At 38.0% G+C, this 282283-nt stretch overlaps 2 protein-coding genes across 7 annotated transcripts; both read right to left on the bottom strand.

The window, feature by feature from the left end:
* Positions 1-15213: 15213 nt before the first annotated feature.
* ODAD2 (outer dynein arm docking complex subunit 2) lies at positions 15214-85215 on the bottom strand. Of its 4 annotated transcripts, none has more exons than XM_071428755.1 (15): positions 85084-85215; positions 83237-83349; positions 80161-80366; positions 78618-78740; positions 78275-78413; positions 66192-66338; positions 65701-65910; positions 65313-65537; positions 62970-63080; positions 62341-62495; positions 57599-57841; positions 49989-50103; positions 38798-38986; positions 37990-38211; positions 15214-15685 (listed from the first exon to the last, which is right to left on the bottom strand). In XM_071428755.1, the coding sequence occupies exons 2-15, from the start codon at positions 83246-83248 to the stop codon at positions 15572-15574; spliced, it is 2211 nt and encodes a 736-aa protein (XP_071284856.1). In that variant the 5' UTR covers positions 83249-83349; positions 85084-85215; the 3' UTR covers positions 15214-15571. The 4 variants fall into 4 exon arrangements, with proteins under 4 accessions (XP_071284856.1, XP_071284857.1, XP_071284859.1 ...); XM_071428756.1 differs by lacking the exon at positions 85084-85215 and adding an exon at positions 82049-82088 and having other exon boundaries at positions 83237-83337; XM_071428758.1 differs by lacking the exon at positions 62970-63080.
* A 21252-nt stretch (positions 85216-106467) lies between these two features.
* MPP7 (MAGUK p55 scaffold protein 7) lies at positions 106468-255169 on the bottom strand. 3 transcript variants are annotated; one of them, XM_071428752.1, is made up of 21 exons: positions 255048-255169; positions 250582-250658; positions 213728-213892; positions 200543-200661; positions 172504-172581; positions 167496-167576; positions 152387-152518; positions 144264-144345; positions 143113-143198; positions 141243-141317; positions 140444-140640; positions 139856-139920; positions 130954-130974; positions 130842-130853; positions 129680-129721; positions 122511-122681; positions 115682-115762; positions 113774-113867; positions 112595-112703; positions 111029-111172; positions 106468-109643 (listed from the first exon to the last, which is right to left on the bottom strand). In XM_071428752.1, the coding sequence occupies exons 3-21, from the start codon at positions 213762-213764 to the stop codon at positions 109464-109466; spliced, it is 1806 nt and encodes a 601-aa protein (XP_071284853.1). In that variant the 5' UTR covers positions 213765-213892; positions 250582-250658; positions 255048-255169; the 3' UTR covers positions 106468-109463. The 3 variants fall into 3 exon arrangements, with proteins under 3 accessions (XP_071284853.1, XP_071284854.1, XP_071284855.1); XM_071428753.1 differs by having other exon boundaries at positions 129680-129718; XM_071428754.1 differs by lacking the exons at positions 129680-129721; positions 130842-130853; positions 130954-130974.
* Positions 255170-282283: the final 27114 nt, after the last annotated feature.

Raw genomic sequence — 282283 nt, 5'->3', positions numbered from 1 at the left:
TGAACTGAAGATGTTGTCAGGAAGGTGTTCTGAAACCTGGCTGATGTCACCATTAATTAAACCCTGGTTTCAGTTCCAAATAAAGTATGATTGGACTGAGATAAAATGATAGACTGTGGCTCCAGGGTAGCATTCAGCACAACTCAGGTATTTCTTTCCTGTGTGCACCTTGGAAGGATGTCCACCAAGAGAGCTGGTCTGCTGTCTGCAGGCTGCTGAATGCTGCAGAAAGGTGGACCAGACATCACCTGATGGGAAAGCCAAAAAACAATCCCTATACAAATGCAGGAGATGACCTTGTGTGAAGGTCCAGTTCTTACCTTCCATAAATCAGGAAGTTTTGCATGCTATTTGTGTTGGAAAAGAGTAGGTTGAGGGTATGGGCTGGTTTGTAGAGTTGACTTGTGCTGCAACATATAATATTGCAAGGGGAAGTGGCCAGAGTGCTTCAGCTGCAGGAGGAGGTTACCCACAAAGCTGAGCATGGCTTTAGTCATGGCTGCCAGGTGTGGTGGGGCTGAGACCACTCTGAAGTCAGGGAGCTGGTCTTGCAAACATAAGGAGGGGACATGTGCCTCTTCTGAAGCTGCAGCTGGGCCCTGTTTCATTTAGGAAGCATGGGGTCCTATGGGTGGCCTCCCTGATCACACCCTCAAACTGGGGCTAGTGGCAGCAAGAAGCCCCAGACAAACCACAGACCTGGAAGCCCCAACACGTAGCTGTTGCTTTATCTGGAAGGGTGGAAGACACAGTTCTGTTCTACATATGTGCTTTGTCTTAAGAATTAATAAACAAGACCAAAAAAATGTTTCCAAACAATGATCTCAGTTATTTCTACTTCCATCTGAACACATCCCCAAAGAGTCAGAAAAACAATCTCCCAGCTTGTGCTCAAGGTCTTTATTTTTTCTCACTTCTCTGCACCACCTCCATTTTTTATTGCATTTTTTAGGTTTCCATCCCCTTGGGCCATGTAAAACAAAACTCCTTCCATAAGGCCTCTGCTGTGCATCAGCTGCTGTGTGCAGTGGGCACAGGAGGGAGGAGGAGGAGGTGGGCCATGGTGTTTGCAGGAGATGTGTTTTCCCAGCAGCCCATAGCTCAGGCTCAGCTGGGGCTCTGTGACCAACCATGAGGGCAAAAGGGCTCCAGAGAGGGGCCAGGAGGTTTCCCTGGGAATGGAAATGGTGTGTAATGCAGGGTTAATTGGGAAGAAATGTGGTCAGCAGGAGAAGCTCTAAAGTTTGGCCTGGGACAGAGTTGTTGTCTCGAGATCAAGCCTCTTGGTTATTTAGCTTCATTTATGTGTGTGAGCTGTTCTCCATTTTGTGCTTAGGATCCAGGTGGGGTCTGTGTGTGCCCCATTGGAGACTCCACTCATGGCACTTGTGGCCTCCCTGGTTTCTTCAGTTCTGTGCCCTCTGTGGAGCCAAGCTGGGAGGGTTGCTCCAGTCTGTACCATTGTCCCTCAGCTAGAACTTTTAGCTTTAACCCCAAGGAATACAAAGCCAGAGACTCAAGCCTTAAATACATACATGAGCTCCTTTATTCTGTAAAGAAAAACAACAGCAGTTCAAACGTCCCCAAAGCGGATTACCCATTACATGTGTAATGTATCAATAGAATCAAAATTAGTAATTTTGCTATGCTTTATTCATTTTATTCATTTAACTGAGTTTTAAAGTCTGTACTTAATATTCTCAGAGCAAAATCACATCTTTGGTGTCTGTACTGGCCTGGGAGTGACTCAGTTCCACTTGATGTAGGAACTTGATGTAGGAACTTGATGTAGGAACCATCATCAGATGGGTGATGTCTGTCCTACATTTGGAAAATTAATGTGGATTTGTTTGGATTTAACATTAACGTTGCAGGTCACATTGCAAAAACCACTGCTTTGAAAAGTTAAGTATAAATGCTGAACAGTTGATAACAATAATAATCATAAATCTAATTTTTCTTCAGCCACCTGTGCAAAAATAAACACACCATGCTGTGTTATTGAATTCCCTGCTTTTTATGCCTGTTCTCTCATCTATATCCACTGGAGAGCATAAAGTCAGGCAATTTTGCCACCAATATTCTTCAGTAGAACAGATATAGAGGTCTATCCATAACTTGACATTATCTGCACAATGGTTCAAACCACAATGAATTATTGCTCAACCTTGTCTTTGTTGGGCAGGAGGAGAGGATGTGCACATATGTGAGAGTAAAGGTAGTGCAGTAATGTGCAAGGACACTGTGATTGATGTGGTGTCTGCCTTGGACCCATCCCCAGGGACTTAATTCCTCCACCAGCCCCAACTCTTGAGCATCTCCAAATATCCAAAAATGTCAACCAGCCCAGCAAGGCAGGGAGAAATGAGTGGGCTGAGGGGATGGAGGGGGCAGCTGTGAGGGTCTGACTCCCTTCCCCACTTGAGCTGCATGCAGTTTTGTGTGACCTCGAGGATTTCACAATCCCCATGCTTCTCTTCTGCAGCTGTAAGACAGGAATAATAACGCTTCCTCCCCTTTCTCTGCTTCCTACTCTGCTTTTGGCACACTGCTAATACAAGAGGGCTTGATCTCAGTTGGAATCTATCACTGCTACTGACATGTTAATAATACCAGTAGAAACGTTTCCTCTTTCCTTTGTACTGACAGAGCTCTGCACGGGGCAGCAGCTCCCAACGCGTCAGCCCGGAGCGTATTCACTTTCAACCCCAAATCTGAGGCGTTTTCCGGACACAAGACAGAGAGGATGCAAGATTCAGGCTGACTTTTAGGATTTTAAACGGGGAGTAGTCATAACAAGCTTCAGTTTGATGGTCCTCCAGTTATTGCATAAACCTCTGAATTATCCTCAGCCTCTTGGCTGCCTGCACAGCGTTAAACCTCGTGTGGTTGAGTCAGGGTTTCGGTGATTTTCTGTCTAGAAGCTCCTCTGGTAGATATCAGGTCCTGGAGAGGACAGGGAGACTTGGAGTGTGTTGCCTTGGCAACACGGATGTGATCGAGGGGATTTTGTGTCCTGAAGGAAAGCCCCAGAGTTAGTGCCAGTTTCTGCAAAGACTGTGTGGAGTCAGGCTTCCAGAGCTGCCTGGGGAGAGCCTCCCCTGGGACACAGGATCCCGCTCTCTCCGGCTCTGCTTGGGACTCCTGCAAAGGAAGCCTGAGAAAATCTAAAAATAAAATAAGGTTGCGGGAAGATTCTTCTAAAGATGGCGTGCAATTAATGTTTTTGGCCTGAGTTTGAAAATCTCCTTTCTCATTGCTTGCAGTCATACAAAAACATTTCCCTAGCTGCTATAGCTCTTACATAATTGATAATTTATAAATCTCGAATGATTTAGAAGTTTTCTGAAAGTTGTCCAGTAACAATAAATATGTTTGTTCAAGAAGATCAAAAAGTCAGGCCAATCATATTAATCTGTTTAACCAGCGCTGATAGCTGTATTATCTCCTTTTTAGCAGAACTGAGGATCAACCTCTGTAAATAGCTGTAAAATACACAAATGCTATTTTAGCAGAGGCTAAAGCCAGAGACTCAAGATGCAATTTGGCTTTGATAGCTTCTACAAGCCTCAAATGTGGATACCCAAAGAGAGGCAACAAACTCGCACTCTGTCTGTGCTTTCCTGCTTGTGTACAGAATAGATGGATTCTGCAGGGTTCAAAACATGAGGTGCAGCAGCATAACTCATGTACACACTGTTACTATTTAATATTGGTGAGGCTGAGGCATGCAAGCCAGCAAAGGAAATAGCTGGCACATCTTCATTAATTCCTTCTGGTTCTAAAGTAAGTAGTTTTCAGGAAATAATTCTCCAGGACCTTGGCTACACACACAGCGTATTTATTCAGAGTTGGCAGGGGCACCAGAAAACATATAGTTCATAGAGCCCTCATTTGGATCCCAAAGGTATTTATCAAAAATGATTTTTAGACAGATTAGAGCCACACACATGCACAGAACCATGCCTATGACAGTCACTGTGTCTCCAAGCACTTTAGGTTTAATCATAACCCCCATCCACCCTTTGAATAAACTTCAGAAATTCCCCGATGGCATTAAGGGTTATTTTGAGAATGAGGAGACATCCACCTTAGCTTGGCAAGTGAATATTGGCTTCACAGGGTTTTTTTCCTCCAAGTTACTTGAATATAACTATTATACTTTCTTCTGAATTGTAACTATTTGACTTGTGACCTCACAGATACTTTACTTGTTGCTTTGAGATCTAGCCATGACTAAACCCAGAAATTTAGATATATATCCAGACTTTTTTATCTGAAAAATAGACTGAAAATCTTGAATATCAGTGTCTCTCATGAGATGTCCTGATTTCATGCATTACAACAGGGCCAGAAATAACACAAGAACAGCTTTTCTCACAGTATTTCAGTAGTTCTTTTCTGGCCATTGCCAAAAGCAGGATGTGAAGACATGCACGAACATTAAAGCAAACTCTTATTGGAATAGTTCAAGTTCCTTTTGCATTGTGGTAAAAATTCGTGTCAATTTTCATTCTATTCAGACTATTTCAACCCTTTCAGTACTTCAAAAATCCGTCAGTGTTTTTTCTTAATAAATCATTCTGCTAGCTTAAATGTGATTTGTGGGTTTTCATGTTTTTTCTTTTTCTTTTTAAACACAGGCCAAGGATATGACAAAGTGCTCAGACCCAAATTGCACATTTGATTGTACACATAAATGTTGGCTATCCCACTGGCTATCCCATTGACTTTGCAAGAATTCCTCCTTGGTGAAGTTTTAATCCTCCAGTAAGTGTTTGCAGGACTGGGATGGAAGGTGTCCTAGGATGCCCAGGGAAAGACTGCAGCTGCCATCAGTGGGGATGTGCCCCGGGGATAGGGACAGATTCAGTTTCAGGTTTGCATAATTAAATTGTTTCCTTCAAAGCTGTCAGCAGACTCAGGTGCTGGTCACCTCAGAGTCTTTCCACAAAGCAGCAAAATGCTCTGAAGTTAACTGCTTCAGCTGGGAGTGAGCGCAAGCACAAAGCAGAGCTGTATCCTCCTCCTGGGGCTCCTCTGCTGTGGGATGTGCACAGACTGACAGCTGTGGCAGGGAGGGGGCAGACCCTGGTGCTGTGCCTGCCCCATCCTGGCAGTGCCTGGGCAGTGTGGAGCTCTGCCCTGAGGTGTTCCTGCCTTCAGAGTGATGGGCCTTCAGGTCAGGTTGTGCTCTCCTGGAGAGGGGCTCTCCACCCACTCTGGAGCTGTGGTGGCATCAGGTGAGGATACAAATCTCTCTGCAGAGCTAGGTTTTCCAGATGTCTGAGCATGGGTGCTTCCCAGGGCACAGAGGAGATCAGCTTAGCCCTTTGGACTTCACCTTCTCCAGCTGGCATATCCCAGCCTGTTTTAGCAGACCAGTACATCCCTTACTTGCCTTTATTTTCTCTCCACCGATTCAGTAAGGAAAGGACAGCAGGGATGGGGTGAGCAGCTTGTCCATGCAGCACCTGCAGGGACACCTTGCACCTTGCCACTGCTGAGGAGCTGAGCACCTTGCCCATGAACCAGTCTCTAACCAGAGGGAAAGTGAACAGAATTTTGGGCTGCCCAGGGCAGTAGTGGAAGCTCAGACCTCCTGAATTGATCTGTTCACAAACTGCAAACTTCACAGCACACATGGCACCAGGTGGTTGGCTCAAACACTTGGTGTCCTTAGGAGAGCTGTCTCCCTGTCAGGTCCCGGCTGGAGAGGGTCACTGCTATAATAGAGAGGAGACCTCTAGATTTTTTTGCTGATGCTCTCCCCAAGGACAGCTGAGATATTAGTGTCTTACTGCAGATGGGTGAATCAGAGCATGAAAACACCTGCCTGGCAAGCCAGGAGCTGTCAGGCCATTTACAGGATATAGTACAGAGTTTGCAGCCCTGGGATTATGAATCCTAAAATCTCAAATCAAGAGGGCACTTCAGGAGCAGCCAAATACTAGAATAGGATTTTGCTGTTCACCTTTCTAGGGACAACAACAGGACTAAAAACACCTGGCTACATAGTATTTGAATTGAAAATTTATTTCCTTCTCAACATTTGTTTCCCCTTCAGTGACCTGTAATATCTGCCTCCTTGTGCTGGGATGCAGATATCTGAGAAGGAACAGATGGCCTTGTACAGTGCACAAGTGACACACTACTGGTTTTATTGAGGAAGCCTTTGAGGAGGACACCCAGTGGGCCTCCTGTAGTTCAGAGAAGTCAATTCTAAGATCTTTTTCAAAGTTGTCACAGCCACTGTCCTGCAAAAGGCTGCAACTGGGATGCCTGGGCCCACTTGGAGCACTGTCTCTCAAAAAAGGCACTTTGATTTGTGCCTGTGTTCATGTGGGAGACTCTCCATGGATTGAGCCATAAAGTCCCAGTTAAGGTAATTCTGTCTGGCAGTCACACTGGATAGTTTGCAATGAACATTTACAAACCATCCAAGGAATATGATTTCTTACACAAAAGATCCAGCTTTTTAAAGCTTTTACTCATGGAGCTGCTTCAAGCAGTCCTCATACCTCAGTCCTCCCTTGGATGGACTCTGCAGCCCTGCACCAGGCAGCTGATAATACAGAAATGCTCGAAATGCCTGGAAAGGACACAGTCGTGTCAATTGTCTCCAATGAAGGTAGCAGTCACAAACACACGCGTTTGCCAAAAGCCCCTGGCTAGTTCCAAGCTGCTTTCGTTTGTTTGCATTGCTAATCTACCAGAGACTGAGACTGCTGGGAGAGATACCAAACCTTTTGTGAGCTCTCTTTCACCCTGCTTCTGTTGGGATCTGCCGGACAGCAGCCATCTGAGAAGGTTTCGGGAGACTGCATGGTTATCAGACTGAGACAGAAGGAAACAGTCTGAGCTGGAGGCAGGACAGCCTGTGCACATATTCATTCTTCAAGTCCTTTTGCTTCTCAGCAGCTTGTCAGGGCTGTCAGACTCAAGGTCTCACTGCAGCAGGGTCTGGACGGGCTGGAGGAATGCCCTGCTGAGATGCATCCCCATAAAATTCGGTTAATGCTGTAACAGATAGGGCATTTGGCTCACAGATCATTATGGGATCCCCACTAGAGGAAAATTTCTTTAAAACTTTCTGAAGCTCTTTTCTCATAGCAGAGAGACATGTACTCTTGTGTATTTATGGAAAAGGGAGCAGCATGAGACTAGTATAGGCCACATATTCATTTTCTGAGTAGATGCAGCATTGGTTCATGTCCCTTGTTGGCCAGAATGATTTCTCAAAAGAGGGGCTGGCTTTGGATCCTGGCAGCCTGGGTTGCCATTCCACTGTGCAGGATCCCAAAATCTGTGTTTATCAGGCTAAGAGATCAAATAATCTTTCCTTGCTTCTTGCTAAGGTCCTTCCTTAATAAAACCTTCCTTTCCACCTCACTTTCTTCCATACAGTGATGTGACTGACCAGCACCTCCCCTGCAGCTGAAGGTGCAGCTGCTCTCCCCTGCAGCAAAGAGCCAGGTGAGAGGCAGAGAGCATGAGTGCAGTTGTGCAGCCCCACTGCTCCCAGGGCTGGAGCACACTGGGTGCCTGCACATCAGCTCCACAAGTGGGAATCACTGAAAGTGACTCCTCCATCCCTCCCCTCAGACTTTCCTTGGGCAGAAGTGATATCCTACAATCCATGTCTGGAATTTTTATGCAGTTACTTATCATCCAGGGCTGCCCAGGGCAGTGTTCCTGCCACAGCAGGCTGGGTTTGCAGCTCATCCTCAGCCAACAGGAGCTCTGCAGGGGTAGCCTGCAGCCTCCCTTTGGCTCTCTCTCAGTTGTTTTGCCATCATTTTGTTTGCAGTTATTCAAGACATACCTACCCAAATCACACTTGCTACTGGCCAAGGCAAAATGTTACCCCTCTCAGCAAAATGAGATTTCACCTATTTTTTCCACAGACTTTCTTGAATGAAACCTTGAAGGGGTACCTGCAGGTGGCAGCCACATTTTGTAACTGAATTCCCTCCACATTCTTACAACTTTGTAAAATTGCTACTAGTTGATTACAGAAGCACAATCTTGTTACTTCATTGGCCTGTTTAATTTAGAATGTAAATCTCATGGACTTCTGACAATTACTAAATTTCTCATTGTATTAAATTCTTAGACAGTTTTACTGATTCATTCTGCAGGGTTTTCCAAGGTTTTCTTTGGCTGGGTCAGCTTTTCTAAACTGCCACTTAGATTTGCTATGAAAACATATGCCTCTGCATCCAGAGCACACCCTGCCAGATGCAGGGTGGAAGCCCTGAGCCCAGGCTGCCTGTCAGCCCCCTGCCCAATGCTGCAGGGGGATAACACCCCACTGGCACTGCTGGTACTGGGAAACCCCACGGAGAAGATCTGTGCTTGATCTCAGCCTCTCAGGACTTAAACCTGAGGTTGCAAAAAGATGCTTCACATCGCTAAAACTGCTTGTGGAGTTCAGCATTTTGGCCAGTTCTTTGTGAGGCACCAGCATCACAGTCGTGTTTTGTCCTAGTTGTAATGGTTGTCCATGATATGGAATAGCTGTTCCAAGGTCACAAGGGGCCTCTCTCATGTCTGCTTTCTCTGATGGATACTCCAAGTCTTGCAGTTTCTGAGGGTGCTGTGGGACAGTTGAGCCTGCATTTCTCATCTCCCAGAGCAAGAATGTAGATGGTAGAGTACACCAATACAGTTTCAGTTAAAGCTGAAACATTTTTCAGTTCTTTTGGGATGGTGGGTGTGGATGTGGCAGTCTTGTAGGAGAGGAGACACACGATTCAAATGCAGTTCTAGCAAAAGTTGAAGCGGTTTCTATTACACATTCCTACAAAGTTCAGAACAGATAAAGCAGTAATTAGATATCAGTAATTGCCAGTGGAACTAAAATCATAGCACAGATCTCAGTAACTGTTGATGTAGGAATGTCCACAGCAGAGTGTCTACGGCCATATTTGTAGAGCCCCAAGACTGGTGAAAGGAGCATGTCCACACAATGGAAGTGTCTTAAAGATATGCAAAAATCTGAAAAGCAACTTGAGGGGACTGGAAAGAGTTCTGGTTTGGGCTGTTTTTTTTTTCTAATGCCTAGTTTGGAAATAATTAGGCCTCAGTTTCTTCAGACAAATCATTCCTCTTTGTTTTTTAATGCTGATTTTGGAAATAATTAAACCTCACTTTCTTCAGACAAATCACTCCTCTTTGTTTTGTACCTCTTCACGCCACATCAGATCCAGCGCTTGGCAGTCACCTACACTCCTTAGTTGCTGCGCTGAAAAACATTCACCTAGTCATTACATTCTGGGAAGCATACCAAGGCTGGCCCACAGATGTCCGCTTTTCCAAATATTTTTCCTTTTACATGACACCCCACCACAGACAGTTGTGGGACGGGTTGGAAGGAGGCATCAATCTGACCAAAACTTCTCTTTCTGAACATATTTTGCCCCTCATCTGCAAGTGCGTATGGAATAGTTCTCCCCAAGAGTTGCTCCAGCTTCACTTTGAATATTTTCCTGCCTAACCTCATGCAGGGGTAAGGACTAGGTAGTCTGCTTTCCAAATGGTGCTGTTAAAAAAACCAGTCAGCCATAAATGAGTTCAATGAAGGTCTGCAGAGCAAGACCGGCAGCCTTGGTGGCAGAGATTTTCCCTATACTGAGCAAACCCAGGACAAAAAGAGGGCAATCCTAGAGCCTCTGACTACTGCACCCATGGTGACTGAGCAGTTTATCAAGGACAGCACGACTTTGGTTGTGAGAATGAAGCAATGCTGATCTCTTCTCTCTGAACATTAGGAGCTGTTTTTCTTTTGGGCTGATCACCTCCTGGAAAGCGGGCAGAGCAGACCCAGTGGTTCAATACATGATGTTGTCCTCCAGTGGGTCTCAGCTCGGCCCTAATCAACCCCAGTCCCATACCCAATGTTTTCATAACTGCTGACCATCTACCACCAGCCTCCTTCTCCTCTTTCTTTTTGACTTTTTGAGTGTCTGTTTGTCCCAATATGTGTTCCCCCACCCTTCCGTCATTGGAAGTTTTAATGCTGAGTGAAAAACCACGAACAGCCTTTGAACGTGTTCTGCCAAGTCTCTTTACAGTACAATACTGGCAAGAGTAAAACTCTGGAGCCAGGCAAATATGCAAGCTTCATCACATTAAAGGAAGCAGAGCTGCACGGTTATTGCATCATTCTATGGCTTCCCAGACGTTGTTGTTATGTTTTCATTAGAGCAACAGAACTGCACTTGGTGCTTTCTGCTGAGGAGCCAAGGAGGCCCCAAAAGGCTGTCAACTGGGGCAGAGAATGTGGCAACTGGAAAGATGAGTGGTTTACTGCACTAATTTTATAGTGCAGCCTTTACCAGTTAGTGGTAGAGGGAACCAGCAACATGATCTGTGTTCACTTTTTTTCAAAAAGACACATAGCCAAATACTTATAACTATTTGCTTGTTCAAGACAAGTTATTTGGAAGTTTAACTACTACTGAATCAACCAACATTTTTCAGCACTAAATCATTTCAACTCCATATCCATATGTTTTTAATTTTATCAGCATCTGTATTTTTTAATTACCATTTTTATTAAAGCCTCTTTTTTTTTTTTTTTTTCCAGAAGCAGGACACAAATCTCTAGCTACTTAATCTGGATATTAGAAGGCATGGTTCAAGGCTCAGCCATTGAAGGAAAACTCTGCTGCCAGATGTAGCCACTGGAGCACAGGTACTGAGCTTTGCTTTCCTGCCTTCACTAAGCCCTTGCAGAAGTGGGGTGTTACACAGCATGGCTGGACAAAAACTTACCACCACTACCAATCACAAGGAACAATCTGGATCCTCAAAAGCTTCTCAGCCATTTCTCACCTAGTGAAGAATTTTAAAGGCAGCTTTAAAGGCATTCAGGATCCTGGTGCAATGGGGAGTTGACTGAAAACTGCTGGTTTTCAACCTCTTGTTTCATGGTTCAGCATTAGTACAATAACATTCTTATGGTCCTTTTCCAATACACAGTCAAAGTAACAAGAGGCAAAGGTTTTAACTGGCCAAGTACTATCTTGTCACCATGTCAGGATTCTCAAATGATGGAAGAAAACTTGTGAAACTAGTGAAGATGGCTTTGTGTCACTGCAGAACTACAGAAGTGGCAGGACTAGGTCACATCACATTGTATGGAAGCCAAAGTCAACACTTCCTTACGGGCATTGATGAGCCCTTCAGAAGGCAAATATTTGTGTTTAAAGTAGAATTGGTTGCAGTTGTAAAAGATCAAGCAACTGAAGGGTCCTGTGCTCTATGTAAACCAGGATAAAAACACATAACTTGCCAATGACAACAACTGGAAAAGAGAAAGGAACTTGCCAACTGAAAGGGGTCTGGCAGATAACACAAAAACAAGTCAAGAAGATAAATACAAGCCATAGTGATGTTGTCCATGGAAATACTTGCCAGAAAGTTGTATTACTGAACTGATAACTAAGCAAAGCACAAGTTACAATGAAAATTGCACTCAAGGAAAAGGTTCATGAAAATGGGTGACTCTTGGCTGCTTTCAATAGCCAAAGCAGCAGGATATTAAACACTGAGGAATATCACTGTTTAAGCGAGGGAGAGAACAGTAAGTGGCAAAATTGATTCCTTTAGAAATGGTGCAATGTAACTTACCACTGCAATGGCTATGGCTGAAACACGCTGGTCCTGGCCTGTACCAGGTCACTGAACAGTCACAATTAGATTGTCTGAATTAGAGTGGCCAAGATACAGCAGTGCCTCCTTCTGTTGTTCTGGATCCTGAGCATTGGGTGGCAAAGTTTAAGTGGCTAAAGAAGAGGCAAACCACAATTTGCAGTTGGGGAGTAGTCAGCGTCTGACTCTGGAAATAAGCTCTGCTAACAGTCTGCATGGAAACTTGAATTCCATTGCTGAAGAAACACATTACATGTTTCCATCGCAGTCATCCTGCTGTCATGTATAAAACAAAGATTATTTTGGTGGAAATGTGCAAGGTACAACCATTTAATTTATTATGAGACGAAATTCTTAAACTAACATATTATCTAGTTCAGCCTCCTGGGATAATTCACATCTGACCCCCAGCGTGAGCAGCTCACTCAACTCATTTTAGGAGACATGGAATGAAAGAGGTACCATGCTTTCAAAGTGATCAGTTAGCCTAAAGCATATTACTGAGTCAAATCTTGAGACAGCCCTGTGAGTCTCAAGCTCATTTACTTTCCAAAGGAAAGTTTTGGTGATGGAGCAGAATAACAAAGCCCCTAATACATCACAGATTCCTTGCACCCAGGCCGTGAAGTTTATATTTCTCTTACAACTTGGAGACAATATCATGTGTCAGAGCACATGCACTTGTCATTAGCATGAACACTAAAAGGAAATGAACATAAATCCCAGATTCAAATGTGTAGTTTGAACATCCTGGGACAATTAAATTATTGATAATGGTTATCTGTCACCAAGCAATAAATCATGAAGTCATGGAATGGTAGAAGAAAAGCTATCTTGCTGCTGACAGATGTGTAGACTGAAAGATGTAGTGGGCCTATAAGGTTCCAGAAATAATTGCATAAATGTGAAAGATTTCTTCTCTTGCTTTTTTTCTCATCAACTCTAGTATTTCCATACTCAAAACAACACTTTCTCATGATAACTTTTCTTACTTTTCTTACTTGGATTCCATGGTTTTTGACATTTTAGTGTAACTGAGGAACAAAGCTGACAATGAGCTGGTGAAGAGCAGGCCTAGTGTTGTGACTGCCAGTTGGAGCATGGTGCTGTGCAGAGCTGGGACCTGGCTCCTGAAGCTGTGAAAAGTGTTGGATACTCCCTGCTGATGGTATCATCAATGTAAATAAACTGGAAAAAAAGACATATTACAAAACTGAGAAAGTGTAGGAATCACATAGAGAAAACAAGGAGGGAGTAGACTGAGCAGATGATGTCAAAGGAACAGGACAAAGCCTGACTCCCCCTTCTAAATCACTACATTTTTGCAACTAAAATAATTTGTACATCAAATTGCTCTGAGTTGAAAATAATACTGAGCCCCGTATGCAGTATAACCATATTTCCTAAGAGGCTACAGGTTTACATGGACAAGAAGCAGCAGCTGGTGGAAAGAGGAAGGAGTGAAGGCATTTCCCTCCCAAGCACAGGAGCCAGGGGGTGGGAGCTGGCTGGTGCCTGGGTATCCATCCACACTGGGAGTGCTGGGCCTGGGTGGTGGCAGTGCCTTGGGTTGGTGCCAGGGCTTGAATAGGCTGGTGGGCACTGCCAGGAGGGTTGGAGGGCTGTGTGAGCAGCATGGGGCACCCAGCTTTGTGAGGATCCCTTTTCAGAGGGCTGCAGCACTGTGAAACTCAGATTTGTGGACAAAGTGGAAGCTTTTCAAATGTACACGCTGTACTGCATCACTCACAGGGGCCAGGGATCACATTCATTTATTCATTTTCCAACAACTAAATCTCTTTATATTAATTACATGGAATCTACCAATTTTGGCCAAAAGAGATGTATTTTTCAAATACTAGTTCTTTGCCTGTGTAGTGATCTGTATCGATTTCAACAATTCTTGTACAGAACTTAAAAACTTCAGGCATGGTAAAGGAAAAGAAAACAGCACAAGTAAGTTATCTTAAGTCTGGGATTAACTGTCTGAGGTTTTAAATAAAGGTTTCAGATTAACTACTCAGAGGCATAAGGGCTACCAGTGTGAGTGAGAATGGCAAACTGAGGCCATTTCATTGTCAGAAACGTGACATTTATTGCCCTGACACCTGTATCATAAAATTAAGCTTGCTTTAGAACTTACTCCATTTGAAATCCATGCTAAACAGTCAAGTGTGCCTTGAGAGGTCAAGCTAAGGACAAGAGTTATTTTCGGGGAGTTTTTTGCCCTTCAACAGTTAGAAAAATAAGCTACCATTTTACGTGTTATTCATAAGTGAGACTGTGATAAACTATTTGTATCCACAGCTCCTCTCACAGAAGAGACAAAAATAAAATCAAGCCTCTTCTCTTTCAAATGAATTTGGCAATTAGCATTTATTTTAGAAGTATTTTTGGGTATAGCAATGAAGCATATGATACTACTACAGCTGTGACATCAGTATAATAATATAGACACGTTTAGTCAAAATAACATACCAGGCCTGTGGGGCAGAGCTCGAAAAAGCCTAAAATAGCATTTACGTGGTCACTGGATGCTGATGGAGCTTGTGATGAACCCTGTGACTATGTTGGTGTTTGCACTGATCAAAAAATACTACTTGGATTGACATTTTGATTTCCACACTGCTTCAGCATCTGTCCATAGCTGGCTTCCTTTAAAATAGCCTCTACACCTTCCCTAAGGGCCCAGTGTAATTTTCCTTTTTCAGAACTGTGCAAGTCTTCCAAAATTATATTTTAAATGAGTCTTCATGTCTGCTTCTGAGAAAACACTAATAAACAGGTGGATTGGCATTATGTCTTCCTCAAGCTGAAGCTTCTGTCAGCAAGAAAGTTAGTTGCCTTGAGAAGTCATGCTAGTTGGAGGAAAAGAATGAAATTACAAAATGCATGTAAACCAAGGATATTATTAATTATTAAGGGAAGTAAAAAAATAATTCAGAGGTGAGTCCTTGACAAACGCAAGTCATTTAAATATTTGCTTTTGTTCATTTTTGTCTGCCGTCTGTGGTTGTAATTAAGACATTACTGCTCTCACAGAAAAGCCCTAGCATTACTTGTTTAGCATGGTATGTACAGTGGGTCTATAATTTATAGTATCAATAATAATAATTTCTGTGCATTTTTGAAAGCAAGTGTAATTCTGAACATAATTTATACAGAAATAAAGTAACTACATCAATACAATGTTGTCTTCAGTTTAAAAATTAAAAACCACAAAAAGATAATGTGCAAATGTAAATCTAAAATCTGACTTTTTATTTAGAGCTGAGTTAAATGTGTTAATTATAACACATTTCACCAGCTACTTATAAAATTAAGCAGTATTTTGTTTGATGTTGGTAGAAATGGGAAAGAGTGATGGAGTGATGTCTATTGCGACAGCTGTTTGCAGCCTTTATATAATGCCAGATGTGAGATTCATGTATTTGCTTTCTGCTCTCCTGTGAGTCACAACTGATCAAACATGCAAAAGCATAATGAGAGGATGACTGGACAAGATTATAATGCAGGGAATTGTTCAAGAAATTCATAAATTGCTGCACAACCACACACAGAGAGAAGCAAAATTTATTGTAATGTCACAGATAAGCAAAACCATGTATAGCTACAATGAATGAAAATAAAAGCATATCAATTGTAGAAAATGTCTTTGACATATCATAACTGATGGCCTTTGGATGGATGTAATGCTAAAAGACACATCAAATTAGGTATGAGTGTTTTATCAAACCTAGGGGTGACAATCCAGTAATGTAAAATCAAACATAAGTTTCCACAGATTTGTTTTTATTAAATTATCTTCAAATAGATGAGCTCTACTATGAAATACAGATGCTAGAAGGAGTAGTTGTGTATTTAAATGTAGCTGAATTGCTAAACAAGTGTGTTGGTAAAAGCTGCTGAAGCATCAGCCATATTTTGCTTTTTCTGTTGCCAGAGCCAATCTGCGAATGTTTGCTATGCAACCAGCTGCTGCCTCCTGCAGAGTGTCATCTGTAGAGCCTACCATGGCCAGTAGGAGCTAGCAAAAACACAGAGGAGGAAAAAACAAATCAGTGTGCTTCTGTTTCAGTAACATTCAAATCATACCTAGAACAATTGCATTAATTAACCAACACACCTGATAAATAAAATACTGACAATCATATTAACAACACTGGATTATACATATGCCTGTATCTACTACATGTATACTTCTGTATGCATATATCTATTAACATCCACATAAAAGTGCAATGCATTATATTTTACCATATTTGTACTTGTGAATTGATATTTTAATGTCATTTTTTCTGGTCATTGCACTATGTCATTCTATTGGTTGTGAATTGTATTTTTGCTATTGTAAGGAGAAATTGCACATGCTTTATGTGAGTCACGTGAGTCACAATTTTCCCTCCAAAGTATACCATATATATAATTGTACATGTTCAATACTTTTAAAAGACAAAGCCATGCTGCTTTTTTTTTTTCTTTTTGGTCTTGATCATGAAACTGGATTCATGTGATGGACCCTTATGTCCCATTGACTGCAATAGGTTTCTTTATTGTCACAGCAAACTACTCATGTTAAACATGTTGAAGGATATAGATCTGGGCATATCAGTCTTACACATTTGCATGTAAAAGGGAAAAACAAAAGCTCGAGAAAGGCACCAAACTTTTGGAGTTGATTCAGCTTTTCAGTCACGTATAGTAGATCCTCTACTCTGGAAGTCATTCAAATTTTTCACTGGAAATTCCCTGGGAGTAAGGTACTGTTTAACATGAGTATGACACAAGACAGGCCTTGGTCATAAAACATTTTTACATATCAGAAAAACATTAATAATGGGTTGTGATCTCACTTCAGTGTGTTGCAAGTCAGTGATGCAACTGCAAATACAATATAGTTGGAAAAGAGAAGACTCTTGCTTAGCTTAAATCAGCTCCACGCAACCCCCAGATTTCTGAAAATTTGCCAGGCTTAATGTGAGTTCAGGTATTTTGAAGCTCAGACAGCTCTAATTAAAACCTGTATTTTCAGTCTGCAATACTTAGGAATCTGTATTCACCCAAACAATGTTGAGTTAAACCACAGAGAAATCTGTTATCACTCAACTCTGGTGCATATTTTTCATACAGCTAAAATATTACACAAAATTATGAACTGCTAAATATAAAAGCATAAATTGAATGCAGACATCAAATTCATATGCTACCTTTTCCTAACCTTCCAGCAGTCGTGAGACATGGGCCACAGCTGCACACATATGGCATTTACTTAGAGAGATCAAAGCATTTTGTACTTGAGGAAGTATTTGTGTTAGCCAAATGTACAAAACAAGCATCTTTCCAGTTGCCTTTCACCCTTTGACCTCTACATGCAACATGTAAGACTGCCTGTGATAGCCTTGAATTATGTCAGAAACAGTATTATTATTATCAATTAAGCATCAATTGTAATATTTTCCTAGGAATCCTTCCTCTTAAAATTTCCATTCCTGTAATCAGATATCTAGGTCCAAGTAGCTAGGTAGGACTCTTAAAATATGAACTCTTCTGAAAGGATAGACCAGAGTTAAAGTGACATGAGAAGAAATGTTTCTATACTTTATTTGTGTGCAAAACCTGGGCCAGGGGGAGCAACCAGAGAAGTCAGTGGAAGGTTCACCACAGACTTCAAGTGGAAGTAAGACTAAGGAGACCACAGGTCTGCCTGTAACAATAAAGCAGCTCTACAAAGCACAAAGAGCAGAATGCAAGCTTATCAAATGCCTAACTTCTATTTTTTCCTTCAGAAACACTGCTGGATGAAGATCTTTCTTCTCTGCCATTTGTCAAGAGCTGATTTCTCATCAGCTTAAATTACCACTTGATTCTTCAGGTGCCTCGCAACTTTCTTTGCAACTAAGAGAAGAAAACTGCTATAGATCCTTCATATCCCTGACTCAAACCCAAAAATATGTATGCACATGCTGTTCATATGGTGGTTTTGGTAAAGCTCTAGGTTTTAAATTTGGGGGCAAGGAAACCATATGCCTTATGTGATTATTCATTGCATCTTCACAGATCTAATGCAAGGCTTTTTCAGTGTAGTGAGTGTGGAACTCTAACATCCAGAATAATTTCAGATAAGACTTGTATCCATGTGCAAGAGCAGATGTTCATCAAAAATAGTGTTTTAGAGATACACTATCTAGTAGGAACATAGGAAAAAACAAAAATTGACCTTTGCCTTTATTATGACTACACGTTAGGTAGGATTAAATTCAAGGTTAATTGTCACTTATTTTAGCCATCATTTCTTTCTAGACTCAAAAGACATGGGAGAATAGGTATTTTCTGTCACTTTCCACAAAGAACTCAATATTTAGCAATGACAATAGCTGTAGAGGAGGATTCATGCTCCTTCTGTAAGTGCATATTGGAAAATAGGGTGAGGCATCAAAGAACAGAACCCTGCATGAAACTGGTACAAAAGACCCAAACAGATGCCTAAAGAACTAGTGGTACATATGTAACCAATGCAAACACCAGTTTTTACAAAGGTATCAAATACTGATTTTTTCCTTCTGTGTTCAGGGAATCACAGATCAGTTTCTCTCTAATTTGCTGCTCTTCTAAACCACTTGCCAGTGGTAACATCTGCAAGAACTGCCACGTCATACAAAATCCAGTACTACACTGTGTCTCAGGATTTTCTCTGTGAGACTTCAAAGCACTATTCTTGGAAACACTGCCCAATACAGTAGCTGCCTCTAAGGACTGTGGATATACAGCAACATTTGTCAGTTAACCTACTCTTTTTGTACTAACAAAAAGACAGCTGAAGAGAAGATTATCAAAAATGCAAAATATTTCAACAGAAGTAGGTAATTCCGTATTTAGGAACCCAACTTTGAAGATTTTTATATAAATCCTGCCTTTCATGAAATAAAATTTATTCTTTTTTTAATAAACCAAGACGTTTATAATTCTTTCACCTCCTGATTATCACTCCTTGACCCTTTCATGGGTTCAGTTCCATTTTCTGGCAATTTGGGTCATTCAATTCAGGTATGGAAATGCATTCATAGACAGTATATACAAACTACACCCACGTATTAGGTATATTTGACAAGTCCAAGAAATCTTTTTCCTTTTTCCTTTTCTTTTATTCCAATGTACTATATGCAATATGACATGCCATTTTTCTTGATATAATACCCTTGAACTTCATGTATCCCTTCCCTTTACTGTTCAGGTATTGTTTTCTGACACATGTAAATGTTAACAGATGTGAGAAGCAGTAAAAAAAGCATGTAGTATAAATGCTTCTTTCTGGCACATAAAAGGCACTTTCCATAGACAGAGAAAGCATTTGCAGCACCATGTAGCCTTCATTTTCTGTTGGCAGGTATCTATATTCCAAGGCTAGAGTCCAATATTTTTGCACAGTTTGCACGTCATACCAGTAAATAAGCACAAATACAAGCTGTTTGGAGAACGTACAGGGCATATGTAGCATTTCTGGATTCCAAAAGTGATGCACAGCCAAATCATTTAAATATTCAGAACAATTAAAGTTTAGCTATTACTACCCCAGAATTGTGATACTGTATTATGACAACACAATCACAGAGTTATTCAGAAAAGAGAGGCTCTCAGGAGATCTCTAGCCTAGGGTCATGCTCAAAGCAGAGTCAGATATGAGGTTTGTCTGGGTTGCCCAAAGTTTTTAAGTCTGATCTTGAAAAACTTCAAGAATAGAGATGGCACAACATCTTTGGCAACCTATTGCAATGTTTGACTGTCCTGGTGGAGAAAAAGGTTTTCCCTGTGCCTATTTACTCTTGATTTAGTTTATGTTTATTGTTGCTCATCCTCTTGCCATGCATCACTGTGAAAAGCCTTGCTCCATCTTTTTGATGACTGAACTCCCCATAGCAACTGCAAGGCTGCTATTGAGACCATTTAAAGCTCTCTCTTCTCCAGGCTGAAAAAGCCCAGTTTCCTTAGGTTCTCCTCACAGAGCAGTGCTTCAGGTTCTGACCATCCTGCTGGTCCTCTGCTGAACCTATTACGGTTTATCCATATCTTCCCTACATTGAAGGCCAAAGCTGCGTGCAGAATTCTAGGTGTGATCTAATGAGTGCTAAAGGGAACAATCTCTTCCCTCAACCTACTGGCTGTGCTCCTGCTGTCAGTCCAGAGTTGTGACTTTGCTGTCAGGACACATTGCTGGCTAATGTTCTGCTTGTTGTCTGCAAAATCTCCATACCCTTTTCAGTAAATCTCCATGCTCCTCAGCCTTTCAGTCTCTAGCCTGTATCACTGCAAACAATTATGTCTTTCTAGATTTTTTCACCTCCACAAAAGAAGTAGCCCAAGGGGACTTTAAAGCAGAAAAAGCAGAGGTAAGTATTGTACCAACAAACCCTAAATCTGACAAAATCTCAGATGGTCTCCATGTACTGGTTACAATAACTTAGAATTACTCACTTTCCTTCAGCCACAGTCACTGCAGCTTCCAGACTCAGAGAGGGGAAGCAGAAAGCATAGGGTGTCATGTTTGCAGGAAGTATAGAGGTTGGCATGGAATATTCTTTAAATAAGGGGTTAGTCATGTGATGTGTCCACAACAAGTTTTATAAAACAATGGAAAGTGCAGAACAAGACTGTTGGAAAGAGGCTCCCCTGCTCACACAAAACAGATAATAAGATCAGCCTATTCAATACCCCAGAGTCCTGTGAACATGGCTGAAAATGATGAATATAGAATAACTATATAAAAAATACTTTATGCCCTTTTTGTCCTGGCTTCTTTAGATTTTCTGCCCTGTAAAACAAATCTTATTTAATTTTTTCTAATCAGAAGGAAATATGGATAAACTCCTTCAACAAGATTCATATCTATACTGGGAAGCCAGTCCGAGTTCACATAGAGCTTAAAATTCCTGGAACTAAAGACATACACTTCAGTACAACATCTTGTAGATTGACATAGCATTTCCAGTTGGTGGCAGAACTTGCCTTTTTTTTTTTTTTAATTTAGATTTAGTATCTGACTTCTTTTACATGCAACATTTCCTGAAGGATGCAAAATTTCTAGCACTGTGATTTTCTAATTGCGTAACACTTCTTTTTTAAAAAAAGGACATTTTTCACATGTTTTTTATAAATCTAACCTAAAAGAAAAAAAAAATACTTTAAATAAAAGCATATGGTAGAGGCTTATCCAAGAAAGTATCAGTCTAGATCCAGCCAGCATTTTCTAACTTTCAACACCATAGTGCACACTGGAAAATATTAAAGCACCTAGTTAGAGTATTATGTTACACATATTCCTATGAAAATTCTTCTCATAAAATTAAATTATAAATAATAAAACATATTCCACAATCAAAGCATAATGAAGGTTAAGCTAAGTCACTGTTTCTAAACTAAAATTCAGGCCAATTTCCTGATTTTCCTTTTCAGCTGAACAAAAGGATAAGACAATATCTACCATACTCAGATTCTTAAGAAGAAGATGCTCATGTAAGTTCTGGGGTGTTTTGCTTGTTTGTTAGGTTTTTTCCTCAGGTGGCACAAAGAAAAAAGATTTCAAACTGAAGTCCCATGCAGCAGGGAACACTCTGAGCTAGCAGCTGTAAAAAATCCAGTACCAAGAAATTCCAATGAAGGCAAAAAATGAGCAAGGCTGACACTGTGCTGCCTCCCCCTTGCACAGGGTCTCTCCTCAATGGGACTAAAGTCAGAGCAACACCTGTTGCATCCTTCTTCACCCTTTCTGAACATCAAGAGGTAAAACTGAAGCTCTCTGGTTGGGGTGGGAGAAATCCTGGGAAGATTACACCTGGCTTCTTTTCCTTTCTTGTCCTATTTCTGTCTTTTCTCTCTCCCATGAAACAAATCTCCATTCTGGCAGCCACAGGAAAATGGCAACTTTAGGGAATCACTCAAGAATGTCTGGGGGGTATCAGGAAGTCCAAAGGATGCAGCTTGGGCTGAGGTACACCTGAACATGATGGCAGCCAGCAGGCTGGCCAGGAACTCTTTTTTTCATCCTCCCTATCCTCCCTCAGAAAGAGTACAGGAGCTGGAAAAACTGTGCACTTCCTGCAAAGAGGTGCAGGACTCCAAGTTAGGATGAGAACAGACTTGCCTGCAGTTTTTTGTGCGCTTTCACCTGCCTCAGGACTTAAGACAGGTGATTTGTCCTTGGCAGGTGATTTGTCCTTGTCCTTTCTTATGTGATTGCCTGGGACAAAATGACTGTTGGCAAGATGAATCCCACAAAATGCCAGGAAATGAGGGGAAAAGAAAAGTAGGGCTTGATAGTTTCAGTGAGATATTCTGAACATGCGATTACTGGTACTTTACCATGAGATGTTTACTATTTCATTAGGATAAACAGTTTCAGTGAGCTACAACTCATTTTACACCATGACAGATTTGAAGATTAAAATCCTTCTGGATACATTTTTCCGTTTTCCCATTTTTCCTACCTGCTCTCTGTCCATTTTTGTCTATTTTGTTTAGTTCCCTCCTTTGTTACAATTAAAGTAAAAGGCATCGAGGACAAGGGTCATATTTCTTCAATATCTGAATGGGAACAGCACTCTTGAAAAGAAATCTCTTGCCCACACAATAATAACATACAAAACAGGAATATAGTTGTCATATTCTCCAATAAGGTTAAATGTTGCATTGCATTACTTTGGAGACATACATAAAACCTATATGCCTAAAGGGAATTATAATATGGTACACCCACACATATTGGCAAATGTTTATACAGCTACAAGCTATGAATGCACTCTACAGCTCTCTCTTCACCTCATCTATTTTACTGTCTTTTTCTTATATAGTTATTTAGAGAAAGATGCCCTCCTTCTCTGCAAAGACACAATAAATGGGCAGAGAACTGTGAATATTACTGACAAGGAGAAAAGCAACAAAATGTCAAATGGTGAAATGTAGAATAGTTTAAAAACTGCAAATTTGCAAATAATGTAAAAATACTCTAAGTTTAAAGGTTTTCCCATCTCAATTTGATACTTACAGGATTTCAGAGGAATATTTACAACTATTTCAGGTGTAAATCTAACTGCCTATAAAAATATCATGCAAAGGTGAAGTAGCTAAATAAAACTAGTAATCAAAGTTATTTCTAATCTTTGTTTAAAAGGTACAATTATATGGAACTAATTGGAGACCTTAAAGGCAGACAGCTTGAATCTCCATTCAGCTGCAAGACGTTTGGTGCAATATTAAGAAAGAATTCAATCATCATGAACATTCCAATGTACAAAAAGTCTTACAGGATATGAAATTCATCCCATAAAAAACAATAGGCAGATTTGATAATCCAAAAGTGATGAATCCCAGGTCTCACAGCATATTTTTATTTGAACCACTTTCTGTATTTTATTTTTATTTCATTGTAGTTTTCAAAAGAAGATTAACATATGAAAGGCTTTTGGTGGCATAGAGAGAATACAGAACTTTTTTTGTGATTTCAATAGAGTGACATTTCAAAATTTATTAAGATTAATAAATCTTAAACCTGCTTACTTATTATATGGCATGGACATTCAAAACTGTAAACTTGTGTCATGAATGTCCCTTTCATAGTTTACTTTGGCTCAGTAACATGTTGTGGACTATCCTTCCTTTGTATTATTGCAAGCGTGACCAATCTTTCTTTTTTGTATTTCCTGCTCCTTTTCTATACTTACCTGCTTTTTCACTCTTTGCTTTCCTTTTCATTTTGCAGGAGCATGACTTTTACCTTTCCTTTCCTTCTTAAACATTATTGAGGAGGTATGATAGGAAATGGAGAAAGAATTGCTAATTCAGTTTTGTTTCAATATTTTTAACATTACTATGGATATGAATACTATAATTTTGTCTAGCTCTAGTAATCACATGAAAATTATATGAAAGTTAATCAGGGGCAGTTGCAAATGAACTATCAGCAGCAAGTCAGAGGAAAAAAATGAGGTTTAAGCTGTCCTTTAACCCTGACATTCTGAAGAATTCTGCCTGATTTCTCAACAATGCCCTGAAAACATGATGTGGCTTTTTTCCCTTTAGTTTGTCTGATATTCCTGAAATGCACTCTTAACTATTCCATCTTTCAAAACACCACTGAATTGCATTAAAGGGGCACTATAGTTTCCTGACTTTTGACAAATTTTGCAATGTTTCTCTCAAGTGCATCTTATCCTGAGAATAGGGATCTGAGAACATAATCTGCCTGTAACAATATTTTAAAAGTATATTAGATCTACTGGTATGAGTGAACTGACTTCAAACTCTCTTCTGTATTCCATTGAAAGTACTGATTTTGATCTCTAAAGTTATATAGCTTTAGGTCCAATGCTCTAAGGGTTGGTCTCTCTTCCTACATAGGATCATTATAATCAAAACCAGTGAGGTGCTTTTGCTAGTAAACCTTACATATCAAAATCTGGGGATAAAAGCAGGAGGTTCTCCCTGTGAATTTGTACAATAGCATTTGTTTGAAATAAGTAGCCAGCATATTTTAAAGCTGGGTTTTTTGTGGCACACACACAAGAAGACTGTTCTATAGTCTTATGTTTTAAGATGTGGGGGTTGCAACAGTGCATACATTTACATAAACTGGAAGATGAGTGGTACTGTTCAACATACAATCTGATTTTAGACTAGTAAATGTACTAGAAAATGTTGAATTAGAACACAAGATAAATAAATGTATAGATGGTATGAACACAGATCAGCTCTATTCATACAAATATGAAACTGAATGTGACGAAGCAAGAAAAGATCTGGAGCTGTTCACGGACAAGGGTACATGTATAGTCCACATGTTCATTCATATTAGTAAGTCTACATTTTCTTAATATCAGAAAACTAAGTGTATGGTACCATTTATTTCTCAAGATTCTCAAACTGCTTTTTTTTGCTATTAGAGAAAACCAAGTTATTTTATACTAAGGAGTCATCTTTCTATAATAAATGCAAATTTTTTATGAACAGTTTGGTCAGTTGTCATAAAATATATTTACAAGTGCTGGAAATTTGTGTGCTTCTAAAAAGTCTGGATAGAGGAAAATATTACCATGTACACTTATTTTGACAGATAAATGCTTTGGTTTTTTGGTGGTTGAAAAAAAGGGAGTTGCTTGAATTAGCACTCCAATCAGGCCATATTCAACCAAAATATTTGTGATTTGCATACAGTTCTTTAGAGGGGAGTTATATAGTTTTTCAAAAATAAGCAAAACATCTCTCCAAAGCCACTCAAGGACTCTGGCCACAAGGTGCTTGAATGGCTGCTCACTTTTGGAAGCTTTGTGAGATTAGAGACTTTTAAAAATACTATGTTACATGCAAACAAGCAAGCAATAATACCAGTCTGACTTTTATATGTCAGCAATACTAGAGACCTTGATCTGCTCCCTTCCCTCTCTAAAGATGTAACTATGAAGTAGGAAATGAAAAATCAATCAATAAAAGTTAAATTTAAAGCTTTTCTCTGATTAGAACAAAAGCCCATTCCACAATTTTTTCATTAACTTCTCAACTTCAATTCCAAGCTTCAGGTTTTGGAAATGTTTTTGGCTTATTCATTTGCTTGAGCTCTTTTAGTTCTATAAAAAGAAAGTTATAGTTGTGCTTGGGCAAGTGGAGGTTGTACCACATGCATAAAAGCTCTGCTAAAGCTGGTTAAAGCATGCGGGGGAAGATGTGAAAATTAATTTTCTAAAACCATGCAACTCTGTGCTTTAACACAGGAGAAAAAAAAATTCATGTGAACCCTCTACCTGAATGTTGCTACAAAAGGTTAAAAGAATCATGATTTAAAGCTGGTGTGGTGGTTCCTTTGTCTCTCAGGTAGGATGAAATGGTTGGAGCTAACCAGCTACCCAAGGCATTATTTCACAACACTACTGCAAGCACAAGAATATTACTGACCACGTGGTGGGCATTCTTGGGTGAGTATGTTTGAGGCATGCTGCCACCTAATAAAAGCAGTATGTGGAAGATGATTTAAGAGAAAGCACTGCTCCCACACAGGGAATGTGCTCTCTACTTCATCAGCTCCCCACTCAAACAGGCTACTTTTTCATTTCAACAGCACATCATGGCTTTGACTCATGAAGACATTTAAGGAACTTAACATCCTTCTCTGAACAGAAGTATCTTTATGCAGAATATTGTAAATTTTGTGAAAGAGTGGTTTCTCAAAATACAATTCCCTCATATGCATTTCTGATGCAGAAGAATTAAACAGACTATCAGTTTCTCCCCCCACACTCCAGGATGTCAACAAAAATTTAAGGATAAATAACACCTACATGTAACTGCAAATTTCATGAGGATTCTTGATTATGAGACCAAGAGCAGAAAAATTAACAGAAACAGCCTGCTCAGTAAGAAACACAGTCAGGGCTTCATGGTGTCCCTAACTGTATCTTACACTGAATTTTTTTCTGTCCAAATTGTTTGCAAGGACTTTATTGTGTCACCCAAACATTTGGACATCTTTTCAATCCTAACCAATAATTACTGGCACTATCTGCAGCACGTGCAGTGAGCAAAACTGTTCAGTGTAGTAAATCCATGAAAGGGGAAAACTTAGCACTGAGCTGTGATGTATTTGCACAGGACACTTGACCTCTATTCTGCACTGTGAAGTGCAGTTTGCAATTGTTTCTGTCTGCACTTCTCACAGAGAACTGTATTGTCAGCAGTTTGTGACATCACCATTTACTACCCTTCCATTTATTACCGTTTATGAAGATCCTTTGGCTCCAAAACTTCATCTCAATTTCTAAACTTTGATTCCTGAGTTTTAAACAGTTATTTATCCTCCCTAGGACTCTGCCTTCTCATCACATCACATTTTAACTTCTTTAATAGTTTTTGGTGAAGAGTGCTGCTCAACGCTTTCTTAAAATCCAAGCATGGTCAATTCCACCTTTCCAAACAGCAACAGGATTATTGCACACCAGTAGAGCAATCAACTGATGGAAAGACAAAATTCTTTGAGAAGCAAAAGACTGATAAAATATCCTCTATACCACGAATATTCAGCAAATCCAGTGCCAAAGACGGACTTTTTTTCAATATATACACACTCCCTTAGCCTATAATGCCTCTAGAGTCCAGCAATTATGTCTCTCTGGAATTCTGAGAAGGTGCTAATCCAGTCTAATGAATGTTGCATTTGTGCAGATTGCACAGATTTGATTTTAGGTGTTCTAAAGACCTTCTTGATATTTTAAACTTTTCTCTATTTCCACAGAGTCCTAATTATGTATCTTATCCTAGTATTTGGAACTGTTATACCTGTACAGCAGTATGGAAGCACGTTTATGAGTTGCTGCTTTCTCAATCCTATGTAATGGAAAAGTTTTATTATTTTTATCTATACCTTCAATACAAATGCAATGAGTAGAATCAGCCTAAAGGCACCTTCTATCTAGCTTTACAGCTCTCCTAAATCCAAAGGTAACATGTAATTTGCAGTGTATCAGACTCTTACAGTAATTAAAAAGTGTTACTGGCTAATAATATTCTCTCACTTTAACATTGCATTTTTTTCTTCAAAGCTTCCAGAGATGAAGAATTATCATAAACCATGGCACGCCAAGAAATTCTGCACTGACTAGCAGCTGATAAATACAGCCAATAATTACCCTTGGAGATAAAAGAAAAATTAATTAAAATAAAAATTTCAATGAAATGAAATCATATGAACCTTCACTTATAGTCCAGGAGAAGATACATTTTAGCTTTCATATGCAATTGATTGTAAAATGAGCATAATTGCATCAGCAATTTATATCCAGTCCCTGCCCTCACTCAAGTCAGGACAGAATTCTCATCAGGCTCATGCTGCCTGGCAGCCTTGTCAGTTCTTCAGAATTGATGCCAAAGTACAGAACACTGACCAGGAACATTAACACTAGAGTCCATCCCATAATACTGCAAACGGGCTTTTCCTTAGCATCTTTCCCTTGAAAGGGGTATCAGTAAGTTGTGCCTTATCACTTAAAAGATACCAGAGAATGTGCTTTGCAATGGTGATATAAGAGAGATTACAATGACTAGGGCTTGAAGCCAAACTGAACTGAGTGATTGATTCTACAGGAAGAACTTTTTTCTTGGTATTTTTTATGTTCAGATTCTTTGAATAGCTCCTTACATACAAGGAAACTATTTTTGATCAGCTGAATGTCAAAAATAATTACCTGGCATTCTGTCCTTACACATTAAACCCAGTATCTCTTAATTAAGAAAACTAATTTTATATCTGACAGTTCAGCTAAGATACTATTCCATAAAAATAAAAATATTTTAATGCTCTTCTTTCTTATTATTGCCAAATTAGAAAGAAATGATTCACACAGTCACAAGGATAAGACTAGTGCAGGGAGCTAAACAATTGCAAGAAGCTGCTCTGTGTATTTCTGTGGTTTGGAAATAGCGCCAAGTCAGAAGGAAAAGACATTCTCTGCATTTTCTAAAGCAAGATAAATACAGAAAAGAAATATAGATGAAAGATGGAACTGCTATCTGCAGATTCTGCCAGATTCCTTGGCTTTTTGGCACACCTATTGAAACTGGCAGACTTAGCCAGTAGCAATCTTTTCCATTAAAAGGAGCAGCATATATTTTGATTTAACATACTTTGTTTGTGCATTTTTAAGCTTCAAAAATGTCTATTTAAATTTTTTTTAATGATTCCTTCTGCACAGTTGGCTGCAATTGCCCTTATTTGAAATGGCTCATTTATCACTAAAAGAGCTGCAGGGCACAGCTACTGTTAAACAGCTCCAACAAATGTACAGCTTAGTGGGACAAGCTTCTTTTTATAAGACTAAAAGATGTTTAAAATGTGCCAAGAGGAGCTTTATGCCAGCCTCTAGGTTTGTTATCCAAATGTTACAAAATTAGAGATCTCCTGAAGCACAGAGTTTGGGCAAAAATAAGCTGATCTCCCTTAGGCTGCTGTTTTTTCCCATCCACAATCAGCCAGATTTTAACAGAACACTTGCTACATATCATAAACTTCAGTAATATGAAATTTTGAAAAAGTAATCTAAAGTCTGAGGCTTAATCTATACTAAAGCCAAACTTCATTACCTTTGTCAATGGTGCAAAAGTAAAATGTTTTACCTAAAAGTACCCTTACTTTATGAATGGTGACATTTTGCTTATTATGAAGGTAGAACAGCTACTGGCTCCTGCTTCCTGGAGCTGAAACTGTAAGCAAAATGTTTAAAGCAACCTGGCAGTTGCCAACACAATGGAAACTGGTGTAACACTGTAAATTTACATTAATCCTTCTGAAATGGAATAAAACATGATAGTATATGACTTAGTTTATGGAATCTCTTATATCCAAAATTTAAGTGTGATGTGATGTGATGTGATCAATACATTTGTTGGCAAAGGGATTTAGCATATTTTTGGTAGACAACAGACATGCAGAAATTTTGGAATCTAGTGCCCTCTTTCTTGATGTCCAAGAACTGTAACAACTGTTGTAAAAAGCAACAGGCATCAGCTTGGAGCATGTGCCAGATGCGCCGTATCTCCAGCCTGAACTGTGGAGCCTGAGCAGAGCAAACCATTGCACTTACAAAGGGGGTTTTTCTAAAGGCAAAATTACAACACAAATATGTAAATTGAAAATACATACTACTATACCCCAATAGTACTATTGCATAGATATCACATGAAATATTTTGGATTGATTTATGAAGATATATTAAACCTTGCTTTATAATGTAAAACTCCATATTGTGAATTTAATGTTCTCACCAAAGGCCCCCACAAGAAAACAAGCAAACCTGTTGCCAAATTCTCCTAAAGAAGTGCGTGCCAGTGCTTTTCCACTTCATTTTCTATACTCCAAATAAATATAGTATGTGACAAAAGGTTGGTTTTAGAATGCTTTCAGTAGAAATTACTAGTAATTGTCTTCCATGTTTTGTAATTTACATCTATTTATTTCACAAAGATGGTCTTATGCAAGCCTTTGAACGCAAAACAGTTAGCCAAAACTTCTTGTAGGGATTTATGACTTTAGCAAACAATGACCAGTTTTCTGGAAGCTCTGCACAATAAATTACAGAAGCTGTATTTTTTAACACAGTCATTATAAAAACCTTCCAAATATGAAATCTACATTTCACAATAACTTTCAGAAACAGTGGTAAAACAAACTGGTTTCATATCTTGGAATATTACAAGGGAATAGAAGAGTCTAACATTTCTGCCACTAAGAACTGAACTCAAAAAGCACAAATACCTCCTATTAACTCCACACAGGATTCAGAAAATACATTATGGCTGTTATGCCTTCTTTGCCAAATAAACCAAAACCAACCTACCAACAAACCCAAGCTTAACACATCTGTGCTCTTCCCACCTCCCCTCCAATGCATTTCTTGAGGCTGTACCCTGATAAAAAGACCAATTTAAAAAAAAATTAAAATGTATGATTATACAAATCAAGTCACATTCTTAGGGCATGAGTGTCTTCTGTGCCCACTTCACTGTACCAATCAGTTGAAATTTACTTTTCAGCATTCCTGGTGATGTTGTTATAAGCTACCACAACTGATATTCCAGAAGGTATCCACTAGTATTTTGTAATATAAGAAAACAGAGCAATTCCATGTTGGGCAAATAATAGCATAAACCACAGAGTAAGGCTAAAGATCAGTTCTATGCATGGGTAGGTTGGATAGACTTTCAACAATAAAAAATATCAGAACACGAATGAAACCTCTGATCATCTGCATTTCAGGTATGTACCTTAATCATTAGGTTAATGGTTCCTCTAGCCCAAAAATAATTAGTTCTGTATGTACAATGGAACAAGAACAGGAGAAAATGGACTTTTTCATAGTGCAGCACAGAAATATATCATTCAATTAATTTGGAAAATAAAAGCTACTCAGAACAATGCAAAGCTGAACAGAGACTAATTTACTTAGACTTCATGTAGCCTTCAGCACAAGCACACACATGCAAAAACCTGACAACAGCACCAGTTATGGATCCCATATGGTGTGAGTGCCTTAAAGTCTGGGTGACTGGCTACTCTCCAGCGGTTCTAGATTTTTACAAAAAGTTTACAGTCATTATTAGTTATTTATATTTTAGTTAAGATGACTGAGTTGCAGTTATGAATTAGCAGTTAAAAAAATGTATCCTGGTTTGCTTAAACTATCAAATATGAACATATAAATATTTTAAATAGTTTTTCTAGCAGTCCCATCTGTTTGTTCACCTCCACCTTATTGTGTGTTACATTTAAATTGAAAATTTTCTGGAGTCATCTTCTTCTCATGAAGGTACACATCACTCCCTAGCAAAGTGAACCCCTTATCTGTGATCAGTGCCTTTAAGCATCATCCCAGTACACAGAAAAAAATGCATAAATAAAAAAATTGGTAACTTTACTATTTGTTAGCTAACTATTTCAGAATTCAAGAGAAATTTAAAGTCAAAATATCAAGGGATCCTCATATAAGATACTGGAAATCACCTTAGTGGGAAGAGATCTTAAATGTTTTAAAATCTTAAATGTTTTTAAGATCTTAAATGTTTTAAAATATTTATGTACCATCTGCTTGGGTACCTGTAAAGGTAGAATTTCATTGGCAGGCAGAACAGGCATTTTTTAGCTTCACCCTTTACAATCAAAGCCACTGGTATTCTTTTCACAGACCTTAATAAACTTATGTCTCTGTAATTCAAAAGTATTTACCACTTTCTCAGCCAGTAAACTCCTTCAGTTTTCTAAGGAATCTTACCTCTGCCAAAGCTGCAGTCCTCAGGAAAGGCAACATTTTGTTTTAAAGGCATTACAAAAAGGGTCATTGTGTTTGTCTCTGAATATCTTCCTTTCTAAAACAATAAAAAGCTTGAACACGTTTTGTGGCTGCTTTTGAATTGTGAATTATTCTTTCAAAAATGAGACCTAAGTCTTTTGACATTTACAAAGTATTTTGACAAAAATTAAATCTGATTAAATCATCTGAAAAAAAAAATCATCTTATATCACATTGTCTAAATTCACTGGTGATTTTTTACTCCTGTGCATGAAGGCCAACCTTATAAGCATGCAAAGGTTTAACCTGCGGATCCATTTCCAGAAAGACACAAAAATCAAAGTAGAAAATTGGCCAATAACAAACTTTGAGGGCAATACTGTGGCCAAAGAGAATAATGAAAATCTCTGATGTTCAAACAGAGCTTACATAGAAACAGGGAAGTTATTTTACCTGATTTAAGTATTCATACAGATATTACTGGAATACGGAATTTTGTCCTGAAGTATGTTGCAATTCAGTCCAAAAAGGAAGTTCAAAAATAAAAAATTCAGAACTGACACACAAATATAGCTAAAGAATTAAAAAGACAGAAATTTCATCAGCGATTACACTTGCCTAACTAATTAAAAATATGACAATGAGACAAGAATTTAATTTTTTTTCAATAAGAATGTATGTGAGAACAGAAGTTATGTAGGGCTTGTCAGTTTACTAAGCAAAAGTATCATGCATAATTGCATAAGATAAAGCTAGACAAACCTTAGGCTACAAATAAGGTGCAAATGTTTTTATGGGGAAGGTATTTAACTACTGGAACAAGTTATGATGTCTCTGGTGGATTTTCCATTGCTGGAATTTTTTAAGTAAAGAGTCAGTGTTTTTCTAAAAGATATACTCTATTCCAAACAGAAAAAAATGAAGCAATGTCTCTGGTTTGCATGAGCAAGGCTAGTCAGACTCAGTCATTAAAACGATCCTTCCAGTATTATAATGTATGGACCTACAAGTATGTCACATGAGAATAGTGTCCAGTTTACCAGACTATAATCTTATTTGACCTTTTTAAATATTGGCATATTACCTCTCTTCCAGCCCTGCAACTTCCCCTGTACCACAAGCTTGCTGAAAATCAACATCAAGGAGGATATTAATTTAAATTCAGCTGTCTGAAACCTGGCTGTTTAGTCTGAGCTAGTCACCTAGGTTCTTCCTACATTCAGTGGAGAAAATTAGGCACTTTCATGAGTCTACTTCTTGCAGATATCTTGGGCATCTATTTTCAGCTAGGATAAGTCTGCAGGTGTCTCTCTCTTTCCATTGCCTACAGAAGGTGTCTTAGTTTAGACTACTTTAAACTCCATACCTAAAAGTGGCCAAAATTAGATGAAAGGAATCCATCCTTAATACTCCAAAAATCTCTTTCAAAATCCTTGGATTCAAGTTAGTTAGATCCACTAATTTAAAACATCTGGCATTATTAGATCATACTCAGTGTGTGCTTCAGTTACGGCTGGGAAGATTGAGTTTCATCACCATCATAGCATATAAATTCAACTCATCTGTATTCTTCTAGGAAAAGAAAAATTAATATTTTTAATAGCTCTTTCTTATTGCACTATTATTCAGAATTCTGTCATTCCTATCTAATAATGAAGTGAACTGTATGCTCATTTTTAAAAGTTCTCCACTGCCTTGGATGGGATTCACCCCATTAAACATAGATACCTACAGCATAGATGTGCAGCTCTAACCTTTGAACCTGCACTGTCATTACAGCCAAAGGAGACCAGAAAATATTGCCTGTAGAAACCAAGGTGCCTTATCTTTGCATAAATGTCCAAATTAAAAGAGATGAAACATTAAAAAAACTATTCTTCTTCCTTGACTATTATACGAATTGGGATGACTATTTCAGTTTGGCATGTGCACTGTGTAAACATTTAAAGTTAAGATGAATTACTAATTTGATTAATTTTGTTCTTCCACAGCCTGACTTTGGCTGCTTATTTCTCTTGTTCTTACTTTTTTCATTGCTTTAATAATCTCCTCAGAGACTTCTCAGAATCTCATTAGCATCATAATAAAAGACTGGACTCAACTCTGTAGATGATGAAGGCATTCAAACTTCCTAGGCCTTTATTACACAGAAATCATCATCATCATCATCATCACCATCATCACCATCATCCACAAAACCAAATCCTTTATATCACTTACAAAGTCAGAAATTAACTTCTGCAATAGCAGAAATTAACTTCCATGAGAGATTATCTTTCACCTTCCTTCATTTGTGAAGGAAGAACGACCAGGAATAATCAGCAACATGTTTTTCATGTGTATATACTTTGAATTTTTTTAATACCTGAAGTCTTTTAGAAGGTATAGTATGAGCAGTATCATGGGTGCCTGTCCTATTAGATCCCCATCCTCACTAACTTACTTCAGAAACAATCCAAATCTAGAGCTTGCCAACATCAGCAAGAAAAAGAGTGACTGTAGCACTGTATTATCTTGACATGGTCTGTAGGAAAATTATTTAAATACTTTTTGGCATCTTCTGACTTTACTTCTTCCTTTAAAACACGTTTACACTCATCTTTTCACTGCTAAAGTAACTGCACTTCCATAGTCTCCCATTTCCTCCTCAGTCTTTTTACAATTTGTCTTACAAGGGCCTCCCTTGTAACAAACCTGTACTCTTTAGCTCACAGTTAGACTTGTTTTTCATGAATGCTCTAAAGTTTCAGCAGCAGGCAAATATAGGTGGACATCATTGTTTCTCTGCAATAGCTTTAAGGGAAATGTTCTGCTGTTTCTGTGAATGGAAACAGTGGTGATGGCTTGGTGCTGTTTTCTGTTGCCTGTGAACTTTCCTATTTCTCTTTTCTCTCTCTCCTCTCCTCTCCTCTCCTCTCCTCTCCTCTCCTCTCCTCTCCTCTCCTCTCCTCTCCTCTCCTCTCCTCTCCTCTCCTCTCCTCTCCTCTCCTCTCCTCTCCTCTCCTCTCCTCTCTTCTCTTTTCTCATGGTCACAGACTCCAAGTATAAAGAATGTTGCCTGATATTCCTGCTTATCTCAGCTGTAAACTGCCAAACCCTCACCAGATTTCTCTTCTTCCTTGGTTTCTGGATGGTTGTCTCCAATCTTGAATTCAAATTGGTACCCGTTCCTTACTCTGATGTCTATCAATTTCTCTTACTGTCTACTGTCCCACATGTCATCTTTAAAAATGCAAATGCATGTTACTGCATTGTTACTGCACTGATGTTACTGCATCATTGAAAATGAAAAATCTATTTTCCAGCACAGCCATGAATTTTTACTTGAGAAAGAGGAAATATGTTCTGGTGTTTGGTAGAAAGAAAGCATTTATTCATCTGACCTCTGGTGTTTGGTAGAAAGAAAGCATTTGTTCACCTGTCACAGGTCATAACCATTGTTCCATTCCCAGTCCATAACATCGATTGTGGAACTGAACATAAAAGAATAACTTCATAAACTGCCTTTCTAAACTTCCTCCAAAATCCCTGTTTGTCCCCTCAGAATTTCACATGGCAGCTGACATACTCCAGTGACTTTCCAAGATTTTTATCATTTAGACTCACTTGACAAAATTGAATGTATTTTGAGTGCAGTTCCAAAAAGGTGAAAATATCCAACACTGGTTCTCTCTCACTGTTGTTTTGTGATTTGCAAATAATGTTTGAAGCAGTAGCAAAATGTGAAATACAACACTCTGATTGGAATTATTTTCTGTTTATAATTTTATTACTGGTTTCCTGGACAAAAACATGTATATAGACATTGAATAGGGAATGGTCAGAAAATCTAATGCTTTGAGAGTCTCTGACCAACTGTTAAAGTACTCAGCAACTGTGTCATTCACACAGGCTAAATGTTTCCCTGAAGCATCACACATTCTTTGTATGTGAACAAAGCACGTGAACATGTGCTGAAGAACACCTGGAATTAGGCAATCCAGTCACAACTATAGAGGCTGAGACATTAATACAACTGTACATGATCACTGAAACACCAGATATCTGGTAAAAGATGAAAAAAAAAATCAAACAAATCCAAATAAGTTTCCTAGAAAAAAATATGATTGGTCCTGGAATAACCTGTACATAACAACCTCTATATAAATACAAAGTATGCTTTCAGTCAACTACTCACTGGAGAGGCTAGAAGAATGGAAACACCCAGGCATTCTGTCATTACTGTGAAGCACTGAGCAAAGATATCCACCAGCACAGACAGAGTGCTGTGGGTTGTCTGCTTGTTTTTTCTACCTCTGTTGGTGTCAGGATTGAAGGCACTCCAGATGATAGTTCGTGTTCAGACTCAGGTGTTTACTGTTTCTTATCAATGCTACAGCCACGTAGCCATGAGTTCTGAAGTCTTTCATTATCAAGGCACAAAATAGCTAACTATCTCTTATTACAAGGTCTTTTAAGGCTAAAGTATCCAATTAAGAAATTACACCTAGATTATTTTCCCTTTTAACCCAATAACTGATCTCTCGAGGCCCACAATGCGGACTTTTCTGTCCAATTACAAAATAACACCGAAACCCATGAAGAAGAAGGAAGAAGAAAGTAAAGAAGAAGAGCAACATGCCTCTGCTAAAACCTCCATCTTGCTTCATATTTATTACTATATTCTAAAACCCCAAACTTAGAAGTTTTCCACCCTGTGATATTACACACTTCTAACCAACTATACACCCGTAATCACAGTGCTATTAATCAATTTTGGAAGCCTTCTCCACAGCCTCAGGTCAAATGCAGTGCTCTCTTGCGAGTCTGTGCCTTTCAGCACAGAAAGTTTAAAATTCTCTGCATCCAGGGTTCCAACAGAGTGCTGCAACTACTGTCTTGCCCATGTTGTGCAGACCAACTGAACAGGCCAGGCAAGACCCAGCCTTCTGACTCGTGCATTTCTGCAATTAAATCTCCACCCACTCTCCTTGCCACCTGGGAATGCCTATCCAGCCTTTCTGAAACTCCAGTTACTGGTTCTTGATGGCAATTCCAATAGTGCCAGCAAGGGAGTCAAGCTCTTAAGTGTTGGTGGATTGATCATCTGTGCCCTGAGCTGCCATGGTGCATGTGTTGATTTGCTCCATGATCTGCTCAGCTCTGGCAACACAGAACAAAAGCACTTCGATGAGCACATCTGGAAAATTCGAATATTGTGAATAATAAAAAACATTAAAAATTTGTTATATTTTTCTGTACATCCCTATTTATCTGGAAGTACAAATTAATGCTATTTATTTAAAGTGTTTATTAACACTTTAACTAGGACTGAAAAATAAAGTGAACCTAGAGTGAGGTGGAATTACTCCAAAAGTGCACCATCAGAATCAGTGTGCTGCAACTTATGAAACCTGAAATCTCCATAATAAATTGAAAGAAAATAGATGACAGGAGCTCAGAAAATGGATTGTGCCAGTTAAACAGAGAGAGAAGCAAGATTTAAAAGTCAACAAATGCCAATGCTGTAGTACAGGATATATTCCAATATATGTGACTGTGATAGTAAGGTGTTACTCTCCAGTGCTGAAAGGGTAGCTTAGATTTGAGTAAGTTCAAGTATTGGACCTTAAACTGAATATCTAAGTATTTTTGACCAGCGGATCCTTTTAGGCCAACAGCGCACAGATGAACACATGGTAATTCAGACCATTAACTGTGCCAGAACTGAAACTGCTCACAATGAAGTACACTATCATAAATGCAGTCATAAATCAACATTAATAATAACACTGCATTATAAGTCAACTCTTACTGCAAATACATTTACCTGAACATCAAGTAAAATGAAAGGTCTACATACACTGAATCTTTCAGGGAATTTATGAAAATTGAGAACTCCTAATGTCTCCATCTCTAAAGTCATAATGCTCATCTCTCCTGTGCCAAAGGAGTAACTCTTCTGATTTCAACTAGTGAGACAAAACTTTGCTTAAAAAATCTTTTTGAAAGAAAATTTTGTTCTAAGATCTTTGCAGAATGTGATTATGCTTAACTCCTAAAATAAGAATTTTATAAGTAAATTCAGAATTCACCAAAACAGCTCTAGGTAAACTAAGCCTTTGTATTATGGTATCTTAATTTGTCCCCAAATCCAGTTACACTCAATGCCTAGGTGGCTTACTGACATGTTAGACAACCATCCATTAAGGTAACTCAACTTCTTTAGTAAATGTCACTTGAGAATGACAAAATGCTGATGTCATGCCACTACCAGCCTAGGTCAGAGCTGAGTACTCTAAAGGTGAATGTCCACATCATACTTCCATTCTCAAAACCCACCTAGCTGTAGTATTTTTGACACCAAAATCCTGTTTCCTAATTTACTAATTAGCCAAGCATTTTTAGGATAAAGTTTAGAAAATTTGAGGTACACAGCAGTATTCAATAATTATTTCAAATTAAAGATGTCTTTTTTTAACCATGCCAAACCTCTTCAATAGTTTTAGCCCCAAATAAGAAAAAGCTTCCACCTCACCTTCACCACTCCATTTTCATGCATGATGACACAGTTGTTGGGATCCTCTGAAAGCTGATATAAAGCCTGAGCTGTAGCTCTGTGAACTAATGGATCCTTTGACTTCAAGTAACGTGCTAAAGGAGCCACAGCCTTGGCCTCTCCAAAGGCAACTCTGTTGCTGCCCCACATGCAACAGTGGGCAATGGCCTCTGCTAAGTGACGTCTTAACTTGTTATTGTTCTGAAGAAGGTAAAAATATAACAAATTAAAGTCAACACACAACAAAAAATTCATTGGAAAGCAAAATTGTATTCCCACACATCTTTAAGACATCCCAATTTAATTGCAGTACAATTAAAACTGGAGAGAGCTGTAAGGCATAGAGCTATTAAAGTACCTTAATATTCTTTTTATAGCAAGTGCTGTGAATTTTTATATTATTTCAAATGTACTTTTAGACTGACTGGAAATTAGATAAGATAGCAATAAAATGTAAAATATAGCCCCATCAGCGAGATTCTTCTGCATGTTCGGATTAATTGTTTTCTCAACCCTTTGTGCTGTTCTCATATAGCAGCTGCACCACTCAAAAGCAATATTCTGCAACAGTAACTATTAAAATGAAGCTCATCTTCCAAACCAATTTTAGTAGCAGACACAGACTGTTTTGATGTCCAATATATGTCCCACAGAGGAATGATGCTACAGCTCTTCCTTTTAACTGCTGCAAAATCTACTGCTCTTGTCATAACCCTTCAGTTGGGCATAATTCAGTCTGAAGTAAGAAACTCCAACGCTTTTGATGATATCTTTAAATGTTACTTACTGTGTTTGCTAGCTTGGACAACAGAGGGACAACTCCATGATCTGTCATAACAGCTAAGTTTTCTTGATCTTTAGCTATATTTGCAATGGCTGCACAGACACTTGTTAAAACTTCTTTATCCTTTGATTTTAGCAAATTGACTATCAGTTCCAAGCCACCAACAAATGATCGAACCATTTCCCCAGAATTCTAAATGAGAATCAAAAGAAACACAGTTTTAAAATATTCAATCAGTATTTATATGCAAATGTTTAAAAAAGAGATTGGCATGACATATTTATTCAAAACTGCAGCTATTGCTGTGTTGCCTTCACCAAGAAATATGGCTATTTGGAACTTGGAGCTCTTTTGATTGACATATGAGAGTTAGACTATTTTATACACCACCATACAGGCAGAAATTCAATGCCTAAATAAAGGTATTTATCATTTTTCATACCTCAGGGTATAAAAATCTCCAGCTGTCACTTTAGAAGGGTGCAAGTCTCACTTATCAGTAGTATCAAAGGGGCCAGATGGGTGCCTTGCATACCTCAGGGCATCTAACACAGCAACAGACACTTTAGGCTCTCAAAGTGTCTCCTGTTTCCTACATTTAGTCTGACAACTAAGACAAAGGAATGACAATATTATTTTCTTGTATCAATGCCAATGAGTATTCAGGAATATTTAAGAGGGAAAGTTACACAAGTCATGACAGCAATTGTGGAAGAACCATGGTGTACCTCAGAGTATGAAAAATCAATGTAAAATGTGAATAAAGGACACAAAAACTACCCTGGAAAAATGTCTAAGTTTACCCATAAAAATGAAATAGAAACAGTGTGCCTGGATCTTGAATACAGTGGGCAGATCTGGTCCATTTTTCAAAAAGTTATCATAACGTTAAAAAAGGTTTAGAGAAAGACAACAAGAATAGTCACTGGTAGGGAACTGTTCTGCAGAAGGAATGACTAACCAACCACAACACTCAAGGTAATAAAAGAAAAAGAAGGAGCAGTGTGATATAGATATACAGAACCTTGAGTAGAGTGGAAAGGGCACACCAGGATCTCTCTTCTAGAAGAACTGGAATCATCAGATAAAATCAGTAGGTGGCATGTTCAGAATCAAAGTTGCTTTTAAACAATGTACAGTTGAGAAGTTGTAAGTCCTTGAAACAGGATTGCAGTGGCTCTCAAAAAATTTGCATGTTAGGCAAATTCAAAGAAAAAAAGAAAATCCATTAACGGTTATTCAGTATGAAAGTATTCTCTCTGATTTAGAAATTTCCTGAGCACAGACTTCTTGAAGTGATGTTATGGTGGCACATCTGAAGGTGGCATTGCACAGTCTGGTGTCAAACTGTAATTACATTGGAACAAGAGTCAAGCAGTCAAATGGCTGGCAGTAACTTCATAGGATATATTTCAGCTTGTGCTCCTCAGTGGTGAAAAATGTGCAGGGATAGAAAGAAAAGTCTGTAAGTGGAATTGCTTTTATTTGTTTCTTTCAACAGGCCACTAGGAGAATTTTGAATAAAAACTACTAGACATTCTCCTGAAAGCCTTTGGACTTCATGTAAGTGCAAACATGGATTATATGAACTTTCCTAGGGCTAGGGAGTGACCCTGAAGACCAATCATTTTTGATTATATTTATTTCTTTTGGGGGGCTGATTTATGAACAGAGTAGGGTCCAACTGTATTGTGTCAGCTTTGCTGAGCAAATCCATCAAATCACGGACTTGGTAAATGAAGATTTCATAAGATGCTGCAGTTTCATCTTTTTTTTTAGTTCTGGGACTAAATGTCAAACAGAACTCTTAGCTGTGATGTTTCCTTCTCACAGAAAGCAAAAGCAGTGGGCAGGCCCATTGGGAATGAAACGTTTTTTGCCAGAGCCAGAACAAATCTTGAGACTGGAAGGGAAAGCTTAAAGCCAAACTGTGTAAGGGTAAAAAACAGAAACCACAGCATGTGGAAAAAGGGCAGCATCCAAAAGTAAACTTCATGCAAAAGTCCTAAAAACCCCCAAAACAAACACATAACAGAGGTCCTTACAGAATTTAAAATAGAATGTAAATTCAGAAGAAGGACAATACAGGTTTGTGGCTCAGAACAGCAGCTGAGAAAGAGAAGGAGGGGCAATGCTCTGCCATTTTATTACCATGTGAGCTGCATGTAGAGGCAGGTGGGCTTAAAGAGGGTTTCCCATGGATACAACCAGCATCAATGTTCCTCTATGATTGCTAGTGTATGCATACCACAATGTAATGCATCTACAATCACCTGAATTAAAACAGTTTGTCCATATCAGTTTTCATGTTTGTCTTGAAATTTTAAAATTCAACCCAAGGCGATATGTAATGGGTTACTGAGAAAGCTTTCTTACCTACATGTATTCAAATTTCTTATGCATACAAATTTCTTACCTACATGTATTCAAGGGCTAGAAGTTAAATGACCAGACATGGGAGGAGAAAAGGAAATGAAATATTTTATATTTACTTCCTAACTTTGAAGGTCACTACAGCATTACCTTGTGTATAAATATAGCCTCAACAGATGAGAAAGGCTTCTGTTCAACAGGTAAATGCTACAGTACAAGGTCTAAGATTTGAAAGGGCCCTGAACACAATTCTGTGCTTCTGCACAGTTCAGATACCTCCATATTCCTGATGTTGAAAGATACTCCGTGAAGAGACAAAATAGCTTTTATCTCATCTTAATGAATCAATACCAACATTTTATATTTTTCTACCTGTACATATTTTCTTTCCAGGTGATTATAGCCCTATTTGTTGAATTTCTCTTCTGACAAGCTTATACTTTCCACATTTTGCACTGGAGCACATCCCACTAAAGTCATGGAATAACATATAAACAATTCAGCAGTAAGAAAAAGAAAAGAGTTTCAATAATCATCTGTGAAACCAAGTAAACACAAGGACAGAGCTTTCTACCAGTGATGAAAAGCAGAGGGAAACTGCAGAAACCACATGTCAGGGAAGTTTCCCAAATGTGATTGTGGGTGTAGTCTGGTGGTCTGTGCAAGACAAAGAGAAAAGCAAAACAGCAAGAAATTTGAAGAACAATGAGCGGAAAGAAGGACCAAAATGAGAGCTTTAAAATCCATTATGTTATGTACAAGATTTCTCTTTTTTGGAGAAACTTAAACAACAAAGACAATGTTTTTTGTATTGTTTAAGCAAAACCACACACTTGCTTTGTACAATATATTTCTAAAATGAAATATGTGTATTTATTTTATTCAATTGCCATACCTCAAAATTTCAAAAAGAATTTATATGAAGTTGTGTCTGTAGTTGCAGAGGCTACAACTGAATTCTTCTGAATCTATGTTCTCTGCATTAATGATCAGATATTGCTCATAGTGTAAAGTAACTTCTGTGATTTTAGTTTTCAAATGGTCTCAGGCATTTTCATCTACACTGCTTTTATTAATGTAAGAGAAAAAAGAATATATGACATGTCTTTGGAAATACTTCTTTACTTTCTGTTTCAATTACAAAAAATGCAATCTTTAAATTTCGCCTTCTAAATTAATTAACAAACAACTTACTTTGTTGGACAACCCAAAGCATTTGTATTTCCAGCTATAGGTGTGTGTTTAGCTTTCATATTTACCTGTACTATGCTTTAGCCATGTGACCCAGTTCCTTACCAACTGTAACAAAATCTTATTTATTGGTTGTCCTAACAAGGCTATTGAGGTAGAATAAGTCAGGAAAAGAAATGTTAAGAATAAAGCCTAAGAAACTGTCTTCATAGAGAAAAACATTGATAAAATCACTGACAATCAATTCACCAGATAATGTTATTGTATATATCTGTATGCACATGGTAAGAATAAGCTGAATGCCTCTGTTTTAACAATATTTCCTGAGCTGAACAAAGTAAGACGCCAAACACAAAGACATCTAAAGAAGTCAGAAAAATGTTAAAAAGAAACTGAAAGGGGGAAGAAGGTGTTATATTAACAGGAGATATCTTCATTTTGTATCTTCATCATTAATATACTTTTTAATACAACATTTAACCTGAGGTGACACATGAAAAAACATGGATTGTTAAATTATGTTTGAAGTGGCTAAAGAAGAAAGGAAGAGGTAACAGAATCTTTCATGACTTCATGTGACCACATCTTCTAAGTAGTGGAGAGCGAAGCTTTTATCCTCAGAAAGTATGAGAAATACTATTTTAAAATTGGATTCAAGGGGAGGAGTTTGCATTCTCAAGCAGTAAAAACACACCTATCTGACATAGATGCTGAGGCCAGAAAAGTTACCTGCTGTGTTACTAAAAGCCTCATCCCCCTACTCTTACTACATACTTGTTGTACCTTGCTGGCCAGCATGACTACTAACAAGATTCAGTTAACTTTCCCTTTTCACTTACTTCTGTACTGGCTTCAGCCAAGAGCAAAAATACTGTGAGACAGACCAGCTTTGCAGTTTTTCTAATCAAGAACAGAAACTATTATGGTATTTGCAGGACTTGATCTTTGTGGTACTTATACAAGGAGAACATTTGGGATTTTTGCATTTTCTCATTGTCATATTCTATGGTTTTTTGTGTTTATTTTCAGTGATAAATAAAGTTCATCAGCCTTAAATTGAGACATACAGGAATCGTAGAAGAACTACTGGCTTCTTTCTTAACATAATTCCCTTCTTATTTCTTCCAAAGTGAAAACTGCTTTCTCTATTTGAAAGATTTAAAGCAAAACATGTTATTGCAAAAATACATTGTGTTTATCTTTAAAATATATTCCACCTGAAAGACAAAATTTCTCTGCTAAAGATATTTCACTCTCAAGACACCTTAAAAAGTTTAAGGAGTCAAAGCTAATTTGACAAATTGAATCACTTTTACCCAAATAAGTGATGGTATGGCTGGGCAAACAAACTTTAGTTATCAAGAGTCACCTTTAAACTAAATTTTCTTTAATGAAGGAAGCTTTTCCTTTCCATTTGCTATTCCCAGCTGAATAGCTTCTCATTCTAGTGCACAAACCAATTTAAAGTTCAAAATAAAGAAATGGAAAGAAGTTCTATATTACAGCTGTTTAGTGAAAAAGGAAAACAAAATTTATATAAGGAAGTTTCTAGTCATTGTTCTTATTAAATAACTCAATGGTAATATTGATCAAATTGCTTTATATTTTAAGGCTAATTTTATTCCTGTCTATAGAGTTATGGAGGCTTCCACAGTTGCAGAACAGAAGAAGATGAAACTACTTCCCTACATCTCAATTTTTTTTTCTGTGAGAAAATGCAATGTGTTGGGAAAACAACAGCAGAGTTGCTTTGACATGGTTCCAATGCTACTCTATAGGCTGTAATAGTAGAATTCCTCTTCAGAATTTCTTCTCTCTCTTCAGTGATTTGATCATCGCACACTTGGGCAACTGTATTGCTCTTGACACTTTCAAGATACCAAAGTGAAGTCAATTATCCAAGCATACAGCCCAGGAATGCATGCAATGAAGAGTCTCTAAAAATGTCAGGGGGAAAATGTCTACCTAGTCACTAATACAACTTTTAGTAGTCCTGTATGTTGTTTTTCTTACTTTTCAGCCTGGCAGATTATACCTGAAGTTCAGTACTGGGTAATGGCCAAAATCCTTTATTTTTTCCCCACATAAGCAATGAAACAATGAATATCAAAGTCCTTTGATGCCACAGTTGTCTCAATTATGTTAGATTATTTTGAGGAGCATTTGACTAATGGATGTATGAGAAACAAATAACACTGAATAACTGGAAAAAAAACATTATTTCAATTGGTTTTGTATTTATTGAATTCAAACATGTCTAAGCAAACTTCTTATAATCATTAATATGTTTATGAGACGTCATCACTGATATGAAATTTAATATTGTAGAAGTGCAGACAGCAATATTAGAATGTTTTGAGGATCAAGTCAGTGACAACACAAACAAGTTGCTAAAACAGTTATTGTTTGTCTTTGCATGTCTGGCATGGTTCCAGAAATAGAGTGGGATATAAGAAGGCAATCATATCATGTTGTACCACTCATCATTACAGACCACTGAGAATCCAAACAAGCAGCATGAAGTATAAAATATGTTTTAGTTCAGTCAAAAGTTTCATCACTTGACAAAATGATTGCTTGAAATCTTCTGGTATATATTATGCAGCAAATGAAACAATGATCTCCATGCTCTTTTCTTGCTTTAAGACCTACAGAGCTCCCAGTGGCAAGTGGGAGCACAAAGAAAAGAGGAAAAGAGCGACATGAACAAAAAGGAAAAACAAAGAAGGGAGGAAAAAAATTAGAGGAGGATGGGGTTTAAATCTTTTCTAGATTTTCAAAATCCAATTAGTGAATCAGATTTAAAAGTAAAGAAGCTACACAACTAGCTGTTGACTAGCATGTGTAGCTGTTAATAAACCAGGCTACAAGAAAAGCTGGTCAAATATTTTCCAGTGGAACAGTATTCCATCAAAAAATGTGAATGGAATGGAATCAAAACCTTCCATAAGAACACAATGACTTCTTGAAAAGTTTTGACAGAAACCAGGCAGAAAGGCAGGCTAAATAACCAACATGTCTCTTCATCTTTTCTCTTGTCAGCCAGATGGCTGATGAGTAGCCTGCCAGGCTGCTTGGCTTCTAGTTTTCATAGAATCCTTGACTTGACTTCTTGCCTGATGGGCTGCCAAACAGCTGGAAATCCAGGTCTCCAGGAGCTCCTAAGCTTTTTGGCTTCTTGTGGTCTCCAAGCTCTCAGGCAGCTGCTTTGCATGGAACTTAGGGCCCAAGTCTCCCGTGTGAGAGAGATACAAGCTACACCCTTTGCTTCCCAGCATCCCCATTATGTGTTTTACAGAAACTGGACTCCTAGATTTGTAGACATTAAAGACCTCAGGGCAAGGATCTCCAACATGTCTGTAGGAGGCCCAAATAACTCCTGAGAGTCAGTTCACTAAACAAGGCAGCCAGTGTCAAGAGTCATTGGATGAGCTGGGTCTGTATGTACCCTGCAAGCACAGCAGTTACTTATGGATTCACCAAGCCAGGTCTGGATTCCTGGGCTTCCTAAATCTCTGAGGACCCTGGTTCTCTGAAAGGCTTCAGAGGCAAGCAAAAAATTCCTCTTTGTCTCTCTAATGGTATGCATTTGATGCTTGGTTAATAAAAAATGCTTAAAAATTTGGAAGATCTAAATCCAGATACCAGGGAGTAAAAACTGCATAAAATGTGAGCAAATACAGAGAAGCAGGTATGATAGATGTAAAAAATTCTAATATCTAGAGGAAACAAATAGAAAAATGGAAAGAGAGCAGTAAGAACACTAATTTTGAACCAAGGTTTCTGTGTAAAATTGCAAGAAGCACAGCAAGGCAAACAAAGAAACTGGAAAACACTGTGCATACACAAGCAGGGAATTTTGACATTTAAGGCTTAACCCAAGAATGGTACAAAAACAAAAATGCATTGGTAGTACTTAAGTAAAATATTTAAAATTTAAAACGAAGGAACAACAGTGTGCAGTATGGAGCACAATTATCTTTATACACTATAGTTTTTAAATTAGTAAAATGTGCAATCAAAGCATCTTAATGTATTTAAAACAGCAAATGTTTTTACTATTTTTAAAATATTAGAAGAATTTCCAACTTCAACTACATTTCTTTGTTATTCTTAGAAAAGAAATGCTCTCTGTGGTTTTATACATATGGTTATGTTAAACTTTCCATAACAAGGAAAATCTATGTAAGAATAGGTCATCAGCAGCATATTTTCTACCCATAGGTTAACTCTAGGCTGGTTGGCTGCAAAACTCACTTCCTCATTATATAATACTGCTGCAGGACTGAACACTAATCAACTTTTACACATACCCATTTCATGACCCTTCCCTCTTAAACCTGGTTTTGTTTTGGGGTTTTTTGGTGTCAGCATGAGCATTCTCTTTCCTCTTATGAAATAAATACACGGACAACTTTAGATGTCTCATCTTTCATCACACCCATGATAGTCTCCTATGGAACTGAAACCACAGTATATCAGAAAAAGGTGAGATGTCATTCCACAGGTAAATTTTAAGAAAACAGAGTCATTTTCTCTCTCTTGCCTTTCAAACCCCCAGTCTCTGACTCTTTACTTAAATTATTTTGACAGACAAAACACAGCACCGTAACAGCTACTGAGAAATAATTAACTCTACCCTAGCTGAAACCACGACAACTCTATACATAAATGGCTTAATGAAGTTCTTTGAGAAAGCCTCACAGTTGTAGCTATAGCAAGGCTAAAATTGCAAGTTGAAAGTTTATATGCAGGCACATGGGACAGAAAAACACGATGCCTGATACTGCCATTTGCATTTTAATGTTTGCACCCAAAACTCTACTAAATATGAAGACAGAAAATAACCGCTAGAACTTTTTTCCCTTTTCTTTTTTTTTCTTTTAATTTATTTAAAGATTCTAGTAGAAAGTTCCTCTGTGAGGAAATAGGAATTTTCATACAGACTCAAGCTGGCAGTGTTCCTTTTATTGGCACAATGCATTTGGGTGATTTTTATAATAGCCCAAACTACATCTTTGTAGAATTTCTCCAAATGTTTATGTTTGGGCTGATGTATGTTGAGAGAGCATTACAAGTACTGTTTTTCAAAGAAGCATCATAACCAAATATTGCTGTTCCAACATCAACAGAGTTGAGTAGACTTCTCCTACTCATTTTTCATAATCATTTGTATTTCTTGGACAGTGCACTTACACTTTGCTAATAGCAGTGTGCCTGCAGTAGTAACTTTTCCTTTAGGAAGTAAGGAACTAATCAATAAGAATCTGCTTCTATTAAGATAATTCTTTTAATTCCTTTGTAACAAACTATATCCCTTAGCTACAATGTACTGATAAATTTCTATTCTATGGGAAGTATTCTTAAACAGATTATGGTGAGAGTAAGCATGAAAAAGAAACATGTAATCACATACTTCAAAATAACTACCCTATCAGAATGTTTGATTAGCTTCTGAGATTTTTAAAATACAGAAAATAATCTTTAAGTTGGTAGTAAAATGAAAATATCTGTGCAGAAAAATGGATGCTGCAGTAACTTGTTATAGAAATTTGTTTACGATACTACTAACAAATTCAATTTCTTCTGTGAACCTCCACAACACAGAAGAGAACCATTACAGCTTCCACAAAAGAACACAAAAAGAAAATGGACTCCATTCTCACAGCTATTTGAAACACAGTTTGCAGTCCCAAGTACAGGCTTAGAAAGGCCAGAACACACATAACCCTTTAAAGTCATGTACTTATTACTGCTTTTGAATCAAGCACTGCATAAACCAAACTGCTCCTTGGAAGATCGTGAAAATTGTTGAATAATATTACTTTGAACAAAAAAACCCCAAATTCTCTTTAGATAGAAATAGTTGCTTTACTTCCTCAGTGTGGCTGCAGTTGCTGCTTTATACATATTTCTTTCTATTCAGCGTCAGCGGAAAGGGTATTATTGTAGGTTTGTTTCAGGGAGCCACTTGGCCTCAGTGTCACACAAAGAACTCTTTGTGGGATCACAGATTAGCATTAGGGCAGGCAGCCAAGAGAGATGAAAGGAGAATAGCTACACTAAGGGTGTACATAGCTTGCACTCATCAAACACCCCAGGGAAAAAATGAAGAAAAAAATCCATGTAACGCATAATTTCAGTAGTTGTCCTCTATTCCCTTAGTTTCTGAAAAAGTGCTTTTAGTGGAAGTTCTACCAATGTGCAGTTCTACTCTGGCACTACAAGTTGCAGAGTCTTACACATAGGAAGTATTACCTCAGTACTAAGATCAAATAGTATTTTAACATTCAATTATAGCAATATTGTTCAAGAGAGAAGCAGTTGTATTCATACCTTTACAGAGGAGAGATGTTTACACTGCACCATTAGGCACCAAAAAACTATACTGCACTAGAGTGCACATTTAGAAAAAAAAGGATGAAAAGATAATTCAGAATAATCAGCATGTGTGGAAAATGACAAGCAAGCTGCCATTGTAGAAATCATTGGGAAGAAATAAAAAATGCTTAAGTTATAAAAAATAACACAAATTTTTCTCACTATAAATCCATATATCTCTATATCTATATATCTGTATCATTGAATCATCTACATAAATTAGTAACAGCCACACAGTGCTCAATCCCAAATAGGAAACTGCCTGCAAAGGATGCCACAGATATCTTGCACTTTGAAGGAATTACTGTTCTTTACATAGTCAGGATCTCTAATCCTGTGTAGAAGGATATATATTTTTCGTATAGTAGAGAAAAGATGCAAATGTTGCATTAAATATACAGGTAAAACAGAAATGGAAGCTAGTACAGTACAAGGATTAAGGTATAAAGTTAGTACTCTAGGAAAATTCTAATGGGAAAGAAAACCTTGCCCATTTATTTTATCATATGTCAATATGATAAAATCATATATCAATATGATATGATATTTTATCATATGTCAATATGTCATTTTATCATATGTCAATATGACAATATGATATATGATAAAATATTTTATCATATATCAGAGAGATATCATATTTTATCAATTCAGAGAGATGACTTGCAGTTTATCCTCACTATTTTATCTCTATTTGGAAACTGACATGAATTAAATGAATAGCTCAGTCTTCTGTACACAACTGACCTGCACAACCACCACTATTCACAACTGGCACTTTTTGTTGGCAGTCTGAGCAGAAAACCTGAAGATTACATTGGCACCGAGTCTAAAATATGCTCTAAAACCAAATGATGGTCTCTTGAGAGCACAGCTGAAATTGACCACAGTGGAGAACAACTAGAACTACCCATGCTATTCATAGCCTGTGAGTAGAAGCTTTCTGTTTTCAGCATTGTCAGATTTTCATCATGCTTTATTGGGAACAGTAAGCTTAGGTACTGATAAGTTACTAAAATATATTTGTCAATACAGAAAACACTGTAAAGGCAAAACAGATTATATAATGGGTGTTAAATGGAGGACTATCCACTTTTGAAAAGTAAATACACATGTTTTTTAAGCAGTTAACAGAATAAAATAAAGAGAGTGTAAGTAGCAAACAGCAAAGTATTGCTGGAAATTATTCAAATATAAAAATTATATGAGTATATATATAACAAAACTGTTACTTTAAATGCTTTCTTACCTTAGCATTTTCAACACAAGGACAAAGAGCCCAAGCTGCACTTGCTTGAACATCTGGGTTAGGATTTTTCAACAATGACCATAGCAAGCGGACTCCATCCAGACTGTCAATTATCCTATTGCAGAAACAGACCAAAAAAGGGAACATTAATTATGGAGTATACAATGTTGAATCTCAAATTATATCAGTTTGTTTGGAACACTGCTCTAAGAAACACTGGCATCATTCTGACATACTGTTTTGCTTTATGCAAATACTTGTGTTTTATTGTCAGCTAATCGCCATCAACATACTCAACAAACAGTGCCCACTCTAACAGATGGGTGCCAATAACTGATGTAAAGACAGAATGTTTTCTAACTAAATCTCATTAATGTTGTTTATTTTTTTCCAGCACTGTCATTCAGAGTACTTATAGAAGATAAAGTAAGCTACATTATAACCAGAACTCATAAATGTGAAAACAAGCATGTGACTTTTTAATGATCTACATGCAAAGTGAAATCTGAGTTTGAGCATACTGGCTTCTTTCATATAGTAACAAATACTTTCCAAAACAAATATTTATGCCCAAAACTATGTACTTAACTTTTTATTCAGTCTATGCTTAATGTATTTACCTTGCTCTATGACATATTTTTAAAAACTATGTTTCTAATCAAGCATTAGAAATTAAAATGGTCACACTACAGAGCATCCTTTGTAGGGCACGAATAATGTGTAACTTGTTTCCCATATGTTCCTTCCTAACAAGACCAACACTGAACACTATGTTATAACTATTTAACCATACTATAATCAAAGTATCTTCATGACTAACTGAGAAATGAATCAGCATAAAAATCATCTCTACAGTATCTGGGTTATGTTTATGTATCAATCAGGCTTGGGGATCATAACATCACATTAAGTTCCAATGAATACCCTAAATGGAAAGGAAGCTCAGACAAAACTTCCTAGCCTTTATCAACATGCCTTTTTACAAAAAAATTGTGCTAAGCTCAAAGCAGATGAGCTGAAGAGAAGTAAGCTCACCTTCACTGTCTAACCTCAAAAGTAAAAAACATTTACATTTTATTGTAAATACAAGAGAATTCAAAACACATTTTTAAGAGAGCTTAAAAAACAGCAGGTAAAGCATCTCATTTGTGTTCACTATATATGCTTTGCCAGGAAATTTTAAAACTAGCTATAAAATTAACTTTGTGTGTAATTCTATCATCATTTGAAGCAGAAAAAATAAATAAGGACATGAAGTCTGTCTAAAATAAGCAAGGACTTTATTCATAAGATTTTTATGCAAACTGTTTAAACAACTATGTTTTTGAAAATACTACTTTTTGAAAAAAGCTATGGTTAAGCTAAAAAACCCTAAGTTTTTAAAGATCTGCCAGTTTCAGTATAGCTTATTTTACTCACTCAGCTCCAAATCAATTGCAAGAAAATCATCAAAGGACAAATTCAGAAGTCTTAAGACAACAAAATAAAACAATAGGAGCATAAACTACACAATTACACATATATCTTGACATAGTAATGATAACTTAAGTAAAAGCTTCTAAACAAACTTTTAAGTCCCTCCAAACTCCAAACACTTTTAAGCAATTTTAACATTACTCTCCTGTCATTTCAGAAAGTACAAGGAATTTTTTACCTATATTGGAATTAATTAAAAAGAACCCATGAATCTTTCCTCTAGTACAGAGTACTGATCATTTACCAACATGAGGGACTTCCTCCCAAGAGGGCCTAAATATAAATGACCCAGCTCCAACAAGTATATAAAAATCAAAAGATAGGAGCCAAACACTGAACTCCGCTTTTTCCACCACACTTAAAAAAAAAACCCCCAGGCTTGATTTATCTTTCTATTTCTTTTAAAGCTTCCTTTTCAATTGGAAGTTTACTTTCATTTTCTTTTCAGTTTTCTGGTCTTCAGTATTTCAAGGTAAACTAGCCTCCCTCTATCACTAATTTGCTGAAGAAGAGTTTTGCCTTCTGCTTAAAGGCTGGAAAGACCAGCTGTCTTAGATCAACAGAACCCAGCTCAGACTATGTGAAAGCATAGTTCTCTGACCATTCAACATGCATCAAATCATACTAGGAAATGGTAGAAACAAAACAATAAAACCTCCAAATCGCATTATTCATCACTGATTACTTGCAGTTACAGCAGACTAACACAAATAAAAATACCTCTACATACAGGAATGATGCTCTTAAATTCTCATTCTGGAAGAATTGTAATTGTGTAATCACCATGCAAGAACAAACCTTATTTTCATTTCCGTGAGAACATACATTTGCCAGTCTAGAAAGCAGTGCTAAAAAGTTCAATGTTTTAATCTTCCTATGGTTTCACTACACAATCCAGCAGATGAAGAAAATGGGGGCTGAATGAGTGCATTTGCCTTTACAGCAAAGGGAACACTAAAATAAATGGTCCTGAAAAATGTTTCCTCTATAAAAGTGCTTAGACATTAACTTCCTTCCTATGTAAAAACTCCTATTTGAAGCTGACAAAAAATACACATTCAGTTTTCTTTACAAAAATAAAGAGAGGAAAATAGACCTGTAATCTTGAAAATTCTAGCTTTGATGGCATAATACTAAACAACATTATGGTTTGCTTTTTTATATAGTTTTTGTATCCAATTTTCTTCCCACAATGCATTATAATATTATTAACAGGATGAAGTAATAAAGCTTCTTACCACAATAAATACAACCAAATGTAACATAAAAATTACTTTGGTTGGCATTCAATTCTGTATTCATCCATAGGTAGCACATTATTCATTCTGTGGCTTCAGTCACTTAAGTAATTTATATTATTATAATTTGTTGATATTCTGTTGATAAAATTAACCTACACTAAAATTTGGAGCAAGTAACCACTCAAGGGACTGTTAAAAGACAGGTTTTTTAATAAAAATTCAAAGCATTTTATTTGAAAGCTGAATGGAATCTCATAAAAGTTGCAATAATACAATATTTAGTTGATATAAAATTCTTAATATTTAATACTTTAATATTCAAATGCTTTATGGAATAGTTGATCTGCTTTTGTATGTATGTATGTATGTATGTGTGTATGTAATGTGTATCATGTACAGAACACTATTAATAGTTAAAATCTTAACAGGCATGAAACTCACTCACAGTAGAAATGTAAACTTTGTTATAAGCCACTTATTCCTTCATTGTAAATACATAACAATATATGAATATGTGGAGTTCAAAAGCAAGAGCCCAGGTTCTGAAGTGTTGTTCCCCTAGCATAGCCAAGGCATCTCACAATAAAACTGGGCCACCTCCTCTAATTCAAAGCTCTCTGTCACAGACTGATCTTGTTTGATCACTGATATAATAGACAGATATTTAGAATAGATATAATTCAGAATTTTAATTTATAATATAGTGATTCTATAATATAGTAATTATAATGATATAATTTAGAATATTATTCTGCTCCTCAAAATAATCAAAAGAAATTGCAATGGCAGTTAGAACTGGGTGAAGAGGCACTCCTGTCCTGTGCTCCTGTGCTGGCCAGACATGATCAGAGCAGAGGTGAAGGGATATTTTCAGCTGGCATCATCACTCCTACCAAAAGGCAGCTGCAAGGTGTAGGACCAAAACATCTTCCTGCTTCCAACACAGAACATATGTATGGTGTACATAGAATAGGTCTTATGGGCAAATAATTTTAATGCAATTAAAACCATTCAGAGATTACTGCAATTTTTAGGCTACAGTGAATTGGTATTTGCTATTTGTCCAATGCAGATTGGTCAACTTAAGATAATTTTTTAAAATTACTTTTGTTCTGTGTTCACAGGCAAAAGTTGCCTAATGAAGACTTTTTACATTATTTAAGAATCTCATTATCATTATATCATTGAACATTATGAGCAAGATGTGGCTTGCAATTCTAGAAATTTACTTTGCTTTTTTGAATATATTTGAAATTAGCAAAACTGTTAATCTGAAATAATACCTTTCCTTTAAGTTAAAACTTAATATTGAACATTTCCAGTAAAAATTTCAACATAAATTGCTTAAACACACATGTATACACAGAGCCCAGACATCTGTTTGTCATATCTATCATCTTTCTCTGCTAAAATGTTACTTACCAGAACTTTGAGAACTTCAGTTTAATTGCCTGCCAATTTAGACCACAAATACAAATGTAAATAAACAAAGTTATACTGACACTGTATTGTGCTCACTGGTAAGATTACAGGGTTTAACTCTGTCAGAATGTAATCTCATCTTTTTTGAAACCACAATTTAGCATTTTTCTTAAAACTTTCACTGGTTGCTGCTGACTGCTTTGATAAATAGTATTATATACCAATGACTCAAACTCCATCTGCTTGGCTAAAACAATCTTCAGTCTTGAATGCCAGCGATGCAGTCTATGGATTTTCAAATGGAAAGGGCAAATGAAAAGCTAGTGTCAGTTAAAGAGTAAGCACTAGTCCTTTGTTTTTAGTTAAAGAAAGTTAGTAACTTACAAAAAGTTCCTCAAAAAGGTTCCTCAACACCTCTGTCAGTGGTGGTACAGCAGACCAATTATGGAGAACAGCTTCATGCTGTCTACATAAGCATAAGGAAGTTCAGTCACATAATTATGTTGGGTTTTTTAGATAAGTCAAATCATTTTTGGCTGTGAGAGAAGCTGGCTGCTCTTTTTTTATTTTAAATAGCTCAATAGAGTCAGTAAGAATCATGTAATTCCTTCAAGTTGCCCTGAAGTAAAGGATTAGTGCATAAAAGTAACACTAGTATACCTTCCATTCAGTAGTTGTAAGAGCCACAGTGTCAACTAGGAAACATGGCAGAAATAAAATATTTAAAAGACATATAGAAGATGTACATTCACCTATGCCTGTCTATTAGTCTCTCTTTGTCAGTTCAAGCTTCTTCCACAGAACATAAAATAACAGCCCAGTATTTCCCTCAGAATTTAACTGCACTGCTTCATAGAATATTCTCAGTTTTTTCTAGTCCATAATGATGTTTTATTTCTTATATTAATCACAACCTCCCTCTTCCTTATATGTCTGAATCATTTACAGAAATTATGTGAGCTCCACTCTTGGTCTGTATGGTCTTCACATACCTACTGCTGCAAAGATAAGCACATTCAAAGTAGAAGACTGCTAAACTGAATATTTAATCCCTAAGCTACACTTTGTCAAACACACTTGGAGCTAATGAAATGCAAGAATATATCTGAAAAATCTCAATTCTTTAGAAGGTTTAAATTTTACTACATATGAAAGTCAATGATAGCAGAATCCAGGAAAATCATCATAATTTTAAAAGTTTCTATAATGCCAAACTAAAAAAAGTTACACTGTAAACACAGCCTGTCTGTACCACAGACCTGCCAGCCAAATTTGGTAGGAAAAAGACAGTAGAGAACTGATTACCTAGAACCTGTCAAACCATTCTGAGAAATGAGTGATTATGAGATAAGAAATGTAATAAGGATCCAGCTGTATGAATCTGAAAGAGCATGAACACCTAAGCATCAACCTGCTGCAATAGAAAGGTCTCATCACCTGTATTTATGTGCAGGCTGCCAGTGGCTTTCCTTGGCTTCTTTCTAAAGGTAATCTTGGCACATTTCCATACCCTTGTTAAGATGTGTCTTTTTGATAAAGAACTTCAGAAAATATGTACAGAAAGAGACTGACCTCCACAGTAGTTTCTAAAAAGGCTATTTATTGTTTTAGGCCCCAATTTTGCAAACAGAAGAGAGTCATACTACAGACTCTGTGTGTGTGTGTGTGTATTTCATGTCTTTGGTGACTTGTTCTTCCCCAAAAGGAGAGCACTTTGGATGAGGAGATACAATTTCAACTTCTGCTGTACTGATCTGAGAGGAGGAGAAGGGAGAGGAATGGGCATACTTTTTTTCTTTTTCCTGGTTTTTTTTGAGAGAGAGGTGGGGGTCAGTGGTGGGAGGGGAGGTTGCTTGTAAGTGCCCTGTGAGAGGCATAGCACTCAATCAAGGAAATACTTTAGACATATTAGCAGTTACACTGTTGTCAATGTTTTAACTAAGCATTATTTTTAAAAATTTCACTGAATTTATTCACACTTGGATGAATCATGCTTTGGTAAAAATCTAGCAGCATTATCTCTTCTAGTACTACAAGCATAGTTAGCACAATACATCAGGTACATGGCACAGTCATGCTAATAAATTTTGTGTAACTTTTTTTGTAGTACCAAAAAGTATAGTCACACTTATTTGAGATCTTGCTTACTTGCTAATGTTTTGAAATACTTTTAGAAACAGCTCTAAAGTTGAGAACTTCAACAGAGAATGTTTTATATGAACGAAATTCCTTTGTTCACTCTTTACAAACTCTATAATATAAATTTTGTCCCAAACCTGTACTTTCTCCTTCTCAAAGACAAGCCAGACTCTGTTCTATCACAATTTTCAGCAGCAACTTGCATTTTTTTTATGCTTATACTGAACACATTCCAGTATGAAGCTGTCCATACTGGATACTACAAGTGACAGTACTGGAGTATGTCTGAGGTTTTATAAATATCAGTTCATGTTTATTGGCATTTAAGTTTCTCAGTATTTGCAATGCTAATTCTCTTAGGTTAATATATTATGCTAAAGGCCGGTTTTTAGTGAGAAATGTCATTAAAATGATTTCATTTATTTATACTTTTATGCTACATGGCTAACTGCTCATACAAGCCATGTTTACGGTTGTGTACCATCCAGCCTTTTGCCACTGGGTGCCAGCCAAAGCATGAAAACAAAAGCCTTATTCAGGAAAAGAATTCCCTGCACTGCTATATGAATATCAAGTGAATTATGCAAATCAGAACAGGAGGAGCTTAATAAAACTCTCTTTCTGACCTCCTTTATGTATAAGGAGGGAAATATGCTGAGAATCTTGAGGTAAATATCCTTGTAAGAGAATAGTAAGCACAGCAAATGCCGACCTCAACATTTAACTGAAACACTTCATCATAAAACTCAACAATCTTCATAATTTGTACAAATCTACATCACAAAATCAAATGCTGTCTTTTCCTTTAATTTTACAAAGGAGTAAGAGGGGAGAAAAGGGTCCAAAACTGTCTGAGTTCACAAAAGGAATGATGGAGAGGGACAAAAGAGATATACAATAGAACTAATATTCTACTACCAAAAAATTGAGTTTATTTTCATGACAGTAAATGTGTACATTTCATTTTAGAATAACTTTCTCTAATTTTGGCTATTTTTAATGACTTAAGAACAGAAGTAAAAAGAGAGAGCAGAACATGGACTTATCATGCAGCACTTTAAAATGGTGGTTTGCAACTTTGAATTTCAACTTACACAAAAATCAATCTACTAAAGGTTTCTTTCATTTTTCTCAAAATACAAAACTTTACATTCTACGTATTTCCTTAATAATTTTTTATCTATGGCAAATTTACAGTAGAATGTAAGTAACAGTTCTGTAAAAAGCAAGAAGCAAAAAATATTTTCAATCAGATTAGAATTGACTATATTTACACCAGAATAACTGAACTGTTTTTCAATATTTAAAATGCTGTGAATATTAATAACTTACGCCATATTTTCAGGTTCCATTGCACACCCTCCCACTGCTTTGTTGACATTCACAAGCAGAGCTGGATTAGTTGCAGTCAGTAACGTCACCATAGGTGCAATTCCACCAGATCTGCGGATGGTGCCTCGATTTTCTTCCTCTTGGCAACATTCTCCCAGTGCTCCAATGACATTTATAAGGACCTCTTCAGGCTGATCAGTCAGCAATGTTACCAAAGTTTCTATGGTTTTATATTCCTGAAATCTAAAAGATAGCAATAAATCCAAAGTTGGTATTTTCAGTATGTTACCAATATATTTTATAATTAGAATTTTATAATTAAAGTATTATTATAATTGAAGCACAGGTTTTAATTTCTGTGTGTAAATCATCTTGCTGAAGAAATCTCAATACAGGAATATCCATTCCAAGCAATTTTTCTAAGTGTGACATACAGTCTAATTTCTTACTCTATCTTTCAAACTACATTTCTACAATTCAGAAAGAATTGGTCTAAGAACCTGAAAGGTCTAAGAACCTTCTGAGTAGTTTGAGGGTTTTTTTAAACTTGACATGTAGATGCAACACCTACAAACAGCTGAAAACAAACCAGAAGACTGGAAATTAATGTGCTATCCTTACTTCCAGCACTTTTCCCTGCTGTGTTAACAATAGCTAGAGTAGTATTGTACCAGACCTTCTTCCACCTCTCTGAACCAAAGGATGGCCCTTACTTTTCACTAAATATGAGCCTTTAGAGAGTTTACCCTGAGCAGTTCTATATTCAGCTCAGGCCTAATACACTGCATTTTCCTGATGTCAGAACCATAGTTCTAGTACATTTCCACAGCACAATGTTAGATTCTAACTTGTAATTAAGAAATAAATTAACAGAAATTTGACTTGACACTTATATTTATACTTCCCCCAATCTTCATAGAACTATTGATACAGAGAATCAAAACTATGGTTTTTAAAATCTTGATGGTCCTATCCTACAAAGACATGTGTGCTAAACCTCAGAAGTTCATCTTTCAGAACAGGATTTTTTCCTCAGTGCTGGAATAATTTTCAAGGGTTTGGGGTTTTGGTTTTTTTTTTGTTTAAAACTTAGGGGATTCTTAACACTTAACAAATACTGCATCTTCTTTTAATACATCTTCTGATATACCCTGACAGTTCTATGTGGTATATCAAGCTAGATCTAACCTGTATATAATCTAATTATCAGAGAAAATTTCTCTGAGAGTACTGAGTTCTCATTTGTGCTTTCCTCCCAGCCCCTAGCTTCTGGGAATGACTGCTTGAGCTACAAAAACTATTTTCCAGGAACCAGTTGCTCATGTGGCTTTTCTTTTTATACAAAAAATATTAGTATTTCTGAGATTTTTATGGCAGAACTAGATGTTTCAATAAAAATTAATATTTCCAAGATGGATTATCAGCATAATAATTAAAGTAACTGAGAAATGAGAAGCTTTTGTTTTTCATCATCCAAACTTTTGCTTAAAGAGAAATTTTCCTCTCCTTGTTCACTGGAACTTGAAGTATCCCTGCCATTATTTTTTTCAAGAGTAAACATCAACAGCATGAAAAAAAGAGCAATAAAGTAAACAAATAATTTTAAAAACCAACAAAACAAAACTGATTATTGCTGGCTTTTCAACTTCTTCAGAGATGGAACGCTGTGAGCTGGCTGTGCAGCGGGCAGGCTGCTCTCAGGCATTGCTGCTGGCTCGGGCCATCTTGTGTCCAGGAGCAGAACGGCCGCTCCCACGCCACGGGCACAGGCACGGGCACGGGCACAGACATGGGCACGGGCACGGACACAGGCAGGGGCACGGGCACAGGCACAGGCACGGGCACGGGCACAGGCACGGGCACGGGCACAGACACAGACACAGGCACAGGCACGGGCACGGGCACAGACATGGGCACGGGCACGGACACAGGCAGGGGCACGGGCACAGGCACAGGCACGGGCACGGGCACAGGCACGGGCACGGGCACAGACACAGACACGGGCACGGACACAGGCACAGGCACGGGCACGGGCACAGGCACAGGCACGGGCACGGGCACAGGCACGGGCACGGGCACAGACACAGACACGGGCACAGGCACGGGCACAGGCACAGGCACGGGCACGGGCACAGACAGGGGCACGGACAGGGGCATGGGCACAGACACAGGCACAGGCACGGGCACGGGCACAGGCACAGGCACAGGCACAGGCACAGGCACGGGCACGGGCACAGGCACAGACACGGGCACAGACACAGGGACGGGCACAGGCACAGACACAGGCACAGACACAGGCACGGGCACGGGCACAGACACAGACACAGACATAGGCACAGACACGGGCACAGGCACGGGCACAGGCACAGGCACAGACATAGGCACAGACACGGGCACAGGCACGGGCACAGGCACAGGGACAGGCACAGGCACAGGCAGGGGCACAGGCACAGGCACGGGCACAGACACTGGCACAGGCCCGGGCACGGGCACAGGCACAGGGACAGGCACAGGCTCAGGCACGGGCACGGGCACAGGGACAGGCACAGGCACAGGCACGGGCACGGGCACAGGCACAGGGACAGGCACAGGCACAGGCATGGGCACAGACACTGGCACAGGCCCGGGCACGGGCACAGGCACAGGGACAGGCACAGGCACAGGCACGGGCACAGGCACAGGCACGGGCACGGGCACAGACACAGGCATGGGCACAGGCACGGGCACAGGCACAGGCACGGGCAGGGGCACGGGCAGGGGCACAGGCACAGGCACAGGCACAGACACAGACACGGGCACAGGCACCTGCCCCGGCTCACGGCTGAGTCAGCACAACCTCTCAGCAGAGACTTCCAGGTACAGGAAATACTCTGGAGCACTTCAGAGATAATTAAGTGCCCCTGCAGGAGCCAGCAGGGTTTGTTAGTTCTAGCTTGATGCCAGACTCAGGCTCATCCCTCCAGATCTACTTAGGTGTTTTCATATTATCCTCACTCCGTTTTCTTTAGTAGCCTCCCATCTTGAGTTTGGACAGGGTTTACTGCTTCAGACTCAGCACTACACAACATGTGAATTCAGCTGGAGCTGCGCCGGGCTAGTAACCTTTGTGAGCATCAAGCACTTGCCAAAGATATGTGAGTAGCCCAACAAAAATCTGTTTGCAGTTGGACAGAATTATTGGCTACAGCTATACTAATAAATAAAACAGGCTAGGGCTCATTCTCTAGCCCTGAGGACAAGAAGCACAACATAGCATCCATATGGCTAAAATCTCTTATCCTCACAGTGCAGGGTGGCCTCACCCATTCTGCCTAATGGGAACAATCTGCTGCCTGCACCGTTCCCAAGGAGTGTCTGGGCATTGTCTGGGAGAGCATTTGCTGGCAAACTGTGTAAGGGCTTGTGCTGGCAGTTAAACAGTATGGATAATCCTAACATAGAGCCTGAAACCTGAAAGATTTGGCCCTGTTTAGTTTACTAGTACAGAGAGAGCCATTCAGTCTGTCTCATCCCTGATTGATCCAAAATCAGGATACCTCTGCACAAACCCAAAGTCCACAGAAAAGAAGCATATATCCATATGAAAAGTAAGGTTATGGTGCAATTAAGTGTACAAAAAAGCAGTAGGTCAGTAGTAGAGGAAGTAAAGACCATAGGTCTGTATACCAACAGTCTGGTATACAGACTGGTAAAAAGCCAGAATATAAAACCTGGAAATCTTCCTAATTTTTACCCAGTCTTTGTCTATCATTATGTGCTTATCCAGCAACGTACGGTAGGACGGTAAAAAGCCAGAATATAAAACCTGGAAATCTTCCTAATTTTTACCCAGTCTTTGTCTATCATTATGTGCTTATCCAGCAACGTACACTAAACTAGGGCACCAGGAAGATGTTACCCCTTACTAATACTCCTTCTAACCTTTCTACATGCTCTACATACAGAACAGCATAATTTCAGCAGGAAACTGAGCACATATGTAGTGGAGCCAGCTTCCTTTTTCTAGGTAAGGTGCATGAATTTGTTATATTAATTTTAGATGAGAGGGTGAAGTGTTCTCAATCATTAAGCTGTTCCACGGAAGGTAGAGAGTAACAACTCCTACTGTCACAGTCTCAAATAATTACTCAGAACCCTGGCACTGAGAGGTTGCTGGTAACCACAGCAGAACTCTCATCAGTTAACTCCACTCATTTAGAAGCTGGGTCTCCAGACTAAGCTACTTTTCTGAGCCCTTTCTGTAGTTAACAAGAGAAGCACCTAGGCTAGTTATCCTAGACTCCAGTATATTTCTAATATGTATTAGGTATCTACCCTACAGTGAGATCATTTGGTCTCTGGCTCTCTTGATGTAAAACATTAAAGTGTACTAAGTACTCTCTCTACCATGCAGCAGTGATTCTGGCTTCTAAAGTACAGACAGGAGGGGGGATATCAGATATGGCCACGTGTCAAATGTTTACTATGTGCTGGTTCACCTCCTGACTCAGAGTCCTATAGCTTAACTAGAGGGACCACTTGTCTCCATTTACTGTTAAGATTCTAGGAACTTAACACTGTCTCCAGTCTACTCTGATGAGGTCAGGTGGCATTTTTTAAGTACTATAAAACCTAAGGTGAAAGCCCAGCTGATTATAAAGACTGATTTTGAAGAATTATGACACAACAGTCTTGAAAACAATAGAGGTCTATAAAATCAAAGCATGAAAATGTAAGAAATGCTTGTAAAATTAAATTGTTACTTTAACACATTTTCTCTACTGATTGCACATTTCCAGATTGCTCCTGTCACAGCTGCCAAAAGTTGTTTGTTTTCACTTTTATCAAGCAGAGCAGATAGTGGTTGTAGACCTTCATGTTTTCTAACCAGGTCACGTATTTCTTCATCTTCTGCACACTATAAAAAATATACATATTAAACATACACATTATGTAAAATCTGTAAGATTATGTCTTCAAAAGCTAGCTGTATTACATTGTAACTAGTAAAAGCTAATAGAGAAGAAAACATAAATGTTGCATTCAAGTATCTGAATATGCTAACAACTCACTGAGTGACATGTATATGCAGCAGTGCTTATACTGTCACTATGTCCTCTTTAGGGGCAAACAAACAAAAAAACCAAAGCAACTCTATGCTCAATATGCCTCATCACTCTTCACTGGTTACCTGTGCAACTTAATGCTTGTACACAAGAAGAGCAAGTAGGAACCTAATTATAATATTAAATACAGAGCTAAAATATTCACAACATTTCTATAATTTTTTACACATTAGAGAAATAGTGAAATTAAGAAAATTTAAAACTGACAATGACATGAAAACAAAGGGCTAATCCTGGTTCTGATCTACTGATTATAATAAAATTACCTTAAATATGGCACTTGCACAATGCATCTGGAGCTCCTCGTGTTCACTACTCAGATTTTTCACTAGGTTCTCAATCATGCCTTCTGTTCTTATTGCATGTCTGTAACTTGGCTAAAAAGATAAACTGCACCTTTTAAATGCTGCATATTAACAGTTAATAGGTCACCATTATAATACAATGCTACAGTTATAAGGTTTGATATTGAGAAGCCTTGTACTTTATGCAAGCACAAGTCATCATTGCCTTGAAAATGCTACTGATGATCTCAGAGGTAAGCAAATATCTGCAGTGCTCTTCAAATCACCTGTAAACTGAGGTACTGCACTGCCTATCCTATAGCCACTTGGCTTATGAAGAATGCAGAATATTCTGAAAGGTGTCCAGACTCCCTGCTCAGACCCAAGAAACTAAAAGATGCTTCAGAATGGGTCAAGAACTACCCACTCACTTCATTGAAAATCAGCAGCCAAAACAACAGATCCATTCCTAAAACAAGGTTAGAAAAACATGTTCTTAGAATTAACATTTTTTAGTGATATTGTCATCCAAATTTAACCCACAGGCATTGTAATGGGATAATTTTTTAAGTGGGGGAAACATCTGTGTAAGAAATACATTTAGTGTTCCTTCCAAGTTAGGCCATACAAGAAACTCTCAAAAATGACACCTTCTCATTACATACTTACTGAACCTAAAACCTGCCAGGTTTGTGTCTCATGGAACATACATTAATTTGTGTAATTCAAGAAGCTAATTTTTAACAGACAAAGTGTTTAATAATGTAAAATCTCTTTAAAAATTGTATCCTTTGTGCCTCAAATTCACCAAGACAAATTATGTATATTATCTGAAATGCAATACACCTCAAGTTCAAATGAAGACAGAGAATCACAAACAAATAGAATCATTTAGGTTGGAAAAGACCTTTAAGATCATTGAGCCCAACCATTATCCCAGCACTGCCAAGTCCACCACTAAACTGCATCCCTATGTGCCACATCTGCACATCTCTTAAGTAACTCCAGGGATGGTGACTCAACCATTCCCCTGGGCAGTCTGTTCCAGTTGTGCTTGACAACCGCTTTGGTGAAGAAATTTTTCCTAATACTCAATCTAAACCTCCTCTGATTCAACCTGAGGTAATTTCCTGTGATCCTATTGCTTGTTACCTGGGAGAACAACCCCACCTGGCTCCAACTTTCTTTCAGGTAGCTGGAGCAAGTGATCAGGTCCCCTCTGAGACTCCTTCTCTTCAGGCTAAACTACCCCAGCTCCCTCAGCTGCTCCTCACCAGCCTTGTGCTCCTGACCCTTCCCCAACTCCATTGCCCTTCTCTGGACACCCTCCAGCACCTCAGTGTTCTTCCTGAGTTGAGGGACCCAGAACACAGGGTTTGCATAGTGCCTAGCACAGGAGGATGCTCACTGCCCTGCTCTTGCTGGGCACATTATTGCTGGTATAGGCCAGGATGCCATTGGCCTTCTTGTCCACCTGGGCACACATTGGCTCATGTTCAGCCCTTCAGGTCTTGTCCTACCATGCAGTTATCAGCCTCTCCTTCCCCAGCCTGTAGCACTGCAGGGGTTGCTGTGACCCAATGCAGGACCTGTCACTTGGCCTTGTTGAACCTCATAGCACTGGCCTTGGCTCATGGATCCAGCCTGTCCAGAGCCCTCTGCAGAGCCTTCCTGTCCTTGATGTGCCTATAAACACTGAGCATGTTGGGGGTGCCACAGTCCCCTCAACCAGGTCATTCATAAAGATATTAAACAGAACTGTCCCACTAGTGTAATCCCTTACGTGGCTATGGTAAAAAATATTTGGATTCAAATTTAAACACAAATTTATGCTCAAAGCTGCAAAATGTGCCACAGAAATCTGTGGAAAAATCACACATATTCCTTTCTTCTATTTGCAATGGATCAGACCCAATACACAAGGACACTGTAAACCATTCTGCCCCACACTGCCTTGGATCTTCTTGGCCACACTTGCAGGTTAGTTTTGTAGAATTTAAATGCATTGCTTAACCAGAACACAGCACCTTAGGTTGCCAAATCTGTAAAGTACGATGAAAAAAATAAGAAAAAAAAGAAAGTGATTAAGGCTTTCATTTCACATTTTTTTCTTTCATGTATTACTCCTAGCCTTTTAAATAAAAAATATGTGGTTTTTACTTCAGTCCAAGCTGTGACCTTCTCAAAACCACTTTGATTACATAAAGCATCTACTTCCTGATGGAATAACTGACCTGATACAGGTGACTGTAGAATGTAATATTTCCTTTTAGTGGCAAACTTCTTTAATGCTTAGGAATAACTTAGCTGTTTGTGTTTACTCACCTCTGAGGCACATTCCTGTAGTGTCCCCACAATGGGGATTAAGATGTTTGCGTGTGAGCATTTGAGCCATCTAGCTAGTAATGGAATGCCACCAGCTTTACGGATTGCTTTCTTGTTTTTGGTGCTTTTGCTGCAGCTCCAGAGTGCCAAAGCTGCACAGCGTACTGTTTCAGTGTCTTTGGCTTGGGATGATGATCCCACTGAAATAGATTCCAACAGCTCAACCTAAAAAAAACACCAATTTTTTAATATCTACAGGAAACTTCGGTATCATGTTGCTTTCTAATTATGATAAACAGTACAATTGATCATGTTTACAACACATGATCTATTTTTTCAACAAAAAAATATACATATGACAAGGGTACAAATTTTCATGTCTGCTTACCAATCTCTTGATTCCTCCATGTTTCCTTACTGTCTTTCGTGCTCGTTTAAATCTAGCAACATTGGCAATTGTTTCAGCTGCTAAACATTTTAGATCAGTATCTGGAGAGTCCAGTATTTTCACCATGATCTCTAAGCCTCCAAGATCTGCAATTGCATGTCTGATCAATATATTTTGACTAATTTCCTTCAGGATTTTTAATGAACCAGTCTAAATAATGGGAAACGATAGAAATTAAACATTATTCAGGTATACAAAAACATTAACTTTATTTAAAATGATGGGTTATTTAATTTTTTTCTTTATATTTAATCAGGAGAAAAGAAGGAAACTGAAAGTCAAAGACATAGATATCTTTCTAAAAAATCTGGAGAAAACAAGAAAATACAGAAATGAGAAATCAATTTTCTTTACACTCTGTAACTCTGAAACTCAAAAAACATTCTAATAAAAAAGGCATATTCATTGCTCTATTTGACAAAGCTCATTACCTGACATTTAATTTCTTCTGTATCAAGTAAATTAATCAACACTTCAAGGCATCCAGTGTCTTTGATGGCCAGCTGACAGGTTTCTTCAGACAGATTGAAATCCCTCATCGAACACAGTGCAATTAGAGTGGCTGTTGGATCACCTCCCTAAAACAAAGCAAATAATTACCCAATATGTAAAATGTATTTAATACAAATCTCAATCACTTCTAGTTGTGCTAGTAAAACTACTACTAAAGAAGAAACATGTTAGACTATTTTGACTATATAGTGTTCAATAACACATAGTAAGAAATTGAATTTTTGATAAAGTCTGTAAATGGCATAAAGATTCAAATGACTGAATAGCTGAGGTGGAAAATTATTAAAATGGCTTGCTGTGAATAGACCAGATTGAATGTTTTTCTAAACATTCAAGCTCTAAGATAAGCTAAGATAAGCTCTATTTCAGTCACTGCAACTAGACTTAAAGAAAAAAAATCAAAGAACACAACACAGGAAGTTGAGCTATACAACAGTGGATTCTTTTAAACCTCTAATATAGGTTTACTGTCAATAAAATCAGGGATGAACTGACCTGCACGGAAATTAGGAGAGCTGAGCTATAGCTGCAACAGAAGCTAGAATGAACATTGCCAGCTGGTACTAATGTGGAAGTTACAACTTAGAGTAGCTAGTAAATCAAACTACAGCATCCACCTCCTGCATTCCAGGGAAGCTTTGGCTCCCATCCCAATTTGAGCTCTGCTGCCCAAGCCCATCTCTTTTAAATGAGAGTTTTGAATCTGTAAAGGATTTTTGGCCAACCCTTCCTAGAGGAAAATGTTCTGCTGAATTGTGGACATTATAATGAAACACAGAATATTACAAAACTGAGTAATGTTTGCTAATATAAACCAGGTAGATCTAACAAAACCAGAACTTCTGAAGCATATCTCTTAAATGTAAACAGAAACAGTATGACAGACACAGTACAAAAGGAATTTAAATCTAACATGCTCTTCAAATTGTTATAAATGTAGTAAAGAAGCACAAGTGAGAAAATACATCCAAAAAGAATGTGAGAGAACTATTTCATAAAGTTTCAGACCAGTAGTTTACATCAGACAAAACACTTCTGCTGATCATAGTTCTTCATAATTTTTACCTACATTTCTTTTAACAACAGATACCAGAAAATTTCCCCACAAAAGTGGTTAAATGTAAAGATAATTTTTAAACATAATGTCTTAAAGGAAGATGCCCCCAATTTTTTAAAATTATATTTTTAAATCATATTTATCATCTTGACCTCAGCAGAACAAAATGTGTCTTGCTTTAGTAACATATAAATAATGTAACAATTTCTCAAATGTTTTACTAGAGAAATCAGTCTATCCACACTTATAAAATTCTTAAATATTTTTTTAAAAATTCCTACAATATGATTACAAAACTACAGAGAATATTCTGCAGCTCAGAAAAACTAACAGCTGTCCTTTTATGAAATCTGTGGCCTTTTAACAGATTAGACTTTGATATTTACTTTACTTTGTCTGATAAAAAATTTGCAACAGGAGTTTTAAAGAAAAACTTGTCTTTTTATTATTTTACATAACTGGAAGAAGTATAGTGCTAACCTGAAAAGTGATGTCTCTCCTTCTGAGGGCTGCTTCTCCTACAGTGAAACTGCATTTATACATTACATAGTAGTCCATAATTCCTTTATCTTACATGTATAATGGTTGGCATAAGATATTTAATATGGACCAAGTTTTAAAAAATAAACAACTTTTAATTTTCTTATAATGAATAAAAAAATACAACCATATATATTATATATATGTATTTTATTTTTTCAGCTTTAAAAATGAACACACCACTTTAAGTGTTTTTAATGTAAAACCACAATAAAATATTTTTCATATGTGCTGAAGCATCAATTCTACAAAATAAGAAATACTGCCGATGGTTTCAACAATTATTTTTTGTTTCTTGAAGTTATCATTAGAGTAAGTCTTGTAGTAGTTACAGCATAGATTTTAACATGCATGGAAATAGTTACCTCTCCATTAAGTTGACATAAAATCTGCATCATGTTGTCATACCATTTGAAATCTGATATGTTGGAAGCAAAATAGATTCTACTGGCAGATCAACAGTCAATTTTAAGGTTTGAAATTAAACACAGACTTATTTTAAAATTTAGAACACAGACTTATTTTAAAATCTTTCTTCCTATATATCAGTATAACACATATATCCATGAAAATAAACCAGTATCACTGTTACACTATCAGTAAAACATCTTGTGGCACTGAATGTGTAATGTCTCTCTTACAATACTCAAGCTAACAAGTGAGAAAAACTGAGAAGTACAGAACTATTGACAAGATCAAAAAAGAATGAAAACAAAAGAAAAACACAAGCAAATACAGACACAACCCAAAGTAGAGTTACCAAGGAATACACAAGTTCACACAATCATTTTGTTTGACTTCTGTAATAATCAAGAGGAAAAACCCTGTTAGTCAATGGCAACCTTTCAACAAATGGAACCAAAAAAGCAAAAGCATTAAGGGGTCTTTTTTATACATTAACCTTTACTAAATTCTGCTAATGGTTACTTAATATCTCTGACAGCATAGTGAACACTCTGGCTATGCTAAGGACACAACTAGTCAGTAAGTACTTAGATAACAGATGTTTTACACTAGGTGAGCTCAATGGACTCTGCTCTGTGGTACTGAGAGAACTGGCTGATGCCATGATTAGTTTGCAGAACTGTAGGAAGAAATCTGTTGTTAGCAATAGAACACAATGCTGATATTATCTATCAATATCACAGCATTGCCAAACAAAAAAAAAAGCAAACTTTACAGAGAAAATTATAACCAGATTTGTAACCTGTAAGATACAAGAACTACTCCTTCTTTGGATTGGCACTGCTCAAATTTAAGTACTACATTCATTCTAGGTATTCTAGTTCAGAAAAGATACTGGGAAAGTTCATAAAGACCAGGAGATGTCACAATATCTCAAAATTATGATCTCCACAAAAAAATTGAAGGAACTGGAACTTTTTACTCTGAAGAAGACAATAGGAAGGTAGTTTAAAGAAAACCTTCAATGCAAATCATCTCTTCTCCAGGTCCAGATGAGAAATAATGGGGTTTAACAGCATCAGGATTGATCTATGCTTGGTAAAAAAAAAAAAAAAAAAAGAAAAAAAAGACTCAACAAAACCAACTTCTATAGTAAGAATACTTGATTTCTTGAATACATTGCTTACAGCATGAAATCTCCATGACAGGAAAGAAAAGCCAGAGAAATATTTGTCCAGACGACACACAAAGAATTGGTGCTGTTTTGGAGGCAAGCAGGTGGAGTCAATGACTTCCTACATTTTGCTCTAGTCCTATTGTCTGGTATTTACTATCATGAAATGTCATAAATAAGAAATTTTTTGGTATTTACTTATTTTCTTTAAAAAATAATTAACCCATAATAGATACTATGATCATAGATACAGATAATAGATAATAAAATATACAGGCTTAACTTTCAATAGCAGATGTCCAATCCCAATTAAAACATTCCTAGTCAATACAAAACTTCCATTTTTGAACTGATGATGTCAGTTCAGCAGGCTAGGAAAGAAAGATAACAAATTTACTCTAAAGTTAACCCTTTCAACTGAAACCTAAAGGCATTATAGAAGTACAAGTAATAAAAGTATGAACAGGATTATAAAGAATATTATTCCAAATGTGTTGCCCAATTTGTAGCAAAACAAAAATATGTGAATGGAAATATATAAACATTACAATCAAGTTACAGTGCAGTTTCCCAAGAGAAAGCAAAATTAAATAAAATGAAAATTGTACAGTTTTTGGCTCACAAATATCTCCATAAATACAGCACCTATTTGAAGGGTGTATTATTCATTTATTTAATTTGGTTTATGATTTAGAGTGAACATGACTGAATGCTACCAGAAAGTGAAATATTTTACTCTGCATGGTAACATCAAAGATGGGGTTGTTTTACTGTTTAGACCAATGGCTGAAATTTATTTTGCCAGAGTAAAAGTGTATTAAGTAAATCCTGGATAGGTAGTTAACTGTGCATGTCTGTGATAACAAGCCTATGGCTGAATAACAGGGAAAAAAAATTGCTGCTTGTGGGCAATTTTGTCATTCTCATGTGTAATACCCCAGTTTTGATTATGAGTATATATAATCTGAATGGCAATTACAATATACTTGACAAAATTAAGACCAAACATACCAAGTCAATACATATTTTAAAAAAACTGAACAAACAAAATAGTATCATGTGATAGCCCAAAATAGTTGGTCAAATTAATGTTAAACCAGACTTTTAAAATTAAAATTTATTAATGGAACAAAAAACCTCCAAGGGAAAAAAATTGTTTAGTTGGAATCCCAACCCAAAGCAGTATTGTCATTTTTATAAAACAAAAAATTCAAAACAAAGAGTAAAGTACGAAACAGAATTCTTAAGTTGAAAAGTTTATGACTTTTTTATTTTCTGTTGAACTTTCTTAAATCACAGAGAAAATTTTGTAGTTTTCTGCTAGAAAATACTTTAACATCTAAATAAATTTTGATAAAGCTTAATGAAAGACTGAGTACTGCAGTACTCAGTATGTATAAAATACATAATATGCCTGAGCAAGGCAATTTTTCTATGCTAGTCAATCTCTAAGCACACTGAGTTTTGTCATGGTTTAAATACTAGTTCCAATTTTTCATCTTAGTTTATAAAACATACAAGCTGCAACTTGTTAAGACATGACTTATAGACAAGTATAACTGAGTTATGGAATAATTCCCTGACCCACTTCCTGAATCTTCTGGCATTCTTTAGCTCCAGCCTGGCAGTATGTAAACCATAAAGATTAATATAAGTAAAGCCAGTGGAAAATCACAGGCATCACAACATTTCAAAACATTCACACTGGACTACAACAATGCACAGAAGCTGCACTGTTTTAGTTGCAGATTGATACCTTGACCCTGACCCTACACAGTGGCAGAATTGACATATATGTCATGACCCCCATACAGTGAGTTTAAATTGTCATATTTTATGAAATTGAAAAGAAATTAGTTTCCAAACAAAAGGATGTCTATTATTTTCTGTGTGAATCAGGAGGTTTTGTTAGGCAAACATTGATTCACTCTTGAAAACTCTTCCAAGACATGTACCCATTCTGTTAGCTTTCCTTTTCTGATTCACAGAAATTGGATTCTACTATAGAGGAGGCAAAACTCTAACAGTTCATGTGCAAACATATGAACTTTTACTTCCTTGGACTGGTAATAACAGAATATTTTCCTAGTAACTTCTTAAACCTCAGACTTGGAAAGAAGTGAAATGGTGACCCCAAAACCACAGAAAACCTGGCCAAAATAACATATAATATCTTAACAGTGCAAGTTTATCTTCTACTCCATTGTGAAATTTTCAGTTTAGGAGTTTATTTCTTCCCCAGATGCATCTGGACAATTTTGTAAGGACACTTCATCTGAGGAAAATAAAGCACATACGTGTTTTAAAAGAACATTGTAGAAATTAGAAGCAAATAGAATTGAATGAGAAAGGAAAAAGGGTCTAGGATTAATTTTTAAAAAGAAAAAACCTTACACAAACAGCACTACTGTTAACAGGAATATAGCACTGTAAACCCTGACTGGAGACTTGGAGATGAGACCTTTGCTGTCCATAACACAGATGTGCTACTGATCTTGTGTGACTGTGTTAGACCTGCCTAAGCAATTCTGACTTTTTCTAGTACTTGTCTCAGAAAGAGGATAAGAGCATTAATGCTATTAGAGCCATTTTAATTTTAGGTATTCAGCAAACTTAGGAAACCAGTGGATGTGAATCTGAGGAGAAAAGTTAATGAGGTTGAACTAGGAAGGACTGTTGCCTCTGCAGGCTGCTGGAGAGCCTGCACACTGTGGAAGCTTCATAAGCACTGAACAGACAGAAGAGGCAGTGTCATTTGAAACTAGCCAAAAAAAATGTTGCAAAGAAAACAAAATTATAGCAATAGTTTATGAAAACCTAAGAGACAGGTGTTCTCTGGAGAAATAAACTTAGAAACGGGGCTTAGTGAGAGCATAGGAAAAACAAATATGGGTGAAGACATGGCTGAAGCACAGGCGTGCTTCTGGAATAACAGTGTGTATGTAGAGTGAGTTCTGATTCAACTGAGCCTAGAGCAATGTGGAACATTTAAAAACAACACAGAACGTTGCTCTCACTACTTAAAAACTCTTGGTACCTTTCAGACACAATCACATCCTAATTATTTAGGAAACATAACAATTTGATTATCTACTTCATGAATATAAAATCTGAAGTCAGATTGAGACAATTGTGGCAATTTACTACTATTTTAGAGGCACTACAGTTATGGTGTCAAAGCCATCGCTCATTAATTTCATTACCTGCTTTCATCATAGACTACAACCCTGTAGAAAGAAGAGAATCACACTTAAGTTATTTTACATTCTTTTCCTCAGTCTTTTATTTTTTGTCTACTATTTCTTCTTTCTCCTTTTTTACTTTTGTTTACTTTTTTTTCTTTTTTCTAGATTGACTTTCATCTCATCAGCTATGAAACTCTAAGGAATGTGTGACCCTGTGAACATTAATTAAACCTCCACTACACAGAAATTCATCAGAGTTGGTATTGGTGTTAATGGTCAAAATTCAACTGGTTGTTATGAATTTTATATGTCTCTTGGGATGAAGAATGATTGCATGGTATTTTGAACAGGGAGCTATTCCAATGCTTCAAAGTTGCCAATTATAATAATAATCTGAGAGTTCACCATTTGCCAAATATTTCCTACCTAGTAAAGTTATCATAAAAATATTTCTTTTTCATGATCAGCACTATCAAGGTTGTTAGGAAATACATATCTTAACCATAAATTGAATTTTTCACATATTTTTATTTCCTTTTTTTTTCCCAGTAATCACATTCTTTTCTGAATTTTAAGATAAAATTTTGGCTAATACTGGAAGATGGGAGCAAGAGATATTCATGAACAGTAGAGAAGAGTGATATAGAGGCTGACAGGTTTGCCAAGGCTGATGGGTGAGCCAAACATGTGCCATGAAACACTAGCAGGTGGCACATGATTATGTCACATACATTTGGTATCTTCTGAAAAGTAACATTCTTAGCCAAACTAAAGCAAAGTTTATTTTTCATCTTTACCTTTCCATCCAGTTGAAAACCTCCTTCAGATTACCCCGCCTATACTTTCATAAAGAAGGGAAAAGATTTGTGGTTGGACATTTTACTAATACGGTGAGTTGGTCAAAGTGGTCAGTCCTGAAAAAAGGCCTTACACAAAGTTACTACATGTACAAAAATATTTTACATGCACTTACATATGCTTATTATGTATTTACTAGCTAAAACCTAATCTCGTGTAAGTCTTGCCAATAAGATATTATAAAGAAAAAACATTTCACTCTTGTCCACGGATTGTAGAAAAAGCTTTGATGTGCAATATATGTCCTACACAGATTAGGGACTTTTAGTCTTGCTATTAGATCCTAACATTTGTATCCATCATACACACAGGGCCAGATTTCAAGACTATGGGAACATCCATAACCAACAGAGATTTTAGACTTTTCACTTTAAACGATTAGTATTTGAAGATCCTTTGTATTCCTTAGGGTGGGATGTTCGTGTCTTTTTCTGAGGTCCTGTATATTAGAATAAAATAGAATTACTTTTCTGCTAATCCCAAAATGCAACTGATTTCTTAATACATGGCTCATGAAACTGATTCAAATTTTTATAATGAGCACTAGTATAATCTTAATAATATGGAATGTTTCCAATACCATTATAACTTAAGAGAGCTATACTTTTTCATGATGCAGTTCAAAAATACTGTGTACTCTACTGCTGTAAATTTTGAGAAAAATCTACAAGCCACATCAATGGCTTCACAAGTGCCATAAATTTATAACTGGTTCTCATAAAAAAATTGCTGTATACATCAGCTGCTAAACCACACAATTCTCATTTGCACATGGGCACCTGGGAGCTGCTGCTCAATGCCACTCTCAGGGAACATCCTTCCTGGCTCCTTTGCAGTGCCATAGCCTTTCTGCAGCTCCTGGGCCTGGCACAGGGCACAAACAGCCAGGGAGAGACAGCAGATTTGTCCATCTATGATTCCAAAGTAGAAAAGAAACACAATGCTGTTCTGGGAACGAGGTCTTTTGCACTGGAGTAATTCCAAACAGATATGAAATTAAAGAATATATTACATGAAGTGTGAGATTTGACTGGTTTCACTAGCGTAATCCTGAAATATAGCCAAGAGTAGAATGACTTTCCACATAAGAAAATGAAGGATGAATTCTGTAACTGATGTGGTCCTGCAGAATTCTGTTCATCTTCATCCTGGCATAGGTGTACATCTGAATCATGCCCTTACAGGGAACCAAGGTCAAACAGCACAAGGGCTTAAGGGATTAAATATTTATTCTGGATGTTGGCATTATTCCTGGCACAGTCACCAGCCCAATTCACCCATTAACATCTCAGTTTTATCATAAAACTGCCAATAGTCAGTGCTCAGCTGTGTGAGCAGCACAAAGCCCAGCTCTCACCCATTTTTTCCTTTTTTTTTTTTCCAGTGAACAGCCCCAGATCTGCCACAAAGAAGACTCTGCATTTCTACCTGATGTTCCCCATTTCTAGTAAAAGGATAATTGAAAAAGATGACCCCTACTCCTAAAATTTTTCAGATGTAAAATGTAGTCCTTCCTCTAGAAATCCAATTCTTCAGAAGTGCCAATTTAATAAATAATGTCAAATCTGAAGTAGGCTGGGTGAATCTCACTGTTACAAACACCTACAGAGCACCTCACTCCCATTTTATCTACTCTGGCCCCAAAGGATGTCTAACACAAGGCCATCACAAGCTCACTGATCTATTTTGCTGCTCATTGCTAAGTCGATGGGGAGGCATGGCAGGAACACACATGCTCCAGCTCCTGCTGCATAGCTCTGGGAAGCCTGAAGGTAGGACAAGGAGCCAGACCACAGAAGCAGCTGCTTCCCAGCGGAACAATTCCAACATGGATACTCTTTCCCGGAAAGGAAAGGGAGTGGAGAAGGGCAAAAAGTCAGAAGGGAATTTCCCCAGCACTGGAATTTTCTCTCCATGAAGAGGAATACAAGTACAGAGCCTACAGGCACAACTCACAGGATCTTGCAAGTTTGCTTTATACAAACAGCAACCATCTTTTTAACATTTAATGACAATCTAACATTATAGAAAAACTAGGTATCTTTCAGGTTTTATGGGAGTTTCTTGTTTGCAAATTGATCTTTTACAGAGTCTTGCTGAATTGGGATTCCCATTAACTTAAACAGATATTAGAAAAATCATTGCATCTACAAATTATTGCACTTTCTTGGTATCTTGATCAACTATTCTTTAAGGCATTTTATTGATTTTTTCAGATGGGCAAACAACACAAGCCCTTTGAAATTTGTGCTTCTATATAAATATGCTTGTAGATACTTAAATAACACAGTCATAAATTTATTTTCTCTTACGTTGCATGTGTCATGAACACTTGCCTACATGAACAACAAGAATGCCAAAAAATCTCCCAAGTCTGGCCAGAAGTGCAGTATTTATACTTGAATTAAAATGAATTCCATGTGCAAGCTAAAGTAGCACTCCATCAATAAAACATTTCAACCACTGTCTGTGGTATGGCACTGAGGCATCTCTTTTCAGCTTTATCTGACACTAGGGAGTTCTTGCTTTATGCAACTAAGAATGAACATGGAACTATTTTCGCAGAACTATTTTATCTTCAAATACTGAGTTTAATTTATATCCAACTTAAAGAACTATTGGAAGATTCAGGTGTGCATGAATATGTAAAGAAGTATATATTTTAATTTTCACAACAAAACCTTTTCGTATTATTGAAATCTATATTATAAACTTCTTAATGGGCACTCACTGTCTGATCAAAAAGGCTGCCCTGTCATTTCCTAGTTCTAAATCATTACGTAAATTTGTGTATTGACAGCTGGAACAAAATAAAGTCAATTTCTAAAAGAGAGGTGCATTAAAAATGTACTTTCCTATTTGTCATTCTCACTCTTCTTACAGAATGGTTTTATGCAAATGTAGATTGAATTTCAATACTGATTTAACTTCGATACTAAAATCTAAACCCAACTATATGAAGGATCAAGAGAGGAAAGGGAGTTTGAGAATTAAATAATCAGGAGAGAAGATCTTTGTCAGTAAAGAGGGTGGTACATAAATGGGCCAATTAAAAGATTAGTGGGAATTCATCAACAGAAATGAATTTCAAGTATCTTCTCCAGGAGGACCTTGGGTCTTTACTAAAAAGTAGCATGCTTGTTTCTCTGAGCTCTCTGAAAAGTACAAAGAGTTGCTTCATAACACAGAGAGAAGCAAGCTATTAACAAACTGAAAGGTTTGAAAGCATCCTGTTGAACTGTGAGTAGGAAGAATTCTATAATACAAAATGTGTACTGCTGTGTTCAGCATTAGGAATAGCTGAGCAAGTTACATGCTCAAAGTTACATTTGCAAAGGGTTATTTTGCGATAGCCAAAATGACAAAAATACAGAGGTCCAACCTAGAAAAGATAAATGTAGACAGGCTTGTATTATCCATGTTTGTCTGTGTCTCTTTGCCAGGTCCACTAGCAAGGCCCCACAGACATGAACTGAAAACAAGCAGTGTGAGTACTCTGAACACATTTTAAAAGACTGAGTTACTCTTCTACAATACTTAAAAGGACTGTGAGGAGCCAAAACTTTGCTTATTCCTCACCAGTAATTTTAATTGTAAAATCAATCATACAATCACAAAGGTTGGAAAAGATCTTCAGGATCATCAAGTCCAACCTTTGACTAAGCAATACCACGTCAACTAAACCACGGTACCAAGGGCCACATCCAGTCATTCCTTGAACACTTCCTGGACGGTGACTCCACTGTTGTGGTAACTTCCCTGGGCAGCCTGTTCCAATGCTTAACCCCCCTTTCAGTAAAAAATTCTTCCTGATGTCCAGCCCAAACCTCCCCTGGCATATCTTGAGGCCATGTCCTCTTGTCCCATCTCTGGCTGCCTGGCAGAAGAGGCTGACCCCCACCTGGCTACAACCTCCTTTCAACCAGTTGGATGGAGTGATGAGCTCACCCCTGAACCTCCTTCTCTCCAGGCTAAACAAGCCCAGCTCCCTCAGCTGCTCCTCATATGACTTGCTCTTTCTGCTGCACCAAAAGCCAACACCATCATTGTATCTGTCAGATGTGCATTCTCTGTAGCTGCACTCAAAAAAATAAATAAGCCAGTGCTTTTATTAGCAACTTAACAGAACATAAATTCCAGTACAAACTTGTAAAGGAACTTCTCCTGAGGGAAAAACATAATTAGAGTTTTCCAGAATAGTACAGGGTTGTTGGGGTTTTGATCCATTTCAGACATATTCAGAATTCTAACTATCTGTATTTATAGGTTCCAAAAGATTTTCAACAAGTCTGCGTAAAAACGTTTTCTTGGTTTGTTTTAGAAGATGCCTGTTTATCATACATTTTCCTGTCCACTAAAGCATCTATCCAGACACAAGACCATGTTAGAATTATTTCAGACATGCATTAATCACAGTTGATGAAAGACTTTAGGCAACTATTCAGTTTTAATAAAAACTCTTGAAAGTTATTATCCACATAAAGAAATCTCTTGGAAAGTTTCATACAAAAAGCAAAACAGAAACCAAATAATTAATAAAGAGATTATGCCATCTTACGTTTTAAATAACACTGAACAGATGGTTTAATCTAAAGGGCTATATAAGCCAAAACCAGCAGATTAAAAAGTGCGTGATAGGAAAGTCCACAGTTCCAGGATTTGAAAATACTACACCACAGGGCTATACTAAAGTATAATGAAAGAGGAAAGGATAAGGAACTGGTCTGGTCTCCTCAAATGTAACTTTTTTACTTTTTATACAATTTATCAATGCTTACTCACTTTTACATATTTTGCAAGTTTTTGAATTCCCCAGTATTCTGCTGACAAATCGGTGCTTCCTTCCTGACGACGTACAGGCTGCTCATCCTCATCAGTCTCTGAGGAACTTTCACTATCTTCAAGGCTGATTGATACTTTACTAAAAATAAATAAACAGAATCACCAATTTCAAATAGTTATATACTATAATATGGACAAGCATATTTCAAACAGGTATGACAACACTGCCTAATAACTAGAAAAATACAACTAATATTACCAAATGGTAAGTATAGTGATAATTACTGTAGATAGGGAAAATAAAAATTAAAAAATTGAGGAAGGAAAAATAAGTCATCCATACCATTTTGAAGTTTCTTGAATTTTAACCGATTTAGATTTGCCACTGGCTTTCTTTTTTGTAGTCAGAGATCCAGTTCTACTTTTCCCTTCTCCTTCAGAGCATTTTTTTGGAACCTTGTCACTACTGGATTTGGGTTTATTAAAAAAAAAAAAAAAGAACACAGAAATTATTTTTTTCCAGAATATTCTTCAGCATACTGTGATTCAGAAAACTCCTGATTGTCCATGCATTAACAGTTTTGAATGGATGAAGAGTTCAATAAATGTCTCTGGTTGATTTTTGAACTCACATAAACAAATGAATTTACTATATTCTGGCAAAGAATGTGAGTGCTTAGCTATGTGGCATATGAAGGCATCTCTCCCTTTGTTCTGAACGATCTCACTGGCTCATTTTAATTTGATGCCCTTATTTTTGTCCTAGAACAGACAGTGACTATCTGTTTCCTATTTACCATCCCCAGACATGAATTTCTGTATCTTTCTTCTTCTCCTCTAGTCATCTTATTTCCAGGCACTTTTGTCTGCCTAATTCTTCCACACACTTAGATGTTCCACAGCTTTGATCATGCTGAATACAACACATATTACTTTCCTCATATTCCAAAAAACTCCTACTTTCAACTGGCCACAATCTTTGGTCCTTTTTTTTGTCCCAAAATAACAATGTTGTGAAAGCAAAATGTCTTTTTGAGCCTGAGCTAGTCACTCTATCACAGTCCCAAGAAAAAAAAGAGAATATTACTTATGATTGCAGTCAATTTCACTACATCAAGACTTCATCAATAACTGTGGAAAAAGGTTAGCTCTTGGTCTGGAAAGCCAATTTCTTCCTAACTGTTAACCATAAGTCACATCCAAAATCTCTTAAAATGTTTCTTGCAACTTATTAAATTGGTAGACTTGAGAAAGATACTATTTTTTGTAGGATGACACTGAAAGGCTTTTCTGCAGATATTCTTCCTCCACTTACACAAAATCAGGAAACATGAAATCAAAAGAGAGGACTATTTTCAGAAGACAAATCCAACACTATACAATATATGTATACTCTCTTTTGAGTGTTCAGACATTGAGATAATCTCATCAGTGAATATCATTGCTAAGCAGAGCTAGAGAAGGAGCTCATATAATACAAAATCAAGTGGCAGTAACAAGAGTAATTCTGATTTTCCATCCAGGACCTCTTTCAGAAAGTGTGGTTTAGATCAGTTTTTCTAATCAGTCTTGCTTTAAAAGTCATTTTACACCAAAAAATATGATGATATCACAGTCCTGGAGAACCAGTACTGCAGATGATTGCATGTTCCTTCTATGCCTTGCTGTGGAAATGACGTAACAACATCAAAGATGTCACATGACAGCAAAAAACTGGGAATTCTCTTTGGTGGTCCAAACTCTCTCCTTAGAAATTAATATGTAGTAGGCTTTGTTTTATTCCTCCTAAGTTAAGACAATAATGGAGACCTGTAACATGCATCCCTATCATTAGCACAGTTTAGATAAATCTATAGGCAAATTCAATTTTAAAGAAAATTACTTACCTTTGGGGAGCAGAAAGCCCACTGCTCTTCCACTTCATATTTGGTTTTAACCTATGGTCAGCAGGTCCTGCTGAAGAACTTTTCCCTTTCTCATGTTCAGTCTTTTCTGTAAGATCATGAAGGCTCTGTGATTGGCCAGAAATCTCAGCACCTTCACCATGCTGGTAATTCTTCTTGTGTGCTGGTTCTTTAGACATACTATATTCCTAGTAAAAGGAGACATGGTTTGTCACTCATATTGCTATATGAATAATGAATATTAAAACAGTAAGATATAAGCAAAATTCTAGTGCTTAAAAATTGCATGCATTAAATGTAGAATAAGATTCTAAGCATAAAATTATATTGTCTTTAAAAGAACAAAAGATTAATTTGAAAAGTAGCAGTTATCAAATGCAAGTTGGAGTTTTTTATGTAAATCAAGTTGATAAATTTGGAATTTCAGGAACATTTTTGAATATTTGGTGTTGTTTGATTTTTAATATGTCAAAAATCTGTGACACAAGCACTTTTAAAGAACCTAGATCCAAATGAGTTTTAAGATTTAGACATGCAAAGTCAGCTTTCCGCTTTCAACAGAACATTTACATAAAAACTATTTCCCTGCATAAAGGATTTACAAAAAATTCCCACAAAAAAAGTAATGAACATAAAACTGAAAATAGACTATCATAAACTGCTAGACTTCAGTTCCAAGTAATTTAATTTGATATAGTTCAGAATTAATATAAACACATTCCATTCATTTTTTTTCATCTTCTGTCTCTCAGGGCAAAACTGTTGAACAAGTCACATACAAGAATGGAGCTGAGTGGCACCTACCAATCCTTCAGCTGTCAGTGTCCAGTACCATGGCTAATCAATAATATACAGAACAGAAAGGACTCTTGTCAACTCTTACTCTCTATTGGAACACACTCAATTTTTACAGGAAAGTCAGCATATGATCGGTACTTATTATTATTATTATTGTTGTTGTTGCAGCTGTCAGTCCCAGATAGGTGAAGACATTCCTTTGTGTGCCTGATTCAAGGCAGTTTTAAGGAGACTGTCACAGCAGGGTCTGTTTTCCACTGGTCCCTGATGAGAATCGGCTGTTGAAGCCTTGCCAACTCAAGTGTCTAATTCCAAACTAACTCATGCTAATGCTCTCATTCTGAAAATGTACTCCAGACAAGACAATTTAGCACATGTTAAACGAGATAAATCACAGGGGAATTGGTGCTGCAGCTTGATCAGTTAAGCATACTTTAAAAAGCATGTTTGCTACAGCACTATATGCCAACACAGCAATTCTGAACGTTAGCTTAAACAAGGCCAGGCAGATATTATAAAAGTTAATTGGTTTTGCAATATATGTGTATGTAATGAGCTTTTTGAAGCTCTCCTCAGAAAATAAATCAAAGCTATTTCCACTCATATTTTACTTCACTTAGTCAAACTTGGAAATACAGCTTTTCTCTGCATTTCATAGTTCTAGAACAGAGAAGATTTTCCCACAGGTACAAATGCTCTGCAGCTCTATGATTTTAACTTGTTTAAATTCCAGTCATAGAAAGCAGAATGTACTACATCAGCTCCTCAGCAAGGCAAGATGATATGAAATTCCAAAACCATTTAAAAGGTATAATGTATACTCTTCTGCATAAACCTCTTTACACAGCCAGGGAATAATGAGTGTATGATTTACATGAAAATTGAAGGAAAACAGGGTAAGTTCTGTTTATTTGCTCTAATTTAATAAGTGTGACTTATTAAGTGTAACTTAAAAAGTTACAATATATTCATAAGGGCAGAAAAGTAGTAAATAAAGGCATGTTATCATCAATAGTAACATTATTCTATATTAACATTTAGGATTAGATCTGAAAAAACAGTAAAATGTTACCTGATTTTACCTTTCATGATCATCAAATGAAGCCAAATAACTGCAAATAAATTAAACCAATGTCTAAAAACATTCATATGTTGTCCTATTTATGAAGTGTAAATCAGTATGTAGGCATAACACTAACTACTATACTAGTTTATATTAACAGTAGTTAATATAAACTACATATAGTTTATGTACATATAGTTTACTACATATAGTAAACTATATAGTTATAGGTAACTACATATAGTTTATATATATTAACAGTAGTTAATATAAACAACATATACTATATATGTATGACTTGGAATGCTCTGTTCTTTCAAAATTGTCAAATATCTGTATCTCAAAAAAATAAGTCTCAAAAAAATAAGTATCAGCCCTACATCCAAGAAAACCAGAACTAGAGGATAAGAAAATTTTGCTGTTAATTACTTCTTTCTTGCAATAATTAAAATTGCATATAAATAACCACAATGAAACTCTTGACAGGTTTTGGCCTGTGTGGAATTTTACCTCCAAGTAATCTGTTAAAACCACACTAGAAATCTAAAAAAAAAAATAGTTTTATCAGGAACAAGGAAACAACCAAAATTGTACTGGTACTGTGTGATTCTAGCTAGTATAGGGCTCTAGATAAAAACCAAAACACTTGCATTTTACAGTGTCTGAATCAAGATAAAGTGTGTAAGCTTAACTTAACTCTCAGCTCTGATATTTAAATCAGGCAGTTCTCATAAGAAAGTTGGGCAATTATTTATGTTTGGGTTACAAAGAATGAAAATAAAAAATTAAGTGGTTTTCGTCACAGAAAAATACTGTAATAAAAAGCTGACCTTTTCCATACAGATATCACATTTTCCTGCTTTAACATTTCCACTGCTCTATAAAGAACAAGACCAGAAGACAGACAAAACATTTCATGCAAAACTAGAAGGTGACTTCACATGTTGGATCAAACCCCATCAAAGAGTATGATAGAGCAACACATGAAATGGTGCACTACTTGCTGTTTACAAAAGAAAATTATTTTTTAAAAACTGAAGCAAATAATAACTTTAAAAAGCACTCCAGTCTTCAAAATTCTTCATTTAATCATAGATTTATCTTTGATAAAGAACATAAACATTCAGCCAGGTTTACAATGTAATTCTTACCAATGTACATTTGCACAAAGTGTACCAAGTAACAATAAATACATACCTGTTTAGCCATATTTTCTACAAATCTAGGTGATCTCCCCCTAAAAATGTGACTATGTCTGTATACAGCTCCCTTTTTCTTTCATAGTCAATATCTTTACCCTTTAGCTGACCCTTAAAAAAAGAATACATTTAAATTTGTTAATAGTTATGCCTTACACAGGTAATTTAATCTGCATTATAAAATAGTGCAAAAGAGCAGCACCAAGGCCATATTGTAATGAATTAGATAAAGAAGTCTCATGCTCAGCAAAGTTGACCAAACTTCACAAATTCTTCTTAAAGACTCATGGATCACTCCATGGACCCCAACAGATGATCAAGATATTACACAGGATTTTGCAGGCAATAACCATCAGTTAATGGTGTAGTTCCCTGTGTAGTTCCACTGAAAAGAATTTATGGTTTATGGGAAACAATCAAGTAAATATGAGCTTTGTGTGCAGTATGGCAGATGTCTAAAAGGCACAGAAAATAACGAGACCTGGCAGCCTGAGCTTTATGAGCTTTATCTATTAAAAATGTGCCAAGTCAAAATTTCCCTGGGTTTTTCAACTCTTAGGAAATCAGTTTGTGGAGTTATGCCTGACAGACACCAGTCTCTCTTCAAAATCAATGTAAGAGCTCTGGTCACTATTTAACACATTTAAGGGTCTAAACAAAACCCATCCAAGAGGAAGAAGGGAGCCGAAATGAAAAGGAGGAGAAAAGAGAGCAGTAATTTCTAAAGAGCTTCTTCTGAAAGAAGAAGGAAGTGCTTATCATTTATAAAAAGACCAAAGCAAGCTCTACTAGCCCCACATAATAATACAGCACCTCAGACCAAGAGCAATGAGGCACTAGTGGGGCATCCACAAAGGTACCCACAGGACCTTTAAACAGGAATAGTTGAAGAATTGTTATTTAAAGATTAATCAAACAGTGTCACCCAAGCCCACCTTGGCAAGGAGACCCTGTCACAAACCGAGCTCTCAAATGGTCAAATATGCTGTGGCTGCGCTGATTTGAAATACACCTATCTAGGAGCAAATACATTGTTTTAACTCATTTAAATCCCTGAAGAAGGAAAGGGGGACTTTATAACTTGCAAATTTTAAAGAAATGGGTGCAAACACTGATTATTCCCCGTTACTACTAGAAATTTCAGCACCCGACAGCAGGAGACCTCTGTTGAGGCCGTAGCAAAAGGATCCCGCTGTTCAAAGCCCCCTGTGCAGGGGGACACACACGGCCCCCATGGCCCCCTGAGGCTGGAGCAAAGAGATCCTCCTGTTCAAAGCCCCCTGTGCAGGGGGACACACACGGCCCCATGGCCCCCTGAGGCTGGAGCAAAGAGATCCTCCTGTTCAAAGCCCCCTGTGCAGGGGGACACACACGGCCCCATGGCCCCCTGAGGCTGGAGCAAAAGGATCCTCCTGTTCAAAGCCCCCTGTGCAGGGGGACACACACGGCCCCATGGCCTCCTGAGGCTGGAGCAAGGAGATCCTCCTGTTCAAAGCCCCCTGTGTAGGGGGACACACACGGCCCCCATGGCCTCCTGAGGCTGAAGCAAAAGGATCCCCCTGTTCAAAGCCCCCCAAACAGGTGGACAGACACGGCCCCATGGCCCCCCGGCGCTGTCCCCGAATGGCGGACACAGCGGGGCAGCCCCGTCCGCCCAGCCCGGACAGGCCGAGGGGAGGCCGAGGGGAGGCCGAGCGCGGCGGGTCCGGGGCGGCCTCGGCCGTGCTGGGAGCGTGGGGCAGGGTCAGGGCTGGGAGCGGGAGGGAGCCGGGAGCCCAGGGCCCGGAGCAGGGACACAGCGGAGCCCGGGGGTCGCACGCAGCCCGCCCCACGTTCGGCCCTCACCTCGCCCCGGGCCGGCCGCGCCTCGCCCCGCCATGGCCGGCGGCGTTGCCGTGGGGACGGGCCGGCGTTACCGGGACAGCGGGAGCAGCCGTGGCCCCGGCCGGCATTCCTCGTCCGAAGGGAAGGGGAGCGACATTTGAACTCGTGGAGCGGGCTGTGTGCCCTCGGTGTAGAATTAAACAATGCAGTAATTAGAGTTACCTTGCACCAGAGGTTAAAGAAGAGCACCCAACGGTTTTTAGCTTGAATTTTAGCCAGTACAGATGAAACCTTTCCCTTCGGTCAGCGGTTACAGGAAAACAGCTTTAATTAATAAAGGTTAAGATTGACCACTTCTAGTTCTTGAGGCAGTGTGACAGATCATGCTTGAAACACTTATTGTTAAAGGAAATGTAATGTATAATTTATGTTTGTTGAAGGAAGTGAAAGAAATAGGTATGGGCAGTGCTAGTGAATAAACTCCTTTCACATACTGAGGACAACGCAGCACTGTACATGCACAAATAGACAGCCCCAAACACAGAATGGAAATCTACATTATTCCCCAAATTCTTTTATTAGTCCATATGTTGTTAGATGAGCCATTGCTCTGGATAAATTTTTGTTACAAAGTTCCTACTGAACTCATTATGCATTGTCTCTTCTTTTATACCACTGAGCCCAAAAGGATTATATTCTCTGACTTCCCACTTGTAAACTACCTCTCCAGTTCTGCTATTTGCCATCAAAATCCCTATCAGATGATAAAAATTTGACTTAGATTTGACTGAGGAAGGAATGACTACCTGCTGGATGCTGACTGAAGTTAGGAAGCTCTGGTCAGCCCTACAGTGGATGTGTCCTTCTGACGGCTCAGGAAAATAATCCTTTTGAGGACAGCCCAGCAGAAGTACCCAGCTTCCAACACCACAGAGCCAACAGAGCCAAGAGTTGCTTTACCAACTGAGAAATCAGCTGGGGAAGAAACTTCTAATAGTGAGGAAGGTCATGGGATGTATGTGGGGTGTATCTCAAAGAATAACAGTATGGGACGAATGCACTTTTTTGCATGGCGATGACTGTCCATATAGATTTTACTTACCAAAACTTTCAAGCAGTAACTATGTATAAGTACATGCAGTCTGCACAGCAATGGTTTAAGAATAGCATTGGCTTTTCTTGCTTTACTTGTTTAACTTAGAGAAGATAGAAAATTACTAATTTTATTAGGTTAAACTGAAAGAGAATTGTTTTAGTTAAAAGCCTGGTTAAACACTTAATGCAATTTCTTTTCTGTATATGTATGAATACTATGTATGAATGCATTTCCAGAAGGGATTAAATCTCTTCATTTTACTGAAGCAATGACTCTTTAAAAATTGATTTTGAGGGCAGAAGGTGCAAGAAACAAAATGTGAAAGGGAATAAAAGTCATGGGTGGTGGGGAGTGAAGACAGTGAGTTTTCACACAGAGCTGAGTATTTTAAGCAAGAAGTCGGTGGAGTAAGAAATAGAATTCCAAAATGAGATCACTCTCTTCCACTGAACTACAAGAAGAAAAGATATTTCAATGGCAGAGATAAATGGGATGGTGTGCCCTCAAAGGCTGTGCATCTCCACTGGCCATAAAAGGAGCTTTGGTAACTAGCTCTGGTTTAGCTAGCAGTGGAACTTTCTGTGGGAACAGGTAAGTCAGAAAATGAAAAGGCACAGCAGATTCTGCAAGCCAGCAGTGAGGAATGCTGCTGGGATCTGGTATTAGAAGCAATGCCTATGAATGCTCAAGAGTCAGAGGTTTCCCCCCTTTTTTCTTTGTGGCTGGCAAATGCTGAGTTTGTAGCGTAGCATTTCTCCTGGAAGATTGCTCTAACTCTTCTGAAGCCTAGAAACCATCTGATTTAATTTATAACCTCAATTTGTATGGCTAATTTTTGTGTATTTTTTCTTGTACAAACGTCGTTTTTTTACCTTATTTTCAACAGCTACTTTTCCTCCACAGATTTTACACACATTTTCTGAGTTAAAATATTTTCTCCTAGATTTAACTTTGTTTGGATAAACCAGTTCAGTTCCTCAAGACTCAGACTGCAAGTTCTTAATTTCTTTTACCATCTTAGTATCCCTTATTGCCCTGTGTTCCAGTCTGAGCTTTTTTTATGAAATAGATTCAACACTGTTTCTAAAGACCCTTTCACCAAGTTCCATTACAATGGCATTAATAGTCTTCATCTGTTTTGGAGGCTCCTCAACTACTACATTCTAGGATTACATTTGGTTTTCACATTTGGGGATTGTTGTCACCTTGTAATTGAATAAATCAACCAATTTTTAATCCATTACTTTTATTTTCAGCTGATGAGTTTGCAGCTTTCTGCAGGATTTGAGCATATAATATTGCAGTTTGCCCTCATAAAATCAAATTACACTTTTAAACAAAAGAAATATTTATAGCATGTGGTCTCTATGTTTTGGTCCCCATCCTCCCCATCCTCTTCCCCTTTTACAAAGAAGTTTTGGAATCTAATATTAAATTTGAAACATATTTCATAGAGGGTTGTGGTCTTGAACATAATGAATTGACATGAACAATTTCTGTTCCTGCTTGTAGTCTCTGTTCTCTGTAGTTTCTTGCATGTTTTCAGACATGTATCAGCTGTAGCAAGTCATTACTGCAGTTACTGCATTGGTATTTGAGCTCTGGCTTATTCCCTTGGCTACCTTCAGGCATTTCTTGCTGGATGACAAGGACTCTTGCTTTCTTACATCAGTTATCACTGAAAAATTAGCACTTAGGTACTCCCTCATTTACCTACCACAAGAGTATAAATGGATATCTTGGAAGAAAATTTTGCCTGAAAGCTAAAACATTAAGTAATCATTTAAAGAAATATGAAAGTACTCTCTCGGTGCCCCAAAATCAGTGTGCAAAAAAAAAAATAAATTCAGGCAATAAAGCTGCAATGTGTTCTCAAAAACAGCTCACTCAGGAACTGCATCCACCCAGAGATGGCATTTGCACCATGTTTGGCTAATTCTGTAAACTAGTAGTAGTACATTTATGTAGGAATGTTTTTTTTCTCTGTTATTTTTACATTTTGAATGTAAAAGACATTTTATAAAACAGTAGGGGAGATGTTTGCCAGTAACAAAAGATGAGATCATTTCTTACTGGCACAAAGAAATGGGGAATATGAAGAATTTGTTAACATGGAGAGTAAGGCAAGTGGAAATTTTTTTACAATCTAAAAGTTGCAGCCAGAATGTGCAAGCAATTTCTCATGTATATTTTTCCTCACATTATTATAGAGGAGGGTGTAAATTATTACTGTTGAAGTAGAACAGTAACACCCATTGTAAAAAAAATTGTAGAGGCTTATGCAAAATAAAAAAGGTCAATCATACCAGCTAGTCCTCCTGTTAAACAGCAGTTTAGCTGATCAGCTTCACGGGCAGTTTGTCAGACAGGCTGAAAATCAGCAGAAAACAATATAATATTCATCAATTTACTTTTATTGCTCATTAGCTTGCCTTTCTTGCAATTTGTAAGTATTTTTTGCATTCACAAAAAATCCTGAAGTCCTCCTGTTTTGATGTAAAGGGTTTAACAATGCTTTTATTTCATTTTGTATCAGTACAAAGGCACCATTTAGGTGCCTGGAGTTCTTAACGAGCATTTTTATGCATCTTAATTGCTGGTAATCTGTTGTTGTTTGTTGTTGTATTTTGGTTTTTGTGTGTGTTTGGGGTTTTTTTTAACTGGGGAGTAGTGCTTTGTGGAAAGGCAGGGTTTCAGCTCAAGAGGTGATGTACATGAGAATGCAAAATGCAGCAGAGGACATGGTGAATTGTTATGTTTTTTCTTTAAGCAAGATTCTATGGAAAACAATGTTTAAAACCTAATCTTCAGAAAGAAAAGGATACTGCTTTTTCACCCAGTCTCTGATTTCTGTGTTGTGTTCCCCTACTTACATCTTGTTTGTTGAGTAATTACTGCTTCAAAAATGACAGATTATTTGCAGTGAGGATTTTTCAGGCTTGGACATTCTGTAATACACTCTCTTGGGCCTAGAAATTAAGAAACAGAAAAGGATATTTTTCAAATGGGACTTCATGCAAGGGGCAGAGGTGTGCAAGGGTGTGCATGTGTGTCTAGCAAAGAAAGAGTTTCTCAAAAATCTTCAAAGAAAATAAGGAAGGACAATATTTTGGTTAATGAGTGATAGATTGATGATATCTGCACAATTATTTTCTGAACAACGACAATAACAGAGATTCTGCTGCTCTTTTTTAGAAATGGCTTCCAGATGGGATTCATGTTTTACAGTCCAAGACTGAATGTGATTTAATCAGTTTCTATCAATAAAAAATAAAATATTTCAGAATGTGAACTGTGTTAGTAGACTTCCCTCTATTTGTAGGTGGCCATTTATTCCATTTTGTTGGTTTCTGTTCACTACTACCCAGGATTTTTGAAGATTTTTGAGTATAATTTGAAAGAAATTATCAGTCTGGTGTAATAACTAGGTGACTATAACTGTGTCACAGTAATATTTGGAATACTAGGCTAGAGGACTGTGGTTTTGAAAGATGCAGCAAATCCATTCATTTGTTTGCTTTGTAGCATTGGAAAAAAAAAAAAAAACAGGTCAGGTTATCAAGGGCTTTAAGATGGTGATATGTCACTTCAGTGAAACTTAGGTGGTTTTTTCCTGGGTTTGTAATACTTCAGTAGGGAATAATTACATGCAAAGATTTTACTTTCTAATCCCTAAATTATCTTTTTTGCATCATCAACTTAAATTCTCTTTTCATGTAATATTTTGCCTTGAAATTTTTGCAAAAAGATATGTGTGCTTAATAATACTGAGGGAGAAAGCTATTCTGAAGCAGGAAAGCTATTCTGAATATTCAAGCATATACAATTCTTACTATTCTAAGTATATGAATAAATTTGGAATTGTTTTTAAATGCTGATTTTTACAGGAAAAGTCACTAAAGTATTGACTCAATGAGACACCTTAATTTGTTCATGTACTGGTACAACCCTTACACACAGAAAGCATTAATGGCTAATTCTCTTTATTTTTATGAGTGATCCTTCCCTGAAAAAAAAAAAGCAAGCCATATTTTGCCCATATTTTTCCAGGGAGAAATAATATCTATGCCTTTTCATGTACAGATTAAATGCATTTCCTAGAACTAGTTAATTGCTCTGACCTTAATAATTTAGCAATTCAGTATCAATGGAAACTACTTGTGTCTTTTAAAACTTGCTCATTGGTGAGCTGAATGGATTTTGTGAGCAGATTATAACTACAAATTTAATACAGTTTCTGTGCAGCAATCAGAAGGATATAGCAGCCTTTTAAAGCTTCAGTGTAAATCAGGCATTTTAATTTACACTATAAAAATTAATGGAACTTTAGCAGTGATACTTTTCTCCAAAGTAGTAGAGATTTAATTAAAAGAAAACAAAGCAAAACAAAACAAAATCAAAGCAAGGATATGTCCAAAATGTGTGCCCAGTGTAATGGATTAAGTGATAACCCTGCAAATTACTGTTAGTTGGGTGTATCCAGAAACACTTTGCACCTTCGTAATTTTGAAAGGAATTCGACTTTCTGGCAAGTAAAAATAGAGAATTATTTTTAAATGTATGCAGAAAAACTGCTAGCTACACTTTTTAGTTATAGGTTCAGCTTGTGGTGCTAGACATTTTCAATAATTTGATATTAAAAGCAATACTGCAGACAGCGTGTCTTGTACACAGCGGACAGTGTTTTTAGCTTTCAAACATGAAACCTTTGCAAGTGAATGCTTCTGACGTGCTCAAATGCCTTTTGCTTTCTTAGTAGTTTCTATAAATTGCCTCCTTTTTCAAGGGGAAAAAGGAAAAAAGGATTGAGCTGTTTGTTTTGTGGTGGGAGTGTGAAAAGGAGATTGTTTTAAAATTAGAAATAGAATGTCATAAGTAGTCTCCGGTTCTGAATTTCTTTTCCTAGAGAAAAAATGAGTTACTGGTGGAAAGCATTTTGGACTGTAATGTGGGGATATTAATCAGGAGAGAGAGTTTGACTGTTTCTCAAGGAGCAGATGCTCACACGAGGTACGAATATGAAGACAAAATTTCACTACATGGTTAGAGAGAAGGTTAAAATACTTCCCAGTTATTCAGCTCCTAGTTATTACTGTGGTAGCCCCATTTCACTCCTTAGGTAATCACCAATTGCATTTCTGGATAATTCCCTGCATAGTTTTTACAAAACTAACATAAAAATAAAAGCAAAAAAAAAAAAAAAAAGTATCATTTTCCCCGTTATATAATCAGAAAGAAAGCCAAGACTGACATCAGGGCGTTTTCTCTTCTTTGTAGGTCATTTCAAGGCAGAAATTCAAGCACCTTGGAGCAATCACTGGTTTTGAAGAGACTGCTTCTATCATTTATGGTGGTACAGTAATATTATATGGGAAAATGTGAAATTGTGAGAGGAGTGCAGATCAAAATAAAGCCAAATCGCTACAGGGTTTGAGCAGCAATTGGCTGTAAAATTAATATGGAGCAACAGTTGGATGTTGCAAGGTTGAGCATTAATCCAGTGCCTGGTAGAAAAATAATGTATTTATCTAAATTTCTGCTTCATAGTGATTGCACTCTGTGAGCTATTAAACAAAGCAAAATAAAAAACCAATTCTAAGTCCACAGAATATGTTTGATGAATATGACATCTTCACTCAACTTGGATGAAAATGAAGTCCTGCATGGATGAGAACAGTGATTATAGCTCCGTTCCAAATCCTTTTACAGTAGAACTTCAATCTGGGGAGGAAAGCTGCCTTTTTATCAAAATTATTTTTATTGAGAGAAGCAGAAATGTGTGTTGCATATACATGTCTTCTTGCATAGTGTACATTCTGATACAGTTAATTCAGCCAATTTTCTGGTATTGTTCTCAAGATCTGTGCCATGGATATTAGAGTCCTCCATATGGGTACATTTTTCTTCTGATTTTTTCCATTTCTTTTTCTGGTAATAACGGTATGCATTCAAGTATTTTAATTTAAATTTAGGATCATTAAGGCTCTTCTGGAGGATCTGGAGCTCTGCCACAGTTAGGTAGTTAGGTATTTTATTGTAGAAGGAGTTGCATGTAGCTCTTAGGTTTTTATATTTTAGCTCAAGCAGAGATAGAGATTAAAACTATCTACTTTTTAAAACTCGTACTTTTCTATTCAATTTATGCATAAATTAATATTTTAGCTTATTACAAGAGCTGTTGATTTTCAGCAAGCCTTCAACTCTGAATGTAAAATCTGGGGGCTGAAGCAGGCCAGTTCTTCAAAATGCATGTATATGTGCTGTGTTTAGATTTGGGAAGAATAACATTAAATAGTTTGAAGATCATTTTTTCCTGGAATATCAAGTTATCATGTACTGCTGTGGTATTGAAAAGGTTGCTGATTGTGATGCCAAGAGATGGTCTTACTAAGAAGTTTGAAATAATTTCTGAGAGATGAAAAGAGATTCTGTCCCCCTGGAAAATTGTATATGGCAAGACTTTAGTATCTGCACCTATGGTCATCGATGGATTTCTGTCATTGATTTCATGGGATGAAAGATTTGGTCTATTAACAGTACTGTTAGAAAGCAGGCAATAAAACTTCATTTTTCCAGAGTCTTTAAAAAAAAATGTAGGTCCTGTGACATTCTAAAACATACTTTAGTTGTTAATGACATTTTTCTTCTGAGATTTCAGTGGCTTGTGATCTGTTAGGGTTTTGGTAAAGCCTTTCATGCTGGAAATAAGGATGCCAAAGGTCAGTAGAAATTAGGCTTAAGAGTCTGAATAAATCTACTACCAATTAGCAGTTTGCTACTGCTGTCAGTAAATAAATAAAATAAACAATTAGAGCATATTTGACCATGGCAAGTGTAAACTGATGCTCTTTAGTGATTCATTTATTGTAGTCTTTTGATGTTCTGGTTCAGTAATACCACTGAATTTTAAGCAGTGACATTTAAGAATTAAAAATGTTGTATGCCATTAAAATGAGTACGTGCGGAATAAAATTTGAGGATCTGAATCTGCACATTTTTATGCAAGCAGTCTTCTGCATCTACTACAAGCTGTGCTGTGCTGTACTGCCCAGTAAGTCCAACATAGAAATTGGTGCCAAAGCTGGCTCATGGACTGGGAGCAGGGTAGTCTATTTGTGCAGTGCTTTGTCAAAGCTAATTTACTTTGCTAAAAACCAGGGTAAATTAGACAGTGTGCAGCATTAAGCAATGTGGTTAAACTGCTTCCAGTTACCCGAGCTGGCTCCTTTTGAGCTGCTCAGGGTATCTCTCCACAGCACCGTGTTGTGCAGCACAGCTGCGCCCTGACTAAAACTGATGTGTGTGAAATTTTATTCATGTAAGGCAGGATTGATGAATCATACTCATCCTCTCTCTTCTGCAGAAATTCAGTCCCCAAATACAGGCAGAATGTACAACTAAGCATGTTTTCAAATAACTACAGTATAACTGTCATTCCATTTGACCTCAGAAATGTGATTCTCTGGGTAAACACAGAAAATGGAGGCACCACAACTGATTGTAATTAAATATAAGTAGCTAAGCACAGATCTGCGGTATAAATAGATGTGTTACGGCTGACAGTTAAAGTTTGAGTTCAGTTTACGTGTGAGCCTTTGCATTACTCATGTAAATCAATGTTCTCACTTACAAGAGAAACCTCATAATTTACCACTACCCATAAAGTAGCCTTGCTGTAATCAATAGTGATTCCTATATGGAATTACTGTGAGCAACCTTTCTTCCATCCATGTCCTCAGTATGATTACTGTATGGTTTGGCACCAAGACAGAAAAATATTCAGTGAGCTCAGTAGTTTTCTGCGTGGAAGGACTTAGTTGTCCTAATTTGGTACAAAAATTCCATTCAGTTTAAAGTAAGCTAAACTGGAATTAAATACTCCACATGGGGAAGGATTGAGTAGAATCTTCAGGGGGGTAAATTGTTTGCAATCTCTCTCTATTGAAACTTTACAGTTAAACCCAGCATTATTTATTCTCAGCAGAAGTAGAATACAGTAATTAAAAATACTTGATGTTGTCTGCTACACTGGTAAGTGTAAAGGATGATCTGGTAATGTCTGCTTTTAGTGATAATTCTATATGCTGTGTTTGAGACTGAGAGCAGACCATATTCAAATACATATCAAAACATTTTACAGCTTTCAGATTCTGTGAACATGCTGCACTGCACACACAGACATGCTGTACTCAGCTCTTTAGTCTGGCAAACAGGAATGGTGAGTGTGGAGGGGTTTCTGAACCCCTCCACTTCTTTTTGGAGCCTGGGGGTGCCTGTGTGGCTGCAGGGCTCTAAGGCACTCTCCCAAGGCTCCTCATGGAGCCCCAGTCCCTGTCCAGGGGGATTTCCTTCTATCAAACAGGCTAAGCTTTGCACAGTCAGGCAGGGACTCCGAAGCGTGCAGGAACTCCTCTCCTCTGTAACTCCCCACTTTCCTGGACAACTCCACAAGGTCACAGGCAATTGCCAAGCACCTGTGAGCCCAGGCATGAGTGAGATCCATCCTGGAAGCAGCCAGTGGTGTCAGTAAGTGGTAGGTGTGCTCAGGGTACCTGCACTGCCTCAAGGAACCAACTCCAGACTTGTCTTTTAGTGGAGTTAAAAGAAGCTGAAGATAGAAATTGAGAGTTCGATGTACTTACAGAAACCTGAGCTTTGGATTTAGCACAGTGACAGGAGCAAAACAATGGAGCCAAGTGAATTCAGATTTTACAGTCAGTAAAGCAGAGATTTTCTGAATCACTTTTGTTGACTTGGATTACCTGAATTCCATTTTGTGGTGCCTTGTGTACATCCTGAGTGTATAATCTGTGTTCCAACAAAAATATAGGTTACATCTCAAACAAACAAAATTTAGAAAATAGCTGGATTTCCATTGTAGTATGGAAGTAGTAGTAGGATGTAGTTTGTAGTATGTAGTGTTTCTGATTACTAAAGTTAAAAAAAAAATAATCCTGTAATTTTCTAGTCACCTATGTAACTAGCACCTCTGGTGGAATGGAGCATACCTCTTCCAGTTACATAAAACAGGCACTCCCAAATGTATTGTCTTAAAATCCTGTGATTAACGAATGGGGGAATTGAAGAATTTTCCAATAAAATATGGTGAATATGCAAAATGAATAGCACTCCTAAAGAGCAAATTGTACTTGTCCTTGGCACTGAATTACAGCATTATTCTCAATGAATGAGAATATTCAAGCTGACAAAACTATACTACAGAAATCTGTAAAGTTATATGCTTTCTTGTTCTCATTGTTCCATTTCACATATGCCTTTGCCTATCTTGATAGAAGGATAGCTTCCATACAAAATTCATTTTTTTGTGTAATGAAAATGTAATGATGCATAAGATCCACAATACAAACTATCATGCTTTATTTTGTGTCTAAGCAGAAGAGTAACTCTTCATTTCAAGAAGTATCTTCCCAGAAAGTGTCCTATTGTCCTTTTCAACTTTTACCAACAGAACAGTGTAGTCTTTTTATTCCTTTTAGCTGTACTGTTAAGCTTTTTTTTGCACCTTAAGAGAACACAGGTTACTGAATCTCTAACTTTGCATATAGACAGTAAAAGCATACAAGTATTCACAATATTGCTTTAATAGGGACTTCTTCAGTAACTGCTCAGTGATGCAATAACATTTCCATTTAAAAAGATAAAGAAAGATAGGATAGGCAAGTGCTAAACAGTAACTTTACTACTTCTCAGCTTAGCAGATGTATCTGAAACTCAGCAATTGCTCACAAGTACTGCACCTGTATTTAACTAGAAATATGATCTTATTTTAAGTACAGGAAAGGACAAGTTTAAGAAGGACAAACCCCTTCAAGCTGTTCTTCAACACAGAAATTGTAGTCACGAAGATTTATCTTTGTAATCCCTGCCTCCACTTTCCTTGCCTGCCTCGTTGGGATGTAGGCTGCCTGCTTTCTCAGTGTTCAGCACAGCTCCCACTGCCTACAGTTTGCAGTGGCACTTCTACAAATTACACTCCTCCATAACAAGCACCACGAAAAACAGAATTAACAACCACTGTGCAAAGGGACTCGTATCACACAGGAAATCTATGGCAAAGGCAGGGTATGACTTGGTTCCCCAGAGCTGCACTCATGCCTTAATCATGAAAACATGTTCTCTTCTCTGCAGTTGTCTGCTTCATTAACTGTGTCCTTCCAACAGCTGCAAGAGTACAGGTTGTACAGAGCACATTCACTGTTACTGTGCCGTGATTCGTCCTCCAGCAGGGTCCTTTCTGCACACTACACAACATGGGAGGCCACGCAAAACTCCCTCTGCCCAAAGGGATCTCACACAGTTCCCTCTGCCCCACCACCAGCATAATCCACCAGAGCCCTGTCCTTTCTTCTGCCTCTTATGCCAGCAGGAGAGTTGGGTGCATGGGAGCGATGGGATTCCCGATCCAATTCCTGCATGTAATCAGGCCCGGCTGCAGCTGCAGTGAGCGGCAGGATCAGGGAAAACTGTTTTGAACTCCAGTAGCCCCAGGGCTGGAGCATGCCCAGATGTTTCATGGAATGGCTCTGGCAGACCGGTCGCACACAGGTGTTTATTGGCTTGAAGTAAAAGTCAGGAATACCAGGAATAATTCATCCACCACTTGGCTCTTCAAACAGGAGAGGAACGAGCACAACGTGCAAATCGAAAGGGCAGATAACGGCGGCTCTTAGCTGACACACACACGCACGCTTCACCTACAGAGCTGCTTGCAGGATGAACTTCTGATTTTCCTGGAACAAACTCATTTTAGTTATGAAAACTGATTATGCATATTGTGAAAGGCATGCAGCCAAGCAACTGTAAAACTGTGTTTTTCACTAATATCTGTCATTTTTAGGAACAAAACATGCTGCCGCTAAATGCAAGCACAAGTCTGCTTAGAAATGTGAATTGCAGTTTACTTTCTCTTCATGTTTAAAAGCTATTCCAAAGCAAAACAGACTGAACCAGATCAGAAGTAGCATTGTGTGCTTAGCTTAAATACACTGATTTTCACACTAAAATTACTTTAAGGAGCAAAGACTTGCTGTATGTGGCAAATCAAAGGAGAAATGCAAGAAGCTTTTCCTGAGAGGTTCGCTACTCCGTAGAGCAGAGGCTCTGCTCAGCCTCTCCGTGACCTGGGCTCCGCATAATTTATTGGTTATCTTTAATAAAGCCAAATCCAAGCGCCTTTTCTGTTTTGTTACTTCCATTTTAACACCAGCAGTAGCAGACAGACAGACAAAATTTAGTTTTAGCCTGGGAGCTAAAAGAAATACTTCTAACATACATATGTGCTGTTACAGTCTGACTTATAAATGCTCAGTAGTAAAGTCAGCAGGAATTGAGCACTAAAACTGGAGAAGAGTAAATGGAAAGAGATCCTGCTGTATTTGCAGACTTGTGGTAATAAGGAAAGCACTCCTGCCTGCTCTTGGAAACTTGTCATGTAAGTGAATAAGGGGAGAGGTCAAGCAGTGACAGACTGCTCTGCCAGCCTGAAATGGGGGGTTGCATCAAACCTAAAAAACCCAAAACATGCATTTAACTTAAAATGAATGTCATTAAAACAAATTATACTCATCATTCAGAAATGTAATCTGAAAGTACCGTAACTCCTGGCTTCTGTTCATATGATGTCTGGCTGTGTATCATCCACAAAGTATCTTCCTGAATCCCCAGCACCCTGGCCTCAGGAACCGCTCTAAATCTTACCAATTTCTGATGATTCTGATGTCATTTTCTAAGCTTAAAGTATTCTTGCAAGTGACATCAATCATGACTCAACCTGGCCTCTCCTGACATTATGACAAAGGCTCCTATTTTTAAATTTTCAGACAAATACAGCTTGTATAACTTTTTTTTTTGCCAAAAATATGTCAGTTCGAATCTCGCTATTCCAAGCATATTCTGTTCTTTTGGGATACTTGTCAGCTGGCCTATTTATATCAGGTTTGTAAGAAATTAAATGTTTTTCTAGAAGCAAAATAGCAGACTTGGAGAACAGAGCTTCCACCTTGCATTATTAATAGAATTTGTGAAAATCTGTGGTTATATTGTCAAGAAGCATAGAGACTAATTGCGCAGAGCCAACAATTCACTCAGCGTGGTGGTTAAAATGCATAAATGGATAAAAATGATTTGTATTAGTGCCTGCAGTCTCTTGTAAATGTCAAATACTTTCTTGACATTCTAAAACCCAGGCTGTACAGCAAAAGTGGGAGAGTAGCATTTTGTATTAATTTGAAAATATATAAAACTGATTATCCCCTTCTATCACTCAGTATTTCACTGCTTCATGAAGACCTTAGATGCTGATTGTAACTGGCTTTACTCTTTCAACTCATCATGGCTCTCCTTTTTCTTCCAGCAGAGCAATGAATATTTTACTTGAGATAAATAAATAAGACTTTACTTTCTGTGAAAATAGATATTTAAAGAGATACCACACAACCAGTTTTCCCACTTGGAGAAAATTGTAAATGTTCATTTCCCCTATTTCCCATGCATGGCAGTCTTGCCATTCCTGTGAACTTGCTGTTCCTCTTTTGTAAATCCCCATCCCATGCATTTATCTCTATGTATGTCAGTACTGTAATTTCAGCTTTATACCATTCACTTTAATCATCTCACAAGGTTCAAAGGACACCTGGGCATATCCCCATCCCCCATTTTAGTCTTTAAAACATTCACTAAAAGTTCTAGCATAAAGGATTTATGATGTTTCCTTGGATCAAAACATTTGTGTCCTTACCAAACATCCATAGGACTTTACTTTTTATACTCTGCTAAAGTAGAACGATGCACAGGTATAATTCAACTGACAGAAGTGTTTGTATTTTTCTAGAACAGATCACTTATATTTTGTACAACTGACATTTTACTCATTGTTCTCACTAGTACCCACATTTATTTTCAAAGAGTTGTGAAATGAAATCATCAAAAAGCTACCAGCTGCACAAGTCTTCTGAAGCCTCTGAGTCTGTCTTACACATTACAAAAACATGCAAGGCTAAGGGCTTAGAGATAGTCCAAAAAAAAAAAGAAATTGAAAAGGAATATCCAGGTGGTTTTTTAACTGCAAGATACAATAAAGTAGAGTTTGGAAAGTATTACACAGAAATATAATAACAAAAACCCCCAAGATACGCCGTTTACAAGTTGAGCTGTACAGTGCTGTGCCTTTGTGTGAGCTGAAATCAGTAAAGCAGACAGAGCTCACTCCACAGGGTTTGTGAACTTGCGACAGCTCTGAATGAACAAACGTACAACTGGCAGCTTACAGGCTGCTGAGCAACACTAGAAAATCTTTCAAGGCTGAAGGTTAACTAAGGTTAATTATTCCAAAACACTCTTTTGTAGATTTCAGTCATAATTGCCTTAAGTAACAGCAATGACTTGCTGCCTCCATTTTGAGAGCACTTGGGTAATGACTTAAAAACATGTAGAAGATTTATCATGATCACACTGTAGGTGTAAAAGAAATGAAAGGCTAAAAGGACAGCTGAGCAGCAAAGAGCAGGGCCATCCAATGCAGTCCCACAATTTCCATTAAATAATTTAGACAAAAAGTCAATAGATTTATCAGCCACACATATTTACGACCACATTTGATGGTGCTCTGATGCATTTGTATTGAAGTTTGCTCCCAGATACTAATCTCAGATACTAATCCAAAGATAATAACCAGACAGCTCTCACACATTTGATTACTTGCTGAAATATTTATCATTATTCCTGATTGCCTCTTATCTCAAAGCCAGACCCTGAGCCCAGAGAAGTAATCAGCTTGATTCCAGGGTAAGAGCTGCCAACCCCATTGTGAGGAGTGTTACACAAGTCAAAGGGACCACACATGAAATGAGGCACTAAGGTTCAACTGTAAAAGTCAGCAAGACCTGGCATTAGATTACAAGGTCTTGAGAGCAAAGGCATTCCTGATTTCCCAGGCATGGAAGGACAAGAGGTAAAACTCTGATACTGTTAAAAATGAAACTTTTCTAACTTCACTAGCACTGCCATCTCATCTGTGCCATGCTGTTAAACTGCAGGAACAACCCTGTGTGCTCAAGTGGTACAGATGAAAGTCATTTGAGGCTAACTACAGGAGGAGTTCCTACTATCACTCCTTTAGGGATTGAAGTGGTGTCAGCTCTCTGCTGATATTTCACCCTTGTCCCAAGCACATGATAGAGAAAGCAGCAGCAGCCATTAGGTACTCACAGTGAAGCAATCCAGACTAAGCACTTTCCAATAGCACAAAATGAGGCAATTTACCAGGAAGAGAGGGAGTTGCATTAGCATGAAAAATTCTAAGTTATTCACAAGATGCTAAAAGAGAAGAAAGAATCATCAATCCTGAGCACTGGAACCATGAGGACCCATAAGGATTTTACATGACGCTCATGAGCCCAAGCCAAGTTACCACTGCTGTAAGTGGAGCTGAGAGGGGAGCAGAGCAGTAGCACTGGCTCCCTGCAGAGCTCACTCAGATTTGGAATCTGGCCTTTTGTGTCTTCCACTTACACTTTGTGACAGACAAATTGTACTGCAAGTGACCCAGGAGTTCCTGCAGAAAATCTGAGCGTGAGTGTCTCACTGGGGGTACTTAAATGTGATTGCAAATGGACAAAACAAACACCAAATGTATAAATGCACCACATTCTGCAAGTGGCAGAAGAGTTAACACCAGCCACCACCACCCCTCTGGTACAAAGTAGGTAAACGTGAAGGAGGTTCAGGATTAAAAGTGCAGCCACCTTGTCAGCAATACACAGACACTGCACCCACACCTGTCTTGGCACTTGCTGAACCCCAGCAGACTCTCAAGTGTAGGCAGCTTTTAATACCATTTTCAGAAGATGATTTCTTGAGACCACAAATTCAAGAGCTACATTCAGTGACACTGTGAAGGGGAAGCACATGCAGAGTCTGCCATGAGGTGGTCAAGGACTACACGCTGGAATCTGTTACCTGACACAGGGATAATGCAACAGCTCCCTGCTAAACGCAGGGAAGTGAGGCCCAGGGGTGGTGATGGCTCCTTCTTGTAGTGAAGAGGGAGTGAATGACACCCTGTTGCTCAAATCACCTTCCCATGCTGTTTTCACCCATAGGTTGCTCATTCTTGTGCAGACTTGGAGACTTGCCGGTGTTCAGAGTCCAGCAGTGCCCCAGCTTCTCCCTTCCAGCGGTTCCTGGCCAGCCTCTCCTTTCTGCTTCACATTGCCTTTGTTAAACTATTGGCCCCTGACATGGAGAGGTTTTTGAGAAGACTGGTTAGGAAGAAAGGAAACGAGATTAAACAGAATAGGTCACTTGAGAACACTTGCAGAAATTTTGTCTTTATTTGCTTGGTCTGGTAGCTCTGGAAGATAGGAACTCCACATGTTTTATGGTTACATTTATATAACAAATAAAGTCTTTAATTACAGCAGCCCTTGCTTTCAAGGAGGCAGTAGGGAAGCCAAAGAAAAACAGAAGACTTTGCAGTCAGAGTAACAATGTCTGTTAATCAGAAATGTCACATAATCCTCTGAAAATTAAAAATTGAATAATAAAATATTCTCCTCATTTACTTAGTTATTGTGTAATCTTACCAGGGATACCATCCCTCATTTCAAACACTGTGGTGTTACCTATGGCAGCCTCTCCTGTGGCAAAGAGTGGCACCTCCTGCTTTGCTTGGAACAGCTTCCCTGCATCTCCCCTGCAGCCTCCCCCGAGCCCACGCGCTGGCTGACGCTCGCGGGGAGTGCGGTGTCAGGAGCGGGGCATGAACGGAGTTGGATTTTTGAAGGGAAAATAGAATTTGATCCTTCAGTTCCCACAGGGTACCACCACAGAGACTATTTTCTGTAAAATGAAACCAGTGGAGTGATGTTTTACACCACAATATCGCACAAAAGGCAAGACAGTTGGCCCAGTGATACTCCTACACAGACAAATTCCTGTGTCTCTGGACAGGTTCATGTTTCTTTATCTGGCAAGCATAAAATTGTAGTCTGTGTACAAAGTAGCTTTTTTATTTAAGGAACAATTAAGCTAATCCCACAAGATTTCATATTTAACTAGGTTTGTAGTGAACAAGTTTGTAGTCTGCATTCAATCAAGTTCTTTTGACTTTCAGAAAATAGGGGCAAACCAATATATACGAAATGTAAAATTCTGAGTTTCCTGAGATGTGTGAGTCCTGCTGGAGTAAAACTATACATCTATTTGCTAAAACTTTGGTATTCTATAAGTAGACTTCTTTCTTTAGCCTGCCCTTAATCTTCCAATTATGCAATATAAACCTGTGTTTTTCATTAAAATAAACTGGTGTACACTAAAGCACTTGATAAATACATAACAATATGTACACGTGCACACATGTGCACTCAGTAAAAGCTGCTGTTGGCTTGAAGGTAACATCAGCTGCATTCATGACAAGATGCAGGCTCTTGGCCTTCAAAATCTCACCTACTCAAAAGCGTGGTCAGGCTCTGTGCTTTTTTCAGTGTGGTTTGAGCTGGGGTTGAATCCAGCTGTGGCCAATGATGATCTGAATTCAATGAAGTCAAGAGAAGACAATAATTCAGGTTCTGCTCTGGTTTTTGACAAAACAATGGTTCAAATCAATCTTTGGTTTTGGTTCTACTTCCTGCTTAACAGCTGTGTAAAGAAAAACATCTGGAATAATAACCTAGCAGGGCCTATAAGAGAGGCTGCTCTTTCATACTGTCCAGATAACACCAATAATAACAAAGCTTTCAAGCCAGTTTTCAACAACAATGAAAAAACCACAACCAAACAAGAAAACTCCTTTTGTGCCTTACAGTCAGTAGTGGCCAGGACTGCACACAGGAATTGGAGCATTCCTGCCTCCACTGGCACCAGGCAGGGAAATGGGCCAAGAGCAGCCCTGCTGCTCTGCTCTGCAGGAAGGAGGCAGAGCACAGCTCATACACACAGCTGATTCCCTCCTGCAGTCAAGCTGGCTCTCGGCTGCCAGAGTCAGGCTTTTGTGAGCCCTCAGCTGTGCCTGGGCAATGCCCAGCATGGGTGAAGCCCTGCCAGGGAGCTCCAACCACCTGATCCTCCTGTGAGATGCTGAATCCTAGATCTGACAGCCCCCTTAGGCCAGCACTACCTCTGTGCCAGCTGGTAGGAAGAGCTGTGCCCAGTGCTTCTCCTTCCCACTGCTCTGCCATCCCTCCCACTTCTTTTAGTGAGCTCCTTTGAGTCTGGGACTGTCTTTGTTCCATGTTCATTTGGTGACTAACACAGGCCAGCCTGGTTTCAGGAGTAGGGCTCCAGATGCTGCATCAAAGTACATTTAGTGGGGAAGTACAAACCATCCAGGGCATGCAAAGCTCTGTGGAGTGGTGTCAACCCATGCTCAGGTCTGGGCAACTGCCCCCCCATGAATGTCAGCCTTGATCACCAAACACGACCACTCCCACTGCCCGAGGTTTAGACCAACCTTAGGGAACTGTAGTTGCTTAAAAACAAGCCAGTAATGGAAGTCTAGAAAAGGGAGAGGACACACCAGGAAATGTCCACAGGTGACAGAGAAAACAAGCAGGACTGACGCCAATGGCCATTGCCTTAAACAAGAACCCCTGAAGCCAACACTGGATGCATAAAATTTACAACTGCTCCTGGTCTTTTTTACCACACGCTGCTCTCATGCATCAAACAGGCCAAAGGAACCTCTCAGAGCAGTTCTATTTTCATGGGACAAAACACTGCTCAGGTGCTCTCCATCTGGAAAAAACACTAGCTCTTCACTTCTGCTTCAGGAACACACCACCCCTGTGTCCATTGGGAAGGAGGTAATAAATGTCCTTGTATCAGATTTTTTATGTCTGTTTTTCAAGATGAGTTAATTGTCCCTTTTCTCCTCCTTATATAACTGGATTACTAAACTGCAACTGTACAAGGGTGAAGAGGAAATCAAAGAATGAAATTGCCAATGACTAAACACAGTTTGGTAATTTTGAGTTAAAGCTGTGATTGCTGTACTCTTGTTGCAAAAGTTAATGAAGTTAGAAGAAAGTAAAGCAGCATTTTGGCCAACACCACCAGGACCTGGAGTACTCCTCCTTCTGAATACTACATTTCAGCTCCATAATTTGGACAATTTTAGCTTTGTTTACCAATGAAGATTTACTGGTGCTTATTTGTATTTACCAAGGAGGGAACAGAAACCGCAGCACATTTGCAGCCAGGTCTCTGACCTCCTGTTCAGTGGTTTATGAAACCTAAGATGCATTTTCAGGGCAGTACTTGCATTTGTAACATTCTTGGTTCATCTCTGCCATACCCACAGACCCTCCCTTTAAAACACATACCCAAAATTTTTATGAGCCTGTGTATAATCCTACAGAAAGTTTGTAATATCTTGGTTAAAACACAAATCTAAATTTCATTTTAAAATTATTGGATGCCTCCTGGGTTTTTCTAGCATATTCAAGTTCTGAATATTAATATAACTACTGAAAAAAAATCTAATTACAAAAGAAATTGTGACCTAATTTTCTCTATTTCTTATCAATAAGTTTTCAGATACTGTTTGAGCCATTTGAACCCTCTTGGAAATTCTGAGGATATTTTTCTTCATATATTGAAATGTGTAGCTGACAGTTTCTGCCACTGAGTCCTCAAAAATTGGTTTAAACAGATGTGAGTGTACAACTGAAACAGAAGCAAAACAAAGTCTCAATAATCACACAGATTTACCCTCTTTGTTCAAATGTTGGTTTTCATCTACAGAAAATACCATACTATTTTACTATAGAGATGTAAAATCATTCCATAGAGTCTTCCAAATATCCAACTTGTATTTCAGACACAGATATCAAGAGGGGAAAAGTCTCCAGCTGTCTAGAACTCCAAATTCTCTCATTTGTACTGCCATTTAACATAAGACAAAATTTAAGACCAGACTTCAACTGTTTCCAAATGTTTTTGTGTGTTTTTCTGCTGAAACCTTTAACTGTTATCTAGCACTAGAATTTAGACAACAAATACACCTACAGTCTCCCTTTAATTTTGTGTTCAGACATTTTTCTCTTGAATGCTTGGTATCATACATTAATCATGGTAATATATGATAAATACATAATGACTCTGAGAGCAGAAGGATCTAGGGCAAATTTCAAGTACAAATGACTTTAAGCATTGATACACAGAAAACTCTTCATCCTGTGGGGAAATGACTATAGAGAGTGCAGTAGCAAAAATAGACTAGATCAAGTTTGACTTCAAACCTCTGAAGAAACTGTTCATCCTTTGAAACAATCTCACAAAAGTTAAATACAAGCTTTACTGAAGAAAAAATTCTCCACACGCAGTAGAAACCTGAACAGAAGTACATGTGGGAAATGCAGAATAGTGCACTGAAACAAAACAGAAAGTGCTTAAAAGCCTTCTCTCTAATCCTAGTATGTGTTAGGCTACTTTATTTTTTTTCCTGGAAAAGGTATAACACAATGCAAAAAGTAACTGAGTTCAAGCATTAGTTTCTTTGAGTCCTAAAAATGAGCACAACTTCCCATGGGACTTGTGCATGGCCTAAAAGCTTATGTGTCTGGTGAAACACTCCGAGTCAACAACTTGGATAACACTCTGAGACTTTGCAAGCCCAGACAAGCTGATATTTCAATTTGACCCACTGATGTAAGCTTTTCCCCTCAGAAAGAAAATGGTTTATTATGAGGTGGGCTACAGGAAAGGGTAAACATCAATTCTGAAGAAGAGTTTGGCAATGGAAATGAATCACTAAGAGTTGTTATCCTTGTTCTGGGGTGCTTTGTTTTTCCATTTAAGATAATTGGAGCACTAAAGTTAACAGAGTCCCATGAAATATCTTACTATTTAGGCATTTTACCTTTTAAAGTCATTTTGTTCATCCTGGAGAAGAGAAAGCTCTGAGGAGACCTTACAGCACCTTCCAGTACCTAAAGGAGCTACAAGAGAGCTGGAGAGGGACTTGTTACAAGTCAATGTAGCAACAGAACAAGGGGGAATGGCCTTAAACTGAAGGATGGTGGGTTTAGATTAGGTGTTAGGAAGAAATTTGTTACTGTGAGGAAGGTAAGACACTGAAACAGGTTGTCCAGAGACATTGTGCATGCCCCATCCCCAGCAATGTTCAAGGCCAGGTTGGATGGGGCTCAGAGTAACCTGGTCTAGTGAAAGTGTTCCTGACAATGCCAGGGGTGTTGGAACCTCTTTGAGGTCCCTTCCCACATGAACCATTCTATGAGTCTATGATATGTTATGGAGCAATTTTCAATAAAGAAAAAAAAAACCACCTTCAGTGGTGTATCAATAATTTATTGTTTTGCATAAGAAGGTAAGATCAGATTTCAGGTAAGACATCAACCAATGACCTGATGGTGAATTCAAGTATAGAGTTTGGTACAATATTAAAAAATACTACCCTTTGTTTGACTACAGCAAACAGCTAGAACACAATAAAAACATCTGGACTTGACTGTCAAAACATACATTTCTCTAAAAACCCACACAGCACAACTTGAATATGTGGAATATTGGAAACACGTTTAGTTGTCTTCGTTCCCAAATTCTTAGGAGTCAAAGGAACAATCCACCCCCCTGTTCCCCTTAGTATCCCAGAACAGTTCAGCACAGCTTAGGATCCATCATGATAAGCAGGCTCCTGTCCTGTTGAAACTGCTTGACTAAGATATTTTTTCTGCTTAGACCTACTGTCATCTCTGCCTGCCTCATGGAGGGCTTTGATTTTTAGCTTTTGAAGCTAAATAATACAATAATGTTGATTTTTAAAGAGCAATTTAGTAATGTAATTAAAAACGTTTCTGACTCGTCGAAGACTGTGCACGTTTTACTCTGTTAAATGCTTGGCTCTATGTTTTTGAGATTCCCTTTCTTCTGCAGGTGTTACCATTCAGGAATTGGCTCCTGGCTCAGAGAGGGGCAGGCAGCCATGGCTGTGGGAGCCTCCTGCCAGGATGTGCTGGGATCAGAGGGTCAGTGGCTCTGGGAGCTCCACGCTGCCCAGGACAGCAGAGCTGTGCTCAAGATCCTCCCAGACCACACCGACCCAGGAATGGGAAATAAATTAATTTCAAAAAGACAGGAAAAACAGCCTGAGGACAGCCAGAACTGTCCCTACCAGGGAGTTTGCAGATTATTCTAGCATCTACTTCACAAAGAGAAAAGCAGGTCCCTTATGCAAGCGTTGACTGTACCCCAATGTTCCAAGACAGCCCAAGTAAGGAGCAGTGCTAATAGTGTTTTAGTGAGGACTGAAGCCCCTCCTGTTGGAAATGGCCACATCCTGAGAGATGCCAAGGGTCCTCTCCATTTCTAGATATGGTGAAGTCACTTGGCATCTCACAGAAAAAGGCAAACTAACCCGCTGAATTCCATATCCCCTGAAAAATAGTTTGATTTTCAGTGATTTAAAAAAAATAGAAAATGTTTTCTCAACTCAGATAATCTCTATGCAATTAATTTAATCAACAAATTCCTATTTATGTTACAAAAAAAGTTTAAGTCCACCAGGAAAATGGTGAAATTTGACAGAAGTTACAGTGGAGCTGTTCAAGCAGAGCATGTGTCCATACTGGGACTCAGTACATCTGTAACTCTTGCATAAACTTTTCCAGACTCCCAAGGATTCGGCTGTTGTTTCTTGCATTTCATTTGTTTTATAAGACTCTAAGCCAAATGCAATGGCCCACACATTAAATACACATTTAGAATAAAACTGCAAAACCTCATGGCTTTATCAGCATATGAACTGAAATAAAATATTTACATGGAATGTTGAGCTCCATTTACAGAGACTGTTTCAAATTACAGACTAGTAATCTCTTTAATAAATGATCACATTGACAAGAAATTTAAAAACTTAACATCCCTTTTCAACCCTTTCATAAATATATAAAGTTTCACTAAATTCTTTTTTTCTTTAAACAAGAGGGCTATATTCTCTTTACAGATTAACATGAAATAATGGTTTCCTGTTTGAATGCCACAGATGGGATGATGTGAAGTCAGCAAGTTCCTATAGACATTCTGTACTTACAAGACATATTCACAACACAACACACAGGTGTTACTTGGTCTTTACATCTGTACTCATTTCCTGCATATCAGTAGTAAGTAAAGAAAAATACCAAATTATCTATATTAAAAATACATTCCTCTAATATACATTTGCTTAACACTGACACATCAAATCTTAAAATGGGGTTTCCAACTGTCTTGTTCCCAGTGACAAGGATGTTTTTTACAGTGAACTCTACAGCATTAATTTATTTTTGAGTGGAGACAAAATACAGGTTTCACTACTAAAAAGTATCAGTACATACTCAAGAATAAAAAGAATTAATCTCTTTCAACTGCTTCTCAGATGTCCATGGTTTCTTCATTTTTTGAAAATTTCTGATGGGAAAATTGTTCTAGAGTGTGCCAAAAATATTTTAAATCAATTTAAAGAGGGAAAAATTATTCTCTACTTTGTTGCTATTCACATCACTTTGCCACTGATTTTACAGAAGTTTAATCCCAAAGACTTTGAAGTTATATACACACTAACCCACATTTTTTCCTATTTAAATAATTATTCCCATGACTTTTCTTTGTTGTGCCACAGAGCATGCCTGAAAATATTTTTAATCCATGCATACTCACAGCTGAGTGTTTCACTATTAAGCCACTGAATACATCTTTCTTTCCATGATTATGTTAATTGCAAAAGAATATTTAAATCAGGCTGTACATGTAAGACAAGGTTCACATCTAGAAAAGTAAAAACACATTGATACATAATTAAAACTATGGTGTCTTCCTCATAAAAATGTTGGTCTCTTTTGCCTGTTTCAGTTCTCTCAAGCACTGAAAGGGCAATAACTTCCAAGTGCTGATGTGCTCTTGTATGGGAACAGTTATGCTTAAAACCACTGAAGTGCTATCTCCAGCATCAATTTGTATCTTCTGCAAACTCTGTGTTAAAAACACTCACCTTGGAAACACACAGATGATGATAAAGAGGTGTTTGGCAGTTTTGCTACACTAGTATTAGCTCACTTTATGGAGCACAGTAAATCTCTGGTTTAATCTGACTGCTCTGCCCCAAACCGTGGGCAGCAGAATTGAAGACACAGGAAATCAAGACCAGTTCCAAGTGCATGAAGAGTATACCTGCTGCTCAGAAGAGCTGAAATCCCTCCTCCCAAGAAAGTAGCCATCAAGTAAAAGCTTAACCATGCCCAAGGTTTAGATGCTGATACAACAGCAGAGGTTTTGTCTGCTTAAAACGTTGCTATGAGTGTAGCCAGCTGACAGGAACCCAGAAGGTCTCGGTCTCCAACCTGTCAAAAGTTGCTTTAAGCTCACTGTAAGCTGTAGCGAGGTCATCGTTGACTATCACCTTGTCAAAAAGGTGGCCATACTGGCTCTCCATCACATGGGCAGATTTAATCATTTCATGAAAATCTTCTTCCTAGTAAGAGCAGTGCAATAAAGATCAGTGCACAGCCAGTCCATAACAACCCTGCATAAACACTTTCTGTATTAAACATGGTCTAATTGCTTATTTCTTATCTCATCAGGAGATGGAAACTGTACCTCTAATTAAAAAAAAAAAAAAATAGAGATTACCATTACTAGTGATCTCAGAGAGTATTCTGATGAGTTGACTCAGCTCAACAGGCAATTCTTTCATCTCTCCCTTTGTAGTGCCATAATTAGTCACTGCATGGTAATTACAGAGACATTTCCTTTTAGCAGCACCAGCGGAAAATGTTTCTAGCTGTTTACTTTGATGATACATTTAAAGTTTCATTATGTTAATCTCAGCTTGCTATTAGCACTTAGAGCACAGCCCTTTTAAGAGCTTGGTAGGAGTAATCATTCTATGCCTTGTTCGATCTGGCTTAGTGGGTATCATGTTTGGGGAGGGAAGAAATCATAGTAATTTGTTTAAATGACTTTGGGAGATGAAACCTGTCCTAACTAAACAATGGTCTGAAGGTTCCTCTTAAGAACAAACTCCTCTTACTTTTTATATACCACAAATCAACATTTTCTTACAGAATGTAATTTCCAAACTATTCCAAATGCAGAGATACTGTCTGTGACTATATCTGTGACTCATTTTGAAACAAAACCTAAAAAAACTTAAGTAACACCTGAATGAGGAAAAATAATACACACTCTAAGTACAGATAAACAATGTAATGATGATCAACTTTGCTGTAGATTTAATTAAAATGTGATTTTATTTTATTACAAAGTAACAAGTATCTTAATATTGGGTAATGTTATTTTTTTCTGACTATTCACAAAAGCCAGCATTTGTTCCTTGCTTAGATATCTTTTCTTCTTTCTTACAATGTTCCAGTTTTCTATAATATTTAAAAACCCCTCTATTTCTCTTATCAACAAATATGGGCTTTTTATTAAAGTAGCATTTACTTTTTCAATTGGTTCTTTATATTTGCATTTTCCTCTAAACATAGACCTCTTAATACAGTTGATGAAACAAAAGTTCTTATATTTGAATAGAAACATCTAAGCCCAGGTACAAATTTTTTAAAGGAAATCCACAGCATTCTCTCTTATAAAGATATGCTTGCACTGTGGGGGTTCTTTATTGACATAAAGTCAGAGGAGCATGGAAACTGTGAATACTCATGAACATATCAAACAATGAAAACACCACAGTAAATGTGCAATGTGAGAGAGGTTGAGAAACAGCAAGATGCTCATGTAAGCCCTGACAAGTGCTGTCAATAAGAACCAGAGATCACCTTTATTTTCAAGGTAAACTGCTACAAGAAAACTCCTGACAGGTTCTCCTGGTTTACCATGTCTAATTATACTTACAGTAAAGGGTTTTGCAGTTCCCTTATCATCTTTACTTGAAATAATCTTGGCATTTTTTCTGGTTTCTCTCAAACGGTCAAGTGATGGAGGTTTTATAAATATAACAAATGGTTTAAACTCGTATGTCCGCAAGTGTTTCACTGTCTGGGAAGAGGAAAGATTTTAATTAATTAGTTTATTTTGCACAATGGAATTTACGGTAATAAAAGAAACTCCCCATTGACCATAATAAACCCATAAACATTTCTAGGCAGTTATTTTTCATTTACTGCCATCCTGCTTTGCTGACCAGCATTGATTCATCTAGGGAGAATTTTCAGAAAGGTAAGAAAACTCTTTCTCCAAGGGTGATCATTGCTCTTGATTTCCACATGGCTGCTGGTAAGCCCCATGAAGTCTGGCAAAGTTTGAGTCATGCACACCGGTGCTACTGGCAGTGAGAGGATGGAGGGGAACAGCAGGTATTCAGGGGAGGAGGAAAAGTTCAACCCATTTTAGCAAGAACAACCCTTTCTGTGCCCATGAACATCAGCAGAAAGAGGTGTCTGTGACACTTGCTCACAAAAGGTCAATGATTTTTCTCTTCAGTACTGTGTGCCACCACACAACTCCCTGCTGTTCACTTTTTCCAAGTGAGCCATGCGTGGTTTTAGAGGCAGGTCTATGATTCAGCTGCAGCACAGGGTGGATGGTCAGAAGCTTTCTATTCTCTCCACATTGTCACAGTCCACAGGGAAACCCCAAAGTGGGATCCCAGAATGGATCACAAGCTTGGGTCCCCAAGAGAATTTAGTGCTTTGCAGGAGCCCAGGGCTGTGTGGGACAGGCAATGGACTGGTCAGCTCCCCTCCTCCCCTGGCATGGGCTATGGCTTCCCTGGCTACTCCTCTGCCAGGGCAGCCCCTGCCCTGCTCTGGGGGCACAGCCCCGCAATGAAACTGCCCCGGGAGCTGCGCACAAGCTGCCAGGGCTCAGAAACCATACACTGGCCACCCTTGGAGAAGAGATGCTTTGGCTGGGTTTAAACAAACTAGTCCAGCTCCTAGAAGCACTGTGGTTATTAGGAGCAAAAAAATCCCCAGTGGAGCTGTTCAGCGGGGTTGAAAGACAAGGTCAGTGCAAGAAAAAATGGTTTAGAGAGGAATATTCTTAGCAATTATCCAGCCAACATCACATTTAGTGCATTCCTTGACTCATGTCCATCCTGTATGGAAACCCTTGGCATGAATAGTCTAGTGAAACATGTGAGATAGAGTTGCTGGACTTGGTGATAACTCAAAACTATTCTGAAATTAAAGTTTCAGAGACAATCTCTTGTCCAAACTAACAGAAAGATAAATGGAAATATAGGAGCATTCTGTAATTAAATCTTTAGTACTATGCTGCAGGCTCCCAATTCCTTTATTATCCCTTTTCAGAGAACCTTGCTTCGATAAAGGTAGCAAGAAAAGCCACTCAACAATCATTCAATGTGGGATAAAGCACACCTTTTGAGAAATACTTTTTACCAGAATTCCAAAATGTAATATGGGGAAGTACAAGAGATCAGAAGACATGCTTACTTACATGAGGTTGCACATCCAACAAACAAACTTTGTTTTTAGCTAGAACTGATCGAACAGAGTCTAAACTTGTTCCATAGTAGTTGTTCTTATACTCGCCATACTCGATAAACCTGTGGCAGAAGGTAAAAACAACTGGGATCATTTCCATTTTCTCCAGACAAAAAGCTTACCAGTATGGTTTATAATATTTAATTCAGAAGCAAAAATATTTTACTTTACATGAGAGTTCTACCGTGTTTTATAAAGGAAATGCTGTCAAGTACTTCAGCATGTCAATTTTAAGAAATCTTCTACTTTACTGCTTTCAAATCAGTAACACCTGCTTGTATTACAGTTAAAGAGAAAAAAGCACTGTAGTCCAACAGCCCACTAATGTTTTCCATCACCTCTTTTTCTGAACTAATGCAATGCAATAAAACAGTGGATAAGCTAAACAATAGAAACTACTGAAATTTCATTGCACACTACAGAATATCCAAATTCTCTGTCTCAGAAGAGGAGGAGTGATGACGGTGCTGGTGGAACCAAGGCGGCTGGTTATTTGCTATAAAAGTACAAGCACTATTTGCCAGAAAAGCAAAGCACAGTTTGAAGTTTCAATAAAACCCACAGCTTTGTGTCTAATACACTTTTGCCCTCTGAAACTGGGGCAGAATTTCAAGCTACAGAATTTTACAGGCTGCTGGAGAGCACGATGCTACCATTGTCTCTTCATTTTAGTTTACTTTCTGGAGGGTGTACAGGCAGGGGCTTCACTGTAGATCTCTAAATTCAAAAGCAGAGGAAGTGCCTGGCCTGAAAGAGAGCAGAACTATGCAAACATTGACTCAGGCACGTCTGCAGCACTTCCACAGCCCCCTTCTCTAGAGCTGCAGTGCTTTAGTGCTATGACAGAAGATGCTCTATTAAAAGAAAGCTCCCCCATCCCAAGCACCTATAATTTCAGTGTCTCCTTGAGGAGCTGAGGAACTGAAACTACTTGTAAGCTTAGAAACTCTTGTGTTTGCACATACTCCATATTTTTCCCCAGCTACTTATATAACAACATGTAATTTAACACATCTTCAAATCACTGCAACTTATATTCACTTTGACTTATTATCTAAAATAACAACCAGTCCCATTTTATAATAAACCATTGTTTTAACTGCAGTTCTAGTTAAAAATCTCTTCAACATACTTGTTATTCTGTACATCTGTCTCAAACAAGTGCTTGGAAATGAAAATGTATTCGACACCATCACTTTCTTGGCTTCTCCTTGGACGGGTAGTGTCTGCAGTTTCATCATAAAAAAAAAAAAGGAAAATATGCACAAAACAATATAATGCAAACCAGTTCAGGAAAAGCTGAAAAGCACAGACTCTTTGTGCAATACTAAGTATAGCACTTCCCTCACTTCTGAAGCACATAAGGCTGCTCTGGATCTGGTAGGCAGCACACAAGCACATGACAGAATTGAGTTTTAAATGCATGCAGGAAAATCAGGAAAAAAACCTATTGGACAAGTGTCAGATTATCATTTTTTATTAACTAGTGGAAAAATGCAATAAAATGAGGATAGCTGAATAATAAAAGGAACAGCAGTCCATAACAATTAACCCAGCCTTGCCTCTTGTTAAACTTATTAGCATGAGACCATAAAGGGAAACAAAGCACACCATCCTGATTTATAAAATGTTATGTTCATTAACAACTCTTGTAGCTATGGCATGTGAAGCATGGTAATAAAAAAATAGGGTGTGAACTTTCTGTTTTAGTGCTTTTCTTTATCCCGTGATCAAAATAGAATTCCATTTTCTTTCAGTATCCTTGTATTATTTGCACTTCTTACTCTCCCCCAAGCAGGTATAAGGGTTTTGCTTATAATATTTGAGGGGTTGTCATTTATGATTAATGAACCCATTAAAAAATCCTGTTTTGAACAAGTTGAATACTACAGCATCATGCATTCTTCACCACATATGGACATACAAAACCTGCTTGCAGCAACAGAGACTTAAATGCCATTTGATCTATCACTCTTCTTCTTAGGCTGACACAATGAGGAACATTTCCAAGACAGGAACCCCGCTCTCCCTCCAAGTCCTGACTTACTGAATTTCAGGGAGAGGGATTCCTTTACATGTTTGTTTTAACTTATAACCACAAATTTGGAAGAGAAAGGAGAGAAGGCAGCTTGATGAATACTGTCAACTTTTAGAGAAATATTTTTGGGCAAATGATTGCATACACTGCAATGTATTAAATATTTTGGGAACATCTAGATTTTTTTGTTATTGTTGCTTTCAATACCCAGTTGAAGCAAATATATGCAAAAGAAATTACTTGCCAAACTAAATGCATTAATTTTTCTACTTAGCAAATTCATTCATACATACACACTTCACAGAATATCTGCAGTTGCAAAAAACCTGAGAGAGAATCTCCCAAATTCAGAATGTTGGAGCCATATTTGTGAAGGATCCCTATAGAAGGTACAAGTAGAAAGCAAACCAAGAAATCAAAGTCTAAAAATGTTGAGTTCTTCATATTAAAGAAAATGCAGTAAAGAATTGTAGAAGTTGATAAAGCACAATGTTACTCAATTTTATAAAAATCACACTACTTGGTCAGAGACAGAAAAGAGGAAAAAACATCCCCAGATGATCTCTTCTAAAGCGAATAAAAGGGATTTAATTAATTTATTCATTAGATTAAATTGTTTATAATCCATCTTCATTTTTCAGCCTAAGAGATAAAGGCCAGTTTGCTGAATGCAAGCATTGGTAACAGAGTACATTTGAGTGCTTTACAGCCAAATCCAGGGTGTTCTTCAGCTGAGTTTCATTTACTAAACCTCACTGACATCAATCATGCTGAACTTGTACTGAAAGTGTACTGCAATGCCTCTGAGCCAAAAAGCTCTATCAGTTAAATCAATGCTATTTAATGCAGAACTGCAGCAGCACTTTTAAAAATAAGAAAAGCAATTTGGATGCCAAGCATGCATTTAGAGACCCAAACTTGAAAGTACCTTAAAGGTAATACAATAATAAAGGCTAATAATGCAAGTATATCATTAGAGAATAGGAGTGCATTTTTACTTACGTGGCACTGTTACCCCGTAGTGCTGGGTGTCACTGATTAGCAATTTCCGTTTAAGTTCATTCAATCCAACCCCTACAGGACCTGAAAGAAAAAAATTGTCCTTTTTCCCAAGCCAGTTGTCTCTTGTCTCTTCAGGTGCAAGTATGCTCCAAGGTAAGACTACATAGCCTATAGCTGTGACATTACTGCCTTTTAGTCAGTGATTTGGAAACGCCCATGGTTGCAGCCTCTCCTAGTATATACAGAGCTGACAAATTTCAGGGGATGCTGTTGGCAGTTACTCTGTTCTGACTTTATTACTGAGGAAATATCATGAAAATAAGTTGCCAGCAAAGCTGACTTTCTTTTCTGCAGCAACTACCCTCAGCGTGCACCCACCTCCATCTCAGCCCTACTACAAACCCCAGCATGCCAACCTCCAGCTTTCCAGAACAAAAACTGATTCTGGCTGTTTATTTTGCCAGAATATCCCCAACTTGCAGACTAGAGGACCCCAGCTGGCATGTGCAAAGTACCTCTAAATTCTCTGCACTCTGTGTGTCAGCATGGCCTCACTCCCTCCTGCTGCTGCATCCCTTGCCGGCACCAGATGCCCCTGGGGACAATTGCTTCCACCTTGCCATGCCCTGGGAGCACTGCTCCTTCCAGCCCCTGCTGCAGGCAGGAACACTGCCCAGCTCCTGGCCGCCTGTAGCTGTCACCATCCACCTTTCGACTGCGTCAGGGTGGCACTGCATGGTGAGAGGAAGGAAGGGCAGTACTTGCCAGGTCACAACCCATTTGGGATGTTTGGGTTTCTTTCTTTGTTATTGATTTTCTTTTAAACTGTGCTTGTCTCCTGCCTGCTGTCTGAACTGGTCCAAAGCAAATGTTTCCTTCTTCATGCGACTGCCAAAGAGAGACCACTCTTGGAAGGAGGATGGCAGGAAGAAACAAAGACTGCATGGAATTTTTTTGACCCGTCTCCTCCACCTCCACTTGAGTAGTGCTGCACTAGAAGCAACAGAGCAAGATGTTCCTCTTGGCTTTCGAGTTGTCCTTAATTCTTAGCTGTTTGCCAGTGGTGCCTTAGGTGTCTGTGAGGGCACTTTGTCCTCTGAGGTCTCAAAGGCTCCACAGGCACTCGCTGCCTGTCCCCAGGAGCCCTTCATGCAGGGCTCCAGCTGCCTGCCCACTTTGGTGACAGGGCCATGTGCTTGCTGTGTGTGAAGGGAGCTCAGCTCTGCATGCTCTTACATTTCTGACAGTGGAGAGCCTTCATTTCTACAGAGCCACATCAACAGCAGAAGGCAAAGGAGAATGAGTCATTGGAACCTTATCCTAAATAATGCAAGGATAATACCTGCGGTTTTAAGGAAAATTCTTGCACATTTAGTAAAAGGGACGCATGTATATGGAGTGCTTCTTAACAAACACATTTTAAACATTGTAAACATGTTCAAACCCTAATAAACATTTCAATGAAACAGTGTTGTAGCCACTACTTACTAGTGAGAATCCAAAAACAGACTGATGCTTCAGTACCTTCAGGTGTCTATCTGTAAAAATGACCATACACCCTGTCTGGAGTTGAAACACATAATGATGAAAAGCAAGGGCTTGCTGCTTTGCTGCTACGCCCAGACTATGGTTCTACTGTAGAATCTTAAGAGTTTCTACATTTAAAGTTTCTACGTGTTCACATCAGTTAAACACACAACTACATTTCAAATTCCATCTCTGACCTTCCTGTAAATTAATCTATCAGTATGTATAAATGTTTATTTAATATGGTGTACAGCAGCCTCTACTGGTGCATGTCTGCAGAGGACAGTGTTATGTTGATAATGGCATCACTTTTGCTATAATTTAATTTTTTTTCCTTTTTATAAGAGTTTAGTTCTTTAGGACAAATATGAACTTTTACAGGAAAAGTAATTAAAACTCTTAATATATCCTAGCAAAGTAAACCAAACCAAATGAAATTCAGTTTTTAAAAATCATTCTATTACTTTTAAGCAAAAAATCTTTCCTGTCAAATCCACACAAATATTATTTCCTTAGTCTACATGCTGTCAAATCAACAGTATGCTTTTAGCTCTATTTATATATATAACGAGTCCAGGTTTCACTTCCTGTGACACATGCTTTAGAAACTTAGCTTAACTCTGTTTCCAGATCACAACTTCACTACTACTGTCTCCCCTTCCAGATTAACATTTTAAAATCATCTTTAAATTGAACTACTGAAAGGTGTAGAGTCTCATTTTTCAGTGCTGTCTTCACAGAGTTCTCATAACTGTAGCATATGGACACTGAAGTCTGATTCCAGCTCAGCAAAGCCATCCATTATGTGGATTTTTATACTATCTCTCCCAAGTTAATATACAGTTCCCTTCTAAATATTCTTTTTGTTTTCATGCAGCAGAGAAAGATGCCAGTTTCTAGCAGTTATGAATCTGAACACAGTTTGAACTCAAAAAGAGAATAAAGTGTCAGGATTTAAAAGCATAACCCTGATTCTTATAGTCAAATATGACATCCAGGATCCATGTCTGTTGTGCAGTTTTGGTTTACTGTAAATCACCCCAGGCAGCAATATTTACAGTTATGCTGACAGATTTAGAGATACTTTGATTACTTTTTTAAAGGAACATTTATGCTGCTTGCTGTTGCATGCTAAGTCATGTTAATGGTCAAATGCTGCACAAGTGGACTGTAGTGCCTACCTCACTTTATTGAGAGACATCTGCAGAATTAAACTACCAATCATTAAAACTTGCACTAAATTTCGTAACACTCAGACACGTCTGAAGAAAACTGAAAAAACTACGTTTAAGTATTGGGAGGGTTAAGCCAACCAGCCATTCTTCACCTACAGACACATAATGAGCTCCTAGTAGACTTTTGGAAAGAAAAGGGAAGTGGTCTTTTAGAAAAGATTTTCTGAGTTAGATGACAATATTCCTGCTGGGATCACAAGAACCCAGTAGGAGATCTGCCTTGAGAGAGGTTCTGTGGCTCAGTTCCTAGTACACTACAATGCAATGACTTCACATGCATGTCTGACTGCAGCTCAGTGTGGTAAGAAAGGAGAACCTCGTTATTTTGTGTTTCTGTACATTTTATCAAGCAGTGGGAGTGTACTTTGAGATCTGCTGTTCACTGAAGTAGGATCAGTGAGTTCATACTGGTGTTCTCAAGGGCAAGGCGAGGCACTGTGTTACATTCTATGTATTTGTTCCTGAACCTTGCTGACTTTCCCATGCCTTCAATCAGGAAGTTTAAATGGAGATAGCAATTATAGGTCTCTTTCTTCATTGTCCAGTTAGTTGACTGGAATAGCATGGCCATGGCAGGCCATTTTCCTGCACTACTGCTGTAGATCAATTAAAACTCTGCAAGCCACTACTGAACATGTTAAAGCTAAGTCAGGAGAGGTGGAGAGTTAAAAGGCCCTTTCATTTCATCCTCCTTTGCTCTGAAATAGACCTGGCCTCATCATAACTCCTTCATGATAAAACCAGAGGTGATGGATTAAAAAAAAAAAAAAAAAAAAATCTAAGCAATACAACAAATAGAGAGCTTTTTCAGTCCCAGATTCCTTTTCTTTGCAGTAGTACCAGAAGCACATCTTTGTGGGAAGTACTGGCAGCGCCATTCAGAGACAGAGGCTTTTCTGATCATAACAACCAATAACAACTTCTCCTTTATGGCTACATGCCTCTGGTCCTTGCTTCCACCACCGCCCACTTTGGACAGAGGCATCACCATGGGGGACCACAGCACCTGAAAGGCTCTGCACACCTCCAGTGATCACACTGCATGCACAAAACAGTGTGTGCTCTTAGGGACAAATGCTCATGGTTTGTTACTGACAACTTTGCTTTATCCTGCCCCTTCAGAAAGCTCTGACTTAGCTGAAATTACGCCAGATAAAGTTATTGCATGTAGCACATTCATTCTAACTCTAAAGAAGTAAAATTTATGCTCCTCTGGCCCTTAAAATTAACCAGAGCAGAAGACTTTGTGAGCAGGGCTTTTCCCTCATTAATATAAATGAAAATTCTAGTGTCTAAATAATACAAGTCATATTAAAATATTCTACCTTTGTCTGATAAGGCTGTGAGGTATATAATGCTTAGGATGCAAGCAATATTTGTGGTGGAAGACTTGAAGGATTTCTTAGCAGCTTGGGAATAGTAAGTTACTATAAGCAGACTGATGACTTAATATTGGATAATTTTGTTTTTACCAGACTCATCCCAATCCTAACAATTAAAAGCATACAAAAATATTTGTATCATTACTGCTTCAGATGATGTTATATCAGCCCCTAGGATTTGCAGAGCTTTATTCATGAACTTAGATTTGCAAGTAAGGTAAAATCTTGACAAACTGCTACAGTGAGCTGAATCTGAGAGTAGTGTGTAACAAGCAACAGAGCACTGAAATTACTGTGTGTGCAATTCATGTTCTTTAAATTAGACTAGACCAATTCAAAATGAAGTGAAATTTGTTTTAAAGTTGTCAAACTCCCTCCCCCTAAAAAAAGGCAAAACCAAACCTAAAAGTCCCTTTTTAAACAGTAAATCATATATTTAGACCTAGCTCAACACAACAGACATCTAGTGCCTCCACCAATTACAGCTATAAATTAATTATATCTCCCTTTCTTTCCTAGTACTACTCTACAAATTATAGTCGATGTATTATATGGAATGCCGCTACTGGCACACAAAAAGCTTTTAGAATGTGTTTGCTTCTACTATACCTGTATTGCTTAGCTCTGCTAGTTTTTTCCACATTTTGCCCAAGACATTTTTATGGTATTGGCCAGACTTAAGCTGCTCTTAATATCCAGAGAAAAAAACATTAGAATTACTGAAGTCCGCAATAAATTTCTGAATTGCTTTTGTTACTGAAAAAGCACTCTTTCTTCATTTGATTTATTACAACAAAAATCAAATGGAATCTCTAGGCATTCCTTAGATCAGACATATGCAATTTGTTATAAAAAGTCTACTTATCACACTTTTGCACTACACTCTGTTGATGTAACTGTAAAATCAACTCAACCATGTTATTACTTGTTGTATATTACCCAAAATCTCACAGTGATCACACTAGTAGGTGGCTGATTTTTAGTGCTGGAGAGTGACAAAACTGTTTATTAAAAACTCAATTTAATGTTCCCTTGGATATGAGCTATATAAAAACACAGCTACTCAACAGTTCCTAACAGTCCCTGATAGAGGGTCATATTTCTCTGCTCCGCTGCTTTCAGAATGGAGGAAATTTTACTAATGAAGAACCAGCCTATGTGTTACTGCCAAGGAAACAATAATCGATGAGACATTACTCACTTGTAGTGATGGCTACTCACTACTCCTTGGTACTCCAATTGTTACCTTTGAAAAGCTTGAGATAACGCACTTTCTCTCTTTTTGGGACACTGAAGCAAGGCATTTTGGTTATACAATAAATTCTGTGAGGAGGCCATGGCAGTGACAGATTACAGAAGAACAGAAAGCTGACTAAGAATAATATGTTAGTCCTCTGCAGCTATGCTTGCATTCATCCTTGGCCTACAAAGGTCCACATTGCATCCACCTTTCTTACTAGTTGTCCATTTACTTCTTCTTATGCAGTAGGTGGTTTTGTTTCTTTCCACTTTCATTGTCTGTCTTCATTGACCTCGGGTATTTATCCTGTTCTTTTGGGGTTTTTTCCCACAAAAATATATTGATTGATCACTAAGAGTAGAATATCAACATAATTCTTTTGAGTTTTAGTACAGCTTGACTGCCACATTCAGACTTGTAACCATGGTAGCTGTATTTTAATGTCATCTCCCCTTGGTTTAAGAAAGCTCTGAACACAATCTCCTAAAGCATCCTTATATGCAAGTTGAGATATCCTGTTGCCCTGGTTTGAAAGGTGGGCTATAGACAGGTGGAAAAATGGAGCATGTTCAAAGGGAAGGGGTTATTGGTCTGTGCTCTGTGACTCATTATAAGGGGAGTTCTCTGGGACACACTCAGTTTCACATCCATACCAATGACACAGACTGGGCCCTTACAAAGCTTGCTCATGGCAAGATGGGTGATACACGTGACTTGCTCAAGGGCAGGACTTCCATCCAGAGAGCTCCAGGCACAGGCTGGCAGAACTTAGTGAAATTTGATGAGGACAAAGTTCTGCATTACAGGCTGGGGACTGACTGGCTGGATGCCAAGGGCCTTGGGGTTCAGGTGGGCAGAGCTAAGCACGAGTCCCCAGCGCTCGCTGGCAGCAATGAAGGGTGACAGGAGACTGGGCTGGACCACAAAGAGCCTGGCCCATGGACAGAGGGGAATGATTCTTCCCCTTCACTCAGCACTTGTCAGTCCCTTGTGAGGAATACTCTGTCCACAACAAAATACTGCACTAAAATACTGCACTAAAATACTGTTGGATAAACTGGATCAAAGACATCAGAGGGCCTCGAAGATGGTCAGGAGCTGAACCACATGACCTGTAAGAGAGACTGAGGGAACTGGGCTTGCCTGGCCTGGGGAAGAGATGTACTGGGGGGACCCACCAGCACCCTTCTGACACTCACTGAAAAGATGGGAACCACCTCTTTACTGAGGTGTGAGATAAAACAGGGAAGACATGATGGGAATACAGGTTCCTAAAGCTGCTGCCATCAGCAACCTGCTCAGAACCTGGTGTTGATCTCACTCAGTGGGAGACTGGACCAGGTGAACTCCTGAGATCCCTTCCAATCTAAATGACTTTCTGGTAAGCATTGTCCTAATCAGCAGGTCTCTGTTTTACCAGGTCAAAAATAAAGAAAACAACTTACCAACCAAAACAACAAGCCTGTATTTCTCATTAGGTTGTCGTCTATATTTTGCAACTTCTTCATAGGTTGGGATATCTGCTGTATCATACTGGTCACTCTTCTTGCACTCATACATGGACTTGTTTGTTTTTTTATCTTTTCTGCTAAGACGAAAGCTTCTTCTAAAACCAGCTGCAGTAAGAACAGGGTTTTTTCAAAGTAAGAAAATAAGTCTTCTTAAAACATTTGACAACAGTCTCTTCCAACATTCAAGGATTGGAGCATGGAATAAAAAGTGTATTATACGTTTAATAAGCCAGGTCATTAGAATGACATTTCCCATGTTTTTAAACTATATCAGGTACCTATTTAAACTGCAAAATTAAGATTACCAATAAAACAGAACCTTTGCAACAACAAACTGCAAAATGTAATTGCTATTAAAAATTGTTAATATATTTAATTATTTAGGCAATTGGAGTATCTTATAAATTGATATAAATACACAAGGCAGTTCATGCAAGCTGGAGTCTCATACTACTAATGCACGTCTATTAAATCACCATGGCACACAGACATCAAATACAACATAGGATAGAAACACATCTGCTCGTTGAAAGGGTTAATGAGAATAACTCCTGGAACAATTCTCTTGTGCTTAGCTCCATGCTGATAGTATATTTAAAAAGTGTATTAAACCTTTCCTGAGTATGTTTAATAGTCAATCCAAGCACTCATAGTTAAATTACAATTAGAAATATCTTAGACTATACAGTACCCATATTATGAAATTAAAAGTTAATATTGCTATTAATCTATATTTATAATTGCATCAACTGTGTGATATCTGTCATGCCTTCTAGAGAAGACTTGAAATTTCACATAGCTTTTAAGTACTCTCAAAGGAGAGAATCATTGGCATTTTCAAACAGAACAGAACAAAAACCCGTTTTACACTACATGTTAAAAACTAATTTCGTCCTCTGTTAATGACTACCTTAGAGTTTTTCAAATAAATCCTTTATATTGCATTACATTAAATTTTACTGGTATCTCTACAACACCGCTTTTGTTCTATAAGAAAGTACAGGAAAGACTGTGAAGACTGCAATGCTGATTTCACTGTCTGGTGGCAGTAGAGTAAAACACAAGCTATACTTTAAATACTTGAAAAGTTGTTGGTGTTTTTCCCTAGAACACTTCATGGGACAGTAAGTGGTGACCCCAGATTTTCAGCAAAATGTTTTCATATTCTTATAATAGCACTTATGTTTAGGTATTTGAGAAGTTGTCACATTATAATTTCTTCTTCAAAGGTAATACTGTGCAAGTTCAAGATTCAGTTCTGCAAATATTTAGCACCAGATCTGAAGAGAAAGGCTACAAGGCTTAGTTATAGGCTTAGCATTTTGCACACACACAGTTTCATTGAGCATAAATTGTCATAAAACCTGGACCACAGAGGATGTTAACCAAGTTAGTTAATTGATGTGAACCCCTATACCTATGGGAATCGACAACACAAGCATACACACAAAAGGTGAAGAAAAATTTCTTTGAGAATACCATGATGTCAACACATTTATATTCAAAATATGAATAAGTAAACTGAAAATCTATGACAAAGGAGAAGAACTAGCACCCACAAAAAGGGCAGATGATATTTTTAAGTACAATATAGTTCAGACTAAGTAGGAGGTGGGCTGACGTAGAAAAAGATGAAATTATGAGATATGAAAACATAATGAAATAGACTGGGTTAGGTTATTTTATTATTGCAATAATGCTGACATTGAAGTGACTGCAGTCAGAAACAGAAATGCTCTACTGGAGAGCTGACATCCCCGCATGGGGGCCTGGGAGATCTTGCCTGCCCTATGGTGAAGTCCATCATGACACAAGGATGTTCTCCTGATCACAACTATGCCTAAGTGTACAGACAGCTATATAAAGAAAGGTTAAAAGTAGCTTCAGCAATACAGACTACAGACACATGAAGCAAGTTACAAGTTTCCTGAGGCCTCATCTAAAATGCTCCTGATTAAAAAAACCCAAACACCAACAAAAATGTTGCCCAAACCCTGAAAATTATTCTGTTTGTTGCATTTTTTTCCTTTATAATCATTTTATGGAAAAACAAAAAAGAGAGAAAAAATAAAGAATAATTCTTCACCATTGACTACTAAATGGTTTACAAAATTAGGAGCTTTGGTACAAGACCAAGAATCCATGTATCTGGAAAAGGTAAAAAGCTAAGAGCAATGATCAAATGAAGCTATGTCAGCGGTCGCCATTCCAGTTTGATGTTGACCTTACAATTAACAACAGCTCCATGTCCCTGATCATCTGTCTCAAAATGCCACTAGAACATCTTCTCAATCTCCACTTATATGGTGAACTGTGCAATCTTTAGGAAAAGTATTTTTTCTGCAAAATCTTCCTATCAATTCAATCCCCACTTTTAGGTTTTGGTAAGAATATTTGTAACTTGCTTCTCTTTTCTCCAACCAATTTATTCAGATCTCATTAGCAAACTATCAGGTGGTAGATTATTCAAGAATTTTAATTTCTTTCACTCCTTGAAAAAAGGAGAAAATCTTTCAGCTCTGTCTTCAGGCTGATTTGTCCCTTGTCACTTTTACAGGCTCCACAGGAAACATAACAAAGACTCAGGTGATATGATTCCACTGCTAACATGTGTTTCCTTGAATAAAATATTTGAAAAGTTTATTTGATATTGAATATTTGATATTTGATATTTCTGCCCCTGACACTCCCTGGTAAAATGAAAATAGTAATATTGTCCTGTGTATTAAGAAAGCTCAACAAGAAGTTCAGCCAGAACTTAGACACTACTAATTAAACTTAACACTACTAATTAAAAAGAACAAATGTGAAAAAACATAGAAACCAGAGTAAGGCTGACCTCTCTGCAGTTTGCTGGTGAAGATGCTCTGTAAAACTACTGACTATTAAAAGTTTGTGGTATGCTGTTTGCTTCACCACTTTATGACTATTTTCAATTTGAAAGTTTTTTTAAACTGTTCCTCAAAGTCCATCTGAATAGCCTGTACAGAATCTCAGGGAAGTTTGCTTTAAATAGCATTCAAACCCAAGGAAAACATACAGTTCCAAGAGGAAGGATGTTTCAAATATATCCAACACTTCTATGATACTGCTGCTGCACTCCTGAAAGCATCTTCATCGCTCATCATCTGCCAAATATGTCCTCTCATGTATGGCTTAACTTTACTGTGACACCTAGAAGCTGTTTTATAGAAATGCTAATAAATATTTCCTATTGAATGTCTGCATTTGTAATTGCATTTTATGTTTTATGTTATGGGAACTATGGCTGCACAAAAATACTAAGCTGAACTGAAACAATATTGTACTTTGAAGGAATAAAAACATTTGTGAAAAGGCAAAAGATATTCTACTAATGTTTGCATATTTTACAGTTTTGAAAACATAATTCATATATTTAAATTAACAATAGAGCATCATTAAGAATACAGTGATGATTACTACAGAGAACCAAACCCAATTCTAATATGCAGCAGAAAAGGTTTCTATAAAATGATTCATGTTAAAAGTAAATTTCTATAAAGAACAAAAGGAAAATGCATTGCTTGCCTAGAATATTTGATAATATAAACCTTGATGAATATGAAAGGAGCTGCAGACTACACTGTCTGTGGAATATGGGTATCAGCAGAGATTAACCTTAGTTGCCAAGTATGCAGACTATAAAATAAAAGGGGAAAATTCTATCACTAAAGCGACATAATCTCCTGAACACTGAGAAGCTTGCACCAGCTCACCGGTTACAGCTACACGTCTAAGAGCTTACTGAACATGCAAACCCATAAACTACTGCTGGAATGTAACAGATTTGGTGAAATAAGAGCAGGCTCTGGAAAGAAAATATTAAGAACAAATGTTCTCAAAGAACTGATGTCTTTAAAACTTATACTTCTCAATATGAAATAAAAAATCATTACTAATAAACTTACTTAAGGCCCAACAAGCAAAGAGAAATCACCTAGATCTCTAAGAATAAAAAAAACACCTTAGCAGAAAAGTTTGATTATTCTTTTAACCATTAGCAGTATACATTTTGTCATCTCAGAACAACATCCTTCCACTTACACAGAGAAATCCACTGGGGCCTCACACAGAATCCAAACTGAAAACACACAATGTGTGAACCTGCCTGCCTTGCAATATTTTAAAAGGACGATGATGCAAATAGCTGTGCTTATTTACATTTAATGACATAATTCTGAAGAAGTAGATTGCAACTATGTTGTGTAAATTTCAGTCCAAATATACTAATAAAACCAGAAAGTTAATTTCTCAAATTCAGACAGACTACACTAATAGGAAATGACAACATATAAATTTGTGCATGCTTCATAAATTCACAAGTAAGACTTCAGAATGCTATAACGCACTTACATGGGCTTTTGTTACTTTTCATTCACTAAAATCAGTGCTTAAGTATGTGTTTAAATTACATATGTTCTTCACTGAATTTAATTTCATCTTAGAGTAAACAACTTCTATTTAATTGTAAATGCATTCAAGAGCACCCTTTCTATTCATATTACTGACAAAACTAAGTTTGGTACCATGGTCATTATCTAGGTTTGTATGAACATAATATTTTTACTAGATATTTCTGGATATTATTTTTCCCCCAAAATATTGGTATTCTTTTTACATTAGCTTGTATACTGAGGATTTCTATTGTTACACAGGAACTGCACAAACACAGAGCAGACTTCTTACAATGTTTGCTTCTGGACTGATTCCCAGCTTGCACATTTAGACAGGGTTAATAAAAATTTAGATTATGTCTGGATTTTAAAGACGAAATTGAGAATAGTAAACAGATGATATTCATCTATATTTATTGTATGTTCATAAAGGTTCAAGCAATGTAACCAGAATTTAAGCTTGGCAAAGGCAAACTTCTAACATTTTCCTCAGCAATTCCTCAGGAAATTACAGCAGAAACATATGATACCATACTGTGGCTTAAATATTAGAATTCAGTGAAAAATCATAAAATTTATCTGAGTCACTTTAGAGGAGAGGGTTCAAATTAATAGCAGTATAGCCTTGGACATAAAAGATTTGTCCCAAAATGGTTCAGACATTCTGTCTTCTGAAGACTCTCCTCCTGTGCTCCTCATGACTACCTTGCATGTGTGTGAAGTACATGTCCGTTCAGAGAGGGTCGGGTGTTCACAGAGTAATCTGGTTCATGGATTGAAGTGCCAGAGCCCTATATATGGTTTGTGAAACAAGGAGACACTGGAGTACATGAGACAGTCTGAATTATAAATCACTGTGTCCTGTTACTGCATGCAAAAGAATGGTAACATCAACTGTCAAAAGCCTCCCTGCTTGTTCTTACGATAGGAAAGTTTTAAATGAATGATTCTTAGTGAAGAGTTCCAAGGAATCTCTAATTTCTAAACCAAAAAGTTACTTATTTTATTCACAATCAGTGAAAATACCTGTGTCCTTACCCCAAAACCAGTCCTAACATTAGTTTTTCTGCCTTCTGACTCTCCTCTCTGATATCTCACTCCAAAATCACACACCCAGCATGAGATGGCTGAAGGTACCACTTCTGGACTGCTGACAACATTCCAGGACATGGAAGCTCTCAAGTACAGTTCATTGCCTGAACTGTACTTAGTAATTCTGAATAATTTTTGTAAAGTTTTGCCTAAGTAAACTACAATGCATCTTGATATTTTGTTCTTTGCTTTTGGGACAACAGTCTTCTTCCTTAAGAGGCCTCCTTCCTAAAATGGCCATGTCTTTTTGGTAATTATGGACTAAAATGTTTCAGTGAAAAAGGCTACAGTAGCTAGAAAAGGTGGATTTTGTTTTGCTACCTTCATTCTCAAATAAAGCAGCAGCCCACTAAGATCTGATTGCAAAACCATGATAGTCTCACCCTAAGAATTCATGCAGTATGTATACATACAGAAAGGAAATATTGGGGGGGGGGGTATTGTTCATATTTCAAAGAAATTATTTGATAAGGAAAACGAATTTCATCTGGAATCACATCCAAATTATCATTTTCCAAACATACCAAATATTTCAATACAATTACAATTCAACATGAACTTAGTTGATTACTTAACAAAGGTAAGAAGTGCATTTTCAGCATGATCAGATACTCACAAGTTCCACAAGCACAGAATGGAATTATACCACACTAAGGTTTTGTAAACAGGTCACAGTTCTTTCCATCATGTACTTTTGTGTACCTGATGTAGTTTATATACCACATTTAAAACAACTCCAATTTACAGTATTGGTCTAGGATGTTTCAGTGAGCCCACTGGCTTGGAAATGCTGAAGTACTTTGACAAGTTTCTCTCCACTCCTCTTGTAGTAGGAGGATGAAAGTGTTGGGAAAAGGGCTGGTTGCCACAAAATCTGCTCCAGCCAGCCTTCAGCTGGCAGGAATTCTGGACAGTTTCAACTAAAATATTTTTACATAGGTTTCAAAATGGCACAAATTAAAAAGTTGAAACATATCATGGAACATTCACCTTTTTTAAATGTTACTTTTGTTTGAAATTTGGAATCTTGAAAATGAAGCCAAAGGACTCTTGCCCCACCTTTTCCCCATTCCCCGCAATGATACGTTGAGCTCAGACCAGCTTTAAAGCTAAATTTAAGCTACTGAGTTATTATGACTGATATTTTGTAATGTGGAAAAAGAATTGGTGCCTGCAAATTTGCTCTGTATTCTTACTGAATCCTCCAAAATGGTTAGATAGACATGTACAAAGAAAAAACGCGTAGACAAAACTTGAATAAAACCTTGAGAGTGTCTTTAAATAATTTTTCATGATACAGTAACCTTTTTGCTTCATTAAACACATAGCTTGCTTCATGTACTTTAAAAATTTTGACTTAAAGATCAAACCAGGATTTTATTAGCCTATGTTTAACCAGGTAAAGGCATACACTACATAAACCCTTTATGTCAAATCCAATGAGCCATGTTTAAAACCTCAATATTCATGCATTTGTCATGCAGAGTAAGGACATTTGTATGCAGATTACCCCCAAAAGCAAAGTGGACACAGTAGCTCCAGGGAAAAGAAGCTGAAAGAAAGGAACAAAATTGTCTTTTGTAACCAATTGCTCACCTAGATAGGATCCACTGTTGTGACCAGCACATTCAGCATCTTCTGGACGAAGGGTAAAAGCATACAGAATAAGAGCCAAGAAATAAAGCAGAAAAGTTAGAAGCCCAGCAAAAAATACAGAAGAAACTATTTTTAAAATGACAACTGTGCAAAGCACAGCATTAAAAAGCCTTCAATAAGCCATTTTCTTAAAAACATAAAACAATCTTTATTGTTTTATATTTTAGCTGGAGATATTCTTGGATTTTGCAGCATGCACACTGATCTTTTTACCTTTTCAAGCAAAAGTTGTGATGACAACAAACATTCTAAAAAAAATTCTAACACTGTATTATTCACGTTTTATCAGTTAATAGAAAATATGCCACTTAAAAGAAAGCAAAACGATTTGATGTAAATCAAGCTTTTTTGTAAACTATACATTATCAAACTTTAGCTTTATGTTTTGGCTCACTGGATTAGACAGAAAGGTTTTTGATCAAAAACACATCCTCTCATTTAATATAAAATAGCTATAACATATATTTTTACATGCCAGAGGCCCTTTGATCAAAAATATGAGTTACAATTTCTAATGCTTTCATAAACAAAAGCCTCTTAAGTAAAAAAAACCAACCAAACAAAAAAACAACAACAAACCAAACAAAAAAAACACAAGAGATCAGCTGCTATTACTTTAACATATGCTGCAAACATAACAATAACCAGCTACAGTCAGAAACTCAAAGGGAAAACGGTAAGGATGACACCACATAGATGAACCTTCTACCATCTCAGAGAAATAGTCTGTCAGTATTAGTAGAAGCTCAGGACCTCTCATGGCCATATAATCAGCTTGGAACCATCTCTCTCCATCCCAGCCCACCCAAGTGCTGCCAGTATTATTCTATCATACTGCTTTTCTACACATATCTTGCAGAAGTTCAAGAGAGAGAGAAAGCAGTTTAAAAAACCAGTTCAAATTACTGATCATTAAATGAAGCAACTAGGAATATTCTGGTATTTTTATCTACTTTAAAACATAATTCAATGTATTTAGTGGCAATATAAAAGCATCATATGTATAACATCTAGAAACACTGGACTATATTCAATTTAATTCTAAACACATGTTCTCTAAATAAAATTATTGGGCTATTCAGGGAAACTTTTATACATGTACCTTCAATTTCCTCTGAGAAGCACAAAGGAGAAATAGGAAAGGAAATCATTAAATGGAGTGAAAACATAACTTAAGAAAGAAAAGTTAAATTGAAGAAGAAAAATGCACCTACCACACTCAACCGCTTCCTCATCTTAGAACAGCCAAAAAGACAAAGTATTATTGTTTAATACTTCATAAATAGGAAAAAATTCAGGTATGTAAGCTATTCTCAAATTCTCTTGACAGCACCTATTATATTGAGGCATATACCAACATACCAGTAGTGAGTTTAACTACACTCAGAAAAGGATGTAAAAAATTGAAGGCATTGAAATACTATGTGCACTTTAAATTCCCATATGTGATTCTTCTACTATTCTTTTGGTAGAAATGACCTTACCCCACTGTCATTGAAGATCTCTTTGGTATTAAACTCAAAGTTTGTTAGTTCCAATTTATCAGTCTTAACCTAGAATTTCTAAGAATCACTACCAGAAACATGATCTCAGTATTTTTCTGCACTTACAGTAAGAGCTGGGACTGCCCTTTGAGATGGATTTTGAAAAGGTTTGAAAAGGTTTTTTGGTTGTGGCTTTTTTTCCTTTTTTTTTTTTTTTGGAATGCTTACAATTGCAGCTGAAAACAAGCTGAGAGAATTCACATACTCTTGTAATCTTTTCTCTGACATTATCCTAATATAACAGATATACATAAGACTTTCTCCTTACCTATAGTAAATCAATAAATTTGTGCTGCCTCAATAGTAGAAAACATACATTTTTGTAATCATCTTTGGGGTTATACAGAAAAGAAAGAAAAATATAATGAATTTTTGTTCACAAAGATATTATATACTAAGGTTAAGATTTATAGAGAGATTTAGCAATCTACCTCTCATTCAAACTTCCTTTGGAATGTGGATAAATGGGGCTAAAATATAACCGTTTCAAAGACTTTCTATGAAACATGTATTTTCTCTGTGAAAAATTATTTAAGAGATATTTTACAATCTTTTATGCATAACTAATGTACAAAACAAAGGCTAGGTCAAAATTCTCCTGCATATATGACAACATGGAAGAGCTTTTCATTTCATGTCATGAAATGGACATAACAGTCTCTTATGCCGCAGGAAAAATACTGTTTTGAACAATCATTTCTTGGTACCATTTTTCTTGAGGACTTACATTTTAAAATATTACTTTGGAAGACTTTTCTGAATCTTATTTAAAGTTTATTTCTATGGTCAAGGTGACCATATGGTTTAAGTTGGCTGGGAAGTCCTCTAAGGTGAACACTCCTTGGTTGACCACATCTGGTGCCTTAAAAGAGTGTAGACAGTTTTGTGAGGTGAAAGCATTGGATGCATTTTTCTCTCTTGAGCTTAAAAGCTCCCAGTTCTTGACAAATGGCCTAAAGCTGGATCTAGAATGGCAGGCTGGCTTCCAGGTACTAACTCTTTTCTCCCTCTCTGTGATGTACAACAAATTTTTCTGTATTTCCGTTTCCATGACTATCAATAGACTGCAATGTATCTCCTGAAAACAAGTCACTAATGCTCAATGCTAATTCACATAAATAGATCTTAAAAGTTTCTTGAATTCAACAAATTTATTTGACTTAACTAATGAGTGTACATTTTAAAATACTGTCTGGTATTTTAACACTGGTAACAGGTAAGCCCTCATTTATGAACATGAAAACCCAGACCAAGAGCAAAGGAGGTTGGTATGTACACATGGACAGAGGTGTGTACTCGCTCAACCCTGACCACTGCAGACCTCACAGGAGTCCTGCAGGTGTGGTACATGGTGGAGTTACAGCATCAGGGCTGAGAACACTGAAAGGAATCCACGCTTCTGGGCTACCCTGCCAGGAAAGGGAACATGCTTATCCATAAATGAAAGACATTAGGATTCCCAGGTGAGCCAGAAAGCACAAGCCAAAACATCTACAAGCTGAGGTTTAATGTTGAGACAAAGGCATTCTGGACTTCCTGTGTTTTGTTAAAAATCTTCCTTCTTAATACTGCTCTTAACATTCTTGGGCTACTCTTAAGGTTGAAAATAACAGTCTGTAATGAAAAGATCTTGGAAATCACTGGGTTGTCATAGCTTAATGCAGCTATAAACAGTCATTAACATGTAGCTCCCAGTTGGAGCTTGACAAGGACCTTTACCAGAGCTATTGCCTGTCCCTAGTAAAGTCAGAGGTTACTTGTCAGGGAACTTTGTATTGTGATTCACTACTAAATACAGCTCTGTGCATCTGAAGCAGCTGTATGCATGAACCAAGTATGTGCCCAAAGTTCCAAAGTTTGAAACATGAAAACCTGGGGCCAATACAGTTTCACTAAATGGAAGTGAGAAAGGAAAGGTGTTCAGCTGGAAGGGGCAAGTTAAAGACTAAAAGAGGTCAAAGTCTAAAGAGGAGGAAATCTGAGGAAAACAAAAACAATGACCAAATGAAAAAACCCCAAACCCAAACCATAAGGCAACATGGAACAAATAAAACACTGAGAAAAGAACAAATACAATCAATTAAATGTATTGTGGTAAGAAGGGAGAGGAAGTTCCAAAGAAAACAGTCATGAAACAGGTTTATGAAATGACAACAAAGCTGTAACAAGACAAATGGGAAAAAAGAAATAGGAAACACAAGCACAGTGGAAGCTTAGGTGGTTTTATTCATTTTAGAAAGATTTCAGCATAGCCAATAATGCTAAACTAAAACAATGAAAACCAGTATCATATACACTGCATTTTTGTATGTATTTTAACTGAAATGTAATCAAGATTTGGTTTTTGGGGGCCTCACCTAAATTATACTACTTAGGAAGCTCAAAACCAGGGCCACTTCCAGAAACATTCTTAACTCTTTGGAACAGCCCAGCATCAGATTAAGATTTTTTGCTTTTGTTGACTTTCTTTCAAAAATATTTCCACCAAGCAATTTTACTTAAATGTTTCTCAATCTAAAATTTGATCCAGCAGCTCTGTTCTAGTTTCTTATCACAAACAAGATTCATTGTGCCTTAAACTATACTTTACTTTAGTAAGCAAGAAATTTTGATGTACAACAGTCAGCAACACAGTGAATATATTAAACACTCTTGATTTTTTAGTGATGAATAGCCCCACATAGCAATCAACATTTATACTGTTTTGCAGGTTTTTATGCTCTGGAGTTTTGTGGATTGAATGATAAATTATGTTCATTCAATAGGAAATTTAAGATCATCAAATTTAATTCTCTTATAAAACAATCAGATAACAGTATCTCTATGAAGATAATTTGGAAAATGAAGAAGGATAGTCTTGCAGTGAAGGACAGATCCATTTCCAGTTCTGTCTCATGTGAACTTGACTCAAATGTCATCCAGCTTCAGGTTTCCTTAATTTCTCTGTGGTAGCAGGAAGTTAAGATTTGTAAGGACAGGAGACTTCTGAACAAAAATGCTAATGTGCTAATTTAACTCTATAGGTCTGGTTTACTTTTTGTTTGTACTTGTAACTACCTGCAGGTGGGCAATCAAGTTTCAAATATGAACACAGAAAAATACTGAGAAGAAAGGCAGAGTTAAGACTGTGCAGCAATTATAACAAGCACAAAGAATCCTACTATACATTTATCCTAAATGTTTGGTCTTCAAATACAAGTAGTACAAAGCATTTATTCTTTTAGCGTGTTTAAATTTTTTTGTTGGCAGAACATAATCTTCAATTCAAGACACTCAACTATGGGTAAACTGGGTTACATCTTGTTTGAATGAACACCATTTGGCTGCAGTTAAGTCTTTCCTCTTGCTCACACAATGCCAATCACATCTCATTAATCAAAATTGAAAGTAAAATGGGTTTTAAGCCTTAGAAAAACTATATGATGATGGCTTTATCACAGTAAGTATTTACATTTAGCATTAAGTACTTTTTTATGGAAAAGACATCTCTGAACAACTCTGTCATATATGCTACATACATATATTAAACTGTACACACAGGGTATAGGTATACACATATACATATGAACAGTGCCCAAGCTGACAGAGCTTACAGGCCACACTAGTATAAAATATAAAGTTACCAGTAATTTTCATCAGAGACAACACATACATAATGTAAGAATAAACACAGTAACCACTGTGAAAACAAAATTATGCTGAAGGAGTATAATTTCTTGCCTAATTATTGCAGTTTATAACAACTGCAGAATAGTAAGTTATTTGGTTGTTATTCAAAAAATTTTTTTCTTTAATAAAACAGCTTATCACTTTTGCCTACAAATTAAAGTAAGCTACACATGCAAGAATGACCAGACCTGTTGGCAATATCTATTGCAGTCAGAGCATGAGTACTCTTTGTATGGAAGTTAACAGAGTGGGAGCTATTAAACAAATACTTGTTCCCTGTACAAAGTCTCACGTCACTCCAATTTAGCCAGCATGCAGCAACAGGAGAACTCACAGAGGCAGCTCTGGCTGAGAAGCTGTCCAAGCTAAGATGATCACCTAAAGCCAGGAATGCTGTTGAGTATTACTGAGGAATGCCAGGTGAGCAGGTATCCATGGAGCTGGCATTCAGCAGTGGCTCACAAGCTCAGACACACAGACAGATGTGTCTGCCAATTGCAAGTAGGCAGACACATCTACAGAACCTCCCTCTGTATCCCAGACACTTCCCTCACACTCACTCAGGTATGTGGCTCATTCACCATCCCAGCACATGCAGGGTTAGTCCTATTCACACAATCTCATGCAACTCTGTTCCTTTACTTTCATTCCATTTTCCTACTTTTTTTCCTATGCTGCTTGTTCTTACAATTTTTTCCCCAGTATCATTTCCCCACAGTATTAATGTACAAGACTGCTTTTTGCTGAAAAGTCATTGCTGTTAAGTATGGGAAAAAATGATGAAAATACTTCAGTGGTTTGTTATTCCTCCATCACTTCTGCACTAACCCTAAACCTGGGAATTACATATCAATCTTATCAGCAGGTCAGAACACCTAACAGCCACTTATCTCATGCATCAAATATTACTCTTGAACTTACTAAGGTTTTTCTACCAACATTTACAAAACAAATCAGCTCAGAGCTCCTGTCAGTAATTTTTGCATTCACTGTTTCAAAGACTTTTACAAAGTAAATATATTAGTATTTTATTTAAATAGAATCAACAAACAACTGAACCATTGCATAAATAGTGACTATAGCAATGCTCCTGCATAATACTGTTAATTGCATTAATCTAAGAATTTCAAAGCCCATCCTCTGTGGGGTTTTGCTTAATGGGGTTTACAGCCAGCTTTTGTCCATGTATTCCTTCATTGCCCTTGTTGCAACACTTTCTCCATTTCTTCATCCTCAATACAAAATTTCACTTCTTCTCTTTTCCCTTTATATTTTTATTCCTACTTTTTCTACATCTTCCTCTTGTCAGCGCAGGCTCCACACACATTGTCAGTTTCCTTCAACTTCAGACCAAGATACCATCAAAATGTGCATCTTCTCCATTTGCACATAAGAAAGTGTGATTTCAGTATGGAGTGTACACTGTTCTGCCCCCTCCTCCAGTGTACACATGACATGTGAAATGCTTTTCACTTTAAGGGGTACAATGTGAGAATGATTCTGTTTTATCTTTCAAGAAATGGGGTAAATGCTGGGAAAGGCATGGGTATTTACACATAGACACAATGGAACAGTTCACTTGGCTATTAAAGTGAAAAAAAGAATTGGCATTTCCATTAAAACCCGATCTTTTTAATAACTTAGAACTAGATTGGGTTTGTTTATTTCAGTACAAATAATTCTTGCAGAAAAAATTTTGTAGAAAGTATTTTTCACTCTTTCGTCAATATACGATCCTCACCAAAAAAGCCCTCTTTTATTTTGCTTCCACATGTATGATACACCAATATGTGTAAAGATTAGCAACTACATGCATTGCTATGCTGAAAAGAGTGAAAAATTCAAAATGGGAAGCAGAAAGAAGGCTTCCCAGAATTAATCCAATCTATCTCCTTTCAGGTTTTGAAATTATCAAAGCAAAAACAGTTGTTGACTGTTTCAGAGAGCTCTCTGTTTAGATAAATATAACAATCCTTTCCAGTTCCAGGACTGGCTTGAGAAGAAAGAAAAAAAAGAAGTTATAGGACACTTCTTGCATATTATATGATTTAACTGATTTTTAGATTAATTTTCAAGTAGAAGGACACTACCAGCCTGGAATCCCACCTAAGAAACCAGAGCTGACTGACATTTTTTGGGCATTCAAGAAATCAGAGTATTTTTCCTCAATTCTCCCTATTAAAAACAAAGGTATGTATCAAGGTTTTTCCTCATTAATAAACATGGGATTTGTGGAAGGAGTTGACTAAACAGAGCAGACTAACAACCATGGCTACATACCAAGTGTCAAGAAAGCTTCTTAGTGCAACCCCCAGTCCTGTCAAGAAAGGGACTTCTCTCAGCAGCTCTCCTGAAGTCAACAGGTTTTCATCTAATTTGGAAGCCATAATAGTATCAACTGGCAAATTGCCCTTTTTTTCTCCAAACTGCTAAGAAAATTCAGGTCACATGACTGGATAGGAACCACTGCACCACTGCAACAGCAACCAGCCTCTCAATATACAGCAAGTTCAGGATGATCTACAGAACATGTCTCCCCACATAATTACCCTCCCAAGCACTGGAAAACCCTATATTAGGATGAAGGATTAAAAAAAAAACCTGAAGAAATCAAGCATTATCAATTTCCCATCTTCATGTCTGGGCTAAAAAAAAAATAATTGAACCCAGCAGTTCTTTCTAATTTTCTGTTTTCTATGTCATCTTCCCTACATGCTTCTGGTGCTGTCAGAATGCTGTTTGTTCAGCTGAGCAATGCATGATTTTCCAGCATCTCCCAGTTTTGGCAAGATGATTGCTGTGCACAAATACAGACACGGCCTCCGTACCTCACAGCTTCACTGCTATGCTTGGTAACACAAAAAAAGCTGATAAACTTTAGAAAGATCACAAAGGTGCAGAGTTTCCCAGCAGAATCTTCTTGAAAATCCAAGCAAGTAGAAGGTGGAGAGCAATTTGAACAACATCCTAGGCACAATGTTTTTTTCTACTGCTAAATTCTGATCTTTAAAATGTCTTCTCTACAAAGAATCTGAATTCCCTCCCAACACTAAAAACAGGTTTAGTCTTTGAATGAAGGGATAAGTCTCTACTCAGAACAGCATTTCCCCTATTACCGTGAAAATCTGGCAGATATTGCAGCAGATTGTCTTAAGAAAAAAGGAAGAGAGAGAATGACAAACCTCCATAACTCTGCAGTCTTTCCTCCTTCAAGAGGCACCACTGCCTTCTAGATGGTATTTAGCTGAGACTTGCTTTGTTCAAAGAAATTCCAAGAGAGAACAGTAATAGGCATACTGCTTGACCCTCATGCCCTGTCATATTTTAAAGGCAAGGGGAGGAAGACAGGAACTCTTCTCCCTGTTCAAGCTAGTTAAGGCAATCAGTGGAAAAAGCAGAGACAATAGTAGGCATTGTACTCTAGGTCTTCTTTGGGTTGTAATTTCGGCAATTCCCAATCAAGTTCAGGCTGCTTATTTGGAAGGGTGAGATGCATCTTGTAAAACCTTTCACTTGAAGGTCACTAGAAAGATGCAGTCCAATACAAAAGGGTTCATGTGGTGTTGCTGCAGCAGCTGATTTACCTCTTCAAAAGCACCAGTGCCACCTTATTTGAAGGCTCTTGTTGAGTGTATTATCCAGATTCAAGAACAGTGGGCAGAGAGAAATAGCTATACCCTGGGATCAGACATTTTTCCAAAACTGGGGCAGAGCAACTTGACCTAGAACCTAGAAAAATAACAGATTTACTACAAGCTGGAGAAGCTCCTCTTGTTTCTAAGATCTATGTAAATACAAAAGCTATAGTGCAACTGTAATGTCTGTTACTGTAATTACAATGCTAGTCAAGGGCTTCGGGTTAACAATAGCATTAGGGCACACAATCAAACAGTGAAATGGAATGAAAGCTAGAAAATAATGATTATCAGAAAAATAACTGTTATTGTCAAGCTTCAGAACACAACAACCATAGCAAGAAGTTAGGAAAATTGCAACAGAAACCTTGGTGAGGAGTTTTAAAGTTAAAAGCATTTAGTTTGGCACTTGGTGTGCCAGCATCCACTGTCTGCCATAGTATCCATATTTTTTCTTTCATTGTTGGATAATGAAAGGTGGTTGGAAATATTAGACCACTGTCTGAATACTTCTAGTTGAACTCACAATCATGTTTGTATTTAAGATTTAGATCCTGCTGTAGCATGATAGTTTCTTACATTGCTCACTTTGTTATGAGCCTGTACAACTGAAAGAAATAACAGGTCAAGTAAAATATGCAATAATACTTAAAACAGATGTTGATGCAAATTCCCATGAAGAAAAATATTTGTTTCAATGTATGTGCTTTCTTAGAGGTTATTTTTCCTATATTGTGCAATTACCATATTTAAAACCAGATACTATTAAGGATGAGTTTGTTTAAAAAGCAGTAAGAAGTCATTCTGTGAATGAGTATTAATGAATTGAATGCTCTGACTTTTAAAAAATTCTATTGCTTCATGGGACACAAAAAATTATCAACTATATGGGGGAGAGAGGGGGAGACTATCAGACCTTTCATCTTACTCTATAAATATCACTGTGTTGATGCAGTCCAAATTATACAAACTGTTGAGCCAATTCTGTACTGTTTCAACAGGAAAAGAATACTCTTCAACCTCTGAAATATTACAGATCAAAATATTAATTGGGTTCAGTACTTCAAAAACAAAGTCAGAGGTCTGGGGATGTTTCCAGCTTCTTTTAAAGCTTTTAATGATGGTATTTATATTTATTTTCCTACTGATACAATGGGATCAAGAGGCTGTTGTGCCCGGGAGAAATGCATCCTATAGGTGAAATAAACTGCTATTTTATAAGGTTAGAGATGTGGAGTGTTATTTCTATTCCAGGTTAACAGACTTACATGATTTTCTGTTGGAAATTTTCAGTGGCTGAACCTGCACTTCTGGTCTTCTTAATGCAAATCTCCTATAAAATGGGAGGTGGTGGGGAAAAGACACAAGCTCCTCAGTTTTCACTGCAAATTTGGGATTAATAAACACTTAATATCATAAGACTATTGCAAAATATACAGAAGATTTTGTAAGAAATTAACTTAAAACAATGCAACCTATTCACAATCTAAAAAAATTAAATCTTGCCTAAAATTTTTGTAAGCTCTCCAAAACCTGCTGCAGTTCTTATTCCTGCATAGTACATCAGTGTGAATGCAGATACTGATGTGCTATTTTCCATATGTTTTTTCTTTCAGTCTGGATCAGTGTAATCCTATCAGTTTTAGTCATTATTAATTCTAGCCAGAGAAATAAGGAAATCCAGAGTATGTCAGCAACATGTTTCCAAGTTAGTTGTCCTGCTGCAAATGCACATTTATTGTACCCATGTAATCTATGAGCACTACACATTCCAACTATGCTAACTTAACAACTCACCAGTAAGTCTCTTCTCTTACTGCAAAAAACGAATGGAATTATGCTTCTCGGTAGCTCACCTCTCCTGGAAATGCTTTGAAGGGATCAAGCCTGCTCTGGGATTGGCATCACCTTCATGTTTGGCTTGCCACCAGGTTGCATCATCCTGGCTCATGATCTGAAGGATATCTCCTTTTCTGAAAGCAAGTCCAGCTTCTTTACAAGGAATTGCTTTATCTTCATTAGGATCATAGTCAAATAAGGCTCTGATAAACATCTGGAACAAAAAGTGTTTGATCTTAAGAATCAAATATTTAATACAATCCAAAGGTTCCTCTTCTGTTTCTACTGTTCAAAACCACCAAACTAAATAATGTAGATATTTACTGCTGCAAAACATCCTTATGGATGTCTAGCATTGGAAGTTCATATGGGAATGTTCAACTCATTGCTTCTGCAACTGCAGACTCAGTGGAGCAAAAGCTCTGTGACTCAAGGCAAGCAGGACCTGGCAGGTGCACAGTGTGCCCATATGAGGAACAGAGGAGAAGACACTGCTAAATCAAGATGCTATCAAGTGTCTTCTACCTATGAACGATGGAAGGAGTACTTGGAACCAAGCCATGTCCTTGCAGAAGGTGGAAGATTACCTGTCAACTACAGAGCTCAGAGTTCAGGCTCAAGAACCATGTTACAGCCTCTCATCAATTCAGCACCTGTGTATTGAAGTGTACAGTGTGCTGTCATGCACAGTACTGTCACATTACAAAAGCTGAGTCCACAGGTATAAATCACTTTATTGGTTCTGTCATCCAAGCAAAAAATACATATCCTCAACATAACAGTTACTACCATGGCTTCTGAAATAGTCTTGCTTACCTTGCCTTCCTTCATTGGCATTTCTTCCTTCACACTGGGTATAATTTTAAATGTAATGGCTCCTTGAGACTGAGCCTGGTGAACATTTGAAAAGAAAATGCACTTAGAATTAAGCTAATATTTCAAAGAAATCCTAGAAGATAAAAGAAATTCAAATGAATTTAAAAGAATAGAATGAGTCTATCCTCTCCCAAACTCTCTGGAGCTTGACAGCTTCACTTAAACAAACTTTGTATTACAAAAATTAAAATACCCACTTAAAATGCTTGGGTTTATTTGCTTCTCTGGGGGAGCAGATGGACTGTTAAAAACTGTGACCTGCATGGTTCAGAGGTCCTATTTCTGTACTGAAGGCAGGAGAAAATGCTACAGCTTAAATGTATGCATATTAGAAGCAACTGCTGGACTCCTGGCACAGTTTGGACATCCCTGGAAAAATCAAACTAACATTTCATTTTTCAAAAAAAAATTATAGAAGAATTCGAACAGGTTTGTGCCATATTTATCATACAGAGCTATTAGGGGTGGGATTTATTCGCTTGGCAACTTTAAGAAAGGAGAAAAGCAAAACATATTTGAATAGACGACGTGTACTAAATGGAAAAAAAGCCCTGTGCTATAAATCTTAAAACAAGTTAGCCATCAGTAACCACCTCATCCATTCATCTTTCCCTATATCCCACTTAAAGTGTGTCTGGCTGCATTTTACTTATTAACCACAGCATATTCCCACTGCCTCAGTGACATTTTGCTATTGAAGGAAGTGCTAATCAGTTGGAGGCTCTGCTACTATTGCATGCAGCCGACAAGTTTCATAAAACCAGCAGAGTGAACAGGCAGCCAACGATTTCAGCAAAATGGAAACAGGCCTGTCCAGTACCAAGCGAGACATTCTTCCACCGCGCGTCTGCGATCCAAGGCTCACTGCTTGACAGCCAGCAGCCAAGGGCTCATTGCACCCGCCGTAGGACTGGAATCAATAATTTTGTTACTTTTGAAACAAGCTCTAACTAGCTTTTGATGTTTATATGGTACCTCAGAAAGGTAAACGGGGAAATTGTTCACACCTTTTCTAGTGGTGTTTTGTTTCTAGACATTTTAAGTTATTAATTTTTGAAGGAAACTATGGTTCTGTAGGGAACGTGAAACCATAAAGCAAGAATGAGTATCAGCAGGCTAGCACTTGAATGATCTTGGTTCCTGAACCAAAACTGTGAGACAGCTGCTCAATTCAGCAGGACAGCAAGGTATTTATGTATATAGAAAACCCTGCAGCATGAACAATGGAGCTATCATGACCCTCATCAATGTCTTTGATGTAAAAATACGAAATATTTCTGAAAAAGTCTCAATTACTTAATTTGCAATAGTGTTTCAATAATGAGAAATCAGGCTGGCTTTAGAGACTGTGCAGTTTACAAGAATGTAGACAGAATAATATATATGGCTATATACTGTAAATCAATGTCATATAAAATCTTCATATACCAGTTCTACAGTCTACCTGTATTATTAATTAATTGTCACATGGAGTGACAATGAGTTATTAATGAGTTATTAGCGAATACATTTAAAATAGTTCAAATTCAACACATCATGGTGGGCCTTAAAAACTATAGATTATGAACTGAAGTCTGCAACATTCTGCAACATATTTATGGCAATATTACTGTCTTTAACTCTTCACAAGTAATCTATAATTGCATGGAAAATCACTCTATGAGAAATGACAGATTTTTAAATGATGGCACTGGAAAAAAAAGCCATTATAGTAGAATACATTTTTTTTCTAAGAAATACAGTAGAAATCATAAGTCTCATTACTTTTTCTTAACTCTCCTAAATTAATTTTAAGATGTTTGGTATTTACCAAAATATGTATTATTTCTTCAGGCTTTTTATCATCTATGGGAATTCCATTGACTTCCCTCAGTTCATCACCAACATGAATAAGTCCTACAGAAGAAAAAAAGAAGTTGTGAAACGGTAGCTATGTATTACCCAAAAATTGCCATTAATATTCAGCTTGTTTCTCCATTGTTCATATAGGTTAAGCCCCAATTTTCATACACTTTAAGCTCTAAGATAAAAACAGGAATATATGGTGAACATAACAGCTAACTGTCCTCTCAGACAAATTTGATAAGGTGGTTGGTTAACTCACCTCCCTGTCTTCCTCCTAAAAATTAATACCACCTTCTCTACAACTTTTCCAGATTTTCATGCAGACGTTTGAAAAATATCTATGACAATTCTTTTTCTACTCTATTTCTACTCTACTGCTTTCTTACTGCTACAGATACAAGTAGTGCAAAGATCACTAAGGCTGGGAATGCTAATTTGTGGCACAAATATTTGCTAAGCTATCTATCTATCTATCTATCTATCTATCTATCTCTAGATTTACTCCATTACTGCATCTAAGGGTGAAACACAGCTGTCCTAAATTTTCTTCAGTGAAAAGAGACACCTTAATGCATGAGTCAGGACTTCTTGCTTAAGTTTTTGCAGACACAGAGCATCCCAAACTAAACAAGGATGTGCTGTAATTTTGAGAACTACCAGCTGAAACGCCAAATGGATGTCCTAATATTTAATAATGTCAGCACCCCAAGTTCCTCCATCAGCAGGCTGGCATATGTCATCATGGAATGATTCCTGCAGTGTCTGACACAGGGTCAGGAGTAAGACTTTATGATCTTGATGGGTCCCTTCTAGCTCAGCATATTCTATGATTTATAAACAGATGTCATCAATTGGAAACAAGTCATTATATATATATATATATATATATATATATACCCCTCTGTATGCACTAACTCAAAGATACCTTGCTGCAACTGCATTGGGGAAAAAAATCAGCATACTTTCAGCAGTATTGAAATATCACTTTGGAAAACTGTTCAGAGCCCAAATACTTCTGTTTCTGATAGTGATGTATTTAATTTCTACAAAATATGCCATTTTACCTCATCTTGTTCTGAGCTTTTGAATGGCTAATGCCAAACAGCAACACCTTACCACTTCTATCTGCAGCTCCTCCACGCATTATCCTGGCCACCACAATTGCACCAGTATGTTCATCCCTTTTAATAGTAGCTCCCTTGGGTAAAAAAAAAAAAAGAAAAAAGAAAGTTATTTGGTTTATCTCAGCATAATTTTAATATACAACACTAAAAAACATTTGCTACGTAAAACTTCAAAAAGCTGACGTATTAGTATGTGATTAAGCCAGAAATGATACTTGCTGATGAAAAGAATATAAAAAATATGTTGCTCTATTTCTGTCCTCTTAAAATGGGTCTTCTTTTTCAATCAGAAGTAACTCATGCATTCTGTGAGGACACAGGTTTAAAGAAAAAAGGACAATGATGGAAAAAGTTTGCTTTTCAATTTAATGGCAACTGCAACATAGCTTACTTGAGACTGCTACTAAAATTGAACTAAACTAATGCTTCAAATTGATAAATTGTTGTTCCTACATTAAAAAAGGCCATACTACATACTACAGGTACAGAAGGTATATCATTGTTCATAATTGTTGCACTTTATGCTCAGAACTCATTGTGTACCCTTTTCCTTTACAGTGTTATCAATAAACAAACACACATTTGAGAAGTGCCCTGAATGTTGGGGCTCACCTCGAACACTCACAGGACAGAAATGCAGAGGAAGGGAACATTTCCTGAGTTAATCATGCCTTTTTTCATACATTACGCACAGACAGCACAGGGCACTGAGGTGAAATGACATAGTGTAGTTCAATTTGCAGTGAACAGCTGTCTAGATGAGAAAAATGCCTTTGTAACAAGAACTGTGAGGGTGCACTGCAAAGAGGCACGAGGTGATGGGGAAGCAGCAGGCAGCAGCAGTGCCAAGTGAGACGGGTCACGGAGCTGCAGAGCTGCTGCCTCAGCTGCAGTGCCAGTCCTTTCAGGCAGAACTGAGGGAGCCAGGGAGGAAATGCTGGCCCTGTTCTGGGAGACAGAACTACAATGGGTATTTTAACTAGGTAAGTCATACTTCATAATCACCCCCAAAAAGGTTACTTGATCCAGTATTTTTAAAAAGCAACAGGGAAAAAAAAATATGCCTTGTCCATCAGGTTTCAAACTGCACATGGTTACCTTCCCATATTAATCTAGTTACCTGCAATAGCTCTAACTTTGTTAATCAGCAGAGATATTAAAGACCTCTGAGTGCTAAGTGTATTCTGCTATCACTGGTTAAAATTTCCTTCCATCAGAGAAGTGTTGTGCTTGGAGTAAGGTACATAAGTACTCTTTAAGGAAGTTCCTTGAATAATAACTTAAGAGCTTTTATAGCTATGCTGCTGTATCTGTTTATTCTAAACATGAACATCATATTTATCACTACTTCAATTTCTAAGTGTTTCATTAACATAAAGCTGGAAATTGTAAAAATAACAGAGCTGGGATTTTCCTACAGTTAGCAATTTCACTGACTGTAAATAAACTTGCTTCCCTCTACCTCTAAGATGGAAATACAGCACAAGTCACAAAGACAAAAACTGGGAGACTAATTTATATTTTTATATGCAAGTTGCATTTATTGCAAATACAGGAAAATTAAACTAGTCACCATTCACTTTGGCTGAAAATTCAACAGCAGCCAAAACTCCAAAGCAAAACCAATGTGCTATGTTTGTGCATTTCATTAACATTCTAAATTTATTAGTATGAAATTCTATCGATAAGTAAACTAATTCTGCAATTAGCCAGCCTTATTCTTATGTATTGTTTATTATGCAATTATATCAGTATGCACTTGTTTGCATTACAGTTTCAAATTAGTCTGAGAGTTTCAAAATCCAGATTTAGCTGCAGCTAATCTCACTTAAAAAACTAGACTTCTGTGCAAAAAGAATTGCATACCATTAGGAAAATATTGAACAGCCTTAAGCCCCCTAGCTTATATCTCAATATTAAGTTCTGACCATGCAGTGACAGCTACTAATTTGAAGTTTATAATAATACCTGGAATGTTTGACCTATTTTAAAGTGAAAAGGATTTTGCTGGGGTTCTTTTCTGAATATATCCATCAAAAAGAAAAAGAGCAGCATTAGGATGCTAGAGGCAAAAATAAATATGGGATATTTCCACTACACTCTCCGTACAAAATAGGCTCTCCTAATTAATCAAGGAAAAAGCCTTCATCAGAAAGGCTGTATGCCTTTTACCATGAAATGCCACCAAATTCAAAAGGCAAGCAAGGACTGGCAGGCCTCCCCTGTGATCACCCACTATCCCACTATCCCAGCCCCATGCTGATGTCTGGAAAGTGGTACTTCACTTTGCCAGGCTTTTTGGACTGATAATAGAAAAAAACCTGTGTGCAATCAAAGACCACACTACTGACCCAGAGAGCATCTGGAAGTAACAATAAGGCTCTTTCTTGTCCAAGTGGAACAGTCACTTCATGCTCTATGTGATTATCACTACTGGCACAAAATGAATTTTCCTAGCACATATTAACTGATCTGAAAGATGGCCCCACAAAGATAACAGGTAAAGTGGAATTTTCATACAAAGGACAAAACCAAGTTCAAAATGGCAGGAAAATTATTTAACCCAAGTTAGCTTGCTGTCAGTATCTCCTCTGTGGCAAACCCAAAGTGCATGAGCAGGTCCATGAAAAACACTACTTGAGTTTACCTATTTGTACCTTTAGTACACAATTTTAAAAGGAGGTTCTATAAATCCCACTTTCCTCCCAATTTAGAACTCTTAAATCATCAAACCAAGTGGATTTCTTTGTGAAAACCTGAAGAGCTGATTTTCTGAAAAAGCAGCTTCTCTTGTACTGCTGCCAGCCCTGCTTAAACTATGAGGTATATATAATCTGGCAAGAAATTCTCCTTATAAGATGTTCAGCTCCAGTACTTTCAGTTACATGTGCAGTGCAGCTCCTCATTTAGGGCTTTAAAAATGGAAGAAGGTTAGACTGGACCTTGAAAGCTGGAAAATATTTTCGGTGTTGTGAGCCAAAAGTGTAAGTTACCCTAAACGAGACATATACAGATGTAATAGCATAGCTCAGTTTAAAATACTTCTAAAGGGAAAAATAAGGAGTTTGGGAGCCATATGGTGATCAGACTGAGAAAATGCTTAAAGGTATACCATACAAAAGCACTAAAAATAATAAAAGCTCATTCAGCAAGGCTCTTCCACTGTTTTTTAGTTGCTTTTCCCCCCTCCCCCCCCATTTTTAATGTAGTATCATTCATGGGTAAGGATTGCTCAGGGCTTAACAGATGTGAGCTTTATTATTTCATCCATTTATCTGCTGGTTCCAGAATATAAACATTTTAAGTCTTTATTTTTTAAAGAAAGAAAAACTAGCCTGTAAAATAAATTACTAATAAGAGAATTTGAAACATCAGTAATATTGTTGCATACCTCTCTGTTAAACAAAAGCACATGCAGATGATAAATGCAAATAAATATTCCAATAAGCCTTAGTTTAATTCATTCTCTATTGAAAGTGCAAATACAAGTATCAATTTCCTACCTTACAGTGAGTAGCTATTTAAAAGTTAATGTACACTTATATGTAGACTATACAGACTAAAGCTAACCCTACATCCAAATCCCACCAAAATCCCACCAAAAAACCAGCTAGGTTCATCCACTATTGTGAACTGAGCTACAGGGACTAAGAGTGTGAGGTGGATGAAAGCTGTTGCATCTGCATGGACAGAATGCATAAATGACTTCTTTAAATCACCAAAATTAATTTCACCAAGTTCAGCTGTGGAAATGAGGTACATAGTTCAGTTAAGGTGCCCAGGCTACTTCTGTAGCTCTGGAGACTGGATCATCCTTTCATTAAGGCAAGAATTTTAAACAGATGAATGGCATGGGTCATTTTCAGGAGCTGCCTCTTTTTCTCTTGACTATAGACATGGCATGGCATAGAGGTAAGTCATCAAATGACCAGATCTATGTGAAATGAATTTTTGTGACAAAGAAGCAACCATCTTAACGTGAAGAAGCATCCTATTCAGAGTACCAGCTGCAACAAACCTGGAGTATTACATTTGGAAGGGGGAGGCCAGGTGCTGAACCCCTGGTAGCGTGGTTACTCATCTCGGATATCAGGAATGCTAACTAGGAACAGCGCCGTGGCTGAAAAAGCCCTGGAGAGGCAGGCATAAGTAAAAACTCTCCAAGCTCTCTGATAAAAAGCCCAGTCACGGACAGGTGAATTTTGGATTGTCTCTGAAAAGAGATGTTTCTACTTCTCTTTATGTAAGGTTCAGAGATGTTCCAAATTCCTTTGTTAGAACAAAACATCCTAACACAATTTCACCTCGCTTGAGGGAGACACTGCTGGAGTGGCATTTGCTAACAGAGCATTAAAAAAATCCCAAACCCAATACTGTGGAAGGATTAACAAAAAGTTTAAAACACTTCTCTCAAAAAACTGGGGGAAAGTTCAGCACTGACTTCTGAATTGATGAAATCTGGCAAACAGAAGGCCCTCCTACAAACCATGTGTTTCTCTCTCTTGAAATGATTACTCCTGGGAACTCAGGCTTCATCAATATATGATTAACCCCAGCTAAGAACTTTGGTGAGGTGCTTAACTCAGAGAAAAGCACGAACAGGAGCATGAGAGGAAACGTGGTGCAGTTTTATATAAAAATGGTCACTAGGTATATTCCAAAGAAGTTAAGAGAGTGCCTAATTGCTTCACAGTGAGTACTGCTGAAAGTAATCCAAAGGAAATGCAATTCAGAATGTCTAGGGTTTGCAACTGATATAAAGCTTGTGGCTTTGCAGGAAAACAATCTCTACTGCTTGGGTACAAATAGAATATGAGTCTGTGTCTTGAGTGGAAGAGAAGTTCAAAGAGCTGAGTATCTTCAAGTCAAGAAATGAGACAATCTCTATCCTAGTAAAAATCTTGTATAGTACCTCCAATCTCAAACTCAATTGCTTCTAAAGTAGATACAATGATACAATGTTGCAAGTGGAAGTCAGACTTTTTGATTGGAGAATGAATCGATTAACAGAACAAGCAGAGATTCTTTGATCTCTACTAAGAATATCCAAGACTTCAGAGCAAGCTCTGAAGGAAAAGCCATTAAAAATACATGGAAATAAATAGTAAATGAAATTGTAATTAGTTTAGTAAACATAGATCATGGTTATCTTCCTTTAGTAAAATAACCTTGGGAAGCATAAACACAGAAGATCTATTATTATAGTATAAGTCTGTCTTCAGTTATTCTGCCATGCTGTATTTCAGTAAGACCTATAAGGGGAAAAAAACTAGAGAAGACAAAGACAAAAATAATAGGTTTGTTATGTATTGTGGTGATGGTGTCATAATAAGTCACTATAAATCTGACACAAAGAAATTAATGTTTGACATGAACATGAATGATGTTAAAATGGATTGAGAGTGCATTATGGAGGAGGAGGACGACACTGTACTTTATTCTTTGAATTCTTCTTGGAGAACAAGTAACGGACTCACCATAAGTTCTTCTCTAACAAAAATAAAACATCAAGATAGGCTCAGGATCTGGAAAGATCACAAATACCATTTTCCTACACAGATAAAGCAAAACCTTAAAAATATTGGAGATTCCACATATCCAGTTAGTCTGCTCCAGTGCTGGACTTCCCAACCAATGGACTACTGTTAATTCTTAGTCTAAACCTCCTAGGGATGCACCTTGTGACCACTGCCCCGTGTTTTAGCATCTTTCACTGCTGAGGAGTTTTACTTTATTGTCCTTGTGACAATAAAGTACTTGAATGCTTCAATTAGATCCTAACCTTGCCTCTTCCTAATAAAAGGTCTACAATACATTCCATTGTAAGGCTGTTTTCACATTGGCAAATAAACAAAACTGTCTTAAACTAAAAGAAATTACTTTGCTCACATGTTTTATATTTTCCACAGCTGCTGTCATGTCTAGTAAAAGATCTAAACCCCCTTCTCTGTTACCTCTGTAATACAAGAGTTGTTAACACCAACAGTGTTGTTAACTTAAATTCACAAGTGTGGATTTAAGACAGTGTACAGGTTTTGGCTGGCATAGGGTTAATTTCCTTCATGGTAGCTCCTATGGTGCTTTGTTTAAATTTGTGATGAATACAGTGTTGATAATACATGGATAATTTAACTATTGATGAGCAGTGCTTACACACTGTCAAGGCTTTTCTGCTCATCACCCCACACGTGAGGAGGATGGGGATGCACAAGGAGCTGGGAGAGGACCTAACTGGGACAGCCAACCCCACCTGAACAGAGGGACATCCTCCACCATGGCTGTCATGCTCAGCAAGAAAACTGGGGGAAGAAAAAGGAAGGGGGGATGTGTGGAGTGATGGTTTTAGTCTTTCCAAGAAACAATTACAAGTGATGGAGCCCTGCTGTCCCAGGGATGGCTGAACACCTGCCTGCCCAGGGGAAGTGGTGAATGAATTCCTTATTTCACTTTCCTTGCACATGCAGCTTTCACTTTACCTCTTGAACTGTCTGTCTCAACCCACGAGTTTCCTCATGTTCATCCTTCCGATTCTCTCCCCCATCCCACTGGGAAAATGAGTGAGTGGCTGTGAGGGGCTGAGCTGCTTAAACAGACACACAGGTATCTGGAAGAGCTCAGCGTCCCACCGGAACGAGGAGGCAAGACTGGAATTTGAGGAACAGTCCAAGGATAACCTTTGGCTTAAGCAAGTGGTTTCTTTAAGAGAGCTTAAAATCTAAAAGGCCAATATACAGTGTATATATTTCACAGAAGTTTTCAGAAAATATCTAAGTTATGTTTTACAAGTTACTATTATCCAATCCATTTTGAAATACTATTAACTTATGGTGTTGAACTCCTAAGTCTTAGTAAAAAATCATGTTTGTAATATGAAACTATGTAAGTTAAGATTTTATTAAGCTTTTTCTGACAAATCAAAAAAAAAGGTGTTACAATAAACACTAAAAATAGGCTCCTTAATTAGACCTCATTTCATACTGTATGTTCAAATCTCCACATACCTCTCAGAAGGAATAATATTTCTGATACTAAATCCTAAAGCAAACTTGTTTTCTTTCTCAAATAATGCCTTTGATAAAAAAATACAAAAAGCTTAAAGCTGTTATTCAAATATTTGAGGAAAAAAATATTTAGTATGTTAAAACAAAGTAAGAACTTTCCATATGGTCAAACTTGTAATTATGCCCATGAGCACCTACAGTCAGTCAATAAGAAAACTCATTTCTTGTTTATTGATGCCAGAAATCCACCAAGAATTAGAGTGATAGTAAGATATCTACTGTGGGACAAAATACCCCTGTATGTCTAACAGAAGCAGCACTCTCCCACTGTTGTCTCAAGTACAGAATGATGACTTCCTCAAAGTAAGTCTGCAGGTATTTCTCCAGGATTGCTGTCCATTAAAACAAATATTCAGTATAACATAAAACAAACCCCTTACTGGTTTGCAGGATAAAAAGAACATAGTTAAATTTTATACAAGATGACTCCCACTCTACAGCAAATAAAAAGAACCAAATCAGTAAACCATTTTAATATTCTTGTAATACAACCTAGGTTTAGTCCTTTCATTTTTCCAGATATCCCCATGAAGATATTAACTTTCTAGTATTCATAATGCAAAGTAAAACAACAGACATTTTAAATTTGTCCAGATTTCAATTCAAGTATTATAAAATATGTTTTCATGCTTTCTTTTCAGTGTATTGAAAGGTCATGTTTTTTTACATGAATGCTAACAGGCACAGTTCACAACACAGGTCAAGATTTCTTTGGGGATTCATTCTCTGTCTCACATTTTAAGCTAAGATGATGATTTGAATTCAAGATAAAAGACAAATATATATTTGATCTAAATGCTCAGACTGGCCCACATATATAATGCTTAAACACCATGATGATCACTCATTGATGATGATTATTCATTTCACATGCTTTACTAATAAAGCCTGTGAATGGAAGTCACAAATGTATTACTTAATGTTATGAATAATCATGTGTAATGTCTGTCTATCCATGTTTCAAGTTAATATCCCCCACTCACATTCATAATCTGAGCACTTCCCACCCTGCATGCAAACACAAAACCCCAAACCAAAAGACAGGGTTACCTACCAACGGTTCCCGGTTTTTGACGAGCCTAATTATTTTAACTGAATCTTCTTCTTCATCAATATCATCAGGCATGGGGGGCAAGACAGGATCATAGTTCTTCTGAGCAACAGTATCATGTACAGACAGCAAAGCCTGGAAACATTATTAGTCAGTATATTATTATTTGGCATCTGAAATTTTAGGGAAGGGAAAACAGAGGATATTATTCATACCCCAAATTTACTACTGCAAGTAGATTGAATATAATTCTTATATACAATTTTACTTCATTTCAAACTGATGAAACAACTCCATAAAGAATATGTTTCTATATACAGAATGTATGCAACTAGTAAATTGTGGGTGGAGAACTGCGTCTTCATACACACAAAAAAACACCATGTGCTTTCCATGCTAGCTTGAAATTACAAGTATGAACAGGAGAAAACCTTAGTCTCCAAAAGTAAGTAAATAATTATAATTGCAATAAGTAAAAAATTTATTTGATACAGTAGACAGTCCTATGAAACAATTGAACAAAATAAGCACTTTCCAAGACTTCTGTTCAAGCACAATATGTATAACATGAAGCTGTTGCCCAACCATTCTCTTTACAGGAGCTCTGAAAGCTTACCTCCTTACTGGATTCCTTTCATGTGAGCCTCAAATTGTCTTAAGAATTTTTAATTTATTATGGAATTCATAACTGAGACTGAGGAACATACTACTGAAGCAATTTGTTTTATGTAGGTGCTTATCAACCACGTGTTGCCTGTCTTTCTTGCTTCTTTTCCTTCTCTATTGCTTCTCCAGTTCATGCATAGCTTAAAAAATATATTTTTCAAAGAAAAGTCTAACAAAGACTGACAAAAGGTTCCATCTTAAAAATAAAATAATTTATGAATTTTCCTTTCAGGAAATAAGAATCTTGAAAGGCAAAGGAAATGAGAAAGCTCATTCTCCTAAGGCTCAAAAAAAAAATCTCAGTGGTAACACAAAATACATAGTTTTTTCTAGATACAGAACTCCTGAAGTTCTTTTCTTCTTCAAAAAGTCTTCATTATTTGTAATACCCTGTACATTGGTGAAAAATGGTTAAGTAATACTTTAGCTTTTGTAGTGAAAACTGTACATTGTACCACAAATAACAGCAACAGCCAGATGTATAATCCTATCTATTGCTTTCTTGCTTCTGTTTTCAAGTAGTTTCCTCTCAATACGTGACAATTTAACAGCCTTTCTTATTAAAGAACAGAAAATGGTGACATTTCTCTGATGCCAGTTTCCTGGCTACTTAGTAATTGGAGGCCAGTATTTGACTGAGTACACAAATGACCAGAAACTCTTATGTTCTCAAGGATAATAATGTTTTTAAAAAACATGACACTTCCATTATACTTTTTCAGGGTTTTTCTTTTCCTGAATGGAGGAAACTTTTAACAACAAAAAGGAATTTCCAGAAAATGCTACAATCTACCATGTCAAAAGCTGAAGGCAAAGAGAGCGTATGGTAATCTTCAAATTCTGAAGTCTAAATTTAAACTTAGGGTTTCAACAAAACAAACACACAGGAAGATCATGCCTGCTTCATGATAAATTACTATTGCTTTACTAATCCTTATGCACATTGTATGATTTCATTAAAACCCTTCAACACACTAATTATTTCTGGTTTTCTTCCCAATACAGAGTTATGAATTTATACTACTTACCATCAGAAATTACCATCTCCCTCCAACAAATGACCAGTTTTACTTTAGATCTGAGCTAAAAACCTCAGGCTAGCAATTATGGATCCTCCTGGAAATGTTTATTGTGATGCATTACATATGTAAAAGCCATGCAATCACATGCAGTCCTCTAAGATGTATGTGAAATATCAAAGATACACTAAAACAAAAGTAGTGTTTGCTTTTACTTCAGGCTACTTAAAGTTAAGACTTCTTGAACTAGTCTTCTGCAATTACATTTTCCACATAAAGCTAGGGCACATTCATGGACTGGTTCAATTTAATGAGGTTCTATACTCCAGTTTAAAAACAATCAGGCAGATAGAGAAAACAGATGAAAATAATATAAAATACCATTTCCAGAGTAAAAGGCAGACACTTAAAACATGTTCAAAAGAACCTACCCTTGACAATGAAACTTGCAAAACCAATTCTGTCCACTTCTACACTGAATTATGCCACTAGTGTTATTAAGACACTTCCTTGCTCTGACTGCCAGATCAGGATCCTGGACACTGCATACAGAACAACGAAGCATCCCAAGAACTACAAACCAATACCAATCAGTGCCTGGTATTTATGATGCTTTTCTTCACTTCAACTTCACAACAACTAGAACTTATCAACCCATTCCTCAAACTCCAGCACTACTTTATCTCAGTGCAAAGATACATATTTCAGATAAGAACAGGAGTGAGAGCAGAAACAATGTGTCTTTTCTCAGTCAAGCTTTCAGAAGAGCTTCTGTAATCACAAACTTGTTTATGATGTACACCGAACATGCTAAGATTTCTTTCCTTGTCTTCTATTGCTGCTTCTTTTCACACACTCTGTCCACTGTAGTGCTCTGAAATAGTCAGAGCAACTAAAGAGTCAGAATAGTCAGTCAGTTGCTCTGAAATATCAGCACAGACTTTGGGCAATAGCTAATTTGCAAAGAAAACTTAAAAAGCCATTTTGATTTCACTTAATGTGTCCAACTATAGGTGATCAGTCTGTCCTCAAGAGCACTTCTGTATGTTTTGAACACAAGAATAAGCTGCTGTATGCACAGATCTTCAGCAGAATCTCTGTACTATTCAATTAATACAGTACAAAAAACGATGTATCAGACTAGATGTGTATAGAGAAGACTGGGGACTTACTTAAAAATAAACAAATTGCAAGTGCCAAGAAACAAAACTTGGATCATAAGATGAGCAAGATTTACCCAGAATAATTGTGCAGCAAATGCACAATGTAAAGATAGAAATGTTCTCTTTTTGCATATAAGAAGTGAAGAACTGATTCATGTGCATGATACTAATTTTTTAACTCTCACAGGAAACTGCAAGAAGTGCATATAAATTTGGGGTCTTTAAAATGCTTTTGTTTTGTTTTCAAATACACAACTCTTCAGAACTATGAACATAGGATCTGAGATTTGGGTCATGTATATTTAAGCCCCTCTGGAGAAAAAGATTTTATTTCAGCTCAAAGTTCTATGCTTATGATTCACTAATGTAAACATGGTCCATATTTAGAACTTGAAAGAAGGTATGATTCAAACTCCTGCACTACCTAAATATAAATATTGATGTTCAGCTAAATTCTTAGACATGATCTAGCTGGAAATGAATACTTTCATTGGACCTCTGAAATGTCTAATAACTAGTGCTATATTTTTCATATTAAAACTATCACTGATCATTTCACAGTTTATAAATTGAAATTTTACACTATCAACTTACATGAAGAAAACCTGACACTGGAAACGTTTTAAGTTCTTCTTCTTAAACAGTTCTGAAACTCTAAATGTTTTTTTAAATTGAGAATGTTATTAATGAAAACAGTTCTACACTTTGAAAAATGTGTATCACTTAACTAGACTAATTACATTTTTGGTCTTATAAAACAATGACAAATTTCCTATTATCTTTTGCTTCTCTTTATATTTTGAGATCTGTAGGAGTAAAAATACACCAGTAGTCCCTGATTCATGAACACAGCTCCTTATGTTTTTTAATCCTCATTATTAAAATAAAATCTCCATCTAAGCTTTATTTTTCATAGATGCTTTCTGTTCAGTAGTCTAGAAAAGCATTTTAGAAAACGGTGAGTTTAAGAAGTGAAACAGAATGGATGAAGAAACAGAAGGAGCCTCTTTCTTAATAGTAGTTGGAAAAAATCATTATTAGACATTTAAATAGTGAATAGTCATCAACAGAAACTTTGTAGCGACTCAAACCAACCTTTAGGAGAGCCAACAGCTGCAACAAGAGAGCGGCACTGCCAACGCAGCGGCTGCTGACCCCGCCTGCGGAGCACATTACTGCCCTGGCAGCACAGTCAGCAAAATGGAACAAAATGGCCCATGACTGTGCTGTTCCAGGGCACAGCTTGGATCATTAGCACCAGCCACCTTCTCTGGCAGTTCAGCTTCAACTCCACCAGGTGAGACACAGACATTTTCCCACCTCTTTGCTTTGCCATGGTGCCAGTAACTGCCACTGAGGTTGGCACAGGAAAGTTTCACTTGAGGAGAAAAGTAACTTTATCAGCAACCACAGCAATGTGCCCCTGAACTCACCTGGCAGAGCTCATCCTCCAGAGAGCTCTAGCCATATTATGCTTTCCTCTGAGATAAGGTTACAGAAGAAACAAAAAAGGATGAAAATGTTGGTGGAGAAAATTATTCAAGATTGGCAAGATTAATTAATGAGTAACTTGCATAAAATTAGAATAATGTGAGTAATGTCATCCAGCAACAGATACCAAAGAAGAAAAGCTGAAAAGAGCTGGGAGAAGACTGAACCACCGAAGGAAAGACCATCAAGAGCATCAGAATGGAAGGAGAAGCTCAGAAGTCATAAAAGCCAAATGTGCAAGAATTTACAAAACAGTAGAATAAACCAGAAGAAAGCTGAAGCACTGTGGTGATAGCATACAGACTCTAGCCACTGTGTGGTAAAGCAGCCACCAGAAAGCAACAGCACATGACAATCTCTTCACCACCAACTCTGCCTGCTAAGGGACTATGTGCAACTCTAACCCTGATACAAGATAAGGGTTAACAAGGAACAAAAAGGCAGGTGAGGACAGGCATCTCAATCAGCAGATAAGAGCAATCACATTAGCTGAACACTCCATCTCGGCTAAAGCATGAAGTATAATGCAGAAGCAGAAGCAAGCAGTAAAACTACAGGCAGGAGAAACTCAGTTGTGCTGCTGAAGTAGCCAGAGGATGGCAAGAGTAAGAGCAAAAAATATTTTTTACAAGCTACAGTAATCACATATCAAGTAGAGAAGTAGTATTATTCTTTCCGATGCTGCACTAATCCAATCAATTTCCAAGAGAAATCTGTGATTTTCTGTTATGTACAAAATTCCCAAGTTAAATATATAGAGTATGTAATGTTAAAGAAATCAGTTAACTTCCAGCTAAATCAATTTGCTTTTGCCACTGAGGATCACTCACACTATGCAATCCACATAAGCAAAAACCTTTGACAGGGACAATAAGAAAAATTAAATAATATGCTTTGACTTAAGCATAATTTTATGTTCATAATCAGGAAACCAATGGGTGTACTAAGTAAGAGATAAAAAATCTGGGCTAATTTACTTCCTTCCATCCTGCAAATGATATATTTTCTTATATATCCTTTATAAAAATATACAGAAATTATACATTGTATGAGAAGACAGCAGATATGTACAAAACAGAAAATAACATTCCATGCTTGCAAGTGTACTCGCATGTTGCATCTGTACTTAAACTAAAATTGCCCTCTACTTTAAGCTTGTCCAGCTGGCAATTGAATCCCTTTCTCTTCCAATCTTTGATGCAGCTGGGTCACAGCAGTGGTTCAAAATAATAACACATACTGTGTATATGTGTGGTTTTGAGTTCTTAACATCTACCGTAGACTAATGATCTTAGCACAGCAACATCTCAGTTGGATCAATATTCAGTATATATTACTTTTTCCTCTTTACTATGGTGGACTTTATTCATGACTATGTGAACTGTCTCTCACAAAAGGGTCATTTCCTTGCCTGAAAATGCTATTTCTTGATTTCAGATTCACTAGTCTGAACTGATGGGTTTACCTGCAGCTGGTAGCCAGACGGCAACAGAAAAATGAACTTTCTGCATCTTCAGACCCCCGCTTCCTCTGGCTCAGTGTTCACAGCCCCTGGAGATACTTCCCAAATCAAACTGTTCTCAGTGTTCACAGAAACACGCACTCCATCCATCCGTGTCATCTGGTAAAGGTGTTAATACCCTTCCAGATGACAGCCCTATGTTTTCCCTCAGTTGTGCATAACAGCAAAAAAAAGCTCTGATTTTAAATCAATAGTAAAGAATTTGAACAGTCTGTTTTACATTCGCAACATGATTCATGTAGCTCAAGTGTCCTTGAAGCTCTAAGCCCTGTTTAAGTAACTTCCAAGAGTACAAATAGATGGTTGTCAGAGTGGAAAATGCCGAGACAGCAGCACTGTTTCAATATCTTGGCAATCCTTAATCGATTTCTTTTAAGAAAAAGTGGCAGCTTCCCAAGAATATTAAGTGTCTACAGTGGTAGCATGTACCTTTTCTTGGTTTAAAACCATCCAAAGGCACCCCAAAGAAATCACATTAAAAGATTAAAGAAAGTAAAAGCTGAGGATGCAGTTGCCTTTTCTAAAAAAGGCAATGACTCTAGGAATGACTCAGTCTTTATTTGACATTAATATAATGTCTAAAGTCCTCAAAAGAAAAAAATATATTGATCCAAAAGGTTAAGAGAATCTGAATAAACCTAATTCCTCCAGAAAATAACAACATGTATTGATCTATGATAAGGAGGTCTTAAATTCAGCTACAGAGCACTCCTACTATGTGGAAACCTAAATAAAAATGAAGTAGAAAAGAGGAGACTGTTGAACAGAGAGTTCAAACACAATATGGTCCAACAAATGCAAAAGAAAAACACCACTGAAGGAAAAAGCAGCATAAAGAGATGATATTTAAAGAAAGGGACTACTCGCTTTATATTGTGTAGTTTCTCCAATTCACTAGTCCATTTTCAGTAAATGAATGGAATTACTACTTGAAAGGGATGTGATTTTATCTGTCATGACTTTTTCTTCCTCCTAAATTACTGGCCTTAGCAATGTTGCCAACTGTTATGTTCTGTATCTGAACGCTGTAGTTACATGCATGCAATTCAACGTTCTTAGGTGAGTGAGAGTTGGTTCCCTCATGTCGGAAAGTTTGTATATATAACCAAAGAATTTCTTTGATTTACTTTTCAGATTTCATATTTTCTGCTGCCAACCTGCCTGGCTTCACTTTTGTTTATGTTATCTATCACTTTGCTTATTACATGTTGGCTGCTAGCGAGCATTCTCATATCCACACGTCTTAAGACGGACAGACAAGCTGTGCACTGGACATGAGCTGAGTTATCATCAGATGGACCTGAGAGCATTTCCAGAGTAACATGATAGTTGTTACTTAAATATATCATGCAGTATATTCATTCACCTCCCTTGTATCATTTTGTCTCAATGCTTCTAATATGTTGTGTTAGTTACGTGTCAGTTCCTACAACAATAAGAGTGTGCCACAACTGGTTTCTGATTTTCTCTGCCTGACAGATGTGAAAAATCAAGGCTTTTCTTGCTGTTTTTAAAAGGATTATTTCACCATTATATATATTTACTTACTCCATGCAAGTAACATTCCAAAAATAAAGACAGCAACAAATTTTTCCAGCTCTCCTTATCCAGAAAAATTTTCTTTATAATTTTTTTTTAATTATGGGTGCAAGCATAAATGGAAATCGGAAGTCAAGGTCTAAAGCTGAAAAGAGTTACAAATAAAATATATTTTTCCTTCAGCTGGTTGCCAAAATATGTGATGGATAGCTTCCCAAAGTAGCAAATAATTCAAAGACATGAAACACTGGGCAGAAGAATTTCAGTCATTTGCCAAGGAAAGTCTCCCAGCACTGTCCCCGCTGCCCCAGCTCCATGGCTGGTATGCTCAGAACATTTGTGGGATATCTATCCATCAGCCAATGACATCAAACCCTCAATGCTGTGGTCCTTGCTAATTGTTGTGTCATTTGCATCTATTACTCAGGGGGGAAAAGAAATAATTCTATCTCCCTGCTGATACTTCACAGCATATCATCAGAAATCAAGCACATCTTGTAGGTTTACAAATTAATGGCATCTGATTTTGCAAATAAGGATTATGTAGGTAACTTTTCAGTTGACATATGAATTTCATTGTACTCCAGCTCACCATATTAATAAATCTAAAGTATTTGTACAGTAAAATCTCCTCAAATATGAGCACAATTCCTACAACCAGTCCTACCAATACATCTTGCAGATCACTGATGAGAAAATAGTTAAAGATCATGGGAAATTATGCTTCCTAAACTAGTTTAGAATAGATACTGTAGATGCTGTAGTTTGTGTTACTATTTGTAACCATAAATACTTCATGAAGAGGTGAACAGACTCCCAAGACATGTGCCAAAGCAGAAAACATCGGTACATCTGGAAATACAGGTCTCTAAGGTGACAGGGCCAAAAGGTCCCCAAGTGCCTAGGACACAGTAGCAGCCCAAATGTAGCTCAGATCTTAATGGACCTGAAATTTGTATTTGAGTTCTTCAGATACAAAATCTGAACAGTTGTAGGCAAATCCCAACAATTTCCAGTGGAAAATGTTGACTTTGCAGAAAACACATAGCTCAGTGAAAAAGCCCTGATGGAAAAATCTTCAGCAGGTCTAATTACAAAGGAAATGTTGGAAAGAAGACAAAGTTTATATTAACTTCATTTTTTTTTAATTACATGCTACATGAAATGCTTCATGAACTTTTCAAAGCAAAAATGGATTTTCTTTTATATTATTATAGCTCAATATTTTCTCTCTGTGCTCTGTATGTTGAAGTTCCTGTAGAAATAAAGCCCACAGTCTCCTGGACATTAATTTACATTGCTGAGTCTCACCAGTGACTGTAAGGCAGCTTTAGAAGGCTCTGCTGATGAAGACTTAAAATGTTTGCTTTTTTAACAGAACAAGCCACACTTTGATCTGAACAGTCTATTAGGGCCACTATGCAAGCCTAGTAAGCCTCAGATGGCAAGGATGATGGTATTAGCAGTTGTTTATGAAATAAAGGGTAGAATTTACAAATTTCCCAGCAAATACAAGAAAACCAGATTGGGACAGGACAATGTTAAAGGTATGCTTCGTGTTCAAAGAAGCACTATTTCTTTTTTGATAAGAAACCTTATCAAATACAGGAATTTGATTTGAAAATGAAGAACAAAGTGTCCTGGGCTTCATTATCTGCAGTTTTAGTTTTGTTTAATGCATGGTTTTGTTCTGAAGGAAAGCCAAAGAGGTGAAATTAGATGAAAATATTGACAAATGTAAATTATTTTGTGAAACTGAAAGTCAAGTGTACCACAAATGAATTGCAAATAAAACAGCAAGCTTAAGTAGTCCTACTTGCAATTTGCTGGTGCATGCATCTTTGCCATTTGAAAGCAATTAAACCCCCACCCCCAATTAAACCCCCACCCCCCCTTAAAATAAAGAATCAGTATTTTGTATGAACAGTAACATTTCCAGTCATACAAGTACAGTTTTCCCTTCACTCTGCAAATAATCTTAAAGTTAACTTCCAAAGTTCTGTTCATTCTATGGTAATAAAAGAGAAGACAAGAAAAATAGTGCATGTCCACCTCTTGCTCCCCTTGGCTATAGGTACAGTGCCCCAAAGTGACTCAAATACTTTACATTCCTGTGCACCATGAGAGACTGAACTCATTCACAGTCCTGCCAGGTGCCCTTGTTTAGGAACCTGGTTTATGTTTCAGACTAGCAGCTGGCAAACCTTCCAGCACACGTAAACAGAATTTAAACTCCACTGAAACAGGCAGAACCACCATTGGAGCAGCTTTGTTTCCTCCAGGTCATAAAGGTATAAACATTCTTCAGAGTAGTTTTAGCACAGTGGCATTAACTTTTGAAATAATTATTGTTCTGCCCATTACACCAATGACCACAATGGATGTATTTTATATAATTAAAAACACACTTAATTTACCCTAATAGAGATTAACTTCAATGGTGAATTGCTTGTTTATGATATACATTACATATCATTTGATATGTAATGATCACAAATGTAATTGCTGTTATAAAGACAAAATTAAACGTTATTTAGATCTGAGTATGTCCCAAGCCTGTCTCAAAGGTAGTGTAATTGGGATAATATTGCTCAATGGACTATGAGATGGTTCATTCTTTAACAGTCTTTTTTGTTTAGAGCCACAGCAATAAAGTAAGTGCCTAAAATGTTAATTCCTATAGTTATTTGTTTCAGTTTTTCTAATAATTTTTAAAATAAATAACAATTATGCTCTTCTGTTATGGCACCATCCCAAAAAGAACACAGCTTTTTCCATCTTGCTAGAAAAGGAACTGAAAACTAGTTAATCAAGACAGTTTTTAATTAAATGTGGAAAAGAATTTGGAAGCTCTAAAGTCTTTCATTCTCAGCTTCATCATCTGTCATTTGTACATCTCCTTTCTTACAGTGTTCCTCACTGGACTTCTGCCCTGTTACTGACAGAGTTACTCTAGTGACCAATTCCCTTCCTCCTATTTCCATCCCTACTAACAGATAAGACCATTTCACTAACTTGCTTGTGACATGTTCATTAAATAGCCAAAATTAAATTCCTTTTTAGGTGTATTTTGTGTTAGCATCTTGAATCTCAGTCTTCCAATTAAATGTTCCAATTTACACAATTGCATGACAATGAAAAATATTTTGTCTATAGAGAATTAAAAAAAAAAAGCTCAGTGCTCTCAACAGCAATACTTCCAGATTCATAAAACCCCCAAATTTTTATACAGACACTTCTCTCAATTGCACTGATGCCTCTCTGATAGATCATAATTTTTAAATATTTTGTCATTATTTTCAGAGTTCTCTACAACTCTCCTCTTTAAAGACGTTCTTTTTTGCTATCGCATAAGTTCCGTAAATTTTGGAAAATTATAAATCACTAAAGCTGAGAACACTTATTTCTTTGTACTATTCGTATTTTGTACAAAAGCACTCACAGGAGTGTCCACTCTTAAATCAGAAATACCATTTCTTGATGTATATCTCAACTATATATTCTAGTTCTCATGTTTAAAAACAGCTTAAGAGTTTAACATGTCAAAGTTAAAATGATGGTAAATAACCAGAACTATAAATGTCTTGAAATTTACATTGTTGTGTTTGTGTGTGACGTGCATGGGCACTTTGTTTCATTGTTTTTACTAAATTGCAGTGAAATGTATACCTTGAAGACACAAAACTTATAGGTATATATATATATATTCATGGCCAGGCCAGCCTGCAGGCAGTGCTGTGTAGATCCAGTCTGAATGGTGTTTGGACCTAAGCAAGGACGTATTTGGGTGATTACCAACAGATCAGCCTTGAGTCTGCTTGCCCAGCTCTCTGCAAATGTATTGTAGATTTCTGAAAGTGCAGTTTCTGTCTGGTGAAAGGTCTGGAGGTGAAGTCACATGAGGAGTGGATGAGGTCACTATTCTTGTATTTGTGGGGTGCCCCGTGGCAGGAAGGAATGATAAATCTATGTTCTTAGAAGGCTAATTTATTATTTTATTATACTATATTATAGTAAAGAATACTAAACTAAACTGTACTAAAGAATACAGAAAGGATACTTACAGAAGACTAAAAGATAATAATGAAAACTTGTGACTCCTTCCAGAATCCTGACACAGCTTGACTGTGATTGGTCATTAAGTCAAAACAATTCACATGAAACCAATGAAACAATCACCAGTTGGATAAACAATCTCCAAATACATTCCACTCGTGAGCACAATACAGGAGAAGCAAATGAAATAAGAATTTGTTTTCTTTTTTCTCTGAGGCTTCTCAGCTTCCCAGAAGAAAATACTGGGCAAGGAGATTTTTCAGAAAATATGATGGTGACACACTATGTCAGTTCAGCCTGGAGGAGACTGAGGGTAGACTTCTTATCTTTAACAGTTTCCCCATGAGGAGAAGAGGAGGGACAGACATTGATCTCATCTCTGTGGTGACCAGGGACAGGATCTGAGGGAATGGTCTGAAGGTGTGGCAGGGGATATTTAGTTTGGATACCACAGAGTGGTTGGGCACTGGAACAGACTCCCCATGGAAGTGGTCACAGCATCAAGAGTGACAGTTGGCTGTATTTGGTCAATGCTCTCAGGCTCACGGTGTGATTCTTTGTGCAGGGCCAGGAGTTGAACTCTGATGATCCTTGTGGGTCCATTTCAACTCAGGTAATTCTACACTTCTATTTCAAAGAGCTAATTTCTGGTCTGCTTAAATATAACATAGAGTATTCAACTGGATTTAGGTTCTAGAGTATGGAAATACTATTCTGTTTCTTGATATCTTTAACAAGGTAAAGCAAGATTAAAGAATGCAAACCCTAAGTCCTTATTCAGTGCTGGAAATTAAAAATAATAAGTGTGGCTGGCCTGTGTCCACAGGGCTACACAATTATATTTTAAATCCAGAACGCAAATGAAATGTCTAACACACAGTTAAACAAATCCACTTGATTTCCCAGAGCTACGTGCTCTGTTCTACTTCCAGAGTTCTGTTTTAATCAGAAAAGATAAACCACAATCATTATTAGCTCATTTAATTGTGGTAAGTGATGCCACATTTGAGAGCAGGGAAAAAAATCCACTCTGTAACTGGATATTTCATGCAGTTTTTAGCTGACTAGAAATGCCCAATTTATTTTTTTTTCCAGAAGAAAATGCACCTGACAAAACCTTGGAATTACTTCTAGGACATTTTGAAAATCTCAGGTCTGAAAAATATAACTGCCTCAGAGAAACTACTTTCTTCTTTAGAAAACTTCTCTGTGGATGAAAATGACAAGCACCACAAACTTGTCAAAGTTTTTACTCATCAGATGCTAACACTTAGAAATATATTCAACAAAAGAATTTTGTAATACAGAATCAAAAATAATAGGAATATTTATTGAATCAGACATGATTAGGAACCTCTCCCAGCATTTCTTGGCCCATTAACCAAACCTGCAAAGTTACAAACACCTCACTAGACCTGTCCCCTTACACAATCAGACTTGTGGAGGCAGTGATGTAGTACAGTAAACTAATCCTAAGCATCCTTCACCATGCCATAAACATTAGAGCAGAGCTTTAGGAATGTGAAAGCTCTCCTGGCTCCAGCTAACATTGCAGTTATAAATCTGGTCAGGAGAGGAAAGTTTCCCCTGCAAAATAATGTACAGCCACATTAAGTCAATCCCAAATTAAGCCATATATGTTTTTAGATAAAGTCTATGGAACATCATTGGAAAAGATAGATCAGTTAGCCCAAGTAATTTCAGATGTGTAAAAAAGAGCTGTTCTAGCCATCATTTTGTCCCAGGAATCTAGAACAAAACCAAGAAACCCTCTCTAGCCATAAAACTAATAGCAGAGGGCTAGAAAAGCTTATGCAAGATATGGTATAGGCTCAGATACAACTGAAGGGACTAGGACATCTCTGGGGAGGAACTGGAAGTACTGAGGAAATGTCCTTCCTTTCCTCTTTTGGCCAAGAGAGAGCAGGGGAGATCAAGAGAAGAATCTCAACTACAACCTCTGCCTGAATGCAGCACAGTCACCTGGTCAATGTGACGGAGGAGGGAGCAGTAGTAATTTACCATCACTCTGAGCCATGTTTGCCATTACATGGCAGGGGGAGAAGACAATGGACAAGCAAAATACCTTGCATACCATCAGTTCTTACCCCTACATCACATGAACACCTGCAAGGTGCAACACAAACACCTGCAAGGCCCCTGCAGGGTAAGGAATTGTGTGCCTTGTGCAGGATTAGGCAGTCTGGCCATGCAAAGGCCTTGGTACCCTGCAGCTGGGATCTCCCCCTGCAGCCAAGAAAGACATTTGCTAAGTTAGTGCAGTTGTTCAATCACATTAACCACTCTGAAGGGAGGCACTTGTTTCCCTGAAATCCCACTAAGATTATCACATTGCCTTTCACTGCTACCAAGGAACAGACAGTGAGAGTGAGCATGTGAGGGAATGAGTGAGAGAAAGCAAGAACAGCAGAGGGAGAGACGCAGTTGTAGCAAAGGAACTGTCTTCAGGCTCAGCCCACCAAAGCTTCAGAAGTATGAAGCACACATGGACAATTATTAAGAAAATACCTACAGTGAAGCTTAGGATCTCTGCAATTTCATGCACCAACAAATCCTCTTCTAATATGCCATTGGCATTACTTACCCCTTCAAAGAAAAGACAGCTTGTTGTTTTACAAACTATGGGAAAAGCATCAGTGGAAAAATCATCTAAAAGCAGGTGTAGATGTAGGTAGCAGATCTTTACAATTTTGTAGCACTTTGAAGATACCATAGTTTCTCAGGTTTTGAGATTAGTATTTATACTTAAGATAAAAGAGCAACTGTCTTTAAAGGAGTTCTTTTCCACTCTGCAGTTTTAATTTCAACTTATCAACTGCTACATTTAACTGCCATTTCAATATGCATCTAAAGCACTAAGGTCTTCTTTCTCTTAACAATGGAAAAAATATGATCCTGTGCATCAACAATGATACATAGGGGAGGTTCTGACTGGATAGAAGGAAATAGTTTTCACTAGAAGGGTAATTAGCAATTGGAAGAGGCCACACAGAAGATTTGTAGAATGTTTGTTCCCAGACCTTTATTTTCAAGACCTGATGGGAAAAGCCCTCAGCAACCTACTGTGAACTCGGTGTTGACCCTGCTTAGAGCAGCACATTGAACCAGACAACCTCCACCCAACCTCAGTGACTCAGTGATTCTACAGTCTACTGTCAGATAAAAGGTATCAAGTTCCTTGAAAACACCACAGAGAACCCCAGGAGTTTTATGAAAGTTTTCAAAATTAGATGTTTTCAAAAACATTATCCATCATGAATTTTGTCCTGAGTACCAGGCTGCACTCTTTATGCATGATGCAGTTCAATCAATGATATGATTGATCAATGATACCTTTTACTAAAAGCACAGTTGTAACAAACTTATGAAGCACATGCATTAAAAGATAGCAAAAGAAAAAGAAATCATCTACTTTTTAAAATATCCATTGCAAATAAGTGATTCCTTCTATAAGTACAAGTAACAGCATAATAATTTACAGACAACATTTAATGTTTCTTCATCCCAGGTATTTCTGATTAACACTGCATACATTCTTAAACAGTACTTGTTAAAGCAGACAAACTCACACAGCCCAAGGAAGCTGATGCACACACCCATGCAGAATGCACTTTGCAGGTGCAACTCATCCTCACCTTGAGATTGGGTTTTGCAAGGAGTTTCAACAGTTCTCTGATCTCACTGCTCAGTGGTTTGCTCTGCAGCTCCTCAGCCAGCTGGGTGGGAGATTGAATCAACACAAAGACCATTAGCAAAGCATTGTTTTACCCAGTGCATCAGTGACATCCCAGAATCTATCTTGTTCAAGGTTACTGCTTTCCAGCATGTTCAAACAGAAGCCAGAATGAAGGAAAACACCATCAATCACAGTGCTTCTGTTTCTGGCCCTCAGTGGACCAGATTTAAGCCAGGCCTTTTGGCTCAGTTTAACACAAGTAATCATTTTTGGCAAGGGTGCAGCCAGATCACATTCTGATTTATAGCAGAGGGGGCAAATCCCAGCACTTCATTTAAGTGAATGGTCCTTTGCGTGCAGACAAAGAACTGCTTGTAAAAATGACTGGATCAAACTTTGACACTGTCTATAAAAAACAGTTTCGAATGAGGTGGTGAAATCCACACTGCTTCCAAAAACCCACAGTAGCTGTGCTATTTAGGACTGGGATAAGAAAGCAAAGTGCCCCTACAGTGCAAGCAATCTGAACCTTTTATTATGTTTACACATACACTGGAAGGAGCTTGTTAAATGTGAAGCAAGTTAATCATAATATAATTTATTACAGGTCATCAGCAATTCAAGCCTGTAAAATGCACAAACTATGTCCTAACAACAAGATCAGTAATTTATGTTTGGTTATACTACAAAATTGTGGCTTGGTGAACAATAGAGCAGCAGTCTAACTTTTAATCCCATGGCTATTTGGCTCACATCTTGGGTTTTCTTATCATGCCCTTCTCAACTAATTTGGACCCAAGAGGCATATTTTACTGCAAGATTTTAGACTCAAACTATTTTTTCAGAGGAAAGAAAAGCTAAAATGCATTTTCCAACACTGAACTTTGGTTTAAAATTCTGAAGCTACATGGTTCATAATGCAAAACGTGATTTCAGATAATCACTTGTTTTCTTTGCATTAAATCAGTATAATAAAAATGTCTCAAAGGAAGATTGGCTATTTGCAGCATGTAATTTTATTTGTCTAACCTAATTTTAAATTTGTACTTTCATTTTGTATACATTTTCAAGATAAATGGATGGATGTATATTTTCCATAATTATATATAATAGACAAATCTATTTGAAGAAGCCGTTATAGACATCAGACATGGTTTGAATACCTTTTTTTCTTTTAACCTTCAAATTAACAGAGTGTCAAAAATTGATCACCTACCACCCTACAGAGTTCTAACCATAATTCATAGCTAAGAACATCCAGCAAGTATCTCCATGCTAATATTAACAATGTTTGTGTCTTAATACCAAAAGATTAGAAAAAAAAATCTCTGTAGGAAAGGTCAGGATTAAATATTTTTAGACACAAAGCCAAATATTGAAGTAATCTGACTGCAATTGAGTCTGCATGTTGGAAAAACCCTGCAAAGCTGAAAATATTCTGTGATAGGAATGACAGCAGGTCTATGACATGGGTTACCTTTGGTTCTCTTTTCATTCTTTAGATTATGCTGCTCATCACTGGAAAATACATTTATTAAGTTGTGTTTCACTGATGGAGACAAGCAACCACTCAGCAGAATGACCATTTCAGCATTTCTCCCTCAGATTAACTGTGCACAAGTTTTAACTCCAGCAGAACTGGTATTGGCTTTGGTGGTACAAATGCAAATGCACATATATAAGGTTTAGAACAGTGAGAGAAAATACTTCAGTACTGCTTAAACAGACATTTTAATCTTACAATTTAGTAAATTTTTTTCAGAGATAATTTAAAACTTGTTTTCTTTCATGTGATTTATACTGTTTTCCAAATATTTTCATTAAGGTTTTAGGCACATTTAATACCTTGTGATAGAAGAGGAGGAAAACAAAGATTGACTGACTAAATTGTTTTTTCAGATTAGCAAACAGATACCACCTCAGCTGGTCTAGACTGGATTTTTATTTGCTATTATTGTTGTTGTTGTTGTTAAAGTGCTGATTTGAAACAGCTACCAGCAGCAGTACCTGGCATACTTGGGACACACTGACACAGAGTGATCTCCTCCTGTGCTAAAGACTGCAGGAAAATCTGTCTGAAAACCTCCTCTATGATCTCTTGAGGGAACCACAACACTTCAACAAGCTCTTTATGAAAAGCTGCCACTAAAGAGAGGGGTAGAAAAGCAAGGAAGAGGGCCAGATGTGGAGTGAGGCTGGGGAGCAAGGTCCGGTCTTGAAAGCTTCTGGAGGAAGTTCTGAAACTTCTTTTGCCAGAACAGTCTTTCTACCAACCTTGAGGCCTTATTTGCTGTATACAGCTATCCTGCCAGTGATATTGTTGTGGTTTAGGAATGGTATTCTCCAATTAGTACTCTCACTAAAACCATGCACCACTTTCCCTTCTTTATCCAACTGGAGGCACAAATGCAAGACCACAGGATGAGGTAGGAACAATTTAATGGAAATGACAATGAGATAAGACAATGTACTATACTGTATGTATGTTCTATCACTAAATAAGTAATAGCAACTTATTAATAACAAAAGTTGTAAGAAAATAAATTATTCATATGGAAAAACTCCCTGATAATAGACAATACCAGATGGCTCTCTCCACCCCCTTTTCTTGACTGGAACAAACCCTTTCTTCCTGGAAGAGAGGCCCTTTCGCGAACTCTGAACTGACATGAGGTGGTATGGAATAACCTCCATGTCCTAACCATGCCCTCTCCCAGGTAGTGCAAAAAATTACCACTGTCCTGGCTGGAACCAAAGGAGATGTTTAGAACATTTGCATAAAATCATTGAGCCCTAAGTCAGACACTGCTGCTCCAAAATAAGAGGCAAACAGAATGTGTGATAAATTCAGCCTAAAAGTCCCTGGGGGAGAGGAGAGAGAAGGTATGGCAGCTGGGAATATGAAAATGTTTAGAAAAGCCTTGTCACAATTGTTACTTCTAAAACTGCTTTAAAAAATACCACAAGAATAAAAACACACTCCTTGAACAGTTGCATTTATGACAGCAGCACCTCAGATTTGGGTTTAAAAATCAAGCAGCAAATATCTACTTACTAATAAACATATCACCTTCTTTAACTATAGAACAGTTACTATCAGTAGGAAGAGAAAACAGTAATTTAAAGGCTATTGAAATGAATGTGTGTTTAATAACACACCATGTTAACCAACATGCTCTCAAATCCCTGAAGTTGACAACCAGTCAGACAAACATGCCAAAAAATGAATAGCACTTTAAACCTGAAACTTCATGAGTTTGGGAGTTACAAAGGCCACTGCATGGAATTTTGCTTCCTCAAAATGTGCTGATAGCTACCAAAACATAGAAAATCCTGCAATGTGCTAGCTTGACTGCAGCCACCAAAGGACATCCTTACCCTATGAGACAGTGCCCATAATAGCCACAGTTCACCTACAAATAATTAATGAAGAAGCAGCAAGAGCATCTATTAAAAAGAAGCTGTACATTTGAAGTAGGTAGGTGCCTAGACACAATCATGTTCCAACATGTACACTTAAAAATATCACCATATGTGCATAATAATACATTCATAGAGTTAAAAGCCAAAACCTGTCTCAACTGAGGAGTGACAGAGTACTTTAATTTGGAGATTTCCAAAACTATACATTTTAAATGTGTCTGAACAAAGAACAAGATTGCTCAGCATTTCTAAAAGTATCAAAAACTAAGTTTTGAATCCAAAAATAAGAAATTATTTTTATTAAGAATTTTAGCCCAGAGATCCACAGCACAAATATTAGCAAGGATTATTAATATGTCAGCAAGAAGTTAATGAAGAGAATTTCAACCAGCTTTCTAATTTTCAAAATTAGTATCAACACTATTCAAAGCTATGTGAAGGTTAAAAAAATATTACTAATATATGCCTGATGTCAAGGCTAATGTATTATTATAGTTGGTATGTTACAGGATATAGCTCTCCTCCTACTGAAACATTATTAAATTACCGTGTATCCTTTTTTCAATAGTCTCAAATAAGTCTAATTTAGTTTTTTGTTAAAATGCTACCAATCTCAATTCACAACTTTTAATCATATGTAAAATTTAAAAACCAAAATCTATTAATTATATAAATAGATAGTTAAGATTTTAAAACATCTATAAAGTATGTGAAGTTTCAAACATGCTGTATTGGAAATGGATCCTAATACATATTGCCTTTTCCAAAAAGCAACCTGACATCATCAATTGCAACAAAGATTTCTGGATTTCACCTAAACCACAGTTTATTAAACATTTCTCTATTCTGGCCTACCTCAAGGTTCAGTCATAGTTTACACAGGTGTGTTCACAATTCATCTGAATCCTAGAATTAACCAAATAGCAAGAAATGGCAGGTTGGATTTTTTTCCTTGAAAATAAAAATTATAGTAACAGGAAATTAACTACTCCATCAATGCTGACCACTTTTACAATTTATTTTTTGGTTATGAAGGTAATTTGGAAGGCTCCAATATCAATAAATCACTACTGTACTTTTTCTTAAATAGTTTTGATTTTTTCCAACAAACCTCCATTCTAGGCATTTCATATGCTTCATTTCTGTAATATTATTTGTCATTTCTCGTGTTCTATCAGCAGTGCTGCTATCTCATTTGTCTTTATTTTCCCAAAGCATTCCTCTTGTCTGTGACTTTCTCAAAACACTAACAGTTGACAGGTTTTCCCCTCCCAGTAGAGTTCCAACCTGTAATTTTTATTGCTTAGTTACTAAAGCAGAACAAGAGGCTACCTAGATGCAATGTTTTTATAACATGCAAGTGAATAAAAATCAAAGTAATATCAGTAACAAGCCCAGTGATGACAGAAGCTTTGGAAACCTTTGCAGCTTCTTATGATTTCAGCTCAGAGGATTACATTCATATGTTTGCACTGTGAAGAGTTCTGCTTGCAGACAGTTTTTTAGTAGACTTGGTACCAGTGATCTCAGCAGGGGACACTTACATCATCTGCCAAGGCTGCTGCACCATGGAGTATGGGCATCGGGTTCTGTTTTTCATAATAGTGCAGTTTTTCATGAATCTGGAAGACAATAGTAGAAAGTGATAAGTTTATTTAGCAGCATAAGAAACGGTACAGAATAACCCTGTTGAGTCTCTTGACTGTCTGTAACTAAACATCCTTATAGTAACCTACAGGCAGCAATCATGTAAATGCAATTCATCATCATCCTCTGCTGAAGTGCTAAGAATATGAAATCAGATGGAAAAAATGCTCAGTATGCAGACCAACCCACAGAAAAACTAAACATTTGTGATTTTTCTCTCCTGGCTTTCTCTGTCCATATTTCTAACATATTGCTTCAAGTATCAATTACATTTTATATTGCTGCTGAAAACACAAAGCATAAAGTGTTTATCCCCAAGATGGATATAAAAACCCCTGTAAATTATGATTTATGAAGTGAAATAATAGCTTGCCACCCACATCTTGACAGACAACTTGACGGAGCGGCTGCCATCATTAAAATAATTCAGAAACAAGGGCAGAGGAGTGCTAATATTAATTCTAACACATCTGAGAGAAGGAGGTGGTCCTTCAGCAAGTTAAGGTTTTTAATGAATAATTATCAACATTAAAGATGCACTGTGCTTTGGTTCTTCCTAAAAGGGAAAGGATACACCATTATTTAAACACCGCCCTGTTCCCTCCTCCGCAAGTTATGCATTTCAAAATTTAGATTTTTTCCTGTATGAATGCTTTTAAAACCAAAGGATTTTAAGACTTCTAACAAGTTTCTTTGTAGCTATTTCAGAATAGCATATAAGACTATATTAAACATTTAATTTTATTAACCTTATTTTCTTGAAAATACATGGATATACAAATATCAATTAAAATCTAAAAAAAGAAGACAACAGTAGTCTGAACTAATGTAAATATACCCCATTCTTAGATTTTTGTGCTTTAGTTCTGCTACTCTGAAGGAGGCATGAACTCCAGATGGTTGGAGGAGTTGCAGAAGGAGCTAAATCAGGGCCTTCTGTGCTTGGTAAGGAGGGGAAAACAAGGTCTGGCAGAGGCCGTGGGGTGCAGAATTTGGCTGGGTACCCCCTCATGTCCTTGGGAAACAGGAGTCCCACAGATACCGTAGCACTCCCCAGCACACTGCTGGGAGAGGAGCAGGACAGATGCCAGACAGCACGGACAGATTTAAAGAGCAAGCAAACCACTCTTTCCACATTGAAACTGTTCAGAGTTGACCAGGTCATCTCCAGTTTGCACCAAATGTTCCCTCCAGCCTTCTCCACTTCTTCCACATTTGCTTTTCTCTGCTTACTTCTCCCCCAGCAGCACTCACTCCTCTCACTGCCTAGGACCCCCTCACTCTTTAATTTAAAGCTCATTCTTTAAGCCCATTCTTTTTAATTTACACTGAACTTTCACAAATATGTCCGTAACAAGATAATGCCATGTCAGTGACACTTGTGCTTGCTGGTTTTCCTGTTTTCTGCTGTGCTTCATAACCCTAAGTCCACATCTGTTTTTCTTCATTTAGTCTGTACATTCTTTGAAGTAAAGAGCATGTTAATACAATATGGCATAGCAAGGTCTAAGTCTTGATTGATTCCTTCATCATTTCTGCAATCTTAACAAGACTATTTCAGTATGTCATTGGTTAAAGGATGCTGAAGTTCTGACATATCATGGTTAAGCATGAAGTCACTACAGTCACTTAATTTATAAACTGTAAAATAATTTGTTCTCATCAGGAAACTACATGGAAAGCACTACTGTGCTACTGTGCTCCAGAAGATGAATCTGAATTTTGCATTGCTTATGTAGACATTGTGTACCCAGCAACTACTTAGAGTAATTTATACTGGATTTCAAAAAACTATAAGTGACCAAACAACTTCCTATTTCTAACTCACAAAGCAGAGAAACTAAACAAAACAAGGAGTTGCAGCTTCCTGAGTTTGGCAGAAGTTTGTGATTTACTTGGACCTTTAACTTGAACAACTAAAAGGCACAGTAAATCAAAAAGTCTCAAAACCATAATTTTTTGATTGCTTCAGTAACATCTTGATTTTATCCAGATTGAGCTTTTGTCAGCTCTGAGATCAGAAGCAGTTGTCTATACCCTCCCCCAGTTTCTCAAAGAAAACAGAAGTGCCACTGCTGATTAAGCTGCTTTTATCCTGGACAACCTGTACATATCTTTAACGCTGAAATTAATAAAAGGAAAAAGTCAACCAAACAAAAAAAAGTTGAGATAGCCTTGCTTAACCCATCTTTGAGAAAAATGTTACACAATTGTAAATTCATGCAACAAAAAATAGGTTTTCAAGATGGCACAGTGTAACCTGAACTTGTTATTGGCTCTATCTATAGCCTGAAATTACAGAAATGACTAAAAACAAATTTTTATTTTCCTAAGAGTGGATACTGGATTCCAGTTAAGCATTTAAGGTTCAATCATTAAGGTCATTAAGGTCAATCATTAGGGAGGAGTTCTAGAGAGTAACTGCCTAACCAAAAAAACCAAAAGCTGAACAAGTAAGCAGAAAAATTTAATTGCTACTAGAAAGTTCTAGATATTGGCTTTTTCTACATCAGGTTGAAAATTTTATTAATTTATTGTACTAGCACTGTACTAGCAGTAAATGAGTGACTCTAGAGATAAACATTTCATGGTCTGTGGTAACAGACACAGCAACTTCAGCACACTTCCATTTGAGATGCAGTACAGAATGGGTTTTTCCCTCAAATATCTGATTTCATTTGACAGTTTGCCTTCTTAGTTGAATCTATTTTTAAAATCAGATCATTAGATGACAACATCTGTCTTTCACATCTTTGTAATTTAAAGGATATACCTACGGAAATGAAAAACCACTGGTGCACCAAGATGCAATCAATGTGCAATACGGGGATTACCTTTCATATTAGTATAAAATTACCACATGCATCATAAAAACAGTTACCTCACACCTCTAACTTCTGGATCAGTAATGTATCCATAATGCATGCAGCACTTTTATATAATATATTCCTGGATGCAGTAACACAGGAAATTTAGTGTAACTCCATTGATAAAGCAAAAATTTCAGGGAGGCAAAAATGCATTTTCAGACAACTCCTTCCCTCCTTGTGTCTAAAATTGTATCTAAAACAAGATTATTTGTTCCACAATTTCCCCCATAGATCACAGCACTGCTGACTGGCCTCTAATTCTTCATGCTGTATTTTTAGGCCTTTTTTGAAGACAAGTACAGCACTTGCCTTTTCCTACTCACTGGGCACTAGGTCATCTCTGTTGTCTTTCAAGAGTGACAGAGCACATTTGCAAGCTCACCTGGTAGCCTTTGAATCTGCCAGACTTCAGGATGATGAATGACTGCATTTATGATAAACACCTTTAGAGAAACTACTGTGCACGCAGCCATATGCTTTGGCAACCTCTCCACATGCTGGCTTTCAGTTAATTATTTTCCCAAATACAAATTTTTTACATCATGCTAATACATGCACACCAAGCACTGCATTTCCAAATTTCAATTCTTATACAAATAGAACTTGAAATTTGAATACCTAGATTAAGTGACTACATTGATGAAAATGAATAATGTCAAGTAGCCAAACATAGAAATGAAAAGCAAAACAGGACAAGGTGGTGCAAATAGTTCGCCCCTTTGCAAATGTCAGTCAATGAAATTCAACTCTAACAGAAGTTAAAACCACTCTGGAACACTTTCAGAGAAGTATGAGAGAGGATTCAAAATTAGAAGCAAGAGCATTCACCTACTCAAGATAAGATGTGTCATATTTGTAGCCATGTGTTTGAGCTTCAATCTAAAGAATTCTATTTCATACAAAAGGCAACTTTAGCTTACAGTGCAATACTGGATGTCCAGTAACTCTAATGCCATGGCCTTATTTCTACTAGAAACTTAAACAATGTATGGAAAATATAGGACTGTGTTGTGCTTAAAAGTAGGAAATACAGTACATCTGTTTTAAGTTCTTCTGACATTTACATGTAAAGCCTCAATGCTGAAAATCTCTTCCCAGATGAGACCAAGTCTGTTAAAGCAAGAATTATATATTGTAAATAAAACATAAAAAGCTGCTCTGTTGAACAGATGACTAAGTTGTGCGTGGGTTTTTTTTGTTTGGTTTGTTGTTTTTTTATGACTATCTATTCTTTTCACTGTAGAGTAAGAAAATCTATGAGGTTCTGCAAAAACTGACAATCTACTCTGAAGTTACGCCCCAAGAGGGAAAAATAATCATTTGCAAATTAATACAATTTTTGGCACACATGTAAGCAAGAAAAATTGTTTCTGGATTTTCCCAGAGAGACTGAATTAAGCTTTTTATAATAAAGCAGAGTAGTGTCCTCAGCCAGGACTATTTCAAAACCCAAGAGGTGCTTTCTAAGTCAGAAAAATAAGAATCTTAAGCAAAGAGTCCTACAAAATAAGCTTAATTTCTCCTTTTAGATTTCTTAATTTCCATGTACCGTTCTAATATCATATGATTGAAAATAAAACAGGGGAGTGGGATAAGCATGTACCAAAGGTGCCAAAGAGTTAACAGAAGACAAACTTAGTCTTTTTGACAGAACAGTTGGCATAGGAAAAAAGTATATGTAAAAGTACAAAATGCAAACGCTTGTAGCCCAAAAAGCACTGGCCATCAATGAGCCATACCAGCACATAAAGGACAAGAGCTGTCACACACATCTTGTGAAAATGTTCTGCCGACCACACAAGGGTGTCACCAGCTACTCAGACATGTCAACACCTCTGGTAAGAGCTTTTTTTATGGTAATGACACCTTCCTGACAGGAGGTGCTGAAGAGGATCTTGTGAGCATGTGAGTATTTGCACTGACCATCATTCTGGGGGAGACAGCAATTCTGGACCAGAGTACTTCTCCTTTTGAGAAACATCAGAAGCTCATACCCTCTTATGAGTTGTATAAACATTCCCTTACTTGGGTTTTATTTCATGAGATGAGATATCACTCAGCATAAAGATATTGTACCTGCAAAATTCGTTTTGGCACCACATCATACACATTTCTGGGGTTTTCCTCTGGACTATCCTAGTCTTGCCTGCTGAATACACATTAGCAGCTTATGTGCTTGTTGACTTTCAGCAGAAAGGAACCCATTTCATATACTGGACTGCTGATATAAAATCAAAGCAGCAGAAGTTGAGAAGATGGGAAATTGCTTTAAAAAACACACGAGTGATCTGAACTAGAATGTCACTATGAACACAAACACAAATCATCAAGATGCGTCTAGAAGACAGGGATTGAATATATTGTTGTAGAAAGTCCATAAGAGCTGGGAGAACATCTCCTCTACTCTCTTCATTGTATTTTTCAACATATATTGACTGCAAGAGTGTCTGAAATCAAAGCACTGACAAAAGCCATGAGCTGCTGTATTTATTGGCTTAGTCCCTTCCATGGATGCATAATGGAAGACTCTTGTACGCAGAGAAGCTGTTAACTGTCCACCGAAGTTTCAGGTTCACGGACATTTGCAAAAATTTATTTAATTCCACTAGTGGCACCACTACAAAGTGGTGCTACTACAAAGAAAAAGCCACAGCAGATTAGGAGAACGAAAAAAGAAAGCAAAAGAAAAACTGTTGAGGGAGGAGTAAGTGCTAGTTTTGGCTTAATCTGCAATTCGTGTTCTGCATCTGAAATACCTGAAGCAAGAGAAATCATTCCAAGGCACTCATGACTGTAAAAGACACATTTGTGAACAGTTTCAACATTTAGACAGTGAGATTTCAAGACAGGAATTAGGGTTTTCACTAATAGTATGACCTTAACTCTGGGATTTGGACTCTTCAGTTCACTGTCTAAATTTACCAACAACTTTGAGTCAAGGTAAAATAAATAAGCAAGAACAAAAAATATAAATTATGGGCTACCATGAAAACAAGTGAAAATAACTATTAAAACCATTCAGAAATTATAATTACACACTCTCAACTCTGCTGAAAGAGAATGCATATTTTGCTTGATGTAGAATTTTAATTAAAAGATTGCTTAATTCCCTTCCTTTCTCCATCCAGAACTATACTGTATCACATGAAAGTAAGAGAAAAAGTAGCCAACTCTTTGATTTACCTTTATCACTCAGTGGTGGTCTGTAAGCCCATTTACACAGGACAAAAATGCAAAACTATTCATTTGTTCCCAAACCTTCCCATAGTCCTTATAGTTGAAGCTTTGGCACACTAAGGAACTTAAATGCATGAACAACTCTGCAGAGCTATGGCATGATGAACACAAGGTGTAGGAAAACCTAGAACACATAGAGCCTTTAAATCACATTCTAGTCATACAACTGAACTGCAGCTAGAGATAGAATACTGCTAAGAAATTAGCATTGTGTATTTTAGAAAACAGAAACAAAATAGAAATTAATAAATCATAGCTAACTATTGAAAGCTTGCAATGAGCATTTCAATCCCCATAGTAACATTAAATTGCCTCAAATATAAAATAAGTGATTGCAGAAAGGCCTCTGAGAGAATGTCACAAGAATCAAAGTATGCCTCAGAAGGCTTAAAAACAGATACTCAGAGATTGCCATTCTAGCCCAATTTGTCACAGCAAAAAGTTTTAGCACAAGAGGTGAGCAATTCTCCTTTGAACCTTTTTTCCAAAAAGCAGAAGCATGAGCAGTGGGATGTGCCTGCAGATCTGTGCCTCAGAGCTATGTCTTGTGATATTTCTAATTTAGAATTTCCTGTATTCATATTAGTGTCACCAAAGAATATTAGAGAAAATGAATAAATACCTCCACTATGCTCATATACCATGAGTTCCCTTTTGCTGAAGACCAAAGAGAACCTTTAAAACTGAGGCCCATTAACCCAGCACATCCAAATCCACCACTAAACCATCTCCCCAAGTGCCACACCTACACATCTTTTAAATACCTCACAGATGATGACTCAACCACCTTACTGGGCAGCCTGCTCCAGTGCTGGAGACCACCCCTCCAGTGAAGAAATTTTTTCTAAAATCCCACCTAAACCTCCCCTGGTAACCTGAGGCCATTTCCTCTGGTCCTATTGCTTGATACTTGGGAGAACAGACTTACCCCAGCTGGCTACAACCTACTTTCAGGTAGTTGTAGAGAGCATAACGTCTTCCCTGAGCCTCCATTTCTCCAGGCCAAACTCCCCCAGCTGCTCTTCATCAGACTTGTGCTCCAGACCTTTCCCCAGCTTTGCTGGCCTTCTCTGGACATGCTCCAGCACTTCAATGTCCCTCCTGATTTGAGGAGCCTAGTACTGAATATAGAATTTGAGGTGCAGCCTCAGCAGTGCTAAATACCAGGGCGTGATCACTGCCCTGGTCCTGCTGACCACACTGTTGATGATCCAGGCCAGGATGCCACTGGCCTTCCTGGCCACCTGGAACCTTGCTGGCTCACATTCAGCTGATGGCAGCCAGTGCCCCTGGGTCCTTTTCTGCCAGGCAGTTTTCCAGCCACTCCTTCCCCAGCCTGTAGCACTGCAGAGGTTGTTGTGACCCTTGATGCCCTTGTCCAGATCATTGATAAAGATATTAAATGGAACTGGCCCCAGTACCAAGCCCTGGGCAACACCACTGGTGATCAGTGACCAGGTGGATGTAGCTCCATTCACCAACATTCGCTGGGCCCAGCCATCCCAAAAGTTTTTTACCCAGCAAAGAGCACACCCATCCAAGCCATGGACAGCCAGCTTCTCCAGGAGATGCTGTGGGAAATGTTGTCAAAGGTTTTACTCATGTCGAGGTAGACACATCCACAGCCTTTCCCTAATCCAATATGCAGGTCCCTTTGCCACAGAGGGAGATCAGATTGGTCAAGCAGGATCAGCCTTTCCTCAACCCATGCTGGCTGGGCCTGATCCCCTGGCTTATCCTGTAACTGCCATGTGATGATCAAGACAATCAGCTTGGTGACCTTCCTAAGATCTGAGGTCAGGCTGACAGGTCCCTAGTTCCCTGGATCCTCCTTCCAACCCCTCTTACAGATGGGTGTCACATTTGCTGACTTTCAGTAACTGGGACCTCTCCAGGTAGCCAGGGCTGCTGGCGAGTGATGGAAAGGAGCTTTGTGAGTACTTCTGCCAGCTCCCTCAGTACTCTGGGGTGGATCCCCCCTGGCCCCATAGCCTGGTGTGTGTCTAAGTGGTGTAGCAGGTCACTCACCACTTCCTCCTGGATTACAGGCCTTCATTCTGATCCCTGTGCCTGTCTTCCAGCACAGGGGTTGGGTACCCACACAACTGATCTTACTGTTAAAGACTGAGGCAAAGAAGGCATTAAATACCTCAGCCTTTTCCTTGTTCTTTGTCACTATGTTTTTCCCCACACCCACTAAAGGATGGCAATTCTCCTTCTCCATTTATTGCTAAAAGGAGGTAATACAGTAATAGCATTTGCTATTTTATTTTTGCAATGGTAAGCAAAACAGATTAAATACTAGCTACAAACCCAGTTATTCATGCAGAGCTTCTAAAATGTTTATTTTACTTTTTAAAAAATTCACTTTGAATTCATTGTTCCTTATACAATAAAATAAAGGTCCTATTATGTGAGATTTCACAGACTTCATTCAAACGGGCCTTTTTTTGTCAGTAATAGGCAAAGGTTTTGATGACTTTGCTTATAGGAAAAGGGTCCCTAGATAGACAGAGGAAGTTCAGACCAAAGCTAAACAAGTTGCACTTGCTCCAAAATAAATTTCCCTGCCCCTTTAGAGCCAAACAGTCTACATGGCCACTGTATACAGTATTTTCAAAACTGTTTTTCTGTACTTTTAACCCCAATTCCAAAGGAAGGAGCATCAGAACAATTCCAAATTTGAATGAAACTCTTTTATGTGAGCTAAGGACATGAGGTCCTTGAACAGAAAGAACAGAACATCACACTTTTTTCCTTTGAAACAAGCAGTCTTCAAACTGCAGTCTGTGGATGCTGAAAGATCCCTTCAATTTTAATGCACTACCCTTCATAAATACATTTTCAAATAAAATCTGGGGAAGAAACTCCTCATGTCCCAGTCTCAATACTATCAGTCAGAATTTGATAAAAGTACATCAATTCTCTTCTCCAAAAGCACACACTGACCTGCTGTGTAAACACATGTTAAAATTGGTAAAAGTTTGAGGGAAATACTTCATTAGAGCAATACTGAACTCAGGATTCCAGGTCTCAAATTGCTCTTCCCAGATTATGGCCCTTCTGTCTATACACTCCCACTTTGATGCTCCCTCCTCCTCCCCTTAGTATTATTACTTTAATAAAACGCTTTTCAAATTGAAGCATTCAGATTTAAATGGAAGACAGAATTTGAGGTGGGCTCATGTAAGTATCTATTTTTCTCCCTTCCTTTCATTAAGAAAATGATAAGGGTTCATCATTCACAACACAATATACCAAATCTTTCATTAAAGATCCTGACTCAGCTCTCAGGAAATTTTGTGCAGTACTGCAGACAGAGCAAAGTGAACATGCATACAGCAAAACTCTCAGAGTCATATTTAAAGACTGCAAGGTTCAGTGGTAACAGTACTCAGAATTATAACTATTTTTTTCCAAAGATTTAAAAGCACATTACCAAAGGAACTAAGCATCAGTTTCCTCATCACCAAAAGGAAGACAATGACTAATCACAGACAAAAAGTGTATTTGATTTCCAAACCAATACTACTACAATGACATCTCTTTAGAAAAAAAATACTGTGATCTTACATTTTTTGGTATTTCAATTACTGATAGTGACATACAACTGCATACAGCAACTGCAGTATTAGTTTATATGTGAAATATATCAGGAAATCTTTATTTCTAAGTGACTTTTAAAATATACTTTTACTTAAAGAATACTTAATGCAAGCAAGAAAGGAATTGTAACTCCAACTGAAAATCTTCAGTGTTGAGGAAGAGCACACAGAAAAGTAGCACAGTTGTAATGAAACAGATGGAAACAACATTTACTGCTATAATCAAATAGCTGTTTATATAATGATTCTAAATAAAAACTTGATGAAAAACATTGAATTCAAGACAATAATGAACTAAAAATTAGTTCAAATAGAAGTTAATAAATAAAAAAGTAGATTTTAAAAATCAAAATTATCAGAAAAGGACAAATACCTGTCTCTATTATTTCAATCCCACCTTCCAAAAATAAACTTCAGGTTTTGTTTTTTCTTGAAGGATAACTTTCATTTTTCTCACTGAAAAATCTTCTTTTCAGGTATCACGTGACTGAGTCTAAGTAATGCAACGAAGACTTGCAAAATGTATGCCTAACTAATTTGAATTACTATGTTTAACAAATAATCCAAAGAACTGATCTAAAACATCAGCAATTAAAAACTTCAAGTCTTCCTATTGGTTAGATTTTAAGAAATATAAAAGTTTTTTAGCTTTATAGCAAACCTTTATTTAACAGTGCAAATATAAAGTTACTGTTTTATGTAAAAAAGTGTTTCTCCTTCTAAGGTCTGGTGTCGGTTTTTAATTTAAAGATCTTTATGAATTTGAGAGGAGGAGTTTTTCCTTAGAAAAATCAGAAAAATATAATCATTCTTTGATCCTGAATATCAGATTTGAATACTTCAAATAAAAAAATATCTAAAATAGGTATGCATAGCTATACAGAAAAATATGAATTTGAAAAGGAAAGAAACAAGACTGGAGATGCTGCTGAAATGTAAAGAACAAAGATCACATCAACAGCTGACTGCACTTTAGAAACTATCATTATCTGAAATCCTTCTAAGCAGAAAACATACAAGCAACAGCACTCATCTTACAGCTGAGGGTCATCTGGGAAAACAGCAATCCTGAACATTTCATGACAGGTGATCGAGTTTGATTACCTGCAACTTTAAAAACCCAAAGTAATATTCCATTATTTCCTAGTGCTTTATGCTGGTATGTTGGTTAGCAAAGAAAGAGCCATAAAGCAAATTCAAACAAAAATTTACAATATTTTCTGTGCCAATGCTAATAACCATTCATGTTACATTACTCCCAAAGTTCAAGTCAGAGGACTGAAGAGGTAACTTGCTAAGAATATGGAGATAACATGTTAAAAAAATTAAATTAAATTAAATTAAATTAGCACTTTTCCAAATAAAAAGGTAACAGGAAAGGTTTTAAATGAACTGTATGGTCCGGCTTTGTCAAACAAATACAGCGGAAGAAGAATCTTCAATGTAAGACAGAACTGAAAGATTAGAATTGTCTTTGCAAATCTGCTAAGGAAGTATAGAAACACTGTGCAGTAAGAGCAGGTCCCCAGTTCACTGCTAATAAACTTCCTTGAAGTCTAAGTTTAGGATTTAATTTAGAGGCTAGAAACAAAACAAGTATGTGCCTAGATTTAAAATTTACCTCAATAATGCCTCAAATGTCTCAATGTTTTCTTTCAAAAAACACCTACACTTATATAAACATTAAAAGGATCTAATTCACCCACAAGTATGTTTTTATCTGTAAATGTTCTGCTTTGTAAATTTCATTTCTTCTGATACTACTGTTTTTAAACAAATTCAAACTGATATTTTTATTTCATTATACAGAACAAAATTTCCAGACTTTTTCCAAAAGAAAGTGACTTCCACTGTTCTGTTAACAATATAAATCCAAAGGAAAGAACTTTCCTAACCCTGCTCTCCGAGTAAACACAATTCCAATAGAACGACAGCTAAACTACTCGTTTGACTGTCAGATGGTTGCTTTTTTCAGCAAGATCCATTCCCCACAGAATTAACATTCTATAGAAATGCCAATTAAATATTAATTGAAGAAAACAGGATTTGTTGCATACAGGCTAAGATACTTCAGCATAGAATCGGGCTTTTTCAGTTTTACTGTTCAAACAGAGACTGCTAACTTTAAATCATGACGAGCTGGGTTTATTCCTGCTTAGTACAGTAAACATCATCCTTACAGTGTGTACTCAATGCAAGCTAGTTCAAGATTGAGTTTGATTCAGGTTCACTGAAGAGATCACTTCTGTGCAGCTCAGAGTTTCAGAATTAACCCATTCAGTACCCAAACTTCATTCACAGACATGGACATCTATGCTTTAAGCTAAAATTAAATACATCTATATAAATATACATAGACATACATTTATCAATTAGCACCATCTAGTGGGGTCAGTACAATTTATGCAATGTGAGAAATACACAGCTCACTTGCTGCTTTTTCTACATCCTATGCAACATGTCATGATACAGCACAGGTCATGTAATTAATAAAACTCAGATGCAAAGACAAAAATCAACAAAAACCAACAACAACACAAAAAACCAAATAACTCACAGCATTATGGTTTTCCCTTATAAATTACATTTTAAGAAAAACACTGACATTGAAAGCTGCATGTCCATACATATGAAAATTTACTTACAAGATTAAAAAACCCAATCTTTTACACATTCATACACATGCAAAACACAATTACAATTTAATTAATATTTTCTATTCTTACTCTTTTGCTTCCCTATCACATGCCTCAAGAGAAATCTGCCACTCTTTAAAAGAAGCTACTCTGAAGCATCAGATAATGCAAAAAACCACTTTTATTTAAGACCTCCATCATCAGAGCAGAATTCTGCTGTGTTGTTATAACTGCATTGAAGTCCCACAAACACTGGATCCCAACCCAAAACCCTAATAAAATAACAAAGTAAATACTTTTAAAATATTCACAATAATTAATTTAAAAGAGGTCAACTATAAACAGATAATAAGGACTAACCTTAACCATTAATGCACCTTCTCAAATATGAAACCTAGAAATGGATTTTCAGTCAATTCTGCACTTAAAACTGCAGGGACTTAGGTCATGCAAATAAACAGTCCTGAAGAACTTCAAATGTAAAAGCCATCAGAGGTAGACTCCCCCATACATCAACTTTAGGCAGGACAGACAGACAGACAAATAAAAAGCAGCTGCACGTGAAGGTGCTTAAATGCACCAAGCAAAATCTCTACCAGCCTCTGCTATCAGGCAAGGGAGCTAAAAACATCACCATTCCCTTCTCCCTCTGCCTGCCTACTGTCTATGTTAAAAAACCAAGCAAAGCAAAACAGGAAACAATCACTAACATTATGTTCATACTTAAGACCACTTGGACAAGTCAGCAGTGTAAAATGAAACATTTATTTAAATGTTCTTTAATGAAATCATGGTCATGAAAGCAAAGAACACCAGTGAAGACATGCTTTGCATTCAAGCCTTCCCTTGTCTCTAAAAGAGGTGATTGGTCGCAAAGCCTGCCAAGCAGATCACAACATACCAAACAGACCTTGGACAATGAGGGACAGACACAAAGTCTACACAAAGTCTTTTTTTTTTTTTTTCTGGGAATAATGGTAAAAATAGCTGAAGAAAAAATTTTAAATGTGGAGAAAATATGTAAATGGGGGGGCAAAGTTAAGATCAATCAAAACCAGCAACTGAAGCCTTGCAGTGACTTCAGAAGGCACAGCAGGTAAGAAGAGAAGCTGCTGAGGCCTGCACACTGCAGCCAGGGGCCAGGCTACATTTTAAACTGCATGGAAATCAAAACAAAGAGCTTAAAATAAATCAATTAATACCAACTAGTAAGATTTATAGCAACAGTTTTAATTTAAAATACATTAAGACAGCATCTTAACTTCACTTAAAAGGATACAGAGATGCATTAGGAGTAAAATGTCCCAAGTAACTTCAATTAGAAAATTACAATAGTTTTAAAAGACAAAATTAATTCTCAACCTTCCCTGTAGAGGACAGAGAAACACCAACACTTAAGTGCAATGTGTGCTGTAGGAAAAAGATAAATATGAAAAATATTTATACAAAATATTGGAAGAAAATTGCAGTAATTTAGGAGAGATTTACTGCCATTTCCAATACCTTTTCAGACCAGTGCACTTCAAGTTTTGCACTAAATCACCTCAACATACAAACCTGTTTCACAGGAAGCTTCAAATCAAAGTGAACATATTAATTTATTTTTATATTGGAAGGGGTAACACAAATGTATTTGCACAGGTGTACAAAATTACAGCCACACCATATCTTTAAATACTGGAAAGCTGTTAGAAAACAGCAGAAATTGTCCAATGAGGAGACAAGAGTAACAAAGATAAGGGAGCTGCATTGATACTCCTACCATTACAAAAAAGAATACAGGGATAAATTTAGCAATTTCATTCTTGAAATAAGGATCTATAAACATACAGACCAGCAACACAAAATTATCAGCTGCTGGGATGCCAAGAGATTTCCTGACAGTTTCCAGCCTGGAACTGTTCCTCAGCTCCAGTCCCCTTTTTCCAAGTTGGATTCAACCAAAACATTAGCTAGCATGACCTAGCCTGGTTTACACTGCATTTGAATATGAAACCAGCAAAAATTTAAATAATACCAGGAGTATCATTATCCACCAATGTTTTGTTTTACATTTTTATGCCATGAATCATAACATTAACAGAACAAAAAGGCAACACATTTCCTTTTCTATTGAGCAAAAATGTGAATTTACCCTTGATAGAATAAGAGAACAAAAATAATGATCCAGCTTAACTTGAGTTCCCCCACCTCAATCAAAATATAGTGAAGTACTTTAACCATACCCATCTTTAAATGATCAACCTCAAGTGAATGAGAGGTCACTCTTGCCTACATAATTAAACTGGTGGAAAAGCTGGTAAGTAAAAACCACGATGACATTGTCACAGAGCAACCATGACAGAATGGTTATGAAGGGATAATAAATGCACATAACACAACGGGAATTAAAGGCTTTCATACACTAAAATTTCATTCAGTAATAGAAAAAAATTATCAAATAATCCAGTTCTAGTAAGTTAAAAGACAAATATGCACATTCAGAAAACAAAGAGAGAAAGAGCAAAAGCAGGACAGAACACAGGATCAAGCTACACATAGGTGTTCCGCAGTGGTTTCCTGATATACCACAGAAGGAAAATATTGCTTCCCCTTTGGGAGAAGACAATAATAAAACTTGGTCAGATTATTAGTTAGGAATTGGTGGAAAGTGTATGTTTCCAAATGAAAGCACATAGGCACACAATTACAAATGCTTTGTTGCTTGGCACGTGCTAGGGTATGATTTGTAGTTAGCCTTTAATGATACACTAAACTTCAGTATGATCAGCTTAGTATTTTAGATGCCAATTAACATGATGACAATTATGGGTTACTTTTTTCCTAGAATGTTTGAAACTTGGAAATTCAAAATTACACCCTGATTTATGGTTTGATCCTGATTAAAGCTGTGTATGTCTGCAGTGTCATTACTGGATTATTTAATCACTAAATCTCAACAAAAACTGCTCCTTTCCATGAAACCCAATCTGTAAAGCACATTAAAATTGAAAGTACTTTATGAAGATGATATCCATACTAAATGTAAAGCAGTACTCAAGGCTATCCCATACATAATCCCTAGCATTTATAGTTGGGAGGACTGGAGTGTTTTTTAACTCCTACTATCAAAATAATTGAGGCAGTCATGTTTGTGAATAACTGAAATCACTGGAATTACCTTGTGCAGGCTGTGATTGCTAGTAAAAGCCAACAAGAAAAGTTAGAAAGAGACAGGGAGACAATATAGATTTAATTTCCAACAGACAAAGATGGTTTACCCCCCACCATGCTCTCCACTCAGTAAACATCATGTTCTTCATAAAGAGTCACATTGTAGGTGAGCCACTGGGGCTGAAAATAGTCAGTGGCTCCAAGGTTCAAAATCTCCTACTCTGGGGAACAATGATTTCACGTTAGTGTTCTATGAAACAGAGTGAAGGAGAAAGGCAGCATAACCAAAATCAGAGGGAAAACAACCTAAAATTGAAGGAGAGAGCACAAAGTACCAACTTAGCACTAACATTCTCTGAAATAAACAGTTCTGAAGTGCTGGCTAGCAAAAGGATCAACCAGGGATCACTGGTACAGTGTGAAAACTATAGATAATGAAATTAAAATATGCAGCGGAACTCAGAAGTCAAAATGGTTTATTATTTTATTGATAATACTATTGATGGGTATGTCTCTCTGTGTGAAATCCAAGTCCAGAAAATTATGAAAAGAGTATGTCTGCATTGCCCTAATGGCATAGCCAGCAAATAAGAGGACACCCTTACCTGAAAGGACCTAGAGTCTTAACCTGTGGCTGGGTAAAGATCTTAGGGCCCAGGTGTGGCTATTCAGCTGGACTGAACACCTCTGCTGGTATTTGAGGAATCTACAAGCATGGGTCTGTTTAGAAATCTAGAGAGCAGAAGGGTGTGTGTTGTCAGCAGTGCCTTGATCAGCTGGAGATGAGAAACGGGACCAGGCTGCCTGCTTTTTTTTCACTTGAGTGCCATTGGTGCCTGTGCTGGCTGAAGCACTGCTCTGCCTGTGGTGGCATTTCTGGTCAATTGGCTACTGGTGCAGGTGCTCAGCAGTGGCTGTATCCATCTCTTAGTTGACCAGACTGTATCTCTGCAGCCAAGACCGAGAAGTCTTCCTGTCCTGGTATTTGCTACATGTGGCAAATCTCAAAACACCTTCAATTCCAGCACTGATGGAGTATCACTTAGTGTGCATCTAATGAAATAGTGTAACTTTGCAAATACATGAAAGCAATGTAGCAAACTAGATGAAAGTGGAGCTTTCCCTATGAATTTATATGGCCATGTTAACATGGCACACAAGTATTTCATCTTCATACACTTACTGTGTTAATTTTCCTAAGACACAAGCAATTAATCCAAGCCTTATTTATTAGACAAGAAATAGTAGAAGCCTGCAGATATACATGGGAGAACACACAGAGGGAAAAACTGGTCTTAGGGAGTGGGGGAAGACAGAAAATACCTGTCCACAAGGTAAGCATGTGCACCTCTAAATGACCCACTGAGGCACCAGTGTTTTTTGAAAACAAATCTAAGACAGCTCTAACTTTAGACCACTCCATGTCACCACAGGAATAAGAAAGATTTTTTTACACCACTGATACCTCAGAGTGATTCAGGTGGATCAAGAAAGCATGAAGCCCTTTCCTCTGTAGCAATTCTAATTGAGATGTTATGTCAGAGTGAATTTGTACATTTAGGTTTCGCTATTGTATTGAAGGTACAGTGAAATTACAGCAATTATCTATAATTAATTACTCATCCTAGGCTTGCTGTCCAGGTTTTGCATGGCCTGGTTTTTGTTAGTGGAGGGGGCCCACAGAGGAGGCTTCTGTGAGAAGCTGCTAGAAGCTTTCACCATGTCCAGCAGAGCCAATCCTTGATGGACAGGGATTGACATGCTGCTGGACAAGGCTGGGCCAATTAGAAATGATGGTAACACCTCTGTGTTAACATATTTAAGAAGAAATCAAAACAAAGGTTGTGGGGCAGTTTTAATTCCAGCCAGAGAAGGGCAGGAGCAAGACCATGAGAGAAGATGTGAGAACAACTGTGCAGACACCAAGGTCAGGGAACAAGGAGGGGGAGGAGGTGCTACAGGCGCTGGAGCCAAGATTCCTCTGCAGGCCATGGTGAGGACCATGGTGAAGCAGCTGTGCCCCTGCAGGCCATGGGGATCCACGTGCGATGCAGAGATCCACCTGCAGCCTGTGGAGGAGCCCATGCTGGAGCAGGTGGATGCCTGGAGGAGGCTGTGGTCCAGTGGGAGACCTGCAGAAAGAGGGGCCCTTGCTCCCAGGCTGGAGCAGCCTGACCTTGGAGGACTGCATCCCACAGAACATTGACCCATACTGCAGCAGTTTGTTGGGGGACTGTTGCTTGTGGGATGGATTCACATTGCAGCAATTCACAAAGAACTGTTGTTCATGAAATGGACTCACGCTGGAGAAGTTCACAGAGAACTGTCTCCCATGGGACGGACCCCACAGTGCAGCAAGGGAACAACTCCCCTTCCTGAGCAGCTGAGAAGCCTCAGGTGATGAGGTGACCATGACCCCCACTGCCCATCTCCTTGCGCCACTGGGGTAGGAGGTAGAGCTGGGAAGGAGTGGAAGGTGTTTTTAAGGACTTCTTTTACTTCTCATTATCCTGCTCTAATTTTGTTGGTAATAAATTCACTTTGTATCTCTATGTTGAGCCTGTTTTGTCCTTGATGGTATTGGTTGAGTGATCTCTCCTGGTCGTTATCTCAACCTGTGAACCATTTGTTAAATTTTCTCTCCTCTGTCCAACCGCAGAGAGGAGTAGATGAGTGAATGACTTTTGTGGGTGCCTGGTATCTGGCCCCAGTCAACCCATGACACTTGCACAGAAAGTAAGCCTAATTCTTTGCATGCTCTGAAATCTTATTTATTCATCTCCTAACTGGTTATTAGCCAGTGACTGTGCACCAGGTGGAGGGTACTGGTACATTAAGCACTTGGTGCAGCTCTCAGTGTAACTAATGTTTGAAGTGAACTTCACTGACACCACCACACCTGCAAGGTGAGCACTGTTTTCTACAGAGATACACAGAAACAGCTATTAGAGAAAACCACCTGCAGTTAAGAGAACACTGCTATGCCAAAGTGCCACGTGGAAGTCCAAAGGAATCATGCACACCTACCATACTATGGACAGTGAATATGTGTGTAATGTAGCAAAGATTAGTGAACACTACAAATGAACTTCACAAGAATTAGCTGGAGAAAGGACACAACCAAGTCTTCCAAAAAAAAGAAGGAAAGCTAATATAAGCAGTAACAAAACCTGCTGGTAGGAAACACTGGCAGGCATTTTTGCTGGATCTTAAAAGTACAATTTTTATTAAATCTTATTGTATCAGTTTTCATGCTTCAGAAAGATTTTATAACTATTACATCCCATCCTTCTTAACTCTTACAATGTTTTCACACTGCAGAGGTTGGTTTGGGTAGTTATGACTTTCTGCTCTTAAAAGGAAAACAGTCCAAGACAGTAACAAAATAATTGTTTTAAACACTCCCTCACATGTTCTGCCACAGAACTTCTGGTCCAAGGAAAAAGAACACTGTAGAAAAACAGTTTAAAATTACATTATCCTTGGATGTCTTGGATTTATCAGACTATTACTGAGCAGCTTATGAGACCTTTCATTAGTCTCAGTATCATAGACAAAAAATGTATCACTTTGGTTAAATAAATACTGCACAAGCTTTGTAAGACAAGAAAAATCTGAGTATGTGCATAGATTTTGGTTCTAAAAGTTCTATTTGAACTGCTGTACCAGTTTGGTCACCAGGCTGGTACACTGCCCCCTTGGTAACAATGAAATTACAAACTATTTCTCTTAGAAGGATTGATTTTCTTATTTTATGTCCAGTACATTTTGGCTGGATTTCTGCTACTCTTTGGAGGTTTCCCAGCAGAAACTTTAAATCAATTACCACTGATCCAAAAAAAAGCCTCTGTCTGGACTTTAACCTAAACCCAAGTTTTTTCACATTCCAAAGCACTGATTTATTCACAAGTTTCAAGTAATACTCAAAGACAAACACTTCACACCTCTGATTTCATAAGCTTATCTGCTTTATTTTTAATTTTAAAAGTTTGTTGGTACACCTGCCTGTAGAGACTTCCGATATCAACCTAATTTCTACAGCTTTTATGAGACTAAACTGTCAACAGGACAATTTGATCCTTTTGGGATCTGAGCTTCAGTTTTTTATTATTATTTTTAATGAAGTGGGTTGATAGAGGAGTTGATGACAGGAACAAGACTTCCTCATAAAAATCTAGATGAAAAGTTGCAAGTGCCTATTACTAAACACATTAGCAGCTCTGATGTAGAAACTGAAAGACCCTAGACACACCAAATGTCTAAATTCCTGACAAAGAAGTTAACAATAGATATTCAGTTAAATTTCTACCAAAATACACAAAATAAAAATACATGAAAAAAACCACAAAAGAGAACACAGAAGAACCAATTCAACAAACTTTGAATGGAAGGACAAAATTATTATTTATGTCCACCTGCTGTCTACTTTCTAGTGAATGGCATACTAGCTACACTATAACAAATATTTTTAGCTGAACCATCACATAGGATCCATATTTCACAACTGCATTATTCCATCCACTTGGCCTAACTTGCATTCTTCTACAAATAAGGCTACACCATCTAAAGCTATGCCTGAATAAATAGGAGGGGCATTTTTTCACGTAATTGAAGGCAAAAATAAGCACAGGTATGTATGAGTGAACACACATGGAAAAACAACTTTGTCTTTACTTAGAGACAAAACATGGAAGGTTGGGGGATTTATTTATTATTCCAAAAGGAATCCATTTTTATTTTGCTTATTTTTGCCCAGTTATTACCTGATGTACTCCATTTTTATACTACAAAAGCAGAAACAAGTCGAAGGGTTCAACACACAGAGAATGACCAGAAAATACATGAAACTTAACAAGAAAAGCAATCATTTGCTCAGTGCCTGGCTGCTAGCTACCTTTTTTCCAAATGTTTTCATGGAAACAATATCAGCCTGAACAAAGTAAAGATCCTGTACTATTTTCTATAAAATCTCAATTACCTTATTTTGATTAATCTGATCACTGTTCCCATGGAAATTAAGCTTAAAGGCAGCTGACTGCCTCCAGCTAAGAGTGATCTCTTAGCTTACAGATTTCAGTTGCTGGCAATTGAGCAAGTCTCAAAAAATCACTTTGGCTTCAAAAGCAGCACTTGATGTGGCATTTCATGAAGAGTAACACCTTGCATTACACTTTTTTAAAATGTAGTAATTGTGATGGAAGCAAAATGACTCATTGCTTCAGTGGTAATTACTCAAAATATGAATGCAAACTGTTGTCAGTCATCAAGATGATTTCCTATAAAGCATTATTTTCCCAATAATACTCAGCTTTAGCTAAGTAGAAAGCATGTGGCAAATTTGTATTTTGGTGTATTAATTAGACCATTACCTACAAATACTTTGGATCAGATGATCTAGTATTCTAGCATTTCTCCATATATATTCTGTACATAAAAATCAAGCAGGAAGCTTCAAAAATTAATTAGAGATCAACCTTACTCTCCAGAAAATGAGAAAAAGAATAAGAAAAAGAATGGGAAAAAGAATGAGAAAAAGAAAATGATTTAGTTTCTTCCATGCAGCTTTAAAACATCTTTGCAAATTCAGTAGCCTAATAGTGTCACATACATCCCACTATACCTACTCCTAGGCAGCTCCTTAGAGGTGAAAACTGTATCGTGTCTCTGATGATCTGGATTTAAAGAATGACAAATAAGTGCCACCTATTATCTAATTCATCATTATTAATGACTTCAACTTTAGTAAATTCCTTCTCCTCTTGCCAGAAATAGCTTAAGTTTCCACACCAGCACAACAGACCACATCTGTGCACTGTTTGGACAGCCCATGTTACAAAAGTGATCACTTTACTTCTGCCATGAGGAGGCTTTGCTTGCTTTCCCTGACTGAAAGATGTAAACTATAACATATGAAGCAACCTTGCCTGATTCTCCTATAAAGTATGAAGAACAATTAAATTTCATTGGCCATGAATTGTTACTGGCTATCAACCACCTCCTCCAGACTCACACTTCCTCCTCCTCATGTCCAGGTGCTAAATCCTTACTCACACTGCCTTTTCCTTAATTTTTCCTATCTCCAAGGCAAACAGCACTTCAGACCTCCACATGAATTTAGAGAGCTGCAGCCTATTCCCATTACTGGAGAGGTACAGCTTTGTAAAAATAAATATGGTTGAGAACTCATCAGTAAAGAACCTTAAGGACTTCAAATATCAAAGAAGCATTTTTCTGATTGAGTTGTCAGTTTCAATTATTCCACCCACTCCAAGGTGGTCCATACACCTCTCCAACTCTCCAGTGCTTTCTCCCCAGATCACAACACTCTCACTCCGTTAGATAAATTGAGGTTAGGTAAAAAAACCCCATTTTCTCTTCTTGTGCATTTTACAGGTTTGCAGTTCTTGTGTACTGGAGTTCCTCTGAGCTCCTTCTGAGGTGGCTGGTTTTGTCTGCCCTGGAATCAGAAACCACTCTCACCATTCCCTTAACATGTGCAAATATATTAGCCACCAAAATCCCCTTGCAAACAAACCCTGCTCTCTTCCTCTTCTATATGATTAACAGGGAAAAAAAAAGTCCTGAGACATGCAGAAAATAGACAAATTGAACAATAAATTTGAAGACTGTGTAAATATTAGTTCTAGAGAAAGTATATATGAAGAATAAAGTAATGGAAAAATAGTAAGTTTTGTATGTCCAGCAAAAAGTATTTCAATGTCAGTTTCAAACCTGAAGTGCAAAAGTAGTAAACATGTTCCGTCATCAGCCTTACATGCAGAAAGCCACCTCTATTTCAGTATGATGACCAACCTTCATTTTTTATCATGTCATGCTCTGGTCTTCACTACCTAATACATTCTCCTCAGCCATCATCTACTTTTCAGCCACACTCAGAGATGTCATTCCCTCCGTCTGTGGATCATCCCCACCAAAAATACAGAATAATACATTCAGAACAATCAGTCGTAACCTACAACTGATACAATCAGAAGTCCATTTTCTCTACATTCTTAAGGGAAGAAGATCCAAATCTTTGGATGCCTGAGCTAGTGCCCGGGCAGAAGCATGCACCCCTTGGATGCACAACACAGGAGGTAAATGCACATGATCTGGGCAGCACACACATGGATGTTGGCTGCAGAACTGTGGAGGCTGGTGGGCCCAACAGGGAAAGAATCCACAATACTCCTCTGGAGGGAAAATCCCTCAAGCCATAGCCTCTGGGGTAGGGGGAGAAGAAAGGCTTCTCCCAGCACGCCTGGATTCAACGTGCAGATTGAATGTATCCCATTGGCCCTGGTGCTCTGTCCCACCCCTCAAGATCCCTATATAAACCCCTGCTTTCGCTGCCCGAGGGGCTCTTTCATCCCTGGATGCCTTCGAAGAAGGAGCTCAATAAAGGCTCTCCTTGGAACCTCACAGAAAAATGCTGTCTCTCCTTTTGCACTGTCCGGATCACAGAAGAGCTGAAATCACCCGCTGTGAGCTCAAATCACCCAGTCTGAGCTGGTATCACCCAGTGTGAGCTGAAATCACCCAGTATGAGCTGAAATCACCCAGTATGAGCTGAAATCACCTGCTGTGAACTGAAATCACCCAGTATGAGCTGAAATCACCCAGTATGAGCTGAAATCGCCCAGTGTGAGCTGAAATCGCCTGCTGTGAACTGAAATCACCCGCTGTGAGCTCAAAACACCCAGTATGAGCTGAAATCGCCCAGTGTGAGCTGAAATCGCCTGCTGTGAGCTGAAATCAGCCAGTGTGAGCTGAAATCACCCAGGGTGAGCTGAAATCACCTGCTGTGAGCTGAAATCACACGCTGTGAGCTGAAGTCGCCCGCTCTGAGCTGAAGTCGCCCGCTGTGAGCTGAAATCACCCAGCCTGAGCTGAAATCACCCAGGGTGAGCTGAAATCACCCAGGGTGAACTGAAATCACCCACTGTGAGCTGAAATCACCCACTGTGAGCTGAAATTGCCCACTGTGAGCTGAAATTGCCCACTGTGAGCTGAAATTGCCCACTATGAGCTGAAATCACCCAGGATGAGCTGAAATCACCTGCTGTGAGCACACCGTGCCTGTGCCCCTGAGGTTCTTTTTCAAGAGGCTTCTTCAGAAGGGTCGTGGCACTCTGAACAACACCTGCTGCGACACAGAACAGCTGAGATATCACATGGGAGGGAAGGCTGCACCATGGGAGCTTTCACAAATGCCAAAATAACCTGCACATCTCTTCCTACAAACAGTTCAAACGGAAGATTTAGTACCTCATCTGAATACAGTTGATTTTATCCTTAAGGATGTGTCAAATCAATTCCTTTTGCTTTGCCTTAGTCAACTTAGTTTTTGTAAATACTATCTTTATTTTTCTTATTGCCAAAAGTGGAACCACAGTATACTGAAACCATTTACATTTACATATTGAAAAATCTGAGTACTCACACCGAAAATTTCCAATGCTTCTATGCCACAATGACTGTAAAATTTGGGCTATGTAATCATGCAATTCAATTTACATGGCAAAGAAATTTCACCAGGATATATCTGATTAGTTCATTTTTGATGTTTTTAGCAATTTACATGATCAAACTCTAGCACATAGAAAATATAGTTTCTTAGAACTTCAAGTCAAATCAAATCCAGGTGAAACTAGGAAAATTAGCACAAATTAAGGTTTTGCAGGGCCAGCTATCAAAATAGTATGCAGTTACAATAAAATCAGACTTGATTCACCAAATATTCCTTACTTTTGCAGTAGTTGGGTTTTTTTTCCTTTTGAATGTGCAAACTCTTCTGTATCAAGAGAAAGTACAACACCACTTGCTGTGGCTTCTTTTTCATAATGGAAAGTACAGTACTGAGCTGGCCAAAAACAAACTGCAATTGGTTATTAAATACTTTGGTAGCTGTGCAACAGAAAAGTTTACTCAATTCTTAGCATTACATCCACAACCAGAAATGTTTAAGGCAACAGTGCAAGTGGAAGCTTCATCCTGGAGCTAAACAGACAAACAGTAAAACGTGTCTGGTGCACCCACAGCAAGCAAACGCACATGGAAATTGTTGCCGCTCCTCTAAAAATAATCCACAGGAGTAGCTGGAGCACATCTTTATTAATTCTTTCTAAAAAATATCCAAGCTGAGCACGTGTACCATTTCAGGTATCAGCTACATCAATGCTTGTAATTACCCTGAAGGATCTTCCCCTCGTGTTTCTATCCTACAAATCTCTACAGAATTAACAGGATCTCTGCTATATAAAAAAGAATGAGATGGCTGAAGATTTTTGGTAAAATTTGAGAGTCATGTGAGAAGAAGGAAGTAACAATTTGAGGGAAGCAGAAACAAATTTTAAACTATCCAGAACCAGTTTTCCCTTCCAAACTGTCAACAACAGTTGTGGGTTCCCTCTTCTGTATTTTACTTTGTAAACTAAAATCTCATTAACAGATTCCTTTGTGAAGAAAAGGGACAGCAAGAACAGTTGCATCAGTGTTTGCTGATTTTACTAACTACAATAGGAATGTACTGTAGGGAAGAATCCAGTATTTGCAGGGGAATGGATTGGATGATCTAATACAACTTTTCCACTTCTGACTTCTTAGAACAGCTTAGATTCATCCAAGTTCTCAAAGAAATTTCTGTCCAACAATACTGAATGAAGAGAACTCCAAGACAAGGTCTGGGGCTTTTTTTTTCTTCTTCTTTTTTTCTTCTCAATATTTAGAGAGCCAGAATAGCAAACCATATGCTATAGTACACAACCATGAAGAAAAAGCTATAGTAAATAAATACCCATGAAACTTAGAATATCTGTAGAAAAAGCAGAAAGTTCATTTTATACTTAAGTCTTCCAAAAATTTTGGAGCGCATTATCCATTTCATAACTTAGGAAAAAAGGTCTTTTATAATATCTGAAATTATTAAGCAGTAAGGTAAGAAGATTGGTGTAGAAATTTTTATTAAGCAACATATTAAAAGTAGAGAAATATCAGTGCTAACTGGTAATATACCCATGCTCATTTTCTTCCTACACTGCCACATACCAGGATCACAACATCCTTGGCCCAAGACAAGTGCACATTTTTTCCTTTCTTTTTCTTTTTTTTTATTACAAAATATGTGTCATCATTCTCTGTCTGCAGAATTAAAAACATTTTTGCAAGTACAGTTGACTTTAAGAAGTTACTGCTAGGAAAAACAGTCTTTCAAATAAGACACCAGAACTTAGAAAAAGATTTTGCACTCCTGAAGCCTTGTAACAGGGAAAAACTATGACAGATGGGGCTCATTCTTCTGTTCTTACAGCTCTCTTCCAAAAAGGCTAGGGACTGTCTTCTCTGAAACTTGAGAGGATACTGAACAATCCTTCTAAAAATGCATTAAAGGTCAAACCAATACCAGGAGTTTCACATACAGTTAAGCCCATCTTGAGGCAAGTATATGAACTAGATAACATTTAGAAAGCTTTTCATACCCTACTTTATATACCAGACCTTCACCGAAATCAAATGTGAGGTTTAATAGCCTGTGACATGCACTGGGTCAGACCAAATGCTCTTAATAGTCTTAATTCCTGCAATTAAAAAACTTTGTGTCTCAAATGAAGTTAATATACTGTCTTAAAGAGCAACTAGTGAACACTAAAGATGGAGTTTCGAGATTTCAAGAATTATATCTACTTTAAGATAGTGTGAGGCTTAAAAGGACAATAAAAAAAGCATCAACGGGGTCAAAGTTACATGTATGTCTAGTATTTGGACCTAGAGAGCACAAGATAAATAATGAAGATGGTTGGAATATTTCAGTGCCTTCTTGTAATTGCAATATAGTGACCATTCACTGATCCCCTCTCTCATCTTTCTTTTCTGTTACAGTCAGAAAGTCCAATCCACCCTTCAATACTAAACAACATGGTAACCAGGGCATGCAACCAGGAGAGCTGCTAGGAAAGCCAACTGCTCCAAACTGAGAGCATACTCCAAGTGAGTAAACCAGTGAACTGCTGTCTTCTTTTGGAATGAGGGGCAAAAGGAGTAAGTGAAAGGAGTTTGAAAACGTTTAGGTTTTGCCTCGATAAAAAATTAGAGCAAATGTTGAAGTGTCAATGTTTCACAGATCCACACTCATTTTCTAGCCAGCCTTCTTTAATTCCCAAACCAAAAAGAAAACTAATTTAGCAGCTGACATAACATTTTGCTTAGATGCACACTACTGTCAGCCTACATCAGAAAGATGACTGGTATTCCTCTTACAGTGATCTTCTGAGCCACCTGCACAGACAGCTGCAGCAAAGCCACAAGGAGTCTGGGAGTCATGGCACTTCAGAAATGTTGATTAAATTCTTCAGGCAAGCAAATATTGCCAAGCACTGTTCCACTGTTTGTTGCTTTTGTGTATCAAATGCCAGAGAGCATTTAGTTTTACTTTTATACGTAAATTCTCAGATATTTTGAGGAGTATCACGAAGCACTTGATCAAGTATCAACATTACTACATCTTTTTCCAGAATAAAATAGCTGAAAAAATGGGAAAATGTGATTCTTTCAAACCTACTTAGAAATAATCCCAGTTTTAAGCTTCCTCTAGATCAGTAATTGACACGGGCAACAAATTCTGCACAGGTCTGTTTATATTCATGGCATGGGTTACTACCATCTACTGACTCATTTCAGACCTCAGAATTTCCTTCCAGCTTGAATTAGCTCTGTACTGGGGACTGAGGACATACTTACCATTTTGTAGGAGTGGAATATTTTTAACCAGCTGATTGGTCCAATTTTTCAGCTCCACACAATTTTAAGATTATTGGGATAGCTCTGTGTACTCCCACGGCATGCTTTGATTTCTTGGTGCTGATCATTTTTGTAGCGTAATATTTTACTCAAGTATTCATCCAACTTATTTTAAGCTGTACTTTAGTCCAGCATATTTATGAGCAAAACACAATATTAAATGGAGACAAGCCAATAAAAGAAACAGCTTACTAGAATTTCAGTTGACTTTGTTAAAGGAAATTATTTTAAATTAATGTGGCTACTGAACTCTTGCCATACTTGACCTCAGAAAATATATTCCTTCTAATTTTTCTGTGAATGTTTATTTATTTAAGCTAAACTCCAGATCTTGAATGTTGACCATAAAGAAGTGTCAGATTTCCTGCTACTATTTTGTACTCCTTTTTTCTAAACAAGGGCAAACAACACATGTTTGTTGCATTAGCTTACACTGCCAAAACATCACTCTTAAATGAAATCATCTATGTATTTTTGGTAAAATCTTATTTAACAACTTCCACCCCGCCAGAAACAGAGTTAAAACAAGGCTGTTTTGTTTTCACTGAGCAACAGTTTGGTCACTGGTTTACTAGATGGCGCTCAAAACATTTTTCCATATGCTCTTCTCAAAGAGAATCTGACTTAAATGTGATTTACCTTCACCAGTGAATGAAGGCTTTTTTCACCAAACATATCCCAGAGGAAGGTCAGGTCTTCCTGGCTGTCCACATGTGGCTGCAGCTGGGCTGGCAGTGCAGCCAGCAGCTCGTACAGACCTATAAAATGAAAATAAAACACAAAGTGTGATCTAGGGTGATCTCATTAATTTCACTTAACAGTTCTGTGTAATTGGCTGCCTGGAGCATGTCATTTTAACTAAAGAGGGAGTCTGGAGTATCCAGCACAACATTAACATGTAGAACCAAAAGGAACATTTAGAAAAAATTACTAAGAAACAAGTATTAGCAGGGTACTTTTTACCTTGTCACAGTTGTCAAGCTTCTACATCCATATATATTTACACAAGGTTATGCAGAAAATTCATAAAGGTTTTGAGAAAAGGACAAACCCAGAAAAAAGCATACATTCCTTTGCTTAATCGTTATTCCATTTCCCTTGATGTTAGCCAAAGAGTGAAATGAGTCATGCATAGGAAAAACTTCCTTAAAAGAACAGAAACTGGATAGGGTGGTCCATTAAAAAAAGGTTCATGGTTTTTCTAAATAGTTCTTGCTAATATATTGCTTAATATTTTTTTCAATCCTGTGTTCAGCAAGGATCCACAGTAATACAAAAGCACCTTCTCTGTTTTGCAGGATTAAATTTTTAAAAACAAAACCAACACAGTTTTCCCAGACACACATGAACACAGAAATATTTCAGTAACATTTTTAATTTGCAGGTATTTGAGATTCTCTCTAGGGCTGAAGCAGTTGCTGTTCTCAGTTATTTGTGGCACACCTCAGCAGCGCTCTCGGAGGGGCAGACAGTAGCACACTGTTCCACAGTAGCGTACAGCATAAAATATCCATCGTGCACACAGCCCATCAAAGTGCTGTCCAAGAAATGCAGCAACAGTGTTTGCAGCAGTCCTCTGTAGGGAGGTAACCTGGCATGAGTTGATATCAATTCATAGCACATGTTTAATTTTCCACTGGGATTACTTGGGGTAAAAAGGACAAAATGCCTTTTTCTCCTGTCTGCTGTCTACAAAAACACCAACAGTCTCCTGGGATCCAAGATACACGGTCCTGTTATTATTTTTAGTCTGAGTAAGTGCTGCTGTTCATCACAAGAACAGATTTACAACATATTCTACTGGTAAAAGAGCATTGTTGTAAATTACAGGTTACCTATTGTTATTATGTTTATTATCTCCCTGAAAGTTATGATTTAGAATATTCAGAATATTTATTAGTAAACATAATTTCACAGCCTTTTCAGGCAGTACATATCCCTTTCAACATTGCATACAGCACCTTTGGGTTCTGATGATTTATATTTTCATCTTTTTACTGCCCCTCGGTAAAATATTTTGGGAAAAAAAACTTCTTTCCAGATACATTCTTTTTGGCTCCAAGCATTTTTCGGTGGTTGACATTAATTTCTGTTACAATCCTGCCTTTATTTAAATCTGTTCTTGTTTCTGCTTCAGAAATACTGCAAAAAGAAGATACAACTCAAACCGCTACAATTTTGCAGACAGAAAAAAATACCATCAAGCTTTGCCTAGCAAGATACAATCATTGATTGAGGTGACAGCCAGAGAAAAGAGGTCTCAGTGGGACTTGTGACTCCAACTTCCCAGATTATCAGAACTTCAGAACTTAACAAAAATGGTTTTATCACACAATTTTTGAAAACAGTTTCATTTAAAAAATGAAAACATTCCTTTTTTTTTTTTTAGAATATTTTAAAAATTCTTTACACTTGGCCACCTATACTATTGTAAATATATTTACCTCAAAATAACCTGAAGGCTGTCAGAAAATGGAACAGAAATTTTCAGTGTAAGCTTGCACTGTGGCATAACTGCTTGGGGACAATTCCTGTGTGTCATTCAGAAGAAAGAAAACAGAAACTTCAGACACTTCCCTCAAATAAAGGCATGTAACAGAGTAAGCTTTCTTTTCCTTGATCCATCAGATCTGCTTAAATTCCACATGTAATCAACTATAAAAACTATTCTCTCCTTGTAACTTGCTCCTCAACACTTTGATAATCAAATCCCTAGTGAAAAATAAAATGAAAGTTTGTATTTCCTGATGGATTAACTATTAGTGACACAGGGGAAGACTGAATCAGCCCATAATGAGACTTTGGTTTTACACACAAAACTCCCAGAGAAAAACCCCACCTGCCAGCACTCCAGGAGTGCCAAACCCTGCAGGTCCTTACATATATGAAGGTTTCACATCCAGCTCAAAAGTTCCTTATTTGTATAGCCCTGAATTGCCTCTTCCAGGGAAATGGGTGTCCATGTTCTAGTGCACCACTCCAGCTTCAACAGCAATGCACCCGTCTGTGCAACTCCCCTGGGGAAGTGGAGACAATTAGACAGGTGCTGACTGATTTTATCCATATCATGGCCATGCTTCTAGTTCTTCCCTGCTTTGGCTCTAGAGTCCAGTGTTTATAGCTTTCAGCCAGAAGGAAATGAGAATCCATCCCTTCTCCATTGCAGTGGAAACTGAGGCTGTGCCATGCAGCGTGCTGGAGAACACCTCACTCTTGCTCTTCTCACTCCTCCCCAAACTCAACACTGTGTAGCCAGGAATTAAAAAAACAACTCCATTAAGGAGCCACGTAAAAATCAGGCAGAAGGAGGATTTAATGTATTAAACTGGGGAGAACAGAAGACAAGATCTAGAACATATCTAAAGTTAAATTTGTGTGATTACAGATCACCTGACTCAGATCCAGAAGGTAGTGGCAGAAGAAGGTGGTAGCACCTCTAAAGGCTCACCTTTCCTCTAGTTTCTTCTTGTTCCATCTGTGGTGAACGGTACCACAGAATCAAAAATTTTCAGATGGGCATTCTGATTTTTATCTATTAAGAAATAAAGTAGGTGGATCTTCTACACACACCTCCAAGTAAAACATGATTTTTACTTGTGTCTAAATTACATGAGATGTATTGATGTTAATCATTCCACTGTGAAGAAACAGTGAAAATTGTGGCTGGCATGTGACTTTACCAGCAGATGGCATATTAAAGAAAGTGTGTTTGTGTTATGGACAGAGACACAATAATTTGTCAAGTTAGTGAAAACTGGTAATGAATTGACACCACTATATTGGCCTAATTTTACTTACCAAATCTGAACAATTAATACATCCATCTTTCTTACACATGAAGGGCAGTAGCTCAAATTCCTGCAGCCCTATAAGATCTCACTCTACAGAGATGCTGCCATGCAGCAGTAGATATAATCTGAATTTCATAGTAGAGTGCTTCAGATAAACTTCAAACCTCCTGCAAAACTTCTAAGTAGTATCTCAGGTGGTTCTAGAAGGCAGAGCCAAAGGCCATGGGAAAAAAGTGCAAGTTTAACAATGGTTTAAGTAATGCCAGGCTGTTAAACCAGATTTTTTTTTAATTGTTCCAGTAGCAATTATGTGGTGCGAAGGCATGCCACACTGAACGCTTTTGAATACTTCTAAAACTAAAAATTAACTTTCCAAAAGGTCATAGTGATACTCCCTAAAATACAGGTTGTTTAGCAAATTAAAAATGCATATTCATTGTATCAGACCAGAGGGAGATGTATCAGCACCTCCAAGCTACCACTGCCTGCCAGGCCTTGATTTTGCTTTTGGTCTCAATTTTGATGTTTCCTACCTTCTTGAGTCATATGGCATGCTTGGACTTCACGCTTTTTTTGAAAGGTCCCACAATGTAAATGAACACAACCAAGAGCTTTTAAAAAAAAGTATCTAGAAGTTGTTTAACAAGAAAAATAAAAGCCAAGAAAAAATTCCTGTTGTTTTTAAAGCCTGATGTTGGCACCACTGTGAGGAGTGTCTTGCAAAAAACCATTTTTTTGCTTTTATTATACACTGTTGCTACTCTACTTAGGTTCTTGATTTTTTTAAAATCTGGTTTGCCTAAGTTTAACCAGCATTTATATTCAAAAGGAATCCTGCGCCCATTGGAATTTACTAGTATCAAAACACTTCAGGTGTCAAAAATCAGTAAAGTAAACATGACTTACACAAGAAAAACTAATTTATTTTGATTTTTAAAAGTAGATAATTTATTCCCAGAAGACTTGAGCATAGATTAAAAAAAACTAACAATGTGATTAAACATAGAGATACAAGACAATTATGCAATTTTAAGAGGGGAAGTAAGTCTGGTCATTCCTACAGCTCAGGGGGGAAGAACCCCAAGACCCATCACAATGTAATCACACCTAAAAGGATAAAAGATAATTTTCAACTGTGTTCTTTCAACACACTTAAGCAGTTACTGTCTTCAGAGCATCTTCACCTTTTTCTAAATTTAATTAATACAATTTAGTTTTATTTGATCTGAAGACCAAAATGTAGAGTAATGCTAATTCCAATTTAAAAACGTGTACAGTAGATTTGCACCTGCAATTGGATTTAAGAGTAAGAAGCAATGGAAACCTTTTAAATCAGAAACAACAGGACATAAAAAGACTTTTCCAGTTTTAGAAAATTGCTTCCTTTGTCGTGTTATATTCTACAGAAGACTGCTTGTTCCTAGGAGGAGAATAAATGGCTAAGCAATTGATTAAACTGTTCCCGTACTGAACCACTCACATTGCAGATTCCAGATGCTCTACATTCTTGACATCAGAATGGAAAAATTTACTGTTAGTCTAGAGAAATTTAATATCACCATTCTTGTCATATCCTTCATAGCTTCATTATTAGGACAAGTCTGTGGAAGCTATAAACTAGTGCTAAGTGATAAAAAATATGGTCTCTGCGTTCCATCACTTTCTTACAAGAAAACACCAACTTTGTTTTGGTAAGCGTAAGGAAAGAAATGGAAATATGGATCTGCCTTTGCTTTCATATGCTAATTAATTTCCTGAATTAGCATTCTGAACAATGATGCCAGGCTTCAAATCTAGAATTTTTACAGCAACTGAGGGATAATAAACACTAAAGAACATATATCTAAACGCCCAGAACAACACTGTAAAAATTTATTGTATTAATAAAATGGGACAAACCAACCTTTAAATTTTCCACTTTGTCAAAGGTAAAATAATCAGCACCATTTGCTGCCATTTATAACAAGCTAACATTTTTTCACATTTGAACTGCACTTTACAGTTCTACGAAGGCTCAGACATTTGCCTTACACACAAACAAGCATCACTGCAGTAGAAGCACTTATTCTGACATCCTTGCTGCAGAATAACAAAATCAGTCACTAACACCACATATTGAAAATTATTTCATTCTGAAATCTGAGATTAGAATTTACACACAGGTTCAAATAAAAACATATGCAGTATGTCTGCATATTAGGATGGACATACTGCACTGTCCTATCAGCCTCCAGCTGTAAAAAGACCACTATGTGCTCAAATTTATGTGCTACAAATAATTCTTTTTTTATGTTCTCTTAAGTAATTCCACTGAATATATGGGCTTGCTGACACTACAAAAAGTTAAAGAGTAACAATTTTTCTCTGCAGAGCCAGATGGATTAACTCATTCCAGTAAGCACCTTTTTAAAATTTTGCGGTTTAGTGTTTCTACAAAAAAAAAAAAAATTTTCAAAATACAAAACATCAAGTAACTACATCATGCACTTGCATAACTACAACATGCAACCGATCTGCACCTTGGGAAAAATATCTGTTTTGATTTATTTGCTAATTCACAAAAAAAAAGGTAAATGCTGAAATCCTTACAGATGGCAGAGCAATAGAAATACCAATGTTATATATTTTTTCTATGAAAAGAAATTTTTGCTGTAAGTGTCCTCAAAGAATAAGACTGCATAATCATAAGGGCATTAGTATTTTAACTTAAAAGTTGTACCTGATTTTTATTCCTCAACGCTACAGTAGATTTGTTAGCCCACCTTAAAACAATGTTATGACAGAAAATGTTGAACGAGTAATTATTTAAACCCATCACTTTAAAAAATATTATTTCCTTCATAATGGAAAAGTCTTTAGTTTTGGAACTTGGCTCCAGAGCTAAGAATACGCAGTTGTTTGAAACAGTTATTGGTCTTTTAGGATTTGTCTCAACATGTGTATTTCAGATTTAACATACCACATACCGTTAACATTCTGATGTGAGTTAAAGAGCTGATCTCTATCTGCATCCATACAGGGCAAGACTTGCTGCAAAGCTCCTGCCTGCATGGCTCATCAAAGCTGTTTCAAAATCAAACCCCCTCAAAAACGTAGTTACTAGACACTGTGTCAACATGGATATTTTCAAAGTTCATAAAATGTACTTTGGTGAGTATTCAAAAGCCCACCTTTTATCTGCAAGAATAACATGTACATAAAACTGATTTAAAGTGACCCATCAAGGACAAATTAACAAGCAGCTTGTGGAAAACTCATACAAATTTTTTTTTTTTTTTTTTTTTTTTTTAATCCTGTCTCCTCCAATGAAGCCTGCTATGGCACCTCGAATAACCTTGACTAATTGACTGGTCCTTTCCATAGACATCAGCTTGGCAACTCTTTGGTATTTCTATCTTGATCTCCATCAGCCCTAGAGGAGGCAATAGCAAGCACTTGGCAGGCAGTCAGGAAAGAACTCATTCCAGCACTAGGAAGGCACTGGGCACACTGGCCATATTTTAACCCTTTAGTCACAGTTTACAAGGTTATAAGATACTTGGCACTGGGGAGGGGCAGCAAGGACTACTAAACATAGCATTTCACATCTGCAAAAGGAAGATAGAATATCTCATTAAGAGCTTGAATAAGATTTCTAGCAATAGAAATCAACATTATTTTCAAATCAGCTGGGTCTAAGAATAATGGAAGCAGTACTGGATTACCACGTATCTCAACCTCTCATGGTCAAGACCCATGCTAACCATGTATCTCATACAGGACATATCTGTCATGAGAGTACAAGAAAAAGTCCTACAATCCTAGGCAATCCTGATGCCTGAAATCAAGTCAGTACATTATTTCAGTGTTATGATTCACTGTAGGACCTAGTTTAAGAATTAACACTCAAAACAAGTTATGCCATTACAGAATCAGTCACATATATGCAGCCACATACACTTGATTTAAAAGTTTATAGAAGAATATAGGACTATGCACAAATTTAAAGAGTCAAGTATATTGACTGAGTGAGAAAGCTGGGGCTGTTCAGTGTGGAATAGTGTGCATAGAGATCTCCAACAAACTTCCAATATCTGAGTGGGGCCTACAAGGAAGGCTGGAGAGGAACTCTTTGTCAGGAACTGTACTGACAGGACAAGCAGTAATGGCTCAAACTGAAAAAAGGGGAAAATTAGGTTAGTATGTGGAAGAAATTCTTTGTGGTGAGATTGGTGAGGCACTGGAACAGGCTGTTTCCAGAAGCTGGGGCTGTCCCATCCCTCGCAGCGTTCAAGGTGACGTTGGGTGGGGCTCTGAGCAACCTGGCCTAGTAAAAGATGTCCCTGCTCACAGCAGGGGGTTTGAAGTTAGATGAACTTTAAGGTCCCTTTCAGCCCAAACCATTCCACGATCCTACATCACCACCTCCTTTTGAAAGTAAGTTTAGGAAAGTAAACTATTTGAAATAATTAAATTATTTCATCATTTATCTGTAAAATTAATATATTGCTTTGAGATGTTCTTTGCATGTGTTGGGTTTTTTTCCTAAACCAATTTATTAAGGAAAAAAAATGTTATTAAGGAAAAAAAATCAATTTTGAACCCCAATTTCTCAACATATATTTCTCAACAGGCAACTAACAGCTAGCAGGGAAGCTTCTCATTACCTCTTAGAAGTAATAAACTGTCCTCTGATTAATAGGTTTAATTCTTCTAAATTAGGCAGGATTTGATGTGATGTTGGGCTGAGAAGCCACAGACCCTTCCATGAGATGCACACAGTATGCAGGCTCTGCTGGCTAACCTGGATGCTAGCACAGCTACACTTGAGGGGAACAGCGTGGCAAGTGTGCTCCCAGCAAAGGACACCTGGCCTCAGCAGAACTGACAACCACTTGTGTGCTACAGCTTTCAGTCCAACAAACAGAACCACATAGAACAGAGCCTCTGCTTAGAAACAATACTGTACCTTCAAATTTACTACAAAAACTACACGCTGCTCACCAACAAAAAATTGTTTCAGCTGCCAGACTATTTGAATTTGTGTCCAAAAACTGTAACAGTTTTAAAGAGTTTACCATCAGTAAATATACTTACACTTATTTTCTGATTCCACACTACTGAATCAGTCTAGCAATATTAACACAAAACAGAACAGTTTAGAGAAATTTCATTTCACTTTAAACAAATTTTCCAAGTCATCATAAATATGTTGATACCAAAATAAATACCCTTTCCAACACCAGCAAGTTGTATTTTTAAAAATTAAATCAGATTGCAGTTAAAGCTAGCCATACATCTCATACTTTCCCAAATCTTCCAAATTAATATTATCCTAAAAGCCATTTAATGCCTCTGGCAGATGGAGATGGGGAGAAATCAAGAATGCAAGGATAAAATATTGGCTCTGTTTATTAATTCAGTGTAAATTTTGCCTCAGCTGTCATATCCATTTTCACGAATATCTGGCCATACCTATGCATCTCAACGTGCTGAGGAATTAAAGCAGCTTTGAAATTGTGATGCAGCATTTACACACCACACTTGCTGCAGCACCCCTATACCTAAAGTTATAACCAAAGGTGTAAAGCAGGCAAGTGAAGGCTTTCCCTCTGCTCTGTTTCCATCACAGGATGCCAGTGGGGAAGTAAAGGCAGTCTGGAGCAGGAACCAATGACCCTGCAAGCCTTTGCCCTGGCAGCCTCCAACAGAACAATTCCCAGAAAACTTTCCCTCAAGCCTCTCCTAAATCCCCTTTCTCTTCATCTCATAACAATGAGATGGACAGATCTTTGGCCACCATTTTATGCTTCTGCATTCTTTAAATAGGCTGTAAAAATAGAACTCGCTGATTTCTATCTTCTTCCAAATCCTGAAAACTGGGTTAAAAGGCTAAAATTAAAATTTTAGCACTTCAGATTAATTTGTCCTTCTTCCACTACTGATGTTTCTGATGCCCCCCCTTTCAGCTTAGCCAACTACTCAGCTTTTTCTTCACATTATTACTTTTTTTCTCCACCTTTTTATTTTTATCCTTTTTATTATCAAATCCTCTTAGAAAACATCATGTTGAAACTGTCAAGCTGATCAAAATGCATTAATATAATAGTAAATAAAGAGAAGACATCTATATGAAAACAATAAAAGCAAGACAGCTTCTTGTTCAGGTGCCTAAAAAATCATCTTTGAACTGCACATTGCTTGCAGTGGTCTCTGACCACTGGGAAGTCAATCCATATGAGCCATCCTAGCAAAATATTTCTACAGCATTCAGCATATCCACATCAACAGCATGCAGCTTCAGAGGTCGAGATTAATTCGAAAGAATCACAGAATACACTACTATAAATGCATTTTGGAAAAATACCTAACATTTAGAACAGATTTCATGTATCTATTTAATATTATTACAAAAAAGAGATGAAAACACGAAAACCAGGAATATTTAAAGGTCATATGAACTTAAAATTTGGCTAGTAACAAATGTGGGTTTTTTTTAAAATTAAAAACCTAATAATATGTATTTGGTTTTGCAGCCTTGTAATACTTAGAAAACTTCACTATCTGGCACAGTGCTCGCTCCTTTATGTGCTCAAGGAGAACATAAGCCCTTGCACATTTTCTTTCTATAATTTACAATATTCAAATCCAAGAACTGCTTCTGACTTGCATTTTTCATTGTATATAAACAATCTCACACAGCGTTACTTGGTGCCTAAGCTTGGCCCATAAATGTGATTTTCCTGCTGACAACACATGAAACCAAAACATGAAGTCTGCTTTGCACATTCATGCACTGCTTTTCGAGAACAAACAGAAAAGCATTTTTAAGCTTGTCAGTTAAGCAAGCTCGATACAGCGTTGGGAGGAAAGAAATCTGCAACAAGTTTACGATGTTTTTCACATTAGAACAACACTTAAAGCATAATGATGTCATCTTGGCTTCACCAAAGTCAGCAACAAAGCTGTCATCTACTACTGTGAAGCCAGAATTGCAATTTTACACCTTCCTAAATATAGCAGATAAGTGAATGCCAGATCTCACAGACTTGCTTTACCTGCAAAAACGCAAGTCTTCTTGCTCAGTCTTCAAAAACTCTGTTTGGTGGGCTTGCACACAGAGGGCAAGCAGACTTTTGCAACACAGAAACTGTTGACAGCTTCTGACCCAGCCCGAGGCATAAGCTCAGCCTTCCATTCACGCTGGTTGCTTTAAGATAACTTTGACTTGACACTGACAGGACCATAAACCTTAAGGGTCACACAGATGTTATTCACAATGAGCAGCTTTTCAATTATTACTATTATCATTATTATATAAAAATAGGTTTTCTATATGGCTAAGGGAGAGTGGAAGAGAAAAAAGCATCTGCATGTAAGCCTTTGTCCTCTGTCTTTAGGTTAGTGAAGCCAGATCGATCTGGTAAGGTGTAAGATTAAATCAGAAGTCACTATATCAATCTGAATAAATTAAAACTTTTTTTTTTTTAAGATTGAAAATAGCGTAGCCATTATTTTGATTTATCATAGCTTAAAGCCTGGTAAATGCCCCTCAAAACAGATTCAAAAGGCATGGCTTGTGTTCAGAAGAAGATACAGGTTAAAACATGGTAGGACAAAAGCAAGCATATGAAGAATGTATATGAAGAAAGCAGCTGCAAGTACATGGTGCCCCTTCTAATAAAAGCTGTTGACAAAGTAAAAGCAAGGTAAAATGGACACAGTCAGATACACATTTAGTATCATCAAATACAGCCCAGCATGAAGACAATCCTATTTTTGACAGTGAACTGATACTTCAGACTATATAAAAAAATTTTAAATCATTAATGTTCCCATACTGGTGACTGAATATCCAGTGGTCCATGACATGGCAACTTTCAATATTCACAGATGATGCATTTCTATTTACAAACCCTCACGGAATGCTTTCATTTGTTTTTAAATCCAGGTTTACTTTTATTTCACCCAGCATCCAGCAGACACAAAAAGAGGTTAGGCTGCACTTTGTCTGACTGTATTTACAAAAGACAGTCTCAGCAAACAGACTGAGCAGGGTTATGTCCCTATCCTAAAGGTCCCACTAAGTGACTTGCCAAGTCCTCAGCGTCCCAGACAGGGCAGACTCAACTCGTCACATGTCACAATACCAGTCTGTGCAGGCAGGGTGAGAGGAAGACTGCTTACCCACACAGGAAGAACAGAGGTAGGAAAAATTTTATGCACATCACTACTTTTTAATCTAAGAGTGAGAGTAACAGCAGAAAAAGAGGACTTCAGAAAACCACCTGTATCATAGCCAGGGCAGGAAGCACAGTTTGATGTAACCATTCCAAAAATACTTAAGTGCATATCAGCCCAATCGGGAAGTATTGTAAAGAAAGTGGAAGAAAAAAAATATATATTTTCAGTCCAAATGCAAATTTTTAATTAGAGAAACAACTTATAACTTGAAGCAGAAAAAAAAGGACTTAACAAGCACTATTATTTAAGAGCAAGAGATTAACAGCATGTATCACGTTTTACTATAAATTTCATGAGACAATGGACACACTTGAGTTTTAACACAGATCTTAATTATTAAAGGTATGTTTGCATCATCATATGGATTAAACAGCACAGTAGAACATGCTTAGAGGCATTTTAACACACAATATTTCAAAATCAGAATTATCTTCTACTTTTTGAAGCACTTCTCTTTATTCAGAAACTCTGTAACTATTACTTTTGGACATATTACAATCTTTAAAAATAAACAAGTAATAGTTAAAAAAAATTAAGGAAGGTTTTGAAAGGACACAAAAGGGTGCATGATAAAGAAAGCAAAAGTCCAGAGTGGAAAATTAGCCCAGAGTAGACCCTGACACATCTTCCAAAACTCAGCTTTAGAATACTGAACAGCTTCAACTCACTCATTTCCATGAGGAGAGGGAGAGAAAAGAAAGGTTTGCAGAGATAGGGTTTGGAAAAGTCATAGTCAAATCCCTTAAACACAGGAATAGGGAGACAAAAAAGCATATAAAACCAAACAACTCTCCTTCTCCATGGCAACAAATAAACAGACGCACACCCTAATTGTAAAGATTAATATTGTCATCTAGGATAAATTTTATCCTAGATGAAACAAAATCACTGCCCTGTACAGTCTACTAAAAATAAGAATCAAATGCAGTTCCTCATATACATACTTATACACATATTTTTGGATTCCTGACTTGAAATCTCCCTCCTAATTTTCCAAATCCTGCTGTTACTTCTTGTGCATAAAACTATGTGACACAGGGTTGGAAAGCAGGGATCTTGTATTGTATTGCAACCTCAGCTGGATCACCCTTTTTAAACAAACACTCTTAAGCAAAAATACTAACTTCAGTTATCCCAAACAGAGGGACAAAAATACTTTCAGAGAGGGAGAATTCAGGATAACAAGAAGATGAAATTTAACCTTTGAATATAACCTTCTATTGCCACAAAGAAGGTGAAAACCATGGAAAGCTACGTATCTGCAATCCCACTGCCAGCAGTCAGTGTCAGGAACTGGGCTCTGACGTGGAAGGCAAGTGAAGGAACTGAACTTGAGACAGTATTTTTCTTCTCCTAATTTGTTATAGAGTTGTCAAAACTGAATAGTCTGTGTTCAGAAATAACTCCACTGATAACTGTAACTCACAGAGGGGATAGTCTAGACTGCTGCAAATATTAAGGCATGCATGATATCATCATCTTTTTTTTTTTCCCCTTCCTCCTCCTTTTTCAAGTTAACATTGTAGGAACCATGCTCAGAGGTAAATCCAAATTCTTCAGATCCATCTATAATATATGTTTGGATCTGTTCTTTTTAGGAGGTTGGGGACGGACGGGAAGAAGGTGGTGGTGGAACTTTTCAAAATTAATATATTTTATCTGTGGTGTTTCATGTATCTAAATTTAACTTCAGGGAGAAAAGGTTATATTTTAAGTCTTAAATTAAAGACCATAATTAATTATCTTACTTGAAATACAGACTTAACAAATAAGAGGTGGAGGAAGCACGGCCCCTCCTTGGCCCACGTACCTGTGTCACTTCCAGATCCAGTTGATAACGCTGGCATGATTTAGTCTGCAGAGTGTCACACACAAACCTCAAACCAGCGCTGCAGCCAGAAGGCAGAAGTTTATTTCAGTTTAACTGCTTGCAGCCAAGTTGTCTACAAAGATTTATGTTATCTCCCAGCTTCTCCTAGAAAGAAGAGAAATATAATTTTACAATTAAGAACATTGTTAAGCTGTATATTACTGCAGCTAATCAAATCCAATTATTATCATGAAATAAGCTTTTATTAAAGATTCTCAAAACCAAGCACTAGACATTTATTTATGACTGTTAAGATTTTTGTTTCCTCCAGGTGAAACAAGTTTTGTTTTCTTCAATCTAGCCTACAATCCCATTCTGCAATAACAATAATTTAACACATTTCTCTTGTGTAAATTATACTCTTTAACTCCAGGCATTTTGGAAATAAAGTCTAGAGGTATTTTATTAAAACTGTGAATAATTGAGGTAATTCAAATTTTTCTACTACTTATCTCAGAGAAATAAAATTACTTACTAGCACAGTAATTCATTCAGTGTTTCTATTTAACCTCCTTTCAATTGTTTTCGGGTCATTTAAGATTTTTGTTTGCAATCCGGAAATATAATCTAAATTTTAACTGAAGCTGTAAAAAGTAGGACTGGAGCAAATACTTTTCTAAGGCAAATAGCACTTTGATTCCTGGAGTTGATGGAGCCATTACCATGTAAGGAATTTTTCTGTGATTCATTATGACAAAGTCAGTGTTTGTTTAACACATATTTTGTAATAATTGCACAGATCTACTGATAGTAAATTTTGGGTCTTTCCTTCAACCGTTTTTTGAGAAAAATTCAGAGTACATATAACAAAAATTAAAATTAATTTCAAATAGAAGTGAACGCATTTGTATTCAAGTATGTTAAATTATGAACTGGAACACAAACACACAAAAAGAAATTCCAAGTTAAGATAGCAAATGTCTACTTAGAGCAGGGCAGGGACTGACGTGTTTGCAGGGAGAAGGAAGGGAGAGGGGGAAGTAGAAGCTACCAGAAAATAAGGATTTTTTTTTTCCAGCTTTCAGTAAACAAAAAAGGATCCTTGAAGAAAGAAAGCAGCATAGTTCTGCTTTAGCAAAAGAAAATAAACAAATAGAAGAGCATTTTGCCACTGCTATTGCTGGTTTGAGTTTTGTTGGTTTTTTTAAAACACATTCATATTAATCAGAATGACTTTTGAAGTCATGTTGGCTCTTAAAGTGCATATTTTGGACCCATTTTAACTTGGCAACAGTCTGGTGGAAGAGTGATATACAGGTGCTGTAAACAGCGTATGCTGTTCAAAATTTTGTTTTTCACTGAAAGAAATCTCCACATGGCTAAAAATATTGCAGCATACTAAGGGCCATCCACAAGATTTTGTTTAATAAGTTTTAAAGCAATTATTAGATATAAGTTAGCTGTTCACTTGTCCCCAGGCATAAACCTACTGTTTAAATAGTCTGGCAGGTTTTTTTAAGTATGGGGGTTTTTTACATCCCCTAGGCATTTACCCAGTGAATCTGGGTGGTTTGGTTAAGAAGGCAAAATACAGCAGAAGTTACCTCCCTGGACAACTTCTTCTGTGATGAAAAGAACCAAATAAAAACCTAAAAGTTTATCTATTAAGATTGTTTAGGGTTTTAGGATTTTTTTAAATTATAGAAGTTTATGAAGAAGTTTCCAGTAAAAAAAAAAAACAGCTTAAAAAAATATTTTGACATTCATCAAATCAGCACAAAAGTCCATTAACTTAAAATTTAAAGCACGGATAAGGAAATTAAGTATTCCAGAGTGAAAGCTCATCTTATGATGACAAGAGCTGTAAAACATCTAAATGTAAAGCTAGCCAGGGTGCAGTTTAAAAGAGGAAAAAAAGAAGACATCATAGCCAAGGACACATTGTACCAATTAAGATGGAACATATTCACTTTACATTAATTCTGCTTGTTTTCTGTTTAACACATAAAGAAGGAGTCGGGTCCCAAACTCTGTGACATTCCCCAGCGCGAGCACACCCGAGCAGCTGTACAAAGGAGAGAGGCATTTTTACTTTAACACGTGTAAGGAACTGGTTAAATAAAATTATTGATTACTAATGAAACATCTTGGATTTATACTCATCTTAAAGTACTTTCATCTGTTAAAAAGAAAAAAAAAACCAAAACAGGAAAAAAACCAAAACCAACTAAACAAGGTGTTCTCATTATGAGTACATTATTATTAACCAGAAATTCAGCTTCTTTAAAAAGAGTTCACTGCAAAATGCAGAAAATCTTGTTGATCTACATATATGTGATGTATTTCAACTCCATCAGTTTCTTTATTTTTCTCTATTTTACAGTAAATCATTCAGTACAAAAAAAATCAAGCTCATTATTTAAGAAATCTATATACAGCATAAAGTTATTGCCCCCTGATCCTAAATATATATTAATGAAAAATAAATGACCTGATGAAATCCTTACCAGTAAAATGCTTAATATTTTGCTGGAATGGGATGGGGATTTTTTTTTTTTTCCTAACGTGCAAATTAAGCTACATTTTTGCAGTGATGATGCTATTTTCTTTGGCTCACTTAATTTAAAATGCTTTGGAAGTTTTTGCCGGAGCCCAGCCATAGGCATTGCTGACTGCTGTATGGAATCGATTTGCTGCAACACAGAAATACCAGCTGTTACAGTATGTCCTGAGAGGGATTACCGAATATTCCTAAATTGAAGTTCAATCCATCTTTCCATAAAAATTAGGAGCCAGGGCCAGGAACGTAACAGCAGTATCAAGTGCACCTGAGGCATTTACAATACCCAGCAGAACTGTTACAACCAGCCTTTAAAAAGGGCTTATTTTTGAAATTTCATTATTCCAGTTGTACCTTGCTTCTATAGATCGCACCGTATCGGGTTCTGCTGGCACCCGCCGCGTGGAAACAGCGGCGCCCGCCCGGCCCCTCACGGCCCCTCACGGCTCCCGCCTGACCCCTGGCGGCTGCGGGAGGCGCCGCGCCCGCCTCGCTCCCCACACGCCGCGGGCAGGAGCCCCTCGAGAGGCAACACGTGCCCGCCTTGCTTCTGCTTTTAATTCTTTTAATAAAAACGGATTAAGATGAAATAACAAAACGCATAATTTTAATTGTTTCTGCCTGTGTTTATCTGCATAATGAAAGACATCTCTATTTTAAGGCGTTCTGGTTGAATGGCAGGTGTAAAAAGCACAGAAAATGCTCCCCTGTCTTCCAACAGCTCCCACACACTGCAAGGTCATCAAGCCAGACACAGCTCTGGTCACCGTCACCACCAAGGGCATTACAGTGACATTACTCACCAGGGTGACGTGCCCCGGTTACACAAGGCCAGGAGTGGGGCAGAAGCCTCCCAGAAGCACCGTCCAAACCCACAAAATTCTAGAATTACAGCTCTCCAAGGGAACCATTTTTCTGCATATCCCACATGTAAGAGATGCCCCTTTAGCAAAGGATGAGGGATAAATCTTGTTTGTGATCACTCACATTGTGTATACAGGACTGTAAGAACAGGCAGAGGTCGGGCAGATAAAGCAAGCAGGTGGGAGGCAGCTGCAGAGTGCCAAGATGAATGGCCTTCCACGTAATTTCAGCTTTAGTAGCTTCTTTCTAGCATCCTCTACTGCTTTTGAATTGAAGTGACTCCATCAGTCATGCATACACTTTATTTCAGTCAAGTCCATTTTTCAAGAAAAGATGAGGTAGAAAAGCTAATTCAAATTTGTACTTATGGCAAGCACCATGCAGTTGGAGACAGAACACATGAAGTCTCGGTTCTACCTCAGACTTCCCAAACAAACCTCAATAAACTCCATAATATTTATTTCTGAAAGGGTATTTTACAAGTTACTCAATATTTTGGCACTTTAATGAATATAAATTGATTTTCTTCACATTTGAAAAGCAGACTGAAGGCTTTTGATTAATTTATGACAGATAAAAACATAAGAAGTATGAACATAACAATGCTACAAATCAGGAGGTGGGCAGGCTGGGGATGGGACACATAAGCCCAGGTTATTTGGTTGTTTGATACTAGAAACTTTCAACCTATTTTTCGAAAGGATGCCACAGTTATGACGACTATAACCTTGATTTGCAGGACTAAACCAGAATGTCTGCAAATGGTATTCAAAGTACCAGATAGAGATTTCATGCAGAGACAGGAAATTTGACAGCCAGTCAGTCTTGTATTCATTATGGGGCCTCAAGTAATTGAGTGACTACAGACATGTATACAAGACTCCAAAACCCAGTGAGCACAGGAAATTGCCAAGGGAGGTTTTCTAGACTGGGAGAAGTAAATTTGTTTCAGTAGACAAAATCTGAATTGAAAATGGTGGTCGACTCTTTTGGAAGCTGTAATGTAAGGGGATCTAGTGAATTCTTAAACTCTTCTGAAGAAGGTTTCACCTCCTCAATCACATGGTCTCCGACAGGCTACTGGAACCTGCCTGTGGCTCCTGACAGGCTTCCAAAGCTGCTCAGCCACCCCTACAGGCAGTATATACTTGCTGGCAACAGGACCCTTCAAAAAAATCTTCAACTTGAATTACAGCTAGAGGATTCAACTTGAATTACAGATAGAGGACATGTGCATAAACATGATGGGTCTTCAAAGATGCTGCAGAAGCAAGAAGCTACGTCTGACTCATTCAGCTGCGTGTGTAATGAAACTTAAAACTACTGCAAGAATCTCTCTGTATGAAGTTCACTTAAAAACCTCAGAAACTATGGCAACTACCACATGTAACTAACTAACCAAATGTAATTAACTAACTAATACACCAACACAGAAAACATGGACTTCCCCAAATAGAAAAGGCCAACCGCTGCCTTCACTAACTTTCTCATGGTCTTGTCATCATATCAGTCTTCAGCCATAAGAAAAATTAAAGGCTTCTGCATATTTTTCTATCAGTGTTCTCCATTTTATTTAGGTTACACCATAGATATCTTAGAAGGAGCCTCACTTTGTGAAAAGTAGATATACTGTTCTCACTTTGAGAACTGTAGATAATTTATGCTCTTAAGCATCCACTGAAAATGTGTAACTGCTTGGCATTTAATTTATACATTTGTGGTTTCATCTTTAACAAACAGCAGTTTGGAAAAAAATACTTCTAAAATAATTTTATTTTGTAGTGTGACTTCTACTTCCATGGCTCAAATCTGACTGTGAAGTCAGTGTATCAGGAAAGAGATGTCTCTGGTCTCTACTTCTGGGAAAGTTTTTACAGATGGAAAAAAAAAGAGATTATCTAAATGATAAAATCCTTGAGTACAAGGAATAAAAAGAGAGAGTATTTAAGAAGTAATGTACTGAAAAACATTAAGACAGTAGAAATTACTACCCCAGCAGTGTGTGGTGGCTATTTCCAGCAGTCTGATCAACACCAGAACAAAGTCGGCCTATTTCCAGTGAGTGGCCCTCCTGACTGATCTCTAGGCTACATATTTGGACCTTTACCATTTTATTCTCTTCCTCTTCAAGGATGAGCTTCCATTTGACACTTCCCTTGCTGGATTATTAACAGAAAACACACAACTTTAATCACTACCTAACCACACATTTCCAAAAACATGCCAGAAGCTCATATGTGAGGAAGATCCTCTCATGTTTGACTGAATTTGTTCAAAGGGCTCAGAAGACAGGCAGAAGGAAAAGAGCACAGTGTACAATTTCATTCCTTCACAACTTCAGCAAAAGACAGGTTTCTCCTCTTGATGAGAGTAATCCTGTGTCCATGGAAAAATCTCACCTTAACAACTCCAACAGCAACACTGAAACTGGTATCACAATTTTCCTTTTTCAGACTGTTTTCCCCCATAATATTCTTTCATGGTCTGGAGCAGGACCATTTATCTAGATATCACTGTTATCTAAACCCTCTCTAAATACAAGTGTGAAATAATTCTTTCAATCAGTCAATACAACATAGAAAAACCAGAAATAAAATACAGAATATATTAAGATATTAAAAAGTTGGTAATATTGTTATTATTTTATATATTATGATGTATTACAGTTTAGGTTTTAGAAAGTTCCTTGCAGCCTGAAAACACTGCCATGCTAAATGTGAAATATGTTCAATGAGTACCAATATTAAAACAGAGGCAAGGCTTTTTGCAACCTGCACCTTCTCTGCCTTTAACACAAAAACCCCTACGTGAGTTCTGTCCAGACTTAGATTTTTAATGTCAGTGTTTGAATTGAACACATTCCTTTAAATGCACGAAAACATTTCTTTAAATAAACACACTAAAGCTACCAGTTTAATTTTAACCAGCATCACTGTTGTAGATGTCCAATACCCTTAGACAGATCCAATTTTCTGCAAATAAAATGTACCAACTGACAGAATAATATTAGTTTAATATACTAGTTTAATAAAGCTATTCATTAAAATGTGACCTAAACTATGTCTCAGATCAAAGGTTGCTCTTTCAGTTTGAGTTACTGGTTTGGGCACACTTTTAACACTTTTCCCCTAGGTGCAAACCATTCCTTTCCTTGGAAAATAGCTGTCAGCAGGTACCACAGCCTCTCCATTAATTACCTGCACAAATAGTTTTGTTCTGGCAGTGTTTCCTGACAGTCTGTTTGAAAAATGTAACTACCTACAGTAAATTACAAACCTTACTGACCCCCAAAATACTGAAAAAAAACTGGCAATTTTTCTATAAATGAGAGTTCAGCAAAACCTACTGCAATGAATCATCCAGTAACCTCAACACTCCCTAAAAACAATTAAAAATGTTTTGCACCAAGCGGGTCTGCAACTCCAATTTTAGAAATATACTTCAGATTTTAATAGTATTATAATGCAGTTTGAGCCCACATTTACAGAAGTGGATGGGAAATCTGTGATAGAAGTAAAACCAGGATTAAGGACATCCTAAAGAAACCAGTAAATATCTAATTGACTTAAACAGTTTAGCCACATATTAGTGTCACCTACGTTATTTACATGTATGCATCAATTCTCAGGTATGCTAAACAGCCATATCCAAAACTCATCCCCACAATTACATAAATATTCAAATTATTACTTCAAACTCAGAAATACCTCCTCCAATGTCAGAATGTTATTTTTCAAACTCAAAATTTTGAACACCTCTCAAACAAGTAAGTTACAGATATTTTACAGTGCTTTCAAATTTTATTACAGAACTTTTGATCATTCCTTCTCTTTCAGATTAACTAATCTTTTGAACACTTCTCCTTTGTTCAGCATAATTTTCCATAATCCTCCTCTGTCAAAATGTGATGATTTTTTTAGAGAATGGGTAAAGTAAAGAGATGAATTAATAATTAAGCACAGGGTTTATTTTTGGAGAGCAAAATCAGAATAAACCCCACTTTCCTAGTATGTGCTTTTATCCAAGAAAAAACCCCACTACAATAATTTTCATTTTAATCCATTTCAGATTGCTTTTTTCAATGTGAAGTTTTAAAATTCAATGAGCAATCTGGACAGTACACCTTTAGCTCAATTTTGAAAAACATTTTGATTTATTAAATGGTAATTTATTAGTTGCATCTTGAATGTAAGTAACAAAAAATATTCCTCAAGTGTACATGTGCATTGTAAAAACAGTATTGCATGGACAGACAGCTAATCAGAGGAAATCTGTGGTTGACTTTCATCAATTTACAAGCTTCTTCTCAATCACATTTCTGTGATTTAAGTTTGTAGAAGAAAAGCGAAGGTCAATAGCCAATCAATGACACATTCCAGAGCCTTTGCACTGCTGGCACATCAAGCATACTGGACACTTCTTGCAGTCCTCTGTCTTCTCTGAAAGTTCCCTGTGACCATCCTTCATTCTTGAATTCTCCAATTCCTTCTAACTTCCAGATGCCACTGAAAAGTTCTCTTCTTGATTCATAGCCTCCCCTCTTCCTTCTTGGCAAACTGTGGCAGCACCATTGCATCAAAGCCACTGTATGACTTGTCACCTAGCATATACTTCCTTCCATTTTTATTTTCATTGTCTTCCTTTTCTCCATTTCCCTCTTTCCTGGAGAGAAGCTTCCCCCTTTCAGGCCCTGCTGTCCAAATTCTACGTTGCAGTTTCTTGCTTCACATCTACATCCATTTTACCTTTTCCCTTATGACACTGTACTCACTATTCTTGTCATGAATCCAAGAACCTCCAGCAATGAACTTGGCCTTTACCCCCTCAATTTATAAATATTCCCATCTCCTGACATTTTACTTTTACTTCCCTTACAGTTTTCACTTTCTCCTGTCTCCACTTCCGCCCCACTCATCTTTTACACCACTGTTCATATGGGAAAATGTGAATGACTTGGTCACACCACTGCTTTCTAAACCTAGAGTCAGTTTCCAAATCTATTTCTAACCAGCAAATCCTTGCTTTAATACTCTCCAAATACCTCCTTTAAGGCTCTTCCCTTTCTTCTGGAACATGGATTAGCTGAGCTCAAACAGGCAAGAAGCCTGAAGTGTGGAGCACGTGTCAGCAGCTGCAGACAGCAACACCCACATAGGAAGGCGTGTCTGCCTGCAGTTCTGTACCATCTCCAGGATGGAAACACCCTTAGAGCAGGACTTTCCTGTGTCTTCAGGTACTTACAGGCAACTGCAATACTCTAAACATTTTGGAACCAATAGTATATGTAGCTTCCCAAATTATACATTAGAATTCAAATGAGATATAGTTAAGAGTCCATCTTTAAGTTTGATTTACTCTATGGCTCAAGTTACTCTGCACACTTAAGTTATGTGGAAATTTAATTAGCAAAAACAATATCACCTAGAATTAATTCTGTCTTGCCAACCTATATAGCCCAAGTAATACTCCCACAGTAATCAGAGTGGCTCTGAGATTCAAGTCATGTTTCCAAGACTTAAAATTGCTTAATTCAAATCTGAGATACTGCTGGATGAAGAGTCAGGTTTAAGGCAAGGGGTAAACTGTATGTCAAGTTCACACTGCAGTGAAAACAAGCTCTCAGATTTCACTTCATTGGGCCAAAAAAACCATATTCGATCTTTATGAAGAAAATAATTTAAAATTATAAAAGGTCAACAAACACAAATGCTAACAGAACTAAACTTGGCAGTGCTACCTACATGAATTTTTTTTTTCTGTTTTTCTTGTTTAACTCACAGCTTAATACATTGCTTTAAGTCTTAATGCATACCAGGAAAATACAGGATATGCAGAGTCCAAGTTAATGTTGCTGTTGGAAACTTAATGTTTGCATTTCCCGGATTTTGGAATTTTAACTAGGTGAACAATGCTGCATTGATTCTATTTTGGCATTTGCTAGAAATACCACAGTTGTTTTTTTCTTTTTTTTTCCTTGTCTGAAACTGTATAAATCAGAGTTAAGCAATTTGATAGTGAACCTTTGGCATTTTTTGTTATTCATTGGTCCTCTCCAACTTACATATCTTGAAGTTTCCTGGGAAATGACAAAGGTGCTAAATGAAGCAATAAGCATACCTGAGCCAGCAAGTGTAGCTAAATTAAAGTGCATAAACATATCTTAAAAATGTAGTGCTTTGCAAAATCAAATATTGTGAATACAGAAGTTTTGATTTTGCAATGCATAACTATGCTACAGTAAAATGTTTCCTTGAGCTGTCATTGAAAATTCCCTAATTGCACTGATGAAGTTAATACAGGACTGTGCAATGTCCCCACACGTCACATACTCCCTTATACTCCTGTAACAGGATGTAACCAGAGGTCAATCTTCCCTCTGAATTGAAAAGCTAAAAATACCTAGAAGTCAAAAAAAACCCCAAAAAACAGAAAACCAAAACCAAACCAAAAAAAAAAAAACCACCCCAAAAAAACCACCACCACCACCACCAACAAAAAAAACCCAAAAAACAAAACAAAACAAACAAAAAAACCCCAAACACCCAAAAAAAAAAAAAAAACCAAAAAAAAAAGCCCAAAACCCCACACCACCAAAAAACACAGAGAAAGGGCAGGTAACTGAGTTCAGCTAAGTGAAGCTACTTCAGGTACAAAAGTTGTATTCACTTCAAAGCACTGGTCTCTTTCAGTACATATCAATGTGTGTTCCTTGCATTAGTATCCTTGAGATGGTAAAATATGGAACAGAACAGGGGCTAGGGCCCATCTGGCACTCTTGGCTCCTATTTTGATAGATGATTTAAGGGTACAACACTGATAGAGATGAGTTAAATACATGTTTTAGTCAACCTGCCTTCTCAGAATTCAGAAATGGGTTTTTTGCTTGGGTTGGGTTTTTTTTTAATTGCTACAGTAAGAAATGTGTCTCCAGTGCTACCTTTCCAAGCCAAGTTCCTACCCTTGAAAATAATATAAAAGACCCTACCAAATTTAAGTATCTACAAAACCATCTAATTTCTCTGATGAATTCCAACACTGAACAGGCTATGAAAGGAGAGTGATTGAATAAACAAACAGTGAAAAGGCCTCCTCTCTCTCCTACTGCTCTCCCGATGGATGGGAGGGGAGGAAAGAACTCGCACTACATACATCAACAGTAAAAAATTTAAATTTTTTTAAACTTCTTTCTAAACTTAGGATGATTTACAGGGCTTTGTACAAAATGACCATCAACGACTCACATTACTCTCAATGGCTGTGAAAAGTATGGGTGGGCTTAATGAAGGAACATATTGGATTTGTAACTTGTATGTTAAATGTTGCTGTCATTCCAGCATGACCACACCGACGAGAGAGGACATCATCTGCTGCCTATGGGGGTACAAAGCCAGACGGCAGAAACACAGACACTGCACTCGGAGCAGAAACCAAATGGGCATCAAAACCAATTTTTACCATGACTTTCAAGATACCAGAAAAACATTTCTACAGGTAAGTATTCAAAATAAGGAATTTTTTAAATATGATAAATTGAAAACATTCCCAGAAACTTGCAACTTACAGAGCTCTAAGCCAGGAGAGGGAGCTCCTGCACTTTTCAAGTAAGTCAGTGTGGATTTCGTCTTGTCATTGGAAATAACAAAGCAGTTCTTCTCATCTCATGCCATGCACAGGTCTGCAACTGATTACTTAAGAAGAAGAATCTAATATGAAACTTTAGGATATATAATGATCTAACTGTATGTGATTGATATTGTTAAAAAAAAAATCATTAGCATTCATTTTATTTCCCTTCCTTAGAAAAGCAATCATTTTCACATTACATATACAACATTACTGAAATAACTGCCTGCAAACTGCTTAAGTAGTGAAATTACATGATCTATAAACAATAACACAATGGGTACAAAACCCCACTGAATTTCCTAACAGCAAAGGGTGTTCTTCCTATTCCTGACTGAGCTAAATTGAATAAGCTAGAATTACAAGAAATGAGGGACAGGATTTTGGTAATTTTAAGGAAGTTCGGAAACTGGAGAAATGCCAACTAAAACAAATATTTGCGATTTATTACTGCAGAATATTTTCACAGTTGCATTTTGTCAATCCATCTTTTTATGAAGGTGGTGTTTTATAAAACATTTCATTCTAGAATAGCTATTAATAAAGTGCTTATTTTTCTCCTTTTCTAATCAGGATAAATAAAAATTATTTCACAGATTTTGTGGTCTGTTTCCATACTATAAAGGCAGTATTTACTGAAAGTAAGAGCAAGCAACCAAAAAGTCAGAGGAGACAAAACAAGTTTTCACAGTGTGCTCTGTCAGAACACATTCATTATACCACAATCACCACTACAATACCAGTAACATTTTCTAGGTTGAGAGAATATTCATGGAATAAAATTGATTAGGTATTTAAAAGTTATCACTATGGCAAATTTCTAAATTACTTCTCTTCAAACTACACATACATAGTGAAATGCCTGGTTTACAACTGAACTAACACACCTTAATCCTGCAGATAACTTTCTGTTTCTTGTTCAATTAAAATGTTCAAGACTGAGCCAGTCATTATTTTTATTTCTAAGTCTTGTAAAGAATGTCCAAGAAATTTTGACCCATTGAAAGAAGTCAGTCTGTGAAAACTCCTCACTAGAAAGCACATGCCAGTTTGAAGAGGAAAAATGTCAAAAATGTAAGACATAATTTGGCGTATAGAGGAAATCACTTATTTGCCTCTCCCAATGGTTCAAGTTCCAGGTAAGCACTTGTTTCCCAATTTACATACCTTTCTTCCATTTTCATCAAAATTCTCAGCCTTCCAGGTTCCCTAACCAATGCTTTGATATGTATAAACTTTGATATATGGTTTTATTTTCTATATGGTAGAAGTGACAACATTCTGTATTTCTTTTCAAAGGAAATGAAGCTTCCTCTTCATAATTTCTTCCGCTCCTTACTGATGACTGTATTAGCATTTCCCACACAGCTCTCAGCTTAATCAGAAATAAAACCTAACATCATCATATTCCAGCAACCAATTAGCCATCTGGTCTATGTAACTTCTCATTTGTCAACTGTAATATTCTTGAACTAATGCTCTGTGCTTAAAAACAAAATTGATTGACAGCAAAATCTACTCATCAATGAAATCTGGCCTCATGATAGAGAAAAATGATGCTCAAAATTTTCCCTTTGCGTCTTCTGTGACCTTCAACTAGGGTGGTGAAGGAGGAAAGAAAGGAAAGTCATAAAGATCAAAAGAAGGGCAAAAGCAGCAGTAATATTTGCTGCCAAATTTCACATCACTGTCAGCTTTTACAGTATAGCAGTGTAATTATGTAGTATAAATTTCATACAGTTTCATAACTACTCTTCTCTCACTCATCGGTAGATTTGTGGAAAATATTAGAGTATAACTGTTTTCCATGGTATATTATTTGCCAAAGTATCACTGTCACAGCTCATTTCAGGTATGGCAGTATGATTAAAGAATACTAAGGGGGCTTTGACATGTAACTTAATTTTCACAAATAGTGTAATTGTTATTCATAACATTATAAACTGGCTTAAACAGACATTAGGTCCTGGAAGTTAATTCCCTTGAAATTACTAAGTGGATACCAGAAGATATTTCATCATTATGTGTAGCCCACCAGTATAAAACAAAAAAAAAAATACTACCTTTCAACTGAAAGGAATATAGCCAGCAACAGCCACAGGGAGTGGCAAGGAAATGGAAGTGCAGAAGCACATAAGCTCTCTGGAAGAGTTTTTCAGTGTGGCCTAAATTCTTGAATCCAACAGCCCAATAGAAGAAACAACTGAACACAGGGAACAATAACACCCATCCAGCTGTCTTTATTGTTAGGCAAATGGACCAAAACTTTAGAGATTCGAATTAATTTTTCAAAATGAAATTTCTCTTCATTTAAAAGCACACATTAAGGGAAGAAAGAAAAAGTATTTTCTTTTGGAATAACTCTGGTTTAAATATGTAATTATGCAACACATTTGTGAAGCCCAAGCTGTGCTTCTCCAAGGTTAGATCCACTGGTCACCAAAGTCTCCTCTGCAATTCTTGCCTCTGCCCTGCCCCTGCCTAGCTGAGACAGTAAGGTGGCAGAGAGAAGAAAGAAAACTCTTTTCACACTGCTGTCTAGTGTGAAAACAAGTAGAAATAAGAGACTCATAACTTCACAGCTTGTAGATACAAATGCAGCTTACTAAATAACTTTTCTTTAAGTACCACATCACACTATATCAAGCAGAGAGTGTAAACAGAAACAAACAGATTAATGATAATAACCAAATTTAAAACAAACAAGCCCCACCCCAGGAGTTAATCACACAAAATATACAAGTAAGTACACGTAAATAATTAAATAGAGCATTTTTGAAGATCAGTAGAGTGTGCTTCTGTGATGAATATGTATCTAAAAGAAGATGAATAAGAGTTGCTAATCTCCTTCCTCTTCTGGCTACTCACAAAACCCCTTCATGCCCTCAGGAACTACAAACTTACTGAAAAAATAATCGGAACTAGAACCTCTAGGTTAGAAAGCAATGCCAAAATCAGAGCATTGATAGGTGATTTTTAAAAAAATCTCTTTTGTTCTGCTATCTTGAACAATACAAAATAACTACAATGGGCATGCCCAGCCTCTAACCTCCCCACAGTCACAGGGAAGAGGAAGGAACAGAGTTTGCAGAATACCTGCCTCACCAAACACCCTGTGACAACACTATCAGTTTTAATACCAAAGCCATCAGGTCTATAGTGTATCAGAGATCAGTTACTAAAAATGTCACAGTTACTAAAATGTCACAGGTGGAACAGTTACCAATGTGCAAATGCATAAGTATTTGAAAAATAAATTACTGCTATATGAAGGGGAACTTAAAAAGGGTGTGAGGGAAGTGCCTATAAAAATAACAAAGCCTCTAGCTGTAGATAACTCTGAATAAAAAGATACACCAACTAGGCACTCAGTAAGTTCTTCACAACCATGAAAAGCATGGAAATGTGCTATTCTACACTGGATACAGATGCAGACTGGTTGAGTTTGAGCTAGCCACCTTAGTTACCACTCTTCTCCCTTTGCTTTTTGGGACCTAATTAATTTTACAACCCACCAGTATCGACTGGTCAGTTTGATTCCTGAAGCCAGACACCAGTAGTGAGCAGCCCAACCACCACCTCTTGTAGCAGAGCCAGCAGAGAGCAACCACCCTGCTGTACACAAGCAGGCACCTCTTGGAAGTGGCTCAGCAGGACAGTCTGCAGTGAGCAGTTCTGCATGTTTCACTGTTCTGATCTTTCAGCCCCAAATAAACCCACCCTTGCCTGTGGGTTTAAGGCAATCTGCAAAACAGTCTTTATGTGTGCAAGGGGGAGGAGAAGGGTATGAGGCTAATGGGGAAAAAAAATTGCCCTGGCACTGACTGAGAGGTAAAAGAATTCCTGAAAACAAAGTGCAAGCAAGTATGACCAAAGAATTTGCTATCAGCACTACTTCCAAACCTTGATGAAGACACTTGCAATATCTAATCTCACCATAAAAGCTAGCTTGGAAGTAGAAAGTGGCTCCTCCTATGAAAATCTAAGTATACCTTGAAACAACCTAGGCTCTGTGTTAACACTGAGGTATCCTGCATCTAAGTCCATCTTTTACAGTTGTAAGTGGTAATTCTCTGTCTTCACACTGCCCAAAATACAGCCTATCTCATCATTGCATGGACAAGCCATGCTCACTGAGTGCTAGACTTGTCTTTACTGTCTTGTGTATTGGCCTTATTTGCTGCAAACCAGCCACATGCAGCTCTGAAGACAGGATGACCTTTTGCTGCTTCTGCATTTACACACTACTTGCTCAATATACTAAAAGTTATTGAAACATTAGAAGTTAATTCTCACTTCAAAAAAAAATCTGAAGATAAGTGTATTTCAAAAAGACACCTGTTATTTTAAGTACATAATCATGGCCCAAAGTGACAAAAGGTAAGAACCTATAAAAATTTTCATCCAATAGAATTGTCTAAATTTCAAAGTCTAACAATATATTAAAATAGGTTCCAAGGGACAGAGTTTTCTGAAGTATTACCCTGGATAGTATCACACCCTTTTTACACATGCATAGAATATTTCCTTGATTTCAAATTACTCAACTAGTTCAATGCAATAACCAGCCTAAAATCCAAGTGACCAAGTAGAACTTCAACACAGGAATGGTTGTTTTCATTTTCCTGTATACAAATGAAAAACTAAGCATGACAGGAAGATCTGCTTGTTCTACTTTCTCAAAAGATGGCAAATTTGATGTATTCCACTAAACTACCATGGAGGCTAGTATTTAATTTTTTTCATGAAGCCATATTCATATTTACTAGTAAGTGTAATCATAGGAATGCACATCTGAATTTTAATTGAAATATAAAATTATTTATTACATTCTTTACGCTTGCAATTCAAAAATTACTTACTGGCTACTTCCACTGAAATTAAGAGCAAAAATATTATTATGTTAAAAATTAAAAGTTTCCTTTTGTTCTTATCAGTAAAAGTTTAAAAAATAAGACAATTCATGTTAAGCTATCCAACTGCTTATATTAAAATGTACAGAAGAACATTGTGTATCTTTGTAAGGAAGAAGTGCCATTAACTAAAAGGAATGAATGTCTTAAGAAAAGGTGAAGATGTTTCAGGGCAAATATGAATCTAGAAATTTATTTTCATGTAAATGCTAACAAAGTGTTGTAAAATCTGGTTATTACAAAACAATTTGACCTATACAAGTTCTCTGTACTATAGTGTAGTTTTACAGTTTTCATACATTTCCAAAATATGCAAGAGAGCATCATTATACTTAATCTCCAGATTCAAAGAGAAGGCACAGATGGCCTTAGGTCAGGAGCCCTGATTAATCTGTAGTGCCCTTTTTGAGATGATCTAGCATTTAAGGGCAGTTTAATGAACACCTATATGTGGAACACCACAGTTAGGATGAACTTAAGCCTCTGTGGAACAGACAGAGAGGATATCTGGAAGCCGGCTTGCAGACACACACTGGAAACTCAAGCTCAAGTATATCTATTTAGCAACATCTCTTGAAAAATTTTAATTACCTAGAAACACTAATTAAAATGTGATTAAAGTCATTAGAACACCCTAGCTGCAGAGGCAGGAGCATGATGTAGTTCTCCATTCCAGTTTCCAGAGCCATAACAATTGCTGAGCTTCCCTTTCCCACAACCTTTTGCCATGGCTGCAATAACCTAGCCTTACTGTAGGTAACTCTGACAATAACTGAGATTGAGGCATCTGTTCAAAGAGCATCTTGTATCACATAGGACCAACAAAACATTTATACAAAATGAACTCAGTGAAGCTTTAAGTGCAAATCTCAGACCTGCTCCATTTTAGAGCACCTGACAACTATTCTTCTGATATTCTTTCAGATTTGGTTGTGAAAAAAAGGTTCCCCTGATTAAGAAATCAGTCTTAACACAAAATCCATGTATATTCTCATGGCAAGCAAACAACAGCTCCATGGCCCAGGAGCTGAACAAACTGGGGCTTTCTGACCCTGCACAAATCCTTGTGGCTGGTGCTCAGTTAGCAGCAGCAATCATTTACCACCAGGTACAGACATAGCAGCAAGAGGGCACAAACACATGGACCACACAAAAACTGGCACTACCAGCTTGGCTGCATATCCTTAAGGGCCTTCTCAGCTCATATATTTTTGGCAGGCTATGGATGCAAAACCAGCTCAGCAGAATACATGAAACACAGCCTCACCTGAAACATAAAAAGACAAAATTTCCCTGTCCCACTCCTAAACAATACACAGATATTCCAAAACTTTAGTATAAGTCTTTCAGTCTCCACAACTCTCCTTGCGCTAGAAAGGACAATCTTTCCAAACTAAATGATAAAATGAAATTTTTTTCTTGTATTTCCAGGAGAAAAGACATACATCAAGCTAACACCAGAGGAAGAGGGTGATCTATATCAATGTTTGTTTAGGCACAATAAACTGTGCTACCTTATTTGTTCTCCTCACTTTCAAGAAACCACATCTTCTTTAAAATACCAGCTCAGAATAAAAATAGTCATGGACAATCAGGAGAAAGAATGTCACATGTAAAGTCATGAAAGGACCAAAAAAACAAGATAAAACTTGCTCCTATTAATCTGCAGGAGGTGCTGGGCAGCTGCCAAGTTAGTTAATTCAAATACACAAACAAGTTAATGATGACCTGAGGGAGCAACACTGGATTTACGCATTGAAAAAACCACTGTGCAGGAAAATATTAAGAAACTGAATGTACTCTATATGCTATTATTTCAAAAGCTCTTTAATTCACCAGATGGAACTATGTACCAAACAGAGAAGCAGAGGCTCCCCAAGGAATCCTATCACAGTCCCCATTCCCATCACAGGATTGGAATTTGCAACAGAAACTTCAAAGTAGTAAAACTAAGAAGTCCCCTGGTTATAAGTGCTTTTGGAATACCCTATCATGCACCTTCCAGGGATCAAAATGTCTTATTGTGTTCAACAAGGTCACATGATCGAAACAAGAAATACTTAATTTTTTAAATTATCAGAGCGTAATAGAGAGACAAAACCATGATCTGTTGTGAGTTTCCATTCAAGCTATAGTTTCCATATTTTAATACCAACAGTGGAAGCCTGAATTCTCAAAACAGGAAGAAAACATACTTGTTCACTCCTGGGTTCAAAGAGGTATATGAAAGTACTTTGTTTTCCAGTCAATTCCTGATATTAAGGAAAAAACTATTGTCAGACTCTCTGAGTAGAGTGAAATTATTCACATTCTTCAAATGCTTTCAAAGTTAACTGCAGGAGTAATAAAAGGTATCACTTCTAGTTTCACAAGTAGACAGATCAGTTTACATCCTAAAGATGGGATCAGACTACTTAGATAAACATGGGACAGAAACATCTATACCTCTATTGACAAACTATTCCTAAAACAATTGTTTCATGTTCCTGTTTAAAGTAATTCTAGATTACATTTTTTCTGTTTTAAATAATTTCTAAAAACACTGCAAAAAAGAACAAATCTTGACACTTTGCATCCCCCCCCAAAAAAAAGATGATAACACTTCCCAGTTACCAGAAATATCTGGTAGGAACAGAATCACTGTATGTCTTTTGCTCCTACATTCAGCCACATTCATATGTACCACTGCATTTTTATTTCATTCTGAAGATAGAGTAGAATGAAAACAGAATGGATGGTTGTTTTCTTACTATTTAAGTATCTTCCCACTAAGCCATCAACCCTTCTGCTGAATCAGGAAGTTCAGAATTCAGCTGCAATACAAGATTCCTACATTGCATTGAGGACAGGCTACTCAAAAAGAACTAGATTTTTCTGTCAACACAATGTTGATATCACAGGACAATCTCAAGTACACTCAAAACCAAACATTTTACATGTTGAACAATCACCCTTATAAAACAGATACAGACATTAATTATTGAAAAGAAGTCTCTCCTTTTCCTTCTCACTGCTATGCCAGGCACTAAATTACTCCTTTGCTCAATTTGTCTTTAACACAAGCATATTCCAGTATTTTGAGTGCTATAACTTTCCTTAGCACCTTAGAAGCAGCAGTCCCAATCTTCTGTATTTCAGGTAATTCAGACCTGAAAAAACAAACTAACTTTAGCAGTTGATAGAAGCACCACAAAATGTTCCTCTGACATCCTAAAAAGGTACACCTCACCTAATGACTCCACCAGACTTCTCTCCATTTTCTAAATGTTTTCATCTATGTTGTTTTTAGTCGTGTAGAGAGATTCAGCTGTCATTCAGAGGTCAAGTTCATTTGTCACAAATCAGTGGTGCTGTAATCAGCCTGTAGGAATTAAAATTTCTAAAACAATACTTAAAATATTATTTTAGTGAGTGTAAGACACCCACACTGTCTCTTTAGGCACTCATTAGCCATTATCAAGTCTGAACTGCAGCTAATAAAACAACAATTACTGGTCTTGCCTGGGAATCACCTGTCTCGATTCCCATCACATGGTGTGTACAGAAGAAAGCTGAACAAAACCTTGTCATCCTCTTGCACACTCTACAGCTGTCTTTTCAGTCCTACCAGAACAAACTGGAACCAAGGGATAACAGACTTTTCCACTCCATTCCACATGGAAATGCTTGATCTCAATCGTTCGGCGACCACTTTGATGGGATACTTTATGGAAAAGGAAGTTTAGAAAAATAAAACACCTGGTAAAGTAACTGACTTGTATTTTAGCGTAAAATTATCAATACCTAGCACTTTCAGTCACTTAACTTTCTACTAATCCAGAATACATCTGCAATCACTGCCACCACTACTCTGTTTTGCTGCTTTTTGATCCACTTGTGAAGAACATGCACACAGATGGAAAGTCAGCTTTGTGTCCTCAATATGAAAGCAAGTCATTGATAGCCTGGTGACCCAAGCCTACAAATTCACAATCCCCCACTGCTAGCAAAGGCAAGACACCACCCTCCTGCTCAACAGCCAAGTTTGAACAGATGAAAAAAGTAACTAAGGAAACAACCCCAAACCACTCAATACTTAGCCACAGTGACAGTCCATGAAGTACAGAATTCTATCTTCGGGAGAGCCACACAGAGTATCTACTACACACTGAAGATGACACAAAGTCATAATGATGACACATAATAAAAATTATTTCCTCCCCCACCAATCAGCAGCACAGCATCCATCTGGGTCAGACTGACTCTCAACTATCACCACTAACACTGACAGATTTGTAAAGCTCCTTGTTGAACCCATTTTTTTGTTTTGACTTCTCACAATATGTTGTGAAAATAAGTTCTATAACCTATGTCAAGTGTAAAGCATTTTTTTTGCATTGTGTGCAGTACCCCAAATTCTCAAAATCATGAAAAAATAACTTCCTATTAATTTCCTCCCAGCATTTATAATTATCTTTCATGTCCTCCTTCAAGCACCTCTGTTTCAAACCAAATTTTTTTTTACTTGTTTTTTTTTTCTTTTTAATGGAGAAGCCATTTCATTATGTTGCCCATTATCCCTTTTTTTATTAAAGTGGCTAAATATCCCAGAAGATTTAGAATTACATCAGTCCTAGAAAAGAGGCAAATGTTCAAGCATTTACAAAATTTTGGTGGGAAGTAATTTTGCCCAGGATTTTGGAAACAGGCTGCAGATTTTTTTTTTATTTCTATTCTGTCTGTACAGAAACTCAGAAACATCACAACATTTCAGCAAGTATGCAGGAGGCAGGGCCCAACCTGCACATACACAATAACTGGGTCACAGAATTCAACACCCATCTTGTCATGAGACTTGCAGAGGGTGATGGAACAGGGACAATGCTCTACTTCTGATTACAAAATGCTGCATCTCTTTTGTCTTTCTTGATTAGGGAAAAACAATGAATCCACAGCCTCACCGCTCTGCTGCAGAGTTATCCTGGTCTCTCAATTTTTTAAGCCAAGCATTTTTTTCCTGTCACCCAAAGCTCAAAAGTGGACACTTTCTTCATAGTGCAATTCCAAAACAAGCTTTCATAGTAACCTATGTTAAAAAAAACAGTTTTTAAAGGCTAAGATGTGCATATAACACATTTTCTTATCCCAGACAAAAGTGAAACAAAACCATTTACAGCAGGATGAGAGACAGCATCACAGTGCCAAGTGCAGGAACTCCAAACTGCATATGAAAGTGATCACAAGCAGAAAACCTGTGATGTAACAACATACAGGTTCTAACAATCAGTCATTAGCTATGAAATAAATATATAAATCCCCAGTACCTTAGTATTAATGTTTAAGCAGAGATGTCTATTTTCCCTGACACATCTGTTGAATATGGCAAAAAACCACAAGATCTTTACCTGTAGCTTGTGACCACTCAAGAATGCAACAGCCAAGACCATTTATTACAGAAACCTGTCTCTCCAGAGTATTTTTATTCATGTCATAAGAAGGAAATTGTTATTTTGAAACAAACCAAGTTCTGACACACATAAATCTATCTAACTTAAAACTCTAGAGCTACCATCTGACACTTTCTATAATGTTTCTCTACTGTTTCTGTAATGCTTTTCCCAAACAGGAAAGTAGATTTCACTAAGTTCACATATTAAACCACAACCCTCCATCACATAACAAAATCCTTCAATTCAATACCTCCTTAAGCTATTCAATATAAGTTGTACATTACAGTCACTTCTTAACTGATCTAGAAATAAATATAATATTGACAAAAGTGCTAAGAAACACATTTAAGACAGCAAATTTCTAATGGGAAACAGAAAACCAAGAGATAAAGAATTCAGAATACTCATTAAAATGAAAAATGCCTTCTGCAATTACTCAATAGGAAGCTGAATAAGTCTATTCACTGAAATTAGCAAATTGAGTTTGCCTTCTTTTCTCTGAATTCTATTAATATACAGACATCGTGATACAAAATAAGTCTGCACATGCACTTGGATCCATTTTCATTCTGTTTTGAACTGGAATGTCTTGTCTTTGCCAATTTATTAACACAGAAATGTGACTATTTCTGCCCTTCTCTAGATGCATCTTCTTTCATCTGTCCTACACACTTACCTATGTTACATTTGTGACCTGTTCCTGTATAAAATGATAGAAGTTTATACACACTAAAAAACTTAGGAACCAAATCTTTTTATATGGCTGTTCAAAAGTAAATTCAAATATTCCTGTGTTTCATTTTTGTTTTGTTTCTTGGGCCTTATATAATCATAGTGTCTAGTACAATCATGTCTTTGTTTATTTCCTCTACACCTGATCAACCTGCCTACTTGAAAAATGCAAGTTAATTTTGATTTGGAAGTTGTTTGTATTGCTAAAGTATGCTCTATGTAATAAAACATTCAGGCACTTAAGTCCTTAGCATCTGTAACTAAAACTGCAGCTTGTGACTTTAGATCCCAATACAATAGATTCAGGTTGGAAGCGCTGTGTATTTGGTCAACAGCTTCAAGAGGGCTCCTTCAGAATTTTACTTGTGATGAAGATCTAATTCAAGGCTAACAAACTCACACCACCCTGTAAAAAGCAAGGAGTTTTAACTGCAGCTATGAAACTAGGGTATATCTGCAAGTTACAGTGCAGGGTTACACGGAATCCAAAGCACCTGCATGCTGTGAGCAGTCAGAACACACCAGCCAGCTCCGTGCCCTGACTGAGGGACTGCTGCACGCACCAGAGGCAGAGATCCAGCCCACTGCACAAAACAATTCTCCACTAAGCTGGAGTCAAAATGCCTTCTGGTTTAGGCTACTCTGTGAGAGAAAGAAAGCTTCAACGAGTTCTCAGGAAGATTTGAAGGCAGTCACCAAGGGCTGACTAGAGGTGGACCCCTATGTATCAGCAGATTACTGGCGACTTAATGACAAGCAAGACAGGAGCAGACAAGGAAAGGACTTTTGAAGGGAGGTCTGGTACCCTGTATAGAACTCACCTAGAAAGAGAGATTCTGCAGAATAAAAAAAAAAGAATGACAAGATACAATCAACAGCCTTGGAAATTCTTTGCAGCAGAATTTTTTCAGAGAGAAGCACAACCAGATCCTGTGTATTACAAGAACACAGAATACACTGCAGCAATTGACAAAAGAGATTATGCCGTATTACTCCATAAGAAAGAATATATCCTAAAGATAGTACTACAGGATTTGAAATGACTAAGACTTAAATATAGCCTTGACATAATGCTGAATTTGTAAAATATTTTCCTGTTTATGAGCTCAAGTGAGTGACAGAACAATGGTATCATTCACAAAAAATCATTAAAGGACATAAAAGGAATTTTAGAAATGGTAATGACATTATATTATGAATAGTATTATTCAAGAAAGCAATCTTTTTAAAATTACAAGTTAAGTGTTTCCAATAATTTACTTGAAAACGAGAAATAATACTAACAAAATGCTTTCCAGTACAATTTTAATACTATTTTTTAAAATTTCATAGTACATATTCAGACATTGAAAGCAACGAAAAATTTAGGTTTTTGTAATTGATGCAATTGCAGTTTTAACTAGTGACACTATGTCAGAATAATTAACCTTAAAGTGGCAATGTATCAAATCCAGTCTTGAACAAATGATTCTGCAATCTGCATCCCAAATGCATAAAAAGGTGAAACTGCTAGTGATGATCCAGGAAAATAACACACAAATAATTTAGCCTTTCTAAACTAAACTTAGGTTTGTGCACAAAAATAGAATTATTAATATTATTATTACTAATACTGTTTTTTAGCCTTTTTTTTGAGCTTAACAACATGGTAAATAAAAAACAAGGGATCTTACTTCCCTCAAAACAAACTATAATTCATTACCTTATTTTTTCTGTACCCCAACAGATCAACTAATGCAAAGCTTTCATCTCCTATTGTCCCCAATGAGTGAGCAACTGAAAAAATAGGAAGAGGAAGCCCTTCCATTAAAATAATCTTAAAATAGTATCTGTCCAAAAATATCCACTTCAATTTTAGAAAAAATCCTAGCGCATGTTGCCTTCAAGTAATGATTTATTAAGGAGGATGCCTCTGTAGCTTCTAAGTTAGGACTGACATTTGAACAAGACACACCCAGGCACAAGTATATCAAACTGAAGTAAGCCTGGTTTTCCAAGAAGACAAGAAAGGTACTTCTATCATCACATAAAATCTGGAAGGCAGGTTTTTTCCTATTCCATTAATTCCACTGAAAGCAATGCATATTCACAAGAACTTCTAAAACAATGTTCTTCAAGTAAAATCACTAGTTCTCCTGCTCCTTTTGTGGTAGTTTGTTTTTTCAGTGATTTTCATTATGGATATTAGGAGATTAAAGTATTGAACTGTCATATCAAGGAATACAACCAGCTCTCCCCAGACAACTTCCTCCACAATCAGTCTTTTGGAGAATCTAACACATCAATCACATTTCTCAGTGCAAGTTAGACACTGCCCAGTTTCTTTAAGATCCTGTTGGATCCCTTGGTCCTTGACAATCAGCTGCTCCTGCTTTCCCACCCAAGGAGCCACACAATGTTCATTCTGAGCAGCAATAGAGAGGATTCTCTTCCCCAGTCATCTCCTTGCTGATATCCTAATAAGGGTACTATCATCTTCTTGCCCCCACTTCTTTCTTCCCACTAGAAACAAAACAATGCTTCCTTAGATCATCATGATCCATTATCTACCGCTCTTAAGAGAAATTCACTGATAGAGTCCAGAACAGATGTTTTTTGCAATATATTCTTCAGTCTTAAAGAAAACACATTGTTTTGAGACAGTATCCGGAAAGACAGCTATGGTATTAGAAAAACAACTGTGCATCAATAGCATTACCCTTCTTTATCCATAGCAGTAACATCCACAGTGCAGGTGCTCACTGCTTTTAGCAATTTCAGTGCAACCCAAAAGCAGCACTGAACCCAGAAAACTCAGCAATGTTCACTGATTGAAACAGAAAGAAATCTGTGTTTTAACTTTCTGCTCCAGCCAGAACAAATGCTTGTTGGCAGCACAATGCAAGCCTTAGCCTAATGTTCATACTTACATCTGCAATTCTTCAGCTGTCAGACTGAAGAGGAACACCAATGAGCTACACAACTCTGCTAAAGCTGATTTAAATGCAAATGAGAATCAGACAACATGCAGAGGAATAACAAGCTTCCAAAAAAAACCCACTTATCTCAAAAACAAAAATGATGTTCCAGAGTGTTTCTCTTTATCCCTTAAAAGCATTTGAACTGAATAACAGCAAATACCAGCTCATGAAAGAAGATTTAAGTAAAAAGGTGTGTGCTAACATTGTAATACTGCTTTCTGACTTCTAAATAAAACTGAAGTAGAACACCACCACTTGAAATATTTAATAAGGCAGGAAATCTAAATCTCATATCCAATTTTCTTTCACCAAAACCTCTTTATCCTCAACATTACAGTAACTTCATTTATTCTTAATATTAACAGGTGCTGTTTTAATTCAGTGCCAGAGTCAGGATAGGACATAAGCATAATATTACATTTGGAAACATGAGTGAAATTTGGCAGAAGCTGCCGTGTTGAGGTATCTCAGACACTGCACATGTGCTCCTTGCTGTGAACTGTGCCAGCTATGAAAACTAAACCACTTTAAGGCAAGATGTCTTGCAGATCAGATGTATGGCCTGCCCTTTCATCATATTCCACACAATACAGGACACAAAAACCAATCCCATAATGGCTGTCTGGGCACACATTGTTTCCTTCTGCTTTTCAGCCATCCCTGAAAGTGTGCAATCATACCAGTATTCAACATGATTTTTTAATGAATTCTGCTTCATAGCATCCAGGAATTGTATTTTTAAAGAAGTCACTCATGTATGAAGGAAACCATTGTCTCACACTGAGAAACACAGAAGATTTAGCAGGTTGGAGCTAAAAATCAGCAGTTAGCATGATTATTTTAATTTTTTTCATTGAGGAAAGTTCTTCCCATTCTTTTTTCACTTCCAAGCTAAGCAACTCCTCAAGAGCCAAAGTTGACTAAACTTCATTCTATTACAACTTTGCCCAGGTAGAAGCCTAATCTTTGAGAGCTATCATGTAGGGAATCAAAACAACATAGAAAAATGCAAAGAAAAAAATTTGAATTATTTTTCATTTTAACATTAAGTTTCACAGCTAGGTTACCCTCTTCTAAGGTCTCCCATTCACTGTAATCTTGCCTTCTTTAACTGAGCAGAATAGGAATTTTGTTTTGCAGTTGTACTATGTCACCACTTAGAAACAAAAAAGAAATTATTTAACTTAGCAGGTAAATTCACAGTTGAGTTTTCCAGTATAGCCTGCAAATATAGAAAATATCTTTTATTTATTTTAAACCATAACAGCTAAAAATTCCTGTTTGTTTTCCTGTATTAGGATTCAAAACCACAATGTCTATCTTTGAAAAAAAAGATACATACAGGAGGGGTTTAAAAAAAAAAAAAAAAAAGCCATAAATTGAAATAACTCAAATTTCATGCCCAGAAGTGATATAATCAATGATGGCCATTACTATTCCATTTCCTTATTACAGCTGGAAATGGAATCAAGTTGTTAAAAAGTTTTCTGGTCAAACATTAAGCAGAAAACAGCACTCAAACAACTGCTAAAAATATTAAATTAGAATAAAACCAGATTGATTAGATGTTAATTCTCCTGCTCTCCAGTCGCAGAATTTGCTTTCCTGGAAAAGCAAGAAGAATTGAATCGGTGTTTCACGAGAACACACCTGACACATCAGCCTGCAGGACACTTTGCACAGTGCCATATGTCTGCCACATCCTCCCTGACAGGAAGGTGACCAGGGCACCTGGGGACACTGTTCTGAGGTGAGCATAGTGGTGCTGGGTTAATGGTTGCACTCGATGATCACAGACGTTTTTTCTAAGCTTAACAATTCCACAATTCTACAACGCAGTCAGACATGCACCTTGATGGATTCCAGATAGTGAGCAAGAAGTGTGAATCTGCAGTGTGGGGATTAGATCCCCTACCCAGGCATGAACCACCACCTTTTGGCACTCTGGGGAGAGGAAAAATGTGGACTTCAAATCCCCCAGGTTGAGAAGGACCCAGGAACAAGGCCTCCTATTTCTTGGACTCATCAGCTAATTAACTGCTAGTCCACTACATATAAGATAGGTACCAAAAGCATCTTCCTAAGAGAAAACTGCAGAAAGGGGTATGGGATTTATTGTCTCCTAAATGTAAGGGTCATATGAATGTCTAAGGTATACCCTGGTTTCCTACCAACCAGCTTCACTGTACCAGTGCTCCACATTACAGATTTCAAATTCTAATCAGGAAATCATCATCCTCATCATATGATGCCTCCACAGATACCTGTCTCCATACTTTCTTAGCCAGGAGCCTGAATGTTATGAGCTGCAGTGTTGAACATTACAAAGCTTATGTTCTTTGTCAAAACCTGGGACATAAAACCTTCCACTGCATTTTAAACAGTATTTGCTTTATTTTTTCCAAGACAACAGCCTTTAGGATTTTAAATAGGAAGAAATTAGGTCAGGTATTCCTACTGAAGCCCTTTTAAAATTTTTTTTCTTAAAATTTTGTTGCAAAATTCTGAAAAGTGTATCTGCCTTTTACATCTTCCATTAATATATTTCGAATATAAATGTCTGGAGAGAACACTGATTTACTGAGAGCCTTACAAGTAGCACATGTCTATAAATATTAGCCAGAAAAATATTTAAATATAATTCCAGTTTTTGATTCCTTTGTAATCGGTCTGATTTATCTTTGATCACATATTTTAGCAGTAAGTCATTAAAAATGCACAAAGAATTTGTGCAGAGATCAGCCACAGAATACTGATCTGAACATTTAACAGCCTAAGGAAAAACACAAAAAACACAAAATGCAACTCATGCACTTGAAGCAACCAAACATTTGCCTGCCTTTCAACACCCTTTGATAGGATTGTCTCTATTCCTAAATGAGACTATATACCACAAGTCCCTACTGTTTGAACAATCTTGCTACTTGAAGACAATTTTCAGAGAGTTTGAAATACAAAATTTTCTATCTGTGTTTCTGTTGGTGCAATGCAATAACAAGGAAGCTACCATTCACTCCTTTTATCAACAAGAGTACAAAGAATAAGACACGCCCTTCTCAGAGAACTGGAAAAACCTGCTACGTGAAAGCTGAAAAGTCTCCAACTACCCATTCCTTCATTTTGCTCTACTTTCAACAGAACTGAGGGAGGCTGCAAGGACTTGGCCTTAGCCTAACAGAAATAAAGCTGAGCAGAAAAGCAAGGGCTGTGTATAAAAACACTGAAATAATTGTAAAATAGTAAGAAAAACCTACTTAAAATAAAAGGACAATCTTGGCACAAGATTGTTACCAACTGATGATGAATAAATTTAGGTTGAACAATCTAAGCAGCTACATAATGTTGAGGAATTTAGCACTGGAAGAGGCTTCTAATTAAAACAGTGAGGGGAAAAGGCTCAGCTGCTTTTAAGACAGCGCTCCATATGGCTATGTCTGTATGACATAAAGCCTACAAGAGCATGAAAATAAACTTGATGAATAGGCAGGTCCTTTCCTGTCCCACGTTCCTAAGATAACAATACCTGTCAAGCAAATAACATCATTCTGATACAACCCTAAGATATAACCATCTGTCAGGCAATACCCCAGAATAATTACACCACAGAAAGCAAAGCCAGATATTAATATCAGAACAGGACAAACCTTGCCAAGAATAAACTTCACAGAGTATATTTTCATAAATATCTTAGACCCATAACCTCATTTCTCATAATTTCATGCTGCCTCTGCAGAAAGAACACCTCTCATGCAGTACTCAGAAATCTGAACGAGCTCAGGTTATTTGTCTCCATGCAACCAGGCACTCCAATGATCTGCACCCCGAGCATTCTGCACACACACAGCAGATCATCTTACCCCAAACAATATGACATCTAGTATGCTCAATGGGCCCTTGATTTGCTACAACCCTTACTGTCTTCATCAGGAGGAGCCAGAAACAGCTTTGCTGTTCAAAGCTTCAAATTTTTGCCCTCCTTAAACAGAAAAACTACAGCAATCATGAAAGTGTAAAACAATTGGTTAGACATGAACAGTCACAGAAATAACACATTCTATTAGACTAACATTTATAACTTGAAAGAGCAGACAGTCTTTCAGGCATACCAGCCTTTCAACTTGCTTTCCATCCAGAGATATATCCCTATTCCTTACAAAACCATTGTGGTTAAACCCATGGAAAGTTTTTCAGAGCAATAATAAAACTTGTGTCTGAGCCATACAGTTTCAGTAAATTAATCTCAATCTGTATTTTACTTAGCTTTATTCTCTTAGCAAAGCACAGAGCATGCTAGCTGTAAGACAGCATTAGAGTCCATTTTCAGTTTGTTTATATCACACTACAGCATTTTCCTTCTATTTTAGTTCATCTGTTTACAACAGAATATCAGTGCTTTTTAACCCTGTCATCCAAACAGCATACACTCTTAATTCACTATGAGAACCTACAGATCTGATTCACAGTATATTCTAGGCATATGACTGCATAATTCAGACAGGTTTGAAAAAAGGTGTGCTGCCAAGATACCACCAAAGACTTCCAATTAGCCCTGCTGAGAATAAACAGACACATTTTACTTGACCTACCCTACTAACCTCAGCAAGCTGGTCCTTAGCAGCACATGCCAAGCTCAAATGACCACTTTCACATCCTTATTGCAACTCCACATCAAGTCTTTGATCATTTTTCATCTGGAAGTACCAAAGAGATTTCTGCTTCTTGGCCTCTATACAGCCTCCTCATAGTCTACCACCTGATCTCCCTTGTACCACGAAGTGGGAATACTCATCTCAACTTTAGCTGCATTTCTCTCCATCACATATAGAAAGGGATATATTGGATACTGCTAAGATAAATTGCAGGTAACTGTTTGTAGATCATTTTGATTATTTTACCATAGTGTTAGATAGCAAAATACAAAACTATAACAATATCATATATAGGGCCTCTGACAAATTTTGACATTCAGCAGTCTGACACAAAAGTAAATAAACTGGAAGATGAAATCTACTTGAACTGGTTTTAATTTCTCTAAATATTACAAAATTGTAAGAACACAAATTACTTGAAGTATAATTCATTTTTGCAGAAGCTTGCCCTTAAAGTGAATAAAGTTACTGAGAATATTTTGTATCACAAAAGGTCTTTCCCTTAAGATAAGCATTAAAAAAGGAAACTGAACTCTTAAGAAACACTGTAAGCACACAAAAGGAAAAGCTGTCTATACAAAACTACCTTAGAGCATTCAGAAAATATGCAGATGCCAAGAACTGCACCCATTTCAAAATACTCTTGGCTCTGTGTCTTCTGCTTCTTCCAAACTGCACCCACAAACAATTTACAGAATTCCCTCTCAGATATTCTGATTACTCTCCTACACTCACCCCTGGTCAGTTTACAGGCAGCCTGAACTATTTTGCTATGTCACTGCAATGACAGTAAAGGAATGCTGTGTCCCAAGTAGCAAAGCTATTTTTTTAGTATATTATTTTGAAATAATACTTTCTGAAATACTGTCTTGGGAATATGACTAGGGGATCTCAGGAACAGTTGTTTATGTTAGGCCTCAGGCTGATAGTCACAAAAACTTGCAGTTTTTATTGGCAAGGTTCTTCTTTCTTCATTTATATTTAATTCCAAGTTTATAAAACTACATAGGTAATTCTGGGAGCTGTTAAATCCCATGCCAAGTCATAAGCCAAAGACCCCCATGAAAATAGATCAAGAACTCTCTGATAAGACATCAGCAACAGAGAAAGAAATCTGCCTCACATTGACTGCCAGAACACAGCCCACTTTAGCTACATGGAGGAAACAGCACCACTTAAGGAACTACTACAAAGAGAAGTCCAAGCCAGCCTGACAATACTGTTTGTTCTCTCTTCAGCATTGTCTAACAAAGACAAGGAAACAGAACAAACACTGTGCCCCATGACAATGCAACTTACTGATTGGGAACCACTGACCTAGGCTGTGGTACCAATTCATGTCAGGGCTGAAGCCAGTTCCATACCTGGTGATCCAAATAGCTCATCCCTTGACCCTTTAGAAATAGGCTTTTATTTAAAGTTTTTACCATTCATCCTTTGTTACAAGATTCCTGTATGATCCAGTGGATTAGCTGAGCTTTTCCTTTAGCTTTACTATTTCCAGGACTACTTCTCTGTTCCCTTCCAGCATAAGTTCAGAAAAAAATTCTCCTGAAATGTGCTGATTCTGCTAAAAGAATGGCAAGCATCTGACATTTTCCTTTCTGCACCTCATCACTCTCTGCTTTTTTGCCTGGCCTGAGAAAGGTTTCACTGACGAGGAAGGTGGGGAAGACTCATTAGGGAGAGAGGTTTGATGCAACAATCATCTGAAACTCAAGGTCAATTGTTTCCCTTGGTAACAGCTGCAGATGCACACATATACCCACACACATTCAGTCTTCTTGCAGTGAGGACTGTATTGTACTTAAATACATACATCATGAAAGAATTTCTTGTAAGTAGATGTGCATTTGAGGAAGAGTTTATGCATAGAAACATCCAACCCCCCCCCCCCCCCCCCCAAAAAAAGATTATCTAACAACAAAGAAGAGAAAATATGTCATTTCCCATGTATTTGTAACTTCTAGTTTCTAGATTTGTGAGTCGATCTGCAACATGTAAACACTGGATTTGGGGCTACCTTTCCTATTATAACATAGTAAAAAACATCACAAGATTAAGCACAAGGTAATTAGACATTAGGCTTTCAGCCAGGCTGTGGCATGTCCTTACTTCTCCATTGGGAAGGCAGGCTGTCACACACACCCATATCAAATCTCATATCTCTAGTCAAGCATTCAGGTGGGGAGATAACATCTTGGCATACTACTCAAGAATGAGTTTTCAAGAAGAAGAGGTCATATTATTACTTACAAATTCAGAACTATATATTATTTAATGCCCCTAAAAGTGTTCCAAGAACTACAGAGATCTATTACTTTCTAAAGGCAGCAAAATATATACAGAGGAAGAGATACATTCTCTTAATTTCCACTATTCAGGAGATGATGTAAGGAACAATAGTAGGGAGACATTAACAGTTGTTAAAGCAGAATCAAAATCTAGCCCTGTTGAGAGAGGAAGAAGGTGACGATATGCTTTTCATTCGTGTGTGATGGCCAGCACATGGGCTGTAAGGCCCACACTAACTGGAAGGCACAAAGGGAAGGTTTAGCCCTTTGCTCACTGTCAATGCACACCTAAAAATAAGGGAAATCAGCTTTAATTTGACCTGCCAGTGAGTGAGCAGCACCCCAGTGCTAGGACAGGGATGAAGCTGTCTGGCCTCTGTAGTGAGGACACTGTCCTTGTAGCCTGGGAGCCAGGAGCAACAGAAGCATGCTGGAATCCTGCAGACAGACAGCAGCAACTCCAACCACGCCTGTGCAGGCACTGGAAGAAAGACACACTCTTATTTTTATCCCACTGCTGAGTGACCTTATGAGCTGCAAATTAGCAACTAAACAAATACCTAACCATAAGTATCACACACAAGATGAGATTTGCTTTTAGACAACTGAGGATAACTAAATGTATTACTCATATCTTTACAATATGGGCAAAAGTAAGAAATCTCAATTTAATCGCAGCTGCTCTGACACAGTAGAAACTGTTCATACAAACACACTGAACAGAAGGTCCAATTACTTAATATTTCCCTGTTACTATGGTCTGTTAGTGCTAGACCATATTAATGTGCATGCATGTTTCATGTCAGCAATCTGGAGATACTCCATTCATATTACCAAGGTGATTTTTTCATAGAATCACAGAATGGTTTTGGTTGGAAGAGACCTAAGAGATCACCTATTTCCAACTCCACTGCTGTGTGCAGGGATTCCCCCCCACTAGATGAGGTTATTTAAGACCTCATCTGACCCAGCCTTGAACACCACCAGGGATAAGGCATCCACTTTCGTTTTTTCTTCCTGAAGTACCCACCATCCCAACTGAGTACCTTGTGAAAATGTACAACACACCTCCTGGCACTACATGTCACTCTACACTTTTCACCTGTGATGACAGCAGGTTTGTTTTAATAAGCTGCAGTGTTTTGATAAGTAATGCATGTGTCTGTTGAACTGATACATACATTTTAAATATTAATACTGTATCAAAGCTAAATGAAAGCTTTAGAGAAGACAGACTAAGTGATTTAATAAGGTAGGACATTTAACTCCCTGATGTAAGTTAGCAGCACTTAAAATGGTGAGCTCAGTCCTTGGATAAAGAAACCAGAATTCCTCTTGTTTTCTTTCAGGTGTAATTGCTATCACCCATAGGAAGTCAAGACAGCTATGTGTAATTCATTAAATAGTGTGGTAAAACTGAAAGTCTGAGGAGTAAAATACAAATTCAGCATTAATGAAATGACATTTACTCAACAGCCATCACCAATTACATGTCCACCTACACAAAAAAAGCTAAAAGAATTAAACATTGTGATACAATTGCTGTCTGCCTCCATTCACAGAGCAGTTAAACTCAGTATTTACCTAAACCTATCTTCCTACAGGATGCTTTAGTTCCAGACCATAAGAAAAAACTAACACCACCTCTGCTTTGCTGACCCAGAAGGGAGCCACTGGGGATAGAGTTACTGATGACCCATCTTCATCTGACACATGTTGGTTATGTTTCTCTGTACTTTTTTACAGTCAGTTAAGGTGATAAAAACCAACCAGAACTGATTTGGGTCACACACACCCCCTAGCCAATTCTTCTCTAAATATTAAAAGAAAAAGAGCATTTGGCAAACTTTCTTACATTCCCTTGGTGTTCTATGACTTATTAAATATAATTAGCAGATCAGCAAGTTTCTTCTGTGAGAAAAGGTTACTCAGTTTGCAAACCTTTCCTAATAGGTATTACCTAAGACTCCTGTGCTGTGTGAAATGTGTGGGCTTGTTTTTTTCTCAAAATCCAAATATTTGTCATATTAATGCCTCCACATAACTCTTTAAATCAGGTATCCACAAAAAAGTATGTTTTACAGCTCTGCTAGAGTATCTTTCTGTATCTAAAATATTTAACATCTTCTTCCACAGCCATGTCAGCTGAAGAGTCTTCTTTTCAGACAAATTTCTGTATTGGTTTCTAACACCCTTCTGTTCCCATCTCAACCTTTTTTTCCTTTGTAAAGGAAGGTATTTAATAGTCTTAATGTATCAATGTGACCAAGTTTAATAAAAGGCCCTAATGAGAGGGAATCTTCATCATCTTCATTAAGTAATAAATGCATATGTCAAGAAATCAGGAGTTAAGATAATGTTTAATACAGTACATAGTGCCAGAAAAGTTTCCATAGCTTCTGGGAAGCAAAAGCCTCCACAGCTGGCACAATGAAGTTTTTAGCTTTTCTCCAGTTGCTAATCTGGTCATTTGACTCCCAGTAAGTCACTTGTCCCTTTTAACTTCCCTTCTCCAGTAACTGCCTTGTGAATCCTTCCCTTTGTGGCACTCAAACAAAACTTTGCACATCTAACTGCTCAGGAGGACATTCTCCTCTCCTGCTGCAGTCCAGAAAGCTGCTACTTCCAGTGACATTTTCTCCCTCAGTCTGGCTGACATCATGCCCACCATCCACTAGAAGCAGCATCTTTCAGCATATCTAAACAGATGAAGACTACAACAGCATTCAATCATCTATATTTGCAAGTTGCAGCCGTGATTCTAAACAAAGGAAAACATCTGTCCTTTCTACACTCAATACAAGAATGTGTTTGCTGGACAACTGATCTGTCTTGCCTCAGTACTCAGCTGCTGCACATGATTTTTGCTCTCCATTTTAACCATCAAGATTGCTTGAAGACAGCCAGTCTTCCCTGGGAAGCACCCAGGGTGTCTCGCCAGGTCCCACGGCACAGACACATGACTCTCACAGCAGTCAGATGAGGGACCAAAGGCACCCTTCAGCACTTGGCTCAAAGCATGCCATTCACAGTTCTATCCTCTGAGGTTTGCTTGCCATTTTGATACCCTTGCTCAGACTGGTGGAGGCAGCTGGAAGGTGGTCCAAGTCACTGTCTGTATCACATTTCAAACACTCGACAAGCTTTCGAAGCAGAGAGTCACGCACTGCAGCTCAAGCCCTTTCAGACTTCTTGGGCTGTAGTACTTGTAGTGCCATTTCAATACCAAGACAAAGTTTCTAGCACGTATAATTTTGATGTTTTAAAGTCACAGATTTGGATCCTTAGAGAAGTAACCAACCTTTGAGTAAGAAGCCTACAAGCTGTGGTACTGGATGTTCCCATCTCCACAGAAATTAAATGCTGGGACTGAAGTTACAGGTTAGCTTGATGTGTACTGGAGGCAACACAGATTTGCTGAATCAGTTAGCCTTGGAGACCAGGCAGCAAAAGGCTCCTTTCAGGGTCTCTGGGACTCCCAGATGGCAAGAGAGCAGCAGCAGTGTGAGGACAGGGTGTGCCCCAGGCAAGACAGCAAACAAAGGGCTGCTGTTTGTCCTGGTGGGAGCAGCACTAATTGCCTTGGGCTGGTAGGAGGGAAAGCATTAAGGGAGGAGCAAGGATTTTCAGATATGATTAGAGTAGCGATTTCACAGCTTCGTTAAGCTTTAGCCTTCATTCACCTTAACTAGGCAGCAAGCTCTTCAGGGAGAGGTTGGTTTTGGTCACTTCTCCAGCCTTGCTAGTTTCAAGATGATGCAGCTCTGGCATTCCCCCTTCCACATGCACATTTCAGTTACAATGCAATCCTAACACAGAAGTTAACTGTGTTCACAGCTTCCCAAATGACCCAGATTACAATGAGATAATTAACTGCTCATGAACAGCTATTCACTGAAAACGTCTATCACAGTATCTGTTCAGGCACTGAAAATCTTCATTACTGTATCTGTCAAATCTCTGAAGAAGTTCAGGACTGTTTCTTTATATACAGAATTAGACCAGATTTAGTTCTTTTTTTCCAACTCTCCTGGACCATGATAAATAAGCAAAGCTTTTTATCAGCTGAACTTGTAAGGTGTTTTTTAAAACCACAAAAAACCCTCCCCATATGCCAGTTGAAGCTTCTGATTCGGTCACATCGATGTGTGAAATAAATATACTTCACTCTCATGTATAATTAGCAATGTCAAGTCTGTTTCTTTAGATAGCATTCATGGCATATTGTCTGTGAAACAGCAGCTCTGCACTTCGTATCTGAAACTACTTTGTTCCTCTCAGAACAGCTTCAACAGATTGGCTAAACCAAGCTCAATCCACTAAACAATACATTATGAAAGCAATAAAGGTTTACTATGATCTTTTAATACATGGATGTGTGTGTTCTCAAATACTGAGACACAATTAGTAGCTCTGATGCAGTTTTACTCTACGCCTAAACTTGCTACACAATTTATGATGCAACATGTTTCAAAGTCAGTCCTTACTAACTGTTGGCTGTATTTGCAATACTTCCCTATTTTTTCAAAACTTCTCCTATCATACGTGAAATAACATAAGAAATTTTAGTCATTCTTGACTCAAAAAAAGAGGCTGTCTTTACAAGACAATAAAGCAGTACACAATTAGACAACACACAATACTTACACCACATAATGGTACAACACTTTCACAACTTTATTTATTAATACAAACATGATATGAAATTATTCTTGGTCTTTCATACTGACCTACAAATATCTGTTTATTGCTCAGGACAGCAGAAAACAAGCAACAGCCTAATTCAGTATCAGAAAATAATGAGCAAGAGTCATTACAAGGGAGTCCTACCTGGATAACTGTTTTCACTTCAACAGCAGCATAAGATAATGCATTTTTCAGATTGCCAAGCTGAGAGTCTGTGGAATCTGAAAGAAAAGAGAAAGGGTAACAGTAATATGACATTCTAGTCAGCATTGGACATATTACATATTTGCACTTTTTTCCTTCTAATTGTTCAGAGAATAAATTTAAATTAGTTAACTTCCAAATATCTAATTCTATATGAAACTCTGCAGAAACAAGAGAAGTCAAAAGACTTATTTTAGCTGGGGGGAGAGAGGATTCCAAATTGCGTATTTATTCTGCCTCCACACTTGTCCGAGATAAATTGATCTTAACATTAGAATTAAGCAAAATAATTATTTTAAATGAGTACACGTAAGCTTTATGTAACATATAAAGATCTGGAAGACTTCAGATATATAATCCCATCTTATACATTAAAAACATGCAAATTCTGATACAAAATTTTAGGTGTAAGCCTTCTACCACTGCACTGAATATGTCCACTTCAAAAAGCTCTTAAGTGCCTGTGACTTCTTGCCTGTAGTAAAGATGCTCATTTCTTTGCTTCATGATAGCTAATTACTCTGCTTTGAGAGTTAGCAATAAGCTTTAGCCCATAACTGGCTGTGCACACCAACACTGAGCAAATGTCCATTTTGCACTGCCTACTGCTCCTACACACCGAGAACACCCCAGGCCTCCCCTTGGCAATAAATGCAGAATTGGAGCAGCAACCATACATGTAGGGGCAGCCCTGGGGCGTGTATGGCAAGCACCTGACAGTCAAAACAGGATCAAGGCAGGCCTGTTCCTTCCATCTTCATGGGTCACCATCTCCTCTGCACACTGCAAACTACAATAAAGTTCATCTCTCCAATTTATATTACATATAATATAACTCCTCTTTAATATAGTTTGCAGTTACAGTTTATAGACTGATTCAACTATTATCTTTAAATACTGATGTCACTGAGGATAGAAACCATGAGTTCACTCCATGAGCTTTTTGCTACAGGCTTATTACGTCACTGACAAAAAAAATAAAATAAAGACGTTGGCCACTGTAGCAAGATGTGATTCCAAGAGATTAAATAGACTGAAAACCCTTTTATATTAGCAGCTCATCTTTTCTTCAGAGCTTACAACTGTTGAGATAAGATTGATTCTAGTCATGATTCATAATGTAGAATGATAAAACATTTTCAGGACAAAATCCTGAACCTCAAAAACTAGTCTGCTTAATGTTACTGCTTAAGAACACATGGAATCTGTTAGCCTACTAAGGTGGGGGGAAAATTCAAGTTGTGTTCTTGGGTAGTTAAGCATAAGGAAAGCAGATATCCAAGAACACCAACACTCTGTGCATATTCAGATATGCCTTATTTTTTATATCTGATGGGTTTCCCCTAAATGCAAGAGTGCCAGCTAAAAAAAAGAGCATGTCAATGTATCTATCATCTACTTCTGTCTTTGAAAACTCATTTGTCCAAGAACTCATGGTAATGTTCAAAAACAATTCAGTAAAATACAAAAACATGGCATCAGAGCTGTTCTCAGAGCTGCCATATGGCCAACATGACATGGGACAGAGCTAGTGGTCTGAGCTGTCAAGGGCTTTTAAGGATACTGCAGTGTAAGTTATTTGAAGTGTATTAAGTAATGTTTGCACTCTGTCTATTTCTGTAATACAGGGCAAGGTACTGTATTAGATAAGTATATGATATCACTTGTGATAGAAATGTCCACAATCCACTGAAAGCAGGTATAAATAAATTCAGCTTTATTATTATACTTCTAAGACTAAAATTAGGAGGACACAATTTAATATACTCCATCTTTTCTTTAACAAAGAACCAGCAGCAAAGCAGGAGATGAGGTCAGGAAGAATACACACACCATAGCCTGGGATTAAACTGCATTAACACAGCTATGTGGGAAGCTTTCATCACTCCTACACATAATTCATGCAGTTCTAGATGGTCAAACTTGCTTAACTCACTGCAACAACTTTCCAAAACATTCTCTACAAGGCAACTAACAGACACTTTGCTAGCAGCAAGACTGGATTTTTTTCCTGCTTCTACTCATTATCATAGCAAGTTCCACAGTAAAATTTAAAAAAGAAGAACTAGTTTGGAGGGAAGACAGTACTGAATGAGTTTTATAGATCCATTCTGCTCCCTTCCACATGCTAGAATTAAATGACAGGCTCATGGGTGGCCCAGGTGCTTGCCACACAGAATGGGAAGATTCCGTGCAGGAAAGCAGAACTAAGGCTGGAGTTTCAGTGAAAGGCAACATTGCAACATCCTAAAATGGGAGTTGCAGCAGATTTAACATCAGCTTCGTGAGAAGCACAGTACTCCTGCAAGGCACTCGGGAAAGGACTGGAAGTTGCCACTTAGAAAACATACTTGGGACCATTTCCTACCAGGTGTTGGGATGTTAACAAAAATGCAAATAAACTTCCAAAGTAATAGCACATTCCTTAGCCTGCTTTTTCTGTACCTGGTATTGACTTTTACACTGTACTCTTAAAAACTCACAGCTCTGACACCTGCCTAATTTAAAATTTAGCTTCCTAACTACGTGCTACTACACAGAAAACATTTTATTACAAACACAAAAACACAATACTAACTCAGGTTCAAGGTCCATCTGACACAGTAGCCTGTTTCTAATAAGTACTGCTAGTGGGTGCATAGAAAACAAGAACAGAGCAAACATAGAGCTGCCATTCCTTGATGTACTTTGTTAGCTGACAGCAATCTGCAGCTCTGGGATTTCCCATCTCCTTTTAAGTGTACACATGTAAATATAAACACATTCACAATAAAGTCCAAACCTAGTCAATGTCTGAAATAATTTCAATCAAGTCCTCAGCATTTAGGTTACTGCTTTATTCCTTTTCACAAAGATGAATAAACTGGCACAGTTGAAACTGATGACTCTCATTCACTCATTTCCTAGCTCTGCATGATTAAATCACAAACTCTAAATTAACTGTTGCTTTAAGACAGCTTTTAGAAGCCACATGCAGTCACACACCCTGAATGCAGAAAATCTTAATCCAAACAGGGACATCTAGCAAAATCCTACTGTTAATTCTAAGTGAGAGTATATATTTGATCATCCACATCAATTAAGGACAAAGAATACTTTCAGTAAGTGAATAACCTAGTAGTAAATTATGTAAGGTATTTCTATAAAAATGGCCAAGATATAACATCCCTGCATAAAAGAGACCTGATGGATGAGAATACTTCATACCAAAATTTTAATTACTATATTTTAAAATGATCACGTACAAAGCAACATGCCTCATTAAAAGGCTCCTGATCTAAGTCAACTTAAAATAAGAACTCCAGACCTCATCCAAAAAACCTAACTGTAAAAAACAAATTCTGAATTCAGTTACCATAGATAGCCATGAGGTCTAATGATGTTGATCACCACTGTCCAGACTGTTTAGTCTTACTCAAAGGGAAGAATTCTGGCGCTGGGTGATATGGTTTAGTGCTTTAGGGGTTACAGTGATAGTGTTGATGCGTTCACGGTTGGACTTGATCTTAAAGCTCTCTCCCAACCTTACCGGTTCTAGGATCACTGAAAGCTATTGCCACTGAAGTTATTCTACAGTTTACTCAGAGGAAATAAAAAGCAAAGATATGGCAGGCTGATTAAGAAATGAAATCAGTTAAGAAGCTCTGGAAGCATAGAAAGGCATGTTGTTAAAAACACAGGTAAAATAAAACGAAGCTAGGAATTCAGAAGGGAAAGCACACAAGTAACATGCAAGGCACCTACTGCTCTTCCCAGCTCTTTCCTCAAATATCATCTACCTTCTCCACATGCAACACGCCAAATTAATAGCTATTTATTGCTCCACGCAGATTAAACGTAGGCATTAACAGGAGCTGGCCTCACAGGTGAATTAAGTTATTGCCAGCCAATTCATAAAAACGCCTCCTGTTCCCGATACCCCATAAATTGAAGTTGATAGGTCTCCAGAGCCCAGCTGCGCAGCCCGGTGTCCCTTAATGGCTCAGTCACATCCATTACTTGCCAGAGCGAGCTCTGCGTAACGAATCCCGGCAGCCCGGCAGGTTTTAAAAGCCGGAGCACTCCCGTGATTAGATCCACCGGGAGCTCCCCCGCCCGCTCCGGCGCTGCCCGCGGGGGGGCTCGGGGAGCCGGCGCTGCCGCACGGAGCCGCCCGCCCCGGGGAGCCCCGCGGGCAGGGCAGCGGCTCCAGGGGGGCTCCCCGGGGAGGCGGCGGCGGCCATCTCGGAACCGGCGCCTCCCCGCGCCCCCGGGACCGAGCGGCCACAGCCCGGCACCTGCCGCATCCCCTCGCTCGCCCGCCGACTCCTCCCGCGGAAAAACCCCCGGGCGCGCCGCGAGCGCCTCGGAGCCCCCCGCCGCGACCCTCGCCAGCTCGCGAACCTCCGCGGGGCTGCGGCTCGTACCTGCGGCAGGGCCCAATGCGCGAATGTGGCTCAGGTCCGTCTACCCGCGGCTCCGCTCGCCCCGGCTCCGCATCGCCGCCGCCGCGCTGGGCCGGGCCGGGCGCGCCGTGCGCCGCCCACCGGGGCGGGGCCTGAGGAGCCCAACGGCCGCGCGCCCACGGTCCGCCCGCTCTCAGGGCCCGCGCGCCATTGGCTGGCGGCGGGAGGGGCCGCGCGGGGCCGGGCCGCCATTGGCCCGCGGCGGAGGCGGGGACCCGCCCGCGGGGGGCGCGTGATGCTGTGTGGCGGGGCTGGGCCGCGGGTCCCGCGCCGGGAGCCCCCCGAGGGATGAACCCCCTGAGGGATGAGCCCCCTCACGGATGAACCCCCTGAGGGATGAGCCCCCTCACGGCGGGGCCGCCAAAAATTCATTACGGCTCTGCCCGAAAGCGAATGCGAAGCTCTTCACGCAGTTACCATTTGTGCTGCTAAGCTTCTTCCAATTTTTGTTTATTTATTATGCAAATGTATTTCAAGTCTTTGAGTTAGAACACCTTTGCATGCACATATTTTCCTCTCTAAAAATCTGCTGAAATTCTTTGCTGGATATATGAACTCGCATCTTGTTTAGACCTTTTTAGCAGCAGAGCCCTCAGACCTTGCAAGCACAGGTTGGAAAGCATCGGTCAGGGCTGTGCACAGGGGAACAGCAGTGATCTGCAGCAGCTGCTTGTCCAAGCCCGGAAAGGACTAGTGACAAAGCAAATTAATTCATTTGTCAGCCCCGTGCCTTCTGTTTAATGCACATGCTAGCAGTGAACCACGTTCTTTCACTGTGATCCAAATATTTTGTGATAACGCGACGATGTTCCTCCAATGCTTATTGTAAATATCCTTAAAAGGTACGGTGGGAAAACAATACTTCAGTTTGCTTCTCCTGCTGGGTCTTGTTTCCTCCTGTTTTGTTTCACTCTGAAGCCTCCAGTGTTGAGGCAGACACGACCCCTCCGGCTGGGTCCGTGTGCCTCTGCTGTGCTCCCAGCCCAGACGCGGGACCTGCGGTGCTGCCTGGCCGGGGACACCGCGCTGCTCCAGGAGGGAGCCGGGGCAAGGAGCTGCACAATTAAAGGCTATCGGTATGCGGCTGAGAGATGGACGGGGCTTGAGAGCTGGCAAGAAGAGGCTACAGTCCTACTTGTGTATGAAAGAACAAGACTTTACTCTTTTGGTGAATCTACTCTTAATGGGTTTGCTTTTCATATAAAACATGCTGAGGATTCTTTCAGTCTTTTCCAAGCAAAGGAATACACTGGTATTATAAATAGGTATGTTTGCTTCAGCAGTGCTGTCCAACATCCACGCAACTCAGCTTTCAGTGCACTGGACTGCCGGCCTGCAGAAGTGCTCCCTAGTCTACAGCATGCTGTACTGATACTAGTTCCTGGCTAATCTCTTCAAAATATGTCATTACAGGTAGTTTTGGACAGCTGTGATTCTCCTGCACTGAGAGAGGCCTTTCAGCATTGTCTTCAATCAGCGTTTTGAATGAAGTGCTTAATTGTGCCAAAAATTCATTGCAATACGTAAGCAGTTCCAGAAGACTAGATTCTTACAGCTTCCTCTCATGTCTTTTATTACTAGACATATGGTTCTGTAGTGTATAATGCAACTACTCTCATTCAGCTTCCTTTGACATTTGTTCCTATTCAGTTTAAAATTGCAGTATTTGACACACTACACGATTACAGGATTTCATTATGTTGTCAGTCATTTTTTGTTTAGATGAGCAAATCATTAACAATTACTTCCCTTTTATCCATATCTTCAAAGACAGGATATGGCCCTTCCTTTTGTGATCCATCAGCAGCTGAAGCATTCCTGAAAGGAAACCTGTTGAACATACATGGTTAGTTTTTGAATAAGTTATTCTCAAAGCCAGTAGAGTAATTACAGTGCCTAGAAAAGCTAAGACACATCAAATGTAGCTCAGTTCCTGGATGAATACATATTTTTTGTGGGTTTTGAGATCACACTTTAGATATTAATCTCCCCGTCCTTTTAAAGAAATGTTTCACAAGATTAAACAAATGCAAAGCTAATGATTTCCTTCTTGTTATGCTGAGTAGCACTCAAGAACTTTTTCATATCTTAAGACTTACCTCTATTTGGAAAATTAATTAAAAAATAAATAGTTCTGAGTTCTGATACTTTATATGCAAACTTTTACTTGCAGTCAGGCTGTTGTTGGAGAAATTTAAATTCCCCAGGATGAAAGTGCTGACAGACACTAAGCAACAGAACTCCAAAACACAACTTCCAGTCAGAAAGATGAATTGCCATTGTGCCCATCCATGTATTATCCTTCCTTTCCTATTGTAGGGTTTGGCAAGAGTGAGTTGAGCCTTCTATTGGTTTTGAAAAAGGGCGTTTTCTCCACAAATCCAAAGCAAAGCAGCTCCTGTAAGCTGAACACTTAGCAAACGTGATGAAACTGAGACAAGGAAGAACTTTCCACAGATCAGTGCTTTTTCCAAACTCAGGGGCTTTTCCAAGCCATCTTCAAAGAACATTTTTCTACATGACTTTGGTTAAGAACTAAGCATCTCAAAATCATTAAATCAGTCCAAGTCTGAAAGTCTACCAGCCAGACTAGAAAAAGATGGTCAGGGAGGTAAATTTAAGCAGGTTGGATGACCTGCTCCTTTTCATTTCCTCCCAGAGGTTTTTCTGGTGAAAAATGGCAGGAAGAAATAAGGCACTTCAGAAGCTGTTGAGACACTCTTTAGACATGACTGATATGTCTGGGGTATTTTCTTCTGTCTTGCTGACATGTTTGGAAATCTGCAAAGGCAGCATCCTACATCTTTCTCAGGGGGATGCAACAGTAGAAAGACATCTCAGGTGGTACCATGTCTGCATATCACTGTACACATTCCACCCACAGAATCTTCCTGGTTTCCTCTAAAGATTTAGCCCATCACAAAGTGTTGGCATCGCTCTTTTCAGTTGCTAAGTTGTTTTTACAAGGCAGTTAAAAACATATTAAATACTTTCCTAAAATTATTTTTCCATGCAGGCAATTGCTGTGTTTGGCACCAAGATATTATATGATCATTAATGGGAAGTGAAACTGAGCCAGTTTCTCTTCAAAGTGTGGCCAGCCCTGTGGGACAATTTGAGAATTCCTACTTCAAATATGTTTAGTTGTGTGTGTTTAGAAACTGCTTTGGTGTTATTCACCTCCTGACACTGACACTTTTGCTGTGCATAGCTGAGATTCTTGCATAATTTAACAGAGCCATCTCAGGTGTCTCCCACTCTGTTCCCAGCATTCAAACTGTGTTCTCCGGGTTGTGGCACGCAGTTTGTGTTACATTACATTTACTGAAGAATTTACCCAACTTACTTATTTAGAAAATTTTCTAGAAGACAAGTTGGGTGGGGGTTTTTTTCATTCACATCTATTTGATTTGCTCCAAAAATACCTATGAGAGCTGTCTCCAGCCAGGTCTATTTCCTTGATTTTTCTCTGATATGAATATAAACAATATTATTCTATTTTTCATCTCAAATTCCAGCATTGTTGGTGCAATTGATAGTCATAGACATATTTTTTTCTGTTGCATTTTAAATACTTGCTTATTTTTTTGTGTTACTGTTTCATTTTCACAGTGTTCCAGCAGACATGCTTGTGGATAGCACAAAGGACTGGCTGAATGGAATTGGAACCAGCAAAATATCTGTTTCAGTCATTGCAAACTGAGGATACTGGAAAATATAATGTTTCAGTCATTGCAAATCAAGGATACTGGAAAATATGTTAAAATGGTTTCATTTATTAAAGGCATATTTAGTTTGTTTTCTCACTTTTTCCTATTATAATTGCAAAACCTTCTGATTTTTTTTTGTTCGGCAATACTCTGAAGTATTGCTATCTAGGTATAGTAAGTGAATTATGCAAATTATTTTATTGAAAGAACATGCACATTTATGTGTACACATTATTTGCCTGGTCTTCTTATTACAGATGCAACTTGTCGTAGTAACATCCTAGTTTGTTAAAGCAAAAAACTGCTCTAAAGATTCCAGATTTCTGTCTGATACAGTAAAAATCTGTCATGCTTCTGTAGGGCATGTGGAGCTTGAATACAGTAGTATAAATAAATATTGAAATATGTTAAACATTATTTTTTGTTGGTTTAGGTTGAGAAATTTTTCTAGCTGCTCATAAGGTAATTTTAACTTTCTTCTTTCATTATATTTATAAAAGTCTCAAAATACATCAATTTTTTCCCTTCACCTTATAAAATTTTTCTGTCTATAATGTTAGTCACGGAATACTAGGTTGGAAGGGACCTGAAGAATTTTCTGGTCCAGTCTTTCTTGGCAAAAGCATCATCCAGACCAGATGGTCCAGCATCCTGCCCAGACTAATCTTAAAAGTGTCCAAAGCTGGGTAATCCACCACTTTTGTTGGGAGATTATTCCAGTGGTTGGTTGTTCTTGTTAAAAAATATTTCTCTTGTGTCCAATTGGAATTTCTGCGGATGTAACTTGTACTCATTACCCTTTGACTTTTCCATGTGTCTCATTTTAAAAATTGACTCTCCATCTTCTTTGTAGCCACGCATTAAAGACTAGAACCATTACCTCCATCAGGTCTCCCCTGAGCCTTCTTATCTTAAGGCTGAGCAAGCCCAGTTCTCTCAAGCCTTTCCTCACGTGGCAGGCTTTGAACCCTTGGATCATCTTTGTGGCCCTTCTCTGGAGCCTCTCCAGCTGTCCACCTGTTTTTTATGCATAAAAGCAGGGACAAAAACTGAATTCACTATTCCAGGTGTAGTCTGGCAAGTGCTGAGTAGAGTGGGATAATGGCATCTCTATCTCTGCTGTTGATGCCCTTGTTGATTCAGCCCAGGATCCTGCTGGCTTCTTTGCCACAGCAGCAGACTGTGCACTCATATTCCACTGCTTGTCCACTGGGGCCAGGTTCCTTCCTACAGAGCTTCTCCCCAGCAGCTGGTAGAACCCAGCCTGTGCTGCACTCATGGATTATACTTTCCCAGGTGCAAGACCTTACTCTTGTCCTTGTTAACTTCCTAAGGTTCTTGGTAGCTCACTCTTCCAGCCTATCCAGATCTTCCTGAAGGGTGGCTCTTCATCCCAAAGTGTCCAGTCTCCCACTGAGTTCAGGGGAAGCAAACTTCATCAGGGTGCACTCGACCCCATCATCCAGATTGCTTTTTCAAGACGTTAAACTGTGCTGGGCCCAGTATTGATCCCTGGGAGGCCCCACTTGGGGCAGGTGGAAAGGAGCTGTTTGTCACCCTGATCTGGGTGCAGCCTCTCAGCCAGCTCCCCACCCTATGGACCCTTGTCTAGACCATAACACCTCCGTTTTCTAGGAGGAGCCTGACAGAAACTGTATGGAGAGCCTTGGAGAAAGGCACGTAGACAATGTCCGCTGCTCATCCCACATCAACTGAACACATTACTTTGTTGTAGAAGGTGATCAGGTTGTCAAACACGATTTACCCTTGGTGAAGCCATGCTGGCTTTTCCTAACCACATACTTCATCTGATAGCCCCAGAAGGAGCCTCCTTTAAGCCGTTTGTATAGATGGGTGTGACATTAGTCTTCTGGGTTGCCCCCAGTCTCCACAACTTCTCAAAACTTGAGGAGAGTGACCTCATAGCAACATGAACCAGCTCCTAACACCCTTGGGAGGATATTGTCAGGCTCCATTGATTTGTAGGGGTCAAGTTCCTGTGGAGCTCATCCACCAACTCTTCATTCACTGATGGTGGGTCTGTGTTTGCATCAATATGGATTTTTGTTCCCAAGGCCCAGAGCCCAATAGTGCTGGTAAAGAGAGGTGAAGAAAGCCTTGAGCCTTTTAAGTATTACTGGTTTCTAATTCACCTCTCCTGTTTAACAATGGGCCAGTATTTCCCTTTTGTTTCTGTTTGTTGGTTACATACCTGAAGAACCTTTCCTTGTGGTTTTTGACATATCTGGCCCATTTCAACTCAAGCTTTTCCTTTTCTGACTGCATCTCTGCACACCCTGGTAGTTCTCAATGAGTATTCATTCACTTCCATCTCTGGTACATGTCTCTTTTAGTTTTGAGCAAACACTGAGCCTCTCAGTTAAGCCAAGGGGGTCTCTTGCTCCACCTGCTTTCCTTGCCTCTAAAGGGGATGAACATTTTGTGCTTCCAGGAGAACATTCTTGAAAAAATTCCCAGTGCTCACTAACTCCTTTATCCTCCATGGAACCCCTCCCACCTGAGCTCTGAGTGAGCTAAGTTTGCTCTTTCATGATCTCAAACCTTTGTATTAGTACTAACCTTCAGTGTACTCAGCCAGAACTCAGTGCTTTTCTGTGGGACCACCTTGAGCATGTCTAGTTAATTGCTCCTCAGGATCCAGCTGTCACAGAAGTGCACACATATGCAGATCTGGCCTTTTTGTTTGGCATGCTTGGGGAGCTCACTATGGATCTTTTTGTTGTGTATAAGCTGTTTTGAATATTCATGCAATTTTGATAAATAACTAAGGTGAATTTTGTCCCTACTCCAAATATGTCTTGTTCTTCTTGCTCGGTGTTAAAGTTTTCCTTACTGCAAACAATGATATCCTTTCTGCCATTCAGTTTATATATATATAGATATAGGTATATTTAAAAACTTGACCAATCATCAGACTCCTGTCCAATTTGCTGAGCTTTGCAAAACATCCATTGATGTTACTCCATCCACCTTGAGAAGTTCTGTGCGACAACTTGGAGTCTTCCTGTTCTGAAAAGTTACATTTATTACATTAATTATTAATTCTATTTCAGGTTTAATGGTGGCTGGTTTTCAATTCACAAAATTCAATGGTTTTTCATACAATTCCTCATTTCATGATCAGTGGCCATCCCTTGTTTTTCTTACTAGAATTTTACATGCTTTATCAGTCCTAGTTTGCAGCTGAAATACTTCCATTATTGACATGCAGAAACCAAACTTCTCCTCAGAGTTTTGCTGCCACCTCCTGATCCCTGGCACACCTACTGGTATCTTATTTAATATTATTTTAAAATGGTTTGGATTTGCTTAACTAAGCCACCTGCCACCACCAAACTACACTGTACCAAAAGCAGATGCATCCTTCATACTTCCTTAATGTTAATATTATATTTTAAAATTATATTTGGAGAGGAGAAAATATGCAGTAGTTTGCAATACTTCAAAACCAGGGTATATTTATGAGTTCACTGCCGATGCCAAAGTTTCTTACAAAACAACTTCAGGATTTGTGGAGGAGTTGTGAAAGAATTAAAGACATAATGAATTCAAAGTTTAGAATGTATCATCCCTAATTAAGCTTCCACTTTACTTTGCTGAACTCCTGGGAGGGTGAACTGTTTGCATCACAAGACAGTTAAAATGTCACTGCTTTCTTTATCTTTCCTGGCAGTTACAGAAAACTACTATTAATGAATTTGGATGTGGCTGCAAGCCAAGAATGTGCTGTTCCATGAGTGTGATCCTGCATCTGCATTTTAGTTTTCCCCTCATAGGCTGAAGAGAAGACTGATGCTCAAAGTCAGAAGCTGGGAAGTGGGGTCCACTGTGTTTTTGAATGGCAGGCAGAAGAAGTATAAAGAAAAATATAATATAGTGAGACAAAGAGTTATAATTTCATTTAATTTGCTATCTGATTGCCTGATCTTGTTTGCCTACATTTTCTTCACAAAGCCCTGTCTAATCCTCCCCAGTGCTAAGGCAGGGAGCAGAGTTTGCTGCTCCATTCCCTTTGGGCAGCACATGGAGCTGAACAGAAGAGATCTCCCTTTAGTATACCCTAAACGATCATCGTGTGCTATCGTAGCAGCGCTCCCCGCCGGGGAATGACGGGCATTGACTCCCTGGCTGCAGAAGGCTGATCAATTGCTTTACTGTTAATACATTACACTGTACTATTAACAAAAACTTATTGCCCTTGCCAGACAGTCCAATACAGCTCTGACCTAATTGGTCAATCAATCAAAACACTATCACCAGAGTCTAATTAAGAAACTACCCTTTGGTAAACACATTCTACATGCGCACAGCAACAGGTGTAGTAACTGGAGATAAGAATTGTTTTCTCTGAGCTCTCTCACAACTTCTCACAGCTTCCCAGGAAAATCCTGGGAGAGAATTATGTCTCTCTCTTCAAAAAATATGTGATTACCACAATGTACAGCTGAAGTACTGAGCTAAACTTTTAGGAAATGCATAACAAAAGAGGTCACTGCTCAGGTACAGACATGACACCAAGGCTAACAGTAAATATGCAACTGCAGACCCAGAAAAGCACATTAACTAACAAAGATGAGGGAGCCAGATGCAATTTTTCATAAATTAGCACACGCTTGTGGCATGTTTTGAGTTTAAAATTCTCTCATGGGGCAACTGATGCTGAGTGCTTCTGGCAAATAGTCCATTCCAGAGGGAAAGAGGGTTGCTGTGGAGCTAGCCTTGTCCTCCCAGTTCACAGATGTTGCTGTGTGTGTGGCTGCAAACTGGTGAATATCAGAAGAGGAACCATAGTGCCTGAGATGCACCACCAGCACTTGTGCATTTACTTGTGTATTTAGAGAGAATTTTCTAGACTGAAAAATAAGTACCTATTACTGATAAGTAATGTAAGATGAAACATGCTCTTACCAGTCATTATTAAGCATACTTGTTCTCTATCAGATAGTTAAACTACTCTTTACTGGAGTAGTTATTACCAGTCATTATTAAGCATACTTGTTCTCTATCAGATAGTTAAACTACTCTTTACTAGAGTAGTTATTACCAGTCATTATTAAGCATACTTGTTCTCTATCAGATAGTTAAACTGCTCTTTACTAGACTTATGTGACAAAAACTGAGAGCCATGTACTCCTCCAGATACCAGGAAAGACACACGAATTTAATATAAATTTTCCTCCAGGACCCAGCAAGATCTACACCTTTCTCTTGCACCTAACAAGGTGTGGTAATACCTACCCTTAATATCACAATTGCACCCCACTATACTGTTCTTAGTCTTCACCAAAGTGCCTCAACAGCATAAGATCTGAAGCTTCCTGATAAGTGCCAGATACTTTAGATCTGTGCTCATTCATTGTGTCTGGATGATTCAAGCAGAGGCAAATTCCTTGCAGGCAGCAGTGAGATTGGTCTCAGATTTACTTCTTCCTAAGTAGAATCAGAGATGCTTTGAGTTCAGGCTGCAGCAAAGCTCACATCCAGAAAGAAGTGTGTTTTCTGGATAAATCCACTGGCAAACTGTTCTTCCATCCTGGGAAGATTGTGAAGCAGTTGCTTCACAATCGTTGCTTCTCTGCCTTCCTAGAACTCCTCCTCTATGCTTGGGCACAAGCTCCTGCCTGTGAAAGGCGATTTAGGCTAACAGGACCATAAGCCACTCAGGATCAGCAGAAATAGGGACCATGAGTCTGACCAGAGCTGGCAAATGCCACACTCTTCTATGCTCACACTCCTCTCAGCCTGCTCTGGAGAAGGCTGAATTGTGAGTTCTACTCTTTCTGCAAGGGGAAGATTAGTGCTTTCTGAATCTAACTGAGAGAAAGGCAAGTGGCTACAACTTAGAGCTGTCACTTTGTGTGAGAGTGGTGGTCCTTTCAAGTAAATATTTTTACCTCCCTAGGCTGGATAACAGATTGTGGCTCTTTGGTTTCTATTTTTGCTTATCTCATCTAGAGTGAATTGTAAGCAGGCTGGCTGTGCTTGTTGCCTGCCAGCGCAAGCCAGCCAATCTAGTGCAAAATCTGATTATAAGTCTTTTATTTTCAACTCACTTAAACTCTAGTACTATCCAGATCTGCCAGAAATGCTGCTCTGTCTCTACAGGGGATTGGTCTTTCCTGCCTGGAGAATACCTTTATCCCCATTCCGCTCTTTTTTTTTGCAGTGTATCTATGTGCACATATAAGGGAGGGATGGGAGGGAGGAACAGCTCCCCTAAGAGACAAACATCCATTTCTCTCCCTAAGCTGGAAACCTATTTAAATCTGCTTGATGGGAATCAGCCCTTCAGCTGATTCCCAACACATGCACAAGGTAGGGTGAGCTGCTCTGCTGAGTTTTTAAAGAGCCCATACAGCCTGTTCCACAGGGTTTGACATTTCCAGTGCAGGACCCAGCTTTCAGCTGTTTGTGCCAGGTTACCCTGATTCACACTGGAAAAGTCAATACTGGTTGTCTGCATCACGTGGGTATTTTTCTTGCCTGGAGAGAATATCAACCAAAGGGTTTAGTAATTTCTGAAATTAAATTTAGGAAGGGTATATTAGTTTTCAATGGGGAAAAAAAAACTTTTTATGAAGAAAATTTGTTTTGAAATTGAGCAAAGGAGGCCTTTGTCAGATGCTTTTTCATGTCCCAGAGAAAATCTACTCTTATTTGCCCAAATTTTAGGATATTTCAAATCCCAGTTTATGGAGAGACTTGCTACTGCTTAAGGGTTAAGGTTGTCCCAGAGCAAACTTTTGACTCTCACAGTTACAGTCCTGTTTGTGCATCATTCCCACAGTTCAAATAAGGCTCTCCAGCCCCTCTCAGCCCCTGGCCTGGGCATGCACTCTCAGTACAAAGGCACTACACATGGTGCAGCCCAGGATTATATGATGGAGACAGAATTTCCCAATAATGGTTGTTTCCAGCTGCCACATGCTGAGCTGGACCCAAGCAACGAATGGAGAGCAGGGACACTTTGCTGCACTTTCAGTGACCTCTCTGTTGGCATCTAGGCAATGTGAAGGAACAAACTGCCTGTTTCAGAGGCAAGCAGTGCAAGAGACAGATCTGAGGCCTTCCTGTGGAAAACCAGCAGGCTGAACTGGAAGCAGGAGCATGTGGGGTGAAAACTGGGACTTGCAGAGACTCAGGATTGGCAGGACAGGAACACTGTTGTGAAGCCATTAGAGAAAATGACAATTGGCAGAGACTGAAGATCTAGAAGAATATTGGTGTTGTAGGCTGAAGAGGTGAATGCAATATGGGGGGAAAAAACTGCTCAAGAAACTGAGGCACAAGAAAAGGAAACTGATAGAGAAGTTGCTATGCAGAGGGGAGATGTTCTGAGAATGCAGTCCCAGGAAAGACATTGGGCCTAGAAACCAGTGGATGTGGGTGACGTTGGCAAGTGGACATAGTGAGCGGTCCCAGATGAGAGAGAGCCAGGACAAAGAGTCAGGAGGAAATTCAGAAAAACTGAGCAAGGAGATGTGGAATAAAGGCTTGGCATTTGAATACAAGGGCTTGTTTTTAATGAGTGTTGGGGAATGAAACAAATAAGGCAACAATTGCAACGAAACAAAAAGTAGCCAAATTATCATCTACTTGTCAAAGACCTGTAAGTGTACACTCTGAGAAGACAAGAAGCCCAGGACATGAGCAGCTGCCTTGTTTGGACACAGGACCCACCCTTGCACCTCGTGCCACTGCCAGAGGGGACCAGACCATGCCCACTCAAGTGGCTCTAGCAGGGATGCAGGAGCCCATGGTGGGTGGGTTTGCTGACTGTGGGCATTCCTGGGAGCGACACTGCAGGCAGGGCAAGTCAAGAATGTCATGTGCTGTGTGCGCCTCCTTTCCAGGGTGGACCCTCAAGATTTTCTAATGAGATTTTTACTTGCTCTCTGCTTGCCACCACTTGGTGGTCAGGGTGTTGGCTGCATTCTGGCTCCAGACAACAGGAGCAGAGGTTCTGGCTCTCTCAAGTAACAATACGACTTTTAATGATTTTGAACTTTCATATTAATTATGGCAAGATAAAAATGGTGAAGTCTGCTGTAGATGAAATGCATTCTAGTATTCATCAAATGAATAGCAGATAATGGTTTTTGTACTTAGCACAGCTTTCTTGAATAGATCCTTGCACATATTTTGGAAAAAGCTCCTGATCTTCCTCCTCTGACCAAGGTGTATGGGCATAACTATGAGTGTTCAAGGTAGGTTGATCCTCTTACTTGGGGTTTTGTTGTAATGGCACACAGATGGCACACAGGCCCATGCATGGTGCTGGTCTTCATTTCTCTCTGCAGCAACATCATTTGGGTGGAGCCAATCTACTGTCACTTAAGATCAACCAGGTTCCATCAGCATTTAAGAGTCCATGTGGCATTTTCTGTGTGATGATCAAATATGTTTAATAAGGCTGGTGTTAGCACAGACCACTATAGTAATCACTCCCTGGAGCTCTGGGGGTGGTTTTATTGCACACAGCCCACTGAAAATGTTTACCACAGAGGAACACCTCAGTTGTCATTGATACTCTTTGAGCAAGGATGACTGAAGGCTTCATCCATGGACTGATCTAACCCTGGTAAGATGGTACCAGCGGTTATCTGAGCTGAAGTCAGCTACATTTCTTTCATTCTCTTGACAATCCTTTTTAGCATAGTGATTGGGATGGTGTTGGTGTTTTCTCCAGCTGGAAATCTGACAGCGTCCCTCATGAGACCTAACCATGCTGTGGATGGCACCTGTCCTGCCAGGAGAGCTGGCTCAGGCATTGGTGGCTGCAGTTCAGGAGTGAGCACCACTTCAGCTGAGCAGTGCTGTGAAAGTGACACCTTTGTCTTCAGTAGCTTTTTACCATATTGTGAGCATCCAGCCCTGCAGCATCAGATGGGTGTGGGGATGAACAGATATGGATAACACTTCTTTTCCAGTTTCTGTAGCAGTTACAGCATTACATTGTAAAGCCTACATACTAAACTGGATTTAAAACATCCCCTAACTTCAGTTTGTGATTTTTATGATCTTTTTCCTGGTAATACCTAATGCTGTATATTACTTTGTACGTTCAAAGCAGTTTCTGCATCCTCAGCTATAGTTATCTTCAGCATGTCTACAAATTAAATCCTAGGTTATGAAGTCAGCACCCAAAACAAAGGACATGAAACTAAGGAGTAGCACAATAAGAACTCGTCTGCTGAAACCTTCTTGCAGAAGCAGACTCCATTTCCCCAGTGACAGAGTTCTGCTACCATAATTGTAAAGCAATCCTATTTCTTCATGCAGTTGCCTGTGGCATCATTCACCATTCATTTTCCATCTTCTGCAACAGTGAGAACAAGGGTCTGGCAGATAACGATACTTTTGGTTCAGAAATTGTGTCATACCCACACCAGGCCCAAAAAATAAATATGCAGTGTTGTAAGTGAAAACTATGCTAAAAGTTAGAATTACAAAATTAGCTTTGTCAAGTTTTAGTGGTTGATTGTGTAATATTAATACTGTTGGAATGTTTTGGGTTTTTTTCTGAATACAGATTCATTTCTGTGTTCTCCCTGTTTGGCAGCTCACAGTCTTTCTCCTCACAGCAGGTGCTGAGTAAAAAATTATAGGAAGTAAGAAAAACAGGGAAGTTAATTTGAACTAGTCCATGCAGGAAGATGGAACATGCTGGCATTACCATTTCACTGCCATTTAGAATAAGAAAGGCCAACAGAAAGGATTCAAGGACATTTTTGCAGACAAACTCCTGGAAGCAATTATGTTGGGATAAGCATAGGACTATACATATGCTGTTTTATAAGAAACATTATAGTCCCTCTATAAAATGCTTCTGCACCAGAAAATATGATTTAGTTTTATAAAAAATATCTGGAAAGTAGACAAAGTAAGTGATTGACTTTTCTTCAACTTAATGATTCATATGTAGTTCTAGAAATACCATAATAATAATTATAATAGTCTTGCAGCAAATAATGTGGTAGTTTCTTCCACTGAACAGACCAGAGAGAGAGAGAGAGAGGTGGGACTATCTGGTTCCAGGTTGTTTATGCTGTACATGTGCCAGCACTTTGTGTGCAGTCTGTGTCACAGTGTGCAGGAGGCCTTTAGTATATTCTATGTAAGGTACTATCCAGCTTTTTGCCCACTGATTGAGTGGGAGCTCAGAACCAATCTTCTCTCTGAAGCACTCTCCAGACACAGCATCAGAACTGCAGTGTTACTAAATACACAAATAAAATGCAAAAATATTGAGGAAAAACTTGTGGACCAAGTATGCTGCTTACTAAACCTGTTTGTCTTTCTAGACACCCACAAAGGCTGATGAAAAGGACTCTTCTATTAAAAAAAAACAACCCAGCCTGTTTGTGATATGTAATGTTATTTCCTTTCAGAATCAGGTTGGCAATGTCTCTTTAATGTGCAGCACTGTGAACTTAAAAGAAATCTCATTATCAGCCTTTCTAGCCTTAAGCACTTCATCAAGTATTCCATGACTGCTGGCTTGCAGATGCTGCAGTTAAGGTACTGGGTGGTGGGGTTTTGTTTGTGTTCCCTTAGGTCTTTTTCTTGTTTTTGTATGTGGCTATAAATATCTTGCTCCTGAGAAAAGACATGAAAGTACTAACATAGACATTAATTAGACACCATATAATTTTTTTTCTCAAATTCTGGAGTCACAAGGCATAACTTTTAATTACCCGTTTTTGTTTCGGGAATAGTAGTTTCTTCCTCAGGCATATATCAAGATGATCAGAAACATGTATAATTTCTTCTCCAGAATTCTTGATTTCCTGTGGCCAACTTTTAATAAATAAGAAAACATTTATGCCTGAATCAAAGAGTTATGCACCCCTGAGTAAAAGTTCCAGTTCTTCTGTTGTAGGTCTCTGCACAGTGCATCTATCATGTATTGTTCACAGAGATCCTTGAGATAGAGATCAAAGCTGAATATAGTTCATTTCAGTTAATTTCTTAATATCTAAATTAAAGGCAGAAAACTTAATTCCAATGTAGTCCTATACAACCAGCCATGTAAGTAACTTTTAAAATCTTTCCTGCCCCAAAATAGTTGGTAAATGAAACCATATCACCCAGTTTAGACTACATCCAGACAATATTACATGCCCGTGCTGTATGTCAAAGCATGAAGGAGACGTCTCCTTTTTGCAGAATCCAAGCATGCGAGTTTTGGCTCACTGGTATGGGATTCTGGGGAGGTAGCTTTCTATTGCAGTAGAAGCTCTAATGATTCACTGGTGTCAGAAACAGCTACAAATTGCTAAGACAGGGCTTTCAGACAGATCATCCATTGAAGTAATGATTCACTGTTTGCAGTACTTCAGACTTCAAAACTACTTCTTGCAGTTCCACTCCCATCAGCATGCAGGAAACAAATGCGGGGCACAGGACTGCACTCACAGCTGCAGGACCTCACTGTGCTACAGCTTTTGAAACAGCTCTGCGGAGGAGAATTTTGCAGAGACATCTGACGGTATCCTAATGACTTCTAGCCTTTGATGTGCTTGGGTTAACCCAATTCAGATTCTCAGTACATAAAAAATACGAAGAGATCTTTTAACGTTTAGTTTCTTTTCTTCTCTTTTTTTTTCTCTGTTTGTTTTTTCCTTTCTGCTTAATTTCTAAAGAGTCAAGACTTAGATGTCCATGTCTCCCCAATAATTATTGGATTTGTTACCAAATTTGAATTAGAATTGACTCAGGTCTCAAAACATATTTGAATTTACTCAGAGGTGAATTTAATTTTGTGAAAACAGGCAGCTGACAGAATAAAGAAATCAAAATTTGTGACTCCACACTGAAAAACTACAAGAGCTTAGCTCTTATTAGGTGTCAGGGAATCTGTTCAGGGAAGAGACCAATGTCTGTCAGCACCTAAACCCTATAAAAGCTTCCATCAAAATTCTGTATGGATAGGAAAGGGGGGAATCACAGTCCAGACACTTGGTCTACAGAGTGCTGTACCATTGCCATTTCTTTGTCCAGTGTGAAAGTAGGGATGAACCATTACTTGTGACTTGTGCCCTCCTTTCCTTTCCTTTCCACCTTGTGCTGTCCCAATGTCCCCCAAGCTGCATCCCTGAAATTTAATTCCTGCCTCCCAACTAACACAACAGAAGTTTATAAATTCAGATTTGAATTTTGTGTATTTGCAATCCAAACCAGTATTTCAACTACCCCCTGCCTGCACTGCCAAATACATACTGTAAAAAAGCTCTCCTGTGGTCATATGCTATTTGCTATTTCAATTTGATTGCAGATGTTCCTGCACTCCCCTAAGGGCTGGCTGCATCTCTTTCACACTTGGCTTTCATTTGCTTTTCCAGCCTGTATTCATATCAGGAAGACATTTGTCTGAGTCAGTGGCACACCCATCCTATGACCCTAAATTCTCACGGCATTCTCACTAGTTCTTAAATTAAAAGTTCTCTGTTTCTCAAAGATATTCTAAACCTGCTTTTCTAAGCTTTACATCTTTATAGAAATATAGCTCTGGATTGTGATGAATGGTTTTGGGGGTCCTTAGCACATAATGATCTGACTGTCATAAAACCTGAAAGAAGAGTATTTATAGCAATATTTTGAAGTTAGTAATTACTATCATTAACATTCACAAATTACTAAAGAATGTGGTTTAATCTGAAGGAACAGGTGCCTCTTGGCAGTAAATGCCATACAAATGTCTCAGTTTTAAACTCCTTTAGTGATCAGAGAATAAACCACTAGGCTCAGAGAGAGAACTGGTGGTGACTGAGTGCACACTCTGTTTTTCCTCTTTCTAATTTTGCAAATGATGTGAGAGCAGATCTAGAATGCTGGAGATGTATGATGAATACACAGATGATTGTGGAAGCGCTGGCTACTCAGGTCTGTCTTTGGGAAAGACCAAGATTTAAAGCTATATTAAAGGCATCTCAGTGAGTATGTGAATTTCCAAGGCATTGAGGCACAATATGTCCCACCTGTGACAAATGACCAAGAGCATCACTGACCAAGTGGCCGTTTTCAGGTGCAGAGTCATATTTTTATGGAAGAAAATCGGTCACCCATTTCCCAATTATTTTTCTTTTTAATATGGCTATACCTTGAAAGTCCAACTCTTCCATGACTGAAACTGAGCTTGAGCCATGCTTATTGTGACTCTCAAAACTGTGTTCTTCTAAATGCTTTGTCAGTGCTCCTGTGAGATTCTGTCATCTGATCCCTGTTAGCAAAGAAAACTACCTCTATCTTATCCTATGGGACATGTTGGTCATTGACTGTGGGTACAGTGGCCACAAACCCTCTAATCACTTCCATCCAGCATCTCTTTTGCTACATTCCTGTCTTGCACCAGCTGTGCTATATCACCCTCTTTGGCTTGTCATCCCAACCTTCTTCCCTTGCCCCATGCTCTCTGTCCAGACACCTCTCCCTCTCCAGCCTGTTCCTTCCTTGGATGATTATTTCTTCTGGGTTTCCCCAAAGCAGCAACAGGGTCCAAAGTAGTAAATGAAAAACTTGCTGAGGAAAACCACCTCAGTCAGCCCCAGACTAGCACAGAATCACTGAAGGCAGGATCTTTGAAATACCAAGCTATGAAACTCTATCAAGACCAAACTGATCTTGCTAAGGCTCATAATTCATCCATGCTGAGTTGGATTTCCAGGGTGGCTAAAGCACTCCTGCCAAATTTAATGCTTTTCCTCCAAAGTATGGGGCCTTTGGGACGGCCTAAAGATGAGGCTGCCATTCTTCTCAACGTGAGGGAAACTTATACTTGTTGAAGAGCAAAAGCATTTTGGCTGAAATTTTTATGTACAGTCTGAGACAATTCTTGGTACAAGCACACATGCATCACACGTATCCAGCCTTAGGCAGACACCTGCCATGGAAAATGTGAGCCCTGGTGGCTGAAGATTGACAATAGCATCAGCAATGGAAAATGTGGTCTAATAGCAGGAACTATCAGGCAGTATTTAACAGGTGAGTTTTCCCAATGCCATCCTAAATTATCCCACTATTGCAAAGCTTTTAAAAGATTCAATGAAGTTATTTGTTCATTGCAGTAATTTTCCTCTTTAAAACCTTTGGCATGCTCTTGTTCATATAAAATAACGATTTACGGAAATAGAGGAAGTTGAAATCCCACCCATCCTTTTCTGTCTTGGTTTATTTATTTTCCATGTGAGATTAATGAGTTTCCTGCAACAGGGCTAGATCTGCTCACACATTGTGCAGATAAGTTAATATTTATTTCCTTTTCCAAAGGCGAGCAGACACTTTCGTGTTCCCTTGTTTTTAAAAGCGGACAGTATGTCAAACAACACTTGAATCAACCATCCTAAATTATAAAATGCCAGCTTTACACTGCTGACTGTAGTTAAACAGACTGATAAATCAGGGTGAGCTGTACTGCTGGATGCTAACATGGAAGCTTAATTTAACTGGCTTCATTTTATAACCAGCAGATACTTTGGAAAGAGCACATCTGCCTATTTAAGGGATTTTCTTTAGTTTAGCGCCTGTCTGGTGTCAGGCTCCACTGCTGTGTGCAGTGAAGCTCACAGGAGCTGGTTTCCTATGGATTTCTCTTCCACACTCTCTTACCCTCCCAGTTCCTTCCTGCACCCAATGCCATTGCTCCTTCCTGCAATGTCTCCAGGTGCCTCTGCATCCCCTCTGGCAGACTGGAGGCATCCTGGTGCAGCTACACTCGAGGGAGCCCCCCTCCAGTGGGTGCTGTTCCCTGTGCCCAGCTGGGGAGGCCATGCATTCATCTCTCTCAGACACAGCTGCCAGTTTTCACTTTTGGACTTTCTCTGTCACACGCCAGGAAGTGGACAAGTGGCAGGGGGCAGGAGGAAGGCTGAGGAGATGTGATGGGCAGATGGTGTGAACATACTTGCTACATTTCCTAGGGAAACTAAGTTAAAAGGAGCTCCTTATTGCCAGGGCATTGTGTAAAAGAGATGAGAAATGCTGTGTGTGACTTGGTTCAAGAGGCAAAGGATATTTGTACTGTTATTTAATTTCTTCTTCCAGGGTCATCTTCAGGGCGCCACTTACAGCTCCTTCCTCTCTCTCTCTAGTCAAGTCACCCCTAATAGCCAAGGAGAAAAAGAACCATTCTCTTCCTGTATGATTTTAAATTTTCTGTTTTAAAAGGTAAGCTGGACAAGTAATTTGAAAAAGTTACAGCTGTCTTAGGCCCCTGAGTTTCTAACTCCCTGCTGCTGGAAGTGTGAATCAGGCCAGTGCAGCAGCAGTTGGTGGAGCTGTGCCAGGGTAAACAAGGGGAACTATTCCAACCATGTGTGCAAACTCCACCAGAGATTTACTCACCTTCTGAAACCAAAGAGCTGAAAGTTCATTCCAATTTCACTTATCTGCCAAGGCTGAAGTTCAGTAATTCATATTTTTAGATTAATAAATAATGAAACAGCTATACCAGAGCAGGGAAGGCTTTGATGAAGCATTTTATAGCAAGTAAAAGAAAAACATTGAATCTTGTGCTCAGGAGCTGGCAGCTATGAGAAGCAGGAATGCCTTGGTTCAAACATGTCTGTATTAAAAAAAAAAAAAAAAAGGGAAAGAAAAAGAAACCTGGGGAGGTTCTTTCCTATGACTTTACAGGCAGCACAATAAGCCTGGCACTTCAATAAGGGAACTGTCATAAATACAGCTTTCATTGTGTGTGCTCCCACTGTCACAGACAAAGAATAAGAGAGCCTCTGACTCACAGCACTGGAGCAACACGTCCCTTATCTGACACCCGAGTCTCAGCTAGAATGAATTTTTCAAGACACATGCTCACTGCAATTGAGAATTTCAGAGCAAGTAACAGGCAGGCAGTGTTACCACTGCATTACCTATAAACCTTGTACTTCAGAAGCCTGTGTTTGAAAAGCAGACCTGCTGTTCTGAGCAGTATGAGCACTAAATGTTGCATTAAATACCCTCACAGAGAGCATTCTGCATGTAACAAGGGTTCCCTGGATCCCTTCCACTCCATCACAGGCAGTGGCAGTTTCAGAGCTCACACTTTGTACCCCCTCCCTCAGAAGGGGGCCTCCTCCCTCAGAAACAACGGGCAGGATGAAATCAGAACAGGACAACTCATTTCCCACTCGCTGTTTTTAAAAGAAAATAAAGCATAAATGATTGCAGAAGTTCAAAGGAGGACTGTAAAGTCTTTCAGAATTACCCTGAGGCTCCCAGGAAGAATAAGGTCTGACAGGCTTCATAGTTTTATGTAGACAGGCAGGGACTAAAGAAAAAGATGAAAGTCTGTCATGCCTCCTTTTCTCTTTTCCATACTCATCAGTAGCACATGAATGAGAACGAATGGAGCAGCTCAAGAATGTTGCTGCCACAGAGGTACAGGTTGGGAGGGGATTTCTCATTGAGAAAGTAAAGCTTTTTTTGCAAGAACTACACCATCCAAATTCCAGAGATACAACAGTGCTCCATAAAGGAGGTTTTAAGTATTTTCCCCATAACAAGCCATTTAGATTTTTCATCCTTAATTATGGTTTTTTGGAGATGAGTTCTCAGGCATTTTATTTTTAAGATTTGAGAGTTGCAAATGAAGATTGATGTCACCTAGAAAATATACTTGCTCATTTTACATCTGGCCTTAACCTTTGTTTTTAATAACCTGAAAATTTTCATTAACTGTTTTGAAATGGTTACAGTGGGCTGTGAGCAAAGTGCACAAGCAACAGGAGGGGGTTGCAGTCAATGAAAAATGAACTCTGGTCGCTGAAGACTTTATTTATTCTTATGGGACTGGTTCCCATACCTCTTTTGCCTTGAGATTACACTGCCACTTCAGGGATGACCATACCTCTTTTACTTTGAGATTACTATCTTAAATTAGCTAAAGACTAAGACTACTATTAGATTTAGCTAAATTTCTAATTTATGGACTACAGAATAGCTCCATTACATTTCCTCTCCTCCAGGCCACATCACTCTTGGACTTGCACTGATGTAGTTTCAAAAAGAGATGGACTTTGTTCCCTTCCCACCTACTTTTGAAGCCTACTGACCTACAGTCATTGGAACAGTTGACTTAGATTTTTCAGTTGAGAAGGAAGTTAAGTGGTGGCTTATTTCCAGAGCAAGCATCTAGGCTGTTACACAAACCTGTGTGGGTTGAAATGAAAGTTGCCACAGTTGCTGCTGTCTTAGGTGGGAAGAAAGCATGAAGCTGCTCAATTTGGCAAGGTGGCTGCATCTCTGGACAAGTGTGACAATAGAAATTTGGATACAAATGATGCTCAGGTGCCCATAAACTCAGGCACATAAACAGGCTTTTTGTGATTGGTCTGTTGGGCTGAGGCATCACAATTTCTCCCAGGCTTTGCTTCAAGCATGTACAGCTTTTTCTTGCACCTCTCCCACTAAGGTTATCCTGCCACCCAAGTAGTGAGCCAGAGAGTCCTCTCTGCCACTGCAAATAAGACTGGGTAGTCCTGGCCTCAACTGTAACAACTTCCCTCTGTTGTCCTCTACTGATGCCAATGCTCAGGGCTGGAAGCTGCTCTGCTGTGACCCTCTGATGATAGTGGTGCTGGTAGCTGCTCTTTCCACATTTTCAACCACCAGACTTGAAGACTTGTCAGAGACAGGTGTAAACATTCATTCTCTCTGGAACAATCTCTAGGAAGAAGGACCAAGAGAGGCTTTTTTCCCCTGAAAGGACAAAGCTGAAGGTACCTTATGGGAATAGAAAGTAATTGCAAAGGTAGTAGCTCCACCTTGGTATAAGATTTCTGGCATCTAAAACTTCCCTGGGTCCTCTAAATGCTAGAGGCTAGGGTCTCATGCTTTTGTGTACTTGATCTTTACAGACAAGCAGAAAAAAGAATTTTTCAAATAAGAATTTGGGAAGTTTCTTATCCTTTCTAGGTCTGTGGCAATGTATATCAAGGTTCATGTAAGGAAGGTTTTATCTTATGGTCACTGGGCAAAAGTATTCCTAAGGGTGTATGATGAGATTATTGTGGTGTGGAGACTGGCAGGTTTATAGCTGTAAAACACTGGCAAGGAAGTGCTAAAGGAGGACTTCAGTGTGAAATATGAAATTGATTTGGCATCCCCTGTGAACTCAGATTCCCCTAGCTATGTTCTATACTTACTGTCACGGACTCGTACCACAGGAACAAAAAAGTAAAAATAAAGTTAAAGGGGGAAACAGTGGAAGTTGAAAGAATACTATAAATGCTCAGAAGTGACCAGGAAAAGAGAAAATAAAGAAAACTCTCTTCCTTTAAATTGGTGCTTCTTTAGAGATGCTGCTTTAGAAGTAAAATGCTTTTAACAGAAATTTGATAATTGCCAATATCCCTTAAAGGTCTTTTCCACTAGCTTCAAAGTTTAAAAGTAAATTAAAGATTCATCCTTGTCATGAGCTGACATTTATCTTGAGCTCATTTGACATGAACAGGCAGGATCTTCATCAAATGCTATTCCAGTGTGGCTACACATGAGCTACAAGAGCTTTCATAACCAGCCAGGAAACGTGGGCCGTCCTGACATGTCACTGAAGCCAATTTTTGTTCTGCCCAGACCCACATTCCCCTGCTTCCCTGGAAAGGAGCAGGGCATGACACTATACCTGCCACTGGAAGACACATCCCCCTCTCTCTGTCCATCTCTATCTGTTCCCAAATGGTTGCACTCATCATCAAAACATTATTCACCAGAAGTTGGCCACATCCTCAAAACACCAAACTTCTCACTTGTAAAAAAGGAAATGAAATACAGGTGTAATTTCCCTTTTTAAAGAAGAAAACAAAGGCTTACCCAAAGCAGGATCTAGCTGGAGCTTAGCTATCCCAGGTTCCTGTCCTGCTAAGCCCTTTCCCAGGTTCCTGTACTGCCACACATTTTGCTCCTGGTGCAGTGCACAGTTGCAGGCTCTACACATCACTGAACACAGTGTGCTGGGCAGCTTTTGCCAGCAGGGAGTGTGATTCACATGCTTAGAAACAGAAAGAAATATTTCCCTCTCTTAACTACTGTAATAGATTTTCCTGATATAGGCAACAAAGAGAAAACAAGCTCTGCAGATGTTACAAGCAAATACTGACCACTTCCTCTTTGAATTCCCATTGTCATTTCATCCAAGTGCTGCTTTCTTGCTTCTGGTGGCAATCACACACTTACCTTAACCACAAGGTATCAGACAGGAAAGCACCCACCTCAAGGGTCATGTCTACACCAGCAGTGCTTCAGTTCATTCTGCAGTAGGACGCAATGAGATCTGACACCCCAAGAAATGAGGCCTTGGGACATGGGATGCCTTTGTTCCTGTGGCAGGGAATCCATGTGCTGCAGCTGGGAGCTATGGGAGCTGCCTGGGGTCAAAGTGTGCACAGCCCCTTTCTGCTGAGCAGTTCACTCTCTTACCTGGTACACCACACTGCTGATCAAAACAGCAGAAGAGCCATCCAGTTTTCAGGAGAGATACAACAGAGGTGGAAGTTTGTGGCTTAGCTGCAAACATCTGTAAAGGTGTTTCACAAGTGTAAGATACAACTGGATGGGTCAGTGACAACAGGATGAGGATGTAGCACTGCTTGCCAGTTGCCTTGGGAAGAAAGTTTGTGTCCGTATGTGCTACTGTGGGTCACATACAATATGAAGGAAGAGCTTTCTGGCAAGTGAACAATGGTTTGCAAGTTACATTTCCACAAAGGACAGCAGTGCTAAGTATTGTGTGAACATCAATCATTGCAAAGAAGCCACAGCAATAAGGGATCAAGGCTAGCACGAGGTCTTGGAATCCCCCCTTCCCCCTGGAGCTGTGCTGCCTGTAGGAAGAAAGTCTGAACCTGCAAGAAGGCTGCTGTGCAAACCCTCAAGAGGCCTTGAGAGCAACCATGTGGAACCATGAACTCACCATCTTGGTAGCCAGAGGACAGATGCAGCAAGTCTGGAATATCCTGTGCAAGTTGGGATATGCATGTGAGTTCAGAATAACTGTTTCTGTGCAGTGGCCCTTTGCCCATGAGTCCCTGTCCTCTGGTGTGATCCCCGCAAGGTGCTTGTAGCCAAATCTGTAGTGTAGGCTCCACTAATACAGTATTTCTGAACTGGCTCAGTGTTGTGTTTACCTTCTGATGATCTGCCCCTGTTCTTGCTGACTGGAACCTGCAGGTTGTGTTCTTGCAGCCATTCTCACAGCCACTGCTGTGTAACTTCCCAGGAGAGGAAGAGAGAGATGGTGATGGTTTTGGGAGCAGCTCTGGGGATAGCTTGTTCTCTCTCCAATCCATGCAGATTACTGCATTGCATCTTTGGCTTAAGGATTTGAGGGATGCCATCCTTGAGGATGTCACTAAAGATGACTCTAAGTTAGCAGAGCTGTTCCTTTTATTTGTTAGTAGGAAAAATAACAAAAGAAGACAATATATAACAGGTAGAAAAATCTCAAATGAAAATAAATCCTGGAGTTATGGAAAAAGACCATTTGTTGAGCTGCAGTCAGGCTGTTTGCAGGTTTAAACCTGGTTTGAATCCTGCTTTTTCACTGTCATCAGTTAGCTGGAGGAATGAAGCAGCTTGTGGCCAAAGCAAGGTCCAGATTATGAAAGGATTTTAGGTGCCTTCACATGCAGGTAGGCACCCACTAGGACTTTACAAGTCTCTGTGCAGTAGAAAGCAATTTTACTGAGCTGTTGAACACCTTTAGGATTGTGGACAAGAGTGATCCTAAATCCATATGCAGGAACTGAGTTGTAAAAGATTAACATTTAACATGTGTGTTCCCTGATCCCAGAAACAGCAAGGAAAGTGTCAAATCAGGAAGGGCCAGAGGAATCCCAGATGGCAAAGGAATGTGCAGGGTGCAGAGGGAAGTCCTGCTGCTCTGCCAAGCAGGAGCAGTTTGCTGCTCTGCCCTCATATTTATCTCACTCACTATTTGCTTGTTATAAACACTGTTCAGTCAAATGTGTCATTCAGGAGAGCAGAATCTGATCTACTTGCAGTAAGAATTTGTCACTTGAGAGGTGTCTGAATTCCTCCCTGGATTCATTTGCATGTTTTAGCAGTCAATCAATGACAGTTCTGCCACAAGACTATTTCTCTTACTTCTTAACAGAACTTGTCACTGGCAAGTTACATCTTTAAGCCATCTTATGTGTGTTTTAACATTGTAAGTGAAAAAGTAGTAATTTACTTCACAGTGTTCACTTTGAATGACTTAAGCATCACAATAAAGGATTTACAAAAAGCATGTTGTGTTACATTGCCTGCAAAATCTGATTATTTTCTCCCTGGGAGCAGGGGATGGTGAACTGAGCGATGCTTTTGACAGCTGTACGTGCTGAATCGCTATTCGGAGGAGCCAGATCCATCCATCGACTCTAGAGGGAAGCAAAGACAAACTGGCTTCCCAGTTAGCCCTCTCTCTCCCTTGGATGCCCGTGTTTAGGTGGGACGGACGCACGCCCCGCTGCACGCTCTGCCCTTCCACTGCCCGTTCTGTCGAAAGATCGCAGGAATTCTGCCCTCCCGGGAGTGTCCTAAATTGAATTTCTTACGCCATGATGGGGGTGAAAAATTCCAAAAATGTAGACAGTCATAAACGCGAGCTCCAGCAAAGGTTGTATGAAATGTTTCACGCTTGTTTTCCCAAGTCCAGGACCGCCCCCTCCTGGCGATCCGGGCCACGCCAAAGCGCAGAGACAGCGCCGGGGGATTTCTGCCTGCCCGGGATGTGCCAACGCCGAGACCTCCCTGTGGAGCACAGAATCTCCATGGCTCACCTTACAGACAAACCGAGTTTTAGAATTAAACGCCTGAGGCGGCAGAAACACAGCGCGAGTGACAAAATGAATTGTTTAATCTGCCTGCTTGGTAGCAGATAAACGGCAAATCAGATTTTATCTCTTCTTAGTGAAGTGGAAATTATGGGAATGAACAAACTCCTAAAAATAACAGAATAGCTAAAAGCTCTGCTTTATCTAGAGCAAATGTAGCCCTTTGGGAAAGTGCAACAAATACCATCTGTGTTTCCAAAACTCCGAAGTTAATTTGTTGCAGACGTCTCCGTATTTACTGAAAATGGACATATTTTGTGTGGCAGAACAACATCTTGCAGTGATGAAAAATAACTCCCATCCAATTAGCTCCAAAGGGGGGTTTACCTGAAAAAGCTCAGTTTAAAAGATCACTTTGTTTAAATCAGCCATCAAACCTATCTGTTGGGGTTTTTTAAGTTGGTTTCATACACATATTGACAGCTGTTCACAGAGGAAGCTGAGAGGGGAAACTGTGAAGGAGTTGTGACATTTATGACAGATATCTCTTTCTGGTTATCAGACAAGAAGTGTAACTTACAAATAGCTAACACCCTGGTGACGTTTCTTCAGAATGGACAACTCTACAGGCTTTCCTGGCAATCTGTTCTTTTTCCGTCCCTTTTAAACACTTCTGTTGCTTGTAGTTCACGTTCAGTGTAAGGGATAATTCAGAGGATATGCTTTTGCATCAAAATGTTTAACTGGAATTTAAAAAGAATCCAGAGTGTAATTCTGAGATGATGTAAATGAGTATTTGCTTTAAAACAGCATATTTGATGGGAAGCCAGGGGAACTGAGTACAGTACTTCAGCTGACAACAGCTAAGCATCTTTGTTTTAAACTATGGCTGGAATTGGGCCACAAAATACAGAATACAGATGGAAATGTGGATCTGAATTTCTCCAATGCTTGGTGTGCAGTTTGGGTCTGTTGCAAAGACAAGTTTGGAACTAGATTTTAGTCTAACTTTTTCAAAGCATAGTGGGGCTCCAAATGTTACCCTGTGAAATTCACAGAAGGAGGCAGCACATGGGAAGCTGAGGCACTGTGGTACTGTGATTTAATATTTGACTGCAAAGATTTAATATATCTATTTTCTCTTGTACTGTTTGGACGCAGGATTGAGAGCTCATCCAAGTATCAGCTGCTCCTGTGGCAGCAAAAATCCCCTTGAAGAGCTGTTACTCCACTTTATTTCCCATACAATTGGGTTATGAGAATGCAGAAAATGTGGAGTCATTTGGGCAAGCAGTGATGCAAACACAAAGAAGTGAGCCCTGGAAGGCAGCGCCGTGGCAGAGGGGATGACAAAGCCAGGCACTGTCACTGCTGAGACGGGTTCAGTGCAGAAAAATGTTTCTGGAATGCATATGTGAGTCCTTGTCCCTGGCTCTTTGTTTGGGAACCTACATCAATACTGCTACAACAAAGATTCCCAATAAGCTGAAACAAAATAAAACATGCATTCATGGGAGCATTGCCATTCAAGAGCACAGATTTCCCAGTTAAAATGAAGGTCAGCCATAAATTACATCTCTGATTCCCTCAGGATTTCTCTCTCTTGCTCTGTTTTGGCAGTTTAAGACCCCTTTGATATTTGAGCAAGGCCTTTCCCTTTGCACATCTGATCTTGATTACGGTTTATGGCAAT

Source organism: Agelaius tricolor, unplaced genomic scaffold, assembly GCF_023055355.1.
Source record: "Agelaius tricolor isolate 1412-34295 unplaced genomic scaffold, bAgeTri1.0.p SCAF_6, whole genome shotgun sequence".
NCBI lineage: Eukaryota > Metazoa > Chordata > Aves > Passeriformes > Icteridae > Agelaius > Agelaius tricolor.
The sequence above is the reverse complement of the archived record's forward strand: the minus strand, read 5'-3'. Positions and strand labels throughout refer to the sequence as shown.

Excerpts from the sequence above, each read along its gene's own strand:
- ODAD2 (XM_071428755.1), bottom strand. Across the intron at positions 57,842-62,340 it reads AGTAGAGAAAATGTGTTAAA|ATTTCAGGAATATAAAACCA; the intron begins GTAACAATTTAA and ends GCTATCTTTTAG. Across the intron at positions 50,104-57,598 it reads ATGGAACCTGAAAATATGGC|GATAATTGACAGTCTGGATG; the intron begins GTAAGTTATTAA and ends TTTCTGCAATAG.
- MPP7 (XM_071428752.1), bottom strand. The coding sequence starts at position 213,764 with ATGCCAGCGTTATCAACTGGATCTGGAAGTGACACAG. Across the intron at positions 152,519-167,495 it reads TTGCAAAACCCAATCTCAAG|GCTTTGCTGTCTGTACATGA; the intron begins GTGAGGATGAGT and ends TAATGTTTCCAG. Across the intron at positions 141,318-143,112 it reads AAGAAATAATACATATTTTG|GCTCAGTCTCAAGGAGCCAT; the intron begins GTAAATACCAAA and ends AATGTTCACCAG.